Source organism: Phyllostomus hastatus, unplaced genomic scaffold (assembly GCF_019186645.2).
Source record: "Phyllostomus hastatus isolate PE091 unplaced genomic scaffold, TTU_PhHast_1.1 phas_contig_948, whole genome shotgun sequence".
Lineage (NCBI taxonomy): Eukaryota > Metazoa > Chordata > Mammalia > Chiroptera > Phyllostomidae > Phyllostomus > Phyllostomus hastatus.
The window spans coordinates 6,629,921-6,914,432 of record NW_025333993.1 but is presented as its reverse complement, the minus strand read 5'-3'; the positions used below and the strand labels follow the sequence as shown (position 1 = coordinate 6,914,432).

Genomic DNA, 284,512 nt, shown 5'->3' with positions numbered 1-284,512 from the left:
GGGGAGGTGGGTGTGGAGAGCCCCGCCCCTCCCCTCCCTCCTTCTCTCTCCTTCTTGTCTCCTTCCAACCCTCAGTCACTTCCCCATTGGCCAACGTGCAGGGCAGGCCTGCCACGTGCAGACACGGTGCCGGCCGTGGGCCCGGGCGTCCCACCCGGACGTGGAAAGGGCATCAGGGCACCTTCTGAGCCTCACGTGGCATCCACGTGTCTGGCTGGGGACCCTGAGGTCAGCCCCAGGGGACCCGTCGCCTGTGAGAACACGGATCCTCCTGGGACCACAGCATTCAAGCTGCTCTTCAAAGGAAAAGGTGAGGCCCCTCCTCCTGGGATATCCCAGCCCCCCATGGAAAAGAGGGAGCCCCATGTTCCCAAAGAGTGGGCTGGGGTTTCATCCTAAGTAAGCGCCCTCTCTGGCCACAGCGGCCGTCGGCAGCTCTGGCTGTACGTCTTGGGACCAGGCGTGGCACGCAGCTGGGTGGGGCAGGCCAGGAACCCTGAGCCCTGGGCCCCAGGTGGGGTGAATGTCAGGGCACAGAGGACCCGGGGCTGCAGACAGGCCCTCCTGCCCGCAGACTGCACTGAGCACGCAGCCGGGGTGGGCGAGTGCAGCCGACAGGGAGAGGCTGGCCCACTGCCCTACGGTGCTGGGCGTCCCGGCCTGAGCTCCAGGCGGAGGAGCGGGGAGTGCGGGACTGGGTGAAGCAGACAGCTGGGCTGCGGGGAGGCCCTGGCAGGCAGCAGGCTGCAGAGTGTGTGACCTGGGCCGAGGGGTGATGGGGAGCCGAGTCTCCTGAGGACACACTGGGGTGGGGGGGGGGCTCGCCAGCCGAGAAGCCGCTGCCCCGGGAGCAAGGCCCCAGGCTGGCCTCCCGGCCTGGGTGTGAGGAGGGCCGAGTCTGGCAGAGAGAGAAGCTGGGTCGTCCGTCCGAAATGGCCTGTGGAAGGAGCAGGGGCAGGAGCCGAGCTCTCTCCTGCAGGCAAGCGCTCCTGCCTGAGGTCAGGACCCAACCAGGAAGGGCAGGTGGGGGGACAGGGGTGCAGGGGAGGGGACGGGGTGCTTGGAGCAGGTGTCCCGAACTGCAGAGGAGGCGGGGCTGGGACACCACCGGAGGCCCAGCCTGGGTGTGGCCAGTGGGAGGGAAGGCCAGGCTTTCAGGAACCAAGTGTTCGTTCCGATGGTCTTCGTTGTCCCCAGAGCGGTCCAGGTGCCGCACACAACTCACTGTCTTCATGCCACGGCCCTCAGTCTGCCCTGCCTGCCTGGAGCACCATCTCTGGAGAGCTGTGGGATTCAGAAAATGCTTAAAATTTTTTTTTATCCTCACCTGAGGACATGTTTATTGATCTCAGACTGGGAGGAAGGGAGGGAGAGAGAAACATCGACTGGCTACCCCTACTGGGAGTCGAACCCCACATGTACCCTGGCTGGGAATAGAACCCCTGACCTTCTGGTTTATGGGACGACGTTCAAACCAACTGAGCCACAGAGGCCCGAGCTGGAGAGCGCACCTTCGGTGCCTATAAAGCTCAGGCTGGAGAACTGGGTGGCAGTCAGCCCCCTGCCCACCCAGGGCCCACCCGCAGGGTGAGCGGCGATAAGGTGGGTGGGGGGGCTTCGTATTTGGTCTCCATCTGGGGTCTTCAGAGATACAGGAGGAGAGTGGGTGGCTGAGCAGCTGACGCTGAAAACCGACCCACGTTCGTGTTTGAGCTGCAGAAACCTATCAAGGAGAAGGCTCATGTTCAGCTTTCTGCTGCCGCCGATGAGGCCGGGGAGCTTAGGGACGCTGCACCGTTGACCACGCCCCGGCCTGGAGGTGAAACACTTCTTTGTCTCCGTCTGCGGGCAGACAGATTTGGGCTTTCATCCTTCAGGGAGCCAGATCAGCCTGCAAACAGGTCGTCTTTCCCTGTAATCCTTAAATTCAAGACAAAAAGCCATACCCTAGAACTGGAGAGGAGGATGCGTCTCCTCATGGTCTCTCCCTTCTCCCGCTCTCTGCCCGCTGGGTGACGTCTCCAGACTAGAAATCCCACGGACGGACGGACGGACGCCCAGCTCCCAGGGATCCGCAGGCAGCGCTGACGCAGGCGAGCGGGTGCATGGCTGACACTGATCAAGTCCGCACGCCAGGAACTCCCCAGGAAAACATCCCCTTCGGCTCTGGAACGGATCGTTCAAGGGATCCGGCCGCTGGGCCGACAGCAGTCACGCCACACCTTTCCCCGGGACAGGACGCAAGGCCCGGCCCTCTGTGATGACAAACAGGTGGGGGGTGGGAGACAGCTGGGCGCGACCCTCCTCCGCCAGCTCCGACCAGGAGAGGAGCCTCGTCCCTTCGGGCACTTGGGACGGGAGAGACAGGACCGGGGAGCCTGTTCTGCTGGGAATTGTCGGAACGACAACCACTCGGGCGCCCTGGGTTGTTTTAGCTCCTTCTCTCCCCAAGGAGGGCGCAAGCTAATGGGCAATTTTTACTCTATCACACACCGCTCCCAAGATGTTGCCACATTAAAGTCAGAGTGCCTTTTCTGGGCTGATCGGCATTAGACCAAAATCTTACAACTTACAGCTGTGCATGGGGAGCGATTCAGCTTACAGAGGATAACCCCCAATGCCTCCACCTTCTCTCGGGTTTTGTTACTTTCATTTCATCTTCAGTTCTCAGCCAGGGGCATCCCTCCTGGGCGTGGGTGTGGGGAGGTGACACTTGGCAACGCCTGGTGACCGTTTCTGGTTGGTTGTGCCAACTTGGCGGCGGGGGGGGGGGTGCTGCTGACGTCCGCTGAGTTCGGCAATGCGACCAGACGCCCAACGACTCCCAGGACAGCCCGGCCGCAGAGAACCGGCGAGCCCAGACCCTGGCAGCAGGCCGCAGCTGGGAAACGCCACCGACTCGGTGCACGAAATCTCTCGGTCCGTCACCGTCACACACTGTGGGACTTCGAGTCACCTGCTGAAGGGGCGTGGCCTTTTCACTTCGCTCCGCCCTTTCCCTCTCTTTCCTTTCAGCCAAGTCACGGTTTGTTCGTCTACATTGAATGTAGAACAGTAACTGAGAGTTTTTTCTGGAGGTTGGTTCTAACACCCAACCCCCGTGCAGAGTGTTTGCCACGCCGTGGTTATGTTAATGTTCATCTCTGAACCCCGTGACGTGGCTCAGTTCATGGAGAAGGAAACGTGATCCTTTGCCACCAACGTGGGCGCCTCCAAGGAGACGGGGCCAGGTGCCGGGGTCACCCGGATTTTCCCTCCCTGCCCCTCCTCCGAAGCTCCCAGCATGCCCCATTTCAGTTTGCTACGTGTTTGAACCATAACATCCTTGTACAGCTTTTTTAAAAAATATATTTTATTGATTATGCTATTACAGTTGTCCCATTTCCCCCTTCATTCCCCTCCGCCCTGCACACCCTCTCCCACCCACATCCCCCCTTTAGTTCATGTCCGTGTGTTGTAAGTTCTTTAGCTTCTACATTCCCCATGCTATTCTTGCCTTCAGCATCTTGATTCTGGTGGAGTCGGAACTGTGTTTGTAAACGTTGGTTCACAAAAGAAGCGTGTCCCTTGTCCCCACCGTCAGATCACCCAGCTTTCCCATTCACACTGTTTGTCGGGACAATCTGGTGTCACCTCGGAGCCGCACTTCCCAAAGCCCGTGCTGGTTCCCATGGGCAGGGCCTGCTCCCCAGATGGGCCCAGTGGCTCTCGTCCCGAACTGTCTTTTCCATCTTCTCCGGGGACAGGGTCACGTGGCTGCCCTTCCTTGGATTCTCAGTAGCTCGGAGAAGTGGTACCTGCTGGTGCTTCAGTGCCAGGCTGGGGGGGACAACTCACCAGGGCCCCCCCAGAGCAGCTGCAGGACCCTGGATGATCTGTCTACGCCTCTCTTTCCTTGTGTGTGACATGGAGGTTACGATGACAAATGCAGTAACCAACTCAGGGTGGGCGTGCGGGTGAGACCGGGGAACGCACAGGCAGTGCTCTCGGCAACTGTGCCTGGGACTCAGGAAGCCCTCAGTACGCGCTCATTGTTGCCGTTGTCATTTTGCTGGAGGGCATCCTTGGGTCACTTTCTCCAGACGGAGCAGACGGATGGCAAAAGCTTCTGAGTCTTTTCAGGCATGAAATATCTTTCATTTGCCTTCTTGTGTGATGGACAGGTTGCTGCATATAAAGTTCTCTGTTTAGAATGACTTTCCTTCAAAATATTGTCCCGCTGTTTTCCAACGTCCAGTGTGGCTCCTGAGAAATCCAATGCCGACCTGGCCCCTGTGTGCCTGCAGGGAGCTGTTCCTCGTAGTAAGGAGGATTTAGGGTTTTTATGTTTGGGGTCTGGAAATTTCCCAGGGATGCGTCTCAGTGCGAAACTTGCCCTATTCCAGTAGCCAAACATGTGTTGAGTACTTTTTAGCTGAGCCTGTGTTTCTCTTCAGCTCTAAGAGATTATTTTAAGTTGTAATAATTTCACTCCATTATTGTTATTTTTTGAATAATTTCTCCTTTCAGTCTTCCCCTTTTGTGTCTTTGGAAGCTGCCATCTGATAAAATGCAAGACATACTGAGGTGATTCTCCATGTCACCTATGTTTTCTTTCTTATTTTTCCTATTCTTATTCTGGAAGATTTCCTTCCTGTATTTTATCTTCCAGGGCTTTTACCAGAGGCTTTACTTTGAAAATAATATTTTTAATTGTCAAGAACTCTTCTTAGCCCTGGCTGGCATAGCTCAGTGGATTGAGCTCGGGCTGTGAACCAAAGCATCGCAGATTCGATTCCCAGTCAGGGCACATGCCTGGGTTGCAGGCCATGGCCCCCAGCAACCGCACATCAATGTTTCTCTCCCTCTCTTTTCCTCCCTCCCTTCCCTCTCTATAAATAAATAAATAAAATCTTTTTTAAAAAAGAACTCTTCTTAATGCTCCTTTTTTAGAGGAACTATTCTCATTTTATGGAGGCAGTATCTTCTAAAATTTTCCTAAGATACTCATTAAAAGTTCAGGAAGAAATTTTGTTTGGAGTTCTTGCCTGCTGCCTATTATCTATGCCTTCTCTGGCCTCAACTATTCTGTTTGTCATCTTGGTCCTCCTACTGGGGGCTTTTCTACACTTCTACGGTGATCCTTGGTTGCCATGCGCATTCATACGCCAGCAGACAGGCTTCGTTAACACAAGTAGCTATCTCCTGTGAGGGCGTAGCTCTGGCCAACTGCCCGGGTGAGCTCGTTGGGAACTGGGAAGCACGTGTTCTCGATCGTCTCTACTCCCCACGCAGACCCCTCTCGCTTCCCCCATGCTGGACTCTCTCCCCAGGCGGTCGGCCCACCCAGCAGTCCCCACGAGCCCACGCCACCCGCGTGCGCCAGCTGACACCGGCTCTGCAAGGGCTACGGCAGCGCCGAGGTGAATCCCCTGGGGCCCCTCCCCGGTGCCGGGTCACCACCTTTCCCAGGTACCTAGTAGGCGTTGGTTGCCGGTCAGAGTGCACACCACCCCTTTGTGAGCAGGGTATGAAAGGCCCTGACACGGGTGCACCCACGCAGCCCAGAGCACCCCGCACAGTCTGCTGGTGTCCACACGTGTCATCCACCCGCACGGGCTACAACCTCACTCTGCCAGGCCAGCGAGTCCAGGTGGCACTGTGGGGCTGCTGAGGGGGTCACAGCCATCAGAGCAACTCCTGGCTGTTGAGACTGGAGCTGCGGACATGCACTGAACCCGTAGCCCTAGATCTGTGCCTCAAGTCCTAGATTCTGGGACACGCCCTTTCGATAGAGTGGGGTCTCAGCAGACGGAGGGCTGGAGACGGGGATTGCCCACAGCCGACGTGTCCCTGTGACTGACGTGACAGAGGGGCATGTGTTTTCCCCTCAGAGGGGATGCAGTGGGGACTGAGTACCGGGCCCAAACAAGGGATTGGTTTCGATAGCAGTGGTGAAGCAAGAATGTTTTAAACTGTGCAGCCAAGCAGCTCAACACTTATCTGTGCGACGTGTACAGGTCGACCAGTTCTCCGGCAAACGCGTATGCCCCAGAGATGGGTTTGAGAACGTGAGCTTCTGTGTGCCTGCTTAGCTCGTTCTGATTAAAAGTACAAATACTTGTTTCTTACCTAACCCCTTTACTGACTACCGCAATTCGTGGGATCCTTTGCACCACTGTTAATATATTTCCCCACTAATTTTTTAAAAATAGTTTTGGTTTGCCCTGGCTGGTGTACCTCAGTGGATTGAGCGTGGGCTGCGAACCAAAGCATCGCAGGTTCGATTCCCAGTCAGGGCACATGCCTGGGTTGCAGGCCACGGCCCCCAGCAACCGCACATTGATGTTTCTCTCTCTTTCTCCCTCCCTTCCCTCTCTAAAAATAAATAAATAAAATCTTTAAAAATTTTTTAAAAATTAAAAATAGTTTTGGTTTCATTTTTCTCGGTTAAGTATCCATACATTTGGTTCATGGTGTCTCCTAGGAAGCAGGAGTTGAAGAATCCTTTTGCTGCTCTTTAAGAGCCACTGCGTCAGTTTTCTGGAGCTTCCATAACAAACTCCCCCAAAGGGGGTGGCTTAAAACAACAGAAATCATTTTCCTGCAGTTTGAGAAGCCAGAGGTTCACCATGAAGATGTTGGCGAGGTTGGCTCCTTCTTGGGGGCTCAGAGAGAGAACTGCCCCATCCTCTCTCTCCTGACTCCTGGTGGCTGCTGCGGCCCTTGGAGTGACTCGGCTCGCAGTCTCGGACCCCTGGCTCTGCCTCTGTTGTCACCTGGCTGTCCCACCGGCCACCCCACCAGATGCCCCTGCCTGCACCTGGGGGTCTCCTCTCTGTGTCTCTGGGCCTGTTCTCCTCTTCTTATCACGAACATCCTCACCGCACCTGCAAAGACCCCGTTTCCGAAGAAGGTCACGTCCACAGGCATGCAGGGCTCAGAGTTGGACCTCTCTTTAGGGGAGGACATAGCTCAACCAACTGCCCACCAAGTCGCACTAACACTGCTTGGGTGACATCATTGGAGAGTGGGGACCCAGGGCCATCAGGGGAAGAGTCCCAGACCCTGGTCCCACACCCTTAGCCCACGACCACACATACTGATGTCATTCTGCAAGTGACATCCAGGGATCTGAAAGGTTGGTCACGCTGAACGGTGCCCCCGGACAACCTGTCACCCCGAGGTCCACAGAGGCCCAGGGATCCAAGCCCTCAGACCTGGTCCCAGCTGGCCGGCCACGGTCTCGGTCACTGGCCGAGCTGTGTGGGGACCTGCCCTGGAGGCCTCCCTGCCACAGAGCCCGCGTGGCAGCCTTTCTCTGCCTGCCCGCACAGCCGCCGTGGGGTGCGGAGCTGTCTGAGCATCCAACAGAGGACAGGATGTGGCTTTGCACAGCAGTTTGAAACGATCAAGAAAACATATGTTTACCAAAATACGAGCTGAAATAGGACGTCCGGAAGCTGAGTGCCAGTGTATGGGGCATTGGATCAGCGCTTAACAATCAGGGCCACGGGCTGTGGGTTTCACAGGCTCATTGGAATAATGCCCCCGGCTGTGCGGGCAATAGGAAAAAGTGGTCCATGGAATGGCTCACAGGGGAATATAAATGAAAGGGAAAGAAAAAACCAACCCCGGGGCCGGGGGCAGGGGGGGACGGGCAAAAAGGCTAAAAGCAAAAGTAAATGTACAAGCCCACCTCTTAAGTCCCACAAATCTGTAGGGATTTGTAACTCAGGAAAACCCTTGAGTGAAACACAAATCAAAAAGTGACCAAGACCATAATCCAAATTCCTCCGTAAGTTGTCTTTTCCGGCAATGAAAGCAGAATCAGACTGCAAATACACGCTATCTCTCTCCATCACGGCAGCTTTTAAAAATCTCTTTCTTGAAATATTACAAAGCAAACAATTCCTGCATTCTCGCCCATTATAAACCAGCTCCATATCTAATCAACTGGAAGCCGAAGCCAGATGGGCCGTGCAAACATTTAAAGAGGTAACTCTGAGATAAGGGAAACAGGAAGTTGCAGGGTGATGACGATGAAACTGATACCCGCAGGGTAATCTGAGCGGCGAAGTCACTAACCCCTTCCTGCACCGTAAACAGGATTTCTCGGGCTGTGTCTCCTCTCGGCTGCCTTGCGCTTTGCCGGCGGGCTGGACCAGTCGGTGCAAATCGGCATCCTTCTCTCTGGAAGTCCTGGGTGGGCCGACGGCCGGGGCCGCGGGGTCCGCACGCCAGGCGCTCCCATCTGCTCCTGGGGAAGTCCGTGTGGTCCGGCTTGGGGCCGAGGCTTCCCCGGGGAGAGGGCAGATGGGTCCACCTTGGTTTCCTGTCTGCCACGAAGGCCAGGCTGTCTGTCTAGACCAGGTGCATTCGCGCTTTGGCCATCACTCTCTGTGGTGGTGGGGGGCTGCCCTGGGACTTGTAGGATGTTTAGCCACGCCGCTGGCTTCTTTCTACCCACTAGATGTCAATACCACCCACTGCCGCGGTCATGACCAAAAGTGAAGCAAAGAGAGGACAGGGTAAGGAGCCTCTGGGACAACGTCAAATGTACCCACGTCCGAATCACAGGGGTGCTGGAAGGCAAAGACAAATAGCGAGAAATTGAAAATCTCTGAAAAAAATAGTGAAAGAAAACTTCTCTATTTTGGTGAAGGAAATAGACACCTAAGTCCAGAAAGCACAGAGAGTCCCCAACAAGATGGATGTGAAGAGGCCCACTCCAAGACGCATCATCATTAAAATGCCAAAGGTTAAAGCTAAGGAGAGGAGCTTAAAAGCAGCCAGAAAAAAGCAGTTAGTTGCCTACAAGGGCGTTCCCATCAGACGGTCAGCTGATTTCTCAAAAGAAGCTTTGCAGGCCAGAAGGGACCGGCAAGAAGTATTCAAAGTGATACAAAGCAAGGACCTACAACCTAGATTACTCTATCCAGCAAAGCTGTCATTTAGAATGGAGGGGCAGATAAAAATTTCCCAGATAAGGTCAAGTTAAAGGAGCTCATCATCACCAAGCCATTATTATGTGAAATGTTAAAGGGACTTATTTAAGAAAAAGAAGAAGATCAAAACTATGAAAACGGGCAATAAATTCACAACTACCAACAACTGAATCTAAAAAAAAACAAACTAAGCAAATTAGCAGAACAGAAACAGAATCATAGATATGGAGATCCTTTGGAGGGTTATCAGCTGGGAGAATGGGGGGAAAGGTACAGGGAATAAGAAGCATGATTGCTAGGTACGGAATATTCAGGGGATGTTAAGAACAGTGTAGGAAATGGAGAAGCCAAAGAACATACACGCACGACCCATGGACATGAACTGAGGTGGGGACTGCCAGAGGGAATGGGGGGTACTAAATGGAGGGGAGCATGGGGGAAAGTTGGAGCAAGTATGATAGCGGAGTTAATATTTGATATGTTTTTAAAATTCTCCAGACACGCCCAGTGTCCCTGGGCATGAGAACCACGTCTTTTGAAGCAAACGTTGCTAGAAAGAGCTCAAGTCATGCATTGCAGTGCTATTTCATTCACCTTCACAGAGGGCACTGGTGGCTTGAATGTCACCTTCTCCGGAAGGCCTCCCCTGGCCACTCTGGTCACACCCACGATTTCTGTTACTTATTCATCAGGTTTATTGTTTAGTATTCTGTCTCCCTGCTAGAAGAGATGTCACTCCAGGCACACAGTGGGTGCTTAAAACCATTTTTTTTTTAGAAATAAATGCGTTAGAACTAAATTCCACACGGAGCGGACAGTGAGGAGAAGTATCCACCACGTGACCAGGGTGCCAGGTGAGGCGGCTCCAGGGTTCGCTGACTCAGCCAGGCTGCGGCCACAGGCTCTGGGGTCTTGTCCCCTGTTCTGCTGGTCACCCAGATGCATCAACGCCCAGTGGGGGGAGGCGTGGTCTCCTCCCCGCTCTTTTCAAAAGCAAGGAAGCCTTTCCATATCCCCCCTCTGAGACAGGTTCTCCCCCCTACACGTACATCTCACCGGTGAAAACCAAGTCCCAGGTTCATCCTTAAATCAAGCGTCTGCAAGGGGGATGGAGCGCCCACAGTTTTGCTCCTCAGCTGCAGATGGGTAGTTTCCCCGAAGCGTGGAGACCTGGACAACAGCACAGATGTGGCAACAGGAGGATTGGGGAGGGAGTCACCAAACGCAGTCAGGTTCCAGGAACGAGGGGACAGAAGGGGCCGGTGCCTGTGCAGGCCATGCGGCCACCAGAGCACCCCAGCCCGGGTCCTGCCTTCTGTCTGTCTTTCATCTTAGTGTCCGCGCTGTGCACCCCTCCATAGGACTGGGGCGTCAGCAGTCACTAGCCACAGCCCTAAAGTAGGAACGGCTCATGGTGCTACCTTTCCCTGAGGGCATTCGGACTTTCCTGGGCGCCTCAAAGTCTTAAAGGTCTGTCATAGCCAAAGGAATTCATCTCTAATGGCCAAGCATCCGATTAGTGGGTAAATGCATAAGGACAAAATAACTCTCTGGGTGTCCCTGAAGCACCCTCAAAGGCCCAGTCCTCTCTGCCACTTCATTAAGTCAGTACAGAAGCCCCTCTCTCTGCAGCCAGGGTTCGGATGCCTCTCGGCCGCGTCCCTGCCTTGCTCCCACCTCGCCCTCAGTGCCCCCACCGCCCGGTCCCTGGTGGGCACTCAGGTCATTGTCTTTGTTGGGCGGATGGACCAACTCCTTCTTCTGGAGGCCGGCTTCTCTGGTGCAGGATGTCAGAGGGCATGAGAGGCTCACCTTCCTGCTATCTCCAGGGTGCGCCTTGCTGAGACCCTCTGGCCCCACTGCTGGGAGAGACAGGATCTAAAGCCTGAGCATGATCCAGCTTCTCGTCCCCAAGGCTCTTCCCACCCCTTGCAGACTGGCTGCCCTGTCCACGAGGAGGCAGACGCCTCGGGTCCTGGGCCTGGGGACTCTCTGGGCTGCCCAGAGAGGACCCTCCTGCCAGAGGTGGACAGTGGCAGAGCCTTGGCTGAGGACCGACCAGGGCCCGTCAACCAGAGCCAGCAGGCCACCTGACTGCTCCATCCGGACCACCGTCCCCAGGCTTCCGGCTCCTGCTCAGGACACGCGGTGGAGCGGGAAGGGCGTCCAGCGGGGACCCCAGCCCACGGGGTTCCCTGACGACCCTGGGGTCTGAGCCGGGGCGACCCAGAGACTCAGAGCCAAGAGGGTGTGTGTTTATCTGTATATGAAGCACGTCAAGTAGGCACACAAAATCAGCCACCACACTGGTTGACCTTGGGCAAAAGAGTGTGTCATTAAGCCTCAGTTTATTCACCTAAATGATGAAGTGGGATCATGTCACCCACTGCAGGGGCTGCTGGGGATTAAATGAGATCAGATGCAAGTGGTGCCTGGGACCTGTCTGTCTACTGTCTGTCTGACTGTCTGACTGACTGTCCGTCATCCATCCATCATTCATCCACCTGCCCGTCTCTCTACCTGTCTCCTGTCTCTCTCTCCGTGGGTTCTGATTCTCTGGAGAACACCGATGCAGGTGTCATTTCTATTTCAAGACTTTCCTCCAGCCCTGGCTGGCATAGCTCAGTGGATTGAGCGCAGGCTGCGAACCAAAGTGTCGTAGGTTCGATTCTCAGTCAGGGCACATGCCTGGGTGGCAGGCCACGGCCCCTAGCAACTGCATATTGATGTTTCTCTCTCTCTTTCTCCCTTCCTTCCCTCTCTAAATAAAAAAAATCTAAACTAAACTAAATAAAATCTTTTTTAAAAAAACTTTCCTCCAAATGAAAGAGACATTTAACACTGAGTTTTGATGGAAACTCATTGTTGCTCATTGATAAACATAATCTTGTTCCGTACATTCAAAAAAATTATCTTCATTTTTTTTATCACCCTGAGTTGGCCACCAATCAACTAAAGAATTATTCTGCTCTTACCGTACGAATCTAAAAAATCAAAATGAATGCATAAATCTAAAGAAAACAGAAACAGACCCACAGATACAGAGAGCAAACCGATGGTTGCCAGAGAGGAGTGGGAGAAAATGGGAATAACACATAGGTAACAAGAGATAGATAAATGATTGAATGAATCAATGAGTTCATACAACAGTGGAAAGGAGTCTCCTCCTGGGAGGCGCACCAGCCATCGCCGTCCTAACCCTTCCGCCGAGACTCCTGCCGGAGCCGGGGAGGCCCCGCTGCAGCCAAGCGGGGAGGAGCCCCGCCCCCCTGCCAGCCCTCACTGAGCACCTACTACGTGCCGGGACCCGCACTAGGTGCTCAGCAAGACCGAACATGTGTCTTCCCAGCAGGACACAGGCATGGATCTTATTTATGGGTTTTTTAAATCAGCATCCTGGTCACAGAGCAAAGGCTCCGTAAAGATTTTAACGTACGTGCGTGTGTGTGTGTGTGTGTGTGTGCGTGTGAGAGTGAGTGTGAACAAGGGGCAGAGAGCACACCAGGAGCGAGCTCCTCCTGGCGTGTGCGGGAGCAGCCGCTGGGAACAAGCCCCAGCGTTGCTTCCCCGGCGGCCGTCGCGGACTCTTCACTGGGGAGAAAACCTGTGTCTCCCTCCCGGGAGTCAGCGCCGTGGGGAAGCACGTGGTTTTCCGTGTCCCAAACCCACACACGGACACTCCCATTTCTGAACCCTCCCTTTGCTCGAGGATCGTCTGTCTTCATCTCAGGCGCACATTTATGCCTCTTGCTTTTTTTTTTTTTAAAAAACAACACTAAACAGACTTCGATGGCCATTTCACCCCGCCAGAGAGGGCAGGGGCGGGGGTCAGCCGTCAGCCTCCGTCCGTGCCGACAGCCCCACGCCCGGGGGGTCACCCGATAGCCCGCACAGGGCACAGGACGTGCTGCCCGCTGCCCGCTGGGGACCACGGGAGGGCGGGCCGCTGGGGAAGGAGCAGGGTTGGGAAGGAAATGTTGAGCAGGACATTGAGGCGTTGAGTAAAATCCTCCAACGTCAAAGTGAAATAGGCTTCATAACAGCCTCGCAAGTAGTCCGACGTCAGGGGCTGATCGTTTACATAATTCCGTACCGGTGAGAGAGTTCCCCAAACAGCGTATTTTAGGGGTGTGCCCAAGAACACTAACCGAATTGCCTTTCCCCTCATCGGCCAGAATCAGAGCCCCAAATGTATTTCTGTCTACTTACTGTTTGCTTAACTCGGTGGGGTCAAAACTCCATTCATAGAGACGGCTGACCCCCAAGTTCAAGATGGCCGCATCCGAGGCCTCGGCAGCTCCTGTCTCGCCCTTCAGGTGCCGCAGACGCCACGTGCCAGTCTCCCTCTGCCCCACTCCCCGGGGAGGGGGGGACTGCAGGTGGAAGAAAGGAGCAAAAGGACTTCCTGGCCCCGGAAGGCCAAGGTTACACAGTCAAAGTCACGTTCTTTAAAAAGAAACCACACACACTCGATGCCTACAGCGGAATATTATTCAGCCACGAAAAGGAATGGGCCACTCTGGCACCTGCTCCCATGTGGACGAGCCTTGGTGATACTATGCTGAGTGGAAGAAGCCAGACACAACAGACCACATATGGCATGTTTGCATGTATATGAATATGCAGAATAAGCAAATCTGTGGAGACAGAAAAGAAACTGGTGGTTTCTGGGGGCTGGGAGGAGAGGGGAATGGGGAGCAACAGTGTCATGGATGTTTTGTGGGGGTGACAAAAATATTTTGGAACTAGACGGAGGCGTGGTTGTGCGACATGGTGAATGTAGTAAGTGCTGCTGGATTTTCCGTTTTAAAAATGGTTAATTTCATGCTTGCTCATTTCACCTGAAAACACACACATGCTCATTACTTGCAACCTCATTGTTTAAAAAAAGAAGCCATGATTTTAACCTTTTGATTTCCCTGGATATCCCTTGCAAGTTGTGCCAATAGAACCATCTTACCAATAAAACTCCTTTCCAGTAACAACCCACAAGACACATTCCTGGATTTTTATACTAATAACTAATGTTTGTTTTTTTTTTAAGGAGAGTGGCCTCTGAGGTAGGGCCCAGTTTTCTTAATTCCCTGTCTGCAGGAGAGTCGCACATTAAAAACCTTGATTAGAATAATTGTCCTGAGGGGCCAGAGGGGACACAATTCCAGAACATTTGGATCTGTCCTCTCGAGGAGAAAGAACGCCAACTCAGAAGTGGGGGTGTTGAGTGAAGAACGTTTCACGTTTCAGGTGTTCCCACACCGCCTGTGTCCCCACTACATGTCCGACGTCCCTCGGACAGAATGTGGCCGTCCCAGCAGCCTCCCTGGGAAGTCCCACTCTGCCCGTTCACCTCCACAGAGGGGAGCTGAGGGTTGGATGACATGCTGTGCCTTGTTTCAGCGCTGGAGGGATGACACGGGTCTCAAATGTCAGGAGACATTACATAGAGTCACGCAGAGATGGCCTCTGGTGCCGTGTTGCTTTGGAAGTGCGGTGGCCGCTTAATGGCAATTTATGAAAATGAGCTCTTTGGCTGGAGACTGTTTTTGCCAGTCAGGTTTTGTTTCTGCCGTTTCTCGGGGAGCCTCCAGTCCCGGGGCCTGGCCCCTGAGGCTGGCATCACTCCCCAGTCAGGCTTGGGGCTGGTGGTGTTCGGGCGAGGAGCTGAACGACAGGTCCTGCCCCACAGGCCGCTGCGCTAACTCTCCCCAAGGAAGCTCACTGCTCACGCTTGGAGTCAATTCCAGAGCAGGCCCCCCCGGTCCGTGATGAATTCAGGGCTCTCGCTTCCTCCCCCTCCCCTGCCCCCTCCTCCCTTTAGGCTGGAGGACACCTTGTCCGAGGGCGCGGGCAAGCCCAGGAAGGGAAGGGAGGACCGAGAGCAGCCGCTTCCCTGGGGGACGGGAGACGACGGAAGGGGGAGCGAGGCTACGGAATTTGTGGAGCCCCGCACAGAATGAAAATGCAAAATGTTCAAAAATGATTAAGAATTATTTGGAGCTGGCAATGGAAGAGCTTTAAACCCTGTGCGGGTCCTTCTGAGCAGGGGGCCCAGGGGGCTGCGCTGGTCTCAGGCCCCCAAGGCGGGCGAGGCGGTGGGGGTTGTGGGCAGGCTGGCATATAAGACACCTGAGTCAGCCAAGCACCCGCCCGCGCTAAGAGGTCCCAAGATCTAGGGACGGTGCCTAAAGTTAGACAGATGCAGCATCCTGTGTCCTGAGCCCAGACCGCCCCCCCCAAGTGCAGACAGAGGGAACTGCTGGGCTGACAGTGGCGTGGACTGAGCACAGGAGGACTGCAGGACATGCGGGGGCGGGGGGAAGGTGGCTATGGGCCGAGGAATGACCTGTGACCCGGAGGTGTCCGCCAGCCTCGGTGCCCACGCTCCTGGCAGGGCAGGTCCGGCAAAGAGGTCGTCTCTCCCATTCCCCATGAGGTACAATTCCCCGGGGGACACTGGCGGACCCAACTCCAGTCGCCTGCCCATCCCTGAGCCACTCCCGGTGGCCGGGGGGCCAGGGGACTCTGGTTGGCCAGGTCTGGGCCCTGTGTTGCCTCCTTGTTGCCAGGAGAGGGTTAGGCACCCAGGTTGACAGCTCTGTCAGAAACTGCAGAGGACAGGGCGTGGTTCCCAAAGGCAACGTGGGTGTCGCTACTCGCTACTCGAGGGCAGTGGAGCGTGTGGGGGACACAAAGATTAGAGCAAGCACAGCCAGCCGCCACTCAAGCTGAGTCGCACGATGAAGGAGATTCGGCTGCACCACACTCTGGGGATGCCCAGGGCAGAGCTGGCTTCGGGGCTTACGGGGGCCTCCGCGTTGTCGTCAGGTGTCCTACCTGTCTGCCTGGCTAAGGACTCAGATCTCCCTTCCGTCTCTCTGGCTGACTACTCACCTGTCCATCCGCCCGTCCATCTCTGTCTGCCTTATTTCTCTCTGCGCACGGTTAAAGCACAAGGCTCTGAAGCCACACTTCAGGGTCAAGTCCAGATTCCACAATTTATAGCCGTGTGGCCTTAGGGCAATGGATGAACTCTCTCTGCCTCCGTGTGTCCATCTGTAGAATGGGGGTAATAATCCATCTCATAAGACTGACGTGAGAATGATTGACACGTTCTTGTAAAGCACGCAGAGCAGCACGCGGCACCTAGTGACTGCTCCGTAAACGACTTCACGGCAGGTGGGCTCTTCGCAGGCGACGGGGTGGGAGGGGGCAGGGGGAGGGGGAGGAAGGGCCACGGGCAACTCCAGCCCTGTGCTATTCCTTCTCAGCAAACCCGAGGGACACAGAGAGCCGCCCTTCCCAGGATCGCACGCCCACCTCTGGCTCGCTCCCTGTGGCCAGGGAGGGGGTGCCGGGACTGAACAAGCAGGCAGCTTCACGTGTCCGTAACTGTGCCCGGGGGTCGGGTGTGTGGCGGGCAGTCTCGCCAGAACCGCACCGGGGCGGGGGGGGGGGGTGGCTGCTCCCAGGAGGCACAGAGAAAGAATGCTACATACACAAAAGCCACAAATGTCTCTACACGGGGTCCCCTTTGGCAGGGACTTCAACACCTCTGACAAAGTGGTGTCTTGAAGGAGTTCTGTGGGACTATCACCCTTTTTGGTCAGAAAGAAGATTCTGCCCTGGCTGGTGTGGCTCCGTGGATTGAGCACCAGCCTGCGAACCAAAGGGTCACCGGTTCGATTCCCAGTCTAGGGCACACGCCTGCATTGCAGGCCAGGTCCCCGGTAGGGGCCACGCAAGAGGCACCCACACATTGATGTTTCTCTCCCTTTCTCTCCCTCCCTTCCTCTCTCTAAAAATGAATAAATAAAATCTTTAAGACAAAGAAAATCCACAAATACCTGCAGGGTGGACTGTGGTGAGCCATCCTTCTAGATCCTTCCACCAGAAAGCCCTTCCGGGCTCCAGAGCCTCCTCCCAGGCCCCGGCACAGTGGCCACACCCGACGGGCCTTCTGCTTGCTGACCGCGCTGCCCCTGGCTCACGGCGTTCCTCTCGCGTCCTCTCGCGGTTGTGAGTGCACAGAGGACGGTCTGTCCTGAGGGGTTCTGTTACCCGGTTTGTGGGGGTGGCTTGCTGAGCACCTTCGCCCTTGCTCCTGTGAAAACTAGCCAGCCACCCAATTCACGTGCACTCTCAGGTTAAGAACTAGTCACGACACAACGGAGGCAAAGTCACAGGCTACGTGGCATCTGGCTTGGATGGACGGTGTCGGCTTCTCCCTGGATAACCGGCCCCTGCGACCTGGAGCCTTAAGGGTGGGAAAACAGCTTCCTGGGCTCCAAGCCCCGGTTGACAGGAGGCTGTTGCCCCTGGAGGGTCTCAACTTCAAGCAGACGGTCTGAGTTCCAGGTCACCTGTCCTCAAGAGGCTGTTCAGGCGGAGCACTGAGACCGAAGTCAGGCGAGACTCCAGGCCCCAAGCGCCCACTGCAGTGTCAGGCGGTTCCCTGCCTTCGGGTCTCCAGTCCCCTCTGCGTTGCCGACCCTGGGGCTTCCCCGTCCTTCCAGCTGCGACTTTCTAGCTGGTTTCGTTATCCAGCTTCTGCTGCACTGGTACCCGGAGCTGGTCCACGGCATCTCCGCCCACCGTGTTGCCAAAACCGGATGTCCGTGTTGTTTTATTTATATTTTAATATATTTTATTGATTATGCTATTACAGTTGTCCCATTTTTTCTCCCCTGTATCCCCCCTCTGCCCTGCAGCCCCCTCCCACAAGCATTCTGGTCCCCCACCCCAGTTAGTTCGTGTCCATGGGTCGTACATACAAGTCCTCTGGCTTCTCCATTTCCCACACTATTCTTACCCTCCCCCGTCTATTCTGTACCTGCCCTTTGTGCTTCTTATTCCCTGTGCCTTTTCCCCATTCTCCCCCTCCCGGCTGATAACCCTCCATGTGGTCTCCATTTCTGTGATTCTGGTCCTGCTCTAGTTGTTTGCTTAGTTTTGGGGGGTTTTTTTAGGTTCAGTTGTTGATAGTGGTGAGTTTGTTGTCATTTTACTGTTCATATTTTTTTTATCATCATCTCTTTCTTAGATAAGTCCCTTTAACATTTCATATAACAAAGGCTTGGTGATGATGAACTCCTTTAACTTGACCTTACCTGCCCTTCCACTCTAAATGTTAGCTTTGCTGGATAGAGTCATCTTGGATGTAGGTCTTTGCCTTTCATGACTTGGAATACTTCTTTCCAACCCCTTCTTGCCTGCAAGGTCTCTTTTGAGAAATCAGCTGATAGTCTTATGGGAACTCCTTTGTAGGTAACTGTTTCCTTTTCTCTAGCTGCTTTTGAGATTCTCTCCTTATCTTTCATCTTGGGTAATGTAATTATGATCTACCTTGGTGTGTTCCTCCTTGGGTCCAACTTCTTTGGGACTCTCTGAGCTTCCTGGGCTTACTGGAAGTCTATTTCCTTTGCCAGATTAGGGAAGTTCTCCTTCATTATGTTTTCAAATAATTTTTCAATTTCTTGCTCTTCTTCTTCTCCTTCTGGCACCCCTATGATTTGGATGTTGGAACGTTTAAAGTTGTCCCAGAGGTTCCTCAGCCTCTCCTCATTTTTTGGAATTCTTGTTTCTTCATTCTGTTCTGCTTGAATGTTTATCTCTTCCTTCTGCTCCAAACTATTGTTGTGAATCCTGGTTTCCTTCCCTCACTGTTGGTTCCCTGTACATTTTCCTTTATTTCACTTCGAACAGCCTTCACTTCTTCCTCTATTTTGTGACCATACTCAACCAATTCTGTGAGCATCCTGATTAGCAGTGTTTTGAACTCTGCATCTGATAGGCTGGCTATCTCTTTATCACTTAGTTGTATTTTTTCTGGAGCTTTGATCTGTTCTTCCATTTGGACCATATTTCTTTGTCTTGGTGCACCTGGACCTTATGTAGTAAGGGGTGGAACCTTAGGTATTCGCTAGGGTGGGGCCACCCATGTGGCTGGGTTATGGTGCTGTCTGTGGGGGAGGGGTTGGAGAGGGAACAATGACCCTTGCTCAGCTCTTGGCCAGCTTTCAGTCACTTGCCCCGCTGCCCACAAGCAAACTGGGCCCTTCTGGTGCTGCTTCCCAGGTGGGTGGGTTTGCATACATTCTAGGACCCTGTGGGTCTCTCCAAAAAACTCTCCTGTGAGGCTGGAAGTTTCTCCCACCACCTCAACCCCCACAGGTTTTTTCAGTCAGAGGTTTTGAGGTTTTATCTCCCCACACTGGAACCCTGGGTTGTGTGGTCTGTCTCGCTCCCCAGTTGTTCCTCTTGGTTTACCCACATGCAACTGTGGGACCACCCACTCCACCAGCCGCCACCTTGCCCACCCAGTCCTCAAGCCGCCACCCTGTCCTGTGTCCTCTCCACCCAGCTGCTTGTCTCTGCCCCTCCTACTGGTCTGGAGCAATGTTTCTTCTTTAACTTTTTGGCTGTTGGACTTCCACACAGTTTGACTTCCTGGCAGTTCTTTTTGTTTTTGAATTTGTTGTTGTCCTTCTTCTGTTTGTGTGAAGAGGCACAGTGCATCTACCTACGCCTCCATCTTGGCCAGAAGTCCCCCTGGATGTCCATTTTAGACACAGCAACATGTTGTCAAAATTCAGAATAACCGAGAAACGCACCAATGACCTCTTACCGCAGAAACGGAGGCGCAGGGGTCAGGCTGCCTGCCCGCCAGCCCTGGTGTTCTCCGGCCGCCTGGGGGACGGCCTAGCGGCGGTCACTGGGCAGCCGTCTTTTCCTTTCCCCTGTGTAATACTTTGTGTTCGCTCTCATCAGCTCTCATGGGCTAGAGAAAGACGCAGCCCAGCGCAGACGGCCACCCCAGACAGCATTTTTTCACCGCATGGCAGACTGTGGCGAGTGCCTTACATGCATTCTCTCATTTGATTTTCACTACTGTTCCGTAGAGTAACCACAGCATCATCAGTCACACTCTCCCGGGGCTGACCCCGTGCAAGGCAGACAGGTAAAGCCACAGCTAGCCACCAGGTGTGCTGAGTTGTACTCAGCCATTCAGACTTCAAAGTCGGCCTGTTTCCAGTAAAGAAAACTGAAGGTGAAATGGCCCAGTGGAGGGAAAACCCTGGGTCCATTCTGACATGCATTTCCCTGGCACCCACAGGCTCCGCGGCGAGGGGACACGGCGGTCCCGCTCATTCATTGACTTCGCCCTCCCGCACCCACTGCCCTCCCCCACCCCACCTCTGCAGCACCGCATTCATGTGTTTGGATGCTTTCCTTGGTCCTTGGCTCCACCTCAACCCTACCGCACCCCATTTGACAACTTTTTTCCCCGCCCTGGATTCAAGTGTCTGAAGCCCACAATCTCCCAAGCTCTGGTCCATGAGCCAAACAGCTCATCGCCAGGAGCTCTACACAGTGATCACTATCACGGATGCCCCGTCTGCTCCCCAGCCTCCCATCCCTGCCCCCAAGCCCAAGCCGAGCCCAGGAGCAAATCATGGGCCCTGCATCTCACCACGAGGGAAGCTGGGTCTGTGGTACCCCTTTGCCCCAAGTTGACAAATGAGGGGTTCTCTTCCCCTTGGCAGAAACACAGAATCAAGTTTGTCCCCCAGGGACCAAAGTCCCAGGGGTGGGCCAGCATCACCGTCAGATGCTGCTGGGGGGACGGTGGGCTCATACGACGGCAGTCTGGAGCTCCATCGGACCAAGAGAGACCTCAGGGGATTTTAGGGAGCTCCAAGGGGGGACACAGAGGACACAGAAGGGTCTCCGTGGCAAAGCACCTAGCACGCTGGACTGGAACCACGTGGATACTCGTCCGTCTGCGGGCCCCTCTCCCCGCGCCTCTCCTCAGAGACGCCCGGTCTTCTCTCCCAATAACGTCTGCCCCGCCCCCGTTCTGGGCTTGTTGTCCCCTCCAAAGCTTCCTCCCCTACCCCTCGTGGCACTCTCCGGGGTCCGAACGTGGAAGGAAGACGTGCAGACTCTTCTGCTTCACCGCAGCGGCGCCGCTCCACCCCCAACCCACGCACCCGACCATCACAAAGGAGACACCTCGGCTTGTCCTTGAGTGGAGGGACACCCATGGCATTTGAAAAGGTTAACTTCCCTTTCGGTAAACTGCGTAGCCCAGGGACGGTCACCTTGTCAGCTTCTTTATTCATGAACGCTCCCTATTCTCCCCAGGATTGATGCGTGACAGCTCCCCCATTCGGGGCCTTTCTTATATATATGTTTACAGTGGCTCCCCAGTACATCCTTAATCCAAGGGGCCGTGACTCATTGACACATATCACTGGGAATATCACCGAGGAACTCATTAAAATGTTAATAGCTTCTGTCTGGATGTATTGATCGTGATGTCAACTGTTCCTGGAATAATCAACAGGGCTGAGTCTTTAAATTTCCTCTTTAAACCCCGCTGAGTGACGAGGGAGCCAAGGAGAGTCTGAGGGGAAATGGGTCGCCCCGGGGGGCCCTCCAGGTGACCTGGGATCACATCAAGGGGGACCCGTCGAGCTCAGCGGTGAACAACGCCAGGACAGAGTCAAGTTCAAACTCAAATACAGAGTAGGCGGAAACCCCCAAAATTCTTGGGCCATGGTTTCCTCCCAGATGTTTCTAAGTAAACCATTCAACCAGGGGGGTTTTGCGTCAACAACCTGAAAAGTATCTCCTGGCTTCCCCACGTGCTCTCGGCAACGGCGGGTGAGTGAGTCCAGGCTGTGAGGGGCCCGCCTTCCCAGAACCACCTCCCATTTCCCGAGACGAACCCCAGTGTGGGCGTGCCCTGGCGCCCTGGCCACCGGCCCCTTGCTGTCTGGCTCCTGCCCCACTAACCTCTCTGCCTTTCTGATCCTTGAACACGCCAGGTTCACAGTTCACTGGCCTCCTGCCCTCGCTCTTCCTTCTGCCTGGAAGTTCCCTCCAGCCCCAGGCGTGCACCGGGCGGCGGGAGGCTGGCTCCTTCACGCCGCCAGCCCTCCATCCGCTGGTCGTCCTGCAGCCACTTCTGGACTTCCCCCGGAAACGCTCCCCCAGACACCCCCCCCCCCGCACCCAAACTGTCCCCCACAATGTGGACCTGCTTGACTTTTAGTGACGTATCCCTCTCTGAAGTCATCCTTGGTTTTTGTCAACCTAGCTTTTTTTTAATGTCTCCTCCCAGGAGAGTTCATAAGAACCAAGTCGAACTGACCCCTCACTATGCCCCTAGCGTTTGGTGTGTCGGGCACATAGTAGGTACTCAATCAATGGTGGTTGGATAAACGAATGGAAAGTCCTCTAGGACGAGGAAGGGATCCCGAGATGCCCAGAAGAGATTGAGCGGAAAAGTCTCTACTAAGAAAAGCAGGTGACAGGCCGGGAAGGGACCGAGGGGGGGAAACGCCCGGGAAACGTCTCCTGCCCGGGGCCGGGGCGCGCAAAGGATGTAGCGTCGAGGGCACACATCTGAAACTCCCGTCACGGCTCGGGGCCTCAGTTCCAGGGGTAAGATCCTGAACACGGCTCCGTGACTCTGGCCTTAAGTGCCGGGCTTTAAGGACAAGCTCAGGTCCTCGGTCCACGTTTCCAAAACAAACACCGGCAACCGGGAGTGGCCAGGGCCCCGGACACATCCCGCCACTGCGCCGGCCCCGGCCCGGGCCAGTCACAGGAACATTATTATCATTCCTGACCATCCGCCCTCCCAGCCCTGGCCGCTCTGATACCCCATCAATGGGTCCATTCAGCCGGGGCCCCGTTTTGCATATTATTCTTAATAAACATTCATAGCACAAGCCATAATGGCCCTTTCAAGGCTGCTGCTTTGAATGCGTGCTAGCAACAGAGTGCCTTTGTGTACTTACATGTACAAACTACACTGGCCACCCTGTTGATATGAGGCGTATATATTTATAAATATTTATCACCTAGTCATGGCTGACATTTTCAAAAGGCTGCATTTGAAGTCGACCCCCGTTTTTTTTCTGTCTCTCAAGCCGAGAGGCCAGACGAGGTTAATTAATCCAATTTTGCCTAATAACGTGCCGCGTAATGATCTCCATGCCCTGGTTTTATTTGCCAAGGGGGAGGGGGCTCCAAGGAGAGGCCTGTGTGACTCAGAGGGGAGGGCTTTTCCAACCCCAGGCTTGACCTCCAGCCAGCCCGGGGCGACGGACACATGTCCGCGGCACCTTCTGGGGCAGGAAGAAAGAGAAGAAGCACCTCGCAGGTGAAATCCAGCGTTTGGGACGCCGGCCGTCCCCGGGGCAGGGGATGCAGCGCGGTAACCACCTCCTTTCGCAGTCCCATCCCCCTCTTCTGCCCGAGCCCCCAGGGGGCTCCAAGGATTCGGGAGCGGCGTTCAAACGCCCGTGGACGTGGACGGACCGGGCTGGAGCCCTTGCTCTCCGTGCCGTGGTTGACGCGAGAACTCTCGCGCTCACTCTCAGGGCCAAACAAGTGCTGGGTCTGGCCAGGGTCGAGCGAACCGGTCTTTAAAAAGGCGACGGCGTGCGTGTGTGGGTGCGTGCGTGAAGCGCTTGACTCCTTGGGTCGGGTTGGTTTCCCAGGAGGCCCTCTCTGCGAAGCTCGCCCCCTCCCCACCCCCCAATTCCGACAAGGGCCTCCCGGCCTGTGCGCTTTGACCCATGTTCAGACTCACCCTCTAACCCGGGAAGCCGGGAGGCATGGACGCCAGGACAGTGTTTGGAAAGGAGGTCTTCGAGCTGCTTGTGAATCCCCGAACCCCGCACTGGTCGAGTCTCTGCCGGTCCGGGCCCGCGAGGCCTTGCCTCGGGCCTGCAGGCGCCTCGCTCTGCCCTGCCGTGGCTCTCGGGTCTTAGCAACCCTATTGGCCGGACCCTGCCCTCCTCCCCCAGGCGGCCTCCCAGGTCCCAGAACAGACCTCACGGATGGCTGCTCCCAGTGCGTCCTGCACCGTCACCTCCGGGCGGGTCCCCGCCCAGCTCTGGGGGTCCGGCGAGTTTTCCCATCCCATACGGCCCTTCACCCCACACTCGCCTTCACCGTCTGTCGCCTCCACCAAGCAAACTTGGTGTCCCAACCCCCACATGCCGGTTCCATTGAGCACTGACTCCAGCGCAGCCTAAGGAGGACAGTGAAGCTACTAAAGAAAAGTCAGGAGCCCTGGCTTGTGGGGCTCAGCGGGCTGCAAACTGGAAGGTCGCTGGTTCAATTCCCAGGCAGGGCAGATGCCTGGGTGTCAGGTTCAGTCCCTGGTTGGGGGCGTGTGAGAGAGGCAACTGATCGATGTTTCCTGACATGTTGATGTTTCTCTCCCTCTCTTTCTCCCGTCTTCCCCTTGCTCTAATAAATAAATAAATATCTTAAGAAAAAAAAGTCAAGTTCTGGAATGAAACCATTTATTCTCCAGGCCACCCGTGGGCGACAGAGGCTCGTGGGCCCTTGCAGCTTCCTGCTAACGGTGCCGAGTCGCAGACGCCTTGCTCATGGCACCCTCACAAGGGGCTCGACGCCCCAGCGGGCAGCCCCGGCCCCTTGCTCACCGGCTCGCACCCTGTGGCCAGTCAAACGCAGTGACCCCGGGGGTCAGCAACCTGGAGGAGGAATCCCAGCCGGGCTCCCCGGAACCCGGACGGCCTCGAGCAAGTCGCCTGCGCTGCCTCACCACAACATCTTCCGCCACGAAGTGGGGCCACTGGCGCACCCACGGGGCCACGGTGGGTTCTGGACGAGGCGGTTTGGGGCGCCCCAGCCGGTGGCCCGGCCGCGGGAAGTTCTCGGCCGATCTCTGCGGACTCAGCCGCGGAGGAAGTCAAAGCCAGAGCTGCCCTCGTGCCGGCGGCCGGAACTGAAGCCAGATGACGACACGCTGGTAGTTCCCGCAGCCGAGCCTGCAGACGCATGAAGCTAAGGAGCGTTGGTGAACCTGAAGTCGCTGGCGTTTCTGAGCAAGCACGTTGCCCTCGCCCGCCTGGGCCCTGCTGCGCCTCTTCGTGATCCCGAGTGTCTCGTCTTGCACCAGGCTGGTTAACTCCCCCGACGACATGTGTCCTTAACGCCCCTGCTGCGGCTGGCCCTCCCAGGCCCGAAGCGACGGAGGCATTAATAACATTGATTAATTACCACGTGAGTGAGCTCGTGCCCTGGACCCGCCTAATGGGACCCTCAGACGCCCTCAGCCTCCCCCTCCCCCTGGCCCCTGGGCTGTGGGCTGTGGCCTCAGTGTCGGGGGGAGGACCGACTTCATGGGGCCCACCCCGCGCCATGCCCAGGGGCTCCAGCTCCTCCCACCAACTGCAGACTCACCGAAGAAGGATGAAATCCACACCCCAGGGCGTGGGGCTGACTTCTGGCTGGCTGGGAAGAAGCTGGGTAAAGCCATCGATTGTCCAGGGGAGTTAACTCCCCACAGGGTGACCCGGAGGGGGCAGGAGCCCGGAGGAAGCCAGGGAGATAAACGTCTTCTCTTTTTCCCACCCACAGGGGACCAGTCTGAGACGCAGCCACATCCCTGAAGCCGGCGAGCACACTGCGGAGCAGCTGGTTCTGTTGTCCAGGCCTGCTGTGTTGCTGGCCAGGATACCCTCCTCCTCCCGCTTTCCCAAGTTCCTGCTGTGCTCGGAATCCTTGCCTCAGGCTCTGCTTCCTAGAGAGCCGGGACCAAGACGGGTCACTCCAAAGATGCACAAGCCAAAGGATAAAAGAGAGAATGCTTCTGAGGTGAGAGACAGACGCCAGGATTGTTGGTAAGTCCACTCAGTGGGTCTCATTGAACTGCCTGGTTAACACGATGCTGCAGACCGAATACCTGTGTCCTCGTAAAATCCCCACGTTGAAGTCCTCTTCCCCAAGGTGATGGGATTCGGAGGCAGGCCCTCCGGGAGGTCGGGAGGTCATGAGGGTGGAGCCCCGTGAACGGGATGAGTGCCCTTCCAAGAAGAGTCCCAGGAGAGCTTGCTCTCTCTCTCCCTGCACCGTGGGGGGACTCGGCCAGCAGGCGGCTGGCTCCAGACCAGCTCGCCTCACTGGGCTCTGCGTGGCCCCAGCAGGACAGTCCAGCATGCCCTGCCCCCGGCCCCTTTGTGACTGGGGCTGAGTCACATTTCGCTGCTCAAACTCAGCAAGGAAACCCAGCCAAGGGCGGAGCATCAGAATACTGTCTCCTCTTTGCTTTGTGCTATTTTAAAGTAATTAATACTGCCCCAGCTGCTGTTGGTCACTGGATGGACTGGGCGCTGGCCTGAGGACAGAAAGGTCACCGGTTCGATTCCCAGTCAGGGCCCATGCCTGGGTTGCAGGCCACGTCCCTGGTTAGGGGCGTGCAAGAGGCAGCCAATCCATCTTTCTCTCGCATATCGATGGTTCCCTCTCTTTCTCCCTCCCCTCCCTAAAAATAATCAAATAAAAGTTAATTAATCATTACAGATGTGGTCACATAGAAAAGTGTCACTGTTGTGTAATGATGAAAATGCGGTCAGACTAATGTGAGTTGAACAGGCACATTGCCTGCTCTGGGCACACCTGCTCACCTCTCTCTCTCTCTCTCTGTCTCTCTCTCTCTGTCTCTCTCTCTCTCTCTGTCTCTCTCTGAGGTAGGCTGCTTCACGACAGGGGTCCAAGCTTACCTGCGCCCATGGAAGACGTCCCAAGCCTAGCTACACTCCTTCTAGACCCGGCCCTGCTCACCATCTCAGAAAAGCGGAGAATTCGCTAGCTCCAGTTCAGAGGTCCCAACTGAGGGCATTCCTAAGTAAGCCACCCATTAAGTCCAGAAGCAAGTAGATCATCACTTTAACAATAAAAACAGGGACACCCGCCGGAGCTGTGCAGCATCATGCTGTCTTCAGAGTTCTCTCCAGGTCCCAGGCAGCACAGTCTGATCCCAGCTGCAGAAACCCTGAGCCCCAGTGGCAGCGCTTTATTAAGCTGAACTGCCCAAAATTGCCGGGGATGGAAGTCAAAAATGGCTGCCTGTCGGTGGTCTCATCCAGTTCAACGTGCTCAGCAGCCAAGGCCCACATTCTGGAGGAGCGGGCAACCGGCGTCGGCGAGAGGCCTCGGGAAAGCACGAGGGGCGGAAAGGGAGGAAAGGAAGAGAAATGGGCAGGAAATGAACGTGTACCAACAGCCATGACTTTTCCAAGTAATGAGAGTTCAGTGGGGTTTTGAGGCTTGGAATCCAATCTGTCTTCTGTCAGCCAAAGAACCGTAGTCCTGCCATTAACACCCTTAAAAACAGGCATTTAACGAGCATTTGCTGACCGGTACATGGAGGTGAAGGTCAGCCTAGGGAATGGGGCTACCGGACCCCGGCCCGAGAGCGAGGGCATGGAAACACGGCGGGTTTGTCCACGCCGTCTTGGAAGTTCAGCCACTGCGGTTTCTAACTTGGAATCGTGTGTTGGGGACCTTGGGGGAGGAGGCTGTGCACCCCCTTTTGGTGCTGTGAGAAAGGGGGGGTGATGCTTATTCCATGCAGGGCAGGGCTGGGGCCGGGCGGCCGTGATTGATCGCTGCGAGTGTGGGGAAGGAAGGCGGTGTAATAAATACTAATTATAACCACCATTCCCGGCTTCTGAGAAAAATGCCTCCTTCAGAAAGGAAGGAAGGAAAGAAAAACTCCTCTGAAGAAGGCCTCCTGGGGCGGCCACGGGGTGTCATGGCCTCGAACTCGTCTGAACGAGCCCAGGGGGGTTGCAGAGGCTCCGTGACAGTGATGACGGGCAGAGCAGGCGGGAAACCTTGTCTTTGACAAGCTTTTCTTCCATAAATTAATTGCATGTTTCGATTGTCAAAGCATCAGGATTTTAGATTAATGGGTTAGAGCCCAAACTTTCAGGATAGGGGACATTTCTTTGCTTTATGCATACAGAGGGTGAGTACAAACGTTTAACGTGTACCCGGCGCGTGCTGGCCGCATACAGTGACTCTGCGACCCTGACCCCCCAGCAGCCGCTGGGGTCCCGGGACCGGGTTCTGCGGCCGCCGGGCCTTCCCCAGGCCGCCCCACCACGTCCCATCACACCCCACAGCGCGACCCTGAGACCAGTGGGAACCCATCGCCTGCATTTCCCAGAAACATTTATCAACCCTCTGGCCCTTCCCCTCCCAGTCCCGTTTCCTCCCCGCGTCGGCCCGACACGCACACGCCGTGCGCCGCGTTCCGGGCCCAAACCACCACGTGCTCCGCAGGGCAGGGGCGGGCGCGCTGAGCGTGCGGGCCGCGGGTCCCGGGCGGTAACTGACACTTGAACGTGTGACAGGTTGCATTCCTCCGCAGCGCGGCAGTAATTGAATGCACATGGCGCCCCCTGCACCGGCGACCCCGGAGTGTGCCACACACCTGGAAGCAGTGAGGTTCAATTAACGTGTCACCGCCACTAGCCGCAGCTACCAGTGAGAACCACCAGCAGCCGCCGAGCAAAGCGGGGGCCGAGGGCAGGGAGGCGCGGAGCCGGCTCCCTTCCCCCCCAGCCCGGCTGCACCGGCTCTGACAGTGCGGTTTTCCCAGGAAAACAATTTGCTCTTAATTACTCCAATTAATTTTACCTAATGGCTCTGTTTATCTCTCCCTGGAAGAGTTATTTTTTTTGTGCTAAAACACCCAAATAGTCCACCCGGAGGAAATAACAAAGGCCCAAGTACACGTTCGTAATAACACTTTTAATTTTTGAAAAAAACAGATGAGAAATTAAATGTGATCTGAAAGGCGGGCTCCAACGGAGGAAGTGCAGAATTAATGTGATGAATTACACCTTCTCCCTATTTTCTTCCGCTCGTTCCCCGAGGGTTTGCGCAGGGCCGGCGCGGCCCGGGCGCAGCGCAAGGATTCGGGTCGAGAGGTCCCTGCTCTCCCGAGCTGGGGACTGGGGGTGAATCTTGCTGTTGTGTGGGGTCAGTGCCAGGAGGAAGGGCCCGGCGGGTCCCGTGAGAGGTGGCAGTGACCTGCCTCCCCGTCTGCAGACCCCGGAGGCCCCCCGGAGCTCACTCAAGCAGGAGCGGGAGTTACTCAGGGAGGGAGGAGAGAGAACTTCAGGAGCGGCCAACACCGGCACAGGCAGGAGGGCGGACAGAAAGTGGGAGAACCTGGGGGTGGGGTGGGGTGGGGGGGGTGTGAGAGAGAAGGGGCCAGGCAGGGCTCAGGGAGGGGAGGGCCTTTGGAAGAACAACGTGCCAGCGAGGACCCAGCGGAGAACTACCACCTCCCAGTCTTCTGACGTGGGGACCTTGGACTTCTGCTCCAGAGTCTAGTTACACCTCTTCCAGGACCTTTCTCTCCCTCCACACGCACACACACACACACATGCATGCACGCACGCACACACGGGTGGGCACAGCACTGGCGTATTAGAATTCAAAAGAGGGATGAGGCTACAGTTTCGATGCATTCTTGGAGGAAAGCAAGGAAAATGACCACGCATTTTGCATTTCATAAATTGCATTTAGTGAATTAACAAAATCTTGCAGCAGTGCCTGAACGAGTGGAAATAGTCCAAAGCTGGAAGGCAACAGGGTTCCACAAAATTTGACTTCTCTCAGACCACGCCCACACCGTGTTACTCCCTGACCACGCCCACAACCCTGTCATTTTGCAGGTGCCACTGACTGGCTGTGACATGCAGGGGGTAGCTTCGGTCCTCTGGGCCTCAGGCTCCCTCATGAAGCAAGGGAGTTGTGACTTAGGTACGAGTGCACCTTTGCCCTTTGAGTGGCCTCCAGGGAGAACAGGGCCCCCCAGGACCCCGTTCCCCGCTCCCTCCCTTGCCTGAAAGCCCCCTGAGGAGGAAGGGCTCCCCCCACAGTCCCCAGGCTGGGCTGGCCTGGACCACCCTGCCCTACTGTCGGAGGGTTCCCGGGGGAGCCCAGCTCCGGAACCCACACACACTTAACTCTACGCTCTCCTCAAATCCCACGAAAGGGACAGGGAGGGCCGAGAAACCCAGCAATGTCCACAAGGACAAGGAGGTCTGGAGGAGAGGCAGCGGAAGAGAAATCAGTATCTCGGAGGCAGACACTGCGCGGGCAGGTGGTGTCGGAGCTCAGCCAGAGGGAGAAAGATGAGCCCTCCCCACTGGGGGCACAGGAGCCAGGGAGGGAGGACTCAGGGGCACCTTCCTCGGGGACTTCCAGCGGCGCCCTTGGAAGGACCCTGCAGGGCCTGGGGGTCCTGTGTGGGGAGGTGGGCGCCGTGAATGAGGCGGCAGAAATGAGGTCTCTTCCAGCGCCCACTAGTGAGCTTTTCTCCCTGAGCTCTGCCCTCTACGCTGTGCTTCTTGGTGAGGGGACAGGGCCCTGCAGATTCCATCGCTTCTTTGCCAGGTGGCTCCGTCGGGCTCTGCCAATAGGAGATTGCCGCACCAGGCCAGGGGCTGGGGACTCTCTCCTTCCTGTTCGCGGTGTCAAGCAGCATTGCACCGAGATTCCAGACGTGCCTTCACCCTGGCAGCAGCGGCTGGTTCCCGACTTCCTGCACCCAGGACCAGCCCCACTGAGCTCACTCAGAGGGACGGCGCAGCACACAAGGACCCCTCCTCAGGGCTCTGAGCCCCTAATGCACTGTCCCTCCTGCAGGCTTATTCAGATACACTTTCGCCGTCCTGTTGTCCTCACCGGCCTGGCTGGGTGCAGTGATCTTGACTCCGTGCAGGCTCTCTGGGGGACGCTGAGGAGCGTGGGTAACCGTCTCAGAAGGGGAGCCTTCTCTCCTAGGTCCATGAGCCAGGCACTGGCCCAGCGAGGAGCTGTATGTGCCCCGTCATACCTGGTGCTGTGCGAGATACACAGCGTTTAGACTGCAGTCCTGCCCACCACAGGGTGCATTGGGAAGAAGGGCTTCCTGAGACCCCGTGCAGGTGAATGGGTACAGCTTAAAGGACCCAGGGCATCAGGGTTGCCAAAGACTGGAGCAACTAGAACCATCACCTTGCTGGAGGGGGATTAGACATTGCTACAGCCGTGTCGCAAAACACATGGCTGAGGCCCTGGCTGGGTAGCTCAGCTGGTTAGAGCGTTGTCCCGATGCACCAAGGTTGCAGGTTCAATCCCCAGTCAGGGCACATACAAGGATCAATTATTGAATTCGTAAATAAGTAGAACAACAGATGGAGGTTTCTCTTCCTCTCTCTCTCCCCCTCTCTTCCTCTCTTTCTGTAAAATCAATAAATAAAAAGCCTTTTTAAAAAGTGTGGCCAAGTCTACTCAGGCTAAACCTATGAACCGTCCACGGCCCAGCGGTCGCACTCCCAGGGCTGCGGGGGCCGTGGGCACCGACACCCACACACGAGAAGGCTCCGAGCAGCCTCCCGTCCCAGGGAGCCTGAGCAGGAGACGCCCCCCGTGCCCGTGAGTAGCTGAAAGAATTTTGTAAATGGTCTGACCGTCGTACAATGGAATATACCGTAGCAGTAAGAAAATAAAGCAAACTATTTCTACAGGCAATAGCGTTTCACAGACGTGATGTTGGATGAAAGAAGCCGCACCCCACAGAGTACGCGCTGTGTGGTGCCACCCGAGGCAAGCTCAAAGACGGGCCAAAGGGATCCGTGGCGAGGCAGGTGCGGACAGCAGTCGGCCACTTGTCCGTTATCGGTGGCGGGGTGGGGGGGGGCAGTGAGTGGCCTGCCGGGGTCTCAGAGATGATCCGAGTGGCAGCTACAGAGGGACCTACAAACAGAGATGTGTATCCAGTTGTTCGGTTAATGCTTATGTGCTTCGGTGCATGTATTTATACCCCAATAAAAAAAGAAATTGCTGCGACGTCCCAGGCCTGGTTTGGGTTCTCCTGGGGGCAGGTTCTGAGACTGGGGTTGCAGGCACGTGGTTATTAGTTCAGGGGTGCAGGGGAGCTTGTAGAAGCGGAGAGGCCACAGGGCAAAGGTAAACGCTGTGCTGTGAAGCCAGCTCTCATGGTTGGCAACTGGGGTTGGCTCCACGGGGAAACTCGGGGACACTTGCCGAACACGCACCTCAGCACGATCTCCTGCCAGGGACGAGGAGCCAGGGTGTCGCGTGGGCCTCTGGGGGGTCAGACGTCAAGGGCAGCCAGGAGGGGGCAGGTGCCCTGGCCTGAGGCTGCGGGGCCACAGAGCTCTCGGGTATCAGGAACTCAGCCAGGACTCCGCAGCGGGGCCGGGGGGCAGGGCCCCGACAGCGTCCGCCTCACTCCTACGATACAAGGCACCCACGGGGTGCCCGCTGGCTGAGAAAACTAACTTCTCAGAACCATCCGTTAACTCTGAATTCCCAGGTGGTCTGGAAGCAAACGTGTCTTCATCTGCGCACATTTGAGAACCGGAGGCGCTGCTGTGTTTGTGAGAAATGTCAGGTGCATGGACTCAGGGGGCCCTGGCAGTGACCCCCAGGACTTCAGGGAGCCCTCAGGCCCCCCAGAGTCAGTGTATCAACCCCTCGTTTCCTTGCAGGTGTCGAACGGCCCAGCTGCCCCCCTCCAAACCCCAGGGCACAGCGGTCAGGGCTGAGGGGTGGGGTCCGTGCTGACGGTCAGTCGCTGTAAAACCTACTTAATCCTAAAGGGAGGTGCACCTTCTGGCCCCACCCAAGTCTAATTAGAGGGGTCGCCCCACGCGGTTAGTGCTAGATCAAGGAGTATAAAGGCACTCGTGAAACACTCACTGTCGCCCTCATCGGCACAGAGTTGTGCCCTCCTGGCCACGACAGAGGATGACAGCAAAGGCTGTGGCCACCCTCTGACCCTCAGCGGCCGCCGTGCAGGACTTTTTGTGGGGCCAAGTGCACGCCCATGCCCCCTGCCCCCGCGCTGTCTCTGGAGCACTGTGAACCCTGCGTCTCCAGTGTGGGCCCCCCACCCCCATCCCCCACCCCCACCCCCAGTCTCCGCCGCAGCCTGGGACGTGCCGTGAGCGGCGGGGGGCGGGGGGGGGCTGCTCCGAAGGGCGGTGAAGGAGGCTCGTGCAGTCAGGCTAAGCCCCGCCGAGACTTCGGTTTTTCTGGGGGGTTCCGTGGGGGGGTAGCAGGTGATCTTTTTTCTATAACCGCAACTGCTCTCAAGCGCCCGTCTCTTCTGGTGGTGACATGTGCCCCGCTGGCCACGTCAAGGCATCTTCTAGCTGCCCACGGCTCACAGCACGGCTCTTTGATGTGACTCCTCGGATGACTCAGGTTCTCAGACTGATTCCCGGCTCCAGTCACAGGCGATTCCAGGGGCTTCTGCTCCCTGCCTGCCCTTGTGGTCCCCCCTCTTCCCCGGCATTGGTGATGACCCCTCAACCACCCACCCCTGTTCCTCGGAGTCTGGCTTCTAACCCACCCCACAGCCCATGTCCTCAGGGTCCCCTACGGCAGGGACCCCATGGCTGGCCTTGAGAAACCCTCTCGCCCACACAGCTGGTAATACTCCATTGCTCACTCGTACCCCGTCGGGCTGGAGAGGGGACGCTTAGGGCCCCGTTTAGGGCTGGGCCCACTTTCTCTCCTGCCCTCCCCCCACATCCTGGGGGCTTCAGTGTGCTTGCTGCCTTGACAGAGAGACTGTTCCCCCCCGTCTGACCCTGTGGACCAGACCTGAGACCCCGGCAGAAGCCCCCAAGGTGGACTGTGTACACGGGGTCCCAGGCGTTCGACCTGCATCCATCCGTCATCCCACAAAATTCCTCCTGAGACGTCTTTCCCCTGCTTGTCACGCCAAAGAGAACAGAGTCCCCGGTGCGTGTTTTGTCTGGAAAGAACCTGTTTCTCCTTCTTTGCAATGCTCCGTCTGGGCCGTAGAACTAAAGGGAATGAGTCTCTCTTACGCTGTCTAATCAAATGCAGAACTATCAGGAGAGAAACTCTGAGCCCGAGGGAGAGCGAGGCTGGCTGCGCGGTTAAGTAAGATGGAAGAGGACTTAAATGCAGAAGGAAGGACACAGGGAAGCAGGAAAGGCCGAGCAGGCAGCAGTGACAAGCAGTCAGGGTAGCTGGACAAAGGGTGAAATTAGTAGGAGCTGACGACAGACACTTAAGCAAAGTCACAGGCACCCTGACCCTGACCCTGACCCTGACCAGGTGTATGTGTTTGGGCCGAATGAACCTTCAGGTCCCCCGATTTCTGGAAATCCACAAAGCAAGAGGAAGTTGATGCTGGCCACCGGCCCAGAGCCTCGGTGATGCCTGACTCAGTTTACATGCCCCCCCACACTCTGTCCAGCCTCCTGGCCTCTGGCCCAGCTAAAATGGCCCCAGGCAGGACACAAACCATTACCACCACAAATCTCCTCGGGACCTCCCCCAGGAGGCAGACAAAGCCCTCCCTGCCCTCCTGTGGCTCCTAGGTCTGGCCTGCCCTGACCCACGAAAGCCCCAGCAACTCCAGGGAACTAGTCGAGAAGGATGGTGTCATCTTCGCCCAGAAGAGACAGAAGGAGGAGCCAGCAGGTGCACGGTTTGCCCTGCCAGCCCTGTGACCCCCAGCCTGTGCAGGCGGCAGTGCTTACACCTCCCCTGAGACGTCTCATGGGGCCACGCTGCCTGCCGTGCTTCCCTGAGTGGCTGTGGCCACTGAGGCAGGGAGTGCCATGGGTTTCCTCCCCCGCTTTCCAGCCTCACCGCCCTTTCTCCTTCAAGCTGGCTTCCCTGGGGTTGCAGCACCCCAAAAGTGTGAGCCCCCGAGCTGCTGTGCTGCAGGCCGTTTTCCAGGCCACCTGCACAAGCCTGGCTCCACGGTGGTGAGGCGCCCGGCAGCAGAGCACCGAGGAGCCGGGCGCGGGAAGAGAGATCCCGGCCTCCTCCGTTTCCTGGGCTGGGGGTGGGAGACGCAGCCAGCCGCACCGGCGGGTGTGCCAGGGCTGCCACGCAGTGTACATCAACAGAGAGGCATCCTCTCCCGTTCTGGAGGCCGGAGTCGGAGGCCGGAGTCGGAGGCCAAGGCGTAGGCAGGGCTGCGTTCCCTCCCCACGCTCAGGTGGAGAATCCTTCCTGCCCCTTCCAGCTTCCGGAAGCCCCTGGCAACCCTAGGCACTCCTGGGCTTCCGGCCATGTCGCTGCAATCCCTGTCTCCCCCTTGATGGCCCCTCCTTCTCCACGGAGCTGCCCGACCTCCCTCTGCCGCCCTCCCACGGGACTGCCAAGGCGCCAGGGGCCCTCCTGGATGATCCAGGAGGATCTCTGCACCTCCAGATCCTCAATGTAACCCTATCTTCAGCGTCCTTCTCCCAAACAAGGGCCTTCACGAGTTCCAGGGACGGGGACAGGGCCCTCTCTTTGGGAGGCCGTTTTCCAACCAGCCAGAGCATCCTCACTGTCCTGGTTGGAGCGCGCAGCAGAGACAGAAAGGAGGGAGAGTGAGGTTCTCACTTCACCCCCAGAGAGTTCCACGGAGAGAGACGCACAAACAGGAAAAAAAAGATGCTACCATTCCCACTTGCGGGGCTGTCTGCAGCCTCCGAGGGACCCCACCCTCCATCCTCACCCTGAAGCACCCGGTCACGCTGAGTGGGACTGCTGGCAAGCAGAGGGGCCGGGCGCGCTGTGCCCCCCGCGGGTGGCGATGAGGTCCGCCCACCCAGCCTCTCCCCACAGGGCCCCCCCCCAACCTGGCCGTGGCTGGAGTGAAACTGTCAGTGGCCCCATTTAAAACCCATCTGTGAAGGGCTCATAAATCACCCCCTCGGCAAACCCTCATTATACCCCGGCAGAGAACGACTCTGCTCAGCAATTTAAATCAATGCGAGCGTGTAGTAGGCTGTTTGTTTTCCCAGCCGGGGGTCCTCTGGAAGGGGGTTTGGCGTCAGATTCGAAATTTCAGCTCTGTGTGTCGGGGGAGCCAGAGAAAATTGCAGGCATGTCTCCAAGCGTAGCTGTCTCTATCGTCAGAACACAAGTGGATGACGCCCGCTTGGTGTGACGGCAGGAGATCCAGAAAGGCTGGGAGCCCCAGGGCCCCGCCCTCCTGCCCCTGCAGAACTGCTAGGTCGACGCCCCAGTTGTACGATTGGAGCTTCCTTCCTTTGACTGGCCCCGGTCAGCACACCGAGATTGCCGGGAGGGGTCCTGGCCAGTGTTACGGTGGGAACGTGGGGTGATCCACAGGACAGGACCGACAGACACCCCGGAGGTGGAACGTCAGCCCTGGAAGGCAAGCCTGCGTCGGGAGAAGGCCCCCCGCCCCCGCGGGACTCCGGTTTCGTGAGTGAACTGAAATGTGCCAAGTATCCGGGCACTCGTTCTCCCACAAACCTCCTCCCCTCGAACCCTCACCCCGACCTGTCGGGGGGGGGCGGGGCACCACGAGCAGGGTGGAACCGACACGTTCACTCCTTCCGGTCCAAAGTGACACCAAACCAGCGACCACAGCGTCTGGGACCTTGTGAAGTTTCACAAAACACCCGTCTCCAGACCGTGAGGAACTAGTTGCCTCGGGGCTGCCTTGCTCCACAGCAACGAGGTCTCAGGCGTGACTTCTTCCTGGAGGGGGAGCTCTCCTGGGATGCCACAGAGTGGACAGACGGACACAGACAGACATCAGAGGGCTGAGTCTACAAGCGGGGCGAGGAGGAAGGTGCAGTGTCCTGGGCTGTTGCCTTCAGAAGCTGAGCAGGAACCACCAAGGATTAAGGCGGGGGAGTGCTCATGGCTGAAAGGCAGGGAGACAGGGCTGGAGTAACTGGGAATCTGAATGGGAAGGGGGAGGGCTGTCCTGAGGTGGGGTCCCACCGGAGGACCCGAATCTGAAATGGTTACTTCAGGTTGGGCGGCGGGTGGAGAATCTTTGGAGAATTCTGAGATGATCTTGGCCTGGCAAAAGCGGATGTATTACCCCCTTTGCAGGAAAGGCTCCCCAGGTTAATTTGCCAGAATCCCTCAAACCTAAGGAGCACAGGTCCTCCACGGGGGTGCACGGATCCTCACACGAATCCTGAATCTGGGTCCCGCGGAGAGTCCACCTCCCGGAAACCCCGGGGACACCGGGGCCGCTGCAAAGGGCAGCCGAGCTACTACACACTTCGTGAGCACAGGCTCCTCCCCGGCAGGTGACACTGGCCTGCTCCCCGCCAGGAGGCAGGGGAGAAGAAGACTGCTCCGCACGCAAGCCCCCGCCGTGTTCGCTTCCTTGGCCCAAGCGATGGATACGCAACCCACGTCTCTCCCAACTCTGCTCGTCCAGGGGCATGTAAGTGTTTTGTTTACCGTGAGGCTGTTACTGTAGTCTGAGCAGTTGACATCGCGAGTCATGGTTAGAGCAGGAACTCCGGGAAAATTTGATGCACGGGATCCACTGTGGATGTTTTTAAGAGCTCCCAGTCCTCAGGCTGGACTGAAGAACTCTCTCCCACTAAGTGTGTCAGCAGCGACTCTGCAAACTGAGTGACTCGTCAAGCACGCACGCCGCAGGAAAGGAAACTCCCGGAGTGAGTAACCTTGGCTTTGTCTCATGCTCCTCCTGACCCGTTAAATTGTCAAGGGCATCGGTCACTGAGAGCCAAAATTAACACACTCTGCGGGTCTCGCCAGACATTCCTGATCTCTCCAGTGGGAAGTGGCCCGTGCTCTCGCGGCAGACCAGCTCTGGCGTTGCCATGGGGAAAGATGGCGATGACTCCGTTTCCTGCGTTGGTTTTCCCAGCAGCTGCCGTGGGGCAGCCCCAGTCTGGTCACGTTGACCCGACTAGTATTTGTCGGTCACCTGCTACATGCCTGGTACGAACAATGTCAGGTGCTGGGGGCAAAGAGGTGCATGGGACAGACAGCCCCTGTGCCCTGCAGCCAGGAGGTCTGGCCTTGAACCTGCCCTCAAGTTCACCGGCCATGTGGTTTGGGGTCAGGTCTCCAAAATCACGTGCTTTCTAGGCACTGGAAGAGTTCCTAGCCAAAGCAGCACTCCACACGAAGTTGGTGGGGGCTGCATTAAATCCCAGCCGTGTCCCTTCCCAGCTGTGGTGCGCAAATCTGTGGCCATTGAGAAATGATCAGAGAGGGAGCGGCCGCAGCTAGAATGGGGGCGTGAGCGGGAGCTCTGAGGGAAACCACGTGGCTACGGCTTCTTCTTCTCTGTAATCGGGGTGTGACTTTCACAGAGTCCAGTGCAGTAACATTCTCGAGCCTCAAGTGTACCGTTTGATGAGCTTTTCATGTGCCTCCCACGAAACCACCACCTAGACCAAGGTGTAGACTATCTCCAGCACCCCAGGAGACGTCATTTTTAAAGTGGAAGCACCACAAGTCAAAACTCTCAGGGCTTCTGTCAGGGTCACCATGCCCAGGGTTGCCCAACAACAGAGCCGTTTCCCGAGCAGAGGCGATGGGTTCCAGGCCGTCTCCCAGCCTTCTGCGACCGTGCACCGGTCCTGGGGCCCAGAAGGAGCCCGCGAATCTGGCTTGGGGCAGAGTGACAATGGGCACAGAGCTCACGGGCCACCCCAAGGGTCCAATCTGTAAGCCTGCCCTCTTCCTACCACCAGACTCAAAGGAGGAGTTCCTCAGGCCAGATGTTCCTCGTTATGAAATTTCCTAAGTATTTATCATAACATTCCTACATTGCAAAACAGAGGTTGGAGAGATATAGCAGCATTAATCACAGTAGCCGAAAATTGGAGAAAACTCAGATGTTTATTACCAGATGAACAGATAAACAACATGTGGTCGAACCCACACAGTGGAATATTACTCGGCCATAAAAAAGAGTGAGGTGCTGACATGTGTTGCAACACAGATGAACTGTGGAAACATTAGACGAAGGGAAATAAACCATACAAAAGACTACAGGCCATATGATTCTGTTCATATGAAACTCCACAAAATAGATGAGTGGTCACTTAGGGCTGGTGGTGGGCTCGGGTACAGGGAGCCAATAGCTAGTAGCGTTTGTTTCTGAGGCGATGAACATGTTCTAAAACTGACCGTCATGATGATTGCCCGTCTCTGTGAATATAGTAAAAACCATTGAATCATATACTTTAAATGGGTCAACTATATGGTAAATGATTGTATCTCAATAAAGCTATTTTTAAAAAAGAAAAAAATGGAGGCAATGAAAAGTGAATTGAACTGTCATTCGTAGTTTTCTACTACCCAAAGATACTCACTATCGACACTTTGAACCATATCCTTCTAGGACTTCTCTCTCTCTAGTTTTGTTGTTTTACTTAACGGCGATCACACCACATGCAGAGTTTTATTGCACTGACATGACTGTCAGTGCATACCAGTCAGGATTTAGCTGCCAATAACAGAAGTTGCTCGAGTGAGTTTAAGCAGAAAGAGATTTAATGGAAGGACTGTGGTGCTCACGAGACTGTTGGGAGGACCAGAGAGGAGGTTCTGCAGGGCAGACAACAGTGCAGAGCTGACAGGCCAGGGCAGCTGCTGGCGCCGCCGGTCGGGAAGGTGGGGGGTCAGGAGGCTGCCACTGTGACTGATGAGTCCAGCAGTGCCCTTGTGAGCAGCGGTCCAGGGACTGGAAAACGACCACTGGAACTGTTGGCTTGAGAGCAATGCCACTGTGACCTCTGCTAATACTGCCCTCATCCCCCCCCACACACACCCACGCCTACACATCGTGCCTGCCAGCGAGAACCACAGAGGCCACAGAAACGCGACTTTCGCTTTACTTCTCAAATAGGTGCATTTAATTTGGTTGCACGTAAGTCAGTTCAGAAACTCTAGCTGCAAGGGAGTCTGAAAAATATGATGGCTGGCTCTCCGGGCTCTGTACTCTAGGAAGGTATTTGTCTGTACCATGTTGTTATAAACTTTCACAGTCTTTTAAAATAGCTTCCCTGGCTGGTGTAGCTCAGTGGGTTGGGCATTAGTCTGTGAGCCCAAAGGACATCTGTTCAATTCCCAGTGAGGGCACATGCCTGGGTTGTGGGTCAGGTCCCCGGGTGGGGGCTCATGAAACCAATCAATGTTTCTCTCCCTCTCTTTCTCCCTCCCTTCCCTTCTCTATAAAAATAGATGCATTAATTAATTAAATCCTTAAAATTTTTTTTAAAATAAATAAGTAATATAGCTGTATAACTTTTCAGTTATACAGGGGTAGGCAAAAGTAGGTTTACAGTTATTTGTATGGAAAATTATACAATAATTAATAAGTAATAATACAAGAATAAATACTATGTGTTGTGTATTCACAACTATAAACTTACTTTTGTCCATCACTATATACATATATATCTCAACACTTAATTCATCAACTCCTGCCCATTTATTTTGATATTACTATTATTTTTAAAGGTTTTATTTATTTATTTTTAGAAAGGGAAGGGAGGGAGAAAGAGAGAGAGAGAAAAACATCAATGTGTGGTTGCTGGGGGCCATGGCCTGCAACCCAGGCATGTGCCCTGACTGGGAATCTGCGATGCTTTGGTTCACAGCCCACGCTCAATCCACTGAGCTACGCCAGCCAGGGCTTGATATTATTAATAAATATTCCAAAACTTTACTATTATAAACAATGCTGTGAGGATACTGCCAATAACAACAGCTACAGTTTATTGAATACTTCCTTCTTCCAGACCCTTTCTATTTATTACGTCATTCATTTTTTAGTTAACACTCCTAACCTGCTTAGGAAGTAGCTATTATCCCCATTGCACAGACAGCAAAATTGAGGGTTAAAGAGAAGTCAAACCTAAACTTGACACCAAAGCTTGTACATTTAAGTACATTTAATTATTACACAAATAGTGCCCTGGCTGGCGTAGCTCAGTGGCTTGAGCACGGGCTGCAAACCAAAGCACTGCAGGTTCGATTCCCAGTCAGGGCACATGCCTGGGTTGCAGGCCACGGCCCCCAGCAACCACCCATTGATTTTTCTCTATCTCTTTCTCCCTCCCTTCCCTCTCTGAAAAATAAATAAATACAATCTTTAATTATTACACAAATACTCATGGGGGTCCTTTTTCATATTAGAAATGATTTCCATAGGACAAATGATCAGAAATAGAATTAGATGTTCCAAAGCTATGAACGTTTCTAAGGCCCTTGAAACGCATTAGCAGGCCAGCTTCTCAAAGTCAGTATCAGGACTCAGCCGCCTCAGTGGCAGGAACTCTTGTTACCCTACGAATGCCGGGTGGGTTCCCTGGCACACTGTGGCCCCCCGTGAGTGTTTCTCGAGTGTGCGTGCAGGTAGGAGTGTGTGAGGGCTCCCCAGTTCAAAGACCGGCGTCCCCTTCCATGGGCAAAGCACAAGCTGCTCTGAACGCAAGTCCAGCTGTAGCTGCACATGAACAGGAGGGCCTGGAACATTCAGCCCTCCGTCCGTGTGTTCTGGCTGCCGTCCCTCGCTGAGTGACTCACCACCCAGGCCCAAGGACCAGTCGACTGTGCGGAGGACTCAAGTGACCTGGTAAGTCATGCCACGGCACATCAGAGCGACCACGCATGGGGCTGGAAATTGGGACTATTTTTTTAGTAAGTGCTATGGCTTAGGGTTGGATTATTCAGTAAGTTACCTGCCCTGTTAAATGACAGTTCCCCCTATCAATATCAACAGCTGACACAAGTTGTCGCAGCTCACTGAGGAGAGTTAGACCGTCAGCCCAATGCCTTAGGACGTCGCCCTGACCAGCGCAGGCCACCACACGGCCTGGCCTCGACAAGCCCTGCCGCACCTGCCTGCAGGGAGAGGAGGCAGCGGTCAGTGAAACGCACAGCTGCCGGCTGAGGGCCTGGGCTCGGCTAAAACCTGGGGACCTCCATGCACTGCATTTGCTTTTCCCTGCAGAGCAACAGTCCAGGGCAGGCTTGGGAATCTCACCAAGTTGCCAAAACACCGTTGAACTTCAGCCCTCGCCTACGACCAGGTGGGTCTGAGTCCCCATGGGCCTCTTCTGTGGATCAGACTCTATTACAAGGCGTTTCCACGGTGTATTTCCCCTTTAAAAAACCCTCAGGTTATTAAAAACACTCCTTTTCACGCCGCCTAACCCATCTCTCGGAATGCATACGACCAAGGGTCTTTCAAGGGATGGAATTGTACCTTGAATTACCAATATAGAAAGTACCTGGAGCAATGTCCTAAGTCCTCTGGCTCCTGTCCCCTCCCCCTACCCCCTCCCCCGCTGCCACAACCACGCAGCTCTAGCAGGTCCTGCTGGCACCCTCGGAGGAGGGCTGGGAGGCTGTGGTGCTGCCCAACCAGACCTCAGTGGTTTTATTTATTCCACATGGCCTAAGAACATGCTGGAACATAACTTGCCATAATTTTTCAGGTGATTTCTATGAATCACTTTTTAATTATGAATAATGTTTTTAGAGACACTCCTGAGACATTTCACCCAAGGTTCCCTTGACAACCACCCCATAAAGCATCCGAAGAGAAGCAGCTTCCACGGCCAACACAGAAAATCACCTTCAGAGCATGGAGCCCAGAGACACCCATCAGTCATCCCTGCGGAGACCCACTCCCGTGGCTCACCCATGCCGCGGGTCGCCGGGGCATTCAGATCCACACACCTAACTAGAAAAATACATTCACCGTCAAGCACTGTTCAAAGGGTTTTGCAATGTATGCATGTTGTAACTTCTTTTCTTCTGGCGAGGAGTTTTTCTGGGCGTCCACATTACTGCCTTTCTGCCCTCAGCGGAAGGTCTCCAGCAGGAAAGATCCTTGCCTCTCGGCTCAACCCGGGCCACGTGGTTGTGAAAATGCTTGTGCGAGGCACTGAGAGTGAATTTCCATGTCTGGGGCTGGCTTTCAGAAAACCCGACTGCCGGATGTCCAACGATCGAGTAGTTGGGTCCGGGAACAGGGCTCCCAAAGCACAGATGGCCGGGCTGGCCCTGGAATTCCAGCACCCTGCAGGTGCAGCTCCCCCCGAGCTTCCCCTTTCCCTCATTTGTCAGAGCTGACGGCTCCTCCAGAAACGACGGTGTTGGCATCAGACTAAACAGAAACACAACTAAGTCAATTAGCTTTCCAGGGAGCACCCCGAACGTTGCGTAAAGAGGCAGGTATTTTCTGGTCAATTACTCTAAGTGGACTTCAATAAACACTAAAATTATTTGTGCATGGGTAAAGAGGGTGATAATCTTTTTTCCCCCTCGGCCCCCAACTCTCCAGGAAGTAAAGCAAATTCACAGATGAGTTTGTTTTGTTTTGTTTTTACCCTGTTTCAAGGGCTTACAAGTTGTGGGAGGTTGTCACCTTCGGTGGACACAGGGTGGGGCGCGCTCAGACGCAGTGGAACACGGAGCCTCTGGCGTCGCCAGGAACAGCCAAGCTCCGGCACGCAACAGCGTTGGCGTTCACCTCCGCGCGGTCCCCCCCCGCCCCCCCACCCGCCTGCTCGTCATTACTCAGAAGTTAGATTTCTCAGTAACCTCTTCCACACATCCACCCCTCCCGGCGTCCCCCGCCCCCTCCCCACGCCCAGCTCTGGGCCTCCACAACGAAATGCAAGGTTGGAACCCTCTCCGTTGCCCCTGCGCAATACAGCCGTGTACCCGTCTTCCGCCGTGGGGTCGCCGGAGCACTTCCTGGCGACTCCCCGGAGCCCCCCCGGCGCTCACACCCTGGCCGCCCCTCTGGCAGAGAAGGCGGCGAAGCGAACGTTCTCCCGGAGGCGAATCTCTGCGTGTCCGGCTACGGAGGCGCCCGAGGGCTCACACGCCTGGTTCAAAAGCTCCCGAGAGAAGCGCAGAGAACTCCGTAGTCGGATTTGAAACAACGCTTTTGTCTATACCGCAGGGCGAAAAGAGCGTGGGTGCGATTTCTTCCCCCCCCCCCGCCTTCTAAAAAGGGAAGATGGTTCTGGAGTTGAGGCCCCAAAATATTCACAAACCTCGCAGTTTGCATCGACCCCGTGGTTCATCCGCTAGCCGAATTCTTCCAGGGGGAAAATACTCTCGAAATGAGAAAAAGTGCCAAGTTTAAGTCTTTTCGTTTGGTAAGAAGCCGCGCTCTGCCCCGAGCCCCCTTTGTCGGGGTGTTTGCTCTGGCACCCGAAAGGAATTCTGTGTCCGGGCAGTTCAAAGGGTGGGGGCGACAACGTAGAGGGGAGTCGGGTCTCCCCCAGTCGGGGGCCACTCCGGGTGCGTTCCCATCGCCACCTCTAACGGCTGGGCCGCCAGCGCCAACATTCTGAAAATCCAACTCCCTCGGGTGGTCCTCCTGCGCGCCAACTGGGCTCGGCTCAAGCGGCTTTAGCGAAGCCCAGATGAAAGCTCCAGCCTCCAATGCCCGCCAGACATCCCCCAGCCCGCGCACCTGCACGCCCCGGGTCCCGCCCGCTCCACGCGGCCCCAGCTCTCTCTGCTCCCCGCTTTCCAGCTGGAAAGAACTGGGGGTGGGGGCATGCGGAGCGGAGACAAGCAGAGGCCGAGCGACCCGAGTGGGGAGAAGGTGGGAGTTGGACACAACGTCCACGCGGCCCCATCCACGTATGGACGCCAAGCTCACTGCCCCGCTCTGAGTGCGCAGTGAGACCCCTCAGTGTACCCTGCGCCCCCAGCATGAGCTCTGAGCGCGCGCGCCCTGGCGCCTCCCAGTCCCTGGGCCCTGGCCCCCCGCACGCCCAGGTGTGGTGGCACCCCCGCCCGTGCGCTCCGAGCCCTCCACCCTCCCCGCTCACCCGGCTCCTCGTGCCGCCGTGCACGTTGCGCCCCCTTCCGCCGACTCGCCCGGGACGCGCCGCTAACTCTGCGGGCGGTCGGAGACGGCGACCCCAAGGCGGGAACCGCGTCCCCGAGTACGCAGGAGACAGTCCCCTTCGGCTCCTGCACCCAGCGCCGGCGGCAGGAGTCCCCGGTCCCTGCTGTGGAATTAAGACCTCTGGCGTTGGGGAGGCCCGACGCTCGGCCCCTTCCGGCCGCCCTCCGGGCACCCTTATCCAGCCCCGAGTGTGCCCCGAAACTCCCAAAGCAGGGTTTCGGCCCAGGGAGCGAAGAGGGGGTGGCGAGGGGCGGCCGCCAGCGCCTCGGTGCCCTGGCACCGGCGTGGTCCCACCGCCGCCCGAATCTCAAGTCCGGCTGTGGCGAGCCGGGAACCTCTGACGCGGGACGACCCTCTCCCGCGGGGGTCGCTCCCTTCTCCTCCCCGGGTGGGAGAGCGTGTACCGTGTGGCCGCAGAACAGCTTTCGGGGAAACCCGCTTTCTACACCAACATTTTAAAAAAAAGGAAAGGAGCAAAGAAAAGAAAGAATCCGCAGGAAGCGGGAAGAGGCTCACGCCCCGGGTTTGGGCTGCAGTGCGCGCCCAGGCCGCGCCGGAGGGGGCCCATCCGGCCGCCCGCGCGCCCGCCGGCATGTCTGTGACTTTTCCTACGAAACCCCGAATGAATTAGCGTCTTTCTTCCTACAGATTTGTTTAGATTAGGGAGAAAGTTCCCCCGTGTTCGCTTTGCTTTGCAAATAGCTCCCTTATGTTAATGAAACGAGTTTGAGTCCTTCAAGGGCTGTAATAGTCCGGCATTGTAATCAGCCATAAGGGTTGGCGAATACTATTGTCACCTGCTAGAAAAAGAAAAACCTTACTTCCACCGTGTTTGTGCTTTCTTTGATGTGCAAAAATATTGGTCTCTGGCGGATAGGTTTTTTTTTTTTTTTTAAAGGAGCTTTTTGGGTTGATGCTTTGGAAAGGCGGTTTTAGCGCCATCGCTGATGAACGAGTTGGTTTTCAGGTTTCAGGGCGGCGTGGGATGGATAAAACCGCTTAGGAGTGTCAGCGCACACCGGGCGCTCGCCACCCCTCGCGACCCCGGGCTCGCTGGGGGCGGAAAGCGTGGCTTTGCGGGGAACGGATGCGCGGCCTCTCCCGAAATCGGGGTTTTGAGGCGACGTTTCTGTCTAGCCGGGCAGAGAACCCTCCGGGAGCCCTCGCGGCGCCCCGAGGCCTGGTCGTGGAAGCGGGGGAGGAGGTCAGCGCGGGACGCTGGGGTTCCCCGGTTCCGCGGCAGCGGATCCCTGGCCGCGTCCCTGAGCGCGGATCCGAGGCGCCGGGCGCTGCCCATGCTCTGGCGGGATTCCCGCCCTCCCCGGAGGCCACTGGCTGTCTTTGTACTTGGGAGAGGCGCTCGAAGCCCCTGCACTTCTCAGAGGTGGGGAGGAGGCTGGGCCAGGCTTAGGAGGCGGGGAAGGAAAACGCAGAGGAAAGGACTACCTCCTCACCCCAGGTGAAATTAGAAAAAACTTTGCGGCTGCCTTTTCCCCAAAACCAAGGCGGCTTTGGTGGCTCTGTGTGGCCCTCGCTCGGGGACTTTGCAAATCACTATAATTAATTACCGGTGGCACTCACTTTCCGTTTCCCTAAGTGCATCGCCTTGAGGGAGGAGGAGAATTCGGCCGCAGCTACCCGGGCCTTCCAACAGGAGGTGCGGCCGCCCGAGCCCCCAGTTCCAGACCCAGAAAGGTGCTGGGCAGCTGAGTCCGAGAGAAGGACGACACGCTTTCTGGAATCCCAGAGAACAGAACCGGCCTCAAGCAGGCACCTGCTTCCCTTGCCTGCCACCCCCACCCCCAGCCAGGCCGGGACACCCCCGCCAAGGCCAAATGGGGTGGTACTAAGGGGCCCAGGGCCCAGGGCACGACGGTGGATCCGCTCTCGTCACTGCCACAGAACCACGGCACCAGAGAGCCACCCACAACCCAAAAGCAAACACCTCCAATGGAGTGACACCCAGCGAGAGAGTTTACGTAAAACAAAGCAACCACAAGGTACCTCGGTTCCCCCGGCGCCTCGGGAAGGGGCGAGCAGCTGCAGTGACTGTCCTGACCTCTGCGGGAGCGCGTCTTTGGGAAATTACCCTGTCTGCCCGCCATGGCTTTTCACACAGAACAGCCTCAGTGTGCGCGTCTGATCTTTTCTGCGGGTAACGGAACAGGAAAAGTCGGTGACATCTCCACGGGGCCTTACTCGAGGAAAGAAGTGAGCAGCCGAGGCGTTCCCGGAGAGGCCAGACTGAACACGGGTTCTCCGCCAGGAACAGCCACAGACGCGGGGCTGGGCGGGAGCGGAGCGGGATTCCTGCAGGAACCTCATCCGTGCGGCCCGGGGCTTGGGAATCGCATAGGTTCGAATCTCCGCAGCCCTGGGTTTTCTGCCGCCCCGGCTTGCTCCAGTGATTGACTTTCTCCTTAAACACCGCTTCTGCGGTTTGAGCCGCCCCCCCCCCCGCCCGGCACCTCGTGCTGGGTATGGAAGCAGCTCTCCCCTACTCCCACCTCCCTGGGGACCAAGTCTCGATCCCCTCCTGCCACTTGAGCAGCCTCTCCAGGAGCCGCCCCCCGCCCCCCGCCGGAACATCTGCGCGTTTCCCCCTAGATCTGACGGGAAAGCCAGCTTCCGCGGGGGATGGGCCCCAGGTAGGCGCCGGGCGCGGCCTGGGGAGCAACAGTTGCGGAGCATCTGAAGCAGAACATCCAAGCAGATGTGGGGCAGCCTGGGGCCTCCCCTTTCCTCTTGGGGCCTCAATTTCTTCCAGATCAGTTTCCTGATGGAAAATTTCTGAGAGGCGCGCTGGTGTGCCTCTGGGTGCTCCCAAACGCTGGAAGCAGGCAGGACTTGCCGGGGCTGAGGGTGCCCGCGAGCAGGCCGGGTGCTGTGCTGGGGGCTCTGGGCGTCAGTGGGTCGGAGCCCTCTTCCCCCTCCTCCTCCTCCTGCCCCCAGTGTCCCACCATTCCAGGTTCCTCAGTCTCTTGTGGGCCCTGGGTGATGCCCCTGATTCGGGAGATCAGTTTTGCCTTTAAACCTCTCTCCACTGAGTGTCCAAAGGCCAGCCTCCTTGCGCTGGGCAGTACCGGCTTTAGGCCAAAGGCACAGACCGAGAGTGAGGTGCTCCCCGCACACAGAGCCCAGGGAGGAGGGACACGCCGCAGGTGTCCCAAGCGGAGGCCACCGACAATCTCCCTGATCACTCCCAATGGCGCGTGTTTAGTGCTCTTCCCAGGTAATACGGAGGCTTCTAGCCTGTGGTGTTTGTCCTAAGTGTCCTGGTCCCAGGTAGAGAGAGCCCGGATAAAGCCCTAATCGGGCGCGGGGGTGCGGGCGGGGGTGGGGCTCCTGACTACTCCACGCAGACAGCGCGGTCCTTCCCGCCGGGGAAACTTGGAGGCCTGCGCCCCAGCACGTTGGGTGCAAACGGCGGTGCGGCGGGAACCCAGGCCGCCGCTGGGTGCCTGCGTGGAACGAACGCGCTGGGGTGGGAGACACACCATGCCCGCTTGGGCAACTGCCGGGGCGGGCTTTGGGCCTGAAAGTGTCCTTCACACACACCCGGAGTCTCCAAACACGCCGCGTGACCCTCTCAAACCCGCGATTCGCGCCTGCCTGACCGGCGCGACCGCGGCGGCTGCCACCGCGGAAACCCGGTAGCGAGCTCTCAAGGACGCTCTCCCGTAAAATCCGGGAAATTTGGTTTGAGGGAAGTTGCTGTTCCTGTTACTTGTCGGGCTTCTCCCACTCCCACTTAGCCATGCTTCTGCGATCTGGGTAATCCCCGTCAAGCCCGGGAGGAATTCTCCCGGGTCCATAATTGAGGATCGGAAATCGCGGGGGTGAGGGAGCGTTAAATCCTCCCGAAGCGAGGTCGGGTGCAGGAGCGCACTCCCGGCGGCCTACGCCAGTTGCGGCGGGGCCCAGCCAGCGGTCCCCAGCCGGCGGTCCCTTTCCCCTTGGAGTCCCTTCTCCGGGCAGCCCCGAGCCGACGGCTGTTCACGCAGCCCCCCGCGCAGGATTCGGGGCGGGAAAGAGGGCCTGGAGCGCTGCGTTTGGGCACGACCCACCCGCGACGCTCGCGCGCGGCCCCGACCCTCTTCGCCCGGTGCCGGGAACAGGAAAGCGTTCCCTTATCCGAAACCCCAAGGGAAGTGCCGGCTCCTCGGTGCGCCCGGCGTGTAGTGGGGAGCCACCAACTCCGACGCTCGCTCGGCTTCCTGTTTGCCGAACACCGGCCCGGCGAGCCGAGGCCAAGACCACAGGGTGCGGGGCCAGACGGGGGCCGAGTCGGGGTCTCTGCGCCGTCCCGCCCACCCCGGGAGCTACGACCCACCCCTCGGACGAAGAACCTGTGACCTTCAAAGGGGTCCTTGAAAAAGGTCAGGAGCGCCTGCGACAGAAGAGGGGGTCGCCGTCTGGGCCTTCCAGGCGCAGGGGAGGGAGGAGGGGCCCGGGTCAGTGCCGGGTGGCGAGTTCGCTGAGCCGCAGGCTCCTCCGGGGACGCGAGGGTGAGGTGGCACCAGAGACGCAGATCTCAGGCCCCGGCGGGCGGGCAGTCACGGGACTCTCACCTCCTCGCAGCTGCGCCCCACAGCTCCACAGCCCTACTCGCCAAGGGGTCCCCGGTGCGCCGAGCCCTGAGTCCAGCTGGGGCTGCCCCCTGACCCTGCGCGGGCGGGAAGCTGCGGTGCTACCAGAGCGCAGGTCTGCGCGGCAACCGGACGGTTCAGACCCCTAAAAGAGGTGGGGGCCTGTGCAACCGAGATGTCGGGAGGACCCCACCCCTGGCTGCAGGCACCGGAGCGTGGGTCGGGGGAACCGGGGTGGGGGGACGGGAGGACTCTTTCGGGCCAGCGCGGCCGTGAGGGACAGCGCCGGGACACCGATGGCTGCGTCTCCAACTGCGCCTCCCTATTCCGACCGCCTCCTGCCCCACCACCTTGGCCCCCGCCGGTCCTCGCCCGGTGGTCCTCGCTCCGAGACCTGAGGCTTCCGCCGCCGCCACGATTCCCCCAAATCCCGGCCGCCCTGGGTCGGGCTGCGGGAGCCGGGCTGCGGCCCCGTTCCCTGCGCCGCCCTAGGCGAGGCGTGGACTCTAGGCTCGGCTCCCGGACCTACTCCCTTCGTGCGGCCCGCGCGTGCCCGCGGCCTCCGCCTCTCCGGGTAAGACGCCAGTCTCCTTTCGCTCCCGTGTTTCGAGAGAAAGGGCAGAAGGGTCGCTTCCGAGCCTTTCGCGTGCCCTTTCCTGAGGGGGGTGTGTGTGTGTGGAGGGGGGGTGTTCTTCGTTTCCGTCCCCCCCCCCGCAATGAGGCTCGGGGACCTGCGAAGTGCAAGGGGAGAAGGCGCGGGGCCAGCGCAGGCTCGGAGGATTCGGTCTTGCCCAGCCGGGCCCTCGGCGGGAGGGTCGCGCCGCCTCCCGTGCCACCGCGGAGGTCGGGGCGTCCCTCCCTCCCTCCCTCCCCCCTTCGCTCCTCCCCGCCGCCGTTCCGAGCGCCCGGGTCCCGCGGCCCCCTCGCCAGCCCCCGCGGCGCGCCGGGTACACTCACCCGGACTTCCTCCAGCCCGGGCGCGCGCCGGTCTCCCCTGGGAGAGTCCCTGGAGGCCGTGACGCGGAGGCGCGCCTGTGACTCCCGGGCCGCGGCGGAGTCGGGAGGCGAGGTTCGCCGCCCCCGCCCCCGCCCCCGCCGCGGTCCCTCCCCCCGGACCCCCCTCCCCGGGCCGCCGCGGCCCAGTGCTCCGCCCGAAGGCGGGTCCGCCATAAACAAACGCAGCTCGGTCGCACGTGCACCGCGGAGCTGCTGCGCGCCGCCACAGATCGCGGGCTCCGGGCGCGGTGTCTCGGGGCGCAGGAAACCACCAGGGAAGGCAGGAGAGCGCGCCCGGGCCCGGCCCCAGCCGCCTGCGCCCCGGCTCCCCTCCGCTCGCCTCCCGCTCCATGGCTCCGCGGCCGCCGCCGCCTTTGCTGCCCTCCAGCCCGGAGGGGCCTCGGGGCAGCGGATACGAGCACTCGGTCGAGGACTAAACCGCACCACCGCCTCCTTGCCGGCCCCTCTCCATCCCCACCGAGAGCCGAGGCGCGGGAGAACACAGGGAGGAAGGAAGGACAAGAAGCCAGTGGGAAGTCGAGACTCCTGTCGCCGCGGGACTGTCGAGCTCCGAGGAGGCTGCGCCCGGGGCGGCGGCGGCGGCGGCGGGCTGCACGGGGCTCTCGGGCCGCGGCGGTGGAGACGCGTCTCGGTGCCCAGGGCGGCCCCGCGCACCTGCCCGCGGCCGGCGGCCCGGACTCACCTGGCCCGCGGCGCCGCCTTCCCTCCCCATCGGCGCCGCCACAGCCGGAGCGGGGCTCCGCGGGCCTGCAGCACGGCCGGGTCTAATATGCCCGGAGCCGAGGCGCGATGAAGGAGAAGTCCAAGAATGCGGCCAAGACGAGGAGGGAGAAGGAAAATGGCGAGTTTTATGAGCTGGCCAAGCTGCTGCCGCTGCCGTCGGCCATCACCTCGCAGCTGGACAAGGCGTCCATCATCCGGCTCACCACCAGCTACCTGAAGATGCGCGCGGTCTTCCCCGAAGGTGAGGCCGCGGTGGGTGGCGGGGCGCTGGGGAGCCCGGCGGCCTCGGCCCAGGCTGGTCCGGAGGGGCCGCCCGGGCCGCCCAGGGCGCCTTGGGGAGGCCGCTCCGGAGGCTTTGGCTCTGGCTGGAGAGAGGGGCCGGGGCCCCGGAGCCCCAGAGACCGAACCTTCTCCTGGCCCAAGGCTGGGCCGGGGCGCACCAAGAACTGATCTACGAACGTGTTACTTCGTTCCCGCCAACCAACCTTCTTTCTTCTCTTTCTTCCCTTTTCACTCTCCCTCTCCCACTTTCTCCTGCTCCCATTTCTCTCTCCCGTGGCGGGGGCGGGGCATGCGCGCCCCGCAGGGGAGTGAAGGGCACTCGCGGCTCCCGCCGAGGCCCCGGCCTGCAGGCCCCAGCGGCCGGGAAGAGCGCGGGAGGGGCCTGGCTTCGGACTCGGGTCTCTCGGGCCGCTCCCCTTCCCCGGGGCTGGACTCGGGGCGGTCGGCGGGGGAGAGAGGGCCAGTTCCGAGCCCAGACCCGGAAGGAGCGGGAGGGAAGGCGATTAATTTGAAAATGGCAGGCGGCGGGCCTAAGCGCAGTCTCCCCCACCCCACATGGGAACTAAAAACCCCGAGGGGCAGGTGCCATGGTAGGCGAGGGTCTCCAGGACCCTTGGGCCCCGCAGACTGGCAGTGGTAAGAAATGGCTGGGTGCTGGGGCCGGCGGGTGATCCTTGCAGCCAGGCGGGGCACCGCAGGGCTGGGGGAGGCCCGGTGGCCCCAGCATTTGCTTCCAGTGTCTGGGTGGCTCTGAACCAAGCCCCCTGCGGCGGCCCTGTCCTCTGCGGGGATCGCTGAGGCCTAGCGCCGGAGAGCCTGGCACCCGGCTTGATGGGCGCCCCCAGACCTCCGGGCGGGGGTGCTGGCCCCGGATCCTCGGGAGCCCCAGCAGCCCCAGATGGAGTAGGGAGACCACCTCGGCAGCCGGCTGGAGGGTCTGCAGTGCAGGGACGGTTGTCCCTGGCCCGGCCCGTGGCTCCCCCACCGAGGCAGCCCTGCGGGCGGTGTGCAAGCCCGGTGCTGTTTGGTCTGCAGCGCCGAGTCTGCTAACAAAGGTCTGGGGGCCTCTCGGAGCCGCCCTCCGCGCTGCCTCCAGGGTGGAGCGGTGGGGACCGTCTGCCACTGCGACCTCCAGCTTCCCCACAGCGTGGCCGTGGCCGGAGGGGAGGTCAGGGGGCCCCCGAAAGCAGTGGCCCTCGCAGGGGCCTGGCCTGGCCCGTGCCTCCTGGCTGGGCTGTTGTGGCCACTGGGTGATGTCCTCCTGGTGGCAGCAGCCTGGGACCGGCCGCCAGAGCCGGCACTGGGGTTCTTTCCCTTCCCGACCCTGACCAGCGAGGAACTGATGATGGCCAGTGGTGACTGTTTGTCCAACCAAGGGTGCCTCCACCCCACTAGAAGCAACGATGATTCCTCTGCAGCTTAAGTTGCAGTGAAAATGAAAAGAGAATTAGATTTTACACTGGCTGAATCCTTCCTACCTGGGAAGGAGTGATGGTAACTGGATTGCTCCCCCCCCTCCGCCCCCCACCAGCTGAGCTGTTTCTTTATGGGAATGCCACAAGGCAGGTGTGAACCCAGACGGAACACCCACCTCCCCTGCCCCCACTGGAAATAAAAACATACAAAGAAAGGATCGGAAGATTGCACGGTTAGTCGCCAATGATTTAAAATAAGCCAGAAGTCACTTAGAAAGGGAGGTCTGGAGAAAGAACGCTAATTGTAAGCCATTGTTGTGAGGGGGATTTGTAGGAAAACCTGCTAAAAATTAGGAAGTCGTGAGTAGACAGGCTTCTGCCTTCTAGGTCTGTGCGTTCTAGCCCTGGAGAGTGAGTCTCCGGGCGTTTGGGCCCGGAACTGCCTGACCCTGAGTCTGAGGCGGGACCCGGGCCGGGCCTGGAGCTCTGGCCTCTGCGCCTTTCAGTGGCGGCCGGGTTGGGGGGCCGCCCGCGCGTCTGCAGCGGTGAGCACGGGGCTGGAACTCCGGGAGCGTCTGGGAGGGAGCCGTTTGGCCCCAGGGTTTTGGATGGGCCCCGAACCCAGTCCCCGATGGATAGGGGACTGGAGGAAGCAGTGGCTCTGACGGGGCCTCTCCTTCAGCCCTGCAGGGAGGGTGCGGGCCTGCAGGGGTGGACGGGCAGCCTCTGGACCAGTCTTTGCCCTGAGGGCTCTGGCCTGGGGCTCTGGACGGCTGCCCCATTTTCCCTCAGGTCAGTTTTGGGGCAAGGGGTTGTGCCGCTGGATGCCGGGCTAAGAGAGAAAGCTGCATTTAGAAAGAGCTCAATTATGCAAAATTGCCTGCTCCCCTCTCCAGTAGCTCCCAAGGACGGGGGAGGAAGAGGCGCCTTAACTTGAGTTGACCTGTTTCGGGGATTCGGTTCTGTGCTGGGGATGGGGTGCGGGATTGCGAAGTATCTGGGGGCGCCGCCAGGGTCCAGGCGAGGGCGTTAGGCAGGTTTCAGGGCCACAGCCGTCCCGGGTGGCAGCCGGAACTCCGCATCTGCCCAGCTCTTGGCCTTGGATGAGGAGACGCCCGGCAGAACCGACGGGCCGAGCACAGCCCGGCTGCTCGCTGTCCGTAGCCCCAGAGCGGGGCAGGCGGGGCCCCTGGGTGAAGAAGGGTCTCGGAGTTGGGGAGTCAGGAGGAGAAAAGCAGGATCCCCAGGAACCACAAGACTCGCCGGAACACCCTTCGTCCTTGGGTTTCCCCCAAGGTCCCGCAGTGAGGGCAAGAGCGAGCCTGTGCACCCCTGCTCTCCCGCTGGGGTGGGGGGGCCTTCCCCCCTCAGCTCCTTTCTCCCCGAGTCTGCCAGGCAGGGGGAGGGAGCCAGGAGCCCAGAGGGGTCCCCAGGGGGGCGACGGAGCCCAAGGTGGGCTCTCCTGGCTCGTCGTCCAGTCCTCGGCTTGGGACTGGTGGCAGTTTTGACAGCCTTTCGAGGCTCCACACCGGTCAAGCTGCCCCACAAGACCTGGGTCCCCTGGTCTGTGAAATGGGCCCATTAGCAGCCCCGCGGCGGCCTAGGATTCCTGGGGTCGGTGTGAGAAACCCCGGCCTTCCAGGTGGGAGTCTAACTTGCCGTCACTCCAGCTGCTGCTTCCTGCGCGCTCTCCGCTTGCCCCCGGCCACATGTGGCTTCGGAAGTGCTCCCTCGACGGCCCTCCAGGGCTCGGTGCTCGGCCTGGCAGGACCCGCTGTTCGCTGGGCCCCCACATTCTCCGCCCCCCCCCCCCCCCGCAACAGCCAACGTGGAAGTAGGAGGTCGATGGGCAGGACGGAGGGCAGAAGGGCAGGGCTGGCCTTGGAAGTGGACTTGGAGTTAAACCTGGACCAGTGAACGGGAGGCTGGGAAGTCAGGGGACACCCAGGGCTCTGGGGCACTGGGTGTCCCCCTCTTCACCGTGGGGGGCCTTTCCTTCAGGAGATGGGGCACTTCGGAAAGCCCCGGAGCTTGCCCGCAGAAGCACCCAGGGCGGGCGAGCTCCGCTGTGGTCTGTCTGTGGCCGACTCAGGGCTAGTCCCGCTGTCGGGGGCGGTCTGCAGTGGGCCTCAGGCAGTCAAGCAGAGCCAGAGCTGCAGGGGCTCCATGGCCAATGTGCCAATGTCGAGGGTCAGGCCCCTTCCCGGGAGCAGAGGTTGGAGCCCCCTCCACGGAGCAGAGCGTGCGGTCCCTGCTGGAAGTGCTGTCACAGGCCCCGGGTCAGGCACGGAGCTGGAGACCGAGGCTGGCCATGGAAAGGGGAACAGAGCCGCCCCCCCCCCCGGCCATCCCCAGACGTGAAGACCCGAGACAGGTGTGGGTGACAGATGGGGAAGGGACCGGAACACCCAGCACAGCCTTTTACTCAAAAGAAGTGAAAGCGCCGTCACAGGCGGCGGAAGTGGGTCCGGAGGCCTGAGTTGCTCCAGCGGCGGGGTCTGCCTGCATTTAGATTCACGCAGGGCCTCCCCTGCCCCCCCCAAGCACACAGGCACGCCCCGCGCCCCGAGGACGAGGATGGGAGGCCAGCCGCCGCCGTCCTAGACATCGTGACCGGGATCCGAACCCTCTGATTTAGGTGATTCGGTGAGGGCGCTCCTGGACAGACCTGGGGTTACAGATCCAAGGCTTTTCTGTACCGCAGCTGGAAATAACGTGGATTTTTAAAAAATAGACTTATTTTTTTTAATGTGGATTTTTGCAGCCCTCCCCCATCTCTACGTGGACGCCTGCCGGGCTGTGCGCCTGGGTTCCGGAGGGAAAGCTCACACTGGCCGCCGTGCAGGGCGCAGGGGGATTCAGGGGCGTGGGGTCCTGGCAGCTGGAGGCCGGACCTGCAGCGAGTGCTGCGAGTTCGGTTCCCGGGGTCTCCCGGGGGCACAGGAAGCTGCCGTGTAGTGGCCGGGGGTCTTCAAGGTCTGAGCCACAGGCGTTGGGAGGAGGGGGCACGTCTGGCAGTCTGTAGTCTGAGCGCCCACAGGACTGGCCAACCCTGGAAGCCCCCTTCCCTCCACTCCCCTGTCTCACTTGCGTGGCTTTCTCGGGGCACCCCTCCCTACCACCCCTTCCTACCCTTCCCCCGGCTCGCTCTGCAGCTGACGGTCTGGGGCAAGGCCGGGCTTTTCCAGGGAGTCCAGAGAGAGGCAGCCTTCCAAGGTAGAAGGACCTGGTGCGTGGAAGAGGCCAGCACCGTGATGGTTTCCTGGGACCCCGAGTCACCAGCTCTGGGCTTTCCTGTGGCACCGAGGAAGGCCAGCCCCAAGCTCCCCTCTGCCTTACAGCCTCCCCCAGGCCTGGTGCCGCGGTGGCCTAGCCGTGGAGGGAGCCCGGCCCTGGAGGGGCCTCCTGAGGCTGCCGCCCTGAGGTTGCTCGGGCCCTGGCTGTGGGGGGGAGGGTGGCAGGCATCAGAAGCGGGCTCCCAGCTCGGGGACAGGAGAGAGAGCTGTGGGAAAGAGGGCCCAGCTGGGCCTTCCCTCCCCCCCCACCCCCCCCACCCGCCCACCCCCCCCCCCCCCCCTTCTTGACTTTGGAGTGGTTTACAATTGGGGAGTGTGCTGTTGTGTCCTCAGATCGCCCCCCAGCCACAGACAGGTCAAGGTCCCCAATATCACACCCCCTTTCTGGAGAAGAGGGTAGGTAGTGCTGGGTGGGGGGGAGGCAGAGGAGAAGGCTGGACCCAGGTGGTGGGGGCCTTTCTCTGGAACCCGCTCTCACCCTGGGCCAGCGGGGTTAGCTTACTTAACTCCCCAGCGCCCCCGTTTCAGGGCGAGAAATTAAGGCTGGCGGTGGGGGTGCTCGCCTGAGGTCTGACCTTCCAGACTGGGCCTCCTTACTGGGCGGGGGAGGGGGGCTCCCAGGGGTCTGCCCGGCTCCCCACTACCCCAGGTCCAGCTCTCCGCCGAGGGGCAGGGGCACGCAGGTCCCTGCTATTGACCCCGTTTAATGGCCACAGGGTCCCCGCGAGCAGCGTTCCTGCCACCGGCTCAGACACCCGAGGGTGCCGCGGGGAAGCCGGAGGGGCCCTGTCTGACCCGGGAGTTCCGACCAGAGGCGGCCCCTGTCTCTGGGGCTGCACCCAGCGGTCACGGGCCCCCATCCCCGCACCTGAGGGGTGTGACCCCACTCACCCTGAGGGGACCTCTCCGTGGTGTCCCCTTCCCTGGGGAATCATTGCATTTGTGTGGCCCCCTGTTAATGGTCTGTGACCTGGGCCTGGAGGGCAGGGGGCCCTGAGCTGGTTGCTGGCTGACCACCTGAGCACCCTGGGGGGAGGGAGGAGGGACCACATTTAGGTAGCTTCCCCAGCAGGAGGGCCTGGTGAGTTTAAACTGCACAGCCAGCCAAGCCTGAGTACCAAGGTGCAGGCACCCCCAGACCCTCGAAGGCGGAGGGGAAAGGGGATGCCTGGCTCCCTCTCCTTCTGACCCAGTGGCTAACCTTCCCCCCAGACCTGGCCATCTGCAGTCCAGTGGCAGGGAGTCCCCAGCAGATCCTCCCACCAAAACCTGCAGGGCAAGTGGGACCCAAACGCTGGTGGCCAGGGAGCCACGGGCTGGGCCTGGGACGCGGCGGCTGCCCCACAGTCCCCGAGTGGAAGGGCCGCCAGTTCGGGCGGGACAGCCGGCCAAGAGCTGGTGCCCCTGGGGGAGCCTGGCCCGTCTTCTCTCACAGGCCCCCCCTCGCTGCCAGACAAAGCCCTTTGTTAGGTCCACACGAGGGCCACGTCCACACAGCGCCTCACTTTTTCGGGGAGCATGTTGTTTGCGAACCTTAATTTACTTAGCCTCCGCCTCCTGTCCAAGCTTTTACGGGCCAAGAGCACAGGCCTCCCCCGCAGCAGCTTCTAATGGGAGAGCCGGCGGCCCCGCCGCCCAGGGCGAGGTGACACGGGGCGGGATGCTCGAGGGTCACCCCCGCCCGCCCCCGCCACCCGCCGGGCCCAGACCTGCTCCCTCACAGCAGAGGCTCCGGGAAGTGGTGGGGGAGCTTGCAGTGAGGCCAGAGGACAGGCGCCCTGGAAGCACCTGGGCGTCGGGGTTGCACGGGGAAACCATCCCCAGCACCCAGTGCGTTTCCGCGTGTGCGGCCGGAGCCTGCGGTGCCGGGCTGTCAGGAAATTGGGGGGCGGGGGAGTGTGGTCGGGGGGGTCATTCCCCTCGGGGTAGGTTTCCTTAGGTCCCTTGGCAGGGACCCTTCTGGAGGCCACGCGCACTTTCCCCACGGAGCCGGGACGGTGCTCTGGCCCACACCTGGAAAAGCCCCCAGCACAGGGCAAAGGGCTGTTACCGGGGCGGGCGTGTCCATTTGCAGAAACCCGAATTCCTGGGTCTTTATTACATGCTTCCTTCAAGCCCCGGGGCTTTTGTATTCTGGTTCTTTCCAGCTCTGGTTGGACGGAGTGGACGCTGCCCCTGCCCAGCAGCTGCAGCAATGAGGGCCGGCGGGCGAGAGGCAGAGGCGCTGCTGTGGTCTCGGGGCCGTCCCTGGGGGTGGGCCGCGGCCGCCACAGTCCGTTCTGTCCACGGGGTGGAGGCCGAGGGGCCGCCGTCACATTTGGGGGATTGGGATATGTGGGAATTAGCCACTTCCTCCCGGGGAGGCCAGGATAAGTGTCTAATTCCTAGAACCCAGGAGGAGAAATGAAAGGTCACTGCTTTTTATATTCGCTGAGCGGGGCTCCCCAGGAAGGGTCCCCAAAGCCTCGGTGGGGACTTAGGGCAGCCGCCGCCCCTCCCCGGCCCCACCCCCCACCACCGCAGTTGCTCCAGGCCCCCAGCCGCCTCTCGCTGGGGGTGCAGTTTCCACCTCCTGGGATCAAAGCCGCCAGAAGCCGGGTTGCCACAGTTCGCGCAGGGGCAGTGGGGAGACCTCAGGTTCCTGCCTGCGACCCTCACCTCTGCCCATTCACTTGCCGCCACCCTTAGAGGAGTTTCGTGATCGCCGTCCATCCCAGGAACGGCCCTCGAATTCTCGGGGGGCCGGACGAGGCCCCCTGCCCCGTGCGCGTGCATCTGGCCCTGGCCTCTGGTCCCGCACTCCACGCGCGCAGCAGGCAGGGGCCGTCTAGCCTGCCCCTCACTGTAGGGGGGGGGATGGCGGACACCTAGGGGGACCCACAGCCCACCCCACACGGGGCAGTGGCTGGGGTGGGCAGATTGCAAGTGAGCCTGGAGCCTGGGGGCGCATTTACCGTGCAGGGAAGTGGGGCGCAGGCTGACACTGCGGTCCCGGCCTTCGCCGCCTCCTGTCGGGGGCTGCAGGGGGAACTGGAGGGTGGCTGGCCAGGGGGGCCCCCCCACAGAAGGACCGTAGGCCCCGGCCGAGTGTTCTGCAAGGCGGCGCTTAACACTGCAGCCTCAGCTGGCTCTCCTGCTTCCTCCGGAGTCCCCAGAGGACGGCCCGGGATCTCGGGGTCACAGCCGCTGAGCCGAGGGTGCAGGAGAGGCCAGCTGTGCTGGGAAGGGCGGTCTCTGCTCGGTGCGCTTTCTGCAGCGCTGCTGGCCGTCGGGGAGGTGATGGGGAGGAGCAGGGGGTCTGGGGGTGGGGGTAGGGGCAGGTAGGAAACAGTGGCGCTTGGGGGACCCTAATTATGTAACAGCTACACCTCTCCATGACTGCGGAGCACCGACGGGCTCTCGCCACCTTTGGGGCAGCCCCGTCCGGCAGTTCCTGAGTTTGGAGTTCGCTCTCCAAACTAGGGAGCCCGCTCTCCAAACTGGGGGGGCCCGCCAGGTAAACCCTTCCCAGGCTGCAGCTCTTGGATTGGAAGGGGATGGTGTCCCCCCGCCCCCGGGGTGCCCGTGAGAGCTGCAGAGGTTGAAAAAGATTTTTATTTTATTTTACTTTTTAATGCAGGAGAGATGCCTCCTGGACGCGAGGATTTGGGTCTGGGCCTCTGTGTCTTTGGGAAAACGCGCAGTTGCCGGCAGCGCGGGGAGGGGAGGGGGCGTTCTCGGGGGAATATTTGCGGGCCAAATCCGTATCCCCGCGCGGCTGCGAGGACGGCCGGTTTCAACAGAGTGGATTAGATTACTCTGCGGCATTGCAAATAATGAAACGGCAGTTCCAGGGCGGTGAGCCCGCGGGCGACCCACCCCAGCTTCGGGCCTGGCGGGCTCTGCGCGCCCTGCAGCTCGGGGAGCCTAGACTCGGCGGGAATTCCGCCCCTGGCCTTTTTCTTTTTAATCCAGGGCAGAGGGGTCGCTGGGGCTCGGGGGCGGGGGCGGCCCAGGTGCTGGGTGCGGGGGTTTCACCTGCACTGCTCTGCTCATCGCTGGCGCCCGGCTCTGGCTGGCACTGCCGCTGACTGATTTGCTTTTTCCCCCCTTCCAGGTCTAGGAGACGCCTGGGGACAGCCAAGCCGCGCCGGGCCTCTGGACAGTGTCGCCAAGGAGCTAGGGTCGCACCTGCTGCAGGTAGGAGGCCGGCAGCCCTGGGCCGTGCCTGACACCCGGGCCTTGAGGTTTCCCTCCCCGGACAGGACTGGGTGGATCCGCCGGCCGCCGCCACCAGGCTGCGGCATCTGCCCGGGGACTCGGCTCGGCCAGAGCCACCCCGTTTGGACTCACGCCTGCTTTGCCCCCTCGCCGTCCCCCCGGGACTGTAGCCCACCAGACCGAGGCCAGTAAGGCGGCCCCGGGCGTGGTTAAGCCCTTGCCAGCCCTGACTGCCCCCAGCAGACTTTGTGTGCAGCGTGTGCTCTGTGCCGTTCGCTGTGCCAGGCGCTGGGGCCGGAGAAGGAGCGAGCCCAGGGCGCCCGGAGCGCCTGATACTCGTGTGTGTTTGGACGAGTCGCAGCAAAGGAGAGACTGCATCACCGACACAATAGTAGCAGCTGGCATTTATTAAGAGTTTACTGCGGGCCAGATTCTGTTCTAAATCTCACTATATCATCTGGCTTCAACCACCCACCCAGAAGGCATTCTATTCTTAACCCCGTTTCCCTTTTCTTGAGGAGAAAGTCGGGGGCACAGAGAGGTGAAGCAACATGCCTGAGGTCACACAGCAAGTGGCAGAGCCTTGTTTCACCCGAAGGACCCAGCTCTTGAGTCTTGGGCCCAGGACCCGGTGCGGCCTCTTGGGGTCGCCTGGCTCACGGGGGCAGCCTTTGCTTGGTCTGTGGTCAACCACTTAGCGCCCCCAGCCTGGAGCCACTCAGAGCTCCCCTGTTAAACCACCCCTGACCTCTGATTGCCCCCCACCACCCCCCCGCCCTGCAGACTCTGGGGTGTGAGCAGTCGCTGAGTGCACGGCCCTCCGATTCCAGGGCCAATTCCAAGTTGGCGGCTGGCGCTCGGTGGGGACAGCAGTGCCCTGGGTCTCAGAGTCTTTCAAATGCCCTTCACAGAGCCCTATCAACGACCCGATTCATTCCCCCCTCCGTCATTTGTCTCTGCCACGGAAAAATGCCTACCGAGGGCAACTTTGCATTTCCTTCTTCTATTTTGTGTTTTCTTTAAAAGAAAAAAAATAAAAAGTTGGCGGCCGGTCGCAGAGGCTTGGGTCAGAGTCAGCCCTGAGTGCCGCGTTTTGAAAAAGCAGATCTTTTAAAAAAAAAAAAAAAAAAAAAACCCTTTTGCCCCAAATGTCCTCGTGTGATTTATTTTTTAAAAAATGCACGCCCCGTGGAAGAGCAGATCCGAGGAATATTTGAAACCTGAAGCTTTTGCAACAGAAAAGCGCACGGTGAGGCGCCCGGCGGGAATGGTGCTCCTGGAGTCCCTCCCTCCCTCCCTCCCTCCGGGCGCCCCTCGCCACCCCCTGCCCGGGCTCACCTCCGGTTCGGAGCGCGGGATTTTGCACGTTCAGTACTCCTGCATATTAGAAGTGACACTAATGTCGGGGACAACTAAGTGCCGCTTAAAACCTGGCGGCAACGCCAGCGGCCTCAGGTTCCTCTGCCTGAAGTTTCCTTAATGAGTTCCGCAGCGGCGTGGGCGAGCGCCTTTGCAGTCAGCACGCAGGCGAGCAATGTCTGAGGCTGTGAACCCGTACCCACCACTTTCCACTAAGGATATTATTTTTAGCTACTGCTGGCAACTTTCAGAATTTGATTATGATAATTTTTTCCCCCTTTTACTCATACGGCTCATGGGCAGAGACGATGTCGTTAAATGTATCTTCTTTAAGGATCTTGGAGTTCAGCAAGGATGCGGAATGTGCCAAGGTTTATCACTTTAGAAAGTGCTGTGTAGTTTATACTTTGGAAACGGAGTTTAGCTGGGGAAATATTCTGGAGCCGGAGCTACCAACGAGGAAGTGAGGTTCCTGCTCAAGATGTTGGCTTCCACCTCAGGGGAGGGAAAGGTAATGGTAGTGGAGTTGGCAAAGAATTTTTGCAGCAAAACTCCATTTGAGAGAGTCGAATGTAACATCTTTTATGTTTCGTTTCTGCTACATTCTTTTTAGGCCCCCCTCCAAAGAGGGGGTGGGTGTAGAAAAACCAAAGGTAATCTGGTTTCAATTACATGCTGTAAAAGTAGAATTTGTGGCCAGAAATTAATTTGGAATATTTTTTATGGGGGCAGCATTGCGGGTTGTATAGATCTTTCACCGATTTTATTGCCTTTCATTGGTTCTGGATCTAAAATATGAATGGGTAAATAAAATACAGTTCCCTTTCTCGAAAATAATCCAGCCTTTTGATCCTTGCCACACATAAATATATTCAGTACCTTTTTATTTGTTTTAATTACCTCTCATAATTTTACCTTACTTTTGTGAGGGCTAGCCAAGTTCGGCAAATCAGAATATCATGTAGGTGGTTTTAATTTTTCAGAAATTGATACTCTTTCTTTTTGAATTTTGCAAAGGTTATTCGAAATAATTAATTCTGTAGACGTGGCCTGTTCAAATAACCCGGTATTTTCTTTTCTGGGGAGTGGTAGTGTTCGGAATTTATTATTCAAACGGCACTTAGGGGTAACTAGAAAATTGAGGCAAATAAAGCGTGTGTCCTAGTGGTATAAACACTGCCAGTTATGACATAAAGTGGCCTGGACAGCGGCAGATTGTCCCCTAAGTACCATAGAACTCCGGATTTGTGCTAAGTGCTAAAATAACTCCAAACAATAAAGCCCCTACATTTCAGCTGGGTATGATAGGAATTCTCCAATGTTTTGCATGATTTTTGTGATGTGCATGTAAGACTGTTTTTTACAGTGCCTTAAAAGCATTAGAAAGCCTGGCGAGTGGTGTAACTTACAATCCTTATGGCCCCTGGCTCTGGGAGGGGTTTTTTTGTTGTTGTTTGTTTGTTTTGTTTGCATTTGACAAATATGCGTTGATGATGATATTTTCTGCAATCCTCCCTCCCAGCCAGAGCACAATTGTTAAGAGTTGACTCGAATGTGTAACTATCATTTCTTACCCTGGCGCATTTTCTTTTCCAGACTTTGGACGGATTTGTTTTTGTGGTAGCATCCGATGGCAAAATCATGTACATATCGGAAACAGCCTCCGTACACCTAGGCTTGTCCCAGGTAGGTAGCACCTCGTCATTTCGCGTGCAACTCAAATGTGACGACGGGCTGGCGGACCTGGGCAGCCCTGCCCAGCCCGAACATGAGGAGGGTGTTCATGCATCTGCTTTCGAGTAGGAGCAGGATCCAAAATTGCAAAACCCTCCTGTGCAGGCCATCCCTCGGGGGCTCTGCTTCCTCGGGTCATGTTTCACGTCTTGACTCTCTTTTTCCTTTGGGGTCAATGACCAGTGTGTCTCTGCGACGGCCAGCCTCGTTCTGAGGTTCCTTCAGCAGCCCGGACGCGGCTTCTCCAGGGAGACCCTCTGTCACCAAGCAGAGCGTCACAAAGGCGGACTTTTCCGTCTGCCCTGGATGGCTCTGCCCGTGGTGTCGTGAGTGGCCATGAAAGCGAGAGGGAAGCCGGTGGCAAATGTGGATTGGATACAGAATGTGCTTTGGGGGGAGAGAAGGGGGGGGCAGCACAGATTTATGAGTGTTCACATGGAATTCAGGGTAATTTTTCCTGAGTTTTTCCAGTTCAGTGGTCGTTTCAGTAAAGCATTTTATACGCTTGTGATAGAAACTCATAAAACTCAGTTTACTACTGTTTTGCACAGCAAGGTCCTGGTTTCTTTAGAACATATAAATATTACTGATTTTTCTGGAACCACTTTCTGAAAGGGAGCGCATCCCCTGGAGGAAAGAGTTGCACTCAGCTTTCCGTATCCCCGTCCAGCCGGGGGTTTGGTGGAGAATCTGGCTGCAGTGGCCTGGGGGCGGGGGTGGGGGTGGGGGTTGCGGTGCAGCCGCCGGTGGGTCTCCGGGTGGGGGGAGTCTGCTCGTTGCCATTCATATCTCTGATTTAACAGGTGTGGCACGTGGTTCTGAGAGGCACATTTCTATACGTGGAGGGACTAAATGTGTCTTTACGCTGTGAATTATCAGAGCGCTCTTTTCCATCGCGCTAGAATTAATCAGACACGGGAAATGGGCCCCCGGGAGGCCGGTGAATGGTCTGCATGCACCGGCCTCTTTGTGTAGTTAAGCCAAAGGAAAACATGCCCGCTGAAGGGGCTGGGGTTTTCCTCATTGAAAAGCAAAAGCGCCAGTTTGGAAATGAGCATCTGGTGTATTCCTTTCCCTTTCCTGCCTGGACGTGGGTGAAACTCGGGGTTCGTTCACGACCTTCTCTCCCAGTGCCCGCGCGCCCTTCCCCCTGTGCCTGGGGGCTTCTTACGCAAAGTCCTCTAAGGCGAATCTCGTATTTAAACTGTTGGGTGTTTCCTTTTCTCCTCCTCTTTTCTTCTTCATGAAACCAGGTCTCCCAGGTAAGACTCACGGAGGCTCAGCTCTTACGCCCCCGTGACTGACAGCGGCAATGCACTTGTAACGTTGAAAATGTGGTTGGGAGCATGACGTGGACTTTTTTTTTTTTGTATTTTGCAAAGTTATTTTTCTCTGAATTTGTACCTTGCCCTATGTAGAATTATTTAGGACTCTTTCATTGCCTCCATCCTGGTTTCTACTCCTGGCTTGGTTTTTGGCTGATAAACCTTAATCAGATTACTTAACTCTTTCAATCAAGATTTATAAAGTCTTTGCTTAGTTCTGTAATAGTGTCACAAACAAGATGAACATTTCACATGGTTTTTAAATGAGGGGTCAAGCCCTGACCGGTGTGGCTCAGTGGGTTGAAGGTCATCCCTCAAGGTGAAGGGTCACCAGTTCGATTCCCGGTCAGGACAGATGCAGCCAATCGATGTTTCTTTCCCTCCCCTCTCCTCTCTCTGAAAATAAACAACATCTTTTGGAAAAAGAAAGCAGCTGGTCAAACATACGTTAGAATTGGTAAAGTTACTGTTATGGAATATTACATTTAGATCTGAGCTTCCTAGCAGTCAAAGCAAAGAGCGAAATGCATTTAGTTACGTGGTTTTTGTTGTCTGATAGGGCAGGTATTTAACCTCCCTGAACCATAACTTAGGAAAATAATTCCCGATATACCCATCTTTCAGGACTGCGGTAAAAAAACAAATCCAAGCACCGCCCACTGTATATGACTCACAGGCCCTAGGGAGCCACTCAGAAGCCGGGCAGTGCCACTGCTTCATGAGTATCGCGCCTCAGATAGCACAGAACTTGCTCCAGATTGCACCCTTCGAGGGGCACACCCGGGCCGCTAGGCACCCGGAATGTCCTGGCACCACCACACGGGAGGCCCGTGCACAGGCCAGCGCACTCCAGTCCGGGCACGCCGCTGTGCTTCACACCGCATCTCTCTCTCTCTTTCTGTCATTTTTTTTTCTTTAATTAAAAATAACCAAAGTTTTGGAGAGGTGGCAGATATGCCTCCTGTTCACGATGACCCCCCACGAAAGGACATCCCGGCAGAATCACAATGAAAATTGCACTTACTTTTGATCAAAACGCAGAAATAACAGTTCGCACTATAATTTTGAAAGGGGAGGGTGTTAGCCACTCCCATTCTCCCAGAAAGTTAGAGATGCCTTTTGTCTCTTTGTTTCGGGAGACGTGTCCATTAAAAAAGAAAAAAAAAGATACATCAAACTGTGCAGGACAAGTGAGTGCTTTTTCCTGATCTCTGGGCAGGGCCCTGTTCCTATCGGTCTGCAGCTACGAAAACGCGCCAGTGCAGAAGCAAGCCCGGCGTCTGGGGAGTGTTTCGCGGTGAGCTGTTTAAATAAGCAACAACAAACATTTCCCCTCAAATCCGCCTCCTGTTCCAGACAGGCTCTGCAGAAGGAAAGCTAGGCGGAATCACAATTGTGTGTTTTTCTCTGTCTTCTTCACTTAAGTAGTAAAATAAAGTTTTGAGGAGGATGTCAAACACCCAACTTCTCTTTTTTTAAAAAAATTTTTTTTGCTCTTAGATTATTTTGTTAGGAGGAAAGAAGTCAGGCAAACATATCAGATACAAATCAGAGTAAAGTAGGCTTGACGATTTTTTTTAAATCACCAGAGATAAAAAATGTTAATAAACTTTTACCCAGTCGTCTGAGAATAACCTTGAAACAGGTTTCCTGATGAATAGCAATAGCAGCAATTGCTTACATCTACACAGAGAGTTCTGTGCTCCAAGAACTCTCAGCTACTCCAAATGACATTATCTCATTAAAGAATGGCATCTTTCACATTAATTCAGGGTTCAACTCTGTGTTAGCAGCTCCCAGGGAACATAAGCCCCTTCTTGGGTTTGCCATAATTGTGTGAAAATTCATAGCAAAGTGGTGTTCTTTTTTTTTTTAACCTGAATTACCTCAACAACCATCAGCATGATCTATCTGAGGGTGTAAAAACAATTGCACTATAAGCCCGTCTCAACTCAAAGCATTTTATTGAACTTTTTTTAAAAAGTTGAGAATAAGAAATCTACTTTATCTGGAGAATGTTTTAAAGCCTGTTTTTACTTTTAAATGAGTGAACGCAGCAGCCCTTGCCGTCACATTTTCACACGGAAAATGACAAGAGACACCCACCCCATGCAAGTTCCCTCCTCAGCCCGTGTCCCCGGGTGCTGGGAGGTGGAGTTGGGCTCCTGGCTCGAGGTCCCGTTCCGTGGACACACTTAGGTCCTACGTAATAACTCACGCAGACCGACGTACCTGTTCGGAAGAGGCAGATGTAGGGACACCCTCTGTGTTCATGCAGGTTTGGTAAACGGTCTAATTCCATGGTTTGGGGGTTACCATAATTAACTTATATTCGAAGAAGGGAAAGAAAGCTTTGTTTCCCTGCTGTGTATGACCTCAATCATTTTTAAGTGTCCATGTGGTTCAAATTTCCTTCCTGAAGTTGCAGCACAGCGTGAGGCATCTAGGTAACTAATACGCACTTTCAGATACATATCGATACGTACGAAGGAGCCGTTTCACGAGACACGGGGAGGAAATGGAACGGCGGAGACTGCAGCCGGAAGCCCAGCCGTAAAAGTAGCCACGGCATCGTCTGGGCCCATAAGACCTAATCCTTTCACTTTTGAAATAAAGGGAAAGGACAGCGTTTTATGTTTGTTGACATAACTCGAACCCTGAAACCCAAACCGTCTTATTGGGAAATGCTCAATTTGCCATAGTCAGCAAAACACCCCGCGCAGAGCAGCGCGCAGAGTTTGCAGAGGAGAGCGCAGGGCGCGCTCCCTGCCGCCCCAGAATGTATCCATTTAGGGCTCTATTTATCCTGTGTAGTTTTCTTGGCAGGAAGGAAAGCTATTCAGCAAAACATAAAAAAGCTCTTAGCAGGAAAGCAATTCATTTTGTCGTTACCAGGGCTTTACCAACGCGAAAATATCACATGGAGGGTCTGTTTTAATAAGGCTGATGTATGAGACCTGGAGAGTTTTATAGCGGCGACCGTAATTTTTTTTTTTTTTTTTTTTGGAGGTAGTCACGTTTCTCCCAGCATTCACCAGCGGGGACAGATATGTAAATACAGGAAACAGCCTGTCGGCCTGATCCGGAGTCAAGGCCAGCCCTCTTTTATCATTCCCTGATTTGTTCTTTGCAAACATTTCCGTTCGTTGAAGACGGCTTTACCTCCTCGAAGGCCTTCGCGTTGCGTGACGGACCCGAGTGTTCAGAAAAGCAAGCCTTTACTTAACCTCCGGGGCCTTTACCCTCCCCATTGCCCCCCCCCCCCCATGCCCAGCAGGAACCTCTGAAAGCAGACGGAGCCCTTTGGGGTTCAACGGTTGTGAAGTCCCCGTGAGCGCAGACTCGGGCCTTTTCTGCGAGTCTTCAGAAAACACCCGTCTCGGAAGAGACATCAGTTACTTTGGTCTGAGCAAGAACCTGGAGCAAACCAGAACCATTACTCCCCGCCCCCCACCCCCCCCCCCAAAAAAAACGAAGGCAGGGGAGACATGATAGGCCAATCCCCCAAGATTCCATTTGCTTATATATATATATTTTTCAGTTTGAAAATAAGTCATGGAAGTCGGAGATCGATTTCAGAACTCACTCCCTTACTGACCAGCCTTGACGCCTGTCCCCCTGCCATCTGTGTGACTGCCCCCAGGAGCAGGGGCACTGTCCCGTCCGGAAGGGCTGGCGGAAATGGGGCCGGTTTACGTAAACGTGAGGCCTAAGAGAAGGACTGGACAGAAGAACATTTTGTTTCCATCACTTACACTTTCGATGACATCATGTAGCAACGTTGTATCCAGGCTCCTGGCCGCCGCTGGGCTGGGTCGGCGGGGAAGCGTCAGGCCTGGGGGGCCGAGCGGAGCAGCAGCATTTCTGCAGGAGGCGTCTCTGGCCGCTCTGCTTGCAGGACACTCTGTGAGGAATGTGGAGAGTACAGCTGGGGACAGCGTGGGGGGGGCCAGCTTACCGAGCAGGCCGGACACGTAATTTGTTCTGAATAAAAAGGCCCCTCACGCTTGCTTATAACTTGGAGGACCTGGCTCCGAGGGGCGGGGTAGCTGGGCCCCCAGCAGAGCGGCACCGGCCTCCTCGCCGGTTCGGAGTGGTGGGGACACTCTCCATCTGCCCTGTGGGCCCGGTGGCCCGGCGGCGTGAGGCGGCGGCACAGTCAGGGCTGCCATGTGGCAGGAGATGGCGTCTTCTCCGCTCCGACGGAGGGCAGCGAGGCTCCCAGCAGATCTCGCAGCACGGCACACCTAACAATGCGTGCTGAGGGGGTGGCCGGGCACAGGGCGCCCGCCCACCTGCCTCTGCTTGACTTGCCCCCTGCCCTCCCCCCCACCGGGAGCAGGGCTCGGGGAGAGTTCCGCAGACACACCCAGGGGCCTCTGCCACCCTAAGGCTGAGTCCCTGGCTTTTGGGGGCTCCGCCTGGCTGCCCTGGGGGCCCCCCCCCCATCAACACTGGGTGCCCGGGCTCACCTCTGCCGCAGGGCCTGCCCACCTCTGCTCAGAAGGCCGCTCTGACGGTGGTGGCTTCTAGAATATCCCACCACCTTGTGGTGGGCGAGGGGACCAGGCCTTGAGGCCCCCGGCCAGGCCGTCACGGCTCGTGCGTTTGGGAGGACATGGGAAACTCCGCGGGGTCAGGGGCTGGATCACGGGGACCGTGGTGTGAAGACCCCGATGACCGCCTTCCCACGGAGCGCCCCCCCGCCGCCGAGCAGGGGCCCGTCCAGCGTGGACCTGGCCTCTAGGGGCCTGTGCTCTGTGGGTGCGTCTGGAAGTAGTCGGTGTGGAGCCCAGGGTCACGCAGCCCCCTGGGGTGGGCCAGCAGCCGCACGCATGGGCGGGGCCGTGGGGTCGGCACCGTCACTGGGGCTGGGAAGCTCAGAGACAGGTTTCTTGGGCAGAGTCTGGGGGCACAGCTGCCCGGAGAAAGGGCCTTTTGGGGTTCATGTCCTCCTCCAGCACGGGGTCCCCCAGGGCTCCTGCCTCTCAGCCTCTGAGTGCACGGAGCTCCCTGGGGACCTCACTGGGGACAGGCGGCTGATCCACTGTGGACCAGTGCCCTCAGGCAGCAGGGAGCACGGGCTCCGGCCTGTTTTAAGTTGTCTCTCTCCTGGAGGACGCTGACCAGACCAGTAGGGTCACCCATCTCAGGGCACAGCTTTGTCGTCCTGCACTTTCCAGTTCCTCCTGCTGGGGACGCTCTCCGATTTTCAGCTCAGCCCTGTCTGGCCTGGTCAGAAAGCGTGGGAGACGTTTCGGAAAAGACCGGCGTCTCTGTGCTTGGGGAGGGTGTGGGCTGTCCTCCGAGATCGAGGTCCTGTCCCCGGCGGGTGCACACCCGTGACGCAGACGGTGCCCCTCCCCCCGGCCCTCCCCCTGCTGTCCCGGAGGGGACTCTGACTCCGCCCCCCTCCCTCCTGCGGCAGGTGGAGCTCACGGGCAACAGCATTTACGAGTACATCCACCCTTCCGACCACGACGAGATGACGGCTGTCCTCGCGGCCCACCAGCCTCTCCACCACCACCTGCTCCAAGGTCTGTATTTCCTCCAGAGGGCAGGAACCAGCGTGAAACCAGGCGATGATGCTCCTGGCTGTGACCCGAGGGTCTCGCTTCCCACACTGCCCCACCTGGGCCCCCGGCAGACCCACTGCGCCCACCCAGGGGGGTTGGCGTTTACGCCCAGGTCCTCCAGTACACCACCACTGGGTGCCCACGGGGCGCTCGTGACTGTGACGGGGGCCGGGGAGGGGACAGGGAAAGTGGCCAAAGGCTTCCCCCCCGACGTGCTCTCGGTTCCGAGTCTGGGCCGCATGGGTCCAGCCCCGGGCTTCATCCCCACAGGGCCCAAGGGCTGAACTGGGGTTCGAGAAAGTGGATGGGGAAGGTCGCACGCCCCTCCTCCCGTTGGAATTGAGCGTTTCCGGGGGTTCTAGAAGGCAGAGGGGAAGCCCCGAGTCCTCCAGCGACGCTTCGGTGCTTTGAAATTCGGGGGTCCCGGGACCCCGCTCCGAGGCTGTGTTATTGGACGTGCGAACCCAGCAGAGCACTCACGAGCACGTCGCCGCCCGCGTCCCCGCTGGAACCACCGTGTCCAGCACAGTCGGGATATTTCCGTCCACCATCCCACACACTTTCTGTCACGAGCTGAGAAGCGTTCGCCTGCGTGGGCATGGGTGGGTCTCGGCGCGGCCCAGGGCCGGCGAGACGCCCCCGTCTGGACGCGGGCAGGTCCATCTCCCCGGCCCAGCTCCCCCTGGGGGTGCAGCCCGGCCCCTGACAGGTCGGGTCCCCACTGTGGTGAGCACCGAGTCAGCACAGACCGGGCGTGACTCGCGGACAGGGAGGGCGGTCCGTCCAGGGCTCTTCTCAAGGGCAGGAGCTTGGGTCTGGCCCAGCAGGTCCGCTGGGTTCTGTTGTTCACCCCACCCTGCTGGGCGGCCCGGTGCCCACGGGCTCAGCTGGCAGGAGGTACGGGAGCTGGTGCCCCGCCACAACCTGTCCTTCCTCTCAGCCGCCCCCCCGGGAAGTCAGCTGCTTCTGGCCCCCCCCCCCCCGGAGACCCCGGTGCCCGAGGTGCTTCTCCTGACACCGGGCCTCTCTGTGGCCGCCACTCGGGGGCCACTGCACGTTCAGTCCACACTGTGACCCCAGGCTGGCGACCCCCAAGTTCTTGCTCTGGCCTCGTTTCGGGCTGCCCTCCTCAGGGGCCCGTGGGGGTCTTGCCAGGACGGGGCCGACTCCCCCACCCCACCCGGGCAGCCCGGCCACCGGCGAGGCCCCCTGGGCCGGGCTCCGTCCTGGGGAGGGGAGGCCCGGCTGCCCGTTCTGGGCCCGAGGGTCTGTCGGGGCTGCCGGGAGGACGCTGGGCAGCACGGCGGGACCTCGGCCGCCTAACCTGGCCCCTGCTTCCAGAGTACGAGATCGAGAGGTCGTTCTTCCTCCGGATGAAGTGTGTGCTGGCGAAGAGGAACGCGGGCCTGACCTGCAGCGGCTACAAGGTGCGGGAGCCGTGGCGGCGGGCGGGCGGGCGGGCGGGCGGGCGGTGTGTGTGTGTGGGGGGGCAAGGGATGGGGCCTTCCCTGTCATGGGCGCATTCTGCTTTGCACCCATGAACAGGAAGGCATAGGGACTCGACCCTTCCTACCACCTGCCATGGAACTTTCCAGTGACTCGGCTCCTCGGGCAGGTGTGAGGGCCGGCGTCTTGGGAGGACGTTCGTCCAGTGAGACCGGGGGCACAGGTGGCGCCTCGGCACCTGCAGGTCTCGCTGTGCACACGGCTCGGTCTGCCGCCCTCGGGTTAACCGAGAGCCCATGCTTCGGGGCAGGGTCCCGGGCCCCAGAGGGCGTCCAGAGGGCGTCCAGAGCGCCGGAACGCCACTCGCATTAGAATGTGCGGCCGCGTGGGGAAACAAGGACCGTGCTGTGCACAACTGCGGTAACGCGGCCCGTTCTGGGCGCGGGGCGGCGCCTCTGTCTGCGGCGTCGCAGTCCGATCGCACCGTCTGTCGGAGCAGCCCCCCGGGGAGGAGTGCGATGGGCCCCGGCCCTCAGTCACGGGCTCCAGTGGACAAGCACAGGGGCGGGCGGGCGCAGGGGCAGAGCTGGGGCCTCGGAGCCCAGCCCCGGCTCCACCCTGGCCAGCTCCTCTGCCGGACGCAGCCCCTGGCCCCGGCTGACTCCGGCATCCGGGAGTTGGTCTCGCAGAGAGCCCCCGTGGGCAGCAGTACGGAGCCTCCACATCAGAGTCGGCTGCTCCCCAAGGGGAGGGCAGGTTGGGGGTGTCTGAGCTGATCGCCCCGCTGTGACCCTCCCGGCCCTTCTGCGGGGCTCCAGACGGATGGCGGTGCTCCTGCAGGAGTGTTTAAGTGTCGGGAAAGGTGGGTGGGGCGGGGCGGGGCGAGAGAAAGGGGACGGTCCCGGGAGCCCTGAGACTTGGTGCTCTTTCTGGAACTCATGCCCCACCTCCTCCCCATCCTGGGATCTGCCGCCCCCTCCCTCGGCGTCTCCTCAGGCCCCTCCTTGGAGCCCCGCTCCGAGCACCCACTTGTTGAGGACTTGAGCTCACTCTGGTTTCCAGTCTGGAGGGTACGCTTCTTGCTTGCTGCCCTGGACTCTCGGCCTGTGTGGGCCCTGGTTGGGGGGACCCCAGCCCCGTCCTGCACCCACAGACGTTCTCCTGGACACCTGAGTCTCCAGTTGTTTCTGCCGCTTGTTAACTGTCGAGTCTTGAGCAGAACATCCCGCCCCCCCAGGCTGCCCTCCGCCTCCTTGTTGGTAAACCGGGAGAGTGGACCGGAAGGACGTACAGATCTGCCCCCCCACCCCCCTGGGAGGGCTGCGCCTCCTGCAGGAGTCCCGCAGGGGGCCTTTCAGAAAGGGCCCTTGTCACTGCTGTCCCAGGTGACGGTGGGCCTTTCGAGCCTTCCCGACTGTCTCTGGTACAAGTGCCTCCAGAGCGGAGGCTGAGGGCCCCACCGAGGTCTCAGGGTGCCGCTCGGAATGCTGGACGGCATCTCTCGTGTGGATTTTGGCCGTGACTCTCACAGGTGTCCCCACAGGGTCACCCTGGCTGTTGCCCATGTCATGACAAGGGGAGACCGCCTTGAATTATCAATAAAATAAAAACATATTGGAAATGAAGCTTTTTTTGGTTCCACTGAAAGAATTCCGAGTTTATGGGGGTGATAAAGCTCGTCAGGCGATACCCGTGTTGCGTTAGCAGACGCCAAGTGCAGTCCCAGTGGAAGAGAAGCCGGGGAGTGGCCGAAGGGGACACGGTGGGACACACGTCAGCTTCCCCAGAAGGCCTCTGCGGTGCGACCTCACGGAAACGAGGCGATGGGTCGATTGTGGGTCAGTCTGCCCCGCGCTAGGGAGACCTGACCTGCGGAGCTAGGGGAACAGAGTCAGTTAGGGAGGGCGACCCTTGCACGTTATCACGGTGCTCTTTCTTAAGGAAGAAGAACGGCTTCGCATCTCCCGAGCTGCGAGTGTGTCGGGCGTTCGGCCACGCCGCTCCGTGGGGCCGGGCTGGAGGGCAGCCCAGCACGTTGGGGGACCCCGGCAGGCCCCCCGCCGGGGAGGAGTGGGTGCCCGCCCACCCCGGCTGACCCCGCCCCCTGTGCCCCCAGGTCATCCACTGCAGCGGCTACTTGAAGATCAGGCAGTACATGCTGGACATGTCCCTGTACGACTCCTGCTACCAGATTGTGGGGCTGGTGGCCGTGGGCCAGTCGCTGCCGCCCAGCGCCATCACCGAGATCAAGCTGCACAGCAACATGTTCATGTTCAGGGCCAGCCTGGACCTGAAGCTGATATTCCTGGACTCCAGGTGAGTGGGGACCCCTGCTGCTGTGGCGGCTGCTCCGGAGCTCCGGGGGGCACTGCAGAGGGGGGGGCAGGAGGGGCCCCTCAAGGCCGCTCTGTGGGACCCAGCTGAACAGCGACTAAGTCACGCTGGGCAGGCGAGTCACGAAGGGGCTCAGCGAAGTCCGGTCGGGACTTGAGAGAACGTCGGCCTCGTCCTCGGGGGCAGCTGGCCTCTGCAGCGCGCAGGCGCCTTCCAACTCGAGTTTGCGTTTTCACCGTCTCCCCGGGGGTCCCGTGGGAGAGACACTCGCGGGCACCAGGCAGCCCCCTCTGACGGCCCGTGGTGTTGGGATTCTGCCTGGTGTCGCCGCCGGGTCCGGAGGACTTGAGAGCAAACACGTTTCTGCAGTGGGTTGTGTGTGTTGCGGGAGCCCCTCCGACTCGGGCTGCGGGAGGCCGTGTGGGCCGAGACGGCCACCGCAGGGCCGGGGGTGGGGGGAGCGGACAGGTGGCTTTCCCAGGGCGGGCGGACGTGGGGGAGGGGGGCTGTCACTGCGAGTGCACCAGGAGCCCAGGAGTCCGGGTCTGGCTGGGCGGCTGAGGCCACGGTGTTCCCAGAACTGTCTCCCCCAGCTGTCCTCTCCTCTCCCACGTGGGAGTCCCCCCGCCAAGCTGGGACTGTCGTCAGAGGCAGCAGGGAGCGTGAGGGAGGAAGAACCGCCGACAGACGGAACCTAGGACCCGCCCCCCCGCCAGCCTGCTCTGGAGGGAGCGCCCCTTCCCCAGGATGGGCTGAGCAGTCTCCAGGCTGATATCTAGATAGATAGACAGATAGATAGATAGATGATAGATATAAAACAACAGCCCTGCCCACCCACCCTGCTACCCGGGGCAGTCAGGAGAGGTGCAACCAGGTGGCAGATGCGAAGCATCTGTAAGAGTAAAAAACCTGCCACACCGGCCGTGCCAGTCCCTCTGCCCCCGCCTCCCAGAAGGCTCCCCAGCGGCACGGGCGGGAACCTCAGAGGCCCGGCTCCCGAGGGCGAGGCCGAGTTTTCCCGGGGAAAAGATCTATATCTACTCTACATCCGTGCCCCCGTCCAGGTCTGTATTTATCTGCATCTAAATCCTCACCTCTGGGTTTTCTGTATATCCTGAAGCTGGGGTTTACTGATTTTACTCACTTTTCTGTGGTAAAATACACATAACGTAACACTGGTCATTTTAACCATTCGTTGGAGAAAAGCAAACCCCCTGGTTAGAGGTGGGAGGGGAAGGCACAAACCGGTCCAGGTCGTCATCAAGACGCCTCAGAGCCCTCGGGGGTGGAGAAGTGACAAGGGTCGAGGGTCGAGGGTCAAGGGTCGGCAGGGCAGGGTGCCAGCGTGCCCCCGGGGACTCCAAGCAGGCAGTGAAGGTAACTCTGGGGGAGGGCCTGGCACCTTGGGGGAGGGCCAGACGTTGGCAAGCACCACTGTCCTGTGGTAGGGACCAGCCAGCACCCCGAGGCTGGGGGTGGGGGGTCGTAAAGAGGAGGTCCTTCCCCATCCCGGAGTCACCGCTCAGGGTGGACAGAGGGGGCTGCCGGCTGTCCGGGTTCTCGGTTCCAGAAACATTGTCGGAACCACGGGGACCCCCCCTTGTCTGTGCCCTAGTTTTCCTTGGACCACTCTAGCACCCCCCAGCCCGGGCCTGGGGAGTTCTTACAACGGGAAAGAGAGGGGTCTCCCCGAGGGCAGGGTTCAGGTCTCAGCTGGTCGGCCCATCGGCTCTGCAGTCCAGGGGCAGAGGGGGGCTTCACAGAAGAGGGTCCCCGACACCAGTGTTCCTCCGAGCGGGGGTGGGAGGGCCGTGCCCCCCGCCCCAGGGAGCGGGGGAGAAGGGTGGCGTCCCTGAGGAAGACCCCCTGTCTCCACCAGAGAGGCGGTTCCTCCTGCCGAGGGCCGGCAAGCCTCCTGGGGAAGGCTTTTCCCAAACCCCCCGTCATCTAGGAGGTGCTTGTGGAGGGGCCAGACAGAAATGCACCGGAGAATTCTTCACACCCGCTTGGGCCTGTGGTGTGTGGTCGGCCAATGGTCTTTGAAAGGCCGTGGGGCCAGGGACCAGGGACCGAGAGGCTGGCCCAGCCCTGGGGCGGGGAGCGGGTAGCATGGCCTCCGGCCTGGGTGGGGGACGGCAGCTCTGACACCCAGTTCAGGAGCCCCAGCCAGGGCCTGGCCGGAAGCCCCGCAGCCCCCCAGTCACCAGGGCAGCGGCCCCCCACCCAGCACAACCCCAGACAGGGCTGAACTCGGCATAACCTGAAATTCGGTTCGTGGGGGTTTTGTGGTATTTCACTTTGAAACTGTAGCTGGTGCTTTTGCTGAGGACGGGGGTGGGGGGCGGGGGTGGGGAGCCGAGCGATGTTTGGGGTTTGGCAAATCCCTCTGACAGGTCTTCAGACACTGGAGGGCTGGAAAAAACCCGGGGCGGGGGGGCGCGCTGCCAGGCCCTCCCCCTCCCCTTTAATTTTTTAAAGCCATGTGCACTTTGATGAGAAACTTAATACACGTGTTTCTGATTCATTTACACGTTCGGGGCTGCTGTTCTGAAACTTTTCGTCCGAAGGGTCTGGGAAGCATCTTTCATCCCCACACCGGAGAGATGCCTGGCTTCCTTTGGGGGAGCAGGCGGCGGCTCCGTTTTCCCGCCCACGCAGAGCAGGACTGTGGCGGGGCCTGGAGCTCTAGGTGGCCCTGGGACACGCCCCCGGAGCCCCGAAAGGCTCTGGCCTGTGCGTGCTCCCCTCCCGCCCACCTCGCGCCCGGCCCCTGCCTGCCCCGGGAGGGGGGTGCACCGTGGGGGTGCGGAACCGATCAGCCGTGGGACCAGGGCCGTAGGAGGCTCTCAGAGATTTACGGCCCGGCGGGCGCAGAACTCAGCAGAAACGGGGAGTGCGCTCAGGCAGGAAAGTGGGGTCAAGTGTCCCCGTTTAATTGACGGCTCACGTTTCAGGCCTGGGCCGGTCCCAGCCGTCCCGGGTCCCCGCTGACTTCTTCTCCCCGTGGCCTCAGGGCCCTCGGAACCCCTCCCCGTCCCTCTGTCATCTGTTCTTGAGTATCTGTCACCAAGACCTTCGGGCCACCTCCTCCGAGGGCACGGCTCCCAGTGCATTTGCCACATGCAATTGTCACCTGCGGACGGAGGGACCCAAAGGGCGCTGGCGCTGCCGCCTGGGGAGGGGACAGCCCCTTCCCTTCAGAGAGCCGAAGCAGGGCATTAACACGCCCCGGCTCTCGTCACCTGAGCCCTGGGAACGTGCTTTCTTAGCTCCGGCGAGCTTAAGGGTGACCTTCTGGGCACCACGTTTTCCGTGCTGCACTCTTTCCCGGGGGGTCTACGACAGCCCCCCCACCCCGACGCGAGGCCCAGCCGTCAGGGGTCAGTCCCTCGCCCCCGTGGGTGGGCACCCCCAGCCCCATGCCACCCTGAGCCCGGCCGTGGGAGGGAGCGGCGTCCGGTGGTGGGGGGAGATCTGGAGGCCCACTCCCAAGGGCCGAGGCGCGGGAACAGCCCGAGTGCCCACTGTCAGATGGACAAAGGGCGGGGTCCGCGTACAGTGGGTGGACAGTGCTCCGCCGGGGGAGAAGGAACGGCATTCTGACAGCTTCACCGCGGGCCAACCCTGGGAACGTTGCACTGAGTGAAAGAGGCCGGACCCGAAAGGACCGATATTGTATCGTTCCGCTTAGATGAGACCGCGGCGGGAGGGGCGGGGGCGCGGAGTCAGAGCCAGACAGAGCCAGACAGTGGGCAGCGGGTGCCAGGAATGGGGGAGCTGGGAAGGGGGGCTTATTTAATGGGGACAGTTTCTGCCTGGAGTGATGGAGAGTTCTGCAAACCGAAGTGGGGGTGGTCAGATGGCATTGCGAGTGGAACCCTGGCCACTGACCTGCGCGCGTACAGATGGTTAAAGCGGTGAAGTCTATGTTGTGCTGATATTACCACAGTCGTGTTTAAAAAGGGTCCCACGGGGTCCCCAGGGATCGGGCTGTTTCCCACCTTGGCAGCCTCTCCCGGCGTGGGCACCAAAGCCCACCCTCCAGCTCCCCGGTGAGCTTCACCCGGAGCAGGGGCCCGGCCTGAGGCCAGTCCCAGCTCTCCTCTGGCCTGTGGTTTTGGAACATCCCCCTCGTGCGGGGGGAGGGGGACCGCACCCTGCCCGGGGCTGGAGCTCCAAGCCTTTCTTCTTGCGAGAAAAGATCATTCTCAGTTCCCCAAATCCACCGTCCTGCCCCTCCCCCCGCCTCCTAGCCCTGGGTCCGTGGGCAGAGCCAGTCTTCGTGGAGGTGAAAGGCCATCCGTATCGGTAGAGCAGGGCCGCTCACACAGCCCCGCCCCCGCAGGGTGACGGAGCTGACCGGGTACGAGCCGCAGGACCTGATCGAGAAGACCCTGTACCACCACGTGCACGGCTGCGACGCCTTCCACCTGCGCTACGCGCACCACCTCCGTGAGTACGCCGCCTCAGACCGGGGGGGCGCGGGGGAGGCGGGGAGCGCCGCTGGTGTGGGGCAGCGATCCTCCGCCGTGTACGTGCAGGAACCTCAGGCCTTGGCCCGAGTCCTCACGCGCCGGGTGTGAGCGCGGCTGGCTGAGTCCTCAAACACCCAGTGAGACTCTGGCCGGTGTGGGGGCGGGGCGGACGCTGCCGCTGGTCTCCAGATGGCGGGTTTGGAACCTGGATGCCTCTGGGACATCTGGGCCCCAGTTGGGAGTAACAGCCGCGGCGCGGAGTTGGAGTACGGACACAGAGCCCTCGCCGCGGCCAGGCAGCCGTGGAAGCGAGAAAGCAACTGCCCAACCCAGGGAGGGAAAGGCTCAGGTTTTGATCCTCCTGTTATGGTGGAGGACGCTGAGGTTCAGAGACGTTAAGCCACTGGCCCGCAGCCACACAGCAGGGCGGTGGCAGAGCTGGGAGCTGAGCCCAGGCAGCGGGCGGCCTCCGACCCCTGCCCACCGTCCGGCTGGGGACGCTCGGGGCGGACCGCGGGTGTCTAGGGTGGGAGAACCCGCGAGGAAAGAGGGAACAAACCGTACTCGGTTTGCCGACAGAGGAGGCGTGGGGACCGTGGGACTGGATGCCTCAGGAAGTGGGACTTGTAGGATCCAAGCCGAGGCAGCAAGACGCTGTGGGGAGGAAGCAGGTCACCTCCCCTCGGTGCACAGCCCTCCGTGCCCCTGGCCGGTCCCGTGGGGCTTGTCTCGGGGCTGCAGAGGCTCGCGGGGCCAGATCTGCTCGAGGTACCGGGCGGCTCGTCCCCGTTCTCGCTCTGCTCTGTGCTGACCGCGAGCCCTTCGAGGACCCGTCGCTGGTGTTGCGGGTGGACGGCAGGGCTCCACCTGGTACGGCCGGGCCATTCCCGCCCAGACGGGCAGCCTCGTCCTGCCCCTCGGGGTTCACGGTGGCGTGGGAAGGCCTCTGCCCCCCAGAGACTCGGGGTCAGGGACGGCCTCCTTGCTTCTGTTTCTGAGTCACCAGATCTCGATCTCATCCCACCCGCATCCCAGTCGCTCTGGGCACCAGCCTTCCCAGGGAGGCGCCCGCCTAGGGCTTGGAGGGAAGCGGGGCCGGGCAGCGTGGTCTCCGGGGAGCACAGGCTGCCAGAGCTGGGTCCCCGAGACGGGCGCTGGCCCCCGGGCCCCTGGGTGGGGCCGTGTGGGCCTGGGCGTTCCCGGGTGGGCTGTCCGCTCTGACTGTGCCGGGCTCCCCTGGAACCTTCCGTCAGGAGCAGTGGATGCAGGTCCTCCCTGCAGCCCTGCCGAGTGTGGGCCCTGGGGCGGGAAGGACACAGTCCCGTGGCCTAAGGGAGACGCCTCCACTGCGGTCTCCGCTCTCCTGGGGAAGCGTCCGGGGGACCCTTTCCTGCCTGGGGGGAGCCGGCGGGGCTCGGTGCTCTGCTGACCGGCAGGTCCTGGGGGTGGGCAGCGGGGGGGCAGCCAGGTGCACAGGTGCGGGAGGGCTCCAGTCACCTCAATGACAAGTGTCGAGGGGCCCTGGGCAGACAGCCCTCGTGTCACTTGGGCTTGGAAGCACCGTGACGTCTGTCCGGCAACCCATCCACGGTGCCCTGTGGGCCGGCGGCTGGCAGAGTGGGCCGCTCTGGCCCCGAAGAGGCACAGGCTGGGCCCGGCGTCAGGACATTTTCACGTCACGGAGGCTCCGGAGTCCGAATGTGAGGTCTGCACGTCTCCAGCAGTGACCGTCAGGACAGACCACGGGGCGGGGGGGAGAGGCTGGCGGTGGGGGGGGGGGCGGGGACGAGACGTGTCCTCCACAACAGGCAGGAGTCGCAGACTGAAGGGCTCACGGGGCCAGGCCGGTCACGTGAGTGCGCGAATGGGCCAGGCGGGGCCGTGGGGATAGAGCTGGAGGCCCTCAGGGGCCCCAGGACCCACCGACACCCTGCCACCGGCAGAGCCCGTCTGTGGACGCGGATGGCAAATGGGCCCTCCGTCTGCAACTGCCCAGGGACGGAGGCCTTGAACTAGAAGATGAACCTCGCAGAAGGAGTCTCCCATCACCGTGAGGAGGTTCACGCGACATCCCGGGATGCTGGCCTCCCCCGCGGCCTCGCCGGCCTCTGACGGGAAGTGGGCGGTGTGGTTCGACTCCCCCGAAGATCCCCTCCCCCCACGCTGTCTGCAGGCGGCGGCGGCTTCATCCTGCAGACGAGGGGCGGCGGAGGGGGGGCACCCTGCACCGTCGGAACCGTGAGCAGTGAGCAGGAGCTAATCCTGGGAAGCACAGTGGGGTCTCCATGCCACCCGGATTGCTGGGTGGACGTTTGTGGCTGTAGGTTGTCCCTCCAGCTCGACACCAAAGGGGACTCGAGGCTCAGTCAGCTCATCCCCCAGGACCAGTGTCCCCTCGCAGACATGCCCTGACGGAGCCCTGTGGACAGGTCTTCCCAGGGTGTCTCATCAACCACGCTGCATCCAGCAGCAGGCAGAGCAGGAGCGTTGTGCTGTGGGGGGCACCACGCAGCACCCCGAGGCCCACTCCCCACAGGAGCGCAGGACGGGTCTGCGGCCTCACCGACCGCACGCGCCCTGAGACCCCACCTGGCAGACCAGCTGAGGACCGGGGGAGCGTAGGGCCTGGATCCCTTCCCACGTGTTTCCTGTGGCACGTCGTTCAGTTTCCTGGAGCCGCTGTGACAGAATGAAGTCAATTCTGTGGCTTCAAGCAACAGAAATTTGTCTCCCCGTCTGGAGACCGAAGGGCCAAAATTGAGGTGTTGGCAGGGCGTGTCCCCTCTGGGGGCTGTCGGGTGCATCTTTCATTGTCTCCTCCAACCGTTGGGGGCTGCGGGCCCCCCTTGGCTCATGGCCACATGCTCCCTTCTCTACCTGCCTTCTCAGACCCTTGACTTAATCGCCTCTTGGAAGCCCCTTTGCCCAAATATGGCCACACTCATGGGTTCTGGGGGTTGGGATGTAGAAGTGTCTCTTGGGGGGGGACACTGCTCACCCCACGACGGGCATTTTTGGTATCCCTCTCCGCTCCTAAAGTTCAAATGAGAAGTAGAAATGATGCCTCAGGCCAGCATTCCTTTCCCCCCAGCGGCTGGCTCCGTATGCTGGCTGCACCTCCAGGGAGAATCCGGAGGAGGCGGCCTCCTCCTGTTCCTGAGAGCGTGTGTATGGCGCTAGAGTGTCCGTCCCAAAGCAGCCTCGGAGAACCGAGACCGCCGGCCTTCCTCTAGGCAGGGCCACCCTGATTTCGGAGCCAGCACTGACTGTGACATTGGAGATGGACCGTGGGGGGGCCGAGCCCGGGCCTCTGCCCTCAGGAGCTCTCGGTGCAGGGACCTCGCCTCCCGGCCCGGCCGCCGCTCCCAGGAGTGGGAACTCATGGCAGACGGCGCCAGCCCGGGGTCCCAGCGGGCGGCCCATTGGGGCGACGGGCCGTGTGGGCAGCGGGAGCGGACTGAAGGACATCGGGGCTCGGTGTCCAGGACGTCAGCTGGGGCTGATACGCTGACTGTCGCCGTGGGCCACAGAAAAGCCGTGGGAAAAAACTCAGTGTCTGTGTTCGTTCTCTGCGTCTCAGCCTCGTCAGGGCGGAGTCGGGAGGGGCCGGGGGAAATGACCCCTGCGCGGCCGCTGCTGTGCGAGTCCTCGCGGGACACGTGCGGAACAAACTGCCTTCGTGACGTCCCGCTCTGCGGTGGCCGCAGAGGGGTCTGGGGAATGTTGTCTGCAACCCCAGGAAGGAGAAAAGTACTGGATGAGGAACAGGGAGAGTGTGCAGTCCTCCTCCTTGGGGCTTTTTTAAAAAAATATTTTATTTATTTATTTTTAGAGAGGGAAGGGAAGAGAGAGAGAGAGAGAGAGAGAGAGAGAGAGAGAGAGAGAGAGAAACATCAATGTGCGGATGCTGGAGGCCGTGGCCTGCAACCCAGGCATGTGCCCTGACTGGGAATCGAACTTGCGACACTTTGGTTCGCAGCCCACGCTCAATCCACTGAGCTACGCCAGCCAGGGCTTCCTTGGGGCTTTTTTAAAAAATAAAATGATATCATTGATTACCAAAATTAAAAAAAAATGACTGAACATGTTATAGGGGCTTTATAACGGCTGCCAGGGACAGATTTCAAAGTCAAAGGGATTAGCATTTCTCTGAAAGAAAGCACGGCCTTCCGGGAAATCCGCAGACGGGACCTCAGTGGGACCATGTCCCATCTCTTTGGGGGCCATGAGCAAATTGGTTAAGTCTCCTCTAATTGGCCCACCCCCATATGTAACTGCAGGGAACCTTCTGGAAGATGCTGTGCCCTCCGCCCACGGTGCCTGGCCTGAGCTCCCACAGCCGGCGGGGGTGGGGGTTGGGGGGGCTGCAGGGCATGCACACCCTTCGCCGATACTGCGTTTCTCAGTGTTCTCGTCGATCCATTCAAACTCTTCCTAAATGAAGGCTGATCACTCCTTGACTACCGTGTTGGCACCAGAATATCTTGCTGCAGGTGTTAGAGTGGGTGATAAACAGCCACCCCTATGTCCAAAGCAAGTCACAGAAGGCCATGGAGAGTCCAGCGAGGGCCTGGGTGGAGGGGCAGGGCGGGGGGGTGCTCAGCCTAGGGGCACCACGGAGGGTTGACCTTCTGTGTTTGGAGTCTCTGGGGGGCGGTTCCTTTGGCTCCAGCGACCGCAGCCACAGAATTGGGCCAGCTCCCCGTGTCCCCGCTGGGGTGGCCGCTAGCCAGAGCCCTGGGGCCAGCCCTGCCTTCCGCAGCAGGAATGTCCTGTGGCCACAAGTGGCCAGAGCCTCCAGGGGTGCCTTTTCGGACCTGCGCTGGCCTCTCCCTCCCTGGAAAAGATGAAGTCGGGTTTTCTCCTTTCCACCAACCCCCACCCCGAGTTTCTGGCACCTTCCCTCTGCCCAGCCCTCTGCCACCCGCCCGCCCGCCCGCCGACCCCGAGGGGCAGCGGCATGGTGATGTGCACACCCAGGCTCCCAGCAGCCTGGAGGGTTTCCGTGTGCGCAGCACAGGAAACCAATGGGCCCGAGGGAAACTGGGGCTCGTGGGAAGGGAGCACACGTGGTCACGGAGGAGCAGCTTCCCGGCGAGCACGCACCGCTCCGGAGAGCCTCAGAGAGCAGCAATCGGCGCTCCGTTGATTGCCCTCAACTCGCAATTTTGCTTAAATAGCTACATCTCTGCCTCAGCGCCCCTCCCCCAATGTATCAAGGGCTTGGGGATTATCACATAACTGTGGCATTTCGGAGACCTAAAAGCAAATCCAACTTCATCGCTGTGGCAGGAGCAGTCGTGGTCTGGGGGCTGATTGTTTTTCCCAATGAAAGCAGCGACTGTCGCATGAGAGTCCTTAGCAGGAGGGAGAGATCGCTCCTCTGTCCCTGGGAATGGTGGGCAAAAGTCGTGTGTGTGTGCGCGTGTGTGTGTGTGTGTGTGTGTGTGCGCATGCACGTGCACGCAGGCACTAGCATACAGCTTCTGCGGAGGAAGCCTGCCCTCTTTGTCCAGTTCTCCGAGGTGTCCTTGACCCCAGACAGGTCCGGAACCAGGGCTGTAGGTAGGTCGTCCGCGGGGCAGCGTCCCCCAAGGCAGGGCCTGCTAATTGTCCCTCGGGATTCGTGTCGCCTTGTGCTTGCAGTGCTGGTGAAGGGCCAGGTGACCACCAAGTACTACCGGCTGCTGTCCAAGCTGGGCGGCTGGGTGTGGGTGCAGAGCTACGCCACCGTGGTGCACAACAGCCGCTCCTCCCGGCCCCACTGCATCGTGAGTGTCAATTATGTGCTCACGTAAGTCAGACGTATTGTTTCTCTCCTTGCTCTCTCTGCCCCTCCCTCATCGATTGCTCCGACAAGCACCATCTCCCTCTCTCTGTCTCTGTCTCTCTCTCTTTCTCCACCCCCCCCCCCCCCACCACCGGAACTGTTCATTTGTCTCCTGTTTTGTTTCCATTTGAATGCTCTGGTTGATCGGGGGGACGGTCCAAGCTACTTCAGCACTCACTGGGAGGGCCGCGTACTCGGTCCGGACGTGGATTAGGAGGGGGTCAGGGCCCAGGTGAGGGTGGGGTGGACAGAGGGAGGGCGGGGGGGTGCTCAAGTCCCAGACCAGGGGTGCAGACCTCTGCTGTATGTGCCCACGTGTGGCCGAGGCATTGTGCCTGCTCCTGCCACTTGGGCGAGGGGACAGCCCCATTTCCAGCCCGTCTTCCTGTCTGTGTGGCCTACTGCAAATGCTGGTGAATATTTTGTCCTTTTAAAACCCCAGAAGGTCAAGTTCAGTGGCGAATACTTGTAAGACCATTAGAAGCAACAGGACCCAGGTCTAGCTGGGACCACACAGAACTCCCCGCCCACCGTGCCGTGGTGTGTTGTTCCATCGCCTGGCGCCCGGCTCTAGCCCTGAACTTGAGAGACTCGCAGGCGGTGGCCCGCCCTGCTCTGAGCAGGCCCTCGCGGTTGTCGGCACGCCGGCTCCGCCTTTTTTCCCAGAAGGCCGGGCCACTGTGTTTTGGTTGGTTTGTTTCTGTGTTTGTGTTAGGAGTAGAGTGGTTTTAGCCACACCGCAGGGAAGAAAGCACGTTAGCCTCCCAAACACGTTCGTTATGAGCGAAAAGTGTGACACCCGCCCCTCCTCAGGGCGACCTCCCCTCCCGAGTACACGGCGGCACTGAGGTGGCCCTTGAGGGCAAAAATGGGCTCCTGGACCCTCAAGGTGCCCTGACTCACGCCTCCCTGGTGCTAGCCGGGAAACAGGGGGGCCACGGACACTCTGATAAACAGTGTGTCTGCCTTTCCCGCGGGCCCGGGCCCCGTTCCCACTGGCCCGTGGTGTCCCCAGGAAGCCCCTTGGGGGGCCCTGCGACATCAGAAAGAGCCACACGCACCCATCTCTGTTCCTGCGGAACAACAGTGCCCTCGCTCAGCACTCCGGGGGCTGCCGGGTGGCTTTTACAGGAGGGTGACCCACCCTCTTTTCGAACCCCGCCCACACCTGGCCTCCCTGGAACGGATGCATGGAGCTTGGAGGAGGATCTCGCCCACCCGGGGGCGGCGCCCGGGGGCCGCTCTGCCTCGGCCGCCCGCTGGACACGGCCCGCCCCACTCTCGCCTCTCAGGGACATCGAATACAAGGAGCTGCAGCTGTCCCTGGACCAGGTGTCCATGTCCAAGTCCCAGGACTCCTGGAGGACTGCCTTGTCTACCTCACAAGAAACCAGGAAGTTGGCGAAACCCAAAAGCACGAAGATGAAGACAAAGCTGAGAACAAACCCTTACCCCCCGCAGGTACCGCGCATCCCGTCCTGCGCAGGGCTGGGGCGGGGGAGGGGGGCGTGGACGCCTGTCCCGGGGGCTCGGGGCTCGCGGGTGCCAGCGTGGTTTCCCTGGAGAATGAAGCGAAGTCCCTCTGGGCTTCAGCGTGCAGGCCTGCCGTCCGGAGCGGGGGCCTGGTCAGGTCCCCCCAGGAAGGCTCGTGGGTCTGCGGAGCCCCCGCAGGCGTGGCCTGAGCACCGGGGCCTCGTTTCTTCCCCACTGCGTTTTTAAAAAACGGAAAACCTTCCCTCTTTCTTCCTGAGTTTGGGAGCCCTCGAAAACAGCAGGTGCATGCCCGTATGTGGTGCGTTGTCAGCTTGGGGAGGGCGCGGGCCAGTGGGGGTCCCCAGTGGGACCCCGCAGGGTGGCCGCGGTGGGGGGCCCAGCCCCGGGATGGGGCCGGGCACCGTGGGCTCAGACCTCCTCCGGCCGGGAGGCAGGTGTCTCTCACGTGTCCCGTGTCGGCCACGCAGCACTACAGCCCGTTCCCGATGGACAAGCTGGAGTGCGGCCAGCTCCGCAGCTGGACAGCCAGCCCCCCGGCGGACGCGGCGGCCCCCTCGGAGCAGCAGCTCCACGCAGCGGAGGGCGGCGACCTGCTGTATGCCCCGCCCTACAGCCTGCCCTTCTCCTACCATTACGGACACTTCCCTCTGGACTCGCCCGTGTTCAGTGGCAAGAAGCCGATGCTGCCGGCCAAGTTCGGGCAGCCCCAAGGGTCCCCGTGCGAGGTGGCGCGCTTCTTCCTGAGCACGCTGCCGGCCAGCAGCGAGTGCCAGTGGCATTATGCCAACCCCCTAGTGCCTGGCAGCCCATCTCCTGCGAAGAACCTCTCCGAGCCACTGGCGAGCTCGGCCCGGCACAGCCTCACGCCAAACTACGAAGGTGGGTTGCGTGTGCGTGCGGGGCGGGGGCGGGGGCAGGGCTGCGAATGTGGGCCGGGACCCTGGCGGTCTAGGCGGACTTTCCCTTTTTCCGCTTCTTAGTAGGAGTTGCTGCGTTTCCCCGCTGTCGGTGTGAGCACCTCTCGAGGGTGGGTGGGTGAGGCGCGGTGACCGAGTCCGTGTGCCTGTAGGCACAGGTCACAGGGCAAAGGGCAGAGGACAGCGAGCGGCTAGCACGCTCCAGAAAATCCCGGCCTCGTTTGCTCCCTCAAAGGGAGACAAAGGGATTTTCAAAACCGGCCTCCCTGTCCTGAGAACGGCCCGGCTGCCTCTATTTCACAACCTCACTGCTCTGCTCTGCCCAGAAATGCAGACAGGAGGCTATCGGTTCTATTTCCATGCTCTGCAGAAAACTGGTGGAGAGTCATGAGCTCAGGGACAGCAACGCCACTCACCAACCCGGGGCAGATAACATACCCCTGCCTCCCCCCACACCCCCCCCCCCACCTGGACTCAGGTTCCTCATCTGTAAACGGGATCGTAAGCCACGGGAGATGCCTCCCTGAGACCTCTGCACCCCGCTGCGCCCGGTCAGCACGTACGTGCGAGGTCCACAGCGGAGAGACCGGGGTGGCCCCTCAGCCAGCTCCTCCCGGTGGCAGACAAGCAGAGGTCCTCTGTGGAGGTGCCACCAGCTGTCCCAGGCCCAGCAGACTCCTGCTTGCTCACTGGGCCAGCTCCAGACAGAGGGCGGCGGTGGGGATGAGGACCGGCTGGCTGCAGGAGAGGCATGCCGCTCCACCCTGACCCAGCTACTGCGAGACACGTAGACCGAGGCAGGGCAGATGTCCTGTGGGGGCCACTCAGTGCCGCGTAAACGCCCCATGCCCCAGCAAAGAGAGAGCGCTCTCTGGGGTGTCCACTGCCCCGCCTTTCTCTTTGGAGGCAGACGGGCGTCTGTCCCTTCTCCGGCTGCTTCCGGAAGCTCCTGCTCTGTGCTCCGACCCTCTTTACGAGGCTGTGGAGGCCATGGGAGGAGTCTAACCTCGGAGATTGCCAGGACGGGGTTTTAAAAGTAGCCCATTTAAGAAAAGAATGTGCCAGCCAGCAGGGCGGTGCAGCCCTGCCTTTCGGCCCGGGCCTGTCCCGGGGGCCACTGACCTTCAGGCTGGAGCCCTAGCACCCACCCATGCACTGGGTCCCCCAAAAAACCAAGGAAGGGTTCCCCGGCCTCTCAGGAGGGAAAGACAAAGCAAAGGGTTTTGATGACAGCTGAAAGTGTCACCCACTTGAGAGCGACTGGAGAGAAGTCTTTTTCTCAGCTTCCGAGCACAGGCCTGGCCCTGTCCAGGGGGCGTGGCCGCAGAGGGGGCGTGGCCGCGGAGGCCTTGTTTTTCTTCGTGTGTGGACGTTGGCCAGTGAAAGGACACAGCGTTGGAGTTTTTTAAATTGCTATTTTGAAAGTGAGAGGTTAATAGCCACCTCATTTATCACCCACTTGGTAAAAAATGGACCGAAGGTGCTAATTGGGGGCAATTTGTGATCAATTTCCTAGTGTTTTTGATATTACAAAAGGGCGGTTTGTCTTCAGGTAAGAAACAGAGAGCTAAGGGAGGGCAGGCAGTTACTTAATTATGACACCCCCACAGGGAGTGGGGGGGTACCACTCCACCGTCCCCACTGGGGGATGAGCTGGAAAGATCGGGGCAGCGCGGGTCACCGCCCACTGGCGCCGGGGAAGCCTCAGACCAGTTTGGCCGCCGGCAGCCACGTGTCGCCACAGAGCAGCGCGGTGTGGCCCGTGCAGCGAGACATGCTGTGTCCGCACTGCGTTCACAGACGGAACCACGGAATACTTTAAAAATATTGGTCCCACCCTGAAGTAGTCTTTTGGATACGTTGTATTAAGTATATTATTAACATTCATTTCACCCGCTGCTCACTCCTTAGTGCGCCTACTGGAACATCTCAAACTGCATCTTGCGGTTGGACAGCGCGGGCCTGGGGCGCCCGAGGGGGCAGAGGCAGGGACGGTGGCCGCTCTGGGCCCTCAGCGCACGGGTGGCGGGTGCCCGAAGGGAGGCTGGGGGCGGCGCCCGGGCACCCTAGGCTGCTTTGGCTGTACGCGTGTCCCCTTCTTGCCCCGCGTGGACATCTAACGTGTCGCCTGTCCCCGCAGCGCCTGCCACGGCCGCCGCGCGCAGGTTCGGCGAGGACACCGCGCCCACGAGCTTCCCGAGCTGCGGCCACTACCGCGAGGAGCCCGCGCTGGCCCCGGCCAAGGCCGCCCGCCAGGCCCCCCGGGAAGGGGCGCGGCTGGCGCTGGCCCGCGCGGCGCCCGAGTGCTGCGCGCCGCCGGTCCCCGAGCCCCCGGGCGCGCCGGCGCAGCTGCCCTTCGTGCTGCTCAACTACCACCGCGTGCTGGCCCGGCGCGGGCCGCTGGGGGGCGCTGCGCCCGCCCCGCCCGCCCTCGCCGGCGTCCCCGAGGCGGCGCCGGGCGCGCTGCGGCCCCGGCCCCCCGGCCCGGGCCCCGCCGCCTCCTCCCCGCCCGGCGCGCCCCTGCCGCACTACCTGGGCGCCTCGGTCATCATCACCCACGGCAGGTGACCCGGCCTGGCCGGACCGCGGCGTCCTGGGGCCGCCTGCAGGGAGAAGCCATAGGCCAGGCCTCCTGGGCTCCGGTTTCCCGACGTCCAGCCGAGTTCAGAGGGGCGAGCTGCGTAGGCACGATTTAAATTAATTTATACAGAGACTATTTTAATAGAACTCCGCAGCCGACTTTTAGATTTTTACCGCAGATGCCACAAAGGCCGGTGTGGAGGACAGTCCCGCCCCAGAGGCGGCTGCCCCAGCTTTGTTCTCCGAGGAACAGGCGCTTTCCTGCAGGGCAGAGCTGGGCGTCCCCGCCGTCCCCCGTGGGACCTCAAACTACCTGTGTTTGGGGGCGCTTGGCTTCCTCACCTCCATGTCAGGCTCGGGGCCCTGCCTTGTCCTGGACGCTCACCGGCCCCAGTGGAGGGACGAAGGAGTCTGGGCTCCGCCAACGGCCTCCACTTTTAAGGAGAGCACCCTGACTCGGGCAGATACGCAGGTGGGGGCTGGGGCCCACTCCCTGTATTCAGAGCCCTCCCCACGTCTTAGGTCCAGGAAGAAGGTGGTTCTTCCAAGTCCCCTGAACAGACAAACCTTCTGTCTTTAAAAGTCATGCGTGAGTCTCCTTAAACATTGTTTTAATTTAAGTCTTTAATACACCAATCACCAAGCTGAGACCAACGGGGCAAGCATGCTTCTTGAGTACATTCAAAAGCTCTTCCTCCTAACCAAGAATAGCACCTTCAGAATCCTGAATAAGCATTAAATGCCAAAAGTATATATAAATGTATGTGTGTGTATAGCCAGATATTTTATGAGGCGGACATGTGGACGATTTAGGTGCCCGATGCGATTGGCTACTCTTGTCAAGCCTGAGCACGAGGCGAAGTGCCCCTGGCCCACACAGACCTGCAGGTCCCCAGGCTCAAGGTCGCTGCCAGTAGTGCTGACACAGCCAAAGTGCACGTGCAATATGGGGTGTTGTCGTCCGTGGGCCGCGCTGCGTGGGAGAAAGCGTGCCCAGGGGATGTCACGAAAGTGGCGTGTACATTGTCTTCAGCAAAGCTCCACGCGAACATGTCGTCACGGGGAGACACAAATCTTTCACAAAGCACCAGCAGTGTTTTCCCAATTTTTGTTTTATTTTTATGTTTTTGCCCCAAGATTTGACCGTTTGAAAGTCGTATGTTGACTCTGAAGGGGATCAGGGCTTTGATCCCCCAACGTTCAGTTTCCTCCGCGCTGTAAACAGTCCACTTTGCCGGTTTTTCAAAAACGGTTTACTTTCAAGCAACGCCATCTTTCTGCGTGAAAAGGTTGTTCACGTGCCTCTCACTCACTGTTCTGCCATCGAAGGGCCCAACTTCGTGGACTGTCTGCAGGAACGTGACGGTCTGTCGCCAGCCCAGCATCCCTGTGAGCACCCGCGTCCTTCCCTAGCAGGTGTCCGCTGCCCTACGGTGTGAGATGAAGTCGGCCAACTTAGGAGCACCTCGGGTGCAGCCAGGAGGCCGGGTCACATGAATGACCATTCACCTCTAACTGCACTTGGCTGCCCCTCATTCGCCGCCCTTGGGGGGCGAGGTGTGCACATAAAATGAGCCTGAGGGGTTATGTCGGTGCTCACGAGTCTCATGATCGAACCGCAGTTCCCCGAAAGCGCAGGTGTGATGGACAGGAGGTATATCGGCTGACATTTTTCAATAAAGTACAGCAAAACGTTTTTGTGTCTACCTTGTTATTAACCATGGGGGGTGCCACCTTTAATAAGCACAAACCACAAAAGGCATTGGGATCGGTTTAAGCTCAAAGGTTACTGTGAAGAATGTTTATACCGATGTACAAACGGTAACATAAACAGTCTTAACAAAGAGTGTGCGTGTCCGTGAAAAGTGACACGTGTGCTAGAAGACTTCCCGTCTAGGCGAACAGCACAGCTTCCGTAGCCTAGAACGTGAAGGTTCCCAGGCAAGTTGGCTTTGGGGTGGTCAGCAGCGCAGTGCCAAGTTAAGAGCAGTTACTATGGCAACCTAACATTGTAGCGTCCATCTTGAAGAGCCTGCACGGTTAAGCTGGGGGGGGGGTGGGGTGGGGTGGTATCACATCTTGACTTCCATACGGGTCTGGCAGGGCAAGCGGAAGCGTTTTAATAAGTGTGCCCCTCGTAAAAAAGGGGAAAAAATTACAGTGTGCTCCAGCATGTTCGCAAAGATGCCAGCTCGACTGGATGTGAGAAATAAGCCCAATTCAAGACTGGCGGGGCCTCCCCGGGAGAGGAATGCCTTTATGTTCGCGGAAGCCTTTTCCAGAAAAGCCATTCCATTCATACCTCTGCAGAGGAGCGAGCAGGGTGTGAGGCCGGGGCTGCTCCGAGAGATCCGCGAGAGCCTGCCTTTTCTGCCCCGACACGCACCCCCCACACGCACCCCCCCCACCCGCCTCCTTTTAACATCCGACGGGCCGTGTCTTCCTCCCCGGGGCCTGAGGGGTAGGAGGGGTTCATGTGGTCACTGCCTCCTTTGATAGCAAGTCTATCGAAGTTGTAACTCGCTGTACAGAGAGACAGTTAGGGCAGACTGGGGGCTGCCGTGGATAAGATGGAATGAAAACGTTTTCAAACAAATGCCGGAAAATTACAGTCGCTGAAAATGTCAGTGAGTCACAGCCTCGCTCTAAAATGCGTCATTCAAGCTGTCCCTCAACTCAAGAACGGTGCGTGAGGTTAAACATCTTAAAACTGTCGGGACGGAAAAAATCAAGCAGCTTCACAAAAGGGGAAGAAAAGAATTCTACAGGAGTAAAATCCGTTCCTTAATTTGTTAAATTTATTTTTAAATTTAAAAATACATTATACTGTTATATTCAATTTACTTCTCACCTCAAATGTGTTTGCTTTTTTTTTTTTTCACTTTTGGTTTTGCTAACGTTCATTCTTTGGAATAAGGAAATTTCTCTTTTGTATGACGCATGATGCATTTGTGAAACATACACATGAAAAGAACAAAACACCGGCTCCTTAACACTTAGAAATACATTCATATTCTCTACCTTGTAAAACTATTTATTTTGTAAAAATGTTTAAATATGAATAAAAATACTGTAACCAAAAGTAGCTGCCTATTTTTAAAAATGAAACGTGGTAAAAATTACAATGAGCCCATATTGTATAGAAAGCCTTAAAGTTTATTTTGGTAGACTTGCTTTTTATAGGCATTGGCTTAATTACATTTCTGACATCATTCTTTGAAAAGTTAAAGATGCAAAGGTTGCCACTTTATTCCCGATACGCACAGTAACTGCCCAGGAGTACAGGGTCTCTGTCTCCTGTCCAGCAGCAGCACACACACACACACACACACACACACACACGACACACAGAACCGAAGCCTACAATGTGTCCTTCTGCATCCTGAATCTGCGGGGGGAGGCTGGTCCCCGCCCCCACCAACCCCCTGCCCAGTTCTCAGCCTCTGGGGTGTACGCAGCGGGCTGAGCGTGCTCTCCCCTCCCCACCCCGGGCCTGTGCGCCTGCCCCTCGCCTGCCCAGTCCTAGTGCACGTGCTGCAGCAGAAAACCCCACCGACACGATACAAACCCTTCACACGCTGCCCACGCCCTGTAAACTCAGCCAGCGCCTGGAATCCTGCAGAATTTGGGGATTCCTACCACTCCCTGCTCTGTGGGGGCCACAGGAAACCCAGCTGTGTCCGTGTCCCATTTCAGTGGCCCTTTCCCAGGAGGTGCCTGCGATCTGTTTTCAGAGGGAGCCGTCCCACCTCTTACACAACCTGTTGGGTGCTCAAGGCACGGCCTCTAGACTGGGGGGCCATTCTGCACCCTAAGAGCACACGCCAGTCCTGAGTTCAGTTGTCATGGTTTAAAGATCACAGAGGCTATGCAGTTTTCGTTGGGACTTTAAAAGGTCCCTGAGAGGAGACTCGGGGCATGGAACCGCTCCAAACCGAGGAGTGCGTGTGCGTGGGGGGCGGGAGTCCCCGACGCTGACTGCTCTAGGAGGAGGGGGATGTCAAAGGTCTTCGGTCCACCCTCGGCCACGTCGGGCGCACGGGGAAACGCAGCATCTGCCCCCGGCTCGCTGCGGCGCCCTGACGACACCGGGGCGGCGGCGGCGGGGCGCTGGGCCCGCCGCAGCTCTGTCTCCTCTGACGGCCACACCTCATTAGTTTCAGTTTGCAGAAAGGAAATGAGATGATAACACTTTCTCCCGCAGCAGAGCTGTCTGGAACGGGGCTTCAGCTGAAAGCCAAGCACGGCGTGGTTTTCATTAAATAGCCCCCCCGAAGAAATGCACAGAGGGGGGACGCCAGCGGCCGAGGGGAGGGGAGGGGAGGCTCACCTCGCGCCACCACGGAGGAGAGGCGCGCCCTGCCGCGTGCGCCTGAGACCCCCCCTCCTGGTGGTGTTCTGCAGGTGCCCCCTCAAGGGTGCGCCTGCTCTGCAGTTTCAGGGCGGTGTGGACCTTCATTCGAACGTGTGACCAACTCTAAGAGGAGACCTGGGCATGTGGGAGAGAGGGGTCTTTTTTTTTGGATGGAGGGGGGCAGGGCGTAGTAATCCTAATGGGAGCCTTAGGTAACAAAAATTACTTTTGAAGTTCCTTTTAAAGAGTTGGGTTTCCAAAAAACACAAATCGGGCTGGTGTACTTAATTCAACGTTCCTGTCCCCCCCCGCCCCCATGGGGCTGCCTGCGCCCGGCCGAAGGCGGGCTGGTTTTATTCTGGAGACCACAGGTCTCTGGAATGAGCCCGAGTGGCTGAGAGCCGGACAGAGACGGTGCTGCTTGCACAGTAAGGCGGTTTTGTTTCAAGCTGAGCGCTCCGTCAAGTTTCCTTTCCACTGATTTCAGTTGGGACTGGCAGGGAGAGAGAAAAGTGGGCAAAAATGGGCCTTTTAAGGCTGGAAAGTAGTGTGCGTAATTCCTCCAGTTCAACGGAGATAGGACTGACATGGAAACCGCCGCCCGGTGTACATCTGGAAGCAGCAAACGTGTATCAAAAGGCTTCCTTTCTTTTGTTCTTCGACGGAGACTTTTAGGATATCGGATTTTGAAGATCTTTTACAGACTGCTCTCACACTCTCTCTCTCACACACACACACACACACACACACACACACTCTGCCTCTGAAATTATGGCATTCCACATCCACAGCACTTTCTTCCTCGTCGCCATCAGAAGCAGGGGCACAGAATGATGACTCGTAAGTGACACCGCGTGCTCCCGTCTCCTGGGCGCGCCAGCCTCCCGGGGACCCTCCACATCTCCCAGCGCGCCTGCACCGGCTGAAAAGCTCCAAATCCCCCCCATCCCCCAGCGTGGGGTGAGCGAGCACGCCCCCGCCTCCAGCTGTCAGAGCCCAGTCGTCCAGCCCCACGTCCAGCACCCCCACATCCGAGCAAGCCCCCTCACCCTGCTAAGGGTCCTGAACTTGACCCCGTCACTTTAGAGTGTGCAGTAAAATTGAATTTATGAAAGGCGAGCTCGTAAATTAATGTCGAAGTGATTAACCGGTTTCCTCTGCAAGGTCACTGCGACTGTCCCTGCTGGACGCACCTCGGTGGCCGTGGCCACTGTCACTGGAGCACGAACCGCCAGGCCGAGAGGCGCTCTCGGAAGCTGGCCTTCCCCGCTCCTCAGTACCGCAGAGACAAAGGAGGACTGAGCCCTGAGCCCGGAGTCCATTCCACCGGAAACCCCCTCCCTCGGGGCCTTGTGAACAGTGGCCACACCCACCCCACCCGGCCCCCGGCCCGGAGCTGTCTTTGATTTACTTTTTAGTAGTCTCGGGGTAGAGGTCCCCACTACGGGGGAACTTCTGAATTATTCCGTGGCGGCTTCCACGTAAAAAGAAGTTTGGGGTGGGGGAGCAGCAGACACACCTCCAGGCCTGCGAGGGGGAAAAATGTCGCCCCCACTGCAGGGCTCCCCCCGAACGACAACGTTCCCACGTGTCCACCCCCCACCCAGGTCACCTTCCAACACCAAGTGCAGTGACGCCCGACAGCACAGAAGTAAAGAGCTAACAGGGTAGCTGGGGGGAGAAGAAACCTGCCTACCCGTCTGAACTAGTGTTCCAGAGCCGCGGGGGAGGCCGGGCAGGGGCCGGGCTGGAATGCCTGCCGCAGGCGTCATCGTGCCCGGGCCAGTCCCGGGCCAGCCCTGAGTCCCCGCAGCCGCCGCCCCGCCCCGCTGCCCCGCCCCGCTGCCCCAGCGCCGCCGGGCCCCGCGCTGAGCACCCCAGCCCCGGGCCCTCCTGGGGCGCGGGCACTACTGCGATTTGGGGACGATGAGGTTTCTGAGCATGTCGAAGGAGTTGCCGTCCGGATGCACGGTCACCACCTGGCCGTCCTCCCGGTCAACCTGCAGGAACCCGGAATCGTCCAGGCCCACGATCCACGCCTTCGGCCCCTCGGCGCTCCCCAGGCGGACTTGCTGGGCACTGGAAACGAAGCACAGGGGGGGTCACCGGGAGCGCACTGCAGCTGGCTGGGGCAATCACGCCACCACCCAGGACTGAGGGGACAGGGCCGCCTCGGGCGGGGGCCGGGCAAGGTCAGGTGCGTGCGTCCCTGTGAGCTGTCTGGGTGACCGGCACGCCCAGGGTGACGGCCAGGCCAACAGGGAGAGAGGAGCCGCTTCTCTCACAAACCGGTCACCGGGCTGGCCATCAGCACCACTCCCCCCACCTCCTCCTGCCCCGGGCCCTTCCCAGAAACCCTGCAGCTGGCGAGGAGTTCGGCCGAGGCTGGGGACAGGCGGCTGAGCTGAAAAGTCTCATCTTATGAAACAGAGCTGGGCAGCATCAGCTACAAGTTCAACTCCTTCTCCTTTTGAGCTTTTTTCAAATGTGCCTACTGGGTGACATCTTCAACAGTTTAAAAGTACAGACTTTCCCTCCCGCAACGTTTTTACTCTGAAGAATTCCAAACCCATAGGAAAGTTAAAAAAAACAGTACAATGAACCTCATATTCTCCCTTTACTTAAATTCACACCCACTGATCTCACACACACACACTTTATAAGGTGCAGACATCGTGACATTTATGCTTAAACCCTTTATGCTGTGTCCCCTAAGAATAAGAACAATGTCTTGCAAAACTGCAATACCACCCTCACCCATAAAAGCCCAGCCCTGATGCACTAACACCCCCTAACACACAGTGCTGACCCCCCCGCCCCCCCGCCATCCCACTCGTGCTCTTCGTGGCTGCTTCCTCCCGCCCAGGATCTAAGCACGAACCACACACACACTGTACTCCACTGCCTCGCCTCTTCAATCTCACAGAGCTCCCACCCTCTCGTTCTAGACACCGGCACTTTCGAAGGGGAGCGGGCTGCTGGCGCACACGCCGGTGCTTCCCAGATGCGAGGTGGTGTGAGCACCCCCAGAGCATTCGCCAGAGCCCCAGCTTCAGCATCTCTGACCCAGGAGGTCCAGGGTGGGACTCAGGAATCTGTACTCCCAACAAGTCCCCAGGTGAGGCCACTGCTGTCACCTGGGGAATCCCACTGGGAAAGCCATTGTTCTCTAGAATATTCTACAATTTAGATTTGTCTGTGTCCTCACAATCAGAGTCACTTACACGCGCTGGCTGGGGGAGGCCTTCCCTGGTGCATCCCACTAGGATGCGCGAGGGGCCAGCTGGTCCTGTGACCTCTGGGAGGAGCTGACTTGCTCCAGGCCGTGTCCCCAGGTCTCTCCACCGGAAAGGTGAAAGGTTAGTACCCAGACCCGTGGACACCGGGCTGTGGACACCGGAGGGGCTCTAGCGGCGTGCAGCCCAGCCCGCACTGACCTGTGCGCCCAGTATTTGTAGTACAGCGGGAGGACGGCATGGGGCCCTCCGTCCTGAAACCTGTCGATCAGCTGCTCCAGCGCGGTCACCACCCTGGCGATGAGACAGTCCGGTCTCAGGGGCTCCAGCCCCGCCCCGTGCTCCCTGTTGTACGCTGAGATGAGGTCGTTGATGCATATGGTGGGGTTGCTGTTCGTCACGTTGAACCCACAGCCTGGCCCAAAACAAAGAAGTGCACGCTGGAGCACGGGAGCAGCGTGGCTGCCGGGGGACAGCCGCGGCTTCTACCGCCAGCCTCCTCCTCCCTGTCCCCCTGTCCGTCCGCCCGTCGTGTGCGGCCGTCCCTGCCCTCTTAGAGAGAAGGGTGTTCAAAACGAACAGGCGAGCAGAACGGAACCAGAGACCCCAGAGACCCAGAGACGTGGGAAAAAGGAAGAGACAGCCCGTGACCAGAGGGGAGGGGCGGGCCAAGCCAGGGAACAAGCGTGAAGGACCCACGGACAAGGGCAGCGGGGGGAGGGGAGGACTGAGTGTGGGAGAGGGGCGGGCAGGGCAGGGGAGAGTGATGGGGGAGGGGAACAACTGCAACTGAACAATAAAAAAACTGATAAAAGATACAAAAAACAAAAGAGAATGACATATATATTCGAGCCCATCTTCCTTCTCAGCCCCCTTTATCGCCCTCCTCGAGCCAGATCCACCCGGCCCTCCTGCCGGCGGGCTGGGAACAAGAAGCCGAGAGCGGGACAGCACCCGCCGCTGCTGCCACCACGCTCGTGTGGTCTAGCCGGGACCTGTGGTCGGCACCCACGGCCTCCTGTCCCTTTCCTGCCTGAACAACAGGACAGCTGCTTGAAAAGGAAGAGTCTCATTCGGGCCCCGAGGAGCCGACTCTGGCTGCGGAGGTGCCCAGCGCTGGCTAGGGAGGGTCCAGGGCCGGCCCACGTCTTTAATACCTTATCCTCGGTGGCCTTGGGTGCCGGGCTCGCGCTGCCGGCGAGGGGCCGACCCGCGGTCACCGGCTCCTCACGGGCCCCCAGGCCGAGGCTCCGGGGAAGCGCGACCCCAGCAGCGGGGCCTGGGTGGGCTCATCTCCGCGGTCCCTCGGCACCACCGCCCTCCGCGGGGGGCCGGCTGGCCTCCGGAGCAGTGGACCCGCGTTTGCGGCGGGGCCCCGAATCCGCCTCACAGGGGTCCCCAATCAGCCGCGAGAAACAGGCAGCGAGACGATCGTGTTTTGGGGGCCTCTGGGAACCCCCCCCCCACGCTCCTCACGCGGAACAGTGCCGTCTGCAGTAACGGTGTGTTCTCCGCTAAATGTTCTGATCGCTTCCAGCGCGGAGGGACGCACTGGTCGGCCTCGGCAGGCTTGCGTTGTTTAGAAACGCACTGCCTGTAAGGACACAGAGCGATGTGGGCTGCACCTGGGAAAACCAGCCACCCCGGCGACAGGGCGGAACCCGCCGGGGCTGTGGGCTCCTTCACGCCGACCACGCGCACCAGCGGCGCCCACGGGGCGCGAGGCGGGCCGCGAAGCGCGCAGGCGCCGAAGCCGCTCCCTCGCCCGCACCGCCTCCAGCAGTCACCGACTGGGAGTGCTGGGGCCAGAGCGGCAGTGACCCTCGCCAGCGTGGGCTGGGTCCTCCCGAGGGCCAGAGAGCGGCCCTGCTGGGGACTCTGGACCTTCCCCGGTCGGAGACACGCCCCCGGCCGCGGCCTTCAGGATTTACGAAAAGCTACGGATTCTCCCCACAGAGAACGCTGCGTGTCCCCCCTCTGACCGCATTCCCTGGCCCCCCCCCCGACCCCCCCCCCCGACCTGCGGACCCTACGTAAGAATCTCTGCATCCGTAAAACACGCGAGTGAGTGAGAATCTCTGCGTCTGGCCAGTCATTCGTGTAACGATGGGAGACGGGGCTTCGCGGGCGAGAGGCGCGTGCCCGGAGCAGCGCCGCCCGCGGGCGGCGGAGCTGCAGGCGTGAGCCCGGCGGCCTCGGCCGCACGGCCGCACACAGGCGCGCGCTTCCCGCGGTCCGACCAGCAGCCTCCCCCTCGCGCCCGGGTGGCCTCCTGAAAGCAGCGCTGCAGGGGCCGCGGGGCCGCCTGTGGTTCTCGCGAGTTCGAGAGTTCTCGCGTTCCTGGGACGGACGCCCAGGAGCGGACCCGCGGGATCACGTGGTAGTCCCGGGTTCCGGGTTCCGCGGCGTCTCCGCGCCGTCTCCCGCAGCGGCGCACCCGCCCGCCTTCCCACCGGCGGCGCACGAGGGCTCCCCCTCGCCCCGTCCTCGCCAGCGCCTGCTGCCCCTCGTCTTTCCGACAGCAGCCCTTCCCGCGGGTGAGCGGCGCCGTCTCCCTGGGGGCGGTTTTCCGACTGGACGGGAGCAGGAGGGTGGAGAGGTGTGAGACAAGGCGCTGGGTGCGACGCCCGGCCGGGCGTCACGGCCGTAGCCAGGCGTGCTCGCCCCGGACGCGCCCCCAACCCAGCCGCCTGTGCTGCGCGCACACTGTCTTCGGCGACCGCACGGCCCGGAGCAAAAGTGATTGGTAGGATAAGGCCCTCCCGCACACAGCCGTGTATAAACAAACATGTTTCTTTTTATGAGTCTAAAAGTGCCGGGGAAAGCCTTTAGAAACTTACCAATAAGCATATAAAATGTTTCTCCCATAAGCGTCGAGTTGACCAGAACTCCGCCGATCTTCATGAGGTCGCTGTAATAGATGTCATTGGGCCACTTCACCCGTAAGTTGATGTCCTAAAGGAGAACCGGCATGGTAATCGGTCAAGCAATCACAGGACCCGAAGGGACCCGCTGAGGCCACCCGGCTAAAAGGAAGGCGAACCACTTCTTTGGGACGACCGGTGTTCCAGCACTACTGGGGGCCGGGGAGGGGGGCGACCTAGAGTCTCTCTGGCACCAGTCCCATCCTGCTCCCCACCCCACCACCGTTCGTCGTCATCAGAAACACTTTCTGAAGATGCCCGTCTGCTGGACCAAGTGCATCATCTCAGGGGCACCCACCGCCAAGGGGCGCCTGTCCAGGGCAGGGCCAGGGGCAGGAAGAAGACAATACTCGGGCTCCAGGGGCCCGTGCTGGCCGCCAACCGACCAGGGTCATAAAAGGCGGGCAGATCGCTGTGAGGGCTCCCAGGAGGAGCTTTCTTCACTGAGCACCAGAGAAGGCCCTGAAGAACGCCAGCACTCGACTCGGGGGACGGAAGCGGACTGTGCCCTGGCAACTCTGCCTGTGCCCCGGTCCCAGGGTGACGGAGACCCGAGAGCAGCCGACAGCCTCCCAGGGCCCTGGGGTAGACCCAGCACCGAGCCCCTTCGCAGCCCCAGTCATGTGTCACCTCTACCAAGCCCCTACGCTGGCTACAGCGTCACCCTGCCGATCAGAGGAGGAAACTGAGGCACGAAGGGACTGCGGGGCTTGCCGAGGCCACGTTGCCAGGATGCGGCAGGGCTGGGCTTCGAACCCAGGGCTCTCTGACACGGAGCCTGGGCGCTCCTTACTATTGGGTTGGCCAAAAAGTTTGCTTGTTTTTTTCTGTACGATGGCTCTAGTAGCACTTAGTCGTCTTTAACTTCATTCGAGATAGTTTTGTTAGACTGCATTGTGACAGCTGTCATGTCAGCGTGCATTTAAGAAAACCTATCAAAATTGGTGAATTTTTGTGCAGCCATTTTAATACTGAAGATAGAAAAAAATACACATTTTCAGCATATGATACTTTATTATTTCAAGAAAGGTAAAAATGCAACTGAAATGAAAAAATAAAAAAGACCTATATAGTGTATTGACAAACGTGTCAAAAGTGGTTTGTGAAGTTTTGTGCTGGAGGTGTCCCGCTGGACGATGGTCCCCGGTCGGCTGGACCAGGTGAGTGAGGTTGACAGTGGCCCAGTGGAGACGTTCACTGAGAACAATCAACATTATACCATGTGGGAGACAGCCGACATGCTTAAAATACCCAAACCGATGAAGTCACGGGTGAAAGTGAAAAACATGTCCTTCACCTCACAGAGAAAACCAGACGGCCCCTCGGCCGCCCCGACACCCTGCGGAGCCCACCGCTTCCCACTCCTTCCCTCCCCCACCCGGCCTTCCGTCCTCCCGGCGTTTAGAACACGGTTCTGTTCTGCTTGCGTCCAAGCTCGCCTGCCCTGGTAGAACATTCTAGGCCGAGAGAGGAAAGGCAGGAGCACAAAAGTGCTAATACAACGCACGGTGCTCACCACCCCCCGTAACGGAGAGGGAGCCTGCTGGTCCCTTTCTGTCCAGAGCAGGGTTCTCGGTGGAGGGGACAAGAGGCGTTCTACCCCAGGGCATGCGGGCCACCATGGGGAGGCACTTCTGAGGGTCACAGCCTGAGGGAGTCCTCCTGTCCCGTGTAGAGGCCAGACATGCTGCTCCACACCCTGCAGTGCACAGGACGGCCCCCAGCCAAGATGTGGGGCCCCGGCGTCCATGCTGACGATAGGGAAATGCTGGTCTAGAACACGTGTCCTGTGGACACCTGTTGTGGTCACTCTGGCAACCCCCCTCTCTCCCTCACTTGCGCCCCGTGACCGCTGGGCAGAGCGCAGCCCCCGCGGAAGCACAGAGCAGCCCTGCCCTCCGGGGGTGCGCCCGCTTCTACAAGGGCCCCCTCTCCGGCGCCTGGGTGAGTCCCCGAGTTCGTTCAGACTGGCTTAGGTGAGGAAGCGGCTTATGAATCGTGGGGCGGTCACACAGATGAACAGTGACATCCACTCCACGAGGAAGAGGGCTGCACGTGCTCATTGTTGAGGTCTCGACCATCTGCTCAAACGGCCGTCGAGGGGCCCGAACGACTCTGCTTAGGAGCGATCCGTGGAGACGCCACATGAGAGGCTCAGACTCGGGAAGTGCCACGGGTGTTACAGGAGGGCCAGTGCAGGGTGCGGGCGGTCAGCACCCCCCGGAGCGGGAGCACGAGTGGGGCTGGGGGCAGGGCTGCAGGAGCCTGAGGGGACCCCACAGATGGTCCGCACAGCAGCGGCACGAGGGGCTCTGGAACGGACAGCGGGCATCCCAGTGCTGCCGCCTCCTGTCCGGGGAGACGGCACAGCGTGTGCTGACAGTGACGTCTGGCTGGGGACAAATGGGGGCCACAGCGAAGGACCCGGGAAAGGCAGACTAATGACTCAGGGGGGTCCAAACCGCCCCGTACTCTGCTGTGCAAGTGAATAATGGGGTCTTGCCCAAACCAAATACGCTAATCCAAACAGAAGGCCCGTTGTCGTCCGGCGGGGGGCCGGACAACTGTGGAAACAGGGTGTGGACCCGGGTGGCAGTGTCTTGTCAGGACAGGACAACAGGGACCCCCTCCCCAGCCGTGAGCTACTGAGGGCAAGCCGCCCAGCGCCCACCCTGGGGCCCCAGCACCCAGCACTGCCTTCTCACTCGGCAGGCGCGGCATGCGCGCCAAGTCAGCAAACGAGGCTGCAAGGTCAAAATCAAAACCACGAAAAAGCTAAAGCGATCTAGGCTCAGCATTTCACTTCCTTTCCTAAGACGAATTAACCTGTCGCCAGGGTTAAAGCATCTTTTCTCCCCAGGATAGAGCCTCATCTCTTCGGCTGCTTCCTTCCAGATGGGACGCCCGTGCAGGGGCTGCAGGCGGGGCCCACGCAGCCGTGACAGTCTGGGGCGCCGAAGCCCGTCAGACACAGGGGTGCCGGGCGCTGGTGACAAATGTCCTGTTTCCGTGTGCACGCTGCAGGCTTGGCCCAGACCGTGCCCCTGCACAGTGGCTGCGAGGACATGGCTACTGCGGAGAGGACTTGGGGGCCCGAGGTGGGCTCCGCTCCTGCATGAGTCTCAGACGAGGGGCCTCCTCTGAGGCCTGACCTCAGCGTCTGCCTCAGAATCCACACGATGCACGTCTCTAGCCTGACATAAAGAAGGGCTACAAGCGGGAAGAAGGCAGGGGACACCCCCAGCCCCTCTATGGCCATAGGAAACTCCTCCCGGAAAAACGGAAAGGGGATACGGTGGGTGGAGGCCAGGCACCAGAGAAAAGGTTTTGGGTCAGGGTGTTAAGTGCTCCCTCTTCCTTGTCTCCATGGCCGACCCTGAGGCCTGACGACAGCACTGACGAAGCAGGCTCGTCCTCCCTGCCGCTGGGGGCCGACGGCCCGAAGGAACCTGCACATTGGACTCGACCCACCGCAGCCCAGGCCCGGCCCTGCTGAGTGCAGGCTGCGGCCGTGAGGGCAGGAAATGAGAAACATTTCGGGGGTCTATAAAATAAACCTTTTCACCAGAAAACACAGAGCAATAGCCCCATCCAGTCCAATGTGTTTCAATTAAAAAATAAAAAGTTGCCCTCACCTGGCTGTTTGACAAGAGGATGGCGCCGGAATCCCGGGACGAGCACACCCCCGAGGCCTGGGCAGCCGCGGCCCCGGCCCCGGCCCCGGCCCCGGCCCCAGCGGTGCTGTTGAAACTGTCACACCTGGACGCCGCTGCCAGCCTCGCGGAGGGCAAGCCAGGGCTCGGCACTCAGTGCGCGCGCAGACGCCCGCGACAGGCGCCCCAAGCCAGCGTCAGCGCGCGGAGCGGAGCACGGCGGCGGGGAGGGGAGGGGAGGGGAGGGGAGGGGGTGGCACGTACCTGGTACCCGGGGAGGGACCTGACCGCCTCCACCACCGCCAGGGACATCAGGTGCTGCACGAACGGGACCCGCTGCCCCAGCGGGGACCGCAGCGGGACTCGGACCAGCAGTGTGGACACGGCGCATCCCACGGGGCTCAGCCACGCGTTCTGTCCTCGCCCTGGAAGACAGGCCCCACCGGGAAGCCGGCCGCTGTGCCGCGGGAACGGGCTCAGGTGCCCGCCGTGCGGGGAAGTGGCCCCAAGGACTCAGAGCCACGGGCTGGAGACATGCCCCCCCGACCCCCCCGGAACAGACTGTGGCTGCTGAAGCCACCCCAGCTTCTGGATGTTCTGGGGGTCACTCAGTAACAGAGCAGCTTTTTAAAACCCGAAGCTCTGCTGCCGAACAAGCCTCTGACTCCGGGAGCACCTCGTCCGTCGTGCCTGGGCAGCTGGCAGGCTCGCCGCGTCAGGACGTCCCTCTCAGACGAGTTCTCGCCACACGGTAACTTAACGCGGGCGGAACAGAGACAGGGGTGCGGGACGGGACCGGCGCTGGTCCAGGAGAGCCCCGGGAGCCCCTCTTCTCTCTGCGTGGACGGCCGCACAGCCCTGCGCATGGGCTAGAGCCACACCACTGTGCACTTTGAATGGGAGAACGGTGTGGTGTGGGAGCCGGCTCTCCCTGTCATTTAAAAAAAAGGAAGCTGAACGGAAGTGGTGATCCCTGATATTAACTCTCTGAGTTGTTATTTCCCTTAAAACGGAAGTCAGGGTAATACAGTGATCAGAACAGGAGACACAGCTAATCAAAAGTTTTCCTTTTTTAACCACCACATTGAGTCCCATGGGTTTTGGTAAAATGAAAAATTTTTTTCTCTTTATGTTCAAAAGGAATGTTTAAGAAAGAAGCAGAGAATGGGTTCCTCACTCCTTCGCTCCTTCTGCGAAAGGCAGAAGAGCCCATCAGCTACGGCACCTGGGCTCAGCCCGGCGCCAGCCGGGGGTGGGGAGGGCCGGGGGCCGCGTGGCTCCCGCACCACCACCGACCCCGGGACCTGCTCCCGGCACAGGGACCGCTGGGAGGACGTGGGCTCCTGCCCCCGAGGGTCAGCAGGCGGCGGGCGCTCTGAGCAGCCCTCTGCCTCTCCGGGGCACCGTGCGCACGGGCACCGCTCGCGCCCCACCGCACGCACACTGCAGTGCCGGCTGGGGCAGGGCCTGGCAGATGGCAGGCCCCTCTGTGTGGCCCTCAGGAGCGACAAAGGCAGCCCCTCACAGGGAACCGGGGGGACAGTAAGTGTCTCTGTAACACAGTTACGAGTCACCAACTGCAAAGCCTACACTGTGTCAGAAAGGAAAGTTTACAAGATGTAGGTGACCCAGTGTGAAAACCACCCCAAGCGGATGTCAGGTGACTGAGCAACATCTCAGCCTCAGAGAATGCTTGAATTCTACAAAGGCTCCATCTCCGGTCCATCCCACCCCTCTTCCCCCGTCCACCCCATGGGGTGGGCGGGGCGGGTGGGGCGTGAAAGCAAAGGGCTTCCACCTGGCATCGTCCTGCGGGGATCGGCACACGCCGTCCGTCGGCTCTGGGGCCACGGGAGTCAGGTTTCAGAAAACAGACGCACCCCAAACGATAACAAAAGATGACTGACCTTTGCCCTGTGTCTGGCGGACTGCAATGGCGATTAAACCCATTTCCTGCGGCATCTCAAACATCAACCTGCAAACGGTGGGAAAGACTGGTCAGCCAGAACGGGGACTCGGGCAGGAGGCCCTTCCGCGCGGACGAGGTGGGGGCACTGTTTACACTCCTCTGGGAGCCCTCGGGTGGGAAAGGCCGCCCCCCGGCCCCCCGGGGGCTGGGCCCCACTGCCAGCCCCAGAGACAGAGGCGGGGGAGGTGCGTGCACCTGCCGAGTGGGCTGCTGCCATGTTCATCGGACATGTCATTAGGCTCCGTGTCTCCGGGACGTCCCATCGGGGTCTTTCTGATGTGGTGTCCCTCCTTCGAGTGACAACTAACAATTCCCGACATTTGTTTCCACTTACAGTGCGTTTCTGTTCGAACCCCCCGAACGTAATCATAACAGAAGTTTCTGATTATTCAGAAAACCAATATGGTGGCAATAAAGCCGTTTAAAAGATACACTGTCCCCTGAGAACTAATTATGTTTTAACTATAGTAAATAAATCTACACCTTCTGAGAACTTGGGAGAACCTTGGATCACTTGAGGGTTGAGTTCTGCCTTTAAAATGGTTTCATTTAGAGAACACAAACTTCCCTTCGGGGGACAGGCGCAACAGTGCACGGCATCCCCGCCGAACGGGGCAATGGCAACTTGTTTTCCGAAGAGGGCAGGGGGAGGACCCCCTCACGCGGAGAGCCGCCTCCCGGCCGCACCAGCTCGTGTTGGCCCCGCGTGCAGACGCTCTCCCCGCTGCACCCCCGGGGGCTGCTGGCCAGGCCCCGAGCGGCACAGCTCGGGGCAGGACTCATTAAACAAAGTGAAACCCAGGTCTGCCCATCGCCAGGGCAGCTGCGTGGGCCTCTCTGAAATACTTTCTGGGGGCAGGAAGAGGCGAGGGCGCCGAGGAGGGAGAGCTGGCGCTCTGCAGAAACACAGGCCCCCGTCACAGTTTCCAGCGACCCCGGCACCCCCGCGCCCAGGAGGATGGGCTGCACAGAAAGCCCGCACCCTGAGTGGCCAGCTCTTCGCCCTCGCCTCTGGGCGCAGGGCACAGGGCGGGGCCTCACGGACGGTGAGAGAAGAAACATGCTTCGGAGCGGAGAAAAACCACGCGGCGTCTCCGAGTGCCCTGGCTCGCAGAGCTGTGCACGGGTGTGTGCGGGCCTGGGGAGGAGGCGCCCGGAGACCCCTCCTCTTGCTGAGATGAGCTGGCCCGCTGGGCGGGGGCCAGCCGGGCCCCGGGCACGGGGCACTCCCAGCGAGCAGGCCGCCCACGCCCGCAGGCCAGGCCCCCTCGCACCGCCCATGAAATACAGCTCGGAGGTATTTCTCTTGGACACCATGAATGACCCATTGAGACCGACGGGCCGAGACACCGGCCGGCTCCGAGAAGAAAGCGTCCTTCTCTTGTGTTGCGCCGGCAGAGAGGCCTAAGAAGGAGGCTTTGTCCACGCCGGGAGGGTCCCGCGGCCCTTCACCTGGGCGAGGCCATGGGCTCCACGGGAGGGGCTCACGAGTGTCTGTGGAAGGGCACGACGTAGCGGCACGCTGGGAGCACACTGCGGAGGCCCCCCTGCGGCAGGCAGTCCAGGACGCTCGTTAAGCAGGCGGCCAGGAGACAGTCGCGTGCTGCAGGCAGCGCCACCGATGGCCGGGCCGGGGGCCGGGGGCCAGGGCGGGGGCCGTTCAGAAACTAAGCGCAGGCTTGCAGAACAAAGAGAAGTGATTAAGCGAACATATGCGTGGAGCTGCTGGAGGCTTGGCAGCAGTTAACAGGGCATATTGATGAGAAGCCTGGGCTGGTGCCGCCACCGAAGGCCGAGAGGAAACTGCAAGGAGGGAGGCGAACGGGGAAGGGGGCGCGGCTGAGCCGAGACGACCGGGGGCCGCCAGATTTATTTGTGCATCTGAGATAACTCCGGGGGCCAAACCGCACGGCCACAGCCAACAAAGCAGCGTTTGTGGGCTCCGTCCGCCGTGCATCTCCCGGGGAAGTCGCTGGAGTTCGCCTGGGCAGCGAGGAGGCACCGTAAATGCATTTCCATCCCGACTTGATGATATTCTCATAAAAGGAAATAGAAAAAGGAAAAAAAAGGAGGGGGAACATGATTACCTCCCTGCCTCTGTGTATTTTCTTTCCTCGTTGGCAAAGGCTGTGGAGTACAAGGCTTCTGTGAGTGGCAGCCAGCGCGCTCACTGTAGGACCAGCGGGGCACGCGAGGAGAGAGAGCGTCGTTTCCGTCTGAGACACCCGCAGACCCAATACGGCCCCTCTGCAGGCAGGACAGTGCCCTGGCCCCTGCGGCTCCTAAGGACATCACAGCACCTACTGGGTGCCCCGCCCATGGGAACACACTGAATACCATGTGGTCGTTGGAATACAGTTTCAATAATTAAGACTGGCCTAGAAGACGGGCCAGTATGAATCAGTGAAAATTCGGACGGAATGAAAACTTAAACTTAGACCCAGTCAATCCTCCTTGGGGACTGGAACCTACGGAAATAGTCCACACTCGCCCCAGTGCTATACAAGTAAAAATGTGCCAACAACCTAAGTGTTCAGCAGAGGGGTGGCTGTGTCAGTTATGGTACATGAAGTCAATGGGATAATTTGTAGTCATTAAAAAATCACAGTTATGAAGACTCTGTAGCAACACGGAAGAAACGCTTGCAACGGAGTGTTAAATCGAACAAGCAGCGTATGAAAACTACACACACTTTCATTCCAACTACGTAAAATCCACAGGAAAGAGAGGGAGTGAGATTTGACAAAGTCTCTTTTCTGCATGCTTAAACTTTTGTTGAACATGGTTAGTTACCTTTAAAGTGATTTTGAAAATTTTTGGGGGGGAAGCATGGTTTTTATGTTCAGATATAACATTTGTCATTAATAATTCATAAACACTTCTAAGAATAGGACAAAAGATCACTTTAAAAATAAGGAAGATGCCTGATTTTATTGTGAAGAGCTTATTTGATAGTAATCAATGAGAAGGAATTCCTAAAACCAGTCTTTCCGTGTGGAATGAGAGCGCGCCTTGTAAATGTACGCCTTCAGGCGTGGTGACTGCCCTTCTAGGACTAAAGCCCGACAAGAACAGCGGGGAGCCAAGGGGACTTGGGCACAGCCACCCCCCGCAGCACTGCGCCGTGAGGGGCCAGGAGCGACCCCGACAGCGATGGAGGAGTGGGAAAAATCCCAGCAGCCCCACGGGGAAGAGTGGGTGTCACCTGACCCTGGTGACATCGACGAAAGCTTGCTGGACACCATGAGGTGACTCGATCGGGACGCAAAAGCCCACAGGCAGCACGGCTACAAGATATTAGCTGTGGTTACTTTAAGGAGCACAATTATTTTAAAAATACAGATAAGCACAAAGCAGAAAATAAGCCATGCACAGAAGTCCTTCTTGAAAATTCACCTTCCAGAGATTACACAGAACATAAGGAAGACATTAAAATCATCATATAATCCTGGGGTCACTTTCGGGAGGTACTGCTATTGTCTCCTCTTCTTACTAAACATATATATTCTTTTAGACTTTCCCCCATCGAAACACACACACTCACATAGATATATATTACAAAATACGTTTCTGACGATGAGAAAAATCCCTCGCTTGCGGCATTAAGCCGATGCTGTCGACACACGGCTGCGGACACTCTCATCACGCTGACACCTGAAAAGGAGGCTCGCCCACAGCACCCCGGGCCGTCCGCGTGGGCCGCCACCCCTCCGCGCCCGTGCTGACACAAGACTCCGGGACACGCCCTGGCGGGGATCGGCCCCAGGGGGTGGAGGCCCAATCATGTGATGATTTCCACACCTTTCATGTTGTTCTGTGTAACCTCTGGGTGCTAACATTTCGAGCGGTTTTTATTTTTTTTTGCGCTCGCCTGGATTTCCCAATACCCCCACACTTGTGCCTTCACTTCATGACCAGGGAACACGCTGTGCCCAGGAAGTTCTGAAAACCCAGCTTCTCTTCACGCAGGTCAGGGACGCGCCCGCCTGCTCAGTGGCGGATCACCTCCTCCCTTCCCAAGAGACCCCAGTGTGACGCCACCAAGGCCACCAACTGCACCGACGCTCCTGAGACTCACCCGACAGGCCGTGCCTGTCCCTCGCCCGGGGGCCCTTGTGCGGCCCGCCTCTGGGCTGGGCGACGGCGCCGAGCGGCCGCCTGCGTCCCGTGTTCATCTGTGAGCCATATGTTCTCCGCTGCAAACGCCAGCCCGGAGGTACCAGCCCGAAAGCTGCCACAGGGAGTGCGTGCGTGAGCGAGTGTGGCTGTGTTTCAGCGAAACTGCACGGCACGAATTTCCATGGCATGCGTGCTCATGGGTGGTGACATGGTGTTTTTTAAATTACTAGACTTTACTTTTGAGCTTCAGGCTTACAGAAAAACAGCACAGAACGTACAGAGCTCCCTTCCCATATAGCTCGCCGGTCTCTCCTCGGTCTCCCTATCGTCAGCGCCTCGTACTACTGAGGCACAGCTGTTACAACGGGTGATCCCATGTTTGCTCAATACGCACACACGGAAAAGTGGGGACTCACCTTGGACCCACGTGGGCACGGGGGAGTGTGCCAGGCTTTCCCACGGTGAAGTCACTGCTTCCTCCACTGTGATTAGCACGTGTTTGCGGAAAGACAAATGTTTCTCGTGAAATTCGGTGTATGGGTTCTGCGTCTGTGGATGAGCAGTTGTGTTTTCTCGGGGAGCGCTCAGTGGTGATTTCCTGATTCTGTCACTACTTTCATATTTACTGGTTGGGATACTCCTGGGAGAGCCTTTCCTTTTCCCCCCTTATTTATCTTTTTACTCATTTATTCATATCAGAACGGACCCAGGGGTTCTTCCTCGACCGGGTGTGCGCTTGCCTATCATCATTTATTTTGAAGCTCAGCTGCCCTGGATCGGGCAAGCTGATGCTCCTCATGCTGCTGCCTGTGTCCTCCTGAGATGTTTTGGTCATCTCTCAGCACTTCCTTACTTCTGGCTTAAGAAGAGGTTCCAGGATCCTTTTGAACTTGCTCAGCCCCCAGCCCTGGAATCAGCCATTTATGCAAGGAGATTTGGCTCCTTTTAGTGGAGAACAGTATTTATAAAACAAATCTGGGCGCCGGAAAAGAGCTAGAAAGTGAGTGTTTCCCTCCTTCCCTCCCTCCCACCTTCCTTCCTCTCTCCCTCCCATCCGTACATCAATCCATCCACCTTAAAAGCCATGAATTCACGGGAAACTCCAATTCCAGCCCAACACGAGGTTCGCTCTGGCCCCCCCTTTCTAAATTTGTAACTTCCTTCTCCAGTAACCAGAAATCTGGCTCGTGTTACCTCGAACGTATTTACGTATTTGCTCAACACTGGAACACACAGAAAGTGGTTTCGGAATTGCTGACCCGTGCTACCGTGAAAAGCAAACTTACTAACCAGGATTCAATATTTACGTTCAGTTCTTTTTGTCTTTAGCCTGAGGGGATACAGTAAGTATTATGTTTAAAAGTTCCTTGGGCTTGTTCCTTTTTCTTTCACTTCAGAGTGGGCGTGCTACTCGTGTGGGTTAAGGTGAGGCTGCCTTGTACTTCCGTATGCCATTAGAGGGTCCCCACTCCAATCCTTGTTTCTTTGTTGTTTTAAACTTGGTTTTCTGAGGGTCAGAGCCGTAGGGAGAAGCGTTCTCTGGGAAGCGCCACCGTTCCCCACTCGCCCCGTGTCCACCCAGAGCTCCCCCGCCCCTCCTCCCTGCGAATAACAGTTCAACCTCCTGGTTTGCTCTTCCTGTTGTTTCTTTCTGCACGAACAGACTCGTGCGTATTTGCTTACTTCCCTTTCTTCCTTAGAGAAAGTGACCATTTTATAGATATTCCTTTGCTTCCCCCCCCGCCACACACACACACACACACACACACACACACACACACACACTTACTCTAGCCTGGAAACATTCTCTATAGTTCACGGAGCTCGTCCCCATTTTTTCTACAGCGGAGTAACAATCCACTGTGTGAATGCAGCGTAGCTTACTCAACCACTCTCTGATGCGTAGCACCTGGTGTCCAAAACGACAATGAATCTCTCGTTTGTGCGTATTTTTGTGTTGTTTGAGGTGTAAATTCCCCAAGAGAGATGCTGAGCCGACACGTACAGAGCTGGGTTAGATACTGCCAGAGTCCCCACCAGTACCAATGAACCAGCGAGTACGGGACACCTGTTTCCGCACAGCCTCTCCAGCACCATGTGGCGCCACGCTTCTCGGCTTTTGCCAATGTGATGTGTAGAGATGGCGTCTCAGTGGACTTGTGTTCTGCCTTCCTCTTGTACATGCAGTTGTCAAATGTTTAAGGGATGTACGTGTGTGTGTGTACACACATACACAGTGTTTTTTATATCTGTATGGCCTGTCCAAAAGGTATCTAGCCATATAATATGAAAAACAGAGACACTGATTGGAAAAGATACAAGATACAAGAAACATTGTACATTGGACAATGATGCCTCAGTGCCCTTCAAAGTAGGCACTTTGGGACCTCACACGGTTCTCCCAGTCGCCATCAGCTGCCCCGTCGTATTTTTCTAAATGTCATCCACAGTCTGAAATCTCTTCCCTTTCAAAGGTGATTCTAGTTTTGGGAAAAGCCAGAAGTGGCAGGGTGCCAAGTCTAGGCTGTAGGGGGGCTGAGTCACCTGGGCGATTTGATGTTTTGCCAAAAATAACTTTGCAAGAGATGTGATGCGTGAGCGGCCACGTTGTCGTGTTGAAGCTGCCAGTCAGCAGTTGCCCACAGCTGCGGCCTTCTGAATCATCCGGATGGTTTCCCCGGAGGAATGTTCAAGTTCAGAGCAAAGTCTGATGCGGATTCATGGCTCTACTCACTCAGTCACTTTGAATGGGACAGCCACACAGTGCACATGCGCACTCAGTGGTGTCTACACCCCCACTGTCTGGTACAGTGAAGTCGTCATTGCTCACGCATGTGCATTCCAGTCCACTCTCCTTGTCTGCCAGGTTACATCAACGTTGTGCAAATTGTTCTCATTATTGTAACAAGGGCTGGACTTTTTCCGGACTTACTTTATATATGTATGTGTGTGTGTATATGTGCGCATATGTATATAAGTACATGTATACATGTCTATGCATACATATTTAGTGTGAATTACCTATTCATGTTTTTAACAGTCCCTTATATATTAGGGAATATTAGTACTTTATCTGTGTTATCTTGCCAATATTTTCTCCCAGTTTGTTGCCTTTTGATGTTGTTTATGGCCTTTTTTTACTATACAAACTTTTTTTTATTTTTATGTAGTCAAATATATCACCCTTTTTTTTAACTGCCTCTCATTTTGCGTCCTCATGGCCTTTCCCTACGCCCATGCCACCCAGGGCTTCACCCACTTGTGTCTGGTACTTAAAGGGTTCGACTTCCTAAATTTAGACCCCTGATCCGTTTGGTGCTCGTTCTTACCTGCAGTGAAAGGCAGGGAGCTGATTTTATCTTTCTTGGCAAACGTCTATCAAACCACCTCAGGGCCATTTGCCGAAAAGTCCACCTTTGGCACAGAGATTTGAAACGCCACTTGTATTATATACTAAAGTTGTGTATGTAATGGGGTCTATTTTTGGACTTGGCGTTCCTTTCCGCTGGTCTCTCCACTTATTCACGTGCTGACACAGCTCTGTTTCATCACAGAGGCTTTATCATGCGTTTGAAAATCTAGCAAGGGCAGCACCACCTCACGGCTTTTGCTTTCACTGTTTCCTGGCTATTCTTGCATGTTTTCCAAATAACCTTTGGCACCTGCTTGTCTAGCTTAATGGTAAAAACAAACAAACAAAAAAACCTTAAGGGTATTTTAGTCCAAATGCATTAAATGTATGAGTTAGGTTGGGGAGAACCGACATCCTTGTGATACTGAGCTGTCTCGTCTGTGAGCAAGGCACGTCTTACATTTGTTCAGGTCACGTCTGTGTCTTTGGGATGCGTTTCAAAGTTAGCTCATGTCAATTCTGCACATTTTTTGTTAAACTCATTCTTAGGGACTGTATCTTATTTGTTGCTGTTGTAAATGCAGACCGTAATGCCCTTTCCTGGCTACGGTGTGTGTACAGAAGGACTCTTTCTGCATGTCCTGCCGTCCTCCCTAACGAACCCCTTCACTGCGTGAATCAGAGGACCACGGACCCACTGAGGTTTCCCAGGGGTGCCATCACGGCCTGTGCAGAGAGATCCAAGCTTTCTCCCTTTTCAGTTATGCCTCTGGGTGACTTCCCCCGTCCATTTGGATCGGCCAAGACCTTCAGTGTAACGTTGAGGACAAGCGGAGACAGCTGGGCATCCTTGCCTTGTTTCTGATCTTAGAGGAATCCTCACTTTTTTGGGTTTTCCCACTAAGATGTTATATGTAGGGCATCTAAGCAATCCTATTTTTAAAAATACCTGTTAATTCCTATTTTTAAATGTATTTACCAAGATGCTGAATTTTATAAAATGCTCTTTTGGCATCTATGGTGACAACCATATGTTTTTAATCCTTTGGTCCATTAATATGTTAATGAATTACTGTATCTATAAATATATTAATTTTTATAATATTGAACCAATCTTGCACTCTCAGAAAAATCTGACCATGGTATATTATTTTCCTAATGTGCTGCTGAAATCTGTTTATTAATATCTATTATTTCTGGTGCTCACAAGGGATATTTGTCTGTATTTTTTTGTACTGCCTTTAACATATTTAAAGATCAACAGAATTGACTTCACTACAAAGAACACGGATACTGTCCCTTCACTCTCTGTGGGCCCCTGCTCTGCCCACGGAGGCGCTGCCCTCCCACGAGACCGAGCAGAAGCTGCAGCCAGTGATCCCACAGGACGACTCTGCGGGCATCTGCAGCCCACGGGGACCGAGGCCGTGAGTGCCGCGCGCATGGCCTGGGGCCAGGCACTGACGCCAGAGAACCCGCCCGAGGCCCCCCTCACCCCAGACCGACCGTGAGGCTGGACAGCCCTCAGGCCTCCCGCGGAGGCCCGGCCCACGTCTGGCGGAGATCAACCCAGCGTCTGGGTCTCCCCACGCTCCTCGCGGTCACCGACAACGCCGGCGTCACAGAGGCGCCTGCTTCAGGACTGCCCTCAGCCGTCTCCGCTGGAACTTCAGGAGCAAGTGAGAACGTACTCAGATGTTCTGCAGTGCACGTTCACTCCACTGTGACAGCTGGCTCGGTCTCTGCGAGGAACCGCTAAGCCCCGCAAGTGAAGGGTCTCGACCACAGAGCCCTCTGGCAAAGCCGCACCCCAGAATCACAGGCGGAGCTTTTGAGAACAAAACAAAGCAAACAGAGGCTAAGACCCCTCTCGATCCTGCCGAACCCCAATCTCCAGGGCCAGAGCTCGGGTGTGTCCTAGGTGATCAGAAAGCAGCCGGTCCAAAGTCCGATGTTCTGAAACCACTGCGCCAAAAGGTGTTTCTCGACGACTTTAAAAAAACAAAACCTGTCTTTCTTGAAAACCCCCCAGAGCTATAGTATTAAAGTGTCAATAATTTTCCTGGGGCACCACAACTCCTGAAATGAAGTCCTGCGTTCTTTGCACGCCCTCCAGGATAACGCAGACACGGCTGAAGAGGTGTCACTTCCTGTAGCTAGGGTGGTAGGTAGCTGGTGGGGGAGGAGGAGGGGAACAGAGAGCAAGGGGCCGGGGCCTGGCAGTGGGACGGAGAGCGGACACCAGACAGTGCCTCTGGCGCAAGGTCAAGGCTTGGTCAAGGCGCCCGCCCCGTCAGTGTTCTGTTCCCCTAGGGTGGCTTCACTCACGGTTCCCAGACGCCAGGCCTGAGCAGTTTGCAGCCCGGTGAAGCACAGTGAGGGCTGGGCCCGGTCCTGTCCCTCCCCCTCCCCCACTTCACCCCCCACCTCACCCCCCACCTCACCCCCCACTCCCACCCCAACACCACAGGCTCCCTCCCAGCAGCAATACCCCAGCCAACACAGCACCGTTCTCCTTCCACCCACTTCGAGATTTCTCCGAGGCCTTGTGAACTAATTAATCAATCAATCGATAAGCCATGGCTCTTCAACTACAGGCAAAGGATGGGGTCTTCGGGCACCACAAGGTTCTAGGCTGCACGGAACCCAGCGGTTCCATGTGCCAAGCACCCAACACGTGCGGGGCCGTTGGTATGAGCGCTTTTCTCATTCAGAAACACTCGTGACTCCCGTGATGCTCACTGCCACGTGGCCCCCTTTCACGGACGAGGAAGTGGGGGCTACACGGGTTGAAGAGCCAGGGTCGCCTGGCTCTGAGGCCCACTCCCTGGGCCACTGTCAAAGAACCCCTTCCCTCTGAAGGTGGAAATGCCGCCAGTCTCTCACAGTGCGCCTGCCAGCTGTGCGAGCTGGATGGTCCTGGGGGTTAGACATCTGCGGGAAAGTTATGAAGATGCGGACCCAAAGCATAAAATCAAAATGGGGTTCTTGCACTTTTTTAAAGAACTGAACCAGAGTCATCTTAAATTTTGTAGAAGCAGGACGCCGCCTCTGTGCCTGAGTTCACCAGCACCGCCTCCTGTGTCTCAGGAGGCGTCTTCCCTGCTCTGCCTGTTTCTGCCGCAAACACGCCCAGCTTCCCTCCACCCCGAAGGGACGGAGAGTGCTACCACAGGCAGTTTCCTGACCCACGGAGCGAGGGGCTGCTGAAACACCTGGGCAGACACAGGACACGAAGGTAACAAGTTCGTTCCTCTGGGAAGGGCAGCTCCACCCTGCCAGTCAGGCCCTCCCTGGGCCCCGTTTCCACCCCAGCACCCTCGCCGCTCGAGGGTGATTATGACGAAGAGCTTCCTGGCCCTGCCAGCTGGCCTCAAAATCATCGCTTCTTTCACCAGCTTGCTGCCCTGGATATCACCCTGCCTCCCTCCCCCGAGAGGCTCAGACCTCTCTGGAGCCTTCCTCGGACCCCGCCCTGCCAGAGGTCAAGCAGCCTGCCCGAGCCGGCTGGATCAGAAAGCTCAGCACCAGCTTAACCCTCCGCTCTGGGGGACAGGGGCTCCTTTCTTTCACGCAGGACTGTGCTCCAGGATGCGCCGGGCTTATGGCCCCGTAAACTAAACCTGGTTCCGAATCCAGGTCTGCGACAGACTCCCGTTCAAAGGGTCCCTCGCCCCCACCCTCCCCAGCTGTTTTCCACCCTGCTCTGTGGCCCCCCGAGGCTGGCCCCTGGTCGGGCTTCATGCCGGCAGGACGCTTGGTGTCTTGCTCCCTCACCGAACTCTCTTGTTGCAGTTAGTTTCACCACTGATTCTGCAGGTTTCCGGGCACGCGACCCCATCAGCTGCAGACGGAGGTAGTTCTACTTCCGTTCCAGTGCTGGTGCCCCTGCTTGGCTCCCCCGTCTCTGTGGAGTGGCTGCCGTCTCTAGGATGGCGCTGCAGACACGCGGAGTGGGCATCTGGCCTTGTTCCTGGTCCCCGTGCAAATGCTCGCCGGGTGTCCCTGTTAAGAGGGAGACCAGCTTCAGGATTCAGGGGCTCTTCCAACGTGGGGCCTCGACCCCTGCACTCACTGATTCTCCGAAGGGCCCTGGGAAGTACAAACTATTTCCTCTCTTGTCCCTTGAGGCCCAGGATGCGGGGCTGGTCCTGGAGACTGCTCCACCCCGTGCCGGGTCCTGTCACCCCGCCCTCACCTCCGTCAGCTGTCCCTTCCTCGCAGGCGGGCGCCGTCTGTGCCCCGATGGCCGCAGGTCCTGACCTCACACCCGGCGCCGTGCCCTCGCCCCCGTCTCAAAGGGACACAAGCGCACGGAGATGGCCACGCGCACAGACGCAGGTCGGCTTTTCCTGGGGCTTCGGGGACACTTCTCTCCTGGGGCCTCTGTCTTCATCTTGCCTCCTCCCGCCCCTTCCAAAAGAGAGTGCTTCCCGTTTGTTAATTCTTGAGAGTTTTTATTGCCCTTTTATTTTGCTTGACATTTTATAATCAATGTTCTGTATATATTTATATATGCTTTTCTATTTAAACTTTTTTCAAATCTGAAAAACACGGTGCCATACCGCCGAAGGTGTCGGGAAACATGCTCAAATCAGGACGGGCTCCAAAGGCCGTGCTGCCAACAAAACGCCAGTAAAACCTGAAACCCGGGTTCAGACACACTGGGAACGGTCCAAAACTTAAAACTTAAAGAACTTCTTTATTCCAGTAAATCAGCTTCCCTGCGAATACCATCAAAATCCTGTTTTAATGAGTGAGGGAATATCAGAGGAAGGGGTGGAGAAGGAAAGGATTTGGACGAGTACAAAATTTAATTTAAAAACTATTATGAGAAGTTTAATTTCCCCCTCCCCCCCAACCAAATACATAAATCTTTTCCATGGGTTTTCTTTGTTTCATTTTTCTTTAAAAAAATTTTTTTAAAGACATCCTGAATCATCTCAAGCAAGACAGAATGAGCCACGGGGGGAGGAGGAGTCTTCGACAACAAACATTTATACACTTGATTCCTATGAATAAAAAAGCCGCGCTAGCTCTACGGGAGAGTGCAAACGAACCTTAAGGGAAGTGGAGTTCCCACGGAACGCTCACCCGCCCTGGGGGCAGACGCGCGAGGAGGAGGGCCAGCGCCCAAAGCCAGGGGGCCGCTTCAACTCGGTGACAGCCAGCGGGCCCGAGCTGGGGGGGCAGCTCCCCTCACGTGAGGGCTGGTCCCAGCGCGGCGAACCCGAGCCTGCGTTTGAGGGCGGGCGCGCGTGGAAGCGAGCTCCCTTCGTCAGTGCGGTCATAACGCACCACACACAGCACTGCTCGCAGCTGCGTTCCCGCGCCCGCGCCGGAACTCACCAGGGCCGAGAACAGACCCCGAGAGCGGCGACTGCTCACGTTTTCTGGTTGGCAGTGTGTGTGCCCACGTGTGCACAGGCATGCATGTGCATGCGTGTGCGTGCGCACTGATTCACCCAGGACAATGCTACTTCTTCTGCGGGTCCTGTGTAACTCATTTCGGATGCGTCCCCGAGGGCCACAGGGAGAGGAGGTGCAACTCTTGTCTCGCCAGGAAATTGGCTGTTCGGCGCCTCCCTTTCAGGGAGCGCCCGGCCCTCCAGCTCCAGCACAACCACGTTCAGCAGGTACTTGCACCGCCCCAGGTGACGGGCGGCCAGCTCAGGCGTCACTGCCGCAGCAGGGGGCCCCGCATAAAACCCAGCACAGGCGCTTTGCTGGGGGTCCCCCGAGGGTCATCTGTTTATGCCGAGCCCCACTTGTCTTGTATATGAAACCGGACCCACCCCGTAACCTCACTGGGCCTCCTGAGAAATCAGCGTGCCCCCACACTCGGACACCCCGAGCACAGCAGCCAGCACGTCATGGGCACCCAGTTACCACCAGCCCCCCTTCCTGCCGCACGCTAGGGGTGGGGGCTCCCCGGCAGTGTCCCCACAGACAGGAGGCGGCCCCTACATTCCAGAGCAGGCCGCTTTACAACAGGGCCCCCTCTGCAGAGGTCCCTTGTCCCCGCAGATTCCAGAAACAGTGGAATCGTCGCCTTGGCCCCTCCCACCCCACGTGCCCGTGAGGAAGATGAGGAGCAAGGGCCTGTGAAAACGCCGGATGAAGGTGGGGGCTGTCTCCTGGAAGACAAATGCCACGCTCACCTGTGCCACAGCCCCGTGGGGAGCTGCCCTGCCCGGCCCGGGCCCCTCTGCTCGTCTCCCCCACCGGTTCCGGTCTGATTGCCTGTTTCTTCCGTTTCTACCCAGTCTGACTTGGGCAGCCCCCTGAAGCCCTCAGGAAACGGTTCAGGGGCCCCGCCCAGGAAAAGACACCACTGCGGCACGGGTCCCTTTCGTGCCCAGGCGCGCCGCGTGGAGCAGCACCCTAGGGAGCCCTGAGGGACGCGCACATCTGGCGGGGGCAAGGGGCAAGGCCACGGCCACACGCAGCGTGCTGGGTTCCCGGTGCAGCTGGGCTGGGCGCGGCATGCCCTGAGCGGAACGGCCCAGCACGGCCGCCCTTCGTCAACAGAGGTGACGCAACTGGACTCTCCGGCAGCACGGGCGGTGACACACCTCGAGACCCGCTGCTAAACACTGTCCCGGCAAACGACCCTCGTAAAGCCAAGAATAGTAAACGGAGCTTAACGTTCTCATGAAATCGAGATTGCCGGGTGTGCTTTCACAAAATGAAACTGCCTGGAACTTCTCATAACGCTTTTTACGATAAGCATTAAAACGCAGGGAGGAACATGCAAGTTCCTGCCGCAGACCAGGTCGTAATGGGGGAGGGGAGGGCTTGTGGGCGGGGCCTGCGAGAGGCTCCTGCGTGCGCTGCAGTCGGAGGTCATTAGAGAAAATGAGTGTGTCAGTAAAGGGATCCTGAAGCCATGAAAACTCAGAGGAACTTGCAGTGAGGATGAATAGCCTCTTTGGTAAAGACGAGTGACTCCTTATTGTCAGCCCGAGTGCCGTCACCCGATTTCCCACCGCCTGGGGTGCAGTCACGTGCCAGAGCTCTGTCGCTGCCAGGGGCTGCATTTCGTTGTTTTGTAGGACATTTTTTTTATTTTTTAAGATCAGGAACACATTTTTTTTATTAAGAAAGTTCTAGTAGGTACCAGAAAGTACCTCCAGTTAGCAAATGAGTACCTGCATTGTCCTATCAGAAAATAGGCAACAAAATGGCCATCGACAGCCTCGCAGTCCCTCTGAGGTGACGCTTGTACTTCTTAACCACTACAACCTGGGCTGCCTAGCGTCACAGAGAGAACAGAACCGCGGAGTCAGACAACCCCAGCCCGCGGTGAAAAATTACCTAATGCCGTTCTACTTCTTTCAAAAGCATTCCATTAATTAAAGTTGTGAAGTATGACTTCAGCTTTGAACTACCCAAGTGTTTTAACTACATTTTCCCTATAGTTTTTTTTGTATCCACAAACAAAGAAAACCTCAACGTACTCTGTCCACATGGCCATGCGTTCTACATCAGTGAGAGCGAAAGGAGCACTCCCCACACCACAGTCGGAAGGAGGTAGGATACTTAACTTATGAAAGTGATCATACTACAGAGAGTTTGGAAAATAGAAATGAAAGATGTAATTATTTGTACCCTAACATAACTATTATCACTTTTCCGTATTTTCTCATTCTTTTTCAGATATATGTTTTAATATTTTAATCTATGAACGATTAATTTATTTTAACCTGCTTTTTAATTCATCGGAGCATTTCTCCACCTTGTTAGTCTTTCTGCTGATGGATACTGTTCCAATGAATTACTGTATACAAAGTAATTATAAGTCTTTGTGAGTATGGTTTTTTCCGTATGTCTGATTATTTTAAGGGTTGATTACTGGAAGTAGGATTACTGGGTCAAAGGCTACAAACTGCTTCTAATTCCTCCTGCCCACTACTGAGTAGCTTTTCAAACAGCTGTCCCCATTCACACTCCGAGGTGGAAGAACAGTACCTGTTCCATTGTATCCTTGCCTGTCTTGAATGGTGTCATTAAAACAAACAAACAAGCAAACATGCCACTTGTTTGTTTGGTCTTTGCTGATTTAGTGGGTGAAGGGAGTTCAATGAATCGTGAAGGAGTACGAAGTAGGGCCCTATGATGTTATCTTGGCTCCTACAGTCAAGAGTTAGAGACGTGAAAATAACCACAAAGACATATGCTGTGTTTAGCTGCCCTTTGCAGGGTCTTAAGTTTCTGCTCATCTACAGAGAAAGGTCTAGAAGGCAGAGAGAAGGCTCCAGTGTGGTCAGTTGAGACTCAGCGAGGGGCTCTCTGCCCGGAAGGCAGGGCAGGATGTTATGGGGCCGGTCTGGCAGGGCATCATTCCAGTCAGCCTGAACAGCACTCGAGTTTCAGGAAGCAGGAGATGGCAGAATTTTGGTATTCTCTCCACTTAAAAAAATTACAAAGTTGGCAGAATTTTCTTAAGTCATTCTGTTCGCCATCCCTGACTATCTGGGTTGATTCGGCTTGGGTGCAGCTTCTGATTCTTTTCCTGGTGAAAAATTCAGGTTGGACAGTGTGCTTTGTCAACAGAGCAAAATGCAATGACAAATTAAGGTGTGCCTTAGTTTGAGCTTGCTTGTATCTACACTGGGTTAAATACGCCTTTATCGAGGATCTTCTAGAACATGATTCATAATAGAAAATGTTTCACACGAGGCAAAAAATAGTAATGTACATACACTTGGCCCAAACAAAATCTACACCCACATCACTGTGCCTGGGGTAACCCTAAAAAACACCCCTGCTTACAAAAAAGTTCAAACGTGCAGCTGGCAGCAAGAAGCGTGTCGTGGAACGGCGGCCATGTGTGCTCACTACCGGTGCCTCAGTGGCAAGCCCCCGAACACACCCAGCTGGAGGGGGCGTCCCCGCGGCTCCCCAGCCCACCCAGCCCGTCTTCCCAGAAGCAAGCCTGGGACTCTCCGCAACGCGGCCTTCAGCATTTGCGAGAAGCAGCACAGCCAACTGCCAAATTCCTGCTGGGTCGGCCAAGAGGTCTGAACCAAAAATGAAAAAGCATGAAGGATTTGGTTTTTAAAAGCAATACATCAAAAATAAAAAGAGCCCTTTTGTATGGATTTTCAGTGTGGGAGCCAGAGAGAAGAAAATCATTCTGCCTCGCGGGAGGAAGCCGCGTGACCTCACCTGAGACTTTTCTCGTACCATGTGGATTTTTCTCACCCCATTAAATGTAACCCACTCTAGGTGGGTCTGCGCCGCCTGCGAGAAATAGAGAGTGATGGGAACATGCGACGGGCAGGCCGGGGCCGCGAGCGGCGCGGAGCGCCCGGCGGGGGGCCCTCCCAAGCCCTGAGAGCCAGGGCCGTGCGGGCAGGGCCCGAGGGCCGAGTGGAATGCGGCAGTTTCAAAGCGGCCTGTCTGCGAGACCACGGGGGTTAAGTTTCCAAGCTCACAGGCCTTGCTGGGGGGGCTCCCGGAACACACTCTCTGCAAAAGGAAGAGGAAAAGCGAAAGGAAAGAGGAAAAAAAGAAAACAGGAGGAGAAACAGGTTAGGATGAGGAGTCCTCACCACTTAGAAAGAAAGAGCAGGCCAGGACGGCTGAGCAGGCCCACGGCGTGAGCCCCGGGGAGCAGCGGCGGATAAAACCAGGGCTTGGGGCCGCTGCGGGCACAGACAGGCGCGCACATGCCTCGGAACCTGGGGGAGGATGCACTACCTGCCACCAAGGCGCTGGGACCCCGCCGCACAGACCAGGAAAAGGCAAACCTGGTGCTGGGTCCCCAAGTCCCCAACCCATTAGCCAGGTGCCAATAGTGAAACCTATAAAAGGACTCGGTTAAATCACCTGGCGGCGCTCAGCAGGCTCGCAGCGCTGGTCCCTGGGGACAGGCAGCCTTTTCCTCCATCACATGGCAGGAGGACAAGCTCACTGTGGCATCCGTGTGACCAGGGACAGCGGCCACCTGCTCACAAACCATGTACTGTGCTCCTGTCGGGGCAGACGGAGCAGGTGGGGCCACGTGAAGTCACTGCTGACCTGCCGCCACGTTAGACCTGCAGGAAGGGCAGTTCCATGGGACCCACACTAAGCAGAGGCACCCCTGGCTGATTTTACTCCATCGACCCCGATGTGAGCTGCGGCTTGTGATTCCGTTTAATCCCGGGACAGTGCTCCAAGCTGGGGACCGAGACAACCCCATGTGTCGACCAGGCAACGGAAGTCACCACTCACAGTCACCTGGTAAGAGGCACGCCCAGAACCCATGACAAAGAACTGCTCCTAGACGGGACACCCACAGCCAAGGTGTCATCTCAGAGCCGCAGGGCTGTGGCTCCGCGGAGTGCCTCTGGAGGCGCAGCCCGGAGCTGGGCCTGTGGGGACAGGGCTCAGCCCCGCCAGACCGGCCCTTCGGGATGACCAGGACAGAACTGCTCACTGCGTCCTACCCATGACAGTGGCCCTCCCCACTTGGCCTCCTTCCCCGTACTTCCCTGTGAAGGCACACGCCAGGCGTCCGCTGTAGGGGCGGGGCCCTGACAACGGTGCAGCAGGTGCGTCTGCTCCCCGCACAGCCGCCAGGGCGGGGAGGGCGGCCGGTCCTCGCTCCACTGTCACCGGGCTCGCCACTCGCTTCCCTGCCCTTGCAGAAAGGCTCGGTCCGACTTCGCCCCCAAATGCACTTTTCTCTCTGACTAAGTGACTGTTCACAGGCGCTGTGGGTCCTACGGAGAGGAGAAACCTTATCTTTGCAAAGGCCATGAGAGCCCGAGTTGGGGCCCAACAGTTAGGCTCGCCAATGCCCCGTTCCCTTCCAGACGTCCCCTCAGGTGCAATGCGCTTCCCTGGCACGCCGGCTTCCCAAGGGGCCTCCCGGACGTCCAGAGGCTGTGAAGGACGCAGGACGCGGGACACCCACACACAGGACACGGGGGCCTCTCCCTGGTGTGTCAGTCTCACTCTGACAAGCAAGAAAGCCAAGGAAGCCCATAGGTTAAAATATGGCTTTTACATGAAAACAAATATACATCAGGGTTAGGGAGTAGAAATCACGCAGCATTTGTGGGAATGTTAAAGATAAATCAGACCTCAGGGCTATTTGCCTGCAGCCAGAACAAGATGGGTGCTTCTCTGTGCCCGGCATCACCGAGCGGGAACTGCGGCGGGGCACTGAGCCTCTCTGAGCCGCAGGTGGCCCATCTACCGGCTGGGGTCACTGCTGCCTCCTGTACCAGGTTGCTAGGAGGCCCCCCGAGTTAGAAGCCCCTTTACACTCCTGAGGAAGGCAGTGCACTGACTGCTCCATGGACAGAGTGCAGACTCACCCTGGACGCTCGTTTCTGCCACGGACAAGCTGGGGACATGACCTGGGCGGGGTGGCCCCGGGCTCCCTGGAGCCACTCCCCCGAGGGGTGACCAGACGGTTCAGTGAGCTCACGCTATGTGCAGGTCTTCGGCCAGGCTCTGGGGCTGTTAGAGGGAAAATGCCCTGTTTCCGCCCCCCGGGGGGCTGGCACTCTAGTGTATGGGGACGAGGGGGAGATACACAGGTGAACACCTCGGCAGAGGAAGGGGGGTAGAGAGGGACGGGGTGGGTGGAGTGGTCATGCAAGGCCCCTCTGCGAAGACTCTGCTCAGGGAGCACGGAAGTGAGAGAGCATGCCGTGAGGGCCTCGGAGGGAGGGCCACGGTCCAAGGCTCTCGGTGGGTCTGGGGGGAACAAGGTGACCGGAGCGGCTGAGTGCATCGCGTGCCTCTGCGGGGAGGGGCCAGGTCCAGGGCTGCGGAAGTCTGGGTCTGGACTTTAGAGGGGGTGAAGTGAGAAGCCACGCGGAGCCATTTGAACCAGGGGCGGTGCAGTCTGACTGAGTTTTAACCAGCCAGAGGTCAGGCTACGGGGCTGGATGGGGGTGCCGGCACCCGGGGGAGTGGACGCACTCTAGATATTTTGAACGTGGAGCCCACGGGATTTGACGGTGTGCTGGTTCCCGGAAGAAAGGCAGGCACCGAGGACGCGTCCAAGAACTGTGGCACAACTGAAACAAGAGTGGGAGGTGCCACTTGCTGAGGGGAGGGAGCCCGGGGCTGAGCAGGGGGAGGGTGAGCCCAGGGTTTGGATGCGGAAAGCGTGCCCGATGCCTGCCAGACAGCCCGGGGACCCAGGCAGTGGTCTGGAGTTGGAGGGGGAGACCACCCCGCGGAGAGGTCTGGAGACGGCTGCTCCCCTGGGAACCGTTACCGTGGACACGGACCTGAGGCCCCGGGACCAGGTGCAGTCAGTATGGAAGGCGCTGGACTGCAGAGGGGACACATCTGACTGCCTGACGCTGCTCTCCAGCTCAGGCACCAGGCTGGGAATCTGGAAACCCGCAGCCTTGAGTTCTTCCTCAGAGACACCAAGCATCGTGACACCACCACGCCGTCACACCCGAGCTGCGAACACTGGGACAAGCACCCTGCTCCCTGCTCAGCGCCAGCGCTGGTGCTCGCTCGTGAGTGTGCACGCTCGTGTGTGCAGGGCAGAACAGGGGGCGAAGGAGCACAGGGCGCCCTGCTGAGAAGCCCGGGCCTTCACACGCTCTGTGCGTGTGTTCCAAGTGGGAATGAGTGATGACGCACACACTTTCTCGAGTACTGACGACCTCCTGTGGAACGAGCTACTGAAATAAACTGCACAGTTTCTAGGTCACACACGCCGCCTGGCACACAATAGGTACTTTAAAAATATTTCTCGCCCTGGCTGGCGTAGCTCAGTGGATTGAGCTCCGGCTGCAAACCAAAGTGTCGCAGGTTCGATTCCCAGTCAGGGCACATGCCTGGGTTGCAGGCCACGGCCCCCAGCAACCGCACATTGATGTGTGTGTGTGTGTGTGTGTCTCTCTCTCCCCCTCCCTTCCCTCTCTAAAAATAAATAAATAAAATCTTTAAAAAATATTTCTCAAGTGAATGACTGCCTACGTTTCTCATGGAAATTACAAAATTTGAGACCATGACGACTTTAGAGCTAAAAAAATATGCAGAGTTAGTACTCCGTGACATACAAATGTCGGAGGACCCCGAGGCCCAAGCCCTTGCTCCCGGAGAATGAGACCTGTTGTCTTAGGTGACGGAGGCCGGCCTCCCTTCTGGGAGGAAGGAGGGAAGGGCGCTCGCCATCCCTGTCTCCCCCAGGGCCTGGGGTAATGCCCCGTGCAGAGCAAACGCCCAATAAATCTAAATGAATGTCAAATGAATGGGTGAATAAATATTCATTAAAAATTAACTGGACAGTTAATTTAGGTCACTCACTGGAAAAAAGAAAAACAGTGAAACTAGAAAAGTATCTTTTTTCATTTAAAAGGTTAATTAAGGACAAGGCTTTAAAAAAATATTTTGGTGGCTTAAGTAAACCAAACACAACTGGGGTTCAAAACAGCTGCGGTTTTCAACTGTGAAAACATTCCACTGCATCCCACGAGTTAGCAGAAGAGGAGAAGCTGCCCGACGAGGTGCCCGGCTCTGGCACAACCTCAGCGCTAGGGCGGCCCGTGAGCAAGAAGGCAGCGGCCCCCGTCACTGACAGCCCCAGACGTGGAGATCCCACGTGGAGTGCCAGCTCACCGAGGGAGCCGTGCGCCCTGCACAGAACGCGTCTTAATCAGGTCGCGTTCGTGCTAGAGACGCAAGGGCGGTTTACCGCCAGAGAAATCTACCCGTGGAACACCTCACGCCAGTCGGGGAAGGTGAGGAAAATCGGGCGACATCTCAAGGATGTAGAAAAGGCATCTGATAAATGTCGGCGGACCCAGGTTCTCCAGATGACCCGTTAGTCAGATGATCAATTTCTGAATGCACCAAATTCACTGACTCCCGAAAGCATGTTTCCTTCTAAGACTGAAAACTCCATAGCAATGCGTACACTGGTGGTCCATGAGAGCTACAGGGCCCAGGCCTCAGAGAACATGGGACAAAGGAAAAGGAAACGCCCACCATCCTCCAAAACCAACAAATATCCCCCAAGTACCACGGGACCCCTCAGTGCCCCCGCAGAGCCCCTCGCACAGACCGGGGCCCCTCGTAGGGAGGAAAGAAAAGCCACTACTTCAAGGGTCAGCGCCCCCGGGACTGTCCTCGGGAGGGTCCGTGCTGGGCCCAGGCTGACGAGTGGTGACTTCCAGGAGGAAGAATTCGGGAACGGGGAGGAGTAATGCGCAGTGCGTGGTGACGCACGGGAAAGGCCACCAGAGCTCCATCGGCAAGTCTGCCGCAGAGGGGTGACTTCTCATCGAGGTCTCTCTTAACGCTGTCCCTCCACAATGTGTGGCCGTGCTACTCCAAGGTGGTATTTCGTGTCACACCTTTAGTCTTCCATTCTGGCATTAAAACAAACATTTTCAGCGGCAGAACAGAACAACAAGGTCGGAAAACAGTATTGGTCCCATGTCCATGGTTATTTTAATAGCATTTAAGTCCAACATTTTATAAATATTATTAGAATCATTTTCTCCTAGTACTGCCTTATACTTGTTTATTTTTTATCCTCACCTAAGGACGTTTTTTCATTGCTTTTAGAGAGAGAGGGGTGGAGTTGTGGGGTGGGGAGAGAGAAAGAGAGAGAGAAACCTGGATCAGTTGCCTCCCGTACACACCCTGACAGGGACCAAACCTGCAACCTAGGCATGTGCCCTGACCGGGAATCGAACTCGCAACCTTTCGGTGTATGGGACGATACTCCACCCAACTGGGCCACACCAGCCAGGGATTATAATTTTTAGAAACTGGGAGGGGAGGGGTTGAGGAAGACTGACTAACAATCGATGCATCATCGGAGGAGTTTCCTGAGTGTAAAACTCTACTTTAACACCGATGCAAAAATACGGAGGACTTCCTGTTTGGACAGACTCAGTGCCCCGCCCACCTTCCTGGCATGCACTTCCTCAGCGTCGGGAACCCAGAACCCACGCAGCATCGTCGGGGCCTGCGGGGCTCGAGGGAGAGCTGCCGGCACAGACGCGGTGGTGTGCGTGCCAGGCGGGCGCACCGAGTAGGAGGTGCTCCCATCCTGCTGCCTGCACCCCTCATTTGCACGCTCACGTAGTCTGCTTCCCCGGCAGGCACCGAGCACTTCCGTGCGACACTGTGCTCGGGCACTGGCTCCCACGGGCACCACTGAACCTTCCAAATGCACGGTGCCCGCCCATTCAGTCCGCACGGACCTCTTTCCTCCCAGACTGTCAAATGAAAGACGACAGCAGCCAACGCAACAACGGCTGCCTGGCGTACATTCCTCAGAATTATCCCTATTTTTTGGTCAGACTGGCAAGAAGTATAATACTATTAACTCCATTCCACTGGTGAGAGGCAGCCGCAGAAAAATAGGATAATTACTCCCACTGTATAGACGAGGACCCACGTAAGCAGCTGGGCTGGGGCCTGACCCCGGGGATCTGCCTGCGGTCCGAGTTCGAGTTCTGCTCGCCTCACGCACAAGGCAGAACCTGAAAACTCCTTCTCCATCATCTGTTATCTTACAACGACCCACCTCATGTGGCTTCAGAGTGCAGCTCTGTCGTTAGGGGGCCCACCGAGAACAGTAAGTCCAGGGTCAGCTGCCGCCCCTTACTTCAGCTGGGAATTCCATCCCGTGGGACTGGGGGTGGGGAGTGGCATCGGAGGAGCGAGGCTGGATGGCACCCTGAAACCCACGGTGACGCGTTTGTGAGTGGGGGTTCCACCAGGGCGGGGGCCTCAGTGGCAGCGTTCGACTCACCGGAAACTACATGGAGGACACAGCCTGGGCATCCAGTGCACACAGAAAAAACACGCAGGAAACTGTGTTTGGCGGGATGTGTTTCATGCGAGGAAGTTCAACAACAGACTGACAGGTCACTGGTAAGCCCCGGCCTCCTGAATTGCTCCTGGGAATCACGCCGGCCGAGACACACCCAGTCCCCAAGAGAGACCCTGCACGTTTTCAGCCTGCGGCAGTCTGCCAGCAACTGATTTCGGGAGCTGCCCGCCCTGCGGCATTTTAGAGACCAGGTTCTCCTCCAGGTACAGCGCCCTGCTCAGTTCCTGTGTGTGCCACGCTCCGCCACAGCAACGGGGGGGAGGGGGCAGGACAGTCCAGAAAAGGAGAAAACAAGCTTTGTCTCACCATCTCATTTTAACAGGCACAACAAAAGCTGAAGGAAAAAACCAAATGTCCCGTTTGCGGCAGACACCCATCTTGTCCGAGAACAGCCCGTCTGGCACGTGGCGCCGGCCGGATCGGCGGCAGTTCACCCCTCAGTGTCAGCGTGTCTGGCGGGACCTCACCTCCCGGCGAGTCTACTAACCTCCGGTGCTGGTCAGGACACACACAGAAATTCAGGAAAACTTCGGCTGCGCTGTTCATAAAAACTGCACGCAGGCTGGTTTTCCCTTGTACTGTCAGTAATGATGATATACATATAGCATGTAAGTAGCCTTAAACAACAATGCACTGTATCTTTGCTGGACATAGTGTAAGTTATATAAAAATGCACTTCCTACACCAAGAACAGCAAATAATGTACTTTCCCAAGCTGGTGATGAATCGGGGCGGGCTAACGCCACCCGAGACACCCGAGGGCAGCGGCCCGAGCTCAGGCTCGTCAGCGGGCTCTCCGCTCCAAGTGGTGACTCAGAGACAGGCCTCTTCCACTTGTGACACGGCCACGTGCCCGCATGACCTCCAAGACCGCCGTGGGAGGGGAAAGGGAGTGTGGGAGAGCCCCCACGGGCCGGGCCTGGAGGACGCAGACGGCTCATCCGCCCTGACCACCGAGTGCCCACGCAGCGTCCGCCGGGCCGACAGGGAGGCTGCGTGCCCGGGCGGGGGGACGGGAGAGCAGTGCAGCAGGCTGGGCTTCGCGTCCACGTTCTCTGCCGCGGACGGCGCCTGCACGTGCAGTGAACGTCCGACCTGTGCTCTACACACGTTCACAGGGCGCTTTCCCACCACGTCGGGTTTACTTGTCTCTAGAACAACCTGAGAGGGTGCTGTGTTGGTGCCGTTTTCCGAGGAGGACACCGAGCCTTAGAGAAGTCGCCCGGTGCCCAAGCGGACGAGTGACTCGGCGCAGCCAGACAGGCCTGCCCGGTGGGTCCACGGTCAAGCCCTTGCCACTGTCCTGGCACCGAACCAGACTTCAGGAACGATGGGGCTCCTGTGACGGGGCAGACGTTCAACGGAACCGGGGCCCCTTTCATGTCAACGTAACTCACCGCGACGCGAGTCCACACAGAAGGCACCGCCCTCTGCAGCTCACTGGGGCAGAGTGGGTGAACAGTGCCAGCAGCAAGCCACCTTTTACTAATACGCAGTCATGTATCAGCCATTTCAGGGAGTGTTTAAAGAATGAAACAGGAACTAATATGGCAACAGTCCCAAAACACGACCTCTACTTCTTATTGTGGAGGTCAGTGGCATAGGTGCAGATATGGGTGAGTACGGTCAAGTCACAACTCAGTGCTGTGCAGAGACACCGCTGCGGGCCAAGGTCCCAGCCCTCCGCCCTCCACTGAAAGCGAACCCACACCCACCAGCACTGTCCTGGTGGCAGGGAGACAGACGGAGCTGGGAGACGGGTCAGAGCACACCGCTAGGAGCTCAAGGCCCGAGCTGGCTCGGCCCACCGTCCTCCCTCGGCCAGGTGGAGGTTCTCGTCCTGGCTCTTGACAGGGCGGGCCTCAGAGCCGGCAGATGACCTGCCCAGCGCTTCCTTCTCTGGGTTCTCTGTCTAGCCTCAATATTTCCATGTTCAGGATGGAACGTCCTTACCTAACATTTAAAGTAATGATTTCCTCCTTTCAAAACAAGGAGGAATGTGCAATATTAAACCTGGACTCCAGAAGCCCTGGCACAGGGAGACCCTGTGTCCAGAAGTTTATTGCCAAGGTTCCAGTTTATGCCCACGAGGCCCAGAGCAAGGTTCCAGACGCTGCGGGAGCTCTTGGCCCCCGCAGGTTTTGGCTGTAAGAACTACCCAGTGGCTGAGTTTCCCCTCAATTTCAATTCCTTTCCCTCCATCAAAATAATTCTACACAAATCATTTCCACGTTTCCAAAGCAAAAGTGGAAAACGAAAACCACAGGTAAAAAGACATTTCCTAGGTTAAAAAAAAAAAAGCCTGCAAACAGGGACGACTTTGCTGTCCACTGCCCACTTCAGGAAACCGTCGGGGGAGTCAGCAGGCAATGTCACGGACGACTCGGTCTCGGCCTCCCCGCCCGCTGGGAGCAGCGCCTTCCCAGGCGGCCCCGGCACCAGGCCAGGAGCCCCCAGAGGGCCCGGGTTCCGCCGGGAGAGCCGTCTCCTCTCTGCTACACCGACGTAAAGCTGCATCACCCTGCGGCAGAGCGCCTCCAATCTGCCAGGCAAGTAAAGGACGGAGCTTCAAAGTCACAGTAACCTTTAAAGTACTAAGCATTTCCACCTGAGACGAGTGTGCTCTACCAACCGCTCCCCAGCCTGCATGTGACTCTTCCCATGGCTGAGACCCCCGTGGCTGCCCAAGAGGCCCATTAGTTCCTCCTGGCCGGTCCCCGGCTGGGCCGACGCTCCCAGCAGGTGCGGTAACTGCCCCTCGGTTAACCCTCCAGTGACTGGGCTATCGGCAATGGGCAGCTGCCTCCACTTCTGCTTCGTGGGCCGTCTGACCGCCAGGAAGAACTGGGCCAGCTACTCCCTCCGAGGGAGGCGCCGGGTTCGACGTGTGCCACCAGAGACCGACCTTGCCCGGAGGTAACCGAGGGGTCTGCTCATGGACTCCCGGTGGACCACCCCGAAGTCACCCGCCGTGGGCTGGGCACTGGCCGAACGGCACAGCCCCCTTCAGTTCTCCCTGTCAGTGGTGCCGGCGGGTCTCGGGGCTGAGAGGCCGCACTGAGCCGGGACACTGCCCTTCCTCCTCCGACCGCACTGGCCACTGGGCCTGCACCAGAGTCCTATTCCCAGGGCGGGCAGAAGTGCTGATACTTGTTTGCTGTTTATCAAATGCTGCAATATTAGATAGCATTTCTAATAAAGTACAAATATCTAGCAAAAACACCAGGTTTTGGTGTTCTCTATGTGGCCGTTACAGCAAACACCTACTTTGGCTATAATGAATGAGTCGACTAAAAGTGACCCGACCCTGGCGTTCGACAGTTGCACCTCAGAATGGTACAGTGTCTGACGGTCCACGGCTGTTGCCGTGTTTGATCTCCCTAACGGCTCTGCCAGGTGCGGCCACCTCCACGCTGCAGCCCAACAGCCCGAGATCTGGAGACGAAGTGAGATCTCAGGCTTGGAGGCCTCCTCACGGCCAGCACACTGAGCCGTCTCAGAGCGCAGGCGCTCTGAGAGGTGCCCCAGACGGGCAACACGAGGCTGTTTTTAACAGCAAAGAAATCCAGTGGGAGGTACAGTTTGGGAAATACAAACTTGGCAAAGACAAAAAGGTGCTTCCAAATTTTAAAGGGGGGAAATCTTTCCAGTTAACCTTCACTCCTCTGTCAAAAATAAAAGCTACGTTCAGAACCCCTCGGATGTGAGTCGGGCTGGGGTCTGCGCCGCCTTTCTCATCCCGGGCCACCCGGTCAGATGTCCCAGCCTGGCCCTGGGCTGTGTTTACAGGAGGGTGGCAGGAAGGACATGACCGCCTCGGCCCCGTGACAGGTTAAGCAGCCTGATTGAACGTTGCTGCTAATTAAGGGCCCCTCCTGTCTGGCAGGACCACCGGGGTACCTTCTGCACTGGTTCATGACCACAGCACCTCGCTCAGAAATTAACTCCTGATGAGTGCAGACAGGGGCCCAGCTGGTCCTCCCGAGTCCTCCCAAGTAGACAAATGAAGTGTAATGAGAATACTGCCGGCTGCCAAGGGAAGAGGGGCGCTTCGTGACCTCTGGGTAAAACCCAGAGTATGCTTTTACCGTGACTTAATCCCCTGCACTGGGGACACTTAATGTGGCCAGGAATGGTGTGAATAGGCCCATGGCCGCAGGGACAGCGCTGCGAAGTCCATCATCAAATGTCTGCCGTGTTAAGGATGGGCTAAAAGAATAAGGAGGCAATTTATGAGAAACTAATTTTCAATTGGCAGATATTTTCATTAGGTGAGATGTGCGACTTCCCCCCTAACTCTTCACGGGTCTGGGGGCAACGGTGGCTTCTATTATAGTTTGCAAATTCTGCTCAGCTTTAAAACAGTCAACACGCATTTCCTATCACTTGGAGAGGTGACTCCTTCCCTAACGCTCTGTGAAAAGATGATTTTTGAGCAGGCCTTCCAGGTACAGAGGCTCGGCAGAAAGACGCGGCACGGCTGTAGCTGCGATGGGACTGGAGCCCGGGCATTGCACACTCAGTTCAGGGCACTCCGGGTCCGAGAATCCCCTCCGCCCAACCTCAGTCAGCCAACCAACACGCGGCGCGAGGTGACGGGGCGGCTGAGCGGGGAGCCTGGGAACTGTGCGTGGTCACGGGCTCTCTCCCGGCAGTGGCCCAAAGTGAACAACTCAGAGTGTGGCTCCTGCGTGTGACATCCTCCTAGGGATGCGACGAAGGGACAAAACGCAGGTCGCAAACCACTGCTCTCAGCTCTAGATCACAGTGAAGCTGCCTCTTTTTCCGGCTTCTGAAAGGAGCAGGCGAGGTCTCCAAAGACACAGACCAAATGACGGCAGCGGTCAGTTGATCATCTTCATTAACACAGCGAGGAAGTGGTGACTGGGCCACAAGGAAGGTGGAAAGACGGAGGAGAGGAGAGAAAAGACACTCGCTGCCTGATGGAACATTTGAAAAATAAAAGGGCACCATGAAGAAGTGGGAACAATCCCCCCAAGACTAAAGGTGGGAGGGATGAGTGAGGGGAAGGAAGTCAGCGAGATACTTAACTGCTTAAGAGAATGTATTAGTTACCTATTGTTACTCGACAAATTAACCCAACTTAGTGGATTAAGGTAACACCTGTGTATTACCTCATAGTTTCTGGGGGTCAGGAGTCTGGGACAGGTGGGGGCCTGTGCTCACTTCAAGACTTGACCGGGAAGGGAAACAAAAGAAAAATAAACAAATTGGACTATATCAAACTAACAGGTTTTGCACAGCAAAGGAAACCATCCACAAAATAGAAAGACAGCCACCGGACGGGAGAACGTATTCATGGATACATCTGATAAGGGATTAATATCCACAACTTATAAAGAACTTATAAAACTCAACACCAAAAAAAACCCAAACAATCCAATTAAAAAATGTGCCAAAGACCTGGACACTGTTCCAGAGATGACATACAGATGGCCAATAGACATATGAAAAAATGCTCAATGTTACTAATCAGAGAAATGCAAATTAAAAGGGCAGTGAGGTATCAACTCACCCCTTTCAGAATGACTATCACCGATAAATCCACAAACAGCAAGTGCTGGCGAGCACGTGGGGAAAGGGGAGCCCCACGCACTGCGGGTGGGAGTGCAGACTGCTGCGGCCACTGTGGGAAGCAGTGTGGAGCTACCTCAAAAATTAAAAATGGATCTGCCTTATGACGCAGTGATGCCACTACTGGGAATTTGTCCAAGAAACCCAAAACACTAATTCAAAAGAATATAAGCACCCCTGTGTTCACTGCAGCGTTATTTACAATCACCTAGATTTGGAAGCAGCCCAAGTGTCCACCAGTAGATGAGTGGATGAACAGCTACAGAACATTTACACAATGGGATACTACTCAGCCACATAAAAGAAGAAAATTTTACCCTTTGCGACAGCATGGGTAGACGTGGAGAACATTAATGCTAAGTGAACTATCTAAGAGAAAGATAAATACCATGTGATGTCACTCATACATGGAATCCAATGAACAAACTGAACTAACAAGCAAAAGAAGAGACAGACTCCTAGACAGAGAGCAGGCTGAGTGCTCTCGGGGGTGGCGGGGACTAGGGGTGGAGGGGCTGAGCAAAAAAGGATTCACGGACACCAGTATGGTGGTCACGGGGGTGGGGAGGAAGGTGGAAGGAGATGGAAGAGGGTGGAAGGGGTATAAATGGTAACGGAAAAAATACAATAAAAATAAATTTTAAAAAGACGACTTGACTGGGAGAAGGTCCACCTCCAGACTCAGTCACATGACTACCAGCAGGTCTCCGCTAGCCCTGTGTGGCCACTGGCCAGAGACCTCTGTTCCTTTCCACGTGGCCCTCGCCACAGAGCTTCTCCTGACGTGTCAGCCTGCTTCCCCCGGAGCAAGGGCTGAGAGAGAGAGAGAAGGCAAGCAAGCCAGAAGTCATAGTCTTTTTTGTGACCTAGCCTCAGAGGGGACACCCCATGGCTACTGATGTGTTCTGTTTGGTAGAAGTGAGCCAGTAGGTCCAGCCCACACTCCAGGCGAGAGGCTCGTGGAAGAACATGAGCACCCAAAGCGGCCAGAGGTCACGGGGCCACCCCAGAGGCTGCTGCCGGCGAGATTCAGCCTTACACTCCGGCTACACCTCCAGGCTGGTTCTTCCACAATGAGGCTCTCCAGATACATAACTGGGCTATGCGTCGGCATTATCCTCTTCACATTTATCCTTTCTCCTCAGATAAAAGCAGCTTCCTATGAGGTGTGGGGCTCGATTATAAGGGACGCACGGAACACCCACAACAGACTGATGTCACTGTGAAGCACAGCTGCAGAGAGCTGAGCCCTCACCCACCCCTGGGCTGTTAGTGGCTCCTTTCGTGCAACCTGCCCACAGGTGGGGGTGGCTGCTGCCCAGGGCCCAGTTCTGCACCCTTCCTGAAGGCAAGTACAGGGTGGGACAAAAGCAGCGTCACAGTTGTGTGTATGGACAATAGTGCAGTAATAAACAATAATACAAAAATAGACTGTTGCATGGACTCACAACTGTAAACCTACTTTTGCGCCCCCCCCACCCCCCGCCCCGGTGTATTCGTAGAGGTACATCCTCACAACACGTCATTTGTTGAGAGCGTCCAGTGGCCAGTCCTGAGCTGGGACTTGACATCATCATCACATTTAATCCTGACAATGAGCCTGCGCTACAGACGAGGAGGCAGGGAGGGGTCCAGGAGGAGGAATCCCGGTGGTCCGGGACCCTCCGGTTAGTGTGAGCAGGCGAACTCCCGGTGATACACTGGGAAGCAGTCAGACACTAAGAGAGCTCATGACTAAATGGTTATATCACATGACTATATGCTCAGAAAACCTAAAGGAATCAGGGGAAGGCATGAGAATAAAAATTAATTTAATAAAGTATACAAGATAAGAATATAAAAAAACTGTATGACTATATACTAGCAATACCTAAAACATAAATTCTGTGATAATTCCTGCTCTTTGTAGAAAATTTGGGAAATGTAGAAAAATAAGTCACCCATGAGTCTACTACCAAAAGGCATTTTGGTATGCTTCCTTTAACCGTGTTTTCTATGGAGTATGGCTATATGGGTATTTTTTAAAAGCTGTCGTACTATGGTGGTGGAGCATCCTGGATACTGCAGTATGACACTTAACATTGGGAGTGGTCTTCCCATGTTAATAAATGTTTTTCAGAAAGGTCAATTTTAAACAGTTACTGTCATATTATAATCCAATATTTTTTTTAAAAAAAGCAAACCACAAAAACAATTTCCTTTTACTCACTTAATGGGTCCAAAAAAAAAAATTTAAACCTTTGTTCCTCTGTTCCTCATTTCCTGCCTTTAAAAATCATTTGAACATCCACTTCAACTCTTCTGCCGGTTTTCTAGCCAGGTTTCTGGTGTCGTTTAGTGGCGCACCAGGGATTACAACGTACGCCGCCACTTCCGCAGGCCACTCACCGCAGCACTGGGCCCCTTCTGCAGAGCAGCGGCCCCGCAACGCCGGCCGCCCACGCCTCCCCTCACAGCCTCTGCAGGTGCCGTATCTAACACTCATGGTGTAAGCCCTGGAAATTGTGTTATAATTTTGCTTTAAGTACTTATGCAGTTAGTAAAGAAATTGAGAATGAAAAACACAAACAAAAAAGCAGTTCTGTATTTCCCCAAATACTTCCATGTCCAATGTCCTTTGTTCCTTTCCAAGCACTTGTGTTCCTGTCCGGGCTGTTATTTCCCGCCAGTTTTAACAAGTCCCTTTAGCATTTCTTGGAGTACAAGCCTGCTGGTGATAATACTCTTAATTCACTTGTATCTGAAATGTCCTTATTTGGCCTTCATTCTTTAAAATAAATATTTTGTAGAAAAATACACATAACAAAAATTTACCACTTTCTTGATTTTTTTAAAGGTACAGCCCAGTGGCATTAAGCACCTTTACTCTGTTGTGGTCATTCTTAAAGGATGTTTTTACTGGATACAGAATTCTAGTTGAAAAGTGTTTTCTTTCAGTCCTTTGAAGACGCTCCGCTCTCCTCTGGCCACCACGGCTTCTGCGCTGAGCCATCCACTGGACCATGGTTCCTCGTGTGGCTTCTCTCTCCTTGCCTTCGAGGCTTGCTCTCTGCGGTTGCTTTCAACACTTGGAAAGACGCGGCGTGGGCTTCCTTGTGTTTTACTCTGCTTCATGGTCCTTGACCACCTTGTGTCTGTAAATCTGTTGTTCATGAAATTTGGAAGATGTTCAGCTTCTAACATTGTTTCTGCCCCATTTTCTCTCTCTCCTCTATCATTTCCATTTGACTAGGAGGCCCACCCAGTGAATTTTTTGTAATGTATTTTCAGTCCTATAATTTCCATTTGGCTTCTGTTTCTCTGCTGAGATAGCCTTTGTTTTACCTCATGGTGAGAATATGCTGTGTTGCTTCATTTGGGATTGTTACAATTGCTGAGGCCAAACAGTCTTCTGCGCCTTCTCACACCCGCATCGTGTGGGGGTTGGACTCACCGGATTTTCCTTTCTCTTGAGAGTGTTCTATTGTCCTGGTGCTCCAAGTGTTGGGTACTTTAGTTTTGTATGCCAGACACAACGAATGCCAAATTGTACAGATTCTATATCAATAAATCAACAAACAACAAGTGTTGGTGAGGATGAGGAAGAAAGAGAACCCTGTGCATTATGGGGGAACTGGGACAGCCGCTGTGGAAAACAGCGGGGAGGTTCCTCAAAAAATTAAAAATAGAACTATCGTATGATCCAGCAACTCCATTTCTAGGTATTCATTAAAAGAAATCCAAAACACTACTTTGAAAAGATGTATGCACCCCTACATTTGCTGTAGCATTATTTATAATACCCAAGATAGGGAAGCAACCTAAGCGTCCACTGGTAGATGAGTGATAAAGAAGATGCAGTACATGCAAGGTGTGTCCAGAAAAAGTCCAGCCATCGTTAATATAGCAAGAACAGTCTGCATTGCCATGTAACCTGGCAACCAAGGAGAGTGGACTGGAATGCACATGCGTGAACAATGAGGACTTCGCTGTGCTAGTCAGTGGGGGCGGTAGACGCTGTTGAGTGAGCATGTGCACTGTGTGGCCGTCTCATTCAAAATGACTGTGTGAGCAGAACAATGAACCTGCATCAGATTTTGCGTTAAGCTTGAGCATTCCTCTGTGGAAACTATTCGGATGATTCAGCAGGCCACAGCTATGGGCAACTGGTGGTTGGCAGCTTCATCACGACAACATGCCCACTCATGCATCAGGTCTCGTGCAGAGTTTTTTGGTGAAACATCAAATCACCCATGTGACTCAGCCCCCCTGTAGCCTAGATTTGGTGCCCTGCCACTTCTGGCTTTTCCCAAAACTAAAATCACCTTTGAAAGGGAAGAGGTTTCAGACTGTCAATGAGATTCAAGAAAATACAAAATGGCAACTGACGGTGACTGGGAGAGCTGCGTGAAGTCCTGAGGTGCCTACTTTGAAGGGGACTGAGGCATCATTGTCCTATATATAATGTTTCTTGTATCCTGTATCTTCTTCAATAAATGTCTCTATTTTTCATATTACATGGCTGGACACCTTCTGAACAGACCTTGTATATACAATGGATATTACCTGGCCATAAAAAGAATGAATTACTGCCATCTGTGACAACATAATGCTAAGGGAAATAAGTCAGAGAAAGACAAATACCATATGACTTCATTTATATGTGGAATCTAAAAAACAAAACTAGCAAATGAAACAGGAGCAAACACAGATAATGAGAACAAACTGATGGTCACCAGTTGGGAGAGGGCTCGGGAAGCTGGGTGAAAAGGTGAAGGATTCATAGGCACAGACGCCAGTCACGAGCACAGCCACAGGGGTGCACAGCACGGCACGGGGCGCACAATCAGTGACACTGGGATAACGATGCCCGTTGCCGTAGGGGGCTGGACACCAAAAGGTTGCAGGTTCGAAGCCCAGTCAGGGCATGTGCCTGGGCTGCAGGGTTAACCGCTGGTCAGGGTGCACACGGGAAGAAAGCAACTGATGTCTCTCTCTCCTTCCTCCTCTCTCTCTCTCTCTCTCTCTCTCTCTCTCTCTCTGTCTCCCTTACCCCTCCCTCTCTCTCTAAAATCAATAAACAAATTCTCAGGCGAGGAGTCAGAAAACATTAGCTGAGGCTTCATAAGCCCCCACATGTAGCTCTCATTACTTCAACAATTTCATTGTTGAAATTGTTAAGAAAATTATTTTCTCAACAAACCAGTAATACTCATCAACGTTAGTGAGTTTAAAAGGGAAAATAAGAAATTATATGTGAAATCACATGCCAGAGACCAGATACAGAACAGATGGGGAAAAAAAATTAAATTCTTCATCTCTGACTTTTCTTCTTCTCAGAAAAAAACTCAGATACTCAAGGAGTCTTGAATTCCTGTTTTCTGGCAATACTATGCTACACGTATTTGCAAACACATAAACTACATGGATAATTTTGCTCAACTAGAAATATCTCTTTACCAGATTATAAATTTAGTCAGCGTTCCTCCATACAATCCACTTCATGATACCGAGCAACGCAGACACACTGCCAAACAACCAACGTTTTAATATTCTGACTTCCATTTCTTCCACCACATAATTTCCTGTAGTAATCTCACTCCTGCCTGAGGTCCAGAGACATTGTTACTCATGTGTTTCAGGCCGGTGTGCCAACGGCAAGAAGACCTGTTCTCGAAAGGTTGCACTTTTCGAATGAGTCCTGAAAGAATTCTACCAACACCGCATATTTCCCGAACAGAAATAATGTAACAAAGTAAATTTTTAAGAAAATGGTTCTAATGCCATTTGCAGTTAAAAGCACTGGGAGATTTACAATGATCAAGTAATACGCCAAATTCTTTCAAAAGCTGCCAACATTTGACGCCAACACAATTACAAGTTGGAAAAATGTGTAATGAATAAGGCAGCTCATAATTTCCCTTCGAATATGTATGTACAACTTATTAAGTGGCATAAAAAGCAAAGAGTCATGGCAAATGGTGAAACCTTAAATCTGAGTTTCAGTGCTGTGGGGCATTTGAGTCAAACTCCATCATCTGGAAGCAGCTAACAATAAGAAATACGAGGGCATGAGCTGCTTGAGAAACACCTGCAATCCCTCCGCCTAATGAGGTGAGTGAGTGAGAGCTTCAAGTCCCTCATCCAACAAGAAAACCGAATAGTTAAGTCTGACATAATAAGCCCAAACACGAACTTTGTAGAAATAAAAATACTCACATGGAGGGCATTTTCTCTTCCAAATGGTGCCGCTCCACTCTGCCGGCTCTCTGCCCTAAAGCCACACAGCGGAAAACCGCGCCCCATCCCGGGTCAGGGGGGGTTTCTCCCGAGTACGGCTTCATTCATCGGGTAGTTTTGGGGGCTCGGAAAGAACACGGAATAGTTTTGTCTTGATGTCCCCTGTCGTCACCTTTCCCCCCAAATACCCCACACCTACAGCCTGGGCCAGCAGGAAGATGCCGTGGGTATCTCATTCACAACCCCAAATCCCACCCCTTTCAAAGCACTGGCCAGGTCAAAGGGAGGCAGGTACACAGATGACTCCAGGCGACCCCGCTAACACCGCCTGCGGTGTCCAGCCTTTTGGCGTCTCTGGGCCACACTGGAGGAACAGTTGTCTTGGGCCACACGTTAAATACACTGTGATGCGTAATCACAAAAAATCTCATAATGTGTTAAGTAAATTTACGGTTTTGTGTTAGGCTGCGTTCAGAGCCATCCTGAGCTGCATGCGGCCCGTGGGCCACAGGCTGGGCACCCCTGTTTTACACTTTCTTCCCTAAAGGAGTATGCTTTCATTTTCTCCCAACAGTGGTTGCCAGATTTTATGAATAAACATATAGAATGCCTAGTTACATGTGAACCTCAGATAAACAACAGAAAATTAATTGGTTTAAGTATGTCCCCAGTATTGCACGGGAGGCACTTACACCAACAAAATCTCTCGTTTATCTGAAGCTCGAATTGAACAGGGTGTCCTGCCTTCCCCCTGGCTAACCTATGCAGCACATTCACGACACTTTCTGACAGGAAGCCGAGAAAAGGCAGCCATGGGGTGGGGGAGGGGAAGCTAAGTGTAAGGAGAAAACACGGGCTCTAGGAGAACCCCACGCGGTGCTTCTCAAACTTGACCGTGCACACACATCGGCGGGAGATCTTGTTCATTTAACCCGCGGAGCCTGATGGGGGCGGGCCAGGGGCCTGGGCAGCTCCTGTCCAGTGCCGCCCCAGGGGGCGCTGAGGCTGCTGGCACCAAGACCATGCCCCCTGCAGCCCTGGGGGACCGGGTGTGGAGATGTGGCCGGGAAGAGGGGACAGGGACCCCAACCCATGGGGTTTCCTAGCCGTGAGGATGAAATACAAAGCATCTAGTCTCTTCCAAATTCCCTTCTAATTCCCAACTGGCAGGGGGGCGGGCATTATCATCATACATGCTAAAAAAGAGTTTTAAGCAAAAAAAAAATTTTAATTAACACATTTAAAAAATTAATTTAAAAAACTTTGTAATTAAGTGTGTTGGTCAAGAGCACCAGAGTTGGCCCTGGCTGGTGTGGCTCAGGGGACTGAATGCCAGTCTGTGAACCAAAGAGTCACGGGTTCGATTCCCAGTCAGGACACAGGCCTGGGTTGTGGGCCAGGCCTCCAGTAGGTGAGGCATGAGGGGCAACCACACATTGATGTTTCTCCCCCTCTCTTTCTCCTTCCCTTCCCCTCTCTCTAAAAAATAAATGAATAAAATCTTTTTAAAAAGTACCAGATCCACCAAATCAAACTGCTGTGCCAAATCCTGGTTCCCATGCTCACCGCCTGCACCCCAGGTCCCATAAGCACACGCAGCCTCAGTTTCCACACTGTAAGAAAGAGGCAAGTGGAAGCAGGTCTGTAGGTCCCTCACGGGTTCCTGTGAGGGGTGAGTTGGGGGAAAACTGTCAAATGCGTATCTAGGAAGAGCTGAATCACCTCCCCTGCTAATACCCTTGTCATTACTATTGTTGTGGTTACTGTTATCTTGCTACTTTGCATCTGAATTGCTACATATCACCCTAAAGCCAAGGATCCTTAGAGTCCCTTCCAGCTTCTCTGGCAACGCAGCCAAGCCCCTAGCTGGGGTCCCAGGATGTACGGTTTTGCATGTAAGCCAGTGTGGCCAGCGAGACGTGTCGACAGACACAGATACTGAGCCATGTCTGTGGAAGGGAGACACACAGCTCTGACTGGTACATCAAAGGCCTCGTCCAATAAATCCCAAATGCATACACACACGTTTATTTTATTATAAACAGTCTGTTTGCCCACTCATTAGAATCCAGAGCTCCAGCGGCAACTGATGACCCACCTAACAAACTTCAGAAACAGATATTATTTTGTCCAGATGACAGATAACTGCCTCACCAGCACATAAGACACCCAGAAGAAAAGGGGAGAAGCACAGGTCAACTTGCTCTACCATTAGCTGCACCCCCAAATAAGAGTAGCAAGAAATAAATGCCTCCCAAAGTCCCTTTCCCGAGACCGCCCAGACGCAGGGATGGCCTGGCACTAGCGTGAGGCCCCAGGGCCCTGGCTGCCTCGAGATGAGGGTCTGACATTACTGCACTCTGAGGTGCCACGAGGTACCACCACGCTGCCAGAGCCACGCCCCCCCTGTAAGCCAGCACTGCCTACTCTGCACTTTGCACCCACAGGTGCGAAGGAAACAGGAGGCAAGATTTCCTTTTCCATGACTAGTAACCCTTTTTTAAAAAAGCTTAACAATGACACTAATTACTTAAACAAAGGATCAAAGAAGTCAGCTGTTACCACCGCTCAGTTCCCAGTAAGACTTCCATTAGCAAAAATGAAAGCCGGCTTCCCTCCTTCTTGGCAACCATTCAAAGCAACTTTGGCTGCTGTGCACCATGGCTGTCGTAGAAGCTTCCCAGAGCAAAGAGCTATCATTCGACAAAGATTAAGTTTAGATTAAAATAAAAGATTAAGTGTTTGATAACAGGATGTATCACATACCATGTTATTTTCAACATAAAAAAACTGCTAACGTGGAATCCTTCAACATAAAGGTAAATTTATAAACATTGATAATTTCCTTTTCACTCGCCTTTGGAATGACTGCGGTTTTACCATTTGTGTCTTTGCTCAGTCTGGACTTAATTGGTTCCTGTGCCCTTCCCTGTGAAACTGAGTCTTCTCACCCAAAGACCCTGCATTTGCTCTCGTTTGATTTTCTGGGTTTACAGGGTTTTGATCTTCTAAAAACCATCACCTATCTTGTGCTATAGTTGTAATGGGATCTCCACCATTTGTTTGGCTGTGGCTCAAGCTTTAACATTTTTCAAAAAGAGGAATTCCAATCTCTCCATTCTCCAGCATGCACCTATCCTGCGCCCGCAGGGTATTTCTGGCCCGTGCCCCATGCGCCCCTCCTTCCCCACCCACCGCACTGGAGCTTCTCATCTTTGACGCCGTGCAATTCCCTGAATAAAGGAGACCGAAGTTCTGTTGCCAGCGAAACGAACTTTACGTTAGAGACATCCAAACTGTGTGGATTTGGTGTAAGCTCCTTTCAAAAAGTACTACTCCATTACTAGGAATGTTTATGCCTAAAAAGAAGATTCTGTGTTCCATTGTGTCAGAAGCTTTCAAAGTGCAATTGTTCAATTTGCAAACTGCAATTGGTTAACCAAGCTAAACTTAATTAGTCCAACGATCCACCGGCCCGCACCAGACCCCAGTGTTTGATGTGCTCTGTGAGGTGTCCGAGCCGCCTACAGCTGTCTAAGTGCCACAATGAAAAGGCAGCCAGGCTTAGGTCTGGGAACTGAAATGAGCTGTTCTAAGTGGAGCTTTTCTTCCATTTTCTGAGGCTGCACCGCTCTGACCTTCTCCAAATCAATCCTTTGCGGATTAACATGTAAAGCAGTGTCGAATTAATTTCAGAAAGGGAATATGAGATCAGCCGAGGATCATACAAAACATCTAACTCCTAAATACACTAATGCTTCCAGCCATTCAATGAGAAGCTGTCAATAAGGAAAAAAAAAGTCGGGAAGGGGGTGGCAGGGAGGATTTGAGGGCTGGAGCAATCTATCAGGCTAGTTAGCGCATTGCCTACTTCTGTGGCATGGCTAATACATTCCTCCAGAAGTTAATCCTATTTCTAAAGACCTTCCCGCTAGGAGCGCATAGGCCGTGATGAATGAGGACTAAAATGCATTAAAATTCTCAACAACTTCACCAAAAGGCACACTATTAGATTCTGAGTGTCTACAATAAGACGGTTCATTAAAAGTGCAGGTCTGAAGGAATCCGCTTTTGTCCCTGCTCGCGGGGCAGAGGGGGTCCTGTGTGCCGCTTGTGACACCTGCATCCCCGATATTTTCATGCTGGGTTGTCCGAGTGATCGCACGAGAGACGCCGCCTGACACAGCACGGGAGGCCTTCCCACGAGCAAGCTTAAACACCGTTATCGTGCGCCCACCCTCGGGGACCGAGCCAGTCTCCTCGGCGTGAGCCACACACCACTCACTAAACCCACTTTTTAAAAATCAGACATGAAAGAGCACTCGATTTCCCTTGAAGACGCAGCAGTGTTTGAACACTTCTCTTTCGCTCCCATTGTACTTCGCTTGTACTCAGTTGAGAGCTAATTTAGCCATTTATCAAGGTGGAGTCAGGGCTGAGCATTTGTACAGGCATTCGGTACAACTTTTCTCACAGGCAGATATCTGCAATTATCTCTACGAGATAATGAATAGCAGCGGGCCTAATACTGCCTGGAAATTACATCTGGAAGAGTCAGTTTTTAGTTCTTGTCCACAGGCCTGGGGAAAGGCTGGGCTACCCTCAAGAACGACTGACACATTAGACAGCAATGTCAATTCTCACACCAGAAATCCCAAGAACAAAACACTGAGAGACTGCGGAACTGACAGGAAGCAGCAGGTGAGGAAGGCCCAGAAAACAAAAAACACAAAGGAGGGAAGCACACTCAAAACAGGAGGGACTCCACAGAGTATTTGTTGAATGAATGAATGAATGAATGAAGGAAGGAAGGAAGGAAGGAAGGAAGGAAGGAAGGAAGGAATGAACAGACCAAGTCAGACTTGGCCACTGGGCTCAGGACATTTATACCAACCCAGTCGGCTCATGCTTTGCAAAAAAGTTCACCCTCAGTGGAAGACGCAGGGTCAGCAGAGGGTGCCCTCTGAGAGGGAGGGGCGGGGGGAAGGGAGTGGAGGTGTGGTCATGTCTACTTTGTGACTTCCTAACTCACATATGTGCTGCACTTGCTGTTTGCTCTGAATCAGATACTACACTGCACAAATTTGAAAGCGATCGTCATTCCCCCCGACCTTTCAATTTCTCATCAGCATCTATCACTTCTTTGTGATTTAATCAAACCCACTCTAACCGTTTACCGGTCCAAACTACATGGCATCTGAGCGTAACGATCGTGGTAACACACTGATCGGACCGCTCACGGAGAGCTTCTGCCACCTCGCACACAGGATCGCTAACTCACCCAGTCCTTCAGGGAGGTGGCATCTCCGTATTCCAGACACAACGCCTGAGGCTCGGAGAGGGCAAGTTGGCTGTTAAACCTCACACAGCAAGCAGGCACCAGAGACAGGACAGAACTGGGACCCGTCAGACCGAACTCCAAGCTCGTTCCACTTCTGAAGAAAAGACCTGACCGCTGTAGAAGCATTAAAAGTGGAGCAGCAGAACTTTTAAAAGTCACACATAACCCCGGCCTCTCATGTGTACCTGCCGTCCACCACGCCTTACGTTGCACTCTCAGACTGCTACTTCTGGGTCTGAGCGACCCTTGTCTTTTAGAGAGAGGCCGCCAGAGGCCCAGGAACCAGAGGCAGCCCGCGGCGCTGCCCAGTGAGGGAGGGAGGGGCAGGACAGATATGACCCAGGACGGGTGGCACGACGAGTGAAGACTGGCAGGGACACGGTGGCCGGACTGGGGCCAGCCCTGGTGCCCTGCACGTGAGGGTGCTCTAGCGAGTGTGACGAAGGACAAACCCACGACCACTCAGGGAGGCGCGGCGCCCACGTGAGAAAGGGTAAAACACACCTGACACTCACTGCACAGCACAGAGGACTGTGAAAGGAGAAGCCCACCCGGGCGACGGCAGTGTCATTTCCCCCCGCTCTCACTTCACCTTGGGAAGGTGGGCATGTGAGGGGCGGCTGGACGCTGCGTCCAGCAGAATTGTTCCTTGAGCAGATTTGCCGTAATTTCCATGCTCCTCCCACCTGCCGGCCTTCTGTGACCGGCAGGAGCCCATGAGGATCGGGAAGAACAGAGAGAACCGTGTTTCAGTGGTTTTGCCGAACCACTGCAGAGAAGACACAGAAGTGAGTTGACTTAAATTGCTAAGACATCCATCCATTCACTCACTCACTCACTCATTCACTCAGTTAACTGGCATCCTCGGCACAGCCCCTGCCTCATATGCATCAGAAAATGACAATTGGGAGGTTTGGCCTTTGCCACTCTGCAGAACCCTGCTCCCCAAATCTCGTGTTCTGTATTTTGCTGTGACAGTGATCTCAATGTTACAGTTTAAAATGGGGTGTCAGTACTTCCCCTGCCCAGGTGTTCACACTGTCACCTCCTGGGTACCTCAGGAATGTCCTATATGGTATTTAAGCATTTGTTTAAAGAAAAAAAAAACCTTAATATTTCATCTGAATAGATTGCAGATATGCTGCTAAGTTGCTGGGGTTTTTTTAAAGTTTTTTGTTTATTTTTAGAGAGGGGGGAAGGGAAGGAGTAAGAGGAGAGAAAGATCAATGTGTGAGAGAAACATGGGTTGCCTCTCACACTCCCCCAACTGGGGACTTGGCCCGCAACCCAGGCTTGTGCCCTGACTGGGAATTGAACTGGCGACCTTTCGGATCGCAGGGTGGCTCTCAGTCCACTGAGCCACACCAGCCAGGGCACTTGCTGCTAAGCTTTTAGTACAAGAGTCTGTGATTATCCCAAAACTGACATTAGTTTTAAGATAGAAAGTCTGGGCTATACGAGGCAGAAGAGAGAAGAATGAAAATGTACTCTTCGGAATGAGAACTGTGGCCAAAGGGGAGGGAAGAGAAGCGAGGGGAGATGGAGGAGGAGGGAGGGGTGGGGGGTGATGGAGGGAGGAGGGGACGGAGAGGGAAGCTGAGGGGGTGCTGGAGGCCCCCTGGTAAAAGCGCAAGAACAGCAGGCGGCCTCCCTGACGGAGCCGAGAGCTGAAGCCTGTTGTCTCACCTTCCCACGTGCGCCTGGCAGGCCCCGGACAAATGACTGAAATGACTGCTGACGTAACCTTTTTTAAATGTGTATTTATTGGTTTTAGAGACAGAGGGGTGGGGGGGGGGAGAGAAACATCAGTTTGCTGTTCCCCTTATTTCTGCACCCGTTGGTGATTCCTGCCTGTGCCCTGACCCGGGGGTCGAGCCACCACGGCCTTGGCGCATCGGGACAGCGCTCCCTGAGCCGCCCCATCAGGGCCTTTCTTGTGGGCGCGGTGTGGCGGTGAATGGCCAGTCCTCATCAGGTGGGTGCAGCACACTTCACAAAGCATATCCATCTGACCTATGGGGTTTTTAAAAATAACATTCTGATTTCGGAATAATTTTACCTTTATACTGTTTTGATGCTATGGCGATGGCAGTGTTTCTTTGTGATGGACTTAGCGCTGGCAGTGCCACCACACACACACACACACACACACACACGCCCTCCCACATCTATCATCGGCCACTTGTCGGGGCTCACACACACAGACGTGGGGGCGGATGTCGTACCTAGGAAACCCTACCATGAATATCACTTCTCGTGGACCTCAACAGTACAGCTATGCAGGCCAAGCATCCGTGCCTAGAAAGTGCTCAGAAAACAGAAGAGCAAGAACAGGACAAGATCTAACTATTTACGTTTAGTCACAGCAGCATAATGATTAATAATGAAGATAACTAAAAATATTAACTACCAATAAAAGTAACATTTAATTCAGAGTATGGTTAAAAGAAGCAAAAACAGCCAGGTGAAAGTTAATATATCTCACTGGGCTTACTTGTGCTACGGAGGTCAGGGTGTAACCACAGGCTGTCTTGACCTGTGACCCTGGACTTCTCTGCTATTTCTTTTTAAGCTTTGCCATATCCAACAATGGCCAATAATAGCTCTTCCACCTAATCCAAGACCCCACTGACCGCAGTACACTTGCCAATTTCAGAAGTGCTAAAAGGTGTTTCGGAACTGGTGAAACAGTAATCAAATTAAACCCAATGCAACCAAAGCCCCGTTTCCTATTTATCTGGGTAACGATGTGCAACGCCAGGCAGCGTGTTAACTAGGCAAATATTTACAGAATCGATGGATGGTCCGGGGGTGTCCGACCTTTTGGCATCTCTGGGCCGCCCTGGAAGAAGAGTTGTCTTGGACCACACATTAAATACACAAACACTAACAAACACCGATAAGCAAAAAAATAAAGGTTTTAAGTAAGTTTACGATTCTGTGCTGGGCCGCCCTCGTAGCCGTCCTGGCCTGCCCTGCAGCACAGCTGCGCGCACGCACATGCACCATCTCCCTGCCTCCTGCAGAGACGGAGAAAGCAGTGCACACACACATCCTGTGCACCCGAAGCTGGAAAGGGGACACCGGTCGGCAGTCTTGTCGAGGCTGAGTTCTCACATACACGTGCTGTAGGTCCACGGTGCGTGAGAGCATTCGGTGGCTCTTCTGAGTCCTTGAAGGAGGTTAACAGACCAGTGTCGCATGCTCACATGAAGTTATGGACAGGTGAAGAGCACTCGTAACGACTGCTCCTTACCAAGTAGGAGGCGCCAGGGGTCGGAGGCACAGGCAGGTGCAGAGAGGAGAGAAGATGGTGTGTCAGCAAAACGCAAGCAATCCCACCTGAACAGATGAACGTGCCGTCCTGCCAGGGCGTCCAACTGTGCGCGGCCGGCCGCTGCAGCAGCGGCCCCGAGAAAAGGTGGGCGCGGACGAGGCCAACACACCTCTGCTGTGATTTTTAGCCAGAAGGCAGCATGCCAACACTGGAACACGTTTCTCATATAAAATTTGGTGAAAAATAAGAAACACAAAATTCTGTCCACACTAAAATTATAACTCTGTGAAATGGTTTTTGCTTCTAGTCTTGGCCTGGAACAGCTTTTGGAAAAATGAAAATAATTGATATATTGACTTAGTGTGATAATGGAATTTTTTTCTTTTATGTATTTTCATTACAATATAGTTTGTGCAATAAATATGAAACATTACAAATTTAATCAACCAGGATCTCTAAGGACTGGTCAAGCTCAACGCTTCTGAAATTATGAGTCCCAGAAAGTCTCCAAAATGGATGTTTCCCAACAATATTAATTTAGTAACTAATATCACTGTCCATCATCATTACTGCCAAAATTTATTGAGTAATTAGGCCCCAGCTGGGCTGGGTGAGCATTTTGTATGCATTATTACCTTTAAGCCTAATTTCAAGTAAGGTGGAGTACTACCATACCTTTATTTTACAGGCAGGATGACTACGGCTTAGACTTAGAGAGAATCAGTAACTTACAGCTAATAAACGCAGGTGCTTCCATTTCAGCGCCGGTGGTGTGGTGCAGCTGAAAGCTCTTGACCTCTGCATCACGCAGTCCGCAGTCCGGGGAGGGCATCTGGGCGAGGCTGCGCTTTGACTGGCCTCCTTTGCTACAGCAGAGTTTAGCGCAGCGTGGCGTGGTGCGTGTGCACCCCGATGCGGTGGTGCACAGGACAATCTACATGACAGGACTTTCAAAACCCCGCTGTCCAAGGCCGTCAGAACCCATCTGATGTCAGAGTGGAGACGTTCCACGTGCCGCAGAAGGAGCTTGGTACAGGGAGGTGGCAGCCCCGCAGTCACAGTCCGGACTGGTGCTGATTCTCCAGGGTGGGCATGTGTGGAATGGTGTCCCCCACCTCAAAAAACCCGTTAGAGTCCTTAACCCTAGCACCTCAGAAATGCGACCTTACTTGGAAGTAGGGATTTTACAGAGATGAGTTCAAATGAGGCCAGTGGAAGAGACTGAATCCAAGACCACTGGTGTCCTTATAAAAAGGAGACAATTGAGCCCTGGCTGGTGTAGCTCAGTGGATTGAGTGCAGGCTGCGAACCAAAGTGTCGGAGGTTCGATTCCTAGTCAGGGTACATGCCTGGGTTGTAGGCCATGACCCCTAGCAACCGCACATTGATGTTTCTCTCTTTCTTTCTCCCTCCCTTCCCTCTCTAAAAATGAGTAAATAAAATCTAAAAAAAAAAAAAGAGACAATTGCACACAGAGTCAGACACACACAGAGGGAAGACGATGGGAGGAAGAGGGAGAAGAGGGTCATGTGACTGGAGTGATGCCGCCACAAGCAAAGGAACGCCAAGGACAGCCAGCAACGCCAGAAGCCGTAAGAAGCCAGGAAGGGTTCTTCCCTAGAGCCTGCAGAGGGCACGCGGCTGGGCCGATACCCTGATTTCACACGCTTGCCCTCCAGAACTGAGAAAATGCATTTCTGTTGTTTTAAGACCAAAAAAACCCCAACCCATTAATTAGCCATTATAAACTCATTTAAACATTTTAAATTTTACTGCCTAGATTTCAAATACCTTTAGATTTGAAGTAAAAAACTTGTGTCGACCAATTCTCGAAGACTGGTTTGGCCCTGACGTGTGCACGCACATGCGCATCTGCCCATATACGGCTCTAAGTGGTTTTAAAAACACGCGCTTCACTTGTTCCCCAAACCCACCAGACTTTTTAATGCAGTTAAAATGCAGGGGGTGGTCTGGCTCTACCAGTGCTGCTGGGACCTCATGGCGTCCCCTGGGGCCTCCAGCCCCGGGGCTCCATCATTCATTGTAGGCGACAGCCGGCGTGACCAACAGACAGCACAGGGCGGTGGTCCGGGCATGCGCAGACCGCTCACCTAACATCTCAGACGCCAGAGCACAGCGCCGGGGATGTGGCTACCAGGGAGCAAGTGGCAACCTGGGAATCAGAACGATTTCAAGGATAATAGATGCCCGCTGATGAAACATGGCTTTAAACAATGAAGGCAGAGGGAGAAATCTGGTGTTCTGCCAACCCCTACCTCGGAGGGCGGTGAGGACAAGGACAGGGAGGGTAAATGGAGAGTATCCTCTCCAAAAAGCTGAGGGCTGGAAATACCCAGGAGAGGGAGGGAGTGTTTCTCACTTGGTACAAGGAGTCTGAGTATAACATGACATAAAAGTAATAGGAAAAATACAAGACTCCCCTCAACTTCCATTCTGTGCAGTATGATTTTAACATAAGAGTGATGATGGAAAGTTGATTAAAAAAACCCCTGATTTTGCATTATATTGCACACCTCATGAAATGACTCTGGTCAGGCCTAGATGAATTTCAGTTCTTTTAAGCCAATATTTAATATATATAATCACCTTATATTACCATTGATTTAAGTATTTTTTTCCAGTGAATGAACCTTTTAATCCCCACCTCCACCCCTGGCCCATTCTTCCCTTTCTTCACGTGCTGAGAGCTCCAGGAGTGACAGTTCCAGGCCCAGGGGCTGGCCGCGTGACAGAGAGCTTTTTACTTGTCAGCCTCGAACACTTGGTGTCTGCTTTTGTTCTTAATTCCTCTATTTTCCCTTCTATTATGTTGCTAGTGGGTTGTTTTTTTCCAAGCGTGAATACATTAATGGTATGTGCCAAACACCAATTTTAACTTTTCCAGTGACAAGTCAATCCCATCGAGTTGACTTGTAAGTCGGCATGAAAATATTCATAAAATGTGGCTGAAGAATACACACATCATCGAGCCGAACGCTTACTGACTGTGGTACAAAGGGAACGCGGGTGCCCGGAGAGGGCCGCGGGAGGAAGACGCATTCCGGGCGTGCGAGGGCCCTGTTCCGACGAGGCCGCGAGGGCCACAGCGCGCAGGCACATGAAAGAGTCCTCCGTGGGCGGGAGATGAAAGGCGGCGCTGGGCCACGTTTGCCGGAGAAGGAACACAGGAAGTGATCGATCTCCGGTGCCTAAGTGAAGGCTCTTTAAACAGAAGAGACAAGCTTGGATGCGGTCCAGGGTCTGAGGGAAGGCCTCAGCACTCTGCAGAGAAGCGGTCTCAGCAGAGGGGCCGGGGAGGAAAGTAAAGGTTCCAGAGGAAGAGGCCCACGGGGAGGGCCTTTTCTGAAGATGCACTTTGGGGCCAAGGGAGGAAGCTGGAAGGCGAAGAAGGGCTTGATCACTCAGTGACAAGTAGGCAAGTGGGATGGACTCAATACAGCCAACTCAGAATACGCCCCACTGATCTTACACCTGTTTTTCCCTGAAGACCAAGCCAAAGCTCTCCTCCACTACAAAGACTTTGCAGACCCCCAGGGGTAGTTAAGGAGGACTGACACCCAGGTCCTTCCAACTTCCTTCTGGGGTGCCTTTGTTCCCTGTAGAGGTGACAAAATTAAAAATGGCATTCCCAAACGCCCTACATGTAAGGCTTCGGAGGCAACTGACACAGGTTTCCCATGAGATACACTCACACGAGATTTGGAATAAGGGAGAGGCAGAGACACCCTCCTGCTGCTTTGGCTGTTGTGTGTCTCTAGTCCCCAGCCTGCTGGAGGCAGCCAGATCGAGTATCCCACGGCCACATGTTTCCTACCAGCTGTGAGCAGGTGCAGTGGTGGTGGGAACCTGACCCCTGGTCTCAGCTTCAAGGTGTGCCCCTAGCTCTAGTAGAACACATGCCTCGTCCCCTTCCTCGGCAGCGGGCTACTTTGGAGGCTGTTTTCTAGGCCACTCTTGGAGCTTACCTGGAGTAGGACCTCACTGATCTCTGGAGCACCCAACCACCCTGCTGCATTCAATCCCTTTCTGCTCAAAACACCTGGAACCACGCCCTCCTGCCCCTCCAACTCACACCAGGCAAACTGCGAAGGTCTACTGTGTGGCGATTTCTAGAACAGCTGCATCAAGGCGCACGTCATGCCATGTACTGAGAACTTCTCACAACACTGTGAATGAAACACATAACCTCGTTACTCCCATTCCACAAATGAGGAAGCTTGCCCAAGTTCACACAGTCAGCAATGGAACGGGATGCCACTATGCTCCACTGCCCCCCTGTAAAAGTTCAGAAAGTGACTGCAGAACAAATATTTAAGAGAAAAAAGGGGAGGAAATGGAAGTGATGCAGGGCCCAGTGTTGGCTAAGTATGAGTATGGTCTGGGCCAATGCTTATAGACAAAAGGAACAAAGAAGAGCAGGAAAAGAACAGTCGACTGTGTGGAGAAGAAGAGTGCGAACAGTAGGCGGGACGAGCTAGACCAGCGGGAGGCAGGCGACGGGCAGAAGGGACGTCCGTCACTCAGGAGACCCAAGAGATGCGGGAGAACACAGCCGGCTGCGGGCAGGCTGGGGGGCGGAGCCGCCCGTGGAATCCGTGAGGAGCTGGGACGGGAAGTCTGTTTTGAGGGTTCAATAATTCCCGCGGCAGAAAGAAACTCAGTGATGAGTACTTTTCTAGTTTTTCCATGTTTTGAGCACCGAGGAAAGGATATTAGATTTACTGTATCAGCTGGTGGAGGTCTGCTCCAGCAAGTTCAGAGGGAGCTGAGTAACGCCAGGTACCAGGACGGAGCACGTCAACAAGGAGATAAAACACCGCTGCCAGGCCCGAAGTTCTTGAAAGAATATTCACACTTGCATCTCCCGAGAGGTCAGTGCTTGGCACAGGGGTGGCCCTCAGCCCGTGGAATGGACGCGTGGTTCGGTTTCACTGGAACGTCAGGGGATGGGCTGAATACAACCCCGCTCCGGGGGGGCCTTTTCTTCCCTTCCCCCTCCCTTTTCACAGGGGAGAACGGCCTGTTCAGTAACTCTTTTTTTCCCCTGACTGCACCATATATAACATACCACCATATCTTCACTAACAGCAAAACAATTCACATTAGAAGGTGTTCTTCCATCTACCAGAGTTAATTTTTTAAGTGGATAAGCAATTAAAGATGCCAAGTAGATTACAATTGATCCCCAGCATAAAGTTGCGATCAATAAAAAACAATCTGTAAATTTGATTGCATAAATCCTTTTTACTTAAGTCCACCAGAAGCATACTTTTCAGGATCACTCCTTTGATCTCACTTACTGGAAAAGAAAATGTAATAAAAATATTGCTGCAGAACTTAGTTTTCAGCAAATGACAATATACCTATTTTAAAATTCTGAACCACTCATGGAAGACAGATGTGTGATTATCAGACCAGACTGTTGCTAATCATGGAAAATGTGTAATTAAAAAGACCCTTGAGATCTAGCCAAACTCCTAAACTAGTATATTAAAAAATGCTCCAGAAAAAAATGCAGTGTGCTTAATTTAACTGGTTTCAACAGCCTCTTACTGGTTCTCAGTTTGGCAACTTTATACATTGTCCTCAGCTCCCTGCCATGGAGATTAAACTCACTCACCTATCACCCATCCCCTCCTCCCCACTTACTGTGGTTGCCCTTTCCACTGAACTCCCATGCAACTTCAGGTGAGAAACCAAAACCCCACTTACTGTTTTACCTGCCAGCCGGGCTGCCTTGCTGCTCAGTTTGAGGGAGAAGTCCATCCCTCCTCCCACCGCTGTCACCCAGTGCATTACCAACTCTGAGGACATTTACACTCAGCCCACTAACAACAGTCCTGTTGTATTATTTGGCTATAGCAGTGGTCCCCAACCTTTATGGAGCCAGGGACTAGTTTCATTGAAGACAATTTTTTCATGGACTGGGTTGGGGGGATGGGATGTTTTGGGGACCACTCAAGCACATTACATTCAAGCTCACCTCCTGCTGTGTGGCCTGGTTTCTAACAGGGACATGAACTAAGGGGTCAGGGACCCCAGGTCTATAGGGTCATTCTAAAAGTTGATACATATGTTGTGACACATAATTTATACTATTAACCATATAGATTTTATTCATTAGAAGCCAAACAGCACCCTAGGATATTTCCTGCTCAGTGAGTTCACCGTGCTGTTCAATGCAGAATGTGTCTAGAGTAAAAATAAAAGATACTCCTTTGTTATTCTAACAAATACTGTTATGTAGTGGGTTGAATGGTGCCCCTCCCAAAAATAATATATGCCCATGACCTACTCCCTGAAATCTGTGAATATTACCTTACTTGAAAAAGAGGTTCCTTGAAGATTTAATTAAGGTAAGGGTCTTGTGATGAGATTACCCTGCATGACCCAGGGGGGCCTTAAATCAAATGGCAAGTGTCCTTACACTGGACAGAAGCAGAAAAGGCACAGATACACAGGAGATGGAACAGAGACTGGAGAGAGATAGCTGGAAACCAAGGCCAGAAGCTGGAAGAGGCAAAGATCAGATACTCTCCCAGGAGCTCCAGAGGGAGCGCAGCCTGGACGACACCTTGACTTTGAACGTCTGGCTTCCAGAACTACAAGAACGAATTTCTGTCGTTTTAAGGCACCATCTTGTGGTCAATTGTCACTGCAGCCCTAGAAAACTAATGCACGTATCCAGGGTTCCTGAGCTCTCCGTCACAGCACTGACACCAGCAGTTTCCGTTTTCTTCTGGCGATTCCCCCCTGACTGCTCTGTCCCCTTCCCCTCTGAAGGGGTTAACCCGGGGTCCTCGGTACTCATCTGCCAAAGACTTCCTTCACTGTTGTTATGGGTTGGACCCTTGAACCCACTGCTTCCTGAATCTTGTGTTTTCATAAGATTCTCGTTCTCATTTTGCTAGCACATATCCATAAGTTACTTCCTAACCAGGGCTATGAATGAAGTTGACTCCCTGAGTGTTTGAGTGTCCCCAGAACTCTCTACCTATATTCAAATTTAATTGATGGTTTGGGTGGAAACATCATTCTAGACTTAAAATTATTCCTCCAAACTTTGGCACTACTAATTCTCATTTCCTTGTAAATACCTGTATTTATCTCTCTCTAGAGGTTTTTAGAATATTCTTTTTCCTTGGTCCCCTGAAATTTCATAGTGATATGTCAAGGCTATTTATTTTTAATATATTTTATTGATTATGCTATTACAGTTGTTCCTCTCCCCTTTTATTCCCCTCCACCCTGTACCCCCATTCCCACCAGCATTCCCCCACATTAGTTCATGTCCATGGGTCATGCATATTAAGTTCTTTGGCTTCTCCATATCCTATACTTATTCTTAACATCCCCTGTCTATTTTCCACCTACCATCTATGCTTCTTATTCCCTGTACCTTTTCCCCCATTCTCCCTCTTCCCTCTCCCCACTGACAACCCTCCATGTGATCTCCATTTCTGTAATTCTGTTGTTTGCTTAGTTGGTTTTCGTTTTTTGATTTTTGTTTTTTTAGGTTCAGTTGTTGATAGTTGTGAGTTTGTTGTCATTTTACTGTTCATATTTTTATCTTCTTGTTTCCTTCGATAAGTCCTTTTAACATTTCATATAATAAGGGCTTGGTGATGATGAACTCCTTTAACTTGACCTTATCTGGGAAGCACTTGATCTGCGCTTCCATTCTAAATGATAGTTTTGCTGGATAGAGTGATCCTGGATGCAGGTCCTTGCCTTTCATGACTTCGAATACTTCTTTCCAGCCCCTTCTTGCCTGTAAGGTTTCTTTTGAGATATCAGCTGATAGTCTTATGGGCATTCCTTTGTAGGTAACTCTCTCCTTTTCTCTTGTTGCTTTCTTAAAAGAAAGCAGATAAGCAGAGCTTTCTCTCCTTATCTTTAATATTGGGTAATGTAATTATGATGTGCCTTGGTATGTGCTTCCTTGGATCCAACTTCTTTGGGACTCTCTGAGCTTTCTGGACTTACTGGAATTCCTTTGCCAAATTAGGAAGTTCTCCTTCATTATGTTTTTAAATAGGTGTTCAATTTCTTGCTCTTCCTCTTCTTCTGGCTCCCCTATGATTCAGATGTTGGAACATTTAAAGTTGTCCCAGAGGTTCCTCAGCCTCTCCTCATTTTTTGGAATTCTTGTTTCTTCATTCTGTTCTGCTTGAATGTTTATCTCTTCCTTCTGCTCCAAACTATTGATGTGAATTCCAGTTTTCTTCTTTTCACTGTTGGTTCCCTGTACATTTTCCTTTATTTTGCTTTTCATAGCCTTCACTTCTTCCTCTATTTTGTGGCTATACTCAGTCATTTCTGTGAGCATCCTGATTACCAGTGTTTTGAACTCTGCATCTGATAGGCTGGCTATCTCTTTATCACTTAGTTGTATTTTTTCTGGAGCTTTGATCTGTTCTTCCATTTGGACCATATTTCTCTGTCTTGGTGCACCTGGACCTTATGTAGTAAGGGGTGGAACCTTAGGTATTCGCTAGGGTGGGGCCACCCATGTGGCTGGGTTATGGTGCTGTCTGTGGGGGAGGGGTTGGAGAGGGAACAATGATCCTTGCTCAGCTCTTGGCCAGCTTTCAGTCACTTGCCCCGCTACCCACAAGCAAACTGGGCCCTTCTGGTGCTGCTTCCCGGGTGGGTGGGTTTGTGTACATTCTAGGACCCTGTGGGTCTCTCCAACAAACTCTCCTGTGAGGCTGGGAGTTTCTCCCACCACCTCAATCCCCACAGGTTTTTACAGCCACAGGTTTTGAGGCTTTATCTCCCCGCACTGGAACCCTGGATTGGGTGGTCTGTCTCACCTCCCGGTTGTTCCTCCCAGTTTATCTGTACACAAATGTGGCCAGAAGTCCAAGGCATGTCTTTTTAAACATCCAGTCCATTTGGACGCTGGCTGGTATGGCTCAGTGGATCAGCACCAGCCTGCAAACCAAAGGGTCTTGGGTTCAATTCCCGGTCAGCGCACATGCCTGGGTTGCAGGCCAGGTCCCCAGTAGGGGGCGTGCGGGAGGCAACTGATTGACGTTTTCCTCCCTCTCTTTCTCCCTCCCTTCCCCTCTCTGTATAAAGTCTTAAAAAATAAAAATCCACTCTGTGTGGCCCTGCATGGGGCCTTCCAACACGAAGAGGCACGTCTTCTGACTGGAATCCCAGCAGCCACCACAGCTGACATGCCAGAGACCCAGGGGGCACAGGGCCCCCACAGAGGCAGCCTTTCGACACCGGGAGACGGAAAAGGGTTTGCTCCAGACACTGACTCGTATGTGCAGATATCAACACTCGGCGAAGGGAAAATATGACCTGGAAGTGCCAGCCAGGCTGGAGAGGGATGCATCAGACGGCACGACGGGAAAGGTTCCAAAGAAAGAAAGTGGCACCGGATCAAAAACTGCCGGTACCAAAACGACCACGGAAACACTGCGCGGCTGGGAGACCTTCCCAGGGACAAAATTAGCTCACGGACTCGGGCCCCGAGTGTTGGGAGGAGAAGGTTCTCCTGCACCGGTCCGGTCCGTCCGGACGGAAAACCACCGGCGGGGACCCAGGATTTACCAGGGGGCGCGTGGCGGCTCTGCGTTAGGGTTCTTGCCAGTCACTTAGTCTCCCGACCCCGACATCACCCGACTCCAAGTGAGGAAGTGAATGATGCTCTTGTCCAATGGGGAGGAAAGGGGGAGGATTATAACTCACCACCGAAGTGCCCACGTGCGAGCGTGAGCGACAGAAGCCGAGGGCCAGCGAGCGACTCGTCGCCGCACAGACTGAGCGCGAGAGCCACCGGTGCGAATGCGGCCTATCGCGAGAAAAACCGAGCGCAAGGGCACTATCGCGAGAATGACCAAAACCGCGAGAATGACCAAAACCGCGAGAACACCGTGTCCAAGACCAAGGGCAAGTGTGAGCGTGCCCTCGTGCGCTGGGTGGTCCATCAGGTTGAGGCTCTTCCAGAAAATCCCTCTAAGGCTTCATACCCTGAGTTCAAAAATAAATTTTCCGGGTTGAAAAAGACAACAAATTCTTAAGAGACGAGCACTGATCCGTGGAATTGCGTGGCATCAGGGACGCAGGGAGTGCTGGACGCCCGGCTGAAGGTCTTCCGCCTCATCTCCCATTCCAGTGCCCCATCCCCATGAAACCCCATGGAACCCCATGGAACCCCCGCAGCCCAAGGCCGGGGAGGGGCCCTTTCCCAGATGGCAGGCAGCTGCTCCCAAGATTTAAAGCCAAGGGGTTCCAAGGCTACCAGTAAAGCAACTTGCAGTTTTGTCTTTCCTAAACATTGTAACAAGTTAATTTCATATTATGTCAAGAATTTTATGGAGCCAATTTCCAGTGCTGAATACTTCTATATGAATCACAGAAATTAGGCAGAAAAAGCAGCAATCATAACTATCACCTTTGGGGTCAAAATTTTGATTAAAACCAAATGACAACCAAAACTTATTTTATCAGCAGTAAGATTAAATCCAGAACATATGTCAAAGCTGTAATATGAAGTCACAATTCTCTAGATGACAGTTGGAAGCAGTAATTTTATAACTTGGCCCCTCCCTAGCCCATTAATCTAAATATAGTTCAGACAGCCGTTCTGGAGGCCAGGGTGATACCCTGCTCAGTGCAAACCCCTGGGGAGGTGCTCCCGTCTCCCGGCCTCACTACCCCAGCAAGGCCACACCAGGGCTCCCTGCTCTGCTGTGTTGATGGACTCGGGCGTGTCTCCGAGTCCAGGATTGGGATCAGGTGTCGCGGGATCATAGTTCTCCTGCACGCCCGGGATCAGCTGTCCCCCAGGCAGACGTGCCACTTGAGTGGTCTAATTAGCCACTATGAAGATGTCAAGTGTTGCCAGCAGTAATCAGTACCAGGACATTTTTAGACAAGAAAACATCCCTTCAGCCATGTCAGAGGTGATGCCCTCTTTCTGTCGGCCTTTTTGAGCCCCGGTCACTGCCACAAGGTGCTGATTCCCATATTTTTAATCCAACCAGGAGTCACCTGGCTTCTAGTCATCCTCTGGCCAACTGTGCCCACATCTAACTTAATCTTCTTAATAATATCATGCAGATATGCTCATGGCCTCTTCCCAACTCCTGTCCTCAATGCCGAGGCCTGAGTTCTCATCCTTGTTATGGTTTGCCTGATTAGTGAGATCGTCTCCAAGAAATTGAGCTCACCACTCCTCTTAGCCACCGTGACAAGACTGTTCTGGAACACAGCCCCGTCTCCATACCCAGGAAGGCTGACGGTCCTCCACGGTCAGCCCTTCCACCCAAGCAAGCTGATCCGTTTCTGTAAAACAGGAGCAAGAGCGAGGCTTACCCTGAGGCCATGACGAGACCACAGTTTTGGTTATCACTACAGTGAAAATCCTGACATGTTAAAAAACAAAAATGAAAAAACAAAGGCAGTAAGTGTCAAGGAATGCTCTAAGCTTCTCTCCCATGTAGTAGGAACTGTTTGCTACAGATGATAAATATACACAAACTGGATCGCCCTTGATATTCTTAGTACTGGGATCTGACCACATTTATTGTTCAGAAAGCCATTTATAAAGGTTTTATGAAGCCCTAAAGCATTACAAAACCTGTACACTATGTTATATCAGTTTTTATAATCTGAAGATCCCTTTTTTTTTATTTTTTTTTTTAGATTTTATTTATTTATTTTTAGAGAGGGAAGGGAGAGAGAGACAGACAGACAGACAGACATCAATGTGTGGTTGCTGGGGGTCATGGCCTGCAACCCATGCATGTACCCTGACTGGGAATCGAACCTGCGACACTTTGGTTTGAAGCCCGTACTCAATCCACTGAGCTATGCCAGCCAGGGTGAAGATCCCTTTTTTAAGTAGAAACTTCTACTGAGAGACAACTTGAAATCCCCCCACATACACACTGGAACAAGATTCACACATTTAAACACAGGCCACGCTGCGCCGAGCAAAAGTCCACACGATGAAAGTGCCTGAATGATAAATCTCGGGGGGGGGGGGGGGTGGGAAATACCTTGCTGCCCAAGAGGTCATTACTGTTCAACTGATCCAGCAGCTGCTATTATCACAGCTCCATCTCAAATCCACAAAATTGTTAGAAGGGACAGAATGATTGTTGTTTAAAAATGAAGACCCTTTTCCCCGTAAGGCTGGTCAACAGAAGAACAAATGTCAGTAAGATCCACAGCACTCACACAGCGAGAAATGAGTGGTAATTTTTACACGTTGGAAGAGGCGGTTTTTCATAAAGTGTAATTTTGGAGAAATGCGCACGTCAGCTGTAATCAGGAACCTTGTATCAGGCTCGATAATGAAAGCCACTCTTGTCTTGGCGGGCTCGTCGCGGCGCAGCCCCACCGAAAGCCTGGCGTGCTGCACAGCTAACCTCGTTCCCGCACTGGGGCGGGGAGCGGGGGTGGCAGGAAAATGTAAGTTGAAAACAAAATGAGTGTGTTTCCTGAAACAAAGCCAAAATCTGAATAATCCTTGGGTAATGACCGTTTACGCAGTTGATAGCTTCCCAAGTTTTTCTTTCTCGCTTCTTAAGTAACGTGGTAATTTGGGCCAATTTTGAAGCCAGAGGATACTTAGGAACTTATTTTTAGGTCATTTCAATCCCACTTTTAGTTGACTAGTGTAACCTAGGCGGCAGTTTCATTTCCAAGTGCTGAGGAAAGCAAGCCTGGGCCCCCGCCCCTGTGCCCAGAGCCCGGATGCATGCCTCCGCCCTCCCAGGAAACTGGCCGGTGGTATCCCTTCGCCCTTCCCAGCACCAGCCTCCTGGTCATGGGAGTCTTCTGTCCTTCCGCAATGGGCTCCGTGGTGGCACGCCCTCTCTTCCAAACACAGGCCCCCATCCCACTACCCGGACCCTGAGGATATTTCCTTATTCGGAAAAAGGGTCTTGGGGATGTAATTAAAGAGGCGGAGGGGAGATCATCCCGAATCCCAGGGTGGGCTCTAAATCCAACGACACGCGTCCTTGTAAGAGACAGAAGAGAAGACACAGACACGCAGAAGACGGCGGCCACATGGAGACGGAGGCGGAGACGGGGGTGATGCATCTACAAGCCCTGGAACCCCAGGGGCTGGAGGAGGCCGAGAACAGATCCCCCCCACCCCAGGAGCCTGCAGAGGGAGCGCGGCCCTGCGCACACCCTGATCTTGGACTCTGGCCTCCAGGATAATTTTCTGTTGTTTTAAGACACCCAGTTTGTGGTCACTTACTTGAGCAGCGCCAAGAAACTAATCCGTTCCAGACACACAGATACACTCTTCTCATTTCTAAGCGGCAAAGTAACATCACAAACAGTGAAAGGGACCGACGTCTCGTCTCTAGAGCAATCTAAGCATGTGGTCTCTCTCTACAATTAGATTAAACGGCGCAGCTCATGGGCACTGCTTTACATTTTCAATTGCTGTGCAAGCAGCCATGGTGGAAAATACACAAGGGGCCGATGCACAGCATTAGCACATCCACGCCATAAAAAATAACACGTTTTAGGGTCACTTTGGTAAATACTGCACTGAAACACATAGAGAGCTTGTTTCAGTCAAATGCGGGCGGCTAGCTTTCAGAAGTGAAATTGTTGACCATCTTCCTTACAGTCACATGTTCGGAGGGAGGCTAGGAAGACGCCTGCCTCTAAAACTCTCTCACACACGTTTTTTCCTTTTACCCTTACCCAAGGGCATTTTTTCATTGCTTTTTGGAGAGAGCAAAAGAGAGAGGAAAGGAGACAGAGAAACATAGATGCAAGAGAGACACATCAATTGGTTGCCCCCATCTGCCCCGAACCAGAGACCAAACCCAAGATCCAGGCATGTGCCCTGACCGGGAATCAAACCTGCAACCTTCCGGCTACGAGATGACTCTCCAACCAACCGAGTCACACCAGCCAGGGCTCTCTTACACAAGTGTTAATGACTCATTATTTTGTGAGAACTTGCTTTTCTTTCTATATACGAACACAGCCACACCTCAGCTCAATTATGGGGTGTAATTCTTGAAAGGAGGCAGAAGACACAGGTGGCAGCCGAGAGGAAAGGACTGTGGGGGACCAGGGGTCAGCAGGGGACCGCTGAACGCCTGCGAGGATGAGCCGTAGATAAGAGAGAGGTGTTTCAGAGCCAACGCTCAAAAGTACGGGCCAAGGAAATCAATGGGCACATCACAGAAGAAACCCACAGTCTAAACAGTCACAGGAAGACGGTCCAACTCACTGTTAGTATCTTACATGCATATTTCTGAAAACTTCACAATGTTTTAAGAATGTTTTAAGAAGTTTCACAATGTTTTAACATTGTGAAAATTTCACAATGTTAAACACACGTATAACATAAGGATGTTATACGTGTGTTTTCCAACTACATTCACACAAGTAAAACTCAAGGTGGTGGCACAACACTGCTTGCTAACTTGACTGATCGATTCTAAAGTTAACATTTATTTCACTGGATGCCAGGAGTACTGAATAGCAAAACTGTTATTTAGCTTATAAACGCTCCACTGTTAATGTGCTAGCACAACTTTAAAAGTGCTTTCCAAGGCGGAAAAAACTCAATATATAAACAACTCTGATCTTCAATAAAACTCCATGAGTCACAATACAGGTTAGGGATGGAGCTGAAATAGCTCATCGGCAGGAAGAGTACACACGGATTGACTTAAGAAACCTGTAACATCTTATAGATTTACTGATTTCATCACTAATTTTTACATAATCATAGAACTGAGATAGGCACATTCCTTGACAATTAAATTTGGTTTGAGGCAGAACTGACTAGTCTCGAACTCAAAAATAACCTACCTCCAGAGAAGCAAATAGACATTTTTGGTTTTGTTTTTTTAAAATCTGGTCTGTCTTTACTACTGAAGCAGTATAGTTTCCAAGACTATTGATAAAAACTTGAAAAACTTCCATGCAAAGATATCCAAATATCTAAAACAAATTTCACCTGAATCTTAATATATCAAGATATTAATTAATATTTATACATTAATGATTACCTTTGAAGAATTTTTAGATTGCTTATAGTGAAGTTATGATACACAAAAATTATAACTGTCTCCCATTTTTATTTTTTAAAAGACTTTATTTACTTTTTTAGAGGGAGGAGAAAGGAGAGAGAAAGAGAGGGAGAGAGACATCCATGTGAGAGATAAACGTCAATCGGTTGCCTCTTGCACACGCCCCAACTAGGGACTGAACCCGCAGCCCAGGCATGTGCCCTGACCAGGAATCGAACTGGCGACCTTTCGGCTCACAGGCCAGCACTCAACCCACACCAACCAGGCCATATCGCCCATATTTTAAAGTGACTTGTCATCATGGTAAATATAGGAGGAGATTATAAAATAATATTCCTAAATGATGAGATATAGGCTATGTTACAATATTGGTTTCAGACTAAATTTGGAAACTTCATTTTAAAATCCACGAAGATTGTTTATTTTTCACAAAGAGGTGGGGAAACAATATGAAGATAAAACTTTGGGGAGGGTGAATTTTGTAGTATGTGAATTATATCTCGATAAAATTGAGAGTGGCTGAGGCACACACATACACAAAAAATGTTTGGAAAGCACTTATTTATTTCCATCTTACTGCCAGAAAGTGAAGTTGTTTCTTAGTTTGTCAAAAACATTTTAACTCAGTTGGCTTATAATTAAGTTTTAATGGATTGAAAGTGTCAACCAAGGTTATCCTGTTGGCTTTGAGGTAACTGCAAACAAAACAAACAAACAAAATAAATAAACCATTTGTTCAAATATTAGGAAAAATTTACAATGTGTGTGAAGACCTAGATTTAATGAAATTTGCTAATAAATAACCCTGAGCCATTCGCACATTATTTACTCTCACAAGAGCAATAGTGGATACATGCACCCGAGGCCCGGATCGAGGACGCACACCACGGCCTCCCCTGCTCTCTGGGGGTCAGGCGGCGTGACTTCTGCAGAGGCAGGAGGAGGGTGTAATCGGCACGTGCGGACAGCCGAGTCAGGGGCCGCACAACCTGGCGGCTAAGAGTGCAGGAGCTGGGAGCCCAGGCTGGGATCAGGGTCTGCCCGCAGCCACGGGCAACCTGGGCACATTACATCATCTTCGTTACAGTCTCCTTTTCAGGAAAACAGGGACAATGCGATTTGTGCCTCGGGTCACTAGTGCACATGAAAGCACCAGACATCGCCCCCAGTGGGCACTTGCAGCTGGGAGCTGCGACCCCCCGAGTTGGCTCGCTCTGCTCCTCAGCCACAGGTCAGGACAGGCACCCAGAAGTCCTTGCTGTTGATAACGCAAGGTCATCCAGTAAGAATGCTCCAGTCAACCTTGAGAGTGCTGACCCTGTGCTCTCCCCCGTGACCGGCTGGAAGGCAGTTTGTCGGGCTGAGCGGAAAACTACCGAGGCTGCCGTAGGCACACGACAACCCAGCCCTTCCCGGTGCGGACGCCACAGAGATGTCCACCAGAAGAACCAGACTGCTCACTGCGGCACTTTTCCTGTGATCCCCAAACCAAAAACAACCCAAGTGCCTCTCGAAAGTAGAATGGACAAACTAACTGTGGCATGTTTATCCGACAGGGTGTTCTACGGCGATGAGGATGGATGAACCAAGCAGATGCAACCACGTGGGTGAACATGAAAGAGTCTGGGGTGTACGTTTCCATCTGTATCAACTACGACACCAGGAAACACTTAGCATGGTGCCAGAAGTCCGCACAGGGCCCTGCAGAGGGGGACGGGGACCGGAAGGGACCACGACAGGGGCCTCTGGGACGCTAGACCGTTCTGTGTCTTGAGCTGGTTACATGGGTGAGTTTAGTTTGTAAAAATGAACACAATGTCCCCTTCATATATGTGCACTTTTTAATGCATTTTACACTTACACGAGACTTTTCCTTTTCTCATCAACCCCCACCACTGATTTAAAAATCTGAGCCTCACTCAGGGTCACGTGCCAAGGGCAGCACCTACCACTCGACTCCCCAGCCCTGTGTGCCATGGGCCTCCACCAGCCCAACCACCCGCTGGAGGGGGCATGGGCCAGACGCAACACCTTCTCCCACCCGTGATTTCTTCACTCGTTTCCAAACCTGGCGGCTTGCTGTTGCTTTTCACGAGTTTCAAATCGGGCACTTTTCCCCACTGTGTTTCTTCCCTTCGAGACTCTGGCTGTCATCCGCTGGAAAGGAACGCAGGACGCAGAGCTGAAATGAGCCTACTGACACCACACTCTCTCCATTGAACACATCTCAGCTCAGGCAAGTCATTTGAAGCACCGACGCACTCTAAAGACTCGATTTTAAAGAAGTTAATCCCTGAAAGAATAATTTATTTATAAGCAACTGACATGAGTGCTAGCGATTTATAGAATTTTTTAATTATCACGCATACCTCATACCATATCAACCTTAGTAAAATTTATAAGGTATACGCAATGTTGGTTTAAAATATAAAGCGTGTAAAAAAAATAAAGTTTTCTGAAATTCTGTGCAGTCAGTTCTAAAACATCCAAATGACTATTTCTTTGGACCACCACACAGGAGAAATCATTTCTTCTGAAAGTAAACACATCCTCACATAAGAATCTTTCAGTCCGCAGTGCTCCCTCCCATAGGTGGGGCCCAGGGCGGGCTTGGGGCAATAAAACGATTCTGAGTGACACCACAGTGGCAGACACATGGCCTTCTACATCTGGCACAATCCGCAGGGCTGTGGGACGCAAAGAGTAAGCCGTAGGCACAGCCGGGACTTATAACGAATGTGTATCAATATAGGTTTATCAATCATCACAAATGTTACACAAGATGTTACAAATTGTTACACAAGACGTTAGCAGTGGGGAAACCAGGATGGTGGGGAGGGGGAGAGGAGGGACCGCGTGGGCACTCCATCTGTTCAGTTTTGCTACAAGCGCTCTAAGAAATGAAGTCTATTAATTAAAAAATAAAATAAATAATGCTCCCTCCCAGATTTTAAGATTTGCACAGTTTCCATTGCTGGCTTTGCAAGGAACACCTCACCGAGAACACGAAAGCAACACGAAAGAACAAAAGCTTTCGCACCTTTCCAAGGGTTTATTTGCAACTGATGATGCAAATGTTCTTCACACACTTAGTGACTATCACACAGACACAATTCTCGACGTGCATTACGGGGAACAACTATCACGGGACGTGTGTGTTTGTGTTTGCTTTGCACTGGGCTGGCCTACTGTTCCCCTGTGTTAGAAAATATAACGCAAAATGTATTCAAATAAAAGCAAGGATAAGGGCCGACTTTAACACCCCAGGGAGAAACCCGATCGGCTGTGTCCAGAAGGAGAGATGCATGCATTAGGTGCTCCCTAATTACGGCTGCTTTGGTGGGCAGCGGCGCGGGCGAAACAGATGTTGCAGACCTATTAAAGAAGGGGTTTCGAACATCTGCTTACAATTTTCAGGCAATTGTAAATACAGCAGAGAAGGTCAATTGGGCCAATTAAGGCCGATGTGCAAATCCACCTCCACAGGTTCCTCCTCCAGCGTACGTGGACTTGGTTTTTTCATGCTTCTACTTTCTTCCACCACATCTTTTTTCAAACATGGGAAAGACACTTAATAACTTTTGTGCATTTTGATTGTGATTTTTTAAAATGGCAACAAACTTCCCGTCCAAGGCACTCCCTGCACACCCTGGCCCGCCTTTCCCCCTGTGCCCCCCGTGGCCTGCTGCTCAGCTCTCTGCAAGGGGGTCCGCAGCCCCGAAGGGGCCAGGGAGGCGAGGGATACCCAGAAGGAACCAGGGCAAGGGTCACCTTCGGGGACATCACTACTGTGACACGCTGACTGCTCTGCGCTATGCCGGCGGTGCGGCCAGCCACAGCGGCTCTTTCCACCATGGGCTCCTTCACCGGCTCCAATCGGGAAAGCGTGACGATTTGCAACCAGGAGAACGGCGGCCAACGTGCCTCGCCCTGATCTACGTGTGCGAAAACTAGAGATGCCCAGGGTATGAGGCGCTTGTGCACAGCAGAGAGGCTGCTGGAGACGCCTGGGCAGCGGCCTCTGAAGACCAAGGCTCTCCTGCCCTGCTGCTCTTGGGGCGGGGGGGGGGGCTGCCGGCGCTGGGGGGGGGGCTGGGGGGGGGGCTCAGACAGAGGCTCAGGGACAGCGAAGAGGCGGGGTGTCCACCCCGAACATTACTAGGTAATTTTTGTTAAAGCCGAAGGTTTTCTATTTTATTTTATTGAATTTAGTGGGGTGACATTGGTTAATAAAATTATATAGGCTTCAGGTGTACAATCCCGTAACACGTCGTCTGTATACTGCATCGTGCGAAAGCTGGGGGTTTAACAGCTTGCTTTCTAGGGCCACTACATGGGGGTACCTGTCCACGTGGCCCAGGGGCCAGCGTGGCCTGCTCCGATGCACGTAAGAAACAAGCCTCGCCTACCTTCTTTCCCATGAGCTCAGACAGGTGGCCACGGGGGAGTGTTTCAGGGCCCTTTTCTGGTGGCCCAGGCCACTGAAGTACTCTCCCTTGTAGACAGGGTGGGGTGGCGGAGCTAGGATGCAAAGACCTGGATTTAAACTCAGACCCGCGCTTCCTAGCTGCGTGACCTCAGCATTTGCTTTATCTATAAAATGGGAATACTGCCATCTCTGAGAGCTTTAAACGTGGACACATGGCAGACACTCAATAAATGTCGATTTCCCGAAGTCGTACGCAGTAGGCACTCATTAAATGTTGGGTTTCTGTCTCCCTCCTGAGACCTCCAACGCCCCCACTTCTCTGACCCTGTGGCCCCAGACAGAGGGGCTCAGTTCCCTGAAGTTTCTATTTGTTTGTTTGGGGGAAGGTCCGTTCAGTTTTTGTGGTGATGGTGTTGTTGTTATTTGCTTTGGTTTTTTGTTTTGTTTCGGGGTTTTTTCGGTGAAACAAAAAAGAGAGTGGATCACGAAGGCACGCAGAGTCCCAAAGACTCCTTCGAGGTCCGCGGGGCAGAAAGAAATGCATCCAGAACAAAGGAGGTTCTGAAGGAAAGTCAACACGACTCGGAGAAATCGAAGCGGAGAAAGAACTTTTTGCCTTCTTATGTTCCCTTTCTGCTTTTCAACCTTGAGGCTCTGCCCACTCGGGCCTGAGCGAGAATAAAGAGTCCCGCTTGTCCAAACAGCTGCTAAATCTGAAAGCAAACAGCTCGGCCGCGTGCAGTTCTTCTGCCACATTCCTGTCGATGCAGCCGGTCCCTGCTCCGCGGGCCCAACAATGCCAGGCTCACAGCTGGGCCCTCACCCTCCACCCAGCGCGCAAGGGGATTTTCAAAAGGCCCTGCCCAGAACGGCCCTCCCGATCTTTGTAGCCTTTTCAGAAACACAGAAATCCAATTCGTTTAGCTCGCCGTTGCCGCGAGCCAGCTTAAACTCATTTCAAAACCTCTGCTTTTGTACAGAGTGAAGTTGAGGAGTTGAGGACACCCAGCACTCTGCCACAATGTAACCTGATTGCATGTTTCTCTTTTGTAACAAATTAGCATAGTTTTATCACCGAAAGGCACTGGGCAGAAACTGCAGGAAACAGCAAAACTGGCTGCGGATCAGAACACACGAGTGGCACCAGACACTGGGAACCTTCTTCACAGGGAAGGGAAAGTTTGGAGGGCAAAGTTTCCTTCTGTTGAAAATGCAGTGTCCGGCACAGGACGTGGTATAAAAAGCGACAATGAACGAGAGCTGGGGGCTGGGGGAGCAGGCTAGCCTCGAGATTAGCTGAACTCTGGTAGAGACTCGCTTCTATGAATCATCTGAGAGGAATGTCGTAGTGCTAACAGCGGCATCGCACAGAAAGTTAGAGTAAGCATTAACAGTAGATACGAGTATCTTTAGTTTTCATACGTTATGCAGTTGATAGAAACAGCATCTTATTTCCTCTCCTACTATTTTGGTCTCAGTGTGTTAGAGCTGCATGCAAGCTAAGTCGCTGATCTCCAAGGTCCTTCGCTGACAAAACTCTCAAAAGAAATTTTTATTTTGACTTTTGCTTAGGGCAAATTGTAAAATCAAAATAACGCACCTGGGTCAAAACTCCAAAGAACTGGGCCACCAGTGAACTAAAAAGAAAAGGCCAGCGTACGGAGAATCTTCTCCCTAATATTCCGTGTGCCCAAAACATCGCCTCGCTCTTCCTTTCCACAGGATTTATTGTTTTTCTCTCCCTGTGTTACAGCGGCAATACACAGTCACGGGAGAAAACTCAGAAAACCACAAAGCCAGGGGAAAAGTCTTCCCCAATCCCCGTCTCCCGGAGAGAACTGACTGCCTTTGATACATCTGGTGTGCTTCGTCTGTCGGCCTTCAGGGTGTGCACAAACCTTTTCACTTATACACCTTTTTAAAACAAAAATTGGATCATGCTAGAGGGTTTTTTTTTTCATCTGTTTTCATGGTTGTAACTAGCTGTACAATGGTTCATGAAAGCCCATTATTAGGCGCTGGGACTGCTGCCCTGTATTATACGTAGGGCGGCAGTGAGCACGCGGGCACATACATCCTGGTACCTACTCCATGTTCGTGGGCTGCGTTCCCACAAGACGAACCGCTGGGTCCGAGTGTGTGCCGGTTTCCAGGCGTGCGTCCCACCACGCACGCCGGACAGGCTGCACCAACTCTGCACCGGCCGGGTGAGAGTACCCTTCTCCCTGTGCCTTTGCCCAAATACTTTTTTCATCTTCCCAACGCATCCTGCAAAAAAATTATGTATTTTTTTCCATTTTTTATTACTAATGATATTCAGATGTTTTCCCTTCCTTTGGGAACTGACTGCTCTTTCCCTCGCCCATTTTTTTTTCCTCAATTGTAAAAAACTGGGCACTGAAAATATTAACCCTTTCATTATAATTTATGTCCTACATTTTTTTCCTGCAGGGGTCACCTGTTTCACAGTGTTGCTTGACACACACACAAACTTATTATAGAGAAACCCACCTTTTTCTCCTGTCATTCTCTTTGGGATTTTTAAGCTGAGACAGGCCTTTCCTATCCCAAGAGTAAATAAACAATCTGTTTTACATATTGAACTAATATCGGAAGGGCACCGATTCTGATTGCAGTGATTGAGAGGGCCAAACAGAGTGAAGGAAAGAAAGCAGGAATCCCCCAAGGAGTGAGAAAGAGGTGAGAAGGCTTCTAAAAATAACACTTGGCAGACAGCGGCTGAACGCAAGTCTAATTTGCTTCTTAGTTAATGAAGGAGAAAAATAGAGCCGGTGAAGGAAGAAAAGGTCCATTCTAGAACAGGAATAATAAAATCCCCTCTGAAGACAGTAACAACATTCTTGTTCTACACGGAAATCCAACCCTAAAATAATAAAGAAATATATTGATACAGCAGCGCTGCGAATAAATTCCATTTAAGCTGTGTTATTTTAACAATGACCCAGAAAATGTTGAACTAAAGTAGTTTGGTACATGCCCAGTTCGGGGGGCATAAAACCACTTAGAGAACCGCAGGTCCTCAGTAACATACCTGGAAAAGGCTTTTTGTCTGCAATCAAAATTAGTCAATAATTGTGTGTCGATAGGCGAACTCGTATGCTGTTTACAAAGAGCCTATAACAAATATGTGTGCATACACATGTAAATTGTATGTATGTCCAAAAGTTTGAAAAACCTATTACATCTCATTCATGTTATTGCCACGAAATGTAGTCACAACCTCTTCAGGGTTCAACAGAGAAGAGTGACTCCGGCAGCTTCTGGCCGAGCCAGCACGGCCGTCCCGTGGGTGGAGAAGCCCGGGGAGACTCTTGTCTCGAGAGCCCAGACAGTCTAGAATTCCTGCGGGGGTGGGGGGGCCCCCTGGCAGCTTCCTCCCGGACCAGAGCTGACCGGCCTGCAGGAACCCAGGCTCTGCGCACCACCCCACCCCCCGCCCCGCTTTCTAACTTGCTTCCCCAGACTCACCCTCCAACCTTCCCCTCAATGTTGTGAGCCACCCAGCACCCAGCCTCCGACACATTCCCTTTCTGCTCAAGCTCCCAGCTCAAGCTGTTGCTGGCGGTCACCAGCCTGGACTTGGACAAACGCTTACCTTAATAAACTCCTGAGCGCTCACTTCCCTGCAAAAGGGCCCACAGCCTGCATATGCATCCTCCACTCAAAGCGACCTTGTTTCCTCTTCCTTTTCCCTGTGCATCTCACAGCGGTTTACACTTGACCTTGTTCCCTTTGCGTCTCCTCTTCACCTCACTCCCCTCCCTAAAATGGCCTGGTGGGAGAGGGGAGGGGAGCCCACAGAGGCGAGGAGAAATGGGAAAGGCGGTCACTTTGCTACCACATTTCAGAAAGTATCTGCATGGCGGCCGGCCACAGCGGCCCTGTGGCTGTCACTGATACACACTTAACTTTTTCCCTATAAATAAAAAGTGAGTCAGGCGTGGATTTGAACCTTGACATTGTGGTCAATGTGTTGATTCTCTCACTGCAGTGAAGGGGTCTGGGGGGAGGGGTGCTGAAAGGGACATGTGGCACGACCCCTGGGGGTGGCTGACCCGAGGCCTCCCCAGCCCTGTGGGGCTGCAGCACAGTGACTGTGGGACCCCCGTCAGGCTGGGGAGCTGGGGAAATAGAGGGACCCCTCTTATCCTGCACCTGGGAGCTGCAGAGAAGCCATCCCTCAGAGGCTGCTCCCAAATCAGCACAGGGACGGAACACGGGCTCAGGAAGGGGCCGCCAAGTGCCACACGAGAGGGGACACGTGTGCACACCTCTCCGTGCCCAGGGCCCTTGGGATGGGCTCCACTGGGCTCCCTTCCAGGTGGAATGGGCGAGGGAAGGGCGAGATGCCCTCAGGATAGCTTTTGTCTGTGGCCACCTCTGGAGGCTCCAGAGCAGGGGACAACTGGGTGGCATTGGTCAGCAAGGTTGAACTCTCGCCCTCGATGTTCTTGCTGCATTTGTAGCGTCCCTTTGCCACCCCCTCCATTCCGACATGAAGACCCACCCCATCCCGGGGTAGCCAGCTCTCCAGGCCGGCCAGAAAGAGGGAAAGGGGGAGCAGCAACTCCCCAGGACCCCCCTCCCTGCACATTAGGGTGTCGGCAGCTCCCCCGCTGCAGTGGCACATGGTGACAGAGCTGAGGGTGCAGTCCTATGTCCCTGGGCCAAGGTGTGGGCTGGGCACCAGGCTCCCCGCAGCGGGTTGCTCTTCCTCTCAGCCACAGCTTTCTCGTGCCCACCCCCACCCTTGACCCCCTCAAAAGAAAGGCTCTGGGATAAAGCACAATGCTTCAACAGTCAGGCTAATGCCTTGTACATTCCAGAGACCTGTATTTGAAATCTTTAAATCAGAAAAAAATAGAACTGAGTTTAGCACTTCTTTTGTATTGTGATTCCTAAGTGAATTTTAAAGAGAGTTTTTAAGCGAACAGATTGCATGTGACAGTGCCACTCGGGGACACTCGGTGGTGACGTGCCTTAAAGGGGCTTCCGAGGGTGCCCCCACCCGCACCCGGCGTCCTTTTCTGAAGAGTCAGAAGAAATGCCTGTCTCATCCCACCTCTCAGAATAATTCTATTTTTTTAAGTGTCTCTCTATTTTTTAATTTGTAACTTGTTAGTAAAACAGATTTTGCTCTTTATATCGGCTCTTAGTAAATCTAAACAAAAAAATACATAACTGTGGTGAGGTAAGCGGGGGTATTGGAAAACCACCGTTGAGCGCCCTCTGCGTTCCCTGGACCACAAGCCTCATTCTGCAGACTGACTGGGGTTCCCCCTCTTCTCAGCTTCCTGAGACCAGAGGTTTGCCCGGCGGGCAGACAAGGGCCACCCCGAGCTGCCGTGGTCCCGCACGTTGGCACGTGCGAGGCAGCTGGATTTCCCAGAGGACTCCTGCAAAGGGCCGACCCCTGAGTCCCGCCGCTGGACGCCAGCCCAGGCGCTGTCCCACGCATGGACAGGGTTCCCGCTTGTCCTGTATGAAGTGGGAGATGGAGGGGAACAGGGTCCTGAAGGACCCTGCACAGGGCCGGGCAGACCTCTCCCGGGGGACCAGGAGGACCCGGGGACCTGATCTTCGGCTGGTAAGTTTCCCTCAACAGCCTAGTTCCTAAACCATGCACCGTGGCCTTACGACTCCCCCAAGACCTGGTGAGACAAGCCTCGGGCCCAGAGAGCTGAGTCCTCATTCTGCACAGCATTTCCACCCACCCCTACCGACCCCTACGGTCGCTCTAGGTGTCTTCCCCCCCGTGCGTGTCTCCACCAATTCCGTCCCTCCCAATGTTAATTCATGGCCTGATAGATTTTAGCATCCCCATAAATTGCCATAGATCATTTCTGGGACAGAGCAGGGCAGAAGAAGGGGAGGGAGAGAGGGGAAGGGGAAGAGAAAACATGAAGTCTGTGACTTCCAAACACACGCACAACTTTTTTACACGGCCCTCGGCTTTCCAGACCTGCACGTACACCGTCACTACAGAGGCTCACAGTCCCTGAGGACGCAAACACCCTAACGTACAGCCATCTTCAAACGGGGGCAACACACCTTTCAAGAGGGCATTTGAACATAGACAGTTTTTATTTTAAGTCATTTTTTAAAAGATTTTATTTATTTATTTTTAGAGAGGGAAGGGAGAGAGATAGAGAGAGAAACATCAATGTGTGGTTGCTGGGGGTCATGGCCTGCAACCTAGGCAGGTGCTCTGACTGGGAATCGAACCTGCAATGCCTGGTTCGCAGTCCGCGCTCAATCCACTGAGCTCCACCAGCCAGGGCTCGTTCTCAATTTTTTGAGCAGCCTGCACACTGTTGCTCATTGCAGCTGCACCACTTCATGCTCATTGTTCCTGACTGACGTGCACTCGAGGACAGGCCAGAAGGACTGCAGGCAACTTCCACTTAACGATCTTACCTCTTCACGACCCAGCTGCTGTTTAGGAATACATTACTCCGAGGAGAACACCAATGATGTCTATTTAAGATGGGGCACCTTATTTCACCCTGGGGACCAACTGCATGCCCCGTTTATCCATCTCCAAAGTGGAATAAAGAAGTGAGACACACCCTTGGGACCAAAATACTTAACATGTTTAAATTGCAAAAATAAAATTTAAAAAATTTTTAAAAGGTAGACTTTCTAACACAAAGTTTGATTTAGCTACTTGGTTTGCAATGAGGACTGGCTGTGCCAGTGAGGTTATATGGCAGGTACTTTCCAAAACTGAGCGAGTTCAATCTGAAGCTCTGAGGTTTATAGGAACGTATAGCTAAACACGACATAGCCCTAGTCAGATAGCTCAGTTGGTTGGAGCATTGTCTCAACACACCTAGGTTGTGGGTTCAATCCCCAGTCACAACATATGCAAGAATCAACCAATGAATACATGAATAAGTAGAACAACAAATCAATGTTTCTCTCTCTTTCTCCCCTTTCTTCCTCCCTCTCTTTCTCTAAAATTAATATTTTTTTAAAAGAAGGGATAAAATAAAAGCACCTTGTTTAAAAATATATTGATGGGGTTGTATTAAACTTAACTATTTCAATTTTCTCAACTATTTTTAAGTAGATTAAACTAGGAGTCTCTAAAAAAGCGTTGCTAAGTATAATTACAACCATTTGATAAGTCATAATAAAGTCTCTTAGGTAAACTTCAGATATTTTTAGGCAGATGACTCTCACAACTATCAACAAACCTTCTCATCAGTCCACATGGTTTCCGGCCCCCGTCCTCAGGAAAACTGCGAAAGACCTCACTGAGGTACCAACTGACAGGTCGGTCAGCAAAAAAAAAACTACTGATGAACAAGCAATGTCATTTTTGGCATATAACATGAAAACATTTCCCTAAAATTGACTGATGATGCTATAGTTTCAAAAAAAACCCCAAAACACTGCTTCCATTCCATCTACTTTTTTATGTGAAGAAATTTCTCATTGCTTCCGTACAGAAAAAGGAGGAAGAGAATAAGTACTGAACTATCTCATTCTATCAAGTTCATCCACAGGCAAACGCACTAATCGACACGAAAGACTCCATCCACATCACTCAGCGATATAGTTCCAATAAAATTTTAACTACATTCAATACGCAGTTATCAAAAATACAATGCATTTGTTTTGGGTATATTGTAAGCCATTGATGAGTGTAAGGAGAACTCAACCTGGAAGAATATTTTTTATTCTTAGAGCTTTATGGCCGCAGACAATGGTGCGGTCTTGGTGCAGAGCACCATCCTGGGGTGCCTGAGAAAAGGCTGCCAGGAATAAAGATGTGTTACGTTGGTATAAAATTCTGTGGGGGCCCTGGAACAGAACCAGGAGTTCAAGGAGATAAAAGTTAAGATAAAAGTCTGACCGAGAAAGCGCTTCATCTGGTTGCTAATGGATGGCGGGAGACCTCAAATAGAAATGCATTTACCGTCACCAGATAAACTTCAGAAAGAGATGCTACTCTTTTGAAAGTCAATATTCCCCATATGTTGAAAATTACATCCTTTGCAATTATTTAAACTTTTGATGGAAACTGTTAGATGTCAGCATAAACACATGTAAGGGGATTTGCAGATTTTCAAAATTATTTTAGGGGTACACAGTATGAAAATTAAAAAACCACTGCTACATACAAACTTCTGGTTATAAAATAAGTTACAGGGGTATAACACACAGCACAGGGAATACAGTCAATGATATTGTAATAACTGTGTACAGTGACAGATGGTTACTAGAATTTCATGGTAATCACTCCATAAATGTAAATAAATGTCAAGCTACTATGTTGTACACCTGAAACTAACATGACATTGTACGTCAACTACAAAATAATTAAAATAAAAAACACTGCTGTAACAAGGTCCTGTCACCCCCGTACAAATGCTCCCTGGGTTTCCATCTGAGGCTGGCGTGTCCTGGGTGCAGTGAGGGCGGTTTTGGGAGGGTGCCCCCACCCACAGATCCTTTATAACAGGCTCAGTTGAAGCAAGCATCAAAAGGAGACGCACACACTGGACGATCCTCAGAGCTGTAGCTGTGCGGGAATGACTTCTTGGGATCGGTCTGCTAAAGCAACACTTCAGAATAGAAGAGAACTTAAAATCTTGGGCTGGGGGAGCAGGAGAATCAGACTTTCCACCATGCCCGAAGAAGGTACCAGCTTTCCTCTGGCTTATGGGAGTATTGCCAATAATTTGAACCGTTCCAGGAGAAAAAGAAAGCTTAAGAACAGACAGTGCATTGATAAAGAGGATGTCACAAGGTAGACCCTGAAGCAGTGGTCTTGTATGGGTGCATGACTGCCCCCTAGGGGACATTTTGGAGCTCCTTTTTTTTTTTTTTTTTTTTTTTTTGGGTCACAGTGACTAGATTTAGTACTCACAGGGCCCCAGAGATTCATGCTGTCCTGCAACACACAAGGTCAGCCCTGGGTGACCAGACTCTGCCCCCACACTGAAGCAAATTTTCAATGGCCCGCCAGTCACTCACGTAGGTGTAAAACCCGTTCATGAGAATGTGACACGAGAACCTGATTTTATTTTTACGTACAAACGAGAAGTACTTTCTGTACAGTTTTATTACATTCAGCTTCCCAAGGATGTTACCATCACATAGATGAAGGAAAAACGGGTAATGTCCACAGGACAGAGTTGTTCCCATTATGTAAATCACGTCATCTGAGGTGATGCCACTCGGGTGTCTGTATGGCAGCCGTCACGTCCGTGCCGTACGTGTGGGACAAGCGTCTAACCACGTCACCACGTCTCCTTGAACAACCGAACGTGAGCACACACCGAGAGACACACTATTTTACTCCAGCAACTTCTTTCTACTTCTGTTTCATTGTGTTTGGAATATTATACGGAATTGTAAATTATGAATGGAGACAGCTTATATAATCTATGGACTTAACCTCAAGAGGTTAAAGATGGTAATATAAAATATTTGTTGTAAACAGAGGAATGGACAAGCTGCAACATGACTGACCCTCTGACGCTGCAGGAAAGAAACCAGACACAAAGGGCCCCATTATAGGACCCCATGCACACGAAACATCCAGACGGGGCGAATCTACGGAGACGAAAAGTAGACAGTGGCTGCCTAGGGCACAGTCGGCAGGGAGGATGGGGAGCAACAGCTGATGGGTCCAGGGTTTCTCTGTGGGGGTGACAAAAATGTCCTGACTTTGATGCAGGGATGACGTATTTCTGAGTGTGATTATATTAGAACTACTGAATCAATTACACGCTTCAAATGTTGTACTGTATTGGATGTGAATTATATCTCAAAAAAGCTGTTAAAAAAAAAAGTATGGGTGAAATGTGGCTGGACACCAGGCCTGCATTTTGAGCTCTTCAAGGTGGACTGAGCAGGAGCCCCGGCGGCCCTCGCCACCCCGAGGGTGTCCGTGCTGCAGCGTGAAGCTGTGCCCGGGAGGGACAGAGTGCCTGCCGTTCAGACTGGGATGGCTGCAGGTTTAAAGGACATGCGCATGGCAGTACACGGAGGTGAGACTCTCTGAAGTGGGATCTGTCTCAGGTGACAAGTGGCTTCCAGCGAGACATCAAGAGCACGTAGCATACCCACAGTAGCCCTTTGAAGCCCCCCAGACCCAATTAATACGCGGGGAAAAGCACTGAAGTGAGACCTGTTCTAGGAGGTACATCATCAGGCAACATACGTCATACGGTCCCCTCAGCCACAAAAAGAAAAAGAGAAGGAAAAAAAAACACGGGAGTGCCCAAATAGCACCCACCACCAATAATCACCTTGTTAAGAGAAAACCACATCTAGGGATCATGTTCCCGCACCTCCAGTTATGAGGTGGGTATGAGCCAGAGCATGAAGTGGCTAATGGGTTCTGAAATCAGAAAACCAGCGCAAAGGAGCTAGGGTTTACTACCACGTGAAACCACGCGTGCGTGCACACACACACACACACACACCCCTCGTACTTTCCCCCATGCGGCGCCACACTTTGACGAACTTACATTTATTAGTTTATGAGCACAGCAGTCCTCGCCCCGCGTGGCACCACGGTGACTGACGCGCCCCCGGAGGGGAGCCGTGTCCTCCAGAACCATGCGAAGTGAGGTCACTGGTCTGACACGCACACGGGATTCGGGGAACGTGGTTCAGGGGAACTCGTCCCCTGAAAGTGGGCCAACCAGCGTTTCCAAAGGTCTTCACAGACACAGGAATTCACAGAAAGCCCCGTCCCACGACAACAGCTCTCCGGCTGCCGCCGCTGGCCCGAGGCCCGCCAGGGAGCCCGGGTCTGCGGGGTCTTCCCGCCTTGCCTTTCTTCCTCCTTCCTTTCTGCCCCGACCCCACCCCGGAGCTGTGGCCCGGAAGGCCGAGGCAGGGACAGGGAGGAGAAACACAGAGAACCTCGGCTCCTGGTGCTGTGCCCTCGCGTCTCGGAGACACCCACACGGGCTTGTGCCATTGGCTTCTTCACCGTGCGTGCCCCCGAGGGCCTCTGGCCCAGCAACCAGGAGACGAGCCGGTCTGCACGCTGAGCTGCGAGCCAAGGCCTGAATCAGCCCTGCTCCGCTGGCCCACCCCAGACCCCCAGGGCGCTGCCTGGCTTCTGAGAGCCCCCACCCACACAGGCGTCTCAGGCTCCCCTGTCCTGTGCCTCACACGAGCCCCCCCCAACAAAGCTGTGTGGCCCTGTGGGCCCCACAAAAGCCGGGTTCTTGACTGGCTGCCCTTTAGTATGGGGCCCTGGGTATTATTATTATAATTAATTATTATTATTATTATATTCTAAACATGTTCATCAAATATTTAGTTATTTAAAGTTTCTACAAAAAGTTCATTCATTGCTCTTAAACTTAAGAAGGCACCTCGTCACGAGCATAAGTAAGTATATACTTCATTGTCTCTTCACTTCTCATGTTTTTATAGTTACTTCCTTGTTGAATTCATCCACAATCTATTTTGATATATCTGCAAAAGACAAAAAGTCCCCAAAGTAGCTGCAGGCTAAGGACTACCTGAAATATCAAGCTGGGACTCCCCCCCTAACCACCACGCCCCCACTTCCAAGACGAACCCCGACCGGCCACTCTGAGGTTGGAAAGATCGATCTCATGTAAAACACAACAACAGAGGATTGAGGGGGAAGCCATCAAGACAGCCTCGAATGAGTTTCCGAATGCATCCACTCGTTTCACAAACATTTACCCATCCCCTGCCTTGCGGGCTCAAGGGATCAGCAGTCAGCACCTTCCTGACCTTGTGAGGTCTGAGTTTCAGAGGGACAGAGAGAGATGGCGAACAAGGGCAGGAGGACAGGAGGGCAGGAAGGAGCGGATCAAGGGTGCCTGGGGTCGGAGGGGCCGCCCTGGCCCCGGGACGTCTGAGCAGACACCCAGAGGAGGTGGACAGCGGCTCTGCAGAGGAGCTGGGCAGGGCTTTCCAGCAACTTGCGATCCCTCCCTCCCATCACCCTCTGCGGGGGTCAGGATGCGATCTGCTGGTTTCCCAAGGGCGCCGTGACCTTCTCGACTTTGCTAACGCACATATTGTATGGCTGATCTGCATTGTCTCGGTGCTCACCTTCTCCCTTATCTGACTTGGTTTTCTGACATCTCAGCCAAACGCCCGTGAAACTTCCTAGCCTTTCCCAAATGGTTTTCGGATCTGACTTCGCACTCACGCCTCTCTCTGCACACCCCACAGACACCCACACGGTCTACAAAGGGGGGTGGAGATCAGGGTGACAGCGGCCACCCCATTCTTCACAGAAGAGAAAGACTGAGAAAGATACAACTTTTTAACCTCGAAACGTGCGGAAGGGGTCTGCCCGCACAGTGCCAGGATGTCCCTGCGTCACAGCCTCGCCCCCTTCGCACTGTATCAGCTGCCTTTAACACAGGCACAAACTCAGCATCATCCCTCAGCCTTTGGGATGGAGTTCAGACTGAAACTGTAAGGATTTCACACAGGGATGTAAGTGGCCCCCAGGCGAGCTTCATGAAACACCTCTCCCATATGTGCTGCCAGCCCCAGCACCGCGCAGAGGCCGGGGTTCTGGGAGGCGGGGGAGATGGGCTGGCAGCCCTCGGTCACACCAGGGGGGCTAGTGGCTGCCTGAGGACAAGGCGGACCCGGGCCTGCTCCTAGAATTGTTCCTTGCAGGTCACACATTGAGTCAGCCAGTGTTCACCCAGAGCCTAGCACCTGGCAGGTTTCAGGTCAAAGTCAGCAGAATGAGAAGGCATGGGTGTCCTTGCACGGGTGTCCTTGCACGAGTGTCCTTACACGGGTGTCCTTGCACGCGTGCACACGTGCTCCCTTGTATGAAGCACATATGGGGGAGGGGTTAATTTTCGTTGAGCACCTGCTCTGTCCCTGATGTCAAATTTAGGGTTTGATTTCATCCTATTCTCTCTGTGAAGTATTATTCCTGATTTGTCAGAAGAGGAAACTACGCCCTGGCTGGGGTAGCTCAGTGGATTGAGCGCGGGCTGCAAACCAAAGCGTCGCAGGTTCAATTCCCAGTCAGGGTACATGCCTGGGTTGCAGGCCATGACCCCCAGCAACCACACATTGATGTTTCTCTCTCTCTCTCTATCTCCTTCCCTTCCCTCTCTAAAAATAAATAAATAAAATCTTAAAAAAAAAAAAGAAGAAGAAGAGGAAACTACACAGAGAGAGGTATATAACCCCCCTACAGCCACCCAGGAAGTAAGGAGTGGAGGACTCAAACCAGACTCCAAAGCCACGCCCTCTGGGAAGCCACGCTCCTGGGAAGCCACGCCCTCTGGGAAGCCACACCCTCTGGGAAGCCACACCCTCTGGGAAGCCACACTTTTCCCAGAAGTCATGCTGCTTCTTTCTCAAACTGGCCACTTACAACAAGTTTCAGTTAATGCAGTAGGAGGGCTGGTCAGGGAAAACTACTGATATTTTACTGTCAATCAGACCCCAAGTCCAAGTTTTATCAGGAGATACTCAACGTTAATTTTAAACTATGCTTAAATGAGCAAAATATACTGTAATGCTCACACCCATTTTTGCGTACGTCATATCAACTATGCCACATGGCAGCTTTAGTGTTACTTGAAAAGGAACAGCAGCAGAAGAAACAGGCAATGAATAAAAAGGGGAAATTATTTCTCCTAGACACTCGCCCGATATGGGGACGGCTGCATTTTCTGAAGCATGCCTAGTTTAGAACGTGGCACATCTGGTGTGATAGATGCTGTGCGTGAAGAGAAAGGAGTTCGGAGTGATAAATGTTCCCCAGTGTTAAAATAAACACCTCGGCAGTGGGGACTCGGGCCGGGCGCTTTCTCCACGGTAGGAGGCACTTATCTCCTTGACCACTTCGCTACTTAGAAATTATCACTCCATCAATTACCGTCCACACGGGTTTATTTTCACAGAGAGCTTCAATAAAATGAGTGTGAAAACAAGTTAAACACATTCTATTCATTTTCTCAATGTTTCACCTCTCCCCTTGGTGGATATGTTGACAGAAAAATTACTTCATTTTATTTTCACAGACATTTATGGAATGTTGACCAGGTTCCGTGCTAAGGGCTGGGAGGCAGGATGTGACAAAGGGGAGTGAAATGCGGTCCCCTGGCGTTAAGGACCACATGCGACCTGCCTTGGAACACGGCCGAGTGAAGGCACCCGTGAGGACGTTCTGGGCCCCAACGAGCTCTGTGGCCCTCCCCTTCCTCCTCCCAGCCCACCCCTCTGCACTGTGTCCGGATAATCTACCTGTGAGCAGTGGGTTGTCAAGCCACGCTAAGCTGCTTCCAGATGTGGAAATACTTATTCACCAAAAGATGTTCATTGCATTTTATTTTTAAAGAGTTACATCACATCTGACGTACGCTTCTGGATTTCTACACCACCCTCTGCTGGTTTTTAATGGCAGATTTATTGAGAGAGAATTCAAATATCCTAAATGCAGTCTTTTAAAGTGGGGGATTCAGTGGTCCTGGTGTATTCACAGAGTTGGACAACCGTCACCACTATCTAATTTGAGACCCCTTTCACCCTCCCAAACAGACACCACTCACCTATTAGCGTCGCTCCCCACCTCCCCTCCCCCAGCCCCTGGCAACCACTAACCTACTTGTCTCTGTGGATGTGTCTGTTCTGGGCATTTCACACAAATGAAACCACATAATAGGCGGTCTCTTCTGTCTGGCTTCTTCCCCCTGGCATCATGTTCTCACGGCTCACCCACACTGTGTCGTGGATCAGTGCTTCTTACTCTTTATGGCTGAGTAACAGCCCCCTGCACGGCTAGACCACACTTACGTATCTGTAACGCACGTTCGTGGTTCAGCTGTCGCGAGCAGGGGTGCTACCGATGTCTACGCACAAGTTCACGGGGGGACTTACGTCTCACTTCCCCCGGGCAGGTGTCTAGGAGCGGAATTGCTGGGTCACTTGGCAACTCTGTATTTGGCCTTTTGAGACACGGCCAGATTGTTTTTGAAAGCCACTGCATGATTCCACACTCCCAACGGCGGTGAGGGGGGTTCTGATTTCCCCGCACCCCCCATGAACACTTGTCATCGTGTGTCTTTTTTATTGTAGCCTTCTGGTGGGCATGAGCTGCTCTCTCACTGGCATTTTGACTTGTATTTCCCTGAAGGCTAGTGATGCTGGGCACTTTTTCGTGTGTTTATGAACAGATCCGTTTTCCCTCGCAAATGTTTCTGAGAGTTTACGTATTCTTTCAAATTCCACACGCGTTCCTCCAGGGTCAGCGTCCGCCCCTCACGCTCCTGGTCCCCGGGCTGCACCTGCCCGCCTCCTCGTCAGGGCCTGGGCAGCCCGACTGCTCCCACAGAGCCCCACGGAGCCGCCTACACCCTCAGTTCTCAGACTGGGGGGGCGGGGGAGGGCGGGGCCTCTCACCGAGCGCTTACATGTTCGACAGGCCAGAGAAGGACGCAGACAAAGGCCCGCCCATTCTTACCAAAGCAAAAGCAGTTCAGTGACAGCTGACACAGACCCCAAGGTCTCCGCACAGTTCCTTCCAGCAAACCACGTCATGTCCCACGTCACGTCAACTGCCACGAGTCCCCCCAATCCCAGGGCCACATGGTCACGGACTCATGCGTACGAGGGCTCGTCATGCTGCACAGGGCACACGCGGAGCTCCGGTCCTGCCGTCGGGGGAGTGTGACAGGAGGCCTCGGTGCCAGTGTGACACAGAGATGCACGGGGATGAGGTGTCCACGAGGAGCAGTGGCCAAGCGTGTGCAGTGGGAGTGAATCAGATGAAAGGCAGCAGGGAACCTGGCCAGGCAGCGGGGACGGCGCAGCCAGACGTCCCCTTGCGGCCAGTCGCAGGTGCTCGGTGACATGGAAATGCAGAGAGAGAGGCAGGGCCTCGGGCAGGGCCGGGAGCAGCCCCGAGGCCGCAGCCCAGGGCGGCAGCGCCCCCCGGCAGGCGCAGGTTGGAGCCTCACAGACCGGGGCATGCCAAGCCTCTGGGGTTTGGAGAGTGGGCGGGACACGGTCACATCTGCACTTAGCACTCTCCTGAGCAACAAGGTCCCTGAACATCATTTTATTTTTCAGCAAAGTTATGAAAACTGAAGATTACTGTAAAATGACACCCAAACTTGTTGAAGATTCTCTGTCTGTCTTCTTCTTGGAAATGTTTTGTGGCTCGAGAACCAATGGTCCCTTCCCAGCCCCTACCATGGGGTTAGGAAACTGCCACCAGGCCCGGGGAAGGGGTGGGGGGACAGGACTCGATGTGCCCAAGGGTGGCGGTCCTCAAACCTCTGGCTTGCGTGTCCCCTAAGAGAACTGCAAAAAGCCAGGAGAGACTCGCATACTTTTAAGCTGACCCATAAAGTTGTTCAGTATAAGTTTGGATGGCTGCAAAGGATGGAATTTCTGACTCGCAGTGGACACTGATATTTTAAATAAAACGGTTACGTCACTCTTCCACATGTATCCAAAGGAATCAAAGTCCCACAGAAATGTGTTTCCCACCATCACTTATTTTAAAAGCACATAAACAAACTTCTCTAGTCAGAAATTTTCATTCCTTTTTCTCCTTCAGTAAAATTCGACTTCATCCCTACAATTCCATCCCAACCTAATAATCATTTTATACTTAAAAGTCTTACCTGTTTTACCTGTCTACGATAAAAATACGTATGTAGCCCTGGCTGGCGTAGCTCAGTGGATTGAGTGCGGGCTGCGAACCAAAGTGTCGCAGGTTCGATTCCCAGTCAGGGTACATGCCGGGTTGCAGGCCAGAACCCCCAGCAACAGCACATTGATGTCTCTCTCTCTCTCTCTTTCTCCCTCCCTTCCCTCTCTAAAAATAAATAAATAAAATCTTTAAAAAAATAGCTAAAAGCTTTAAAAAATACGTATGTAAAAGTTGACATTTTTAATTGTTTTATCCCCTCTAACCATAAAGTTTGAAGTATTAGAATGCACTCTCTGGGTTGATTTACAGTTACAATGGTCAATAAGTACAGAACTGGTAAAACATGTTCCACCTTTTGATACAAATACCACATCTACGAGGCTGAAATCCACTGGAAATCCATCTCTTAGTGAGATGAAGGGGTCTCTTTTCACTGGGTCCAAGGGTAGGTATCACTATTGCCACAAGGAGACAGCGGTCAGTGCCGATTCGGGTCCGACTTCCCATGTTCACAGATGCGGACACTGAGAAGCCTTGTTCACACTCACAGCGGGAGGGAAACGGGAGTCTTACTATAGCAGCGTCACTCAATGCTTTAAACTCCTTCAACAAATCTGCCAAAAATCACACCCTTCCCTATCATCAGTGGCCTTCTTAACGATCTGTCCGCTGACAGATTGGTGGGGCCCTTCTTCGATTTCACCTGCAGAACTGGCAACTACCTGGCCTGCCGTGGGAGCGGCTGGTGCCCTGCGCTGTCTCACGCCAGCGTTTCACACTGTCCCTTTGTTTGCCCGCCACCCCGGAGGGAGGCCACTCCGGCTCAGACAGGGCTCCACCCGCGATAAGATTAGGGATGGGTGGAAAGGGGCGACTGTGAAGGAGGCGTCGGGGAGGGAAACAGGCCTGGCGCCCCGCCGCAGATGGTTGCTGGAGCGATCGGTTTCAGGAAAGGGTCCCTTTGGAGGCCAAGGGTCTGGACACGAAACTGCTCCCCACACACGTCTCCCAGAATGCACCCCGGTTTCACCTCCACTGCCCCAAGGCTCTCTGGCAGACGCCCTGGTCACCACCCCGCTGAAACCGTGCATGCAGGCTTTGTTCCTAGGGCCACCGCGGAAGGAGTGGAAAGAAGGGAAGAACGAAAGAGGAAAAGGGTGAAACGTATTAGAAAAGGAAAGAAAAAAAAAAAAAGACTTTTTTTTAATGGAGAAAAGCTCCACAAATCTGAAAGCTGCTGCCTGCCACCAAGCCCGTCAGATTAAATCTACTTTTTCAGCGGTCACCTGCCGGGCTGCTGCTTCTCCTAAATGCGCCCACACAGGGTCTCTCAGTCTTTGTGCCGGGTGTCCTCTGCTGTTCTGAAAGCGAAGGGTCATCATTCCAACCCAACCTTGTCTAGACAAACAGTGAAAGGTGATGGAAAACTCTGAACGCTCCACCACCAGCCGCCCTTCCTATTCTGATGTGGTCCTCATGACTCAGAACTATTCCCGATCACACACACTTTATATGACATCAGCTACCACAAGTTTTTAATACACAGTAAGCAGGTGGCCCCAGCAATTTCTCTTATATCCCCCATCTGGTATTGTGCTCCATATAAGGGGCTGAGTCCGATTTTTTAATAAAAACATGGCCTGAGCTTGTAAAAGTTCAAGTAAAATATACCTCTAAAACTGCTGTATTTAATTTCCAGTCATGAAAGTCTGAAATTATTGTAAAATAATACTCAACCTTTTTCATAGATCCGTTCAATGAGGCTTAAAACTACTCTCCTTTCAGAGAGGAAAGGGCTTCATAACTAACAGCTTCTTGAGTTCACATGTGCTGTCTTACTTTTGTGAGCCTGAGTTGCATACATTTTACGACCTTTCAATCTGGACAAAATTAGTTTGGTTAGCAGTACAAAGTAATAATACATTTAAGTCTCTGGACGGCGGTTGGGGAGAGGGAATGGTCAAGGGCAGCGATGTTGAAAATTAAATTCAGTCAATAACCTCAGCCTTGAAGAAATTCATGCTTTCTTTTGAAAATGAAATTGAAGGTACAGGAGGAAATAAATAAATGTACCAACAAATACACAGATAATCATGCCCATTATCTTAGAATAAAAAAAAAGTAACCATTTCAGCCCTGTTAGTAACTTTCTATGAGGCTGGTGCAAAACTGCGTCTACCAAAATGGTACAGATTTCTGCGAGTTCAAATTCAAAGCCGTGACACCTGACTAGGATAGCAGCTGCTGCTTCAGCACCACACCAGCTTCTGGTCTGCGAGGGGCGGAGCCCCTCTCATTTAGGGGACTATTTTCATGATTTGAGCAAATCCACAGCGGAAACTCAGGGATCACATTCCTTCAATCACACATTCCTCATACGCAATCTTGCTCTCCAAGGCCGCGGGTGCTAAATCAGGAGGTAAATTTCATTTCCTTTAAATAATTTGGTTTCATCTTTAATGATCATCTTCAGCCACAGCTTTTTTAAATGGATACGAAACAGAGTTAAGTAGAAATAAATTAGTATTAGGTGTTGGCTGTAAAAATAAAGCCAAGAACTTGAGTTGTCTTTTAAACAGTGCTCTGCTCTGTGCTGGCTGGGGGGCTGCATTGGTTAGCGTATCGGACCAATACACCAAGGTTCAGGTTCAACCCCCGGCCAGGGCACATACAAGGAGCAACCATGAATGCGTATATAAGTGGAACAACAAGTTGATGTTTATCTCTCTCTCTCCCTCCTCCTCTCTCTCTAAAATCAGTTGTTTAAAAAAGGTTCTGCTCTGATGAATGAATCTATTCAATTCTAAGTGTTTCTCTAAAGAACTGTCACACAAGTGTTTCATTTTTTCTTCTCTAGGGGGGTGGGGATGTTTGAGGAGTGGCTAGTCTCCCTTGCTGTCAGAAATAAAATGCAGCAATCAGACCACAGGCCGCTGCAGAGAAACAGGTTCTCTGGAACCCCAAGTGGAAACGGGTGTCTCCACTCAGTTTGGTGGGCAGTGTAATTTAACGAAAGGCTATTCAAACAAAAGACAGGTCTCTGATGCCCCGCCAGAGAGAAACTCGTGCATGTGCATAACGGACACTGCAACATGGATTCTGAGAGCAAGCGGTGGGGGCCCGCTCACTCTCCATGAAGGAGGCCATGGCTACACAAAGGCATGCTGCGGGTTATTATACAGCAGTTAAAAGGAGCGAGCCAGCCCAGCGTGCTGTAGCAGGTGAGTCTGCACGACGCATGGCTGAGCGTCAGAATAAGGCAGTGCAGCTGGCACAGGGAACACCCCCCAACCTTCCTCCCCACCTCCCGGCTGCACCCCTCGCACCTCTCTCAGCCGGACTGCCCGGGGCCGGGCTCCACTCCGGCCTTGCCTGTCTAAGAGAGGATCTCGGGCCCTCCACTTCCACCCTCCGGCCCTTCTTGCTGAGTGCAACAGCAATGACCAGACTGGCCCAGGAAGGCGCCCGTTAAAGACACAAAGCCACCATGAGCCTGGGACCCCGAGTGGACTGCACGGGACACGGCAGCCCAGTGACCTAGATGACGTATCCTGGGCTGTCACTCGAGGTAGAGCTATAGGCCTTTCCTCTAAAGCCAAATTTTTGCCGGGTCTATTACTATTTAGCAACTCAGTCTTTTACCCCAATATGAAAACATGCAGTAAGACACCTTTTAGGTTGTACTATATAAAAAGTCCTGGAAAAGTGTTGCAGGTTCGATTCCCAGTCAGGGCACATGCCTGGGTTGCAGGCCATGACTCCCAGCAACCACACATTGATGTTTCTTTCTCTCTCTCTTTCTCCCTCCCTTCCCTCTCTAAAAATAAATAAATAAAATCTTAAAAAAAAAGTCCTGGAAAAAGAAAAATCAGCCTCCCAATGGCAATGAAAGGGGTAGGAGGAGGGACAGGAAGTGTCGGGGGGGGGGAGAGGAACACGGGGCTGGGAGAACACTAACGTGAGTTGTTACTTTTCATTTTAAGACAAAAAATATTCGTGCATTACTTGTTTAATTGAAAGCTGGTAACACACTGTAGGAGGTTGAAGGTTTTGAGTCCTAATTCCATTGTTCCTCTAAATTCTGCACTGAGCTTATATTTTGATTCTAATGCAGTTCCAGTGAACATAACCTTCCACGAAGCAGAAAGAAAATGATGGCCAAAATAAAAATGGTGATAGGGAAAAGTACCCCGAGAATGACGTGTGCCCGCCCCCCGCACCCTCCAAAGGGCACAAAACACGTGCCTCCGTGACCAGAGACCGTGGTCCCCGGGAATCCCTGACAGCTCACCTCCACGTCAGCCCCGGGGAGCACCCGGCTGGGCTGGCGGCCGGGGTGAAGGACCCACAGGGCCCCCTCAGCCTGCTGACAGCAGTGAGGGTTGGGGCAGCCCCTCCTCTCTCTGAGCTGAATTTTCTTTCCTTGATTTTTTTTTCCTTGTTACTGATTCCAGAAAGAGGGGAAGAGAGAGAGAAAGAGAGAAACACTGATGGGAGAGAGAAACGCCCATCGGCTGCCTCTTGCACGAACCCCGACTGGAGACCACACCGGTAACCCAGGCCACCTGTGCGCTGCCCGGGAATCAAACCCGTGACGTTTCGGTTTGCAGGATGACACCCAGCCAACTGGGCCACACCAGCCAGGGCCGAGCTGCATTTCCTTCCCGTGAAAAATCCAGAGACTCGATGGTCGTGTCTGAGCTCTAGCTCCTCAGATTCAAGCCTTGGCTGGAAGGGTCTAGGGGGAAATTACAACTTTTTTGTTAATGATCTGAGTCACTTTATTAAGAGAAACACGTTTAATTTTACATGAGTTTCTTTCAGCCACCTCCTGATGTGCCAGAGAAAAGACTTTCATTTTCAAGTCTCATGTCTTTCCTACTGATGACCCATGCAAACTGCATTCTGGGTTTTCCAGATGTCCTTTGCTTTAAAAAAAGACATGTGAGAACACCAGACATGTTTGAGAAGTTTCCTGACACTCAGGGAAGAGAAATTCCACCTGTGACAGTGCTCATCTCCACCAAATTCCTTTGGTTCTCTTGAATTCTCCACCTATGAAGAAGCTTCTTTCTGAAGCCATCTCCTTATTTTGTTAACTTTTCCCTTTAAATTTGCTGACAACATTAATCTCCCTTTAAGTTTTTTTCAGTTACCATTTACATTCAGTGTTCTTTTGTGTTAGTTTCAGATGTACAGCATCTTGGTTGGACAATCGTATACTTTACAAAGTGCTCCCCCTGATACTCGCGGCACCCACCTGGCACCACACGGAGTTGTTACAATGTTACTGACTGCGTTCCGTGTGCTCTACATCCACGTGACCGTTCTGTAACTACCAATTTGTATTTCTCCGACCCTTCACCTTTTCACTCCGCCCCAGCTCCCCTCCTCCGGCAACCATCAGTCTGTTCTCTGCGTCTGTGAGTCTGGTTCTATTTTGTCTGCTTGTTCATTTATTTTACTCTTTCGGTTCCACATGTAAGCAAAATCATATGGCGTCTGTCTCTCTCTGTCTGACTCATTTCACTTAGCGTAATACCCTCCAGGTCCATCCCCACGGTCACAAGTGGCAACATTTCATTTTCTTATGGTCAAGTAACATTCCACTGTATTTATTACACCTCGTCTTCTTTATCCACTCGTCTGCTGACAGGTCTATGGAAACAGGATAGAGGTTGCTCAAAAAAATCAAACATGAAGCTGCCTCAGCGACCCCGCACTCCCACTTCTGGGTAAACACCCGCAGGAACCCGAACCGCTCACTCGAAGGACCACGTGCACCCCTGTGTCCGCTGCAGCCTGATTTCCGACGGCCGGCGCCCTGAGTCTTGTGTGGCTAGCAGCTGAGTTAAAACCACAGCCAGAACTTCAACACGACCTCAGCAGTCATTTCTAATGTCTTTATTAAAAAAAAAAAAAGGAATGGAGGCCTTTGCACTTAGGAGCATTCTATGAACACAAGGGCGCTCCGTTTCTGGAGCAGCAGCCCTGGGCTGTTGCTGCGGGATCTTCTCGGAGTGGTAGGGGGCACGGAGCTGGGTGCGGCAGAGGGCCGCCTTTACAGTGGAGCCCGCGGCCCCTGGCCGTCCCCCTCCAACTGCAGAGAGTCCAAAGAGTCGAAGCCACAGCCACGGCTCAGTAATTAATTCCACACCGCAGCCTGCGTGTGCCTCACGGAAGGGACTTCGGAAGCTGACGCTGAGTGTCGGGCAGAGGCTGGTCAGGCTGCTTTGGTTTCGGGCCCCAGCACCGCAGTGAGGAGTGCAGCCCCCGGCCACCACCGGCCTGCACTGGAGCTGGCAGCTCCCCCAGGACCACGCACCTGGCCCGCTGCGTCCCCACAGGCACACGGTTCTCCTTCCCACTGCTTAAAACATCTCCCCAGATAACAGTTCTTTAATAATTTAAAAATTAGATTATCGATAAAAACAAAGAAACGGCATTAACCCACTGTGGCATCATTCTGTCGGTTCTTGGTAAATTGGCTGGATTTGGAGGTATGAGGATTTTCAGCTCAGTCCTCCTACCAGAGGTCATGGTTAAGGAATCATAGTTGAAAGCCCTGGCTGGCGTAGCTCAGTGGATTGAGTGCGGGCTGTGAACCAAAGTGTCGCAAGTTCGATTCCCAGTCAGGGCACATGCCTGGGTTGCAGGCCACAGCCCCCAGCAACCGCACATTGATGTTTCTCTCTCTCTTTCTCCCTCCCTTCCCTCTCTAAAAATAAAATAAATAAAGTCTTTAAAAAATACTTTTAAAAAAAAGAATCATAGGTGAAAATGTCCCTTTGAGTAAACAGACAGTCTTGGAAGGTGGCGGGCTGGTTAGGACAAAACATCATATTCCGACACATACCTTTAGGACTAGGTAACAAGAAGATCATCAACACAATGATGAGTTAGAGGTATCAGAAACTAAAACCCAAACTCTCAGAGAAGAAAGGAGACTCCCCGCCGGCCACCACGGCTGTGTCCAGGGACTGGCCAGAGCATCTGGAAAACAGCGTCTCAGGAGGAAGAGATTTGGGCACCTACCCCCTCGCCCACCCCGGCTACACCCTTAGAGGGGTTCCCCGGAGCGGTTACAGAGTGGAACTACATTAGAATCCCCCGCAGTGAACATGAGAACGCTAATTATATCTTCCCTCTGCAACAGGAGGGGGGACGCCTTCTGGCAACCTGAGCTCCCGCCCGGCGGGGTGCCCCCCACTCCTCCCACACTTGTAAAGCCCCGACAGCAGGCCGGACCGATACGAGGTGTGAGAAATGAAAACTTTATGTGCAGACAAATTTAGATTTTTAACATATTTTCACTAGGGGCATAAATAAAGAGAAATTGGGCCACTGGGACTTCAGAGAACGAGAATACAGACTTGTGATTTTTGTTTTAAACTTTAGTACTCAGAATACCCGGTACCTAAGGAGTAAATAATCCAGCAATTCACCAGAAGTTAATACTTCGGTCTGAACTTCGGACTTCTCATACACTCCAAACTAGGTTGTTGAAGGAGGGGAAAACGGGGCGGTGGGTTGAGTGCGAGGAAGAAGAGGAGAGAGGAAAGTGAACGGACTTCCAGGAGGCAGCCTTCACCTCCGCACGTGATCGGGGCAACCAAAAAGGACTTCCCACGGAGCCCGTTTTTGTACATTTAAGTTGATATTAAACATATGACTATAACTATTTAAACATTTTTTCCAGTGATTTACTTATGAAAATATTGACACATTCCAGCAAGGGTGAATTTTCGAGAGAACACTCACGCCCACATTAATATTCTATTACACTTACTGTGCAACTACGGAGCCGTCCACACACCCATGTATTTGATTTGTGCATTTCAGTGTAAGGCACAGACACCCCCCTCCCTTAACACTGAAGCTTGCACACCCACGAACTAGAGAGTTCAGCTTTCACGTAAAATACACCGGTGGTGATATCCTAACATCCGCTGGGTTTTGACACAGGTACTCACCTGCGTTAGCAAAACCCCGATCAAAATAAACAACATTATCACTCAGGAGGTTCTTTACGGCCCCTCCCAGTTGATCTCCACCCCCTCCCCTCAGAGACAACCTCTCTCCCGACTTCCTCCCAAAGTGGATTAGATGTGCCAGCTTTAAAACTCCACCATGGAATCCCACGGTATGTCCTTTTGTGGGAGGCTTTCTTCACTGCTCATGAAGTTTCTGATATTCGTGCAAGCTGATGCATGCATCGGGAGTCCATTCCTTTCTCTTGCTGAGTGGCGCTCACCTGTGTGAATACGCTACAGTGTTTCCATTCACCTGCTGATGGACATCTGGGCTGCTTCCAGGATTCGGCTACAGCAAACAAAGCTGCTATGAACAATGCTGTGCAAGTCTTTGTGTGGACACATATTTTCATTTATCCTGGGCAAATAAGGGCTGCTGGGTCGGAAGGGAGGTACATGTTTACTTTTACAAGAAACTGCCACGCTGCTCCTTTCAAAGTGATTGCAGCGTATTATGTTCCCACCAACGACGTGCTGTTTGGGAATTGCGGTTGGTTCCACATCCTCCCTAATATTCGGTGTGGTCAGTCTGTTCATTTTTAGCTACACTGCTGGGTGTGTAGAGGTATCCCATTCTGGTTTTAATTTGCATTTTCCTGAAAGGCAGAAAATGTTAAAAATCTTTTCATATACTTACTTTGCTGCTGGCGTCACACTGCAGTGCTGTTCCAATATCTGAACTGGGCTGTCTGTCATTTTATTACTCGGTTGTACAGCTTCTTCATATATTTGTTGCAGGTGACACTGTTGGTCTGATACACGTTTTGCGAACATTTCTCTCCCAGTGTGTGGCTTGTCTCCTTGTTTAAAAAAATCAATTATCTTTTGATAAGCAGACCATTTTAATGTTTATAAAGTCCAATTTACTAATTTCTTTTGTGGTTATTGCTTTCCTAACCAGCATACTCTACCTTGATGAGTAGACCATGCACACCGGAAACTTGCCTACTCCCAAGTCATGAAGATGCTCCATTGTCCTTTGAAGCTTCATAATTTTAGCTTTTGTATTTAGGTCTCTGATCCATTTCAAGTCAATTTTAGTGTACAATGTGAGGTAGGGGTCATGACTCATTTATTTCCCTATATGGAGCACATATCCAGTTATTCTTAGAAAGACTTTCCTTTTCTCCAAAGCAATAGACTACTTTGCCACTTGTGTCCAAACCAAATGGCCAATTAAGGGCAGGTCAATTTCTGGGGATATTCTGTTCTACTTACTATTTTTTTGTTGTTGTTGTTATTAATGCCAATACCACACGGCTTTGCTTAGCACAGTTTCATAGTAAGTCTTCGAGTCAGGGAATAACTTTTCAAATTTTGTTCTTGTTCAAAGTAATTTTCTCTACTGTAGGACCCTTGCAATCTTATATAAATTCTATGTAAATTTTAGATTCAGTTTATAAAACTCCTGCTGAGATTCTGATTAAACTTGCACTGAACTCATAAATTAATTTAAAGTAAACTGGCATCTTAATAATATTGAGTCTTCTGATAGGGCATCTCTATAGATATTCCTTAATTTCAAAATATTTTATAATTTTCTTATTTCCTCCTTGACCCAGAGATTATCTAGATGTCTATTGTTTAATTTTGAAGTATTGATGATTTTTCTAGACACTTTGTTTTTACTGACCTGTAACTGACTTCCATCATGGACAGAGAATGTATTCTATGGGATCTCAGTTACTTTGCGATTGTGGAGTCTTGTTTTACTGCCCAGCATATACTCTACTTTGATGAATATACCAGCTGTACTGGAAACAAATGTGCATTCAGCTGGAGGCAGTGTTCTATAAACACCAATTTTTAACAAGTGATTGGGCCCTGCCTGCTGTAGCTCAGTGGATTGAGTGCCACTCTGCAAACAGAAAGGTCGCTGGTTCAATTCCTGGTCAGCACACATGCCGTGTTGCTGGCCAGGTCCCCAGCTGGAGGTGTGTGAGAAGCAACTGATCGATGTTTCTCTCACATATCAATGTTTATTTTCCTCTCTCTCTCCATCCCCTCACCTCTTCCTAAAAATACATAAAATCTTTTAATTTTTTTTTAAAAAGTGATTGACAAGTGTTATTCATGTCCTCCATGGTTTTGCTTAGTTGTTCTATCACCTGTTAAGAGAGTGGTATGAAAATCTCCAATTATGATTCTGGATTTGTCTATTTTTCTCTTTAATTTTGTCAATTTTTGCTTCATGTCTTTTGAGGCTGTTATTAGGTAAATGTATATGATTGTATGTCTTTTCAATGACTTCACCCTTTTATCTTGATGAAGCATCCCTCTTTACCCTTTGTAATTCTTTGTCTTGAAGTCTGTTTTACTGGATGTTCATAAAATCACTCCAGCCTTCTTAAGTTTACTGTATGCATGCTGTATCCTTTGTTCTCCTTTTACTTTTAATCTACGTGTGTCTTTATAACTGAAATGTATGTTAAAGAGAACATACACTCAGGTTTTATTGTTTTGTTTTTTTTTTATCTATTTTGATGCTCTCTTCCTTTTAACGGCAATGCTTGGCCCCATTGTCAGTTAATGTAATTGTTCAGTCTGCCACTCTGATCATTTTTGTTTGTTTTCTTCCTTCTATCTTTTGTTTCTCTATCCTTTCTTCTCCTGCCTTCTTTTGGATTATTTGGACATTTCAATTTAATTTTCTGTTAGCTTTTTGGCTATACCTCTTTGCCTTATGCTTTTAGTGGCTATTCTATGGATTAAATTATACATACTTAATTTATACATCTACTGAGCATAATTATACCATTTCACATTAGAGGTAGAAACAGTGTCATCATATAGGTCCACTTATCACCCATCCACTGTCCTAGTTTTCAAAGTGTATTACATCAGATCTGCACTATGACAAGTTGTCTTAGTATTCTGTTATATGAAAATGCATTTCATCTTCATTGTTGAAGCATATTTTTTCTGGGTATAGAATGCTGAGTTGACAAGTTGTTTTTTTTTCTTTTGAGCCTTTTTGAAAATATTGTTTACTCTCTTCTGGCCTCCATAATTTCTGATGAGGAATCTGTGATGATTCAATTCACAGCTCCTCTGCATGTGAAGTGTTGTTTTCCTCAGGTTGCTTTCAGTATTCCCCCTTGTCTTTGGTCACTAGCAGTTCGACTACGGATGTGCCAAGGTCTGTTTCCATCACATTTATTTATCCTGCTTGGGGCTTGTTAAACTTCTTAAACCTGTGAGTTTATGTCTTTTATCAGATCAGGGGACCATTTGGCCATTATTTCCTCATATGGTTTTCCCCCACCCCATTCTCTCAACTCCTTGTGGGAGTCCAGTTGCACATATATTGGACATTTTAGTATCATCCCACAGGTTCCTGAGCCTCGGGGGGTGGGGGGGGTCCATCTTTTTTTTCTCTTCTTCAAATTGGAAAATTATTATTGGCCTATTTTCAAGTTCATAGAACTTGGAAACATGAGGAAATATAAATAAACTCATTACGGCTGATCTTTGAAGGGTCACTGTGAACCACGTAAGCTAAAGAAAATAGGCCATTCTCATTTTCAAAGGAAATTTTACTAACTAGAGATGTCCTATCCCAGTTGAAATTCAAGGAAATAAGGAGAGTACTACTCTTGGGAACCAGTGTAGTGCAAGGACTATATAATATATATATATTTTCCTAACCAATCCAGAGCACAACTCATTAACACAGGCGCTCCTGTCCACATTTTACAGACACTAGTACAGAAGAACAAACAAGTTAAGTAACTCATCCCACCAGTAAACGTAACACCAGGGACTAACTTCGAACTCCCCAGACAGTCCTTTCCAGCACCCATCTCATTAAAAAAATTAAGAAAACCAGAATTAGGCATGTCAGCTAATCCGATTTCCTTCTGTAACCAGATTAATATGTAAATGGGTATTGGAAGGTGTTGAATATAGTGCGTGAGGATGTCAGCAAAGCAGCTGTTGGAAGTAATAGAGTATTAGGAGCGAAGAATTAAGGCTCTCGAGACAATGCTTCTGCCATTTAACTCTTTATGTGGCTTGGTCGCGTCATTTCAACCCTCTAAGTGACAGCTCTCTCATGTCTTAAAACAGGAACTATAATAGTACCCGTCTCAGGGGGTCTTGATAGAGACTGAATGGGGAAAATGCACAGTGCACGGGACCTGCCACACGGTAAGTGCCTAACTAGTGTTAACTACTATTACTGAGGTATGACATCTCTCTGGGGACACGATGACATAATGTGAGATAATTGTGTAGCAGTGATAGAATAATATGAAGTAAATAACATATTAGCCTCATCCTATTCAACTTCTATCAATGGTCTGCTTTTGTTTTGTAATTTTCCATTTATCTCCTGGGGAAGAAATATTGTAATGAGGTCACTAAAGAATTATACAGAACTGTTAGCTCAAAGAGAAATATGCTTAACATTTATAATAGGTACTGGAAACGACAGGAATGTATTCATAGGAAATTGCTTGAGTAACTCATGGTCAAACTATTTGCGCCCAATAAAAGGTATCATTTTAGCAGCCCATTTGATTGCATGGGAAATGCTTCTTTCACATGTAATAGAAATGTAATTTACATGTTGCATAGGAGGGAAAAAAGACCAGAAGAAAATATACCAGAAGGTTAACATAACCTTTTTACAGATGGTAGACTTACACATGATTTTCTCTTCCTTATTATTTATTAGTATATTTCCAAGTGCTCCTGTAGTGAACAAGAATCTTCTTATAATTGAGTAATATTTTGAAAACAACAAGTTTAAGTCGTTTCGTGCACCCCAGTGGGCATTCTGCGAAGGCGTGGGGTCCTTCAGACCCCAGGCGTGGACCTCCCGTGGGGGCTGTGAGGGAACAGGCATAACTGGAAATTTCTAGAGGGGGCAGCACAGGGATTCAGGGGTCCACGGCAGTTATCTTCAAATACCTGTTTTACCTAATTCGCTAGCCGTCACTGTCTTAACCAGCAACTGTCTGAACGAATTAACAAATGTCTCGGCTCTCATTTGAGAGAACGTGAAATTTGCTCCTTCTGGGTCCACGGCCGGATCCCCTTTGGGGAACGGGATGAGTTTGCGAGGACCCGCCTTGGGGGAGAGAGAGCTGTTGTAAGACGCCTGGAGGGAGCTGCCCCGACTTACAAGGGCCCGATAAGTATTCGTCAGCCGAACGAACCTCAGGGAGCTGCTCAGCAGCAGGCGCTCAGACGCCCACAGCAGCATGGAGGGCATCGCCCGGGAAGCTGGGGTGCCTGGCCATGCAGGCACCTCGCAGACCTACGAGGCTTCCCGAGTTCGGGCGCCCACTGCCTCTGGTCTGGCAGCTGTCCAGTCCTTCGTTCCAAGCCACCGATGACAACATCATGCTGGGAAATGCTGGTCTATTTCGTGATAGTGTTCCAGATGCCACAGTTAAAAACAAAAATAAGTAAAGCTGCCTATAATATTTTTTAAAGATTTTATGTATTTATTTCTAAAGAGAGGGGAAGGAAGAGAGGAAGAGGAGAGGGGAACTTCGATGCAAGAGAGAAGCATCCATATGCTTCCCGCATACGCCCTGACCAGGAACCAAACCCACAACCCAGGCCTGCGCCCTGACTGGGAACCGAACCGGCGACCTTTAGCTTTGTGGGACGAAGCCCAACCCGCTGAGCCATGCCGGTCAGGGCTGCCGATGATATTGTAACGGTGCTCTGTCTCCAGGGGCCTCGGAGGAGGCTCCAAGAAGGCCTCTGGAGACCTTCGGCCGATGGGAGACACTTACACTTTGCATCAAAAGGAAGAGAAGGAGAGGGGAGATGAGTCTGGAAGGAACGAACCCGAAACCCAAAGCCACAGGAGGAGGCATTTTCATCGAGCTCCTACACAGAAACAAAACCGACTCCTTGGAAGACAAGCTCCACGTCCGAGGCTCACAACCCAGGTTCCCCTGGGTTCCAGAAGGAACCGCACGTGTGGGGTGCTCACTACTTTGGTCTGAGGAAGTTGCAAAACTCTGAATGGTGCTGAGTTTTACGGATACTACGCACTTATCAATAGCTTAGGCGTGACACGTAACAACCAGGAAACACAGCGAATTCCCTATTCATTGTACTGGACACAGAAAGAACTTAGTAAGAGACAAGCTGAAACCCCCGCTGCCTTAAATCCTTGGAACAAGGCAGGGCAGGAAAAGAAACAGGCCGCCAACCAGTCAGCCTGTCCCCAGTGGGACATAAAGATGTAACTGTCCCCAGTCAGCCCGGCCTGAGTGTCCCCGGTGGAAGGACCCTTGGCACTTCTTGGCCAGGGGTGTCGACACTGGTGCCCGGAGGAACCTGAGCTCCGAGAAGGGCCCCCGGCCCCATCTGTACAGCGAGGTGCTTTGTTTGAAAGGGGGCTCATTGCCCTGGCTGGCGTAGCTCAGTGGATTGAGTGCGGGCTGCGAACCAAAGCATCGCAGGTTCGATTCCCAGTCAGGGCACATGCCTGGGTTGCAGGCCACGGCCCCCAGCAACCGCACATCGATGTCTCTCTCTCTCTCTCTCTCTCTCTCTCTCTCTCTCTCTCTCTCTCTCTCCCTCCCTCTCTAAAAAAAAATCAATAAAATCTTTTTTAAAAACCCTGAATTTAAAAAAAAAAGAAAAGGGGCTCATTGATTTAACACATTGTTTGCGGGTAGTTTTTATCGCTCGCTCTACTACCAGTCAACATAAAACATATAAATACGCTTCCCACATATTGAAAAAGTCATCAGGCCCTGGATCTAGCACGACCTTCTTGAGGAAACAGGCCGAGAGGTCAAGCGAGTCACCTGGCGTCACACAGCTGTGCGTCAGCAGCAGAAAGACAGAGTCACAGCTTCAGCTTCCAGGGTCCTCGACACAGCCACCCCCCCAGACAGTTTTGGTTTTAGGCAAATTCTGTACCGACTTTAAACCGTGAGGACTCCATCGGCATCCCTCCATCATCACCCGAGTGCCCTCTGGAGCCAGAGGACAGAAAGGGAGCAGATACAGACCTCACTACAATCCCACCCCCCCAGCCTCTGGTCTCCGCGCCCCTTCCCACATCCCAAGAAAATACTCCTCTGCCAGGCAATGACTTCATCCTTTTCCTTCTCGCTAATTTGAATGCTCTGGTGGGAGAGCCAAACAGAGAATGAAAATGATGAATGACTCCTTGTGCAACGCAGAAAAAATGTGGCGTTTGGGATCTCGCAGTGACGGAATGCCCCTCATGCAGAAACAGAACATGCTTCTCCCCGAACAAAAAGCAGAAACAAGGGTTGTTCAGAGCTCTGAGTGTGTTTGGCCAAATGGTAGGTGTGTAAAAGATTTTAAAGGGGCAGATGAAAGCAAATCAACCCTCGCCTCCGAAGCAGGTAAGTGTTTTATTGGGAAGGAAAACAGAAGTTGTTCTGAGCGAGTCACAAAGCAGAGTCCGGAGAGAGATGGAAAGTGGGGGGGGGGGGGGGCGGGCCGCGGAGGGGGGCAGGGGGCACATCTGCTCGGCCATCCGGCACATTCCCAGGTTGTTAGCGAGACACCGCCTCGCGCTCCCCGCCACATGCACACAGGTGAGCGTGCACACTCGCGTTACCGTGGACACTAAATTCTAAGCATATTTCACATTTTTCCGCTTGGAAGCTGATATTATAATTCATACACCAAGTGGGTTTTCTCTGCATTTAGAGGAGTGTTTCGTTTTTTTCATTGAAATGTATTTGATACGTAATCAATTGAAGGTGTAGATGTTAATGGGATACAGCTAACTATTATGACTGCCATCGTAGCAATAACTAGCTCATCTATCATGTTACAAAAGTATCAGTTCTTTTGAGTGGAAGAATGAGGCTCTGGTCTCTTAGCAAGCTTGACGGTTACAACACAATACTGCTGTCTCTATTCACTATAGTGGGCAACCCACTTACGGGCAGACCTCTGAGCTTTGCTTGAGTGTGCTTCGCAGACACTGCCTTTCACCAACCCCGAGGGACGGCCCTCCGCCAGCAAAGGGATCATGATTTGCTGAGGGCCCAGATGATGGTTAGCAGTTATTAGCAAGGAGGTGCTTTTAGTTAAAGTATATACACTGTTTCATTAGGCACGATGCTATTATTGCATACTTCACAGACAGTACAGTGCAAGCATAACTCTGTACGCAATGAGAAACGAGAAATCCCTGGCTCTTCACTGTGACATCCCCCTTACTGCGGTGGCCTGGGACTGAGCCCGAGGCGCCTCTCAGGTGCCCGAGTGGTACACGGTGCCTGTCCTGCTCGTACGTGTGTGCCCTTCGGCTCTACCCATTCTACCCGCCCCCCATCCCGCCGGCAGCCTCCCTTTCGTTCTGTGTTCACAAACTGTTTAAGATCCCACATGAGCCCTGGCTGGCGTAGCTCAGTGGATTGAGCGCGGGCTGGGAACCAAAGTGTCCCAGGTTCGATTCCCAGCCAGGGTACATTCCTGGGTTGCAGGCCATAACCCCCAGCAACCGCACATTGATGTTTCTCTCTCTCTCTCTCTCTCTCTCCCTCCCCCCCTTCCCTCTCTGAAAATAAATAAATAAAATCTTTCAAAAAAAAAAAAAAGATCCCACGTGGACGTGACATCACAGAGCACTACTCCCTTTTCTCCGTCCGACTTTTCTCACTTGGCGTGGTGTCCTCCGGCCTATCCACACTGGGGTAGGACCGAGCTTTAGGCATCCGGTTTTCTCGTCGCACATTTCGTGCTGTGGTAGAATGTTTCCATTTCCCAGCACGTGGCCCTCTGGCTCTCGAGCAGTCCCCACGCGGGGAAAACACGGCGATGGCTCAGTTGGGGGGCCGAGAGGAGATGAAGCCAGCACCTACCGACCACCTGTTCCACGTCACTACTCCCTCTGACCCTCGTGACACAAGTGGCCATCCTATGGGTGGGCACCCCTGCCGTCCACCCACCCTGAGATGCGAAGCCGCAGCATTTGCCCCAGGCTGGCAGCTGCCGAAGCCGCGAGGCCGGGGCGGCTGGCAGCCTCCCACGCCCCATCCTGCCCAGTGCTGCCCAGATTCCTCACCAGCCTCCTCTGGGCGCTCCGAGGGCGTTTGCATGGGCCTGCCGCTAAGAAGTAACTCCTCCACACTCTAGGGCGGGACCGAAAACCGCGGGAGACCCGGCTCACTTCTAAACCGCGGCTGACACCCCCGGCTTTCTCTCTCAGGTACATGTGAACCGGGGGAAAGAAACTTCTAGAGAATTCCCTGTCTCATCTTTATGGGTTGCTTTCTTTACCTTGTCTTGCTTGATTCCTTTCGTGGTCTTTTACTCCTGGTTTAAGATGACAGAGGCGTTGGACAAAGTGACTATCAAATCTATGGATATAATCAAGCAGCTCCACAGAGTAGCCAATATCTGAGGCGTTGAGAGAAATTCAAGAGACCGCATCGATACCAACCTCGAGCGTTCACTGCCCCCGGCGTGGAGGACGACTCGGAAAACGCTCGAGGCATCCCCATGGACAGACCCAACCCTTCAAACAGCGGCTGAAGGTTCGGCTCTTTCGAATGGACTGTTGTTAGCCACAAAAACGATACAATGTTACGGTTTATGAAGAGAAAGTCTGGGGAGGAGAGAGCTGGTTCCACGTATTTTAAGGGAAAGGCATGCACACAGACCACTATGTTTTCTCCTCTTTCGGGAAAAGCTGGACTGAAACAACACATTTTTCGGCCAGATAGTAACCGGCGACGAGCCGTCACGCCTCTAGGATGCCAACAAATAGTTGTCATAACCTTCAACAAAAAACGTCACCGCCCCACCCCCACTGCGCCAAGACGCCGCCACCGCCCGGCAGCTGCAGGGACACCCCAGCGCGGCTGGGGAAGAGCGCGTCGAGAAGGCAAAAGAGAGAGAATCACCTCCAAAGTGCAAAGAATGACGCGAGTTTGATGAATGCGAGTTAAGACCCTCGCAGACACAGTGCGCTGCCTCCCCCAGGCCCTGGGTGGAATGCGGGCTCCTGGGGGCGAGGCCGGGCTGGGGCCCGCCCTTCTGGGCACACAGCTGGGGCTGGAGAGACATCAGCTGAGGGACTGACCTTAAAAGGGAAAAGAAAAGCAAAAAGCAGAGACTGTTACCAGCGGCATCACACAGACAAGGAAATGGAGGCCTGAACGTTACTACTGGTCTGCCCGAAGTGGCTCGTGCAGAAAAAGGCGGAACCACCCCCAGACCTCAGCCCCTAGGTCAAACCAAGCTATTAGGTCCTGCCCTGGCCAGGTGGCTCAGTTGGTTGGGGCATCGTCCTGTGTACCGAAAGGTTGTGGGTTCAATCCCCAGTCAGGGCACATATGGGAGGCAACTGATAGATATGTCTTCCTCTCACATCGATGTTTCTCTCTCTCTCTCTCTCTCTCTCTCCTCCCGCCCCCTCTTCTATCTTGAAAATGAATAAACATATCCTTAGGTGAGGATTTTTTTAAAAAGATATTAGGTCCTCAGCGATGTGGAATGAGTGCACACGGAGAAACAGCAGTTCCTGCAAATACCTCCCACAAAGGACACCCCCCGCCCACGATACCGAGTTTTTTCCTAAAAGTCAAGTGCGCGCCCCGAAGGGTCAGCCCGCCTCCACTGCGCACATGCAGGAGCCGGCACTGGGGGGTGTGGGGGAGGGCTCTGGGGGAAGGGTGCCCGCTGCCCCGGGCCCAGCCGCGCCGCGCCGCGCCCCTCTGCAGGGGGCGCCTGTCACTCACGGCCACGGCTTGGCACGCGCCTTCAGGCTCGCTCCTCTGCGCAGGGACACGTGGGGCCTCTCGGGTTGACCAAGAGTTCAGTGTCTCCGACGGTGAGAGAGAGAGGCAGAGAAGAAGACCCAGGTGTAATGAAAACGCCATCTCAACAGACACGCTGTGACCGTCATAAAACGGCGCATGTCGCGACAAGTTCGCCCTCCACTTAAAAACCAGGGGCCACATGGGCAAACATCCCAGAACTCGAAGGACGGGCGTGGAGGACCCTCTGGCAAACAACAGGCCGCTTTACAACGCAATTCCAGGAGTCCGGCGCGCGGAAGGTTAACCTCCTCGGGCGCTGAATCGGGGCCAAAGAGAAGTGCCTGGTGGAGAACTTGCCGGAACCACCCTGCCGTCGTGACCGCCCAAGTCAGAGGCTGAAGTTACGTTCTAAACCTTAACTGAGAAATAAACATTAAAATGAAGCTTTCTTTAAAATTCTCCAGTAATTTTCACTTTAGAAGTACCAAATTGGCCCATAAAAGAGCTCATGCTAATTATTCCGAAGCAATCAACTTCTTAAAAGCCCTTTATTCCCCAATTACGCTAACATCCCATTAATTTGGGACACTTACCCAAGTATTTATTCTTTGCTCGTTACCTCTGTGCACATTAAGGGAACACCAATAACACAATACAGGCATTAATATGTAAAACATCAACAAAAGCCATCTGGAAAGCTAATGAATAATCAAGGGATTTCAAATTAAACTACAGAATTTTCCCTTAGAATCTTTAGGACAACACTGTCAAGTTCAATCTATTCACTTCGCCTCCAGAATCAATTTTTCAAACTTTATGACAGGTCTAATCGCTTCCACCTGTGTCTCCAGCTTGACTCTTGACTGGCATGCTACCAGCCAGGGTGAAAATGTAGACAAAGACCCCTATTAGGATCCGGCTGTTTCTCTACTGTGAGGTCACTCAGCCATTAAATTAGTTCCAGCCCAATTTCTGTCCTCGCAGGCCTGGACCGGGGAGGGGGGTGCGGCTCAGCGGGCGAGGGGGGCCACGTCGGAAGGGAAGAACGGGGGTGGGGGGTGGGGGGGGGAGCCGTCGGGGGCCCACCAGACACGCAGGCAGAGAGGTGAAAAGCTGGGATGAGCCCCAAACTCTGCAACAAAAATACGACCTTTCTTACATGGTGGTGGCTATTCTCCTGGATGTAACTGCCCCCAAATGTTTTTTTAAAATGGTTGTATGGGTGTGTTTTTCCTTCGCCTTTGGTCGGAGAATTCAAGTGTCTTTCACGCAAGGTTTCCTCGACCACCGGGAGGCTCACCGGAAAACCACGGCAGCCTCCTGAAGACGCCCGCCGCAGGTTACGGGAGGCCAAGGCTGGCTTGGGGGCAGACGCTGGCCTGGGAGCGTCCCGTGGGCAAGGGACGGGGAGCGTCCAGAGCCTCTGCTCTCTCAGCCGAGGAGAGCAAAGCCAAGGGGCGATGCTGCTGAGGCTGCAGAGCGCGCTGGTGACAACACCTTCGGTTCCAGCACTTGCCCGGCCAGACCGAGCTTTACGGCCTCAGGAACAGAGCCTGGCACACGGCAGCGACCGCCCGAAAGCTCACTGGCCAGGCTAGCTCTCTCCCTGTACCACGTTGCCTGCTGGGCCCGGCCCTCTATGGCCCGGCCCTCTCTGCCCCGGCTCCCGGCGCACTGAGAGGGTGCACGGAACCACACAAGCCAACGGCTTCTTCCTACGCGCAGTGAGGCGAGGGAGGGCACCCTCCCCCACAGGCTCCCTCCAGCGCTCAGCACCCAGGACACGCCCCATCACGCTTATTCCAGGGACGATGAAGGTAAACGTAGGCCTGAAAAAGCAGGGACTTAATCAATGTGAAGGAACTAAACTTCCTTGATAAAGAATTATGAACTCTTCTTCACAAATGAAACCCACCCCCACCCCTCCCACCCCCGTGGCCAACTGGTTGAGGACAAGCCAGAATGTGCAGGAAACGGATACAAACAAGGCTGGGGACCTTGGGCTCAGCGCGCGCTCTGCTGGGCACACGGAGTGCTTGCGGCATCTGACAGGTGCGGCACGAGTCATCGATAGGGCACAGTAGGTCGAATAAAAGACGTTTCCAAATGCGACCACGGTGACCACGGTGGCTCAGGTCCCCCCGAGCTCTTGAACTCCGGGGCCCGGCTCACGCCTTCCTCACAGCAGAGGGCCGATCGGCGCTCGCCGGAGACGGGACGGGTGCGCGATGGCTCACGTGAGTGGACGGCTGTCCGGGTCTGCGGCTGGAGGACGTGACCGTGGACCACAGTCTAGTGTGAGCCCGCACCCGTCCAACCAGCTCAGCTGAAAGGCCACAGGGAAACCTGCCGGGAGGCAGCAGGGAAAGGAAAAGACAGGTGTCTGGAATCGACCAAAACCAGCACCGCACCCAAAAGGCGCTCCGGGACAACAGAGGCGACAACGCCGAGTTCCCGGTCAGCAACAGGTCAGCAACAGGTATCGGCGGCCGTGCGCGGAGGAGGAGCGCAGCTGGGAGTCTCCTCCTCTCACCAGACTGGGGAGGGGGGCACAGCCAAGTCAGACTAAGGGGAAAGTCATCACATGGTTTTCACTTTTATTTTTATTTGGCAGGGGCAGCGGGGTGGGGGGGGGGGGTGCGGCGGCACAGGCCCTCCCATTGCCTTGATTTAGTTTTCAGCAGGCAACTCCCGCATCGATTTCCCTGTGCCCCTGGCTCCGCCCAGAACTCTGTCCCCTCTGCGGAGCCACTAACACAGTGTTGACATCCACGGGGCGGGGCGGGGGTGAAGGTGGTGGGTGCACGGCCCCACGACCACCCACCCTGCGCTCACACCCACACAGCAGGTGCAAACGTGCAGGGCCCACCTCCAGGCCACAGCAGCCTGGCTGGGTCTGCGGTCACTGAAGCAAATACAATGTCCTCCAAAATATTCGTCCGAAGACAAGTTCCCAAATTCTCCCAGGTTTACGTAAACGTAAGAAAAGCAGCTCCAGCGACGCTGAGTGCGCAGTACAACAAAACTCGCGTCTCCACTCAACGAGTTATCTCCTCCACCTGGGGCTTCTAATCCTGCAGGCACTGGGGCCACCGCAAAGGCCACGGCCACGCGGTTTGTCATCAGGCGGCTACAAGGAGCGTCCGGGACAGGACTTCTGACTGCCCTCCAGCACCCACCCCGCTCTCCTCCTTAGGGCGAGGGCCCCAGGGTTCGTGGATTCGTGGGTGCTGAGTGTGAAGACCGCACTCATGTCCTGGCCTTCTCTGCAGGTAGCTGTGGTCATGCTACCACAGGTCCCGGCCCTGGGACACGAGCACAAACGTCACGAGCCACCTCAGGGGACTCTGTCCAGGCTATTCACACCATCGATCAGACAGAGTCTGAAAAGAACAGAGCCCCATCCTTCTTTGCCTCTCCCCAACCCCGCTCATGGGCTAAAATGGCAGCACTCAGGCTCCGGGTGCCCCCTGGGCCTGCTGAGGGTGACAGAGCAACCCAGCTGGGTCCCTGGCACTGTGGGCCACACACTGGCCCGGGACCACCCACCTCGGTCCCCCCTGCTGAAGCCACTTGCATTTGGGGACCTCTCTCACACCGCTGAGCCTAACCCTAACCGGCCTGGAGACGGGCGCCTGAGTGGGGTTTGCATCTGGTGCACAGACTCAGTAACCACGGAAAACAAGGCCTGGGACCACCGCCTGAAGGCGGCGTCCGGGCGGGACAGGTGGCTCGGACACAGGTGCCACAGGCCCACCACTGACGACCGCTGCTGTCGTGCAGCCGGGCCTCTGTCGCCTGGGAGGGTCTGCAGCCCAGCAGGTGTCTGGCAGAAGCTGCTTCGCCACAGGAAATAGCTCTGAAAATGCGAAGGGCGGTGCTTGTCGGTCCTGGGTGCCCTGAGCAAAGTTCAACGAGAGAGGAAGGACCTCCGTGGCGCTTAACCAGTCTTAAGAAGCTAGAAAAAGATTTGATAAGAGAGGGGCATTCTGTCAGCACCTAAGGTGGAGCTTCTGGGGCTGTCCCCGCGGCCTCAGCAAGTGACAAGACAGATGCTTCACCACCACCGACGCCCAGGAGCCTCACACCCAAGAGTGACGACAGGCCGGCCTTCCACCCAAGCCCCGCGCTTCCTTTGGCCCAAGGGAGCTGCCGCCAGACTGCGCAGCGGGCGGCGGAGGGGCACACAGGGCACTCTGTCCAGACCAGGTCCCTGCACAGGGGACCACTGCGGCAAGCCGGCTGGAGGCCTACCGAAGCTGCAAACACTCCTGTCTCCCGGAAACAGCCATGACCGTCACCCTCCAAACAGTACCCAGACCCCAAACCCCCTTGGCATGAGCACGTGAAAAGTCCATCCCTTCTAATTCGAGTCTCAGAGGTAGTCAGGTTAAAACTTCCCCGCCCCCCAAAAAAGGCAAGGCCGAGACCCCCAAGGACGCTGGGCAAGAAGCCACAGTGAGCAGAACCCAGGTTGCCAAATGGACAGACCGGCAGGAACGCACCCACCGCCAGTGCGGGGAGTCTCTCCTTTCCTCTCCCTGCCTAGGGAGATCCGAGGGTCCCTGTTTCTCCCACAGCAACAGGAGGCGTGGAGCAAACCCAGTCCGTGGTCTGGGAAGTCCTCCTGGCCCCGCCCAGTTCACCCACTGATGCAATGTACCACACAATCATTATCAACACACACAGACAGGAACGATCCCACACGCTGCTGTGATACGGGGGTGCCACTCTATTCCCACGACGACGGACCCCAGGCACCGAAAGATGACGCACGAAATTAGTCGATACGTGCGAGGTGCCTAAAAGCAGTGTCTGAAAGACAGAAGCTTTCGATACACGTTGGCTACAACGGCTGTTATCACCGCCACACTGCGCTTCCGAAAGGGAGCTCGTGTGGGTCAGATACCATGTTCGCGACAGAAGTGCTTTTGGTGGTGTGCTAGGGAAGTAATAAGCCATATGTTTCCTTTATCTCACGGCCCCTCTGCAGACCATTGTAGGTCATTTTGGCACTAAGGCGACCTCTTCAAGTTCCTTCTCTTAAGGGTAAGTCCTGGTGCACAACTCGACGTCAGACCTGCGGCCGGCAGAGGGCCGGTCGCCACCCACCACAGCCGTCTTACTCTGCACTCTCCGGAGACCAGGCAAGGAGAGAAGCAAATGCCCTCGGAAAAGTTGCAATAGTTTCCTTTTGTCAAAACAGAAACTCTGGATCCTGCGGAAGTTTCCCAGGCTACTGTCATCGCGCTCAGCCACACACTTTGACAGCCCCACGCCGCCTCAGACAGGACGTTCAGTTTTCTATAGACAGGCCAATGGCCAAGAGGCGCTCACCGGCAGTCGAGGGCACCAAAGCAGCAGTGTGGCTGCACAGCGCCCCTCTGCACCCCAAACCCGGGCTCCCCGCGGTGTGAGGGAACCCGCGCACCTGATCCCCAGGGAGCCCCGGGCCGCCCACTCCAGCGGGGGGCGCTCACGGGCTTCTTGGTGACGCGTGCCCACTGCACGGGCTCAGGCTCGGAGACCGCTGTCCGATGTTCCAGGATCATCCGACACACGCCAGTCTTCACTTACGCCCACGGAAACAGCAAAAATGGTCTGGAAGTGCCCCCGTTTTTCTGTCTGCATGTCACCTCCCCAAATCCTGGGTTAAATGTCGTGTCTCGATTTTCATTTTAACTTAGGTAAGTGTAATGATAATGGGTCACCCTCTTGATATAACGGAATGTTCGGTTGAGTTACAAAAGATTGTCACGGGTTTGCACCAGCAAGTAAGGGCTGTTGCACCTACAAGAACAGGCTCCCTGTCTCCTGAGGGGCTGGGGGGCGGGTGGGGGGGGCGGGGAGTGGAGGCAGGAGAGGCTGGGAGCACCAGGGAGAAGAGTCCCGATGCCACGGCAGAGCAGCTCGGCGGACGAGAACTGCGGTTACCGGGGCAATTACCCCCTTCCGACCGCCCCTCCCCTCCCTCCGCCAACCCCCCCCCCCACACGGACGTTTCCCTCCACGCACGCCACAGCTGCCCCTCGCAAGACTTGGGGTGGGAATGTCAAGAAACCCTAAAGTTCCCCTTTGATATCAACATGCCATCAAATTCCAGAGATGATTATTAAGAAGAAAGGCCAAAATATTTCCACATGGCCCGTGGGCTGGATAATGCATCTCGCCGGGCAGTCCCGCCGGGGAGAGCGCCCGGGACCCGTGAACCGGGGCTCTGCGGGGGGCCGGGGGGGGGACGCCGACATTCCCCACATTTCAGTCCCGGGCTGAGGGACGAGGCTTTTCCTGTTCGCTCCCTCTATAATCCCACCTTTTCGACTGCCTCAGAATATAAGGCTATTCATTAACACTGACTAATTTGGCAGTTAAAAAAATTCCTTTCATCTGCTTTCCATTTTTTAACCTTTCATCAAAGTCCAGGAAACAGAAGGAATAAAAAGGAAATTTTTCAGTAAGAGTGCGTTTCGGGCGCGCACATGGGATTACAGAGCGCTCGAAAAATGTCCTGGACGGGAACGGACCGGAGCAGGTTTTCAAGGACAAAGCCCCGCCTGACTCCAACGGAACACAGCTTCCACGCCCTTCCCATCTGGCCCCGGCCCGGACACCCCTGCAAAACAGCTTCAACTGAATGTTTGCCGCTGGCTCTAAGGACGCGAAAGTAAAACACTCACTCGGACAACGGTGCCACCTGTTCGCCGTGTCTTCTCACCATGTTCCTTTTCCCCGGGGACACTCTGCAGGGCCAGGTTTTACAAAGAGCCACGGGAGCCGCCCAGCCTTTCAAACACAACCCTTGGGTCCAAGAACGTCGCTGAAGCTCTCTTCCTGTAGGCGAACCCTTCCAGGGCCGGGTGCGCCTACCTCGCGGGTGGTTTGTGAAGAGCTCCCTCCCGTTCCACGTGTCTGTCCCTCGTCCCCAGTACGGGCCAGAAAGACCCTTTCGCCCAACTGGACTCCCCACGCGGGCCCACAACTCACCCGTCCAGAAGGTCCATGGTGGTGGACGCCACTTCAGCAAACAGGACTACTTTTCCCAGCCGCTTCGTCTGCAGGTGTTGCCGGTAGATCTCCAGGCTGAAGTGCTCCGATGAGAAGGCCGTCGTGTCGGTCACCACGGGCAGAGTGGCCGGCGTGACTTCGACTTCAGACGTGCAGGAGGTGACAAACTGGAGGGAGAGCTTGCTGGACTTTATGACGCCTGCAGGACCCACCTGTTTCCCCAGCCACTGCAAGAGAGGGTCCCGGATGTCCTGGGTCGTAAAGAAAGAAACGGAAAGGTCGTAACTCAGCATGACGTTAGATGACAGGCACTGCTCCCGAAGACCTCGTGTAGGTAACGTGAGTACTTCCCAACTCGTGAGCAGGAAAAGCTAGATCCGCCCTGACCTGTGTGGCTCAGTTCACTGGGCATCGTCCTGCCAAGCGAAAGGTCACCGGTTCAATTCCTGGTCAGGGCACGTGCCTGGGTGGCGGGGTCGGTTCCCAGTCGGAGCTCGTACAGGAGGCAACTGATCGATGTTTCTCTCGCACGTCATTGTTTCTCTCCCTCTCTTTCTCCCTCCCTTCCCCTCTCTCTAAAAATTAAAAAAAAAAGCTAGATTTGTGTGCTCTGAACATGTAAACTGTTATGTAATAGACAGAAAGTATGCTAAGCATGCTCGTACTATAACAATAACCTGTCCGGAAACCAGGGTCCAAGGAAGTAAGTACAGTTCATTATTAAACTTTCTATCCTAGTCTCCAAAGTCCCCCGGTGCATTTTACAGAGAACCTGAATCTCCACACTTCGCCCACGAGGAAATCCACCCTCCTGCCTGGGAGAAGACACAAGACGGAGCTGAAAGCCGGCACGGAAGACAAAGCACTCAGATCCAGAGATCACTGGCCCTCGGCCTCCACAGGCCCCCCAGCTCCGCCGTCCCCAAGCCACGGACCGGCCACGGACAACCGAGAAGCACGCTTTCATACCGGGAAAATATCGGGCACCCACAGGTTACGTCCTCCTTGTCCCAAGTGCAGGTCCAGGTAGAGGGGAAGGCCGAACCTACATAACCTAGAGAAGAGCCTCGATCCTTCCCCTGAAGCCACGAGGAGTCTTCGAGCCGCACCAGAGGCTGAAACTTGCTCTCGGACCACAGAAGGCTCAGAGAGCTCCTTCAGGGGTGGAGCACCAGGGAAACAGCCGTGGGGCTGGGGGAGCCCCCGTCCCCAGAGGCCGGCACCAATCGCACCAACATCTGCCAGTCACAGTGAGCGCACACGCAGGCTCCCGGGCCACCTTCCTGCAAGTGCCAGGCCTCTCAAAAGAGAAAGGACGTCCCTCTGTTGACACCGGAGGGTGTGTCCCAAGAGCCCCGTGGCTACGGAGAAGCAGCTCCAAAGATAAAACTGCATTCAACTAAACTCAATGAAGGAAACTTTAAAACTCATTCCCGTCTTGCAGAAAACACAGAAGGCAGAGGAGCAAGTTAAGTGGCTTCGGAAGGGAGCAGTCAGAGGAACACCGGAAGGCGAGGCGGTTCACGGAACAGGAACCTTCTACAAGCCGACCTCTCACAGGTGAGGAGGCGAGGGTGGGCCCGCGCCCTCCCGGGGAGGTCGGCCACGAAGAAAACACGACCGGCCGGCCTGCCTAAAACCCCAGAGCACTAAGAACTGCGGCTCTCCCAGAGACAAAGTTAGGAAAAATAAAATACAAACAACAGATTGTAAAAACAACTCTCAATACACGTGTCTGACAAAGGACTTAGGTCCAGAAAATAGTCTTATACCCTGAAAACAGAATTAGGAGAATACACCCAACTCAACCGAGACATCAGCAGAAAGGTTTGACCGGAGACTCCCCCAGAGAAAACGTCAGAGGGCCAATGAGCACCTGAAAAAGACCCCGGATCACTTGTCGCCGGGGAAAGACAAGTGAAAGCCGCAATGAGATGCCGCTACACACCCACTAGAACAATTAAAATTTTGGATTCTGACAGTATCTAGTGCTGGCAAAGACGGGAGGCGACTGGAACTCGTGGTGGGAATATAAAACGGTGCAATGAGTTCGGAAAACGGTCTGGCAGCTTCTTGTCAAATTAAGCACACACTCACCATATGACCCAGAAACTCTATTCTTGGGCCTTCACCCGAGAAAAATGAAAACACATGTCCACGCACAGACTCGTGCACGAACGGTCGGAGCACCGTTACTCGTAACAGCCAAGAACGGCAGGCAGCCCAAATGCCGCCCCACGGGTGAGTGGGTGAGCCAGCCAGAGCACAGCCACACAGTGGACACGACTCGTGAACAACCAGGAATGAGATACCAGCAGCAGCAGCAGCAGCAGCACAGACGAGGCTCAGAAGCAGAACGCTGGTCGGAACAAAAAAGACAGAACCGTGCAAAGACACAGAAGAGGATGGACCGCACGATTCGATTAGGATGGGATTCCGGAAGAGACCGCCATGCTCTGCAGGGAGGGAGAGCTGACCCGTAGGTGCCGAGGCCGGCGCGCGGCCGGACGCTGGAGACGACGTGGAAGCCTGCTCAGATGGCGGGGGCGGCGACTCGGGGCGCAGGCGTACATCAGACTACACCAAAGTCGGCGCGTTTTCTTGAACGTAAATCACACCTACAGGTGATTTTTAAGTGCAGATAGCCACAAGCTTGTGCAACCCTGAAAAGTAACTAAAGCTCACGAGACCCTAGATTCACTCATGCCCAAAAGAGCGCGGGCACCCCAACTTCCAAAGAAGCCAGCGGGCAGACTTGCCCTGGGTGCAAATACACAGAAGGGGCTACTCCGTCGTTGGTTAACAAACTGCCACACCTGCTACGGGGAGCGCGGCCAAGGTCAGAGACGTGTGCGCACGCTGCATCCCGTCCCACTGGAGCCGCTTCACCCATCGCTTGTCGCTTCGGCCACTCGTATGCCTCTGAGAAGATTCAGTCAGGGAGACGCAAGCCATACCGCCGACTCAGCGCCGGGTGGGAGACATGTCCCCAGCTCCGGGTGTGTCTTGGTTGTCCCTGTCCTTCTCCCAGGAAACACCAGACGACTCATGCAAACCCACGAAGGTTTTCCACCTCCCACACACACTGGCCTCCTCGCAACCAATCAGATTAGTCGGGCTTCAGTCATGACACGGTGAGCTGCTAGGCAACCACACATGGGAGACCCAGAAGATGAACCCACGAGGCCGCAGAGCACAAGCCCTTTCTCGGGGCATCCCCTTCCCGGTGTGGCACGCTCGGGGAAGCAGGGGCGGGCACTACGCCCCAGGGAAACGCCCGTTCTTCCCACCGCATGTACACATGGGTGCTCCGCAGCCCGCTGCTCGCCAACTCAGAGTCTTCACACTCGTGATTTGGACACGGTACAGCGGATCTCCGTCACAGAAACAGGAGGAGTCTCTTCCTCAAAGAGCGGGGCTGCCCTCCTTGAAGGCGGGGACTGCTCGTGTGGCCACGGCCACCTGGGGTGGACTTCCGATCTGAGCCACCAAGCAGCACGCAGTGCGGGCGGGGCAGGGTCTGAGATGAGCCTGGGCGGGGCCCCTGTGGGGAGGCTGCAGTCCCAGCCCCGGCCCCTGCCTCCAGACTCCTCCGTGGGCGGCCTGGGTTCCCCCTGCCCCTGCCTTCCTGCTCCCCCAATGTGAGCCGCCACCGATCCCAAGCACTGTCACCCCAGGACGACTGCCCCTGGTGAGGGGGGGTTCCTTGCCTCAGTGACACAGCTGAGACCAGTCAAGCCCCAAAAACATGCAGGCCAACCGTCACCAACAGACAACTGAACCCGGGGACATGCTCTATTTGGTTCACCCATTTTGGACTACTTACTGTCACTTAAAAATCAGGACACCTCTCATCAGATTTCCTGGTGCTCTGGAAGAAATGAAAACTCTTTCCCACATGCCAATAACTGGCTGGAGCCACACAGCACTGTCCTCCTTACTGGGGGACACAGCTGGACTTGTGAGTGCCACCTCTTCTGCCCCTGGGCATCGGGGTTTGAGACCGTTCCTCTTGGGCCTGGTACCCAGCCCGGCAGCTTGCTCGCAAGATCTGCCGTGGGACCCCGGGTAACGCGTCCGTCCAGTTCGGTCCATCTGACCCATCACAGTGACTCTAGTGACACTGACTTTCCAAACAGCAGGGAAAGAACTTGGCAATTCTTCAAGAGGTTAAAGAGAATAAACACAGGAGCCAGCAATTCCCAAGTGTGTACCCCAAACGAATAAAAGCAGGGACTCAAACAGACACTTGAACACCAACGTTCACAGCAACATTTTTCGCTGCGGCCGAAAGGCAGAAATAACCCAGGTGTCAACAGAGAGTCAGTGGAGACTCGGGTAACAACGTGGGAAATGTACACACCCGGGACACTATTCAGCCGGGAAAAAGAATGGAGTTCTTTTTTGGGGTTTTTTAAATTTTTTTTTTTATGTATAGAGAGGGAAGGGAGGGAGATAGAGAGAGAGAGAGAAACATCAATGTGCGGTTGCTAGGGGCCGTGGCCTGCAACCCAGGCATGTGCCCTGACTGGGAATAGAACCTGCGATGCTTTGGTTTGCAGCCCGTGCTCAATCCCCTGAGCTACGCCAGCCGGGGCTAGGAATGGAGTTCCGATAGACGCTCCGGTATGAAAGGGCCCTGACAACACTGTGCCAAGTGAAGTAACGCAGACACGAGAGGACAAACATGGTACGATTCTCCTCATATGAAACACCTAAAACAGGCGAATCCATAGAAACAGAAAGCAGAGCAGAGGTTACCAGGAGCTGAGGGGAAAGAAAGTTGGGGAGTCACTGGTTCATGGGTACAGAGTCTCTGTTTGGGGGGACAGAGGAGTATCAGAAACAGACAGTGGGGGTGGCCACATGACGTTGTGCACGAAATCAGTGTCACTGAATTGTACCCTAAAAGGTGATCGCGGTGGACAACTTGACATTACCTACATTTCACCGTCATTTTTTTAAAAAGAGCAAGCAAAGGGGTCAAGGTCTCGACTCCTCTTCTCCCCAAAGCTCCCCATCCTGTCTGCAATCAGCCCCCACGCCCCCACTGACCGTCCTGCATACGGAGGACATGGAGGGGCAGCCTGGGCAGCGCCCAGGGCCCTCGCTGAGCCTGCCCCAGGGCTCCTCCCCGCCCAACCTGCAGAGCACTGACCGAGGGACCTCTCAGAACAAGACTTCCCACCGAGACGGAGGAGTGACAGGCGCTGGCCCTTGCTACAAGACTAGACTGCAGCTGTGTCAGGAAAGCGACCGTGCGCCGTGCACCCACCCACGAGAAGCTCCCCGCTGGGTGCTTCAGACTCCGGACCCCAATCCTCAGCAAGCGATGCCTCTGCACCAGCATGCCACCCCCAGAGGAGGACAGGGCACCTCAGGAGGCACAGTGGCGCCCACACCACACCTCAGTCACAGAGCTGGGGCCTGACCCCACGAAGCCAGATCTGCCTGCATCCCAACTCCCTGCTGCGACCCCTGCCCCACGGCCCCCACAAGACCCGACCCAAAATGGGGCAACGCAGCAAACGCCTACTTACTGTGATCAAAACGTCCAAGGCCTCACAAAGGAAAATACAAACTCGATGTGATATGCAACCATGAAATAGTGACAACACAGGTGTGTTTGGGGAGGGGGGCCCCCGGGGAGGGGAGCGGGCAGGGGAGGGAGTACACGGTTGGGCAAGGCCGTGAGAGGACGTTGGCACAGAGAACCAAGGTGCTATCGTTTAAGGGAGTTACTGCTCACCACTCTGCGGTTTCAGCCACAGATGGCACATCCACAAGGATTCAACCAAAGGGACGCCTCACGGAACCAGGCAAGCCAGGGCCACCGCGGGGGCTGTGAGCCGAGAGGGCAGAGAGGAAAGAGGGAATCCGGCCACCCCCCTCACCTCCTGCGCCTCCCGCCAGCGCAACCTTGGCACCACGAGCAGCCAGAGCCCAGGAAGGGGCGGAGAACCGCGGACAGGGTCACCTGGACAGTGGCCAACACACCTGCTAGGAGAGAGCCCAAAGTGGCCGGAGCTGGCCGAGGGGCCTCGCTCTGAAGGGACTGCCTCTCCCAGGCCGGCCCTGACGCCACGTGGGCCCAGCAGCGAGATGAATTTCTACACATCCTGGTCCTTCACTAGGGACCGGAGTGGAGCTGAGGTGACGACTCTGGGTTCGCGACAGATGGGAAGAGGCAGCTACGCCTGTGCTGGCCACAGTCCCTTCTAGGTCCCCAATGCCTGGGACCCAGCGGGCACCCCATCGCCTCTGCTCCCCAGGCTCCTGCTGCCGCGTCAGGCATCGCTGGGGCCGAGGCTCTCCGTGCGAGGCCGCGCATTTACTGCCTTTCCTGTTACCTGCCAACTCTGGAAAGAGCACAAAGGCTGGGAGGACCCGTAAAACAGGGGTAATGAATACGTCGTCTCTAACGAGGCTGGTTTTACGGGCATCACACCTCTGCTGGGCCGAGCGGGCTCGTTTGAGAGGTGAAACCTACCCTGCGAGCGGGGGACCCAAGAAAGCCACAGCGTCACTGAAAGAAAGGGACGCTTTACAGGTCGGGGTGGGGGCTGAGCCATCGCCCCCACAGGAGGGGCGCTACCTTCCCCCCGCACCCCCCTCCCCCGGCAGGCTCGGGGGTGTGGGCTCAGCAGCCGAGTGTCTCCAGGGCCTTCATTAGCCTGCCTGCCTGCCTGCCTGCCTGCGACGCCCGCCACGCGCCCCCGTCCAACACAAACAGGCTTCTGACAGAGCTGGGGACCGCGCCTGGGAAGCCAAGGAGGCTCTGAGCTGCGAGCCAGGGTGCAAGAGGGACACCTGTGGGCACCCTGCCCGGCGTGCCCAGGGGCGGTGCGTCCCAGGTGACGTGCGCCCTCGCCCACACCTCCGCAACGTGGAGAGGGGGCAGGCCTGGACCGCCCGGCATGGCCCTGATTTTGAGGATGTCCCAGGGCCCCACCCTCCATTCCTATTTGCCCATCATCCGTTGGCCTGGCCTTGACCCTCTGGAGAGCTGTGCCCACGTGGGGCAGGGCACCCAGCTCAGAATCGGGGCAACAGCTCCGCCACCAACCAGCTGGGAGGCACCACCTCTTCAGGGCCTCAGTTTCCTCATCTTTAAGACGGCTTCAAGACGCAGTGAATAGTCCCAAATGTCTCCTTTTCCACGAAAACTAGAACAGTGACTCTAGGAGTCCAGTATTCAAATACACAGGGTGCCTGAAAAGAGAGAACTGGCCAGTTTGAAGAGGATTCAGGGAAAGCCAAGAACTTTCTATCTAGTCCACTTATGTTAACCAAGTTTCGTTTGTTCAACTGGCTGTCACCGAGACTCTGGAAAATTCAGAGAATCCCAGGGAACACCACGTGGGGGCGGGGGGCTTCCAGGACGCCCCCAGTGAGCAGGAGGCAGAGGGGCACGCAGGGACCGACGCGGTCTGAGCAGTCTGCACTTCGGACAGCGCCGCCAGTCCACGGGAAGGAGCAGCCGACCGACCAACCGACCGGCGGGTCCTTGGTACCGTTTCTAAACTGGAAAGCACACTGATAAAAGATAAAACTCTTGCCCTGGCCGGTGTGGCTCAGTGGATCCAGTGCCAGCCTGTGAACCAAAGGGCGGCAGGTTTGATTCCCAGTCAGGGCACAAGCCTGGATTGCCCAACAGGTCCCCAGTAGGGGGCGCACGAGAGGCAACCACACACTGATGTTTCTCTCCCTCTCTTTCTCCCTCCCTTCCCCTCTCTCAAGAAGTAAATAAATAAATAAATCTTTAAAAAAAAAAAAACCTCTCCCCACTTTCTCCTAAAACTCTGTTTTGTCAGTTATCCTCAGGCCCACCAATGGCTGATTCTTTCCGACTGTTTAACACGGTTGTTTACGAAATCCCCATCAGAGCTGAATACAGGGTGACTGAGCCGGAGTGGACCGGGCAGCCAGTCCGAGCTGGCGAGGCGGCCGGCCTGTCCCCTGAGGCCCCTCGGGTCTCCCACACACAGGAGCAGAGGAAGTGTTTCACAATACACTCGTGGGAAAAGCCCAAACGCTTTTTAAGTGTTCAAACAAACACACTCACTAAATGCCTACTATGGGCAAAATCCTGGAAAAGGGATACAGAAATTGACAACATATGGTCCTTGCCTTCAAATGATCTTGCATTACAGTTTGATGGGGCAGACAGATACTCACATAAATAATACAAGAGCATTTGTACACTATTTACACTTCACACACACACACAAATTCTTTTAGAAGCAAGCAATCAGATCTAACGTCCCAGTCTCGAAACTTGCGTTGGAGAGTTGAAAGAACAATTGTAAATCCTGTAACTCATGACGTGATCACGGGTGGAATTTTCCTCAGTCACGGGGTGGAATCCCTTTGTTGAGCATAAAAGATCAACGCATTGTCCTCCTAGCATATGGCCCTAAGATGTTTTATGTTTTATAACAGCACTTTCAAGACACAGCCTATCATAAGAAGTTGGTATGTGTTGGCCGGGGTGAAGACGGGATACGCCCATGGTCCGACAGGGTGGCGACCAGCCACCCGGACCCACTGCACGTCAGTAGGCTGTAAATTAAAGAAACTGTGCCGCCCACCCGCCAACTCCTGGGAGCAAAAAGGCGGAAAGCCCCCGCTCTCGTAAGCAACTCAGCAGTGAGTCTGTGCTGTGTGGTTTACGTAACGGCTGTAACATACACACTTTTTTTTCCCTAAAAACACCAAACCCTCTTTGTCAAAATGAGGTAAAATGTCAACCAGGGGCAAATCCAGGTGAAGGTCGCATGGGAGTTCTGACCTATTCTTTCATGCTTTCTTCACTTTTAATTGTTCTTACATAAGTTGGGGGAAATGAAGAGATTTGCTCCAGGAACTCGAAGACACCGGCCATCTCTGACATTCGCTGGTCATTTCTGCTCTGCTGTGAATTCTAGAATCATCAAAGATGCAGTTTTTGTGAAAACAAACCAAAACCAAACAGCCACCAGGCTAACGGAAGACCTTCCATGTAGTGTTCCGTGCCTCAGCTGAGCCAGCAGGGCCCTCTGTGCTGTCTACATTGGGACGGGGTCGCTGGGGCCGCCCCACGCGAGGACACCCCCCAGAAAAACCCCCTTCTGATCGCCAAGGGCCGCTGCCCCGGAGGCCAGGCCCCTGAGGTCCACAAGCAGGAAGCGCTTTCCCCCAGCACAAACCCCGGCGCGCTTCCCGCGGCTTTAGCGGTGTGCGTGGAATCCGTGCATTCACAACAGCTTGGCACTGAATGAAAAACACACAAGTCTTAACCTGAGGTCTTGAATCGCGTCCAGGTCCCACGTAATGCCTGGCTGGAAGGGACTCAGCCGTGAGGACGCTTGGTGAGGGGAGGCCGTGCAGTGAGACCCGAGTTTCGAAACCAGGGCTGGTGGCGGAACAAAACTGACTGGCGGCAGAAGGAGTACACTCGCCTCTCGGGAGGTGAGCTCAGCCTCACGGTTCTGACAGCAGCCCCTGGCGGCCGGTCCCGAGCGAGTGCTGGCTCCCGCGCCGGAAGCGCTGCCCTCCCCGCCGGCAAGGCTGCTGCAGGCGGACAGGCCGTCCTGGGCGTAACAGCTGGGGGCGGCCAGGGGGGCAGCGCAGGTCCAAACCGAGGGCGCTGTTGAGTCACATAAATTACCAAGTCACTGGGGTGCCTGTCTTTTGCATTTAAAAAAAAAAAAAGGAGGACAGTCCAAGTCTTTCTAAAGCAGAAAAAACAGAATTCATTTGAAGAGGGCAGGAGAGGAACGCAAGGCAGGGAACACTTCCCTTAGTCACCGTGTCCCGTGATTGTGCGGCACACCTCCCACACTCCGGGGGCCCGGGTTCCTACGGGAAACAGACTGTGTCCTGGCTACGCCCCCGCACAGCGCCACCGGCACACGCATGCCGCATACGAAATGCCGGGGGTTCCTATTGTAACGTAAGGAATACGGCAGAAACTTCTAGAAAATGGGGCTATCGTTCACTCGGAGAGTAAAACAGTCAAGACGCTGAGCCCGACTTCTGACCCGACTTCTGGCCCCATTTCACCGAGGCACACGGCCCCCGCGCTCCGGGGCCGATCGTGGGCTCACGGCGCACGGCCGGCGGGCGGGCGGGCGGGCGGAGAAGCCACAGCTGCCGGCCACTTCCTCGTAAGGTGCACTCGGTCCTCCACGGCGAGAACAATCTGGAAACAATCTGCCGGGCAGCTGCTCTCATCAACAAACTGTTTATTGTAAGAAAGTGGCTGGGTCAGAGGCTAAACATCAACCCGAACCGAAAGCACACGGAGCAGAAATCAATCCCACCCCTCCGCGAAGGAGACGCGGGGCTCCGCAGGCAGCACAGGGCGGGCGGGGGGCTCCTGCCGAGCTGGGGGGGGGAAGGGGGCTTCAGATGAAACTCCCCGATTTCCATGTGACCGGTGGTTTTGCACATTGTTACAAACGGTTGTTTTGCACATTGTTATAAACGGTTATTTGCTGCTATTTTCAGAATGGCCTGATACTGGGGCCGAAATACGGCATTCCAAGGTGGCACAGAAATCAACTCTCCAGCACTTCTGCCAGAAAAGTTACAGTGGTTTCACCCAGTTGCTGCTTTCTGCTCACGTGTGCTTTATAAGGGAGCAACATGCCGCCATCTGTAAAGGTGTCTGTCTCCGTAGACACTGGGGCGCTGACTGCGTCGGAGAGCCCACGAAGGAGCTGTGTTTTGCATGACGGTGGGATTTGGGTGATGTTTTTAAGTACACCCACTGACCTGTTTGCAGACGGCTGAGCCCTGGCCGGTGTTGCTCATAGGGTGGTGTGTCGCCCCACGCACTGAGAGAGAGGTGGCAGGCCCGGTCTCCAGTCGGGGCTCCTGCTTGGGGTGTAGGGTTCGGCGGGTGCCCTGGTCGGGGCGAGTACGGGAGGCCACCGACCCACGTTTCTCTCTCACATCAGGGCTCCCCTCTCACTCCCTTTCTCTCTCTCAAAAAAAAAATCAATACACGTATCCTCGGGTGAAGATTAAAAATTCATTCATTCATTCATTCATTCATTCATTCAATACACACAGCAGAGAGAGGAGAGCTGCCTCGGAGTAGCACGGGGGGCCGGGGGGGCGGGGAGCGCAGAACGCGGTGAGACACCATGGCCGGAACAGAAGGCTGCAAGGCGGGCCGCTCAGCACTCCGGGCGCAGTACCTTAGTTACTCTGTCTGCTTTCGTATATTTGCAATTTTCTGTGAAATGCAGGGTGGGGCGAAAGTAGGTCTACCTTCGCTCCTATGGAAAGCTACACAGTAACTAATACATCACCCCAGAATATACCGTGTTTCTCTCGCACACTCACAATTATAAACCTCTTTTTTCCCCACCCTGCATTTTCTTTTACTTGGACACACAGTTCAACGGTTACAAGAAAGAATCAATTTTTTTTTCTTAACTATAAGAAAAGTGTTAACCTACCAAAGCAAACTTCTCCTTGGGGACACATGTACCACGGTGTTACTAGGTGTGCAACAAGACTGGTTTTGAGCAATGTCTGAAACAGAGCTGTTACATTTCAAGTCAGAAGCTGAAGAAACAGAAAGAGATATTCGGGCATCTGCCCAGCCCAAACCTGTCCGAGACGGCGCCACGGGGAGGAGTTCCGGGGTTTACTATGGAGCGGGGGCGGGGGGGGGGGACACATCTGTGCGCTGGGAAGAAAGCCCCACTACCATGGAAACCCCGCACCACAGTTTTAAAACAGCCGATGGAGCACGCAAACTTTAAACACTTGTTTGTAAATGTGAGGCCGCTTTCCTATATTGCATGGTAATTCTTAAATTAACAGGGAAATTAATTTGACAAAGAGCCTAAAATAAAATTAAGCAGAAGCATAACTTTCTTTCACTGCGCTTAAATTAACTGTGGAAGTTGTCAATTTTGTCCAGTAAAGCAAAGATGAAAAGGGTTATAATTGCAAAAATCTGAGAAAAGAATGCATCCAAAGGAACAACTTAAAAAGTTTAAAAAAACATTTTTTTTTTTTTTGCATCTCATGGCTTTCCTGGGACAGGCATGATGGTGCAGGATCCTAGAAAGGACGTGAAAGGTCATGCCATCCACCCTCCCCCACAGAACAGAGCGGGTCGGGTCCTGAGAACTCAGAGGCAGTGGGCTGTCCTTTAAAAAGCCATGCTCTGTGACACACCCATGTAGCCAACCTGAGACACCGCACATAATCCCTCCGTCACTGAAGGAAAATTCTCGCAAAGAGGAGATTCTTCAAAATCACAGCCCTTCGCCTGAAAGCCTTTTATAGACTAAACAGCCAAAGAGAAATGTCAACCATCTGGTGTATCAAGATCGCCCATGGAAAGCAACACCAGGATAATCTAGGCCACTCTAGGCTAAAAGAGTCTCCCACCCCGTTCCTCCCCCCAAAAATGAACCATCGTGTTTTAATTTACAAAACCACGACTTACTGTTTTCTTTTCAAAAACGTGCGTTTCCTTGTTTACGGAACTTAAACCCAGGCAGGGGGTCACCTGTGCCGTCACCCAATCCCTGCGCTGGCTGCTGTAGGGAGCACTCATTTTTGCTCAAACACAAGAAAACACGCCATCAGATACTTCCGTACGGCACAGAAGTGCAAAGCTTTACAAGGTTTCTAAGGCGAATATTCCATTTCAACTTTCATTTTTCAAACGTTTACTCTGCCTGCAGGAGGCAAGTAGGTGTAAATCAGAAGGTTTGACAGCTCAGGGCTCAGGAAAGGCTCATGGTCCGTGTTGCTGACGAGGAGCCCAGTGACGGTCCCTTCCGAGTCCTGCTGCGGACAGCTGACAGTCCATGCCAGCTGTCTTCTCTGCAAGGGGTTCTGTTTAGAATTTGAATCTAAATCTCGGGGCGTGAGTGCTAACACGACCCATCTCTTCAGCCCTGAGCCCTCCCTCCCCACACCTGGACACTTGCACAGGAGACACACAGAACTTACCCCCGCACAACAAAATTACATTTCGACCTGTGTCGGCGGAAGAGTGATTTCTTCTTTAGCAGAAATCCCTAGGTAATATAACCGAAGGGTCCCTCGTCCTCAGGGGGACGCGGGGAAAAGACCTCTCCACAGAGGAAAGTTCTATTTCAGCAGTCTTACAGGAACTTCCTGATGCTTTAGTTAACACAAACAGATGAGCACGTATTTTTAACTCGTGTTAAACTTATAAACGCTCACGTACCACTAAAGACTATCAAAACAAATGTTCTGAAGACGGGGCTGTTACCAGGTAAAGCCCCGTGTTGCCCTACTGGCCAAATGCAGTTGGAGCTCCGGAGCCCCAGGCACCGTCCGCAGCACCAACATCTCCCCCCCCCCCACTACGTCCTCACACTGCAGCCTGAGGGCGTTCTCAGGGAGGCAAACTCGACACAGGAGGCGGGGGAGCAGGAGGGAAGCAGCCGCGCTCCGCCCAGGGCCCTGCAGGCTGCGTGGCCGCCCCGGGCCCAGCAGAGCCGGGGCGGAGGCCTCTCCTCGGAAGCAGCCACGGGGCCCAACCAGGAACAGAGCTCAGAAAGTGCCTCAGAAAGTGCTCTTGTCTCCGAGAGACAGAGACTGATGGACGTCAGATAGGCCAGCCTGGGCTGAGCAGTCCTGCCGCCACGCTGGCCTGCTCTCCCGGGGAAGCCTCGGACGTGTCCCCCCGCACCAGCCCAGCTCGTCACTGACACTGGGTGCAGGAACCACCCCCACCACACACACACCCAGGTCCCTCTCAGGCTGGGCAGATGCAGGGTGAGACACCCTTCGGGTCCACAGATCGCCTGTGAGTCTCAAAGTGCAGAAACACCATAAACATTTCTTTCAAGACAGCACATTCCCGCAGCGACATTCTCAATGCAGCACAAACAGAAACACAACGTGCACCCCCCCCTCCAGCTGTCATTCACGTTCACCAGGGGGAGGTCGGGTCTCGGACCCCGGTGCCCCCAACCTGAGAAGGACACACCGCCGACTCTGCTGTCACCACGGGCACCTTGCCGCCACGCCCCGTGGTCCCCAGCTCCGCACCTGCCCACGATCCCCAGGTGCGGGCCCTTGGATCCTGCCCTCTCGCCCGGACCCGCGCGGGCTCGCTCCCCGGGGTGTCTTTCTCGACGCGGGAGCCCGAGACCTGCCCGGGGGACCGCCGCAGGCCCTCCCCGAGACAGCTCCACCCGCCTCCCCCAGGAGCGGCCGCCATGAGCCGTTCCGCACACACATGGCAGCTATTAGGCCGCTGACGGAGAAGACGAAAAACATTTGGTCCTGGAGGGTTTTTTTACTCCAAAGAGCCTGCTTCCCCCGTCCACAGGTCTATGACTGCATAACGGAGGGTGTTCACAGTCCGAGGAAATGAAACCGCCCCGCCTAGACGGGCTACTCTGCCCAGGAAGCTGCCGCCGCCACCGCGGGACAGGGGTCCCTGTCACTCGGAGGCCCGCCTGCCCGTCCCCGGGCCAGCCGGCAAGAGCGCAGGGCAGACAAAACGCCGCCGGAGTGTGGACACCGGCCCAGGGTGAGCCTGTGTTTCCCACCCACCGCGTGTCACCAGCCTCTGCCTTGATTTCAGCCCAGGAGCAGTTACGTTCCCAAGGGGCTGCTCTGAAACATTCTAGCGGCAGCAAAGCTCCAGCAAGAACACAGCACACACGGTAGCCGAGAGCCTGTGCCCCCAGATCACAGAACAAAGTAAAGGCAGCGAAGGAAAACACCCCATGTGTCACTGCTGCATTTCAGCGTCAAAACCCACGAAGTCACCTCTGCCTCGGGTTTTGTGTTTGATAACAGGAAGCCCGTTAAAGTGAACAAAAAACGTCCAGTGTAGGGGAAGGGCGAAGGAAGAAAGAAAGGAGAGAAAGGGGTCTGTGAAAGGGCCTTAAAAACATTCGTAGCTATAAAAGCTTTGAAACGTTGGCTTTAATCTGCCAGCTGCTCTTTCGCTGGGGCCGACTGTAAAAGCTGCCGCGGCCCACGTCAGCCGTGTGTCAAAAGCTATTCAGGGCGCACCTGGAGTTCTGACTTTCTCTCTCTCTCATTTGGATCTCCGAAAATTAGTTTTTAAGCTGTATGTTAAAGTAACACCAGAAGTTGCCCCTCACTGTGCGTTCAAGATTCAGAACCAGGATTAAAGGTGAAGGGAGGAAGCATTCTGCACCAAACACCACACCTGGGAAAAAAAATGGAGAATTCTAGTGAACTCAGAACAACCCACGAGACGCTTCAGTTTGCTCTTCTGAGGGGAAAGGACCCCATCCCCGGCTCCTCACCCCAGGGCCGCTGTGAGACCAGGTGAGACCAGGACAAGCGTGAAGGCCCTTGGTCAACTATAAAGCCTGCCAGGAAGGAATGGCCCTGGCCGGTGGCTCGGCTGCTTAGAGAGTCGTCCCGTAGACCAAAAGGTCATGGGTTTGGTTTCCCGTGAGGGCACACACCTAGGTTGCGGGTTCGATCCCCAGTCAGGGGTCAGGGCACATACAGGAAGCAACCCATGCGTGTTTCTCTCTCACATCTATGTTTCTCTCCCTCCCTTCCTCTCCCTCTGGAATCAATAAACATATCCTCGGGTGAGGATCAGAAAGAAATGAGAGATTATCTCTTATTTCCCAGAAACTTCTGCAGCAAGGTCTCCCACTTAGTAGGCACGCAGTGTCTGCTAGCAGGAGAAGGGAGAATGGGAGCCACGGGGTGTGGTTTAGGCTGAGATTCCTCATAGAGCACCCAACACCGCGTCGCTAATTCCCCGGTGGAGGGGGCCACACAGGAATCTCCCCACACCTGCGAGTACAGACATCAAAGCTCGTTATCAGCAATACCTGTTTCCAGGGGGGGTCCGTGGCAAATAACCCGGGGTTGAATCAAATTGAAATGTGACACCCGTTTGTCGCGAAGCCCGTCTCACCCACCCCCACAAGCCCCACACCACCAGTTACGCATGCACAGCAGGGCGATTTTCCGCCAGTTGCTTTAATAACAAACCCAGTTGTCACTTCTGGTTATGGTCACACCTGGACCCCAAGGCAAAGGGACCCGTCTCATAGGACTGCAGCTCCTCTCTCAGGTCCCTCCACCTCGTCAGCCACCAGCTGCGGGGGACGCCCCCAGAGAGCGCCAGCTCTGTGGTTTCAGGAGGAGCCTGGTGCTCCCGGACCAGATCGGGGATGCCCGGGAGAAGAGAGCAAGGGGGGGTTGTGCACTGTCCCTCCGTCTTCCTCCTCCTCCTCTGCTGGGACGGGCAATGGCAAGGGACCCAAGGCGGCAGTGGCTCCATGGGATGCAGGGAGGCTGAGGCTCCGTCTGCATTCAGGTTCCAACATCTGCCTCCGGGCACAGCCCTGGCCACCACCCCTCTTGCCCTTTCCCCAGCAGAGATAAAAATGGAAGGAGCAAGAGCAGGAGTTCCTCAACTGGACTTGAGATTCTGTGAAGGAAGAACTGTTTTTTCTATGACGTCGGTGTCGCTCACACACTCACGTGCCCCCCAGGGAAGGCGTGCTCCTGCTAACTTCCCATCACCACCAAGGGCAGGCCAGGCGGGTGGCTGCCCTGTCACCTGGCTCCACAGAGCCCTGTGGCCCGGGGTGAGGCTCTCGAGTCTCGCGCTCCACCCACACCTCCAGAAAGGAGGTCGCTCACCTGTAAGGACTCGCCGTGTGGTGTCAGAACACCTGTGGTCCTGCCTGAGCACTAGTTCAAGGGGTTTCCATCAAGAAACTGCTGCACCCAAGCAGGGGTGGGGCACGCGAACTATGAACCGGAGGGCCTTCCACCCACGGGAGCCGAGGGGAGCTGAGGCCCCGGGAGCCACAAGCAAGCCTGGTGGCCACGCACCAGCGTGACGCCACTCACTGGCACAGCTAACGAGTTTTAACTAATTCGTACCGATGGCGGACATGAAACACAGCGTCAACCTCGACATGGGACTCCTTGCCTCTCACTCAAGTTTTGACCACTTATGAAAAGCCTTCAAAGTCTACTGGCACACAGCAATTTGTTTCTTCATTTTTAATAACTGGTTTCGCTCTTTGTAAAAATACACGTACATTACGGAACATTCAGAAAGTACAGAGAACGTTTTAAAAGCTTCTTAAAATCACCCTTGGCCCCCTCACCCAAAAATATACTGTGCACAAACTCTCCTTCTGTATTTCCTTCCAGTCTTTTTTCTGTGGACTTCGGTATGAGGTATGCATGAGCTCATGTGTTTTTATTAGCTTACTTGGACGTGTCGTATATTTGCTGAGGCCTGAATTCTAATCCTGCCCCTGGGAGTTTCGATTAAACAGGAAGAGCCGGGTCCGAGAGGAAGTCGGCTTGGCCGGCGGGACTCTGCCCCTCCGCGAGCCCAGCTTCCTCGTCTGGTCACGCACGTTGGCACTGAGAGGTCGCAGTGACCGGATCCGACGACGGAAACCACATGTTACTGGGGTGTCCGGGGGCTGATGAAGGCCTCAGGACACACCCCCAGAAAACACCTCGGGTCGCTGTACTCGGGCTGCTTTTTCTGCGTGGGTCTCCGTGCCGGTAGTCACTTTCGTTCACGCCGCAGGAGCATGGAAGCGCAGGGGTACCTCGTAAATCTCCTGTGCTATTTGCTATAAAGGGCGGGTGTCTAGGCACCGCGCTGTATAAACACAGCTGGTACGCAGTAAAAGTATTGAGGCCACGAGTGTGTATATTTTGTTCTTTCCTATTCCATCCTGGAATGGTACCTAGTACACAGGCAATGTTTAATGAAAGGTGAATACTATTAACTGTAACACTGAAACAATCCCAACAAAACCCAAAAGAGAGTGCCACCAGCACCATGGAAAACTACTAAATTATACTAAGTGAAATTGATGTCGAGAGAAAATAAATCTCTGAACCACTTGAAGGGTCCAGGGTGTCCGTTCAGCCGGCAGCCCAGCTCAGCAGCGACACCGTGTGGTCAGAGATCGCCGATTCCCAATGGCTAGGAGCGCATTTCACAGGAAGCAGAGAGAGAGCCAGAGCCGGCACCTAACTCGGAAGGCAGGTGATGGATGGACTTAAGGGTGGGCCGTGTCTAACATAACGGGGTGCCAGGGCGCAGGGAGCCTCTTCACGTCACTTAATCCCGTGAGGGCCAGTGAGATCTACTGAGAAGCCCGCAGGAAAGTAAAGCAAACAGGAGTCACTCCGATCCCAATCTGCCACCCACAGCTACACGTACGGGACCACCAGCACGACGACCCCAAGGTACTCAGAAGTGTCTCTGTCTCGGCGTCGGGAGAAGAGCAGAGAAGAGCAGCAGTCACCCAGCTGCCACCAGGAAGGCCATCACAGTGCGCAAGGAGCCACCCTCGCATTCCCTTGTATGACAGTCCCTTAGAGAGTTTGTATTCAAGGAACACGCACTCTAAAGCCCTGAATCCCTCCGTTTCCTTCTACACCAGAGTCCGGTCTGCTCAGAGGCGCTGATGAACACTGAGCAGTGAGGATGGACACACCGTTGTACAACACTCACTCCCGCGCTCACTCAGCCCCTCGGGCTCCCACAGTGAAACAGAACCCAGAAGGGGGACAGTGGTCCGGGAGAGAAAAGTGGTCCGCCCCAGAGATATCCAAGACCAGCCAGACCGAACGGAGACTCGAAATGAGAAGCGAACATTGCTGAAATTGCTCTTTTCCCAAGTGAGAACAGGGGTCTTGTAACTGGGTGGGAAGATGGCAGTGCTGTAGGACGGAACGTACCCCCCTTCCCCTTTGCCCGGGAGAGAAACTGGCTGATCTGCGGAGCAACAGAGCAAGGGGCCAAGGATGCTGCAACGTTTATGAAAACAGGACATCAAAAATTACAGCGGACATTGAAAAACCAGATGGTAAGGAGACTGCTTCGGGATAGTAAGGGCCCAGGGATCAGCGTGGGGACCGGGGAGTAACAGGCGGAGAGTAAAATGATGGGAGTAAAAGGCAGAAAAGTGTACTTGAACAATGATTAAAATAAAAATGAAAAATAAAAAAGAATAGGGGTTTTGTAGGCCTGGAGCCTGTGTGAAACGAAATATTCGTGTATGTGTATAGAGAACAAATATTTGCTTTAATCGTGTTCAAGCATTTCATGTTCATGGTTAGTGTAGGGGTTACCAATTAAGAGGGGAAATGCACCCCCCAGCCCCAGGCAGTTCGAAGAACCTGAAGGACAAAAGGGTGAAGCACCTGCGTGTACTGTAACATAAGCAGACGCCAGTTTCAGGGGATGGTATTTCAGGGAATGCCCATCCTAAAGGAGACACAGGAAAAGCCTCGAGTTCCAAACTTCCGCTCACAGCAGAGAAACCTGGGGGCACCCTTTCTTCTCCACTGCCATGTCTAGGGGTCAAGGGGTGCAAGTCCCAAGACCAGCAGAGTCAGAAGAACTCCCAGGAAAGGTCAGGGAGCATGGTCAAGGGCAAGCCCGGGTCTACCTTGCTCCCTGACCTCCCGGACTATGAGCCTCCTCCAGGGCAGGGAGGCACGGCCTCACCTGCCCAGCCCCGGCGCTCCGTGCTCAGGAGAGGAGGGAAGGGGAAGGTCTATGAGAGTGACAGTCACATCTCCCCTTACCCACGCGGCCCAGTGGCAGGTCTGTAGGGGGGTCGTCTACAAGAGGTGAAGCTCTGAGAACCAGCTTTATTTTGATACCTTTTTACAAAAGTCCCCAGAGGAATGGAGGTGGTGCTTTTGCTTCTGTGAACAGAACGCATGAAACAGATAAAGGACGTGCAGCTTTGATTTCCCGGGGTGAGGACCCAAACAAAAGTCATGTCACTAATTCTCGAGAGCACCCAGTAAAAGGAGGGCAAACTGGCTAGACGATGTGTGATGAAAATGTAATTTAAAAAAAATGTTTCTTAGATGGAAAAACAAGCACCCGCTGCTTTACTGTTAATTTTTAAAATTGAGACTCACCCTGGCTGGCGTAGCTCAGTGGATTGAGCGCAAGCTGAGAACCAAAGTGTCGCAGGTTCGATTCCCAGTCAGGGCACATGCCTGGGCCACAGCCCCCAGCAACCGCACATTGATGTTTCTCTCTATCTATCTCCCTCCCTTCCCTCTCTAAAAATAAATAAATAATTTTTTTAAAAGTATCTATATTGTGTGTATATATGTGTAAAAAAAAATTAAGAATCACTACCTACAGTACCAGGCACTTGTTAGGAGCATGGGACACTAGTAACTCACTGGGCCTCCCGACAGCCTGATATTAACATTAACAATTGTAGTATCTTTTCAACCACACAGTCTATACAGAACTGCTGCACACGTTATTTCAGCCAGTCCTCAAATACTCCCGTAAAATATCCTAATCCTAAACGCTCCAGGTTCCGCACCTCTCTCCTCCGAGGGAGGGCTCGCCGCGGCTCGGCCCTGCGCACTCAGCGAGCTGCCCGAGGGAAGGGGCGCGCCTGCTTTTTCAAACAAGTTGGGGTGGGAGACTTCATGTGCTCTTTCCGCAGGAAAGTAGGTCAGTTTGTTCAGAGTCACCTGGACTATTAGCTTCCTGCTGAATCTGCAAGGTTATGTCACTACCCTCAGCGATTTCCCTCCTCAGCAGAGACAACAGAAAGAGTCCCACGAAATAATTTGCCGTAATTAGTAAGAAACTGACAGCTTGGAGAAGCAAAGGGATTATTAGCACGGAGACACACCTGGAGAAGGCGGCCACCTGCGCGGGCAGCGGCCACAGGCATCACCGCAGACGCCGGGCCGGGAACACCGCGGCACACTGTTGCCAAGTCCACGGCCATTCTCCTCTCACACGCGACCAGGAAACAAACCGAAATCCAGAGCCCCCCTTGGCCACAAGATGGCAGGCGTCAGCACAAAAACAAAACAGACCTGAGATGGCTCTTTCCCTTCCCAGATGGGCTGACGCAAGGTCCAAATCAAAGCAAAGGTTTTCAGTCCCAAATGTGAACGTCGTGCTCTCCAAACACACTCCTGACACATAAAACCACCACCCTTTTCCCCGTCGAGTGGGGAGGGCCAGAACCTTAACACTTGACACCTTCTCTAAGTTCTGACAGCCTCCCTCTCCCTGCCATGCAAACCCCAAAAATATGAGTTACCCTTGGACATCGTTAAGGTTGCTCTGAAGTCAAAACAGAAACTCAACATGGAAATCAAAGCTGAATGAAGCCCATTGCAGTGGACCCCGCCGGCGCAGGACGGCTGGTTCGAGGAGGGGCACCCTGGGCGCCCCCTGCTGGCGGAGCACGCACACTCACCTCAGCCGCCACCAGTAAGTGAAGGGGCGTTAAGGCAGGAACTTGTCCGATGTCACAGCTTAGGCCGAGGGTGGTCAGGATCTCCTTAAGGACTTCGTACCTTTGAACGTTGCTGGATTTGAGCAGGTTGAAGTCTTCGGCCTGCACCGCGGGAGAGGTGGGAGGTAGTTCTAGGTGCACCTGAGGGGAGCGAACACCACTCCGTCAGCGGGGGCCGCTTCAGAAACATGACAAACACAGTCTTCACCAGAGCGTCTGAAAACGTGAGCATAAACCCTTCTACTGAGCAGCACAATGTAAACTTCTTACCCGAATATTCCGAAAGTAAGGCCAAGCCATAAAAAGATGCAGCAGAGCCCATTAAAATCGTGGATGTCAGGCTGGGAGGCTGTGCTGGAAACGAGCCAGGGGAGTAATCAAATTCTCCCCAGGTCCCGACTTTATCACTAACCAGTCTTGGGTCCTTGGGCAAGTCACGAACACTTAGAAATATGGTTGTGCTGAGAACCCACGGAAAGTCCCTCCTGAACTCGGGCAGGCGCTCTGGGGTCGGGCTGGAAATGCCCCTCCACCTACTAGTCATCACTACGGGGCAGCCACCCCGGGAGGACGGGAGTCTCATTCCCCGTCTTAGGAGTGCTTCCAGGAATTCAAACAGATGAGTGGGTTTGGGGGAGCCCCGGAAAGGCCTGCCCCACCCCCTTCCTTCACCTGCCTGAGTTTTAAGATTAGGGACTTCACGTATTTAGTCCAGGCTTTTGCTTCGTGCAGTTGAAATGGAAACAGCACCACCTATCAATGCAAGGTATGGGTCTTGCTGCAGAGGAACGTACCAGAACATGCAGCTCCTTCAAGATCAAATTCTAGCTGGGCCTCGGAGCCCGGAGGGAGCCAGAGGACTGAGCACCCAGGGCTGCAACCTTAGCACCTTCGCCTAATTATTTGTGGTGCTTTAGCCAGGGGTCCGAGCTCCCGACCTGAGCTGACGGTGTAGGAGCATCGTGAAAACAAAAAGCCTGGCGCCAGTCTTCCGGCACCAGGAAAGTCGCTAATTCCCAGGCATTAACCAAGCCAGACACACCGTCCCCAGACACTGTCCAAATGGTCCCGCTGTTGCAAGTGGAGGCCCATTTGACGGGGCCGGTAGAGCAGGGGCCGGTAGAGCAGTGTCCGCCCGCCCCCCGGGACAGCCGGTCCCTGCTTCACCCGCGGCCAAGCCAGCTGGACGGCAGCAGCGGGAGAGTCTGCCCTCTAAATAGTTCTAAACAACCCAGAGTGGGCGCGGGCAGAGGAGGGAGTCCTCTAAGGGGTCCGGATCGTGCGGTGTCTCCCGGGCCACTGTCTCAGTCTGTGTCCTGTCCTCCCTGGAGGGAGAAGCCAGGACCAGTGCGGCCGGTGAGCGCAGTGGCGGGTCACAGTGAGCTCGCACCAGCAAGTGGCATCGTGGAGACTGCCCTTTACAGGAGGCACAGATAAACTGAGTGAGGCTCTCTCCCCACCTGGGCCCCAGGGAGAGGGGGGCGTGGCTAACGTCAGGCGTGCTCCCGGGCTATAAACACATCCAAGGAGCACCCGGGCAAGGGTTGTGGCACTCGCTGTCACACGTGGGAGATGCAGAGGAGACGGGGCTGCTCCTGAAGGCAGGTGTCCGGGTTTCAGGGGGGACGGGCCAGGAGGGCCGCTGAGACCGCGAGGAGTGCTTTAGTTCACCGGGAGGAGTTCACCGGGTTAGAAGCTCCCAAAGTGGAAGCGAGAAGAGAGGCCCTGTCTGGCTCTGCACCTCCACTCACAGCCCCGAAGCCAGAGCGTGAGCAGGCGGGGTGGGCACTGTGGTCCTCGGCGCGACCCAACCAGTGTCCCCTCCTCTGGCTGTGACTCTGTTACTACAGTGATGGGCCCATTTCTGAAACCTGGCTTCCTCTAAATGAAGGTTTTTAGAGGGAGGGGGTGCTACCAGCATTTAGGGGGTGCAACAGCTAACACCAGACAAGGCACAGGGCGACCCCACAACGAAGGAGGACCTGGCCACAATGTCCACGGTGCCGCGGTGGAGAAACTCTGCTGTCAAAGCAGAGCCACTTCCGCCACGTGCTGAGTTAAATAAGAAAAATATATTTTTTTATTAAAGTTTTTTTTAAGATTGATTTATTTATTTATTTTTAGAGAGGGAAGGGAGGGAGAAAGAGAGAGAGAGAGAGAAAAACATCAATGTGCGGTTGCTGGGGGCCGTGGCCTGCAACCCAGGTATGTGGCCTGACTGGGAATCGAACCTGCGATGCTTTGGTTTGCAGCCCGCGCTCAATCCACTGAGCTACGCCAGCCAGGGCTAGAAAAAGATATTCTTTTGTATGGGGTCAGGTGGATGCTAGACTAATCAGGGTGATCACTCAGTAAGTTATATAAATAAATGTCTGATCACTACGTTGTACACTTGAAACTAATATAATATTGTATGTCAACTATAATTGAAAATTTAAAAGTTTAAGTAAATAAAATTAATATCCAATTTACATATGAGGTCTGTCCAGAAGGTATCCAGCCATGTAATGTGAAAAATAGAGACATTTTTTGAAGACACAGATACAAGAAACATTGTACATAGGACAATGATGCCTCAGGCCCCTTCAAAGAAAGCACCTCGGGACCTCACAAAGTTCTCCCAATCGCCATTCATATTTTCCTAAATCTCGCTGACGGTCTGAAATCTCTTCCCCTTCAAAGCTGATTTTAGTTCTGGGAAAAGCCAGAAGTCACAGGGCACCAAATCTGGGCTGCAGGGAGGCTGAGTCACCTGGGTGATTTGATGTTTCACCAAAAATCTCTGCACGAGACATGACGTGTGAGCAGGCATTGTTGTGATAAAGCTGCCAATCACCAGTTGCCCATAGCTGCAGCCTTCTGAATCTTCTGAACAGTTCCACAGAGGAACGTTCAAGCTTAACTCAAAATCTGATGCAAACTCATTGTTCTAGTCACTCAGTTATTTTGACTACGACGGCCACACAGTACACGTGCTCACTCAACAACGTCTACTGCCCCCACTGACTAGTGCAGTGAAGTCATCATTGTTCACGCATGCACATTCCAGTCCACGCTCCTTGGTTGCCAGGTTACATCGGTGTCATGCAAACTGTTCTCCTTATACTGAGAATGGCTGGGCTTTTTCCGGACAGGCCTGGTATGTATAAAATACACAGGGTGGGACAAAAGTCTGTTCGCAGTCGTTTGTATGGAAAATAACACAATAATTAATAAATAGTGGCACAAGAATAAATTCTGTGCTTGGCGTACTCACAACTGTAAACCTACTTTTGCCAACACTATATATATATATATATACACTCTTAATCCCTTTTAGAGATTTTATCTGGATTTCGTGCCAAACTCCTGGCCCCTTTGATAACCCAAAGCCAGCAGTAATCCGCAGCCTTAAATTTCCCCTGCAAACCCGATCGGTGGCGTCTGGACCACAAAATCCCCTCTTCCTTTGCGGTGACGGACGGCCAAAGCCACCAGACAACCACCTACAGCGCAGCTGTGGCTGCCCTTGAAGTGCGCCGCCACCCCCTCTTACTGGGTTACCTCATTGCTCCATGTATTACAAAGCTGAGGCGGTGAAACTGAACAGGCACGGGGGAGGGGGGAGGCAGGGGGGGGGGCTGGCTAACCAGCCTGGGGTGACGGTTCCCGGCCGGTCACAGCGGCGAGGTATCACGGTGACACGGACCTGAGGAGGAAACAGTGACCCTGTCCCAGAGACTGGGAGTCATTTAAAATCAAAACTGACACCCTAATCCTCTGAATCCGATTTTTGAAGCTGCATCATATTGCCTTTTTTTTTTTCTAGAGTATCAAATTTTACGGCAGCAGCGGGGTCAACTGAACCGGCGCAGCGGGCAGATCCGCGGTGCAGCCCGGGGAGCAGCAGTCTCAGCGCCGACTCAGTTCTCCAGCGCGAGTCTGGGCAGCGGGTGGTCCAATTCGCTGCTCGAAGCTGAAGCACAGCCCCCGGAAGCTGGGTGTTTAAGTGCACTTTCTGAGAATCCATATTTGCTACCATTACTGTATTTTCAGAGAAAAAGATAAGAGGAACATTTATTAGCCCTCCGAACACAAATTCACATAGCTGGCGACCTAGAGAAAACCTGATCGGGTGGTCCGTGTCCCTCTGTCCTGAGGTCCAGACTCCTCACTTACGTGCGTCTTTGGCTGAGTGTCATCTTAGGAACAAATGAGTGGGGGCAATGGTAAAAGAAACAAATGTTACCCTTGAAAAATGTCTGGTCCGAAACCAAAGAGACTCAGAAGGGCTGGGAAGAGAGACAGTATAGGAAATGAAAACAACAAAAAAAATGAAACAGTTCTCCAATTCAATAAAAAGATTCCTATAAGGAAACAATGCCGTTACACTCCTTCTGGGAACTATTCTGGGCAAAGTATCTACATCTCCTCAGTTGTCTCATGAGTTCAACAATTCCTTAAGAATGTTCACCTAACTCGAACGAAAACATTTACCCAAAGGCGTTCAAGGGTTTGCAGTAAGTGATCAGGAATTCTGAAACAGTCTGTCTACTACTATTTGCTTAAACAAACAAGCAAACAAACAGCTAAAAGGGAAGGGGCGGGGAAAACCCAGCAGCTGAGCCGCAGGGCTGCCTGGGACAGGCAGGAGGGAGCCTTTCTGTTCATCTCCCTCTCCATTTTTTCCTTCCCCATGTAGTAACATGCCCTGTATCTAAACCATGTCAATATTCTTCCACGTGAGATTTTTCTCAGCACTCAGATTTTAAGAATTACAAATCACTGCCCTGGCTGGCGTAGCTCAGTGGATTGAGCTCAGGCTGCGAACCAAAGCATCGCAGGTTCAATTCCCAGTCAGGGCACATGCCTGGGTTGCAGGCCACGGCCCCCAGCAACCGCACATTGATGTTTCTCTCTCTCTCTCTTTCTCCCTCCCTTCCCTCTCTATAAATAAATAAATAAAATCTTTAAAAAAAAAAGAATGACAAAGCACAAGAAAGAAACGGAGGGTTTGAAGGCATTTTCAACCTTCACAGCCCCTGCCGGTTGGGGTGCAATCCCAAAACCCCATTCGGAATCACCACCCCCGAGGCGTGCAACTCGCTACACTCAACAAAGATTTGACCATATTAACCCGAGTGTGCTTTGAGGCGAGGGAGCGGACTACTGTAGTTTAGTAAGATTATTACCAGTACAGAACAAGATGAGAAAGACTTTTCCAGCTAACCTTCGGTTAACCAGCAATCTGACATTGGCCGTCGTGCCGTCTGCTGTGTTCCTGCCCCACAGGTGTTTTGTTGGACGAGATATTCACGCGACAGGACAGCCCTGATTCACCCCATCTACTCAAATCAGCGAAAACGCCCAGCCGCAGCCCAGAGCGCCCCACGGCGCAGGCTCTCGGGCCTCCCCGTGCACGGCCGTAGGGGCGCAGTCCCCTCAGAGGTACCGCGATCACGCCAGGGACGCCACCCGCCTCCCTACCTGGCAAAGAACGGCCTCTCCTCCGCGAGTTCCGAAAGGCACTTGCACGATCAGCCTGTCCTTGTCCTCGTTCTCCAGGCGGCCCTGGAGCCTGCCCAGGCCGAGCGGCTCCCCGGGGCCCTCCTCGTAAACACAGCCGCTGCTCAGGACGCTGAGCTTCACCTGGCTCCGGTCAGCCCTGGAGAACACCAGGTCCTGGACGGTCTCCCGCAGCGCGTCCTTGCTGGTCACCTGGAGGCCGGCGAACGTGAAGGACGAAGACAAGCCCAGCACCTTCCCGCCCTGAGAAAGGTAGGCCATGAACTTCTGGTGCAGGTCTTTGGGCACAGACCCCCTGGTGGCAAGGACCAGCAGCAGACAGTTGTCCGGCCACGGGTCCCGGCGGGCGCTCTCCCCCGACAGGAGGTAGAGGGTGTAGCTGTCCGGGTCCACGCAGTCGGCCAGCACTGACCGCACCTGCTGGAACCTGTCCAGGGCTTCCTGGGAGTCGGAGCCCACGTAGATGAGGATGTTGGGCGCCTTCCCGGTGATGTTGGCTCTCCTCCCTTCGCTCTCAGGGCGGGTGGCATCGGCAACACCCTCCACACCGCCGCTGGGGTCGTAGGGAAGATCTGGAATGTTCTCTGCAGATGCAAACTTGACAGACTCAATGGTGCTGTTCTCTAGCTCCAAACACTCGTGGCAACTAGACAGATGGAGGTGACAGAGCTCCACGCAGCCCTCCCCTCGGTCGCCCTCCTGGGCAGGCTCGCTCCCAGGGGCGCCATCTCCAGGGCACTCCATCCTGCCCGTATCAGGCTCAGGCTCAGGCTCAGGCTCAGGCTCAGGCTCAGGCTCAGGCTCAGCGGCAGGGTCGGGGCTCGGCTGCAGGGCGTGGGCTGGCTTGCTCGTGGCCTGGTCCTTCAGTCCCTTCAGGTCCTTCAGTGCCGAGTCCTGCAGGTGCACTGCTAAAGCATGAGCAGAACAGACCATCAGCTCTTCAGGTTCGGCGTGCAGCTCCGTTCAACAGCTCACAGCAGTCTCTGCGCTCCCTGACTCACGCTCCCCCCACCCCCCGGCAGCCGCTGCACAGCTCTCCCCGCATCCCCACGTCAACGCGGTGCCATCCTTCGGGACCACGTCATTGCTTCTGCCTGCGAGGAGGGCGCCTCTGAGGATCTCAGGTGAAATCCGAGCCTCCACCACGCCCTGCCTTACAAGAATCTGAAAACCTCAGACTGGTCAAGAAAGTGAGCTTGCCCTGGCTGGTGTGGATGGAGTGCCGGCCTGTGAACCAAAGGGTCACCAGTTCGATTCCCAGTCAGGGCACATGCCTGGGTTGCGGGCCAGGTCCCCCAGTAGGGGGCATGTGAGAGGCAACCACACATTGATGTTTCTCTCCCTCTCTCCCTCCCTTCGCATTGCTAAAAATAAATAAATAAAATCTTAAAAACAAAGAAAAAAGAAAGTGAGCTTTGCCTGCTTACTTCTAGATCTGATTTCTTGGGTGTCAATCTCCTATATGATAACAAAACTACCAAACAAAGTCATCAAGCACACCCAGGAAAAAGTCACCCCCAGGACACTTATCAGATCAACCACGTATAAAGGGCCTTCCGGAACTTCCAGTACCTCATCTCAGGACTGAAATGTAACTTACAACCACCGATCCAGAAGCCATTTACTGAGCACCTGCTACACGTCTGACAAGGTATGAGGGCCATGCACGTGGCAAGTGGGGAAACGGAGTGCTTCGCACAAATTTCCGAGCTAGTAAATGACACTCACTTGCTCACTGCTCACGCTTTTGCGGTGCACCTGCAGGACTTCTGTGGACATAAAGGGCCAACTTTGAAGCTTAATTAAGGAAGACTATTTTGTGCATTTTCTACAAAAAAGACGTGTCCAAAATATTGTGGTATGTGTATTTCAGGTAAAAAAAAATCTGCGAGGTTTAAAACTTCCGAGTAACACTGACTAGGCTTGTCATTCAATCAAACCATAGCCTAGAAACTAGTTACACTGTATTAGATTGGGAGAAACAAATATTATGTGGGTTCTGACTTTGCAGGCTAGCTTGAAGACAATGTAATTATGGGTATCCTTGTTTAAGAATTTCAAAAGTACCCATGATATACTGAGGGTTAAGCACCTCAAAAAAACTGACTAATGTATGAATTTTATACTATTGTGGAATTCTGACCTGTTGACTGAATTAAACTGAAAATAAGCATGCCCCTAAGTCATACCAGATAGATGTGCTCAAGAGTCCTTAGGCTGATAATCTATGGCACCACTATGAGGAAAACAGCCACCGTCACTTACAAACAATCTTCTGGGGTATCAGTCCATTGGCCATCTGGAGGCGGTCTTCCATGAACGCCACCCCCAGCCTGCTGAAGTCATCCACACTGGCTCTGGCGATCAGCTGGTAAGGGTCCCCGGGTCTGCAAGCCAACGGCAAACAACAGTCCGACCACTTCACAACCTGAGAAAAAACGAATTAGGGAGGAGAGAGAAAAAGAGAGGCTGGGATTTTTCTTCTTTAAAATAATAGATACCGCACTTCGTTTTTCCCTTCAGCGCCCCGCCGCTACCTGATTACCGCCAACGCTGTTCTGAGTGAAACGCTCCCGTTCCCACCCCACAGCAGGGCTCACAAGGCACTAAGTATGAGCCTCTCCTTTCAAAGTGAATGACGTCTCCGCTGCTTTGCAAGCAACTGAAGGAGGAAAGCGCCATTCCCCAGACCCTGGGAGAACATAAGTTCAGTAAAGAAAGCTGCTGTGATTAGCTGATAGGAGTCTGGTTGTAAAAGCAACAGCAAACACAGTGACCGTTTCCTAAGAGGCCATGAATGAATCTTCCCAGGAATACGCTGCCCCACATCCCACAGTCAGAGATATACAATTTTGAATTCTTTTTTTTTTTACATTGGTAGGCTACCTTTTTAGAAACAATTTGCTGAAACCAATGAAAAAATGCTGAGTAAATGAAATAAAACATCATCTTAACAGCACTGAAGAACGGGCTAGACAATGTTAAGAATGGCCAGACCAAATGCTGGGGGAAATCCTGAACCCATAGGGGGAGTCCCACAAGCCAAACCACTTCTGCCCTGAGTGCAGTTGCCGTCCAAGCAACCCGGGCTCACAGGAAAGGTCCGCTGGGCAGAAGGAGAGACACACGGACCGACGGACCAGAGCTGAAAGCACAGAAACAAACATGCACATTTACAGACTCTGAGTCCGGACGAGGCTGCCAAGACAGTGCAGCAGGGAAAGAAGAACACGCTGGCGCAACCAGACCCTGCGTGGAAAAGGACCCCACCCCAGTCCACGCACACTCCAGAACTCAACTCCAGCGGGCCCAGTCAGCGACGTGAGAGCTAAAGCTACAAAGCTCTTAGAAGAAAACACACACGTAAACGGTCGTGACCTTGGCTCGGGCGGCGGATTCACAGACAGGGCTCCAAAACTGCAAGCAACAAAGGAAAAATCAGATAAACTGGACTTGACCGAAATTGTTTGTGTTTCAGAAAACATTTTCAAGAAAATGAGAAGGTAGATCCACAAAGTGGGCGAAAATACTTGCAATCATGTATCTGATAAGATACTTGTATCCACAACATTTAAAGAACTCCAAAAGCTCAACAATAAAAAGACAAATATCCAATTTAAAAATAGTCAAAGGATCTGAAAGACATTTCTCCAAAGAAAATATATAAGTGGAAATAAGCACTTGAAAAGATACTCAAAATCATTAGTCATTAGGGAAACTCAAATCAAAACTACAATGAAATACATCACTTCTCCTCAGGTAGTTATCATTAAAAAGACAAAAACAAGTGTAGAGGGTGTTGAAAAATCCAAATCCGCCCTGGCTGACGTAGCTCAAAAGTTGAGCTCAGGCTGCAAACCAAAGCATCGCAGGTTTGATTCCCAGTCAGGGCACATGCCTGGGTTGCAGGACACGGCCCCCAGCAACTGCACATTGATGTTTCTTTCTCTCTTTCTCCCTCCCTTCCCTCTCTAAACATAAATAAATTTTTTAAAATGACGCAAATGTTACCTTTAAAAAAAATTCCAAATCCAGATACACAGCTGGTGGAAATGTAAAACGTTACAAGTTTCTGGAAAAGAATTTGACAGTTCCTCAAAAAGTTAAACATAGACCTCTGGCTGGGTAGTTCAGTTGGTTGGAGCGTCATCCCAATGCACCAAGGTTGCGGGTTCGATTCCCTGTCAGCGCACATATGGTACAAGAAGCAACCAATGAATGCATCAATAAGTGGAACAATAAATCGATGTTTGTTTCTCTGTCTCTCTCCCTCCCTTTCATTCTCTAAAAAAATTTTTTTTTAATTTGGGAAAAAAGGCAAACATAAAGTTGCAAATGATCCAGCAATCTCACTCCAGGTATACACCTAAGAGAACCGAAAACATACGTCTGCACACAAAACTCATATACAAATGTCCACAGCAGAGCTGGTCACAACAGCCAAAGAGCCAAAACAACCCCAACGCCCATCAGCAGATGAATGGAGAAACAAAATGCGTACAGTCGTACAATGGACTCAGCCAGGAAAGGAAAGAAGTACTAACACCTGTTGCAACACAGATGCACCCTGAATACGCTGTGATAACTGAAGGAAGCCGATAACTAAAGGCCACGTGTGACATGACTCCATTCGTAGGACGTAGCCAGAACATTCAATGCTGACGTGTGCACAGTTTCTCTCTGGGCTGATGAAAACGTTCTGGAATTAGTGGTGGTGGTGCTTGCACACCTGCTGAATTGTGAGTGCACACTTGAAAAGGATGGTGTCGCGGTGTGTGAATTACATGCCAATTTTAAAAAGAACAGGGAAGTCGAGGCGGTTTGCTCCTTTCCCCACGGTTCCGGGGCAGCCTGGTCGCCACGGGGCTCCAGAGTCGGACTTCCCAACGTTGAATCCTGGCTCCTCTGGCCAGTAGCTGTGTGACCCAGGCAAGTCGGTCACCTCTCCGCACTTTGGTTTCCTGTCTAGAAGGTGCTGGTGCCAAGAGAACCTACCGGGGAAGGATACTGAGGAGCTAAAGGGGGGTAACACGTAAAAGGCGCCTGGCCCTAAGGGGGCGCTCTTACGCCAAAACATGGAGTCCTTAGAGCAAGTACTCACAGCAGGGACCGTATCACCCCCACGTGGGTTGGCAGAACACAGTGTGAAAAAAAAAAAAACCCAGAGATCACTATGGGTTTGGCCCTCCAACGCTCAACTGCATCCCACAAAGTCTTGTTCCATAGTGTTTCATTGCTCTCTCAGAGAGCATTCAAACTGAACTGAATTTTTCCCCTAAGGGAAACAATAATTTTGAAAGCTGATAAACACTGTCTTAGAGGGAAACATAATAAAGGCAAGTCTTCACGGTCAAAAGGCTGACACCCATTCGTGGGCCTGGCACCTTTGGAGGAAGAGAAGCCTCCTCGCTTCCCTTTGGCTCCACGGGCAGCCTGCCCCGGGGGGGTGGGGGTCACCTGCTCCTCCCACCTGCTCCCAGACACAGCCCGGGGGGCGTGCGATTCTTCCGGGGGTCCCCTGACCTCGGTTCCGGTCAAACGCTGCATTTCAAAGAGGGCACCTTCCATCCAAGGAGAGGTGAAGCTTACAACTCAGACAAATATTTAGGCGAGGCCGAGCTCTGAGAATGGAGAAAGGATGTCCGCCCGAGAGGATAAGATAAACTCTCACCGTGGCAGGAGCTGGCTGCGCGGCCGAGGGTGAATGGGAAACATGAAAGGACCGGGGCAACCTCCCGCGAGAAGCTAAAAGCATCTTTGTGCTCAGCCCTATCGCTGGCAATCAAAGAGGAGGAACGCTCGGCCCGGGACAGCCAGCCCCGCCCCCTGGGTGTTCAGACGTTGATTCAGCACCCTGCTGGGGCGAGCGCTGCCGAGCTGCGCCCTAGGCCCCACGGGCAGCACTTAGTGTAAGAGGAGCCGCTCGTTCACTCCGCAGCACACACCTCTGCAGGGGCAGGGAAGCGGAGATAACGCCGGAAGCAGCCCGAGAACAATGCACACAGGTCCCCCGATCAGGTTTCTCCGCCCCGCCAGCCATTTCCTCTCCGAAGTGCATTTCCTTTTCCTGGGAACCCGGTCCAGGGGCACGGACCCTGCAAACTCCAGCGGGCGGGGCGCGGGGAGGGGGTGGGGGGGCCTGATCAAAGCAAAGCCGCGCCGTCACCCATCTCCTCCAGGGCCCAGGGGTGTCTGCCTTCCGGGGGCTAAAAGCACACGGGGCCCCTGCAATATGCACTTTGAGACGGAGAAACAAAGGGTTAGAGAAAGAAAGGGGAAGTCAAGCAAAAGGCTGATCCCAAAGATCAAAGCCAAGGAAGCCCTGGGCAGCCCTAGACGGAGGGATTTCCACGCAGACACAGGGCAGAAGCGCCTCTATGACCAACGACTGAAGCTGCATTGACTGCGGCGGGCAGTGGGGCGTCTGCTGCCGCACCTCACCGCCCCACCCACCTCCACGAGGGACGCCCAGGACCCCACGGCACAGCGAAAGCCATCTGACGTATCCCAAGTTCAAAAAGACACTTTCAATATCTGTGAGGGTTGTACGGTCCGAAAAATGGGAAAGCATGTAAGATCGCATCAAGTTCAACAGTCTCTCTTACCTAAGATATTTTCTGTTGAATATCTTAGGATCTTGTCAACTTTAAATGACAGTCAGGTGAAAACTACACACAGCTTCACAAGAGGCCCCCAAAAGGCAAAACCCCATCCAGCAGTCGCCCCCAATGGACTGCAGACTCCGTGAGAAGACAGTGAGCTGTGACGTCAGCTCCTTCCCAGGTCCGAAGCCCACCTTAGCGACCCTGGAGCTCACTCGGTGCAAGAGCCAGGGCGGGGGCAGAAAACAGCTCTGGACTTCTCCAGCTCCTGGTTGCAAGACCCACCAACTTGGGGTCCCAGGCAAAATGAGCTGACTGGGAGCCCTGGCTGGCATAGCTCAGTCGATTGAGCTCGGGCTGCGAACCAAAGTGTTGCTGGTTCGACTCCCAGTCAGGGCACATGCCTGGGTTGCAGGCCACACGTTGATGTTTCCATCAAGCAACCGCACGTTGATGTTTTCTCTCTCTGTCTCTCTCTCTCTGTCTCTTTCTCTCTCTGTCTCTCTCTCCCTCCCTTCCCTCTCTAAAAATAAATAAGTAAAATCTTAAAAAAAAATGAGCTGACTGGACAGAGAACCCTTGGTGGATAGGCGTCTTTAGACCCCCAGAAAATTAAGAATTACGCAGCCGCCCTTAGCAAGATCTTCATGAAATCCTCCGTGGAAGGTCAGTTAACTGGGGTGACTGTGGCAGAGAAGCTCGCCATCTCCCCGTATCTAGCCTGCCTTCCCCCCCGTGGTAACACCGCTCCGGGGTTTCTCTGAGCCCACGGCTGTGCAGTTGCGGGAGGTATTTCTCAGTCTCCCCTGCAGCTGAAGAGATGAGAGGACAAGGGAAGTTTGAAACGTCTGGATCTCAGTTTTAATCTTTTTCCTTTAGAGCGAGGGGAAGGGAGGGAGAAAAAAAGGGAGAGGAACATCAATGTGAGAGACACAATCGACTGCCTTTCATACACGCCCTGACCGGGGACCAAACCCACAGCCTAGGCACGGTGCCCTGACAGGGAATCCCACCAGTGACCTTTCGTTCTGCGGGACGGCGCCCAACCCACTGGGCCACACGGCCCAGAGCTGGGTCTCAATTTTAAAGAGGAAGCTGGCTGTCGCCCACCTGCACTGCTCCCCCATTCTGAGGGCTGGCATGTGGACGAGGCCGACTGCCGTGGTAGTGGCAGCGAGGGAAGCAGCCACAGTGCCCGCGAGAAGATGTGTGGATAAAAAGCTGTGGCACAGTTACACCGTGGAGTACTACTCACCCATAAAAAAGGAAATCTAACCTTTTGCAAAAGCATGGATGGACCTGGAGAGTACTATGCTAAGTGAAATAAGCCAGTCAAAGAAAGACAAATATCATATGATCTCGCTGCTAATGTGGAGTCTAATGAACAAAATTAACTAACAAACAAAATAAAAACAGACTCATAGATACAGAGAACAGACTGAGAGCTGTCAGAGGGAAGGTGGGTTGGGGGACTGGGTAAAAAAGGTGAAGGCATTAAGAAAAAAACAAAAACAGAACTCATAGGTACAGACAATAGCATGGTGATGACCAGAGGGAAATGGGGTTGGGAGGAGGGAGAAGAGGGTGAAGTGGGGACAAATGGTGACGGAAGGAGACCTGACTTTGGGTGGTGAACACACAGTACAGTACACAGATGGTGTGTTATAGAATTGTATGCCTGAAACCTACATAATTTTATTCACCAGTGTCACCCCAATAAATTCAATAAAAGCTTTTTTCCAAAAACTTTTGATTTGCTGTAGCTGGTATGGCTCAGTGGATTGAGTGCCAGCTTGCAAACCAAAAAGTTGCCAGTTCGATTCCCAGTCAGGGCACATCAGGCCAGGTCACCAGTAGGGGGCACGCAAGAGGCAACCACACATTGATGTTTCTCTCTTTCTCTTTCTTCCTCCCTTCTCCTCTCTCTAAAAATAAAATAAAATTAAAAGAAAAAAAAACTTTGAATCAATTTCCAGGCATCTATCAAAAAAATAAAAAGCCCAGGCCAGTTGGCTCAGTTGATTGGAGCACCAGCCCATACCCCACAAGGTTGCAGGTTCAATCCCCGGTCAGGGCATGTACAGGAGGCAACCAATGTTCCTCTCTCACATCGATGTTTCTTTTCCTCTCTCTTTCTCCCTTCCTCTCTCTCTAAAATCAATACTAAAAAAATATTCTCAGGTGAGGATTAAAAATATGTATATTTAAAAAATGCCAGCCACCAGACACCACCACATCCTCCTTTTGCATGGACTTTCCGGGCTGTTGCCACAAGCGGTCCGCAGTGGGAAACACCTGTCCTGGAACTGCTCCTTCACCTTTCCCCCCTCCTATCGGCAGCCAGTGTAAACTCTCTCAGAACCACTTACACTGTTTTTCCCCACACCCGTGAGATAAAAGAGCTCTGGCAGCTCTAGGGCAGTGGGCATGTTTGTCTTCTCCATCCCGCCCAGATGCTGGTGGGTCAGACTGGATGCCCCGGCACCTGGTCCTTCTAGTACCCTGAGGCTCAATAAACCCATTCTTCAGGACGCCTTTCAGCCTCGGTGGTTCTTGTTTAGGAGAGGGATGGAATGAATGACCCTGGGGACTGGACCCGGTAACAACAGTGTGGGCCACATTAGAAAGGAAAAACAGGCCCAGGTAACTTCACTGATACATTTTAATATAACCCAAAATATCCAAAAAGAAAGGGAGTCTCAAAGGCCAGGGAAAAGCACTCATAAAAACACGGATTTAGTTATCATTAAGACACACCATTTCCTTACAATACACAAGTAAAAATCATGTTACTCACGGGGCCTGAAGAAGAAGATGGTCTCGGTGAACTCTCACCTTGCACCCAAATGCTTTCTGTCACAAATGCTACGTGTTCGGCTTCAAGTATAAGAGGAGAAACAAGAAACAGGGCCCATTTGCTCAAGTCGTCAACGGGCTGGATAGAAAGAGAACATGCAAAAAAAGGATTTAATATCACTTCAAACCACAGCTGCCACTTACCTCAACATCTGGATCCGGGGCATCCCTCCTCTGGAATTCCCGGCGGGATCTAAACAAGGTCCTCTGGTTCCCTCCCACAGGCCACATTCACCCTGCGTTTCTTGTTTCCTGTTGAACTGTGGCTGTTCAAACAGCAAAAAGAAAATACCCTCTACGACTCACGACAACTTTAACATCTCTAGATATTTGTTACCAAGCAATCGATTCTGAATCTGGGCTTGCTCCTGCCATTCCTTGTTGTTTGCACTAGAGCATGGAGGAGCTTTCCCATGCTTTCCAGACTCAGAGGGGCTTGTAGCGATGAGGAGGCTCAGAGCACAGCCCAGGGGACAGAAGCCTGTCACTAACAGGAGCCTGAAGAGCTGTTCTTCCATTTCCCCCAAGACTGATAAACCGACTAATGTCTGCTCTCCTTCCTGAAACCTCTCTGAAAAGACAGCAAATCGATTTTTAAGCCTTTTACCTAGGAACAACGAGACACACCCAGAGCAGAACCAGAGCGGAGAAAGCTGAAATCTGAGGCTGCAGGGGACAAGCCTTAGCATCACCACCACCACCAAAAACAAAGAAAAAGGAAAGGCATCCGGGCCGGGCCCCCCAGTGCCGCAGACCCGTTCAGGCCTTGCTGGGGAGAGCAGCAGGTGCTTCCACCAGGCCCGGCAACCTGGCGCCCATTACGTGCTTACTGTCTGCTGAACTAAGGAAAGGATGAAAATGTGGAGGAAGAAAAACTCCTCTGTGTGAGTACATTTAATTCTCAAAATAAGAATTAAAAACAAAAAAAAACAGATTGTCCACATTACTCCAACATAGAAAATGTGTGCACATTAAACAAAAGCCTGAAATTGCCCAGTTTGTATAAACTATCTTTGATTATGCTTACCCATTCTCACGGGACCTTCCATTACACACATTCTGCATGTGTGCGTCTCGTTTTGAATATGTAAAATACACAGGCAACAAAAGTGTAAGATTCAGTTTATAGTTATTTCAGTCCAGGCAGATTGACAATAAGGCATCCACAGAACCAAATCATCAGCCCTGTGATATTTTAAATCTTAAAATAACAGTAGCTAGCCCCGGCCAGTGTGGTTCAGTGGGTTGGAGCACTGTCCTGTAAGCTGAAAGGTCGCGGGTTCGATTGCAGCGCACATGCCTGGGATGCGGGCGCGTAAAGGCAACTGATCAATGTTTCTCTCTCACATCGAAGTTCCTTCCCCTCTCTCCATCCCTTCCCCTCTCTCTAAAATCAATAAGCATATCCTTGGGGGCAGATAGCAGTAGCTAATCACAAATAAATTGTCAGGCTTTCCAGCTGTAAGCCTTAAACACGAGGGCTTAAGCCCAACAACCACTAACCACGCCTTCATTCACTGGACTACTGAGTGATGTCACAGGTCAGGCAGCAAAGCTGAACTGACCCAGACCTTAGGGAGAAAAAAGAAAAGCTGGAAAGATGAACTGTGATTTAAACTCTGAGGGCACGAGCAGGCCTGTCCCACCCAGTCTGGGTGAGACAGTGACATCTGAGCAAAGCTCGGGAATCAAGTTAACTATGCCAAGAGCTGGGGACACAGCAAGTTACAGAATCCCTCGAAAGCTGGAGGCAGGTTTGGCTGGAGCAGTGGTCAAGGGCTGAACAGCATTAGTTAGTTGCTGAAGTTAGTAGAAGACCAAGAAAGTCATGGATGTTCCAAAGTGAAACTGTCTTCCAAGAAAAGTAAGGACATTTATGTCTCAATATTTTTGAAAGTTCAAAATTTCCACTGTAATCCTTACCAGTTTTTTTTTTTAAGTAAATGATCCAGTTTGGAAAGCAGTGCAATAGAAAAACCCACCCCTCCATTTGCCCTCACTTTATTTTTCTTCTCAACCAGGGTTCCTTGAGAGAATTAGGCTCCTTCGTTAAGGCATCCACTGTATATAATAAATGAGTTTCACCCCCTTGCATCTAGGCGGTGCCAGATATGCCCTCTCTTAGATCTGATACAGTTACTTATATTCTGTGTGTTAGAGCAGACTAACAAGGCAGGATAGTTTTGATTCGCTAGCAGCGCGGTATACTCCCATACCTAAGCATAACCTCAAAAAAGTATTCAAACCTAAGATTTTAATTCCCACCCGGTGTTAGGGCACACACATAGAAAATCTCACTTTAATGCTAAAACTGAGTCTACTTTCCAGAAGGAAAGGGCAAGAAACCGATGAAAAGCGAAACACTTGGAAATGTTCATGAAAACAACGTCAGGGACCTCCGTGGAAATTTGCGCAGAACCGCACTGTGAATCAAGTCCCTTTGCCAATAGGAAGAACGGGAAGAACTACAGTTCCTTTTACAGAGCGCAGAGGTTTTTTGCAGAGATTAAACCACAGAGCCTACTGAACTGGTAGTCACCTGGCTACGTACTGGGCCAAAAAACAAAGGCTGTGCAAACCGAAATGAAACATGGAAAGACAATCCGTGGAGTGCCCCGGCCCGCAAATGATGCAACTGGCGGAAGGACAGGAAGACCGGCAGTCTGCGTCCCATCGGAGATATCTGACTGAAAGCTGGGGATCTGCTGCCTTCTCTCAATTCAGTGCAACCAAACTCCAGCCCAGAGAGGAGAGAAGGGCAGACTAAGCCGGCAGTGCTCTCGGGTTCAGAGCTAATGGCCACGGCACGGTCACAGGGGCACACGCCTATTTTCTAATGCCAAGAGCCTGGCGTCTGCACACTCAACTTCGCGCGCCATCGGGAGGCGAACGCGCCGCCTTTCAGCTCCACATCTCTGGTCCCCTGACCCGGGTTTCCCCGGCATCGCGCGCAGGGAGACCCCAGCCCGCCGCCCCGCGCCGGCGCGGAAGGTGCGCCTCCGGTTCGCACCGCCCAGAGCGGGCGGCCGGCCGCTTCCGGATTGGCTTGCAGGGCGAGGGGCGCGTAGACCGCGACCCCCGCCCTGCCGCCCCGCCCCCTTTAGGCCCCGCCCCCTCGCCGCCCGCCGCCCGCCGCCCGCCCACCTGGCTCTCACTGACGCAGAAGACGCGGCCGCCGCGGCTCAGGCACACGCGGGCATCCCGGGGCTGCGCGGCCGCGCCGCAGAACGTGAAGGAACAGCGCGTGGCGAGCAGCCGCCGCACTGTGGTGCGCACGAGCGCGGCCGGCCGGCGCCCCCAGCGCACCCACAGGTACAGGTAGCAGAGCGTGATGAGCATGGCCCGCCGGCCGGCCGCCGCGGGGCGCTGGCTCGGGACGCTCGCGCTCCCCGGCCGGCCCGCCCCTCCCCTGCACCCCCGCCGGCCGGAAGGGGCGGAGCCGCAAGGGAGAGGCCACGCGGGGAAGTGGGGTGTGCTGCTGTGGGCGGGGATGATGTGACGGTGGCAGGGGAAGCCTGTGGGGCAGGGTGATGAGTAGGCTGAGCACCAGGGGTGCAGGCCAGAGGCTGCCCGGCCTGTTGAAGCCCCAGTCCGGCCTCCCCTCCTGGACGGGTGGGAGGCTGATGGAGGAAGGGGCTGTGCGTGTTTGTAACACGAATTAACCGAACCGAAGTGTGCTGGCAGCCTCCACCCAGTCCGGCGGGGAAAAGAAGGTGAGGCCTTACGTAAATTCATACGATGCAATAAAATACTGGGTTGGCCAAAAAGTTCGTTTGAGTTTTTCCTTAATGTGGCTCTAGTAGCGCTTCCTTCTCTTCCTTCGAAACAATTTTGTTAAGATTGCATTGTGACAGCTGCCGTATCAGTGTGCATTAAAAAACTTACTAAAATTGGGGGATTTTAGTGTAGCCATTTTAATAGTGAAGATGTAAGAAAATACCCAGTATTTTCCGCATATTCTTTATTATTCCCAAAAAGGTAAAAACGCAACTGAAACGCGAAAAAAGATTGGTGCAGTGTGTGGAGAAGGTGCTGTGACTGATCAAAAGTGTCAAAAGTGGTTTGCAAAGTCTCATGCCGGGGATTTCTCACTGGACGATGCTCCAGGGTCAGGTAGATCAGTTAACGTTGATAGCAATCAGCCCTGGCTGGTGTAGCTCAGTGCACTGAGTGCGGGCAGTGAACCCAAGGGTCGCATGTTCGATTCCCAGTCAGGGCACGTGCCTGGGTTGCAGGCCAGGTCCCCGGTAGGGGGCCTGCAAGAGGCAACCACACATTGATATAAAAAAAGAAAAAATAACTTTTAAAAAAGTTAATAGCGATCAAATTGAGACATTAATTGGGAACAGTCAATGTTCTACCACACACAAGAAAGCCAAGATACTCAAAATATCCAAATCAGAAAGTTGAAAAATATGTCTTTTATGGGAGAAAACCATGTGGACTTTGTGGCCAACCCAATATTTCTTCTGGACTCTGCAGTTTAAAGTAAGGGCAGGAAACAAGTTGAAGACAGATCAGGAGTACAAAGCTGCCTGGTGTTCTTGCATGCGTGAATCGCCACTTTGACCGTTAGCATCCTAAAGCCAGTAGGAAAAGGAAAATGTCAGCTAGGACTCAGTGTTCTTGTCCCCGAAGAGAAGCGTAATTATTCCTGGCGCGGACGGATGAGATTTCTCCCGTGGAGCCCCATTTTTCAGAGGCCGTCTGCAGAGAAGCACTGAGAACACAACACTCTGGGTGTCACTCACCCACAGGATCGCCAGCGGTGGAGCAAACCCACCGGAAATAGAGGACAGTTTCCTCAGGACACTGAAGCACAGCCGAGATTGTCCCTGCATCGCTTCCCATTCTGGCCTTGGCTCTAAGTCGCAGGTGGCAAACACAAGGCCCGTGGGCCAAATCCAGCCCTCCACCTTGTTTTATCTGGTCTGGCACCTTGTTTCTACCCAGCGGCAGCACCGAGCTCCTTGCCCCTAGTTAAGGAGCAGTAACATTTCTACAACCCTAAAATGACATTCGGCCCTTTGAAGGCAACTGTGAGGCTGATGTGGCCCCCCGTGAAAATGACTCTGACACCCCTGCTGTGAGTGGGTGGCAGAATGCACTCAATGCCATCCGGTACGCCACGCCCAAGTCTTCCTGCATCCAAGGACAGGTTTTTAAAAGGCCCTGGCCCTTTATTCACCTGCTTTAAAAATAGCAGTATAGGGCCCTGGCCAGGTAGTTCAGTTCATGAGAGCATCATCCCAAAAAGCCAAGGTTGCGGGTCTGACATTCGGCCAGGGCACATACAAAAAGCAGCCAACACATGCATCAGTAAGTGGAACAACAAATCAGTGTTTCTCTCTCGCCCTTCCATTCTCTGTTAAACATCAGTAAGTAAGTTTAAAGTAGCAGTATAGAATACCCACTTCCAGAACCTCACACTTCCGGTGAGATGACACAGGACATTCTCCCATTGTCCATGGCAATGATAGATTTAAAAAGAGAAAGACGCCAAGAAGACATAGCGGGGCTCGGAAACAAGGAGAGCATCGCAGTGGACCCGAAGTAGAAGAAAGACGCTGGTGAGCGGGGTGAAGCCATACCCTACTGTGGCAGTTGGGAAGCGGGTGCCTGCACGGGAACAAGACCTAAGATTGTGTCACTGCAGAAAGAAGTGAGGGAGCCCCTCTGAGGGGGGACTCAGCCCCTCCGTGATGACACAGGGCTGCCAGTCAGGAATTAAGAACATGCAAAGGCTTAATCCTAAGGATCAACCCTAATGTTCTCCTACACAAACACTTCAGATAGCCTTCTTGGAGTTCGCTGAATTTTGGCTCCAAGGACCAGTCTCCCCGCCCCCAGGGCCAGATACAGAGAAGTCGTCTCTTCTCCCTGAAGATCACAAGCGTCTCTAGTTTCTCCAGATTCCGTAAGAGCTCTGCACCCTCACCTTCCACGGACGGCATGACTCCATCTGACCAGAATGGGAGCTTTCCAGGTTGACCCTCAGATGTTTCACAATGTCAGGGTCTCGGAAGACATCGTGGGAAAATGCGGAGGTCAAAACTGTTCACCAGCTCCAGCTTACAAAGAACGGGGAGCATACTGGGTCACCCTGAACGGAAAAGTGCATGAGGCCCCTTCCTGCCCCTTTGACTGAGGACCCCTGACACCGCTGATGGCCAGGAAGGAGAAGAGGAGCGCAGGTGGATGAGGAGGGGCAGGAGGTTGAAGGGTCACACCGCAGACTCTGTTTGTGATCCCACCTGAAGTGATGGAGCTTAGCTTCATCACCCGGGAGAGTAATGGGAAGGGGAAGGAAGCAAAAATATGACATCGGGGGATCGACTCTGTGCACCTGCTGCCCACCCTGTCCCTTGCTGCTCAAGGAGGGGTCCCTGGCATCAGGCAGCATCGTCAGCACCTAGGAGCTTGCTAGAAATTCAGAGTCCCAGGCACCATCCTGGACCCAATGAGTCAATATCTGCACTTTTTAACAAAAAAAAACCCAGGGGATTCACAAACACATTCAAGCTTGGAAAGCACTGCCAAAGTCTCCATCTATTACTCACTGCATCTGGGGTTGCTCCAGACCCATAAGACTTCCAAATTGTTGTGGAGAAGAAAACCACAGACTAAGAGTTTAAAAAACTAGACTTCGCCATTTACAAGACCATCCCTGTAGGAGGGATGGTGCACTCCCTAGCCAGCACCTGAAGAGCACCTGAGCTGCCCAGCAGAACGACTGGCTGTTTCCAGGGAAAGCCTTCCCAGGCTCACAGTCTCCGGTCCCCCGCCCTCGGGAGGCCCGCCAGGGAAGTGATGGTTTGGGGGCGAGGCGGAGTCGAAACCAAAAGAACGTCAGTCCCCTAGAGGAAGCCGGTCTGTCCCCCTTTAAACAGGTGACAGCTCGTCCCCAGAGGAGGTCTCTCGCAGTGACATCAGCTCTGTCTGAATTTGGGAAGCACCTGAACTTGGGAAGCATTCAGCATGCTGATCAGTGCAGTAGCCACAGCTGAGAAGGATAGTTTGTTTTTGAAATAAAATCCCAATTTCATAGGAAATGATGGGTAGGTGCTAAAAGTTAAATAGCTTTAATTGTAAAGAGTCCATTTTTAGCAGTTAAAATACATAGTCTCTGTTTTATAAATAAGAGTCTATTCCCCCCACAAGTGTTAGACTGCTAAACCAGTTTGCAAATTTAAAATGATGTTCAGAGTTCCACTGTCTCAGAAAAGACCATCTGTTTAAAAAGGTGCTCTCTGAGATAAATGTAATTGAAATACGTATTTAATTGGAATCAGGAGGTTTTTGTTGGCAAAAACTATAATATGTGAAGAGCTTTGAATACTCGATGATCGATGCTATGTGTGTTTACTAGTCAGAAAATGTCCGTGTGACTCTCTGTGTGTGCAGTTAAACATTAAGTGAATTAACCTATTTTAAAACAACAATCCAGCCCTGGCTGGCGTAGCTCAGTGGATTGAGCGCAGGCTGCAAACCCAAGTGTCGCAGGTTCGAATCCCAGTCAGGACACATGCCTGGGTTGCAGGCCACGGCTCCCAGCAACTGCACATTCATGTTTCTCTCTCTCTCTCTCTCCCTCCCCCCCTTCCCTCTCTAAAAAAAATAATAAAAATAAAAAAATATAACGTGCCTCTTCGAAAAAAAAAATCCTCCTTTTTTTAAAGATTTTATTTAATTTTAGAGATGGGAAGGGATGGAGAAAGAGAGAGAGAAATATCAGTGTGTGGTTGCCTCTCGTGTGGCCCTCACTGAGCACCTGGTCAGCAACCCAGGCATGTGCTCTGACTGGGAATCGAACCTGCGACCCTTTGGTTCACAGCCCGCACTCAACCCGCTGAGCTATGCCAGCCAGGGCCAATCCCTTTTCTTATTGGTTTAAACTCAAAAGAAAAACACAGTTCTTGACAGAGAGATAAGCTACTGGCTTGGGCTGTGACCAGGGCCTCAGAGGGGAAAAGAAAGTTGTCATTTTAAATCTTGCTGATCAGCAAATGCCTTGTGAAGGCAGTGGTCAACCCAGCCACCACTACCCTGGGTCAAAGACCGACTTCAGAATCCCAGTGTTTAAAAACACTTTTTCCAAACACTTTTTCCAAATGTTGTATTAAATGTCTTAAATGTTCATAAGTAATTCCTCATAATTATATAATGTGGCTTAGAAATTTGTTTTAATTGCATTGTATTTCTGTAAACTTTGGTGATTGTCCTAATATTATTTCTTTTGGAAGTTTTATATTTATCAAAAGGACTCAAAGTTCTATGCCAGAGAGGTCTGTAATTCAAAATACAAATAATAGCCCTGGCTGGTGTAGCTCAGTAGATTGAGTGCCAGCGTGCAAACCAAAGGGTTGCTGGTTCGATTCCCGCTCAGGGCACATGCCTGGGTTGCGGACTAGGTCCCCAGTTGGGGGTGCGTGAGAGGCAACCACACATTGATGTTTCTCTCCCTCTCTATCTCTTTCTTTTCCCCTCTCTCTAAAAATGATAGATAAAATCTTTACAAAACATACAAATAATAATAAAGATAAGATGTGAATTGTGACCTAAGAATTAAAAGATTCTTTTACATAAACCCTTAGGAGCCTGTACGTAATGTGTCATTATTTCTTAATTACACGCAAGGCCAAGATAACGGCTATCTCCCTGATTTCCAGGCAATAAAAGGTAAAGGTACTGGCTGGTAATACGTCAGGATAATGCTAACTGGAAGAACCAGGTGAATTGATTGGCTGTAAATCTTGGTATAGTAATCCGTAGCATTAAGGTGGTAAGGAAATGTTACATAGTAATAAAAGAAGATCTAAGTTTTAAGATAGGATGGAGTCTAGTTAAAATGTAGGTACTAACTGTGTAAAACGTGTACATTCTAATATGAGTCAGAAAGCAAAGAATAGGCAGAACCTGTTAGCTGGGCTGCACAGCACACACAGAGGAGTCTTTCTGGTGACAGCAGAGGGACCCCGACGAAATGGAACTGACCCGGAAGGTCGCGGTCTGATTTCAGAATGGGTTGGCGCGCTGCACCTGCCTCCGGCCTCCTCTGAGCAGGGGATGGCTTACTGGACTCTACCATCTTCTCAGAACTTAAAACTGTTGGCTTTTATTTCCTTGAAAGATTGTATTTATTTATTTTTAGAGGGGGGGAAAGGAGGAAGAGAGAGAAGCACCAATGTGTAGTTGCCTCTTGTGTCTGGGGACCCGGACACGTGCCCTGACTGAGAATCCAACCAGTAACCTTTTCGTTCACAGGCCAGCGCTCAACCCACCGAGCCACACCGGCCAGGGAAAACTACCGGTTTCTAGAATCCAGCACCCTCAAGTTGAAAGTCAAATGAAGTAGTGGGGCCAAGCCCTCCCCCACATGAGTATCTGAAGAGCGGGGCGGAAGGACAGACAGACAGGAGTCACTGCACGCCCTCGCTGGGGACACTGAGGACCCACGGACCTGCACAGAGCATCTTGACCCCCCCCCCAGTCGCCTTAGGACTCACGTTAACAGCGTATTGTTTGGGAACAATCATACTGTCAAATCAGGCAAAACGGAATTTTAGTTGGTTAATCAAAATAGAGGAATACACAGACATTGAAACCTCCCTGGGAACCAGAACAAACCCATCAGATGGACGGAGATTCCCCATCTAAATCCCTGGGAGTGTAGCGTGCAGCCTCGTTGCTGGAAAACCCAACCCGGTCCAGTTTTCACCCCTCCCGTCTTTCTGCAGCCGCTGCTCTTCCGGCGGCCGCGGCCTGCCGTCCCCACCAGTCAGGGAACCGGGAACCCGTCTCAGCAGACAGCATTTGAGAGCTTGCTCCCCAGCCTAGGGCATCACTTTGGCTCCAGTAAGCTGGCACAAAAATTTCTCTTAAAAGAGGAAGAAAGGAACCAGCCTAAATACTGAGATGGGGGCTGGGGTGCTGTTGATACTGAGATGTTGCTCCAGACACTGAGAAGGTGCACACACACCAAACAGGACAGGCGGGTGACCCCGGGAACAGAGATAATGGAGGGCTGCTGCCCGCCCCCAGGGATCGGAGCCCCAAGGAGCGGGGACCTCCCAGAGCTGTCCTCTGCGAGAAGGAGACCCAGCCAGACCCACAGAGAGGGGGGAAGTTCCTGGGTTTCTCCATTCCCTTGGCCTTCTAGTGCCCCCTGGGCTGAACTTGGTTGAAGCTAAACAGGAGGGGCGCGTCAAAGAGCCCCCTTCCTCGCCCATCACTGCAGAAGAGGGAAGGGGGAGCTGCCTCTGAGGAAGAACAGGCCGGTCGCCAGCCCCTGCCCGTTCTGAAATGCTTCCCTTAAAACAGTGCTTCCCAGATCCACTCTCTGTTTCTGTTCCTACAGTATGGGCTGAACTGTGTCTCCCAGAAACATTCTGATGCTGAAATCTAACCCCCAACACCTCAGTCTGTGAGTGTACGTGGAATTGAGGCCTTCACGTTGGCGGTGGTGGTGGTGAGGGTGAAATGAGGTCGTACGGGCGGGCTTCAACCCAGTGGGGCTGGGGTCCCTGTAAGAGATCAGGACTTGGGGGGGGGGCCGGGGGGTGCAGGGGGGAAATGGCCATCCACATGGCAGGGAGGGAGGCCTCAGGAGAAACCAGCCCTGCGCACACTCCCATGGGGGGCCTCCGGCCTCCGGGCCGCGGGGAAACGAGCCGCCTCGTCTGCAGTGCCCAGTGCCCGGCTGGGGAGCCCGAGCTTGCTAACCGGTCCCGGTTCCCCGCGCCGCCGCCCTCTCTGCCTCTCGCTCTCCTTCCAGCCGTCGGGCGTGAGGGAGCCTTCGCCCCGCATCTGCCCTCCCGCGTTCTCCACTGAGGTTCCCTTCGCCCCCCGGGTTTCGGTGACCACAGCCGCTCTGGGCACAGCGCTCTGACCCTCACCGCCAGCTCCGGCCTTTCCCAGCCAACAGCGCCATCGTCATCCCTCCCGAGTGTATTTATTTGGATATTTTGTTGGTATGTCAGAAGCAACGTGCATAAAGCGGAATGCAGTTTTCTCCCACAAATGACCTCTTTACCCTGATTGCTCTCTCTGCGGAGAACGTCCCATTCTCCTTTCCACCCAGCCCTGGAACGCAGTGTCCGTGGGGCCTCAGCGTCCCTCCACACCCCCGCATCCTGTTTGTCTCCGTTGGTGGCGCCTCCACACAGTCCCGAGTCTCATCTCCTCCTCACCCCTTGCTGCTGTCGCTGGAGCCAGCGTGGTAGCCACCAGCCCCCTGCAGGCCCCCCACTCCCCACGGCTCCGCCTGCTCCAGCACCTTCTGCACGGGACTCCCCGCAGTGCGGCTGTGATCCGTCACCCCCTTCCTCAAACCCTTCAGTGCCTGCCCCTGCCCACCACGAAGCTCAGGGGGGCTTCCCTGGCCTTCAAGACCTTCCACCGCACCCACCTAGCCTGGTCACCCGTAAGGACCATCCATCCATTCATGGACTCACTCCCCGTGTCTGCATACCAAGCCCTGTGCTAATCACTATGTACATTCTGTCACGTAACCCTCTCGTTAACAGCAGGGTGGCTCTGGTCCCCAGGTGGCACAGGAGAAAGTTGAATGTAGAGCAACTGAGTGACTTGCTCGAGATCCCACAACTAGGTCGGGAAAGCTGGGAGCTGAATTTATGTCTTTCTGTCTCCAAAGCCCTTCACTATGTAAGCTGGGCGCCTGAGAACAAAGAATGCCCTATGAGCAAGAAAAGTACATTGAAATAAAACTCAGGATCCAAGGGGGGTGGGGTGGCGGCAGAAGGTTCAGGTGTGCCGCTGCTAGCCTGGAGGACAGCCTTCTGTGTCCAGATCACACAGGCTGGGGCTGCCCAGGGGCTGGACACACCCGAAAAGCCGCAGCTGGGATTTCACGGAGAACGCCAGAGCAAACAGCTGGCTCTAAAAACGCACAAAAAGAGAGCTATGGTCCACTTTCTGTACAACTGAATGTCACTGATTTACTACTGTTTTAAGGACCCTCAAGTATAGGGAAAATCCAAAGTTAAAAATTACAGAGTCAAACCCTGGCTGGTATGGCTCAGTGGATTGAGCACCGGCCTGCAAACCGAAGGGTTGCTGGTTCGGCTCCCGGTCACGGCACATACCTGGGTTACAGGCCAGGTGCCCCGTTGGGGGCATGTGAGAGGCAACCTATCAATGTTTATCTCCCCCCCATCTCTCCCTCCCTTCTCTCTCTGAAAATAAATAAAAAATCTTCTAAAAAATTAAAAATTAGAGTCAAAATGTGACGTGGGAGCACACAAGAGGCAGATGACGTAGATTTGTACACCTGAGACCTATGATTTTATCAGCAACCACCCCAATAAATTCAATAAGAATTTTTAAAAAGAAAAAACGCAACTTGGTGCCCTGGATTGGATCCTGGAGAGACAAGGGCGCTGCTCGGAAAACTGCCGGAATCTGAGGGCTACAGCTCAGTCAACACCGCGTCGAGCTGGTGTCCAGGGACTCTTTCGGTCCGTCCATGGCTGTGTGAGCACCAGAGGGACCTGGGTGAAGGAACTCTGCTACTTTTGCAACTCTTTTGTAAGTCTAAAATGATTTCAAAATAAAAAGTTACACAAACTAGAGGCTGACCTCCTACTGAATTCCATTGGTGTCCCTCCCTCTCCTGTCCTTCTGGCCACACAGTGTTAAGCCTATCACTTCCTCTCTCTGGGCCCCGGTTCTTCAGCTGTTTAGAAAAGGGGAGACACCCACCAGATCACCTCCAACTGGGCCCTCGAGCGCTGAAGGCCTGAGACCCCGACCCACTGCAGTATGAGTCGCTTTACAAGCATTTCATGGGCAGTAATGTCTTATGCTCCTACAAGTCCCTGGCATATTAAGCACATTGTAGGTGCGTCATAAAAGCTTCAGAAACTGGCTCATCCATCCATTTGTAAAGTGAGGTGACACGTCTCTTCTACTCCGCTGGCCACTAGAGAGACAAGTGCTCACATTTGTTCTTCATTGAGAACAAAAGTGTCTTCACCCAGCCGTGGGGAGTGGTCCCTTAGATCCCAGGCAGAGTCTGCTCCTGGTGGGGGCAGGGGAGCCACCCTCTGTGCGCTGCGTCCTGCCCCTCGGACCGGACCTCCAGTGGGGCCCGTAGCACCCGTCGGACGACCACACACGCAGGGCGCTCACAGCCCCAGTCACCCCGAGGACAGTGCAGGGAATGGGAGCGGTGAGTCCCACTCGCTGTAACTACATTGTTGTCTCCCTGCCGACCCTGCCCCGTGTCCTGATCTCACGCCTCACTTTTAAAGGCTCAGTAATGGGGGTCAAATGAATGACTGTGCAAATTGACTGCAACCTTTACAACCAAAAGGAGATAAAAACATGAGCAGCTGCACACACCCCAACTCCCGCCACCCCCCCACCCCGCCCCACACAAACTTGTTCTGTGACTGTGGGCAGGTGCCTGCCTCCCCAGCTTGGGAGTTAGAGCATCCCCAGGGTGCCCATGGAGGGGGAGCACACAGCACTGAGTACACCCAATTAACCACAGGACACGTTCTGAGAAATGTCTAGGTGGCTTCATAGTTGAGCAGACATACAGCACCCCCTTACACACACTAGACGCGTGGCCTACCACGTGGCTAGCGGGGCACAGCCCATTGCTCCCAGGCCTGCACAGCACAAAACAACAGATTCAATCAAACACGAGAAAATGATGCAACCAAGAGATGCAGTAAACATGAGAGGCAGGAGGCTGCTGCTGGCGCAACATGGCATACTGTCTACAGCGAACTGTATACGCAGGTAAAGGACATAAAATAACGATGCAAAGTCTAATACAGTAAATATATAAGCAAGTCATTATGATCATTGTCAAGTACTCTGCACTGTACAGAATTATGTGTGCTATAGTGTGTACTGCACATAATTGTGTGTGCTGTGCTTCCATAGGACGGCAGCACGGTAGGTCTGTTTGCACCAGCGTCACCACAGACACCTGAGTGATGTCCTGACCACTGCCACGTCACTGGGCTATGGGAAGTGTTCAGTGTCCATTGTAACGTTATGGGACCACCGTCCCACAGGCCCTCCATCAAGGACGAACCATCCCCATGCGCTGACGGAGGAGCAGCGCACCTGCACCCAGTCAACAGACTAGAAGGGCAAGGCCGTTTCATTCCCCCGAGGGCTTTCCAGGAGGACCGCATTGCCTCCTTTCAGCAGCACGGGAAGCTCGGGCTCTGAGGCCCACACTAGCAGGGGTCCTTCCCAGTAGAGGAGGACAATGCCTTTGTCGGGCACGGAAAAGCATGTCTGCCTAGAAATTCTCCTCCACTGGTCAGTCCCAGTGCCTGAAGTCTCCACCACCTGAAACACTCCTTCAGGTGAGGTCATCTCCCAACGGAAGCAGATTTAAACTGAAGTCAGTGTGTGGAGTCCGGGGCTCCTGCTTTTAATGGTGACTGTCCCATTAATTAGAAAATTCAGAGCAGGGCCCCGTGTGCAGGACAGAGGTCAGAAACATTCAGCTGCGTATAAACTTGCTGCCCCAAGAGCTGCTGGGTAGAATCCCGGGCAGAGTGAGTCTGGGGCGCGAAAGGCCACAGGGACACACAGAAGGCTATCAAGGGACAACTGGAGAAGAGAAGGGACTGAAAGAGTCCAAAGCACACAGGAGGCTAACTGTGGAAAAGCAGACTCCGCCGGAAGTGACAAGCCCAGCGGTCATGCCCAGCGCACTGGCCTTCTCTCCTTGCGGGTGAAAGTTCCGTGAGACTGGGCAGAGAGTCACGTGACAACTGGATTTTTTTTTTTTTTTTTCCTCTCCCCTTCCACCAACCTGAACATTTTTTCTCTTAGGACCTGACACTTCCCACGCTTAGGAAGAGCCACTTACAGACTGAGGAAAACAAAAAGTCGTACCTATTATTATAAACCTTTGCTAGTGGAAATTCCGTGGGTCCGGAGAGAAGTCTGGTGCAAAGACTCGGTGGGAGAGCCGAGGCGGCAGTACAGCCACAGCCCGGAGCGTTCCCAGCTCACGGCTTGGCTTCCTCCCCGTCCCACTGAACGTCTCTTTCCCCGGAGGCTCCGGGATAGAGACTCCAGGAACGGGTCCAGCGAAGCGGCAGTGCCCCCTGTTGACGCCCCTTGCTTTGCAGGTCAAACCGTGATTTTTAAAAGGTTTATGCAACACCCCCCCCCCCCCCCGCGCTCCCGGTCCCCCGCTTAGCCCCAACTGCACTGCAGGCGGTTTGCAATTAACAGCAGATCGGGTGGAATGGGACGAGAAACTAAGAGAAGCGTCTCAGCAACCCCAGGGCTAAGTATGTTCAGTGTTTACCGAACGGTCGAGCCGTAGGGAGAGAACGGGCGCGCTCCGGGGGAAGCCGAGGGCGGAACGATGATGCAGCCGAATGGGAACTGCCCTAGGCCGCCCACTTGCTACAAGACTTCAGCCCCGGAGAGATGATTGCGCCCAGCCCCGATTCAGATATCCTAAATAAGGGGGTGGGGAGGGACCCCGCAGATTGCACGCCGTGATAAAACTATTCCTTTCTATAAATAACTCCCCTGGGGGGGCGGGTGGTAAACCGCGGGTTCAAAGGCCCGCCACCCGGCTTTCTCTGGGGAAACCCTCCGACCAGCGTGCGCCTGCGCCGCCGTGGAGGCTCGGCCCTGGCACCTCCGCCCCGGGGCCTGGCGAGACGGTCAATCCGCGCGGCACGTACCTGTGGGTCGAGCCCCGAGCACCCCGACCCCCACCGCCGCGCTCCAGGCCTCCGGGCCTCCCAGCGCCGCAGCTGCGCCCGGACCGAGGGGGCGGCCGCCGCTGAAATGCACCCGAAGGGGGCGGGGTGTTGTCGCGCGGGAATGATCAGGTGGCAGCGAGGGCGTGGGAAACAGGCCATGGGAATGGCCAGATCTGGATATCCCTCCGAGGGGGCCCCCTGCGGGGTAACACCCCCAGATTCTGACCCCGCCCCAGCCCGCTGTGCCGCGGGCCGCACCGGCGCGGACGCCTGGCTCCGCGGAGCACCCCTCCCGCTGCCCAGAACACGGCCTCCGCCGGCCGCGGCGTCCTACCACCCGTCCTTTACCTCTGGCCTGAAATGTCAGAATGTGTCACCCCCTCGGGAGGCCTGGCCTGACCGCGGGGCAGGTGAAGCCCCTTCCCAAGTCCTCTGCGGAAACTCCCCCATCTCGTCATTGTTGGCATTTGTACCACGTGCCTGCCTTTCCTAGTCACACACACACACACACACACACACACACACACACACACACACGGGGCGGGAGCTGCCTCTGTCTATCCCGGGCACGTGGTGAAAGTGGCCGAAGATCTTGCTCAATGAGGGAGAGAGGACGCCAAATCGGGCTGCTCCCGAGGGGTGTTTGCTGAAGCGGGTGCAGAGCGCGGGCGTCAGTCGTTCACTCAGTGGACTAATAAGTCCCCGACGTTACTCCTTTCACGACCAGAGGAACTGGGACCTCCCTCCGCTGAGGACACCGCCAGATCCCCAAAGCACCCTGAGAAGTCTTCCTTCTGCCGCCCGAGCTCCGAGGCCTTCCTGTGCGGCACAGCACTTTAGAGCAAGGACTCGAGGCTTCCGCCTCTGGTTGGGGGAACAGGGAACTCGTGACTCTCCGCGGGGGCCCAGCCTGACCCGTGGTGTCCATTAGCATACTCCCCCACAGACTAGGGGGGAAATGAGAACACGAAGCATGTGCAGGAAGGACAGGCTGACCTGGGGTAAGAGCTTATGGGTGGTCAACGAAGTAACTCCAGGTCCAAGACAACCTCAGGGTGAGGTTTCCCACCACGGCTGAGGTTTCTGTTGAGTCGGGGAGGAAAACTCAGGGGACAGCATAAACCACGTCTTTAATAACCTGGTTTCTGAGGGGCACCACGTGTTCCACGTTTGGGTGTGCCGTGACCTATTTGGCCTCCTCCTGTAGCTGGGCTGTTTTTTCCCCGTGTTCGGTCCCATGACGCTCAAGTGGACGGCCCTACACAAAACGCTCCATCCTCCCTCCTGGGAACGATCTAAAATGCATTCCTAGCCCTGGCTAGCGTAGCTCAGTGGATTGAGCGTGGGCTGCGAACCAAAGTGTCGCAGGTTCGATTCCCAGTCAGGGTACATGCCTGGGTTGCAGGCCATGACCCCCAGCAACTGAACATTGATGTTTCTCTCTCTCTCTTTCCTCCCTTCCCTCTCTAAAAAAAAAAAAAGGTAAATAAATAAAATCTTAAATAAATAAATAAATAAATAAATTGCATTCCTGTACTCCTGTAAGTGAGGTTACTGCGTCCAAGGATATGAACCCTTCTAAGACTATTAAAACACAAGTCCAAACTTCATCTCTCAAATGCTGCATAATTTTACCTTCTAATAGAGGAAAGGGGGGCTTATTTTAGCAGACCCTTGTCAATACCAAGTGCTACAAGTTTTTTAAAATCTTTGGTATTTTGATTAATGAAAAATGGTATCTACCTTTAAAAGATTAGTTTCCTGTTATTACTAAAAAAATATTTGTAAAGGTTGTTTTACTGGTCATTTGTGTTTCTTCATCTATGAATTATCCACTGCCATTTTTCAATTTTGGTGTTAGTATTTTCCTTAATGATTTTATGGGTTCTTTATATATTAAGGATAAATACTAAAGATATCAGCCTAGGACATTAGTTCCAAGACTGTGATATTTGTGGCATATTTTTTTCTAGTTTGTCATTTGTTTTTAAACTTTATTTAAGATGATTTTTGTGCACCATTTTAAAATTGTGATTATATAAAACCTGTTTTTTCTTTCATGACTTTTCCCACTGATTTTATGTTTAGAAAGTATTCCCCAATTTCCCAAACAATAACTATTCCCTACTACTTATAATTTTTAAATGGTTACATTTCAGAATAATCATCATCTTGAAGGCCTCTTCCAATCTAAAAATTTATGGCCTTCTGACTTTATCTACATTGCTGTTTTTAAATACAACGTACAAAAACAGTAGATACCAGTGGATTTTTTAAAAATCTAACATATTATGCAATACAGTCAATAGAATGTCTGTAACCTGGGTGTAAGGTACAAAGTTTAGTAATCCAATGAACTCTGTGTACCTACGCCTCAACTCGAGAACTAGAATATTGCCAGTACTTCTGTATTCCTTCTGTATTCTATCCCCCTGGCTCCCCATCCTCAATTGTACATTTATCATTCCTCTGCTTTAAAAAATCTTAAATACACACTTAAGATTTTTAAATGCAGGGGTGAATGCACCCTTACACAGTACATTGTTTTGCTTTTTAGCTTCATAAAAATAATATTATTCAATAAGTAAACCTGTTAGTTTACTGATTGATAGATGAGTGAATAAAAATTTGTGGCACATATCTACAATGGAATATTACTTGGCCGTAAAAAAGAATGAAATCTTACCCTTTGTGACAGCATGGGCGGACCTGGAGGCTATTATGCTTAAATGAAATAAGACAGGGAAAGACAAACACCATGTGATTTAACTTACACGTGGAACATAAAGAACAAAATTAGTGAACAAAAAATAAACTTCTGAGCCTCATATTTTTTCTAGGCAGTGTTTGGTCTCAAGTTCGCACACAGAACTGTGCTAAGCTGCTCTTTATGCACTTGACCGCTGCATAGTGTTCTGTTGTCCGGCTCTACCACAGTTCCTTTAGCCATTGCTCTCCTGATGACACTGGAAAATTTCCATTTTTCCCTGACAAATGCTGCTCCGAACATCCCCTTCTTGTCTCCAGGGCCCATGGACAGGTGCCTCCTGGGTATGGACCTAGAGAGGAGTTCCTGAGCCAAGTTCAGTGTTAAAAGATAATACTAAACCATTTTCCAAAATAGTTATATCAATTTACACTCCCATTACCTGTGGGGGGTTTTTTTTTCACTTGTTTTCAATTCAATATCTTTTAGGCCACTTTTTCTTTTAAATTTTAGATTTGCACTGGCTTTCACAACTGCCTCGGAGAATGATGAGGTTCTGGAATCCAAAATATCACCTTGTGGTTGTTCATCAGGAGAATCCTCTAGAGGCAACGAGCCAGCTAAACGCAAGTCCCTTACTGTCCAACGTCTAAATTTAGGTCCTAGAACAACGCAGGGGTGGGGCTACCCGGAAAACGCTGCTGTGAGCCGGTGGGGGCGTTGCCCTGGTAACCTGAGACGGTGCTTCGCACAGCAGCTAGTGCAGCTGCTCTCAGGACCTCCTGCTATTTCTAGGTCTGTGCTCCCACGTCCCACACAACCTTCTGTGTAAATCGGCCACTGTCAGCCCTGGTGAGTTAGTCCTCTCTGCTACAGGCCATAAAAACGCTTACACTCTTCAATTTGGTGTTCATAATTCTGGGCATTTATCCCAAAAATGGTAACACAGGAAGAAAAAAATATATTTGTGAAGATGTGGATAGCAACGTTGTTTACAAGTGGGATTTTTTAATTCAAAAATTGAAAGTCTGCACCAATAGGGAACGCAGTACGAAAATTGCCATATATCCACACAGCTGTAGAGTATAACAGACTTTTTGTTTCTCTCTTGACCCATGTGAGATTGAGTTTCAGAAATCACGACTGTTCACCCCTCAGCGTGTCCGGGTGTATTTCCTAAGAACAGAACACCCTCTTACGTAACCACGTTGCAGTGACCACATTCAGACACTCAGCATGGATCCAATCAGTGCTAACAGTTTCTGCTCCTCAGTCCAGGTTCACATGTGGCCCATGGTCCCAACATCACCGTTCAGAGCAACGTTATTTTCCCCAGTTCAAAGTCCCATGTCATGCATGAGTCGTCATGTCTGTTTATTCCCCTGTCTCTGTCTTTGTCTTTCATGACCTTGACATTTGTTAAGACTCAGGCCCATTATTTTTTAGCTCGTCCCTCAACTTGAGCTCTGTTGCCAAGTGATCCAACTCAGGGTGTGCATTTTGGATACATGATGTCAACTCACCCCCATGGTGTGCTGACTTTGATCACGTGGTTAAGGCGGTCTCCACTGGTGTTTCCGCTATACAGCTACCTTTCTTACCTTTGTAGTGAATCATCTGGGGAGGAGTAACACCCCAACAAACTTGCACCCAGCGGTTTTTCAGTATGGAGACTTTTCGAACTCTGTTGTTCCTCCAGCATTCACCAGCTGGCATTCTAGCACAAAGAGGAGCTGTCCTTTTACCTCTATGTATGTGTTTGTAAGTTGAGGTGTCTTTTAGCATCACTCTGGATGTGTGGATTCTTTTTTATTCCATATGATCATTCACTAATGCAATACTCCTTTCAATGCTCAAATAGTTCCACATTCGGCCATTGGAAGCCCTGTCAGGCTGCCCCTGTGTCCTCCTGACCCGTCCCCATATCCTCCTTTGACCACCATCTTGCTTTCAGGTGACCCAACCTGTTCCTGGCTCTTCTCTCACTTCCCTGCCCCTCTCTGGATGAGCCGTTTCTCCCAGGAGCTCTGGAGAGTGATATTTAGAAACCAAGGCATGGACGTGAGGAATGCTCATGGATATCGGGGTGCTTTGCCCCGAGGCCCTCAGCAGACAGGCCCAGGCAGGATACGGAAGAGCTCTTGCCTTCTTTGTGTCCACATTTGTATCACCTTTGTGTCACCCTCTCCCACAGACAGCACCCTGCCTCCCCACAGTATCCTTATAACTGCTCATTTGCTTAATTCCACCACACACGGAAAATAGTCTCAGAATTGCTACTCCAGATCACTACCAATTACATGAAATTCAAAATTTCTTCGTAGGTATTTTTTTTGGCTTGTTTACACACACAAGGTATATAAAAGAGCCATGCTCGAAAGTAATTTGGGTTTACTTTTTTGTCCTGTGGGTAATTTACTATACATTTTTTAAAAAGATTTTATTTCATTTTTTTAGAGAGAAGAAGGAAGAGAGAAAGAGAGGAAGAGAAATATCGATGTGTGGTTACCTCTCCCACACCCCCCACTGGGGGCCTGGCCAGCAACCCGGCACGTGCCCTAGACTGGGAATCGGACCAGTGACTGTTTGACTCACAGGCCAGCGCTCAGCCACTGAGCCACACCAGCTGGGGGAATTTACTATGCATTTTAGTTCCTTTGTTTGCTTCCCTTTGGATGTGATTTTAGGTTTCTCTTCCCAATCTTTGTTGACTCAATTTTATTTTATTTTTTTAACTGAGTGTATAGATTCTTTTTTAAAAGATTTTATTTATTTCGTTTTAGAGAGGGAAGGGAGGGAGAAAGAGAGAGTGAGAGAAACATCAATGTGTGATTGCTGGGGGCCGTGGCCCGCAACCCAGGCATGTGCCCTGACTGGGAATCGAACCTGCGACACTTTGGTTCGCAGCCCGCGCTCAATCCACTGAGCTACGCCAGCCAGGCTCAATTTGATTTTTTGAATATTAAAACATTTACATGCTTCTTAAACTCAAAACTACCATAAAGGGCCTGGTTTGAGTAGGTGTCTTCACCTCTTAGACTTCCAGCCTATTCCCAGCCACCCACTGTAAGTAACCAACTTACTAGTTTTTAGTTTATTCTTCCTGAGGTTTTTTTTTTCTCCAAAATTAAGCAGACACAAATATTTCACTGTTACACCAAAAAAATAGCATAATATATGTACTTGTGTATTTAGCTTTTTCCATTATCTATATATCCTAGAAATCACTCCATACCAACTCATAAAGGTCTTCCTCTTTTTTTTTTTTTTTTTGCAACTGCATAGTACTCCATAGCGTGGCTGGACCACAGGTTTTTCACCCTATTGCCTGTGTATTGGCACTGAGGTTGTCTCCAAAACTGTGTCATTGCAAACAATGCTGCAATGAGTAACCTTGTACATATATCTATACTTCCGTGTTGGTGTAGGTGTTTCTTGAGGGTGAGTTCCTAGCTGTAAATTGCTAAGTCAAAGGGTAAATACACACTAAGTTTTGTCAGATATTGCCAAGTCCCCTCTACAGTTGTACCATGTTGCATTCCCACCAGCAATGTATCAGTGTCCTATGGCTTTGACTTTCTGCCAATTGCAGAGGTTAAAAGTAATAGCTCAGTCACGTGCATTTCTCTATCGTGAAAGTAAATGAACATTTGTTTAAGGGCCAGTTTTATACCATTTTCTGCAGATTGTCCACTCATGTCTTTTGCCCTTTTTAAATTGAATTTTCAGTCTTTGGTTCCCTCAATTTGCCAGTCCTTTATTTACGTAGGCTTTTGTTTGCTTTGCCATAGGGTTTTTGTTTTTCAATGTGCTCAAACGTAGCAATCTTTATTTTTCCTTTGCATCTGGATTTTGGGTTATTATAAAGCCTTTTCCCACACCCAGGTTAAGGAATCCTGCCGCGTTTTCTGGCCGCGGGTGGGCCAGTGCTGCTATCTGCCCCTAACCCTTGAACCTGGGACCTGTGGTCTGCGACGGTGCAGGGCGCCGGCGACCTGCCTGGCGCTGCTCCAACCCAGGCTCTCCCGCGGCTCCGGACCGCGCGTGCGCACTGAAAGCCTGCGGAGCCACCCGACGACCCGCGGGGAGGAGCGAGGGCTGCGGGAGCAGTCGCGGAGTCGCGGAGTCCCCTTCGCGGCCCTTCCGGAAACCCCGCCCCCTTCAGGCTTGCTAGAGCGGGTCTCCGGGCCTTTCCCGGGGCAACCCCGCGGCTCTGATCAACAACACGGCCCTCCCTCGGGCGGCGATCCCGACCTCCACTTCGTTCCGTGGAGCCCCGACCTACTTACTCCTCCGCGGGCGGGGGGTTGGGGTGCGGGGCGGTGGTCCCCGCCGCGCACTGCGCCCCCTCGCGGCCGCCTGGGCCTCCGCGCGGCTCAGGCCTCGGGGCCGCCGGGGAGCGCTCGCAAACAGCTTTAGACGCTAGACCCCACTCGCAGAGGAGAAAGCAGGCCGTTCGATCCTTCCCTCCTACCAGCCTTCCCTCCCCCAAGCGCCCCTGTAGACCTTTTTATTAACCCTCCCTCATGCATCCCCCCAGTCTCTGACCTTACAGGTCCGTATCTCCAGATGCTCAGTAAAAATAGGGGCGCTCCGCTTTCCCTCTCGGGTTTTTCCTCCTGACACCAAACACGTGGCGTCTTTTCCAGCAGCCACAACCAGTTCCCCAGTTCTCTGCCTCCACTTCAGATGCGAGCCGCACACGGGTTGCCCAGGCTCCCCACATTTCTGCCCAGCACACTGCAACTCATGGGTGTCTACGCCCCACCCCGCAGGTTCGAGAACCCCCTAGGACTCGCGCCGGATTCAGGACAGCGCTTCACGTAACTACTATCGGTTTGCAAATGGAAGAAATGCGCCGCAGAGGGCCGGGGCGGGGGCGGGAGCAGAGCTACGTGGGCTTCTGCAAGGGCCCCACCGCGACAGCACGAAACTGACCCCTTTGCTTACAAGGTTTTCACGGGTGGGGAAAGGGAACTGAAAGCTCCAACCTTCTAATCGCTTAGTTGGTTCTCCTGGCTACCAGCCCCCATCCTGAAGCGAAGCGGGGAGCACAATTATCACCTCATTAGCTTAATTAAACTCAGATATGGCTGAAAGGGACTCGTTATGAATAACAAAGACCTCTTATCACTCAGCAAATTCCCAGGGTTGGAGAAGCTTTGTGCCAGGAACTGGGGACAAAGGCCAAATATGTATTTTTATAATACACTTCTCCACACCCCAAACCCCACGATATAATCGTGGGAAAACATCAGGCAAATTCCAGGACAAGAACGTCCTACAAAATACCCGACCTCAAAACTGTCAAGGTCACTCAAAACAAGGGGAATCTGAGAACTGTCACAGCCAACAGGAGCTAAGGAGGTGGTGGAATGTACCTGGTATGTGGACGGGGTCCTGGAACGGGAGAAGGACATTAGAGAAGAACAGAAGAAATCTGAGTGAAGTATGAACTGCAGTTAATAATAATGCACCAATGAGAGTTTATGAGTTGCCACAATTATACCATACTGATGTGAGATACTAACAGGAAATGGGTTTATAGAAACTATCTTGCAAATTGTCGGTAAATCTAAAACTCTTCTAAAGTAAAGTTTATTTTTAAAAATATTTTAATAAAGGCCCTTCAATGTTTAGTATCCACCTTCTCTAGAAGGCAAAGAGAGTTTGTAAATGACCACTTTGTTCTTCTATTTATGGTCAGTGGGCTGGCGGGTGGGAAGAAAAATCCTGGAATGGGAATACTGATGTTCCGTATGATACACATATTGGACGCAGCAGGAGTGTGAGGAAGAAAACCCCCCCACCCCCCACCCCAGCCAAGGTGTAGATGAAGTGACGCTGACCTCAGGCAGGCTGAGGACACACGGGGGCTCAGAATGAGGAGAAGTGGGGTGAGCCCCTGTGGGTGTGGCTCAGTGGACTGAGCACCGACCCACAAACCAAAGGGCCGCCAGTTCGATTCCCAGTCAGGGCACATGCCTGGGTTGTGGACCTGGCCCACATATCTGGCCCACTGTGCATGAGAGGCAATCACACATTGATGTTTCTCTTCCTCTCTCTCTCCTTCCCTTCCCCTCTATTTAAAAATAAATAAATAAAATCTTAATTAAAAAGACGAGGTGGGGTGAGATTTCTTCCAGGAGAGCCCTTCTCTCGCTGTGAGGTTTTGCTCCGGGTCCCTCTGTTTCTCAGAAGCAGCCCAGAGATCTTGTGCAGCTGGGGGACCCTGTGGATGTGTGTCTGACGTCACCTAGGAAACCCAGAGAAGAGACAGGCCGGCCACCTGCGTTGGTGGTCAGGCGAGTCCTTGAGTCAGCTGTGGCCCTTGGGAGAGGGAACGGGAGCTGGCCTTGGCTCGGGGAGGGTCCTGTCCAGAAAGCTGCGGGCACCGAGGGGGGAGCACAGGCTTTCCAGGGCTGAGGAAGTGGCGAGTTAACCCCCTCAGCCTAGTTGCATTTGCCAGAATCAGGAAATCTGCAGACAAGAAGAATCTCCAGAGAAACCCCCGAAATTCCCATGTAAAGTGGACAGCAATAGCCAGCCCTGAGAGCAGGTCAGACCTGTCCTTTCCTCCTACCCCTCCCCCCCACTCGGAGTGGAGACAGAGCCGGCGGGGGAGGGCACCAAGGAGGTCTGCAAAGCACAGAAACCTCCAACCACACCCCCTTCCCACAGGCATGGCCTTGGAATGGTTGAGGACTGATTCATAATTACAGCTGACCGTACTAGTTTCTGAACTGAGAACAACCTATTGCATTAAAAGGACCCTAACACTGTCTCTTACATAAAGTGAGCCGACAAGTTTTGGACCGATGTTACGGGCTGAATTGTGGCGCCCTCCAAAAGGATATTTTGACATCTTAACCGCCAGCACCTTATGATGTGACCTGATTTGGAAATGGGGTCCCTGCAGGTGTAGTTAGTTGAGATGAGGTCACCCTGGAGAAGGGTGGGCCCTGACACATGGTGACCGGTGTCGTCACAAGAAGAAGCCCCGTGAAGACACACAGAGGGAGAGCCGCTCCCTCTGTGTCTGGTGCGGTGACGAAGACAGAGATTGAGCGGTGCGGCGACCCACCCAAGCCGGGAAGAGGCAGGGAAGGGCTCCCCCGTGGGCTTCAGAGGCAGCGTGTCCCTGCCCACTGCCCACCCGTGCATGTTGCACTGCTGACCGCCAGACTGTGAGGTAGTAGCCAAGTTCTGTTTTAAGTTATCCAGTAGGTGGCACTTTGTTACAGAAGCCCTGGGACATTAATACCGAGGAAGATAGTTCCCGCTACACGCGTGTTAGAGAGACAGTGGAAAATGAAGTTGTGTGCATCGCAGCTCACGAGCCGGGCAGACAACATATCAGTCACTCGCCTGTGCTGTAAGTCCCTCAGGTTCGACAGGCCCCTGGCACAGGGGCCCAGGCCTGTCTGTGGAACCAAAGGAAAACCTCAGGGTGCCCCTTCTGGGAACTCGCCCTGCAGACAATCATACACGTGCACAATGGCGTGTGCACGTACACGGTTTCCACTGAGGCACTGTTTGTAATACAGTATCCTGCCCGCCTCCCCTGCCCTGTCTGCAGTTTTGGTTTGCACAGTTTCGGTTACCTGCAGTCAGTCTCCGTCCAAAAATATTAAGTGGAAAATTCCAGAAAGAAACAACCCGTATGTTTCAACTTGTGTACTCTATTGGGTAGCGTGACGGAATCGCTCACCCTCCCGCTCCATCGAGTCCAGGACGTGACTCGTGCCCTCGTCCAGCATCTGCACAATGGAGCTGCCCTCGGCCCGTGAGTCCCCTCGGTGCCGTCTGGTTTATCAGATCCGCTCCCTAGGTATCACAGAGCCTCTGTTCAAATGACCTTTGTTTTACTTAATAATGGCCCCGAAGTGAAAGAGTAGTGATGCTGGCAACTTGGATAGGCCCAAGAGAAGCTGTCAAGTGCTTCCCTTACGTGAAAAGGTAAAGAACGTAATAGGTAAAGGGGAAACGTAATTTATTTAGGATTTGTTGCTAGCCATGATTTCGGGCAGCCTCTGGGGGTCTTGGAATGTATCCCCTGTGGATAATGGGGAACTACTGACTGAGGAAGCCGCCTAAATGTCCGTTAGGTACGGACAGTTATAGAGATGTGGGCATTCTGCACACTGAACACTTCGCAGCTATTAAAAATAAAAGGATAAAGGTGCTCTCCGTGTGTTAATGTAGAAATAGAAATATCTGGGATATAGTAACCTACCTTTTGCGTAAAAGGCAGGGGTCTAATAAGAAAGTGTAGCTGTACCTGCTTATATTTGCATAAAAAACCCTTAAACGGGCACAGAAAGCTTTGGGCGCGAACAGGGGTGAGAAGGGGACTTCTCACTCTGTCGATTTTTTTTATCCTCACCAAAGAATGTTTTTGTCATTGTTTTTAGAGGAGGGGAACGGGGAAGAGAGAGAAACATCAATGTGAAAGAGAAATTTTGATCAGTTGCCTGTTGTACGTGTCCCCATCTGGAACTGAACCTGCAGCCTAGGTATGTACCCTGACCGGGAATCAAACCTGCAACCTTTTGGTTGCGGGACGACGCTCCAACCAACTGAGCCACACGGGCCAGGTCTCACTCTGTCACTTTTTATGCTGTGTTATTTTTGAGCTATGCAAACACATGACCATCTACTGATAACGTGAAATAAAAAACGAATAAAGACAACACCCCACACTGGGTTTTCCGGAGCGAGGAGGTGATTCGGTACACTGAACAGCAAGTGGGTACACGAACCCTAGAGCGCGCGGCTAGACGGTGAGGCATTGATCAGAGAATGATCAGATGTTTTGAACCAGGAGTAGCATCTTGCAGCAGCGTTAGTCTGGATCAGAGAGAGGGGTGGTGGTACTGTCCAGGTGTGACATGGTGAGGGCTGGGGCCAGTAGTGGCAGTGAAATAGGAGACAGAGGTTCCCAAGAAAGAGCTAAAAAGAAAAATCCCTGGCCCCGGCTTGGGAGCAGTGGTTAGAGCCTCGTCCCGATGCACCAAGGCTGTGGTTTGATCCCTGGTCAGGGCACACGAGAGAATCGACCAATGAATGCACGAAAAGTGGAACACCAACAATTGATGTCTCTCTTCCCTCTCTAAAGTCAACAAAAATACATTTTGAAAAGTTAGAAAATAAAAGGCATTTGTTGAGTGTCATTTATGTACCAGACACCTGTTCTGGATGGCTAAGGGTGAAACAAGGCCTTGGACTAGAAGCAGTCAAGGTCAGTTTCCAGGAATGTACAGGGAGGCACACTCACGTGGTTCCGGACGATCGGCCCCGGAGGAGACTGGGGCCGGCCGTGGGAACAGGAGCCCTGCACTCATTCTGCTGCCGGGGCTGCCACACTAAAGCACCGCAAACTGGGTGACTTCAGCAACAGGAGTTTCCTTCCTCGGACTCGCAGGCAGGTCTGACTGCTTCCGAGGGCCTATCTGCCTTGACTGGAGGTGGCCAATTTCTCCTTCCAGTGGGCCAGCGTCCTAATCTCTTCTTCCAAGGGCAGAGCCACATCGGATTACCGCCCACCCTGATGATCTCATCTGACTTCTTTAGAAATCCTGCATCCAAATATAGTTACATTTCGAGGTATTGGGGATCAAGACTTGAACATATGAATTTGGAGGGGACACAATTGAGCCCATAACTAGCCCCCCTTTTTAAAACATGTTTTTTGTTTACTGATTTGAGAGCGCAAGAGAGAAACAGCAATTGGCTGTTCTGCTTATTTATGCATTCATTGGTTGATTCTTGTATGTGCTGTGACCGGGGCTTGAACCGCAACCCGGCATATTGGGACGACGCCTTAACGAGCTGAGCTACCCGGCCAGGGCTTAACAAACTCCTTTTCATGGGGAGCTGGGTGCACAGCACAGGGCCACCCCTGCCACCCGCTGCAGACCGAACAAGACGAGCCCATCAAGTTGGGCTCAGTGGAGCTCTGTGAGGCTCTCAGGTGTCAAGGGTACGGCCCCCTCCCGGAAAGGCAGGCCAGGTGCAGCTGGCGTGGGCTGGTTTCCCTGTGGAACCCTGGGGAGTGGAGACAGGTGAGGTGGGCAGGTCCCTGGAGACCCTAGATGGAGCCTGAGCCCAGGGGTGAAGGTGTAATCAGGGGTGTCTGACCCATGGCCTGCAGGCCGCAGGTGGCCCAGGATGGCTATGGATGTGGCCCAACACAAAATTGTAAGTTTACTTAAAACATTATGAGATTTTTGTGTGTGTGTGATCACTTGTCGCAATGTATTTAATGGGTGGCCCAGGACAATTCTTCTTCTAGTGCGGCCCAGAGACGCCGAAAGGGTGAACAGCCCTGGAAATTATTCCGGTTCCATTTCCGATGTGTGGGGTTGTTCCCCCAGCGCCAGGCAGCTCTCGGACGCCAGCTGAGTGTCTAACAATTCAGCTCAACCTAGAAATAGCAAAAAATCCTGTTCAGAGACTGCGATCATCTTTGGCCAATAATTTATTTAACACAAATTCACTGGAGGAATTATCATAATTTCACAAGCCGATAAAATACAGGATAATGTCTCTAAGAAGCCAATAAAGAATTGCTCCAAACCAAGGATGGATTCATTACACTATTGTTCCAGGCAGGGGTGGGGGGAGCGGGGATGAAAGAAAGAAAGACCCACTGTAGTTCGAGGTAGACCTTCCTACAAGCCGGTCCTCGAGTGAGTTGGCCCAGCCAGCAGAGGGCCGATGCCCCGGTGCCGGCAGGAAACAAGGTTCCTTGTTGCTAGAGCTCGCTGCTAGCGTGGGTGAGCAAGATGATGTCCTTCCTGAGACCACAGCACAGTTGTCACCACAGCTCACGACCGCTCGCTGTGCCACGGCAGGAGCTGATACGCCAGGGTCTCCAGAGAGCTCTTGAGACCAGCAGAGTGGCCTTGTCCAGACTGGCCATTCTGGGCCAGGCCTCACAGAACCCTGTCATCCGCAGCCGCCCCTCGCCAGAGCCGCTCCCACGGGCTCCGGTCCACAAGCCCCCGCAGTGCCCCTCACTTCACTCCTGCTTCAGAATGACTTTCCTCATAACAACAACCTCACGTTTGGCATCAGCAAGTGGATTTGAATCATGTCGAAACACACGCAAGACCCGTGCTTCCGACGGACCAGCCGTGCATGAGAGGTTCCCGGGGCCCCTCCTCGCTTCCCGTTAGTTTGCTGGAGTGGCTCACAGAACTCGCAGAAACCTTACGCGCTGTCCCGCCGGGCTATCACAAAAGGCTGCGACTCAGGAACAGCCCCACCGAGGAGACAGGCAGGACAGGGTATGGGGGAAGGGTGCAGAGCTGCCATGTCCCCTCTGGGGGCGCCACTCTCCCCAAATCTCCACCCAGCCTCAAAGCTCTCCGAACCCCGTTCACATAAGTTCTTACGAAGGTGCTGTTACGCAGCCATGACTGATTAAAGCACTGGCCATCGGCAGCCGACTCAACCTTTTCAGTCCCTCTCCTCTCCCTGGTCAGTGTGACCGACCACCAGGTGGTTGGTTCCCCGGCAGCTAACCCCCAACCTCTGGTGCTTTCCTAAAGCCACCTCATTAATATAAACTCAGGTGTGGTCGAAAGCGGTTTGTTACAAACATTAAGATACCTTTATCACTCATCACTTAGGGAATTCCGAGGGTTTCGGAAGCTCTGTGTCAGAAACAGGGACCAAATGTGTAGCTCATCCCACTGTCGCGATGTAAGGCAGCGTCCGTGGGAAAGGGCGAGCCCGTGGGGTCGGGGAGCAGGACCGAAGTCCAGGCTGTGGCACGGCCGGGGCAGGTACGGGGACGTCAGGAAGGACTTCGGCCAAGGGTCAGAGGTTGCGTCCATGCCAGGGGAAAAATAAGCATCCAGGTAGACTCAGCTCATCTCAAGGAGCTGTACGGTGACCTCAGCGCACGTCCTTGGGGACAGAGCCCCGTCTTCATGTGCACCCACAGGCGCGCACGCCAGTCCTGGGGGAGACCATCTCCCACCCATGCACCCGAGCTTTTGCTGGCTGGGGACAGGAATGGCCTGATGCCTGTTCCCGGCGTGCACCTCGTCCCACCTGTCTGAGCCGACTAGTGGAGGCCACTTGGAGGGTGGCAAGCTCTGAGCTCACAGCTACACCCATCTCTGGGTGTCCTCTCACTCTTTTCTTTTTAAATTAATTTTATCGGGGTGACATTGGGCCGTACGGGTTTCAGGTGCACATTTCTATGGTGCATGATCTGCACCCACATTGTGTGCCCGCCCCCCAGGTCCCGTCCCTGTTCGTCACAGAGCCTGGGCAGTACACTGGGCACGTTTGCCCATTTTTATTTCAAAGGTCAGGAAAAAAAAAAACAACTATTGTACATTTCCAGGGGCTGCAGAAGCCTAGGACTGTCCCGCTTTTTCATCTCATGTTCTCCATTCCTTTCCTCGCTCCATTAAAATATATAAACACCAAAAAAGTGTTTTCACTCTCGACACCATAAAAATGCCGAGAGGCTGACGGAACAGCAACAGTCGGAGGGTGAGCCTATCGGGGTGGCAGCAGAGTGACAGCATGGCCGGAAGCCCAGATGACTTCAGTGGACACTAATCAGAAGGGTACAGGTCCTGTCACTGTAACACAGTCACCTTCCTCACACGATGGTGTTCACAAAGGTGGCACCCTGGAAGGCCAGTGTGACTGGAAGGTGAGATTGAGTCTGACGGGTGACCGACCGACAGGCGACTGGAGCTCTGTCTCCCGTGGAGTGTGGGAGCAGAAGAAACTTTGCTCTTCCCTCCAGGCTCTTCCGGCCGGTCTGATAAGCCGGTCAACAGGAGACAGGTGAGCACGAGAAAACGACCCAGTTTAGTCACGTCCACAGATGGGAGCCCCGCATACGTTACAGACTCAGAGACTCTGCAGGCCCGGAGGTCCCGAGACAGAAAAGGGGCATGGGGTCTAAGTCGCCCTGAGCTACGGGTGAGGTCAGCTACCTTGGGGGCTACAAAGTGTCATTGCAGGATGACGAGAAGAATGGGCGTTTGGTAGATAAGAGCTCGCCCTGCTCTATGGGTAGGTCAGATGAAGTCATCCTTGGTCATCTCTTACGAGGAAGTCCCCTAATTCCAGGTCTCCTGCGTAGTTAAGGGAGGGGCCCCAAGTTGTCTAGAGCCTGCGGCTAAAGTTGCCTTTAGCTCAGAGTCACCTGCGTACCACCGAGGCACACCGTGGAAGGGGGGTTGTTCTGAACCCCCACCCTTGCAGACTTGCTCAGCCCCGGATTCTGGAGCGAGCCTGCCCTGGCTTTCTGGGTGACTTCGAAGGAATGATTCCACTTCCTCGTGACTTGATTTCCCCACCTGCAAAATATGGATGCTACTGCTCTCTGCCTCACACGTCGTGAGGCCTGAGTAAATTAACGTCTCCAGACCACAGTGCCTGGCGCATGGTGCGTGTTAGCCGCGGGCATTGTTGTCGCATGGGCCATGATCACCGCAGCGGGCAGGTCGTCAGTGAGCTCCTGCTGTCCGGCCTGTGCAGTGAAGAGGAGCCAGCTCCGGATCCGGGGTTCTGGCTCCTCTGACACGGCCTGGCCTCCCACCCCGCAGCCCTGCCCACGGCCGGGCCGTCGCAAACCAGCAGGCGTTGCTTCGCTCTCCTGCAGACACAGCTGGAAGAGGGAGTCGCATCACCGTGGTGGTGGAGGTAAACTCAGGGACCAGTTTGGAGATGGGGGAGGGTGTCAGTCTCCTGGGGCTGCTGAGACCAATGACCACGACCGGGTGGCTTACAATAACGGAGAGTCAGCCCCTCCCAGCTCTGGAGGCCAGAAGCCTGCAGTCGAGGGTGTGAAGGGCTGTTTCCTCCCCGAGGCTCCGTGGCCTCTCTCCCAGCTGCTGCTGGCCGCCGGGACCCACCGGTTCCCCAGCTGGTGGACACAGGACTCCCTCCCGTCCCACCTCGGTCTCCACATCCCTTCTTCTCCGTGTGTCTAGAGTGTCTCCGATGGCCCTCTGTTCTTCTCTCACAAAGGCACCTGCCATTGATTTGGGCAACTTTGGGGATACATGGCACTCCTTGCGGGGGGTGGGGGGTGGGGAATGAAAGTCACCTGTCAGTGGACTTCTGGTCTGCTCTCAGTCCAGAACAGCCTCTGTTCAAGCTCCTTAACGACATCAGCAAAGCCCCATTTTCTGAGTGAGGTCACATCCGCAGGTTCTGGGGGTCGGGGCTGGGACATACCTTTGGGGGGCCATTATTCAACCAAACAGGGGGACGCCGTCCTGCTGGCTGCGGGGACAGCCGCAGCGAGACGCCCTGCTAGTGCCGTATGCAGGCAAAACACCCTGCTTTCCACGTTCTCGCACGTGGCGGGTCAAGCCCAAGCCCCTGATGGAACCGGACAACTGCAAAGGCCCTGCTTCTCTCCTGAGGCTTCCGTGGGCCCAGCTACCCTCCCTCCGACACCTGCCCGGCCTCCCCCGAGGTGGGCGGTGCTCTCGGTGAACGCAGCAGACAGAAGCCCCGCCCCGTGCAGCAGACGCTCCAGTGGGAGGGGCGACAATGCATATGGTAAGTAGATACAAATAGAGTGTGTTTTATGGGATAGGTCCTGTGCAGAAAAATAAAAGAGGCAAGGAAGGAGGCGGTGCGGGTGCGTGTCAGGGAGACTTCAGACAGGTGGCCAGGGAAGGCGTCATCCTCAGGGGACACTTGAGTAAAGGCTTGAAGGAGGTGAGGGAGACCCATGAGGTTATCTGGAAGGACCGGGTTCCAGGCAGAGGCCCTGAAAGGCGAGTGTGTCTGGCTGTCCCTGGTCCACAAAGAGTCCAGAGGTCAGGGACGCTACAGGACGGTGGACAGGCGAGCAAGCAGAGGATGAGATCAGTGGGGAAGGAGGGGGGAGATCAATGTGGGGGGGAGGGCTGGCAGCCATCGCTGTGGCCCTGGCTTAGCAGAGGGAGGACGGGCCATGGTTCCAGGGTCCAGACCTCAGACCACGGGCTGAAGCTACAGAGCTCTGGAGTCTCAGGGAGAAGCTTGGTTTTAGAAACCATTTCCCCCTCTTTCACACTTTGAATACAATTCCATGTTGAAAGTTTTTTCTTTCAAAAGCAAGCTCAACCCTTAAAATAATCTTTCAGAACCAAATACATTTAATCTAGCAATTTGACTTCTGAGTATACACCCCAAAGAACTGAAGGCAGAGACTCCCACGGGTGCTATCCCTGACAGCACTGTTCACGGCAGCCAAAAGGTGGAAGCAATCCTAGCACCCCTCATCGGACGGATGGATAAACAAAACGTGGTCCATACATACACTGGAATGTTACTTGGTTTTGAAAAGGAAGGAAATGCTGACATGTGTTACATCGTGGATGAACCTCGAGGCCATTACGGTAAATGAAATTAATCAGTCACAAAAAGATGAATACTGTATAATTCCACTCCTATGAGGTCCCCAGAATAATCCTGTTCATACAACAGAGAGTAGAGCAAACGGCGGCCAGGGGCAGAGGGAGGGAGAGATGGGGGTTCATGTTTGATGGTGCAGGTGCAGTTTAGGGAGATAAAAAAGCTCAGGAGACCTGGCTGGCGTAGCTCAGTGGATTGAGCGTGGGCTGCGAATCAAAGCGTCGCAGGTTCGATTCCCAGTCAGGGCACATGCCTGGGTTGCAGGCCATGACCCCCAGCAACTGCCCATTGATGTTTCTCTCTCTTTCTCTATCTCCCTCCCTTCCCTCTCTAAAAATAAATAAATAAAATATTAAAAAAAAAAAGCTCGGGAGACCGATGATAGTGCAACATGGATGTGCTTAGTGCCACTGACCTGTGTACTTCAGAACACCTAAAAATCGTTGAAAGGGAAATCTTATGTTGTTTGTATCTTACCACAATTTTTTAAAATAAAAACAAACTCTTAAAAATCAAAACACCAAATCTATCTTATTCCTATGGATCAAGTACACTTTTTTTTTGGTCTCTAAAAAATATTTCAACCCCTAACAATACTGACAGCAGTGAAAACATCTCACAGCTCCTAAGTCAGCTTTCAGAGCGGCCTCGGCCCTCGCGGAGCGGATAACAGGAAGCAGGGGCCGCTGAAACAGAAGAAGAGGAAATGGGCTTCCCCGCCTGTCTTCCACTCTGTTTATGTAAAAATATTCTGCCCTCGGAGATGTTTTGACTTTTGGTATCCTCCTCCTGGGCAAGCCGGAAGCCCTGGGAGTTAACATCTTCACTCTTTGTTTCTAAGCAACAACTGAAAGTCGGCAGGGGAAAAAGAATTTTTAATTAAAGAGAGCACAGCAAGAAACAGAACCTCAGTGTGATCTGTTTCCGCACGTCACCCCCCTCCCAGGCTGGAGTGCGCACACTTGGGGTTTCGCGGTTTTTCCCAGTCTGTAAAGCACGGGCCGAGTTAAAAGTCCCCAGAGGTTTCTACACCCTTTTCCAAATTACTTCCTCTCATAAAGATCTTCCTTGAACCCCCAAAAGTTTATGTTTGAGAAGCGATTATAACACAAAAGCCCACTGAATTCCCAATGATCTCATTAGCAGTGTGTTTCTTTGACTACATTTTAGTTATTCTAACTGCAGCAACAACTCTGGAAAAAAAAAACCCCACAATGCCTTTATTCTATATTACCAGTGAATTTATTTTTCACTAAATTCATGTTCAAAGCCATGCATAGTTGATGATTATAAGGATGGAGTTAGGCTACAGCTCCTTGAAGGTAGAGTAGCTACATAAATGATTTGGAACTCTTAAGAAAACTTGCCTCTTTTCTCATTTATTTACTTCTTCAATATTTATGGGTATTAGTACGAGATCACTGATATTTATTTTACACTTTGGGTTATAATTCCCTACTACTTTGTTTTGTTGCTCAAATGGTCCCAGCTTTGGCCATTGTGGTCTGAACGTGTTCTTGGCGGAAGAAAACAAAGCAAAACCCCCCAAAAAGACAAAACGGAGTGTGCAGTTGCCATGCTGGGTTCTTTCCCCCTTTAAATTTACTTTGAGTGGCATCCAGTTTGCAAAGCCCATGGACGCCCAAGGGACATCAGTGCTGGCTCTCTAACCAGATGGGGGCTTTATTTTACTTCTCTGAACCCCACTTTCCAAATCTGTAAAATAAAGATAATGCCTATGTGCAGGGCTGAAGTGAGGATAACGTGCATAATTTATAATACTCGTAGTGCTCCACAAAGGGACAGATGAGTCCAGGGATAGGAAGCGCCTGGAACAGCCCCGCCCAGAGTGACAGAGAGGAGGGTGCCCGCCCCCAGGGCAGGAGGGGAAGGGGTGTAGGGAGTGACCGCTTGATGGGGGCGGGGTTTCAAAAGTCCTGGATGGTGGTGTCGGTGGCAAAACAAGGCAGGTACTTTACCACAATAAAAAAGAAATATGTGCTTATTGTCGAAAATTTAGAAAACATTTTTTTTTGCTTTAATTCCTTTGTAATCCCAATATTCGGTGGCCACCGTCTTGACCTAGGCCCCTGCTACAGATGGTCTGGACCCCCTCACACGGTTTTGTCCTTTTAACGCCCTGTTGTGCACATTTTCCTGGGCTGCTCAAAACCCAGTGAACATTTTTTAAAATATTTTATTTATTTATTTTTAGAGAGGGAAGAGAGGGAGAAAGAGAGAGAGAAACATCAATGTGCGGTTGCTGGGGGCCGTGGCCTGCAACCCAGGCATGTGCCCTGACTGGGAATCGAACCTGTGATGCTTTGGTTCACAGCCCGTGCTCAATCCACTGAGCTACGCCAGCCAGGGTTCCAGTAAACATTTTTATTAGCTGCATAATATTCCACCATTGCTTATTTAATCAATGCCACGTTGTTAGACAAATTTTTCAGCATTATCAAGAACACTACAATGAACTCCTCTCCGTGATCACCTGCATCTTGTTCCCATTTTAAAATACATCTTTTGGGTTACAATTTTTAGTATCACAGGGAAGTAGAATTACTGGCTCAAGAGGTGACCACGTTCAAGGCACCTGATAGAAGTTGTCATACCTTCTCAGCAAGGTGTGTTGATGACAAACGTCACCATCGACCTGGAAGACACTCGGTTTTAGGCACGCAGACCTGGTTGCCCACACCTGCTGTATAAAATCTTCTCTGCCTTGGTCAATACAGCATCTCATGGTCCCAGTGTTGCCTCTTAATGTTCCTTGCCTGTCCCCACCCCTCAGCTATATTTAGTGTCTTTTTGAATCATTGTATAAAATTTTACGTAAAAATTAGGTTATTTGTTAATCCCCCCTTTGCCCTCAAATTAGTTTTAATTATCGTCGCAGTCTGTTGCTCTTCAAGGAGACAGTGGGAACATTTAAATTTTTGAAGATCTTTGATTTGGAGACGGCAGGGTCGGTGGGGCGCAGAGACGCTCGGAGCGAAGCTGCGAGGCCCAGCCCACAGCCTTCCGCGACCTCGGCGCCCGCCTCGCCCACCAGCACTGCGCCCCCCTGACGCTGCGCTCCGACGCGGCAGGCGAGTCCTGCGGGGGCTGGGAAGTGTCCCTGGCTGCCCTTTAAGCCCGGAGGGGCGCTAACCCGAGGCAAATCCCACTCCCGTGAAAAGCCACGTTCTTCCCCAAGGCGCCCGTGGGTGGGAAGGGTGCTCTGCTCGTCTCGCTCTCCTCTCCACGACCCTCCACCCGGTTCGAGCATCGCCGTCGGGACGTCCCGGGCGCCCGCCGTTCACGCCGAAGGCAGGGCGGGTCCACGCGCTCTCGAGGCTTCTGCAGCCGCTCTCAAAACCCCGAGACCGCTTTCAAGAGGTGGGCATGGGGTTCCTCTAAATCTGGGGACCAAGATGCTCGCGCAGGAACCAGAATCCCGAGGACTGCGGGAAACCCCAAAGGCGTGGGAAGGATCCACGGACCCTCCCATCTCACACTCGGCCGGGGAGGCCCCTCGGCGAGCACCCGCCCCCCCACAACCCTCGAAGGAGGGCCCTCGACGGAACCGCCCACGGCCCCGCCCTCCACGTGTCCTCCTCCTCGTGCTCCGCGGGTCACTTCC

The 284,512-nt window shown here is 54.1% G+C and overlaps 2 protein-coding genes and 1 long non-coding RNA gene across 11 annotated transcripts; 2 read left to right on the top strand and 1 right to left on the bottom strand.

The window, feature by feature from the left end:
- Positions 1-50,240: 50,240 nt before the first annotated feature.
- On the top strand, positions 50,241-90,754 carry SIM2 (SIM bHLH transcription factor 2). Of its 2 annotated transcripts, none has more exons than XM_045852563.1 (11): positions 50,241-51,036; positions 59,885-59,967; positions 62,944-63,033; positions 69,835-69,943; positions 71,324-71,409; positions 73,545-73,744; positions 78,108-78,214; positions 83,884-84,008; positions 85,360-85,528; positions 86,029-86,440; positions 88,619-90,754. In XM_045852563.1, the coding sequence occupies exons 1-11, from the start codon at positions 50,862-50,864 to the stop codon at positions 89,172-89,174; spliced, it is 2,112 nt and encodes a 703-aa protein (XP_045708519.1). In that variant the 5' UTR covers positions 50,241-50,861; the 3' UTR covers positions 89,175-90,754. The 2 variants fall into 2 exon arrangements, with proteins under 2 accessions (XP_045708519.1, XP_045708520.1); XM_045852564.1 differs by having other exon boundaries at positions 83,884-84,031; positions 88,619-89,186.
- Positions 90,755-92,193: 1,439 nt separating this feature from the next.
- Positions 92,194-263,271, bottom strand: HLCS (holocarboxylase synthetase). Of its 8 annotated transcripts, none has more exons than XM_045852560.1 (12): positions 263,139-263,271; positions 247,016-247,153; positions 239,882-240,044; positions 237,578-238,524; positions 232,073-232,252; positions 210,816-211,087; positions 116,443-116,670; positions 105,133-105,200; positions 103,490-103,650; positions 99,489-99,603; positions 96,850-97,063; positions 92,194-95,491 (listed from the first exon to the last, which is right to left on the bottom strand). In XM_045852560.1, exons 3-12 carry the CDS (start codon positions 239,931-239,933, stop codon positions 95,320-95,322), a joined length of 2,409 nt encoding a protein of 802 aa, XP_045708516.1. In that variant the 5' UTR covers positions 239,934-240,044; positions 247,016-247,153; positions 263,139-263,271; the 3' UTR covers positions 92,194-95,319. The 8 variants fall into 8 exon arrangements, 6 of the variants coding, with proteins under 6 accessions (XP_045708516.1, XP_045708514.1, XP_045708518.1 ...); XM_045852558.1 differs by lacking the exon at positions 263,139-263,271 and adding an exon at positions 262,770-262,962; XM_045852562.1 differs by lacking the exon at positions 263,139-263,271 and adding an exon at positions 261,961-262,093.
- Positions 115,234-118,807, top strand: LOC123828035. The gene is made up of 3 exons (XR_006787410.1): positions 115,234-115,903; positions 117,594-118,301; positions 118,693-118,807. It is a non-coding gene; the product is annotated as an uncharacterized LOC123828035 (long non-coding RNA).
- Positions 263,272-284,512: the final 21,241 nt, after the last annotated feature.

Coding starts and splice junctions, on each gene's coding strand:
- SIM2 (XM_045852563.1), top strand. CDS start 50,862: ATGAAGGAGAAGTCCAAGAATGCGGCCAAGACGAGGAGGGAGAAGGAA. Junction 78,215..83,883: donor GCGCTACGCGCACCACCTCC/GTGAGTACGCCG, acceptor TTGTGCTTGCAG/TGCTGGTGAAGGGCCAGGTG. Junction 84,009..85,359: donor CCTCCCGGCCCCACTGCATC/GTGAGTGTCAAT, acceptor CTCGCCTCTCAG/GGACATCGAATACAAGGAGC.
- HLCS (XM_045852556.1), bottom strand. CDS start 250,413: ATGCTCATCACGCTCTGCTACCTGTACCTGTGGGTGCGCTGGGGGCGC. Junction 240,045..247,015: donor CATCTTCTTCTTCAGGCCCC/GTGAGTAACATG, acceptor GTTTTTTCTCAG/GTTGTGAAGTGGTCGGACTG. Junction 116,671..210,815: donor ACCATGGACCTTCTGGACGG/GTGAGTTGTGGG, acceptor CCCTCTTAACAG/GGACACCCGGCGAGCATTTG.